The sequence below is a fragment of the Apteryx mantelli genome, chromosome 4 (genome assembly GCF_036417845.1).
Source record: "Apteryx mantelli isolate bAptMan1 chromosome 4, bAptMan1.hap1, whole genome shotgun sequence".
NCBI classification, from domain to species: Eukaryota; Metazoa; Chordata; class Aves; order Apterygiformes; family Apterygidae; genus Apteryx; species Apteryx mantelli.
In genome coordinates this window covers 79512614-79800971 of record NC_089981.1, presented here as the reverse complement: position 1 = coordinate 79800971, position 288358 = coordinate 79512614, and positions in this window count along the sequence as shown.

Below are 288358 nucleotides of genomic sequence, written 5' to 3'. Positions count from 1 at the left end.
AACTCCACAGATCAAAGAGAAAGGGGCAAAAATAGTGCTATGTAACCTCTATGAAAATGTCAACAGCATCATTAGGCCGGAGAGTAAAGGAAATACAGCATTGTCATCTCTCCAGAACAGAGAAAATTAGAAGAGAGGAAGGGACACAGGCAAGCAAGCAGAAAAAGATCTAGAAATAAACAAAGAGAAAACATCCTTCTACCTCTCTACAATATTAGCATTTTTAAATAGGGAAAATTCTTCAACCCAAATTTGTATCTTGTAATTACTCCTAGCCATATCTGCTCAGGTGAATATTATTCTAAATGCATAAGCATAAAGACTCTGATAGTCTTGGAAATAAGTGTGACTGAAAGAGGAATATCATTATCTGTTGATTTATATTTACCATTCCTTGCCTAGGTGCTTCCCTCCTCTGTTAAGTATACTGGAGATTATATGCAAAATTGAACAACTTAATGGGCTGAAGAAGTTTGATGACAATACTTACACTGCCACTATTATTCCAGGATTTCTCTTGGGGATGATCTGTTGCCATTCACAGAGGTGTTATCTAAGAAACTAATTTCAAAAGTTCTAAACTTTGCACATTCCTTTGCTACAAGGGTAATATTTCAGTTCTAGGGAAAATGATGAAGGAAAAAGAATATTGTTAATATTTTTACAGGGGAATTAAAGCCTAAGAACAAAAAGAAAGGAAGGTATCCTGGCAAGTTTCTGCATATTTCTATGTACTTGCTGCAAACAAATAACTGGAACACTAATATGCTTGTTTGAGGTATATGCAAACTCATCTTTAACTGTTTGGGACACATCCAGATCCCTGTGAGGTCAATAAAGAGAATTTCAGTTGAATCAGAGTCACACTGTACTGGGGCTGCAAATACCCAGCCAAATGTGATCTAGTTACAAAATTTAACAGGTTAACACTAATCTTTGACATGCCTCAGTGTCTGTACTTCTAACTTGCCCCAATCACAAGGGAAAATATGGCATGAGCCTCTTTCAATGAAATGCAAGGGAAATATATGAGAAAGTGCAGCAGCTCAGCTGATGGGTGGTAACTCATTACACATCTGCAATTCAATTGCATGCAACAGTGTGCTCATATCCTGGATCTTCTTCAGCCACTCTTTTGTACCCATTTTCTCTTGGTTGCCCAATGGCAGAGTAGAGCTCCATTTTCTCTCTTGTGCCTAATAGGCAGGACTAGTCCATAATTTTTGTCTAGTAAGCTGTTAAAGCACAATAGTAAGGCTGAATAGGAAGTTCAGCATGGCAACGGTTAAATTCAGAACCGTATTCTAGAGGAAACAAGGCAGGTCGACACCATCACTGAGTGGTTCAGTCTCTTGGAACCATCTGCAAACTTCTAATGGAAAAGAAATCAAAACTTCAAATCAGAACTCCTTTAAAAGAAGGGATCCAAATATAATTGCATTATCTCAGGTGTCTCTGTCTTTCTGGTGGCATGTCAGTGAGCAGTGATGTGTTACATCAGATTGCCACATCCCAGCTACTGGATGTCATATCAGATAAGTGCAATGCAGCCCAGCAAACGTCAGACTTAATATGATTCATCAGCCAGAACAATCGGTATGTTGTAACTCTCTGCAATCTGTGCTTAAAAAGATGCAAGTATGCTTTTTTTCCCCCTAATTTACAGTTGTAGAATAGAAACCAACATCTCAAATGTGAAATGTTGGAAATAAGTCAGATGATGAAGGGGAAAAGAGATTTTAAAAGAAATAGAATCACAGAGAGACTTGACTCTGGGAATAAAATCTAAATATCCTTCCAGGTGGAAGCATAAGCAGACATGACAGCTATGTCAATGGTGTGGGAGGAGTGAAACTGTGATCAGTCCCTGTCTTTTCCACAGACTTCCCATGTGATCTGAGAACATTTGATTTCTCTGTGCCTCAGTTTTTAACAAGTGGAGATAATAATTCTGTTTATCACAAGGGGACTAGGAAAATAAGTACATTAATGACTGTGAAGCACTTGGATCCTGTGCCAAAGAGTGCACAGATAAATGCATAGAAATTCAGGTGGAAGACTGAATTTTTGTGTCTTGGATTGTGTCTTAATCCAGTGCAGATGAAAATAAATAAACGAACAAAAAACTACTGAGCTGACAGTGTGCTGATATGCTATCTGACAAGCTGCTTTGAGCTTGACAAGGCAGCAGTATCTCTGTCTTCATTCCCAGACCAAACTAGTTGTTTTTGAGTGCCTCAACAGTAACATCAGTTCAGGGCAGAAAACCAAGATGTTTCCTCTTCCAGAGGCTGCAGAGTGTGTGAAAACTCAGTATTAACTAGAAAACATTCTTATGGCAAGGAGGGCTTTGGCTGGAGTTAAAAAGCTTACAATGCTAGTCATTTGCCAAGCAACCTGGTCCATAGTGATAGAATTACAATGGAAGTTACTAAGGACTTATCTACCTCATGATATCACTTTAGTCTAGTACTATGACATGTTTATGGGACTACAGAGATGGGATGCAGAGATGTTCTTATTTCTTGAATACATTGTTTCAATGATCTGATGGAATACACTTTTGCAACAGTGCCATGATATGCGCTGATATCTGTGATCATTATTGTATTTTCATACTAGCTTGGATTAATAATTCATTAAGATCTCAAATTAATTTCTTAATAATTTGGTATACTTACTAATCCTGCATATTAGAAAAACAGAAAAAAAGAATAAGCTTAATTAAGGATATGGAATCACCTGGTATAAAGCTAAATTAAGGTGTGTGCTAAAGAGCATTTCAACCATGATTTGAAGTCGGAATGGAAAAGGAGGAAACCAGATATCATTTCTTGAGTCTGTCTTGCAATAGATCAGCCTATAAACTACCAAGACTAGCTAATATATTTTAATTAACAGTACTCTCAAAGAACTATGAGTACTGAGCTTCTCATAGCCTTTTCCCAGTTTCTACAATGTGTGAGAAAGTATTATATGCAATTGCCCTTGTTGTCTCATACAGTATATGTTAAAAAGGTGCTCAGTATAACAACTGACAGTCTTTCCCCTTGGAAAGGATGCTCTGTGTCACCTCAGCACAGCCTGGAGAAACATACAGGACTGGAAGGGGGAATTACCCTTTGAGACCGGTTACAAAGCTTTTTTACAGATGTAGGGATGGGTTATAGGTTTGGTACAAATGACAGCACATGACAGAAGCAAACACCTCTCTGTTTCATGATTGGTAGAGAGACTGTCACAGGTTTCTACTGTGAATGAGCCCTTTTGCTCTAGACAAGATGGACCTGGCCTCATGTGAAGTACAGCTCAGGGGAAGAGCCTTGTGAATGACCACCACTGCACAGTCCTTGGAGACACAAGTGCCAGTACAGCTGGGTGACCACGGCAAGGCGTTCATCCCAGACTGACAGTAGTGCAGAGAGTCACAAAACAAGGAATTTTTCCTCCTGCTCTGACTGGGTCTACATGTGTACTGCAAAATAACAACTTGAGTCCACTTAGCAAACCAGGGATAGATACCAAACAACACCAACAGGTACATAAAGGGGCTGAATAGTGAAAGAAATGAACAGTAAGTCCAGAAGACCCATTAGCATTTGGGACGCATTCAGGTGAACTCCTGGAGGTCTTCTGTTTTAGTTTCCTCTGAAGGAAGTTTGGTTTGAGTGCTGCAAGACTGATTTGTAATGTGAACCAGAGCACAAGTAAGTACAGATGATGATAATTTTCTCTCCAAAAGCACTCTCTGGATCAGAAGTGAAATGCTATTGTAGAGGCACTCAAAGTGTATCTCCAGTCCAAGAATATAAAATAAGAGGAGCAGAAGGATCTTCCCATTCTGTTAGGTCTAGACACAGTTGTTTGACACCGGACATCCAGGTTCATATTTTCATCTCACAAAAGAAGAAAATGTGCTTTGGAGGCTCATCCAATAGGTTCTAATCTGTCTGCCTTTAGAGTCCTGTTTAAGTCTTCCACACTAAACAAGAAGATGTAAAAGACATTCAAGTCTATTGTTCATATAGTACAACTGTTTTGGCTTCTGGGAACCAGTGTAAAATGTATCTTACCAATTTTACTTGCTGATTTGGGTCAATAGCTGGGTAGGTGTTTGTTATTGCAGGCTGGGAAATGGTAATAAATTAGAAATGCTTTTTTTATGTCGTTGATTTGTTTTTAATGCTCATACATGGGGTTGTATCTTGTCCTGATAGACATGTCACAGCACATATTAAATATCACTGCTCTTCGCAATGTGATGTCTGCAAACATAAAATGTCATTCATCTAAATTACCTACTTTTCATTAAAACGATGATCTCTAAATATTGCTTGGAACTTGAATCGCACTCCTGTTGTCGGAATTTATTGTGTATCACTGTAGTCTCCACTGAACGAAACACTGTAATAAAAAATAACGCAATGCATCAAAGCTGTGATATAAAGGACACACTTTTTATGATCAGATACTGTACCCGTTATAGAGAATATCTGTTCAGAATAGATGTGACAGACCCTAGAGACAGGATCGGTGAATCACTGAGCTTTGCACTTCTTCCTCATCTCTCTCCCGGATGAAACTTAGTGCAGTGCTAAGATACGCCTGTATACACTTGTAAATTACTCTGACACTAGCTCTGTTCATCTTGAGGATGGGGAGAAAGAAAGTAAGGACAGATGTCAGGAAACTGCAGTTATTACTGGGGAACTACTGAGGCAGGGAAAAGATTGCTCTAATTTCCTTTCTAGAAATGGATGAATAGATTTGCCACCAACAGTGTGCGATTCTCTCAGATGTTTTCATTCCACTAGACACAAAATAATGTCTGTGAATAATCCTTGTTCAGTCAGGAGGAGTTCACTGTTTTGGCTCTTCTAGCCTTGCTGTGTCGCGCATGGGTCAGATACTGCCTTTCTGTCCCCTGGCCTCTCCAAAAGCCTTCCCCCTGCAAATGTCGCCCACTGGTGAGAACGTACATTGTGTTCCAGGCTGCTTCCACTTGATTTACAGCGGATACTGAATTGGTTGCAAATCCTGTCTACCGAGATCAGTCTTCTACCTGCAAATGATTAGAGGTCCTTCAGCTTTAGCTGTGGAGATTCCTGGCAGTTGACGGGGTTTCTATGATGTTCCTTTTAGCTGAGCAGTGTTGTTCACTGCCTCTGTCCCCTTTTCCATCATCCCATGGATAAATGCCTTCTGGCTGGGGGATGCCAAGCAGCTGTCCTACCTGCGTGACACCCAGTTTTACCCCCACCCCCAATTCATTTGGCAGGTATAGCCCAAAGTAGTGTCTGTATAATCCATATGGATGTCTCTGAGCTGCACCTTCTGTGGTGGTGTGTAACGCGTGGGTTTAAGATACTGTTTCTCTGAGTGGATGGTACAGCAGATTTTGAAAGCCAGACAGCATTATAGTCTAGAAATCATATAACAAAGGGAATGATTGTGTTTCATAAAGTTAAAAAAGCAATAATGCAAAGACATCAAACTAGGAACAAGTCCAAATAAAAAACCTGCATTTGAACAGACACTCTTTGGGCTTAACTGTTGGCCAGCTTCCCCGACCTTAATAGCTTTCTTTTTCTATTGTGTAAACTACTGAATGTATTGCAGTAGTTTCTGTAGCTGTCACAGGAACGGCAGGTGTTTTACTCCTCAGAGATGATATTCATCCTTCTGTCTATCTCTTAATGTACTGTTATAGATCCATTCATACTGCACCTTGTAATCTTTAGTATAGTTCTCCTTACAACATCCCTGAGAGGTAAGCAAGTACTGAGAGGTGAGGAAGCAGGTTCCCCTTTTTATAGAAGTGAGACAGGAAAGAGATACAGGACAGCTGGGTCTTTTACAGCATGTAAGCATCTACTGTTCATTTAGAAGAAAAATAAAACCTCTTCAGAATCTTTTCGGATTCATGCATGAAGAGTGTGGTAGATCAAGGAGGTGAACAATAGTGTGCCACCTTCAACTTTCAAAGCAGGCTTCCCTTCGGGAGGCCAAATGCTCACTCTCCAGACAGAGGGGTTTGCAGCTCTAACAACTAATGATATTGGTGGTTTTTCATTTTGGCTTGGCAGACATCCTCTATAACCAACCTGTAATATACAAAGATTTCCTCCTGCTGGTTTCAGTTACATATCACTTTCCCTTCCAAATAAATCAACACTGATTTTTAGGCAGGACTGGCTTCTCTAGCTAAAACTTGTTAGGGAGCAAAATAACTGAAAAGAAGAGAGAAAAAGTATAAGAAATACATGTGTGAAATCAGCTCAGAAGAAATCAAGAGCATTCAATGCTCAAGTGAAGGGCAACCTCTATTCAAATGCTGTCATGCACTATAAATGATGAATCCATGAATTGAAAACAGGAAAACGAAAAATTAGATGAAAATGAAATGCACGAATCCTGTATTTCAACTCTGCCAATTTCGTATTCTGGTGTAGATTTTGACTAAGGCATGAACAAATTTTAAAGTGAAAACATTTTCCAGTGAATAACAGGACCTTGGCTTGCAACAGCCAATAGCAAGAGAGAAGGGTTTTCTCCTTCTATGCTGATTCTCAGATCATGAAAGGATGCCTTTGAGGATGTTATTTAAATTTAAGGAAACCCTAAAGAATAACCTCTTTAGAACACTCAACTGTATTTTAAATAAAATTCTACTTAGAGGACAGTTTCAAGTTTCCATGCAAAGAGTGGTTTTACATTTCAACCTTTTTTATAATTGACTCAGATCAAGTTAGGCCTCTAATCATATAGCAATAGCTCTCCCAGGTTTTCTTTTGAATCTCTCCCTCAAAGTGACCATCAGCTTATAGCTACTATCTGTTCTCTACACGTTGACTCTGGCATAAAAGGTACCTTGGAAATAACTAACAGATAGGATAGAAAGCCCGCTCTTCTCATGCCCCTACTGTTTCATTCGGATGACTTGAGAGCTATGCTGGAGACGCTCACATTGTTTTCAATTACACCATAGCTTATCTGAAGTATTTCGGTTAATGGAGGGTCATTAAAACCTTGCATAGTTTCGTATAGAGCACAGTTTCCCTGGGATATTTCCAGTTCTGTATATACATGGTGCCACTGCTGAATACATTTACCTTGTTTATACTAATAACATAGTGTCACTACTCAACAAATGCATGACCACATTCCAATCACAAAGAAATAATGATGCAATATTCCTCATTTTTGCATTCCATTATAACCGGGTTATACTGGCATATGAAGATACCAGTTAAAATCTATTTACAGTTCAAGGTGAGGAGTAGAGCTGTGTAAATGTTCCTGCCCAGAAAGCTACTGAATTCTTGATTTTTGAACCCAGTTGAGGTGTTTTGTTTATCTACATTTCTGTAACAGCTGGTGACTCTACTATTCTATGCATTATACAGGAAACAACATATGACAATTAATTTCCCAGAAACTTTCCACTCTGAATAGATAAAAGCAAGGAGGAAAGGAAAGATGATTTTCCATAGTTTCCTAGAGGAAAACTGATCTTTGCATTAAGTGGCTTTTCCAGATTCATGAAGGTGGGCTGGGAAGCTACTTTTGTAAATAGAATTGAACCCAGATCCAGCTCTGTACCTTAATTCCTGTGTCAATTATCCTTGAACACTTTAGCAATTACTTTGCTGAGGCATAGGACACCAGAACAGTGCATACTGTTGGGGCCCTTGCGGTGCTTCAGAACAATAATCTATATGAGATATAGAGTATGGAACTAACACTGTTTAGGATTAATTGCTTAGCACAACTTGCTTAGCATTAGTAGCTAAATTTGCTGAAGCCTTAGGCCTCAGGCTATAGCCACTGCTACGTGCTTTGAAGTAGTCCACCAAGGACACTGGTGCAGCTGGAAATGATACATCCTGAGAAAGTACAGATAAACTAGCAGAAGCCAGTGGGAACCAAGGTTAAGGGTAAGATAGCTTTGCTAAATAAGTAGCAAGGTACAAGGCATGATGGCTGCGTGCGTGATCGGTGCCATGATTGGCTACCTGTGACATAATCTGCATGGTGATTGGCCTAGCAAAGTGTACGACTGCACAAACATATATAAGATGGGCAAATTGCCGAATAAAGTTGGAATTGAATCTGCATTCTGTGAGTGCGTATGATTCTTTCCCGTCACTCCCGCGGACCGCGACAGCATACTAAGTGTATATTGGATGATAACTGAAGTAAATGAACTTCAAGTGATTTCTGTGTGTTTGGATTGTCACTGTCTATAGTTAAGACTGCCCAAAAAATTCCATTAAAATATCTTAGTTTTAGCTTTCAGAGCAAACAAGTTCAGGACAAAATTTACACCTTCCATCCAAATACCTGATTAGTGATATTAACACGTGCTTCATTTACTGCTTTGGATGTTGTTCTGTGCCTCTGTCTATAAACCTGCTCCAAAGCATTATGCTTCTTCAACACAAAAATCCTATCACCAAGAACATCTAAGAAAAAACCCTTACATGTTTAATTTTGAGTACCTAATACCCACAAATAGCTGCTTTGAGAAACTATTCACAGAAATATCTGGGATACCATTTCAAATAGTAATGGTAGCCTCCTCTAATTTAACTGTCCTTTCAGCAAACACATTCTTTGCGTCTCGCTGGACCAATGAAATAGATGGTTACTCTGAGATGCTTAGCATTTTTATTGCTGTAGTTTATCATTTAAGCACAGGGCACCAATTAATTTAAAACATTTTTCTTATTTAAATAACAATTATTTGTAAAATCTCAAGGTCTGTGATGCAGGATCATCCAGATTCCAAAATCTTAAGGGTCTGGAAGTACAAAGGCAAATTCTCATTTATTCAGGATCAATAGCACAGGAAAATCCAGAGTAACCTGAATCTCTTCACCAGGTTGTTTTTATTAGGTCATATTAATGTTACTAGGGCCTGCAGATTTTTCTGTCTGCAGAACCTGGCCCATTTCCTTCCCTTTGACTTTTGTTTAAAATCCCAGACAATACTTACAGTCTGCTCTTCTCATAAAGAGATAATATGCTACTGCACTTTCTCCTACTCAAGCTGCCGTAACACACTTCCTTGAAAAAAATACTCAGGGAAAGTGCTCATTTTTGTCTTGCAGAAGAATGATTTCAAAAATGCAATTTTTTTTCCTACTCTTTGACCTGTTCTGCAGATGGTGTAGTAAAATTCATTATTCATTTCTCTTCCAGTTCCATGTTCACAAATAAACATTTCATTATTCAATCAGTATAGAATACTTTGTAAAATGTGGTTTTACATGATCAGAGACAGCTCATTCATGAGTAAAGCAGGCTGATGATGGAAAAGTGCAAGTCTGTTGTTTTGAAGTAATACCAATCTGAGCCAATGCACACTACCATCTGATTAGCAGGCTCTCCCATCCAAAATCACTGAGATAAAATAGTTGGCAGAGTTTTGTTATTTTGGGCATACACTCCTCCCCATGACATGAAGATGTCAGTCAGCTAGATGCACGCTCACCCACTGTTTGCGTTACTTGATTCCCATTACCTATCTATATTTCCTCATTTATTTTTTTCATTTGCTGTTGGCAGTGTTATGGATGTCCCTAGAGGAAGCACTTTATGAACTGATTTTCATTTGCTTCTTGTTGTTTTATAGATGTCTAAAACAGCAGCTTATACTATGTGTTGTCAGTGGTCAGACTAGGAGGGTATGTCCCAGTATGTTCCATTCTCATATCCAAAACATATGTGATCACAGAAAGGAACATCTCAGTGGAACACCAAGTTTCTTGGTTTTTGTTTTTGTTTTTGTTTTTTGCTTTGCCAATGTTTTAAGATTCATATCTATAGTTCCAAAGTCCCATTTTGACCATTCAGTGTACACATACATGTGCAACTGCCTGAATTCATCTCCACTAAGTTATCTGGTAAAATCCAAATAGACAGTTTCCCAGAATACATTTTAGCTAGCTGTTCCCGACTGGATGTACATCCAAAGGGCACTGCTTTAAATTTCAAAGCCCTCATCCAGCTTTTCTTTAGCCTGCCTTATGTAGCCAACCAACTACAGACTTAGAAAATGCTCTCTATATACACTATACATCCCTACCTACACCTCCCTGACTCTTTTTTCCTGCTTCTAGACAACAGTGCATTCATCCGTCTTGACTTCAAGAAGCTTACCTGAAAAACTAGCTTTTATTTACCACCATCCCTCAGGCTTCTTCCAGGTCCGATGCACCATGAGGCCCAGGAAACAATAATAAGGCTGAGCAAACACAACAGCAAATCAATCCCTTGATTCATTAATTACTTTCTCCTAGAAAGCTAGACCAAGGCCCTGATGACCATTTTTCCATCTAATACTTTTGCCTTTGCAAATCAGGTGTTGCAGATGGGTCGCTCACTGTTTCCTTCTGGCTAACAAGGGTCAGTAGGACTGCGTAGCCTTAGCTAGGAAACTAAAATGTGTAATGGTTTTAGTGGATGTTAAATCTTCAATTCGTTATATCAAGTCTTGGTTTTACCTTTCCCTAAGGCCATCACCATAAGAAGTACAGATAATTTTCACTCATAGTAGACTGTGACATCAACCACCATGACCCTTCTACATTAAAGAAATTGGCTTATTGCTCTCTTCTCTGAAAAAGATTTCAAGGTTCATCATCCACAGTTGCCTCTTCTGTCCTCCCCCAGGATGTTACTGAGTCACTTTGGCTGCTGATACAGGTACACTGTACCTCAGAGGATCCCAGGGTTGTGGTAGCCAGTCTCTTGAGTATCTGGCAATGCCTGCAGTTTGTCTTTGTATCCTCTTGGCTGCAACCAAGCAACTCACTGGAGAAGATATGCAGCCACTTATATCTTCAGCTTCACAAAAAGTTGTCCCTCAAGTATTCCTTGGTGTTTCTTGATCCAGTCACTGCTGAGTAGTTTTTGAAGTGCTCTCCCTACGTCCCTGATTCTGTATCTTTCACCCATTGGTGGAATTTGCTTTTCCTCCAATTGCACAAAATATCTGCTTTTGAGGACAAGAGGCTTCTGGTCATTGAGAGCATCTTTGTCATCTGCTTCCACCTGGGACACTAGGAGAGTTGAGATGGGATAGCGCTAATAGCAGTGCCTCTCCTTTTTCTTACCTCTGCTTCCAGCTGCAGCTTCTGGTGTTGTGCTCTGGAAAGAGGAATCAGGAAGCTGATGGATCATCCTGTCCCTGGGTTAAGCAAGCATCTGTGGAGCCTCATGTCCAGAGAGGCAATAAGGCTGGCAATACTGTCACTCTCAGTCCTGCGTTCCTTCTTCTTGAATACAAAAGGCTATCATGCACACTGGGTGATAGAGCTATTCCTTGGCTGCCTTTCAACTGTGGTCACCCAAAGAGATGAGGGTGGTCTGGTGCATATGTGACCTTTGGCACAGGGAATGCATTCTGCATTTGTAGTTTTAAGTGCTCACCCAGTCCTCTCCAGCCAAGAGTTTAGCTCAGAAGTGAGGTCTGGTTTCAAAGTCCAATCTACTGATTCATCCACATGTCTAATTCTCTGGCTCATCTGAGGCATGTTTAGCCCTTAGTGCCTATTTTCCAGGTTTCTCAGTTATTAAATGTGTTAAAAAGTTCTTGATGCAAAATCCACAACACTTCTTGGCTTGCATTTCCAGATCATGGAGTCTGCATATAGACTGTGCTGTACTGAGGTTCTTGCTCATTGCAACTCAGGAGTCGCTTAGCAGGACAAGATCAAGTCTTCAAATGCTAGGGCTGTGATTCTGTTCCTGCCATATGAACCATCCCATTCAGGCTCCAGCTTGTAGTCCAGCAGCCTCTCAGAATAACAGAGGGAGACACTGGGTCAGCTGCTTTATCTTGACATGTCAAGCAAGTGCTAGCCCATCTGACAGTGGGCGTCCTTAAGAATAGCCACAACAACACACTTCTGGTCATCATTGGCCTCTGCTTGCCAATGTTTCTCACTTATTCAGGACCTGCGGTTTGGGGATCAGCACTGGACAATGTTCTTTAGTGCTATCTAGGACCTTCCTTGTGACCAGCCAGGGGATAATCAGCCATGATTATCCCTTAAAATCCATTGGGAAGATACCAGGACCCTTTTCTTTTCATTCCTTTCACATTCATGATAACCTCCTTGGCCAATATAAGAGTCTCAAATCAATTATCTCCACTTCCCTTCCTTTTAAGCCTAATTCAGACAGCAAAAGGCTAGTAGTGGTTTCCTGCTTGCCTTTTATAGGTTCCACAGACCTCTAGGACACATGGGATTTTGCATATATATACATCTTCTGTGTATTTTCCAGGATTATTGAGTTTTGACCTGTTTGTCTCAAATTGCTGTTGGATTCATAGGAATGTTCTCCTTGCAGCCCACTTCTTCACCCAGGACAGTCCAGGTTTCACCTGGGCTATGATGAGTTCTGAGCATTTCAAATTGGGCAAAGCAAGATCTGGTCAGATAAGCACTGAGATAGAAAAGTTAAAATACAGGCAAAGATCTATGTGGCAATGTTGGGATTTTCTTCTTCTTTTTTTTTTTTTTTTGATACAGGGAATTTTAAACAAGAGTATTTGACTAATTTTTCCAGATGATACTGCCAAAACACAGTTTTCTTAACCTTTAAACCTGACTACGTAGTTGTTGCATGAATCAAAAGAAAAATCAGTGACAGGTATGAACAAAGAAAACCTGTCATTTGTTTAGAAAGGGGAAAGATTTATGTGGCAAGTAAGAGAGCAAATAGAATTGTGGGGGGGATGGATAGAATGAAGCCAAAAAATAATAATAATAATGTTGAAATTAAATTATCTCCCTAGGTTGAAAAGGAATTTCACTTATAATTAAAAAGCCTATATGCATGTGACCTGCTGTCATCTAGAAACAATTATAATCCTTCAGTGGCTGAGAAAACAGATGCAGTCCCTCTGTATAGCTAAATTAAACCCAGTTCTTTCTCCCCCTTTGATAAGACATCCCAAAGTGAGCCAGCATGCACAGCTATTACACGCTAATTAGCGAGACAAGGCACAGTCTCAGATTACCAAGCAACCAAGCAGACACATGGTCATAGCCCATTTCTGTCTGCCTATCTGTCCCCTTGCATCTTTAGTCCATAATAGTAGAATCAAATAATAGCGCAACAGCAGCCACAATGGTCTAAAGAGGCAAATTTCATGGAGAAAAGTGGTATCTTTTATTAGGCAGCTAATACAGCTGGAAACACTGAGCAAACTTTCGGGCTCTTTAATCTTTCCCAAAGGCTTGGGTGCCTAACATCTTGTCCCTTTTCCCAACTATGTCAGTTTAATAACCTTGCCTCCTTTATATCAGTGCCAGGACAGTCTGAGGCCATTCGCTGCCTGTTTAATCCGGGGGGAAAGAGCCAGTATTCTACAGTTTTAGCAACCAATAGGATTGGAGGAAGAGAGCTAAACTGCCACGCCACATTTCTTGCTTTTCAAATGTAAATGTCTTGCTGAACTCTGGCAACGTTCAAGTAGCCTCTTGGCTGTCAGAGGCTGCCCGTAGGACTATCATTTTGTAGCACAGACTGAAAGTGAAACGAGATGACCCTGTGATGGGAGCTGGGGCCTAAGTCATTTCTCTTACAGCAAAAAGCTGCGGAAAAGACTAGCAGTTGGAGACTGCACTTAAGAGGCTGTTAATAGGATTCACCTTTCTAACCGGTGTGGTAGCTGGTAGGGTTACCTCTGAGGTCATTAATTAGTCTCTACTTTAAATGAGCCTTCCTCCACGCAACTTAATCTCACTAAACTTTGTAACTTCAGTGCTGTCTCCGTTTCAGGCATATGGCTTTCCCTCAATGAGGCTGTTAGCATGATAATTCCCCCCTTGCCAACAGCGATCAAGAAATAATAAAACAATTTGCAATCTTTATTCATACATTAAACTTTCCTATCAAATAGATACATTTGCATCTTAAATGTAGATTATTAAAAGGCTGCTGATTTCAGTATGATGTCAAATTTAGCAAAGAACACAGTGTGCTTACTTCTAAGGCTCATCTCTGCTTTGCTTCTTTTCCAGAGGCTTAGAAAGACAGAGTTGCTTAATGAACCTTTGTTAATATGCACATTTATATGATCTGATTGGCCCCTGCAGCAGCCGAGGAAAACCTGTGAAAAGACAGCTGCTGGAGTTACCAAAAAAAAACAAGCTAATTTGAATTATTTCTTTACAGTAATATTTATTGCAGAGAGAAAAAAATAAAGGAACTGATTGAAAACCCCTCTATTTTTAGAACAAGGCAGGCTGCTAACAAAATGACAGTAACAACGGCTGTCTGACATGTAGCTGTTAAATGACATATGATCAAGTATTAATTTTGGAATTTTTTTTATACCAATCCTACAGGCAAGATCAAAGTATATGCTTCATATCAAACAATGTTTTTGTTCCTTTCTGTCTGCAGTTCACAGAAGTCAAATCAAGCAAGGTCTAGCTGTTATTGATTTCTACTTCCATAGTTTCAGGACTCCTTTCTGCTAGGTGCTGGATAGGCAGGTAGGTAGGAATAGCTACAGAGTGTGCAGTCCAGACAAGCAATGCAGACGTCAGCCCTGCTGAGCGACACTTCAAGCACGTGATTAATCCCACAGACCTCAGCAGTTGCTAAACCTATGTTTAAGTGCTTTGCTGACTTGGAGCCAAGGGTTACAGGAAAGGACCTGACTCAGAAAGGGTGAAGACTCAGAGCCAGCAGTGCAGCTGGGAACTAAGTCCAGGGCTGCATCCCCTGCCAGCATGCTCTTCATGAGATTGTCCTTCCTTCCCAGAGTCTCAGCCTCTCCACTGTCAGCCCTTGTTCTTCAAGGCACAGTGGGATGAATTTATTAAATAAAAAAGAAAAGCTACTGATGAAAAATACAGAAGTATTGTAAAAAGCTGAGGTAGTCTGTCATGGGGGCAGGATTGTAGCTCCAGCTGGGCTTGGCCCAGGGGATATCGAGATGATGTGCTGAACTGCTGTGCTGTACCGCCACACTGGGATGAGAGTCAGGGCCAAGAGAAATCCTCTGCTCCCTGGAGGGGCTGCCTAAGGGGAAGGAATGAGTGTTTTGCATTGCTTTTGAACAGGAGGACCCAGATTTTGGTGTGCTACAGCTACCTTGGCAATTTGCCAAGAGCCTGAGGGCTGCCCCTAATCTACACAGGCATTTGCATAAGTGCTTTTTGTTGTGGTTTCTGAGGTTATTTTCCTTTTCTTAAAATCAACAGTTGGGACGCAAGCAGGATATATCCTTGCCCTGGATTTGTTTCTTAATTTGAAGTTCTTGGAAATGTTCTTGGTAATGTTGGCATGGTTTTTACATGGCAGGTATCCTCAATGCAACTTGTGCATCTGGGTTCGAAAGGAAGAAAGTGACGCGTAACACAAGTGCTCCTCACGCCATGTTCCAGCCTGCTCTGGTACAGCTGTTCCCAGGCAGCAAAAGCCCTTGTGCACCCCAAAGAGAGGTCTTCTGTGCAGTCCAGTGGGTAGGAGATTGGGCCTGGAGTGCAGTACTTTTGAAGGAACCCCTACAATCCTCATCCCTGCCCTCATCCTTATCGAAACAACAAGCCTACTTATCCGACCATTAGCCCTGGGTGTTCGACTCACAGCCAACCTTACAGCTGGCCACCTCTTAATTCAACTTATCTCCACTGCCACTATAGCCCTACTTCCAATCATACCCGCCATTTCCATCCTAACAGCATCCATCCTACTCCTACTAACAATCCTAGAACTAGCAGTAGCCATAATCCAAGCTTACGTCTTTGTACTCTTATTAAGCTTATACTTACAAGAAAATATTTAATGACACACCAAGCACATTCCTACCACTTAGTAGACCCCAGCCCATGGCCCATCTTTGGTGCCACCGCTGCCCTACTAACAATCTCTGGATTGATCATATGATTCCACTATAACTCAATATACCTACTAACCCTAGGCTTACTCTCAATACTCCTAGTTATGCTACAATGATGACGAGATATCGTACGAGAAAGCACCTTTCAAGGCCATCACACTCCCGCCATCCAAAAAGGCCTACGATACGGAATAATTCTATTTATCACATCAGAAGCATTCTTCTTTCTGGGATTCTTCTGAGCATTCTTCCATTCAAGCCTAGCCCCTACACCAGAATTAGGAGAACTATGACCCCCCACAGGAATCAAGCCCCTCAACCCCCTAGAAGTCCCCCTGCTCAACACAGCCATCCTCCTAGCCTCAGGAGGATTGGGAGTGAATATTGCAAAATATGACACAGTCTGGGACTGTATACCCTGTTCTCAAACATTACAGGAAAACATATGGGCCTGGGGAGAGGTTCAAACATTTCAGATGTTTTGGCTGCTTCTATGCCCATACTATTCATTTCTTAGTGGTTCTGTGGCTTAAAGGAAGGAGAATACTTCTCAGTATATCTTATGCTCCTAAGAAATCTCCCGGAATATAAATCAGCTACTCTGGGTGTTTGCTGGAGATAGGGTTTGTCTATTTGCTTGCATTTGTTTTATCTTCCAGAGAAGATGATTAAAAACTGCTTGTTGATTGAATGCTTAGCTGATCAACTTTCTCCTCATCATGTAATACAGGGAGCATTTAAAGAAAATTGCCTCATGAACTTTAAATACTAGGCCAAATATTATGTTATGTCTGCTGGATTCATTTGAGTGCACTGTGATAAGCACACTGTAGGAAGTCCCATATCACTGAGATCTACTCAGGCTGTGCTGGAGTCAAAATAAGTCTTCACTGCTAGTTACTTACAGCAACTGGGCATTTGTAGGGACTGCAATGTAATGGCATCATGACTGGGAGGGTAGCAAATAGAGCTGAGAACCATGACACATTGTTCTCAGTTGTGCCCTTGATTTCTTCTATGAGTTTGAATACTCATCTGTAACTCATGAAGACTGCCACCCCCAGTATGTGCCTAGCAGAAAACCACAGATCCTTCCCCCAGGTTTCCACAATTTCTGGTGCACAGGGATATCTTGGAGTTTCTGTAATACAAACTCCTTCCCTGCAAGGAGGGAGGGTCAAAGGAAGGAGATTTCTGGGCAAGGAGAGGGAAGCTGAGAGTTTGGCAGTAATGGGAACAAGGGGGAACATGACCTGGTAAAGTTCAGTGACAAACCACATCCTTGCCTGTCAGGCAGTACTGGAAATTCTCCCTCCTTTTAAGTTGGAGCCCAAAGCTACTGTGGTTTTATTTGTGTGTGGTCAGTAGAGGAGGTTCAGACAAAGAGAGGCTTCAATGCACAAATCATAAAAGCTCAGTAACAACCCAAATAAAAAGAAGAAATGAGCAAATGGAAGAGAATCCACTAGTGAATATATTTCAATGTCATACTTAGATTCATTTCATAGTTTGGAGGAATGCAGGAAGATGACTAATGGTTTGTGAATACTTGAAGCTGGTAACAGGAAGACTTTTTGTTTGTTTAAAAAATTGATTCAAAGGTCATCCTCCCTCTGTTGCTTTTCCACAGTGAGCATAGCCTGATATTTCCAGTTAGCAAGTCCTGCAAGTTCTGAGCATGCAGTAGCTCTGTGGAGTGCCTGACCTTGCCTGAGGAGAACAAGGATCTCAAGAGTGTGAAAGGTGTGGAGCTCAGTTGCCTGAGGAAGCTTCTGCCCTCTCTGAGCAGCTCCATAGCACATTGCCAAGAAATCGTACTTTTTATGAGACTTCCAATAGCAGATGACCTTTCTGCTGGATGGACTTGCCCACTATAGATCAAGCGCTTATGCCTTTCTGGTGCTTGTGTCTCTGAAGACTGTAAATGTAATACACTGGCTCCACTCCTAACTGAATTTCAGGCTCGGTGCTCTCCTGAAAACAAACCACTGAACAGTGCCAACCAATGCTGCAGGTTTTGTAATGCATTCAGCTGAGAGCAGGTCTTAAAGTCCTGATTTAATTTGGAATACAACAATCTCAGAGAAGGTTTCAATGCAGATTTGTATTTAATTATTCTTTCAAAGCACTTTTATTTTAACAATAACCTTCTAGCCTTTCCCGGATGTGAGGCCTTAGTGCTATAGTGATTGTGACTCAACGCAAGGAGTACAAAAATATTACACGACACAAAGCTGTAGCAGAGTCCCAGAGGCAAGCCATGGAGAGTCTGTTTCTCTGTCTGCAGCTCCCCCACTGCCTCCCAGTCTGCAGAAGTTCTTCATGCATATTCAAGGTCAGAAAGGCCTATGGTATTGGAAAATAAAGGCCTTGTCCTATACCCGAAATCCCATGGAAATGCACGGCTAAAACTGCTGCAGCTGCAGTTTCAGAGAATCTGGGGTTCAGAGTGGGTCTAAAACTGAATCAACATCTGGCATCACAGCATACAACTGAGGAAATATGTTTTTAGCACATATAGGTCCACTGAGTGTGTCTTGTAAGTGGATAGTTCATAACCATCTTGGAGTAAAAATTCTGGAAGAACACAAAGTTGGTCACCAGTAACTCTGGATATCATAATACTTATTTTCCTATACACTGGTGGTGGCTGCTCTGAGTTTATGATCAGAGCCAGAGCACGTGCACCGGACTTCTCTGTCCTGCAGAGGTTTTTGGAGCGTAGTTTGTATGGATGAAGAAATGCATTGGTGAAAGCAGACATGAATGACAATGTTGCTAACAAATTTGACAGTCTGAAATCCACATGATTTTGGATTATTCTGCCAGGACAGATGCAAATGAGCATATTTTTCTCAGTTGCTTGCTCCTTCCTAATGATCAGACTCTAATGCGCCAGAGGGATCTTCACAGGGTTCCATGATAGTGAGTTTTCCAAACCTTGGAAATCTTCCATCATTAACTTATTGCTATCTTAAATAACCCTCCTGAGAAGGAACCAACTGAAAGACGCGGGTGCCAGTTCTTCTTTCAGACTGGATTTACACTGCTGTAGTGCAGACGGAGCACTGCTGCCTGATGTTTGTGAAGGAAGGCACAGTCAATCCAGGCACTTTCCATAAAACTATAATCAGTGGTAAGCCCTCAACATGCACGTAGCTTTGCAATTACAAAAACTGATCACCTACCTATAACTTGTCCAGCCCTAATCAGGTGTAAGAAGACTCCATCCTGGTTGACTCAAAATAGAGGCTGGTAAAGACAGGGGAACTGGCAAGGAAGCCCACTTTGCTTAACACTATTGTTTCCTCAAGAGTGCAATGACATCAGTCACTCCAGAAACCTTGCCATTCCTTGGTTATTTAGTTCCTTAATACAACTATTACATCATGTGGTTACCTGCCACATTCCTTCCTTATCTTGTACAAGGACTCTTTCCACTTCTTCTCCCTCTCTCTAAACTAGGAGCTGCCTGTGCTTCTCACACATCATAACTATCTTATCTCTGTTGATATACCTTGTTTTCCTAGACGAGCTGGGGCCTACAGCCTTATAGATAAGTCCCTCTCTTGTTTACTGCTCCCCCCACATTCCTTTCCAACAAGGAGCCTGAATATCCTAATTGGCTCTTCTGTGTTTACCTGGCTTTAGCAGTAACAATACACATACTATCTGGCATTACCTCCTATCAAGGCTCATATTCCATCTACAGCCACAACAAACACTTTGCATACAATTGCAGCTTGTTTTCCTTGCAAATTAACAATGCAACACCATGATCTGTGTGTAAATCAGTAACAGATTTATTAGCCACCCACCTTGCCTTAGATTGCAATGATTCTGATCTCATCATTGGAAGCAAAAAAGAATAAATCTCAGATGTCTTGCAGGTTGTGACTTCAGTTTTTCACTGGACTTAAGGGATGAAACAGATTTATGAATACTTCAGCAGTCCAGATTAAAAGCTGGAATTCATTGGTAGTATGGGTTGGTCTGTTGTATAGGGCTGCAGTGATCATCAGTATTGATTAAGGATCTGGACAGTATTTGCATGCCTTCAGCTAAATAAGTCTTTCTCATATGTTCCAGCAAAAATGTACAGAATATTTCTATATATGTACTAAGATGTCTCTCTTATGGTATTAATAATGCATTAGCCTTTGAGAAGTTATATTTACTGCACTTTAGTAGGTAAGTGGCTGCTCATTTTAAGTCGCTCAATTTGAGAGCAAGAATGATCGACTCTTGGTAAAAAGAACATATGGTTTAGTACAGTAAAGCATGCCACTGTTTGTTGTTATCGGCAGGAACCTTCCAACCCCTTTAAATTATACGTTACAGAGGAGCTGCTTTGAATTGCTTGAACTATTTAAAGAGAAACTGATGCTTGACTTATTATCTGGCATCTGCTCACACAGTGTCAGTCAAAAAGTCCACCAGTAAGAAAAACTTGTTCCCACCCTTGAATTGCTTTAATATACCCAGTTTTTAAAGTAATCAAAATATTTTACAGTCCCCACAATCCCAGTTTCAAGGAAATACAGCTTCACCTTACACCCTTTTCCACATCAAAAATTTAAATTGTGGCCCAGTCAAAGAAGTCAGTGAAGTCAATGAAGAGCTGACTTTGTTGACCTTCATTAACGGACCTTCATGTGAGGGACAGACTGGCTGTTGCGGGGGGGGGGGGGGGGGCATCAGTGCCACCATGTGCAGCAATAGATGTTGCAGTGTGTGCCATAAGAAGCAGACAGCAGGGCAGTCCCCGCTCTCCTCTTTCTCATGCCCTCTCCCATGGTGGCTATCCTGATGGGAGGGATATGAGCTCAGCTCTGCTTTGGCAGGCCTGTGACTACAACTACTAAGCAGCAGAGACTGTGCCTCCGAGATGCACTGACATCTCCGGGGGTACAGAGGTGATTTTCCAGCTCCCACAAGGAGAATGTATGTCCCTCAGCACACTACACTGTTCCACCATGATTTTTCTGGGTTCTCTGCATTTCCCTGACCCTTGTGTTTCCAACTCTGCCTGGGTTTTGCCTGGTTTCTCAGTCCAAACCTTAGGCTATAGATCCTTATGAAGGCTGGTAAAGAAATTTACCTTATACCTGTGAATGTTTTCAGAGACTTTTGACTAGAAGAGACTGCTCTGGAAGCAGTGATGTTTGCTTCAAAGTGAATTGTTCAGCACCATAATTCTTTTTCTGCACTGTTGCTGGACAAGATGAGGATAAGGGTTATCATGCAGTTTGTTGAATACATCTGAAAGGACTATGTCACACTCAGCAAAGAAAAAAGTTCACCATTGCAAGCTTAGGTTGTTAAAGGGTATTTCATCCCAAATGAAATTTGGGATTTTAACAACCCAGGAAATACAAAATCTCATCCCAATAAAAGGGAGAGGAAGTAGAATGAGAAGCTTCATAATTTTTAATAGTGCTCTTGCGGGCAATTGTTCAGCTTTCATTAGCAAAGATGATGCTGACTTGTGCAGACATTTTTTGCAGGGTGGTGGCTGCTACATGAGGGTAATCCTTTCATGCTGCAACATATTTGTGACATTTACATAGTGTGGCTATACCCCTGTACATATTTTCCATTTAATATACTCTCCTGTTGTCACAGTTTCACAGTAGGGTTGTGGGAGGGTGGGAATGGGATGACCTGTTTAGCCATGGTATTGGGATGGTGACAACAGTCTGGCAGTATTTTATGCAACACTGGGTGATGCTCCCACTGGCTGGACTTTGACCCCACTTCTACAAATTCTTACCATAGATGGAGAGAAAAATGGGGCTGGGAAAACTCATCCAGTGCATCCCCCCCGCCTCAAGGCAGGGGCAATTGCACCTATGTCATTCCTGATAGCTGTTTGTCTCATCTATCCTTACAGACATCCAGTGCTGGAGACTGCACAATCTTGCCAGACAATCTGTTGCTGTGCCTCACTATCTTTGCCACTGAAAGCATGTTATTATCTGCCAAGCATTTCACGGAGGCAGATTCTTCCAGGCTTTATCTTTCATTTAGGATATTGGCCAGGGTTGAGAAGTCCACCCCAAAATGTTCATTCCCAAATATTCTGTGTGCTGTGGTGGGTCTGTTGTCCCTCGGTGAAGCCAAACACAGGCTTGCTGTTGATCTTGTGAACTCTAGTTTACATCTCAGGAAAAGCAGCAGCACACTCTATTAGCAGAACCACTGGTCCCTTCAAAACTTCTCACAAATGAGCCCTGAAAAACTAACACACTGGAATTATTTGCTTCCTACTTTTTGCTAAACAGCCCCCATCAGATTCCTCTGCATTCTCCCACGTCTGGAACCAGATGACTTTTTCTTAAGATTTTACCTTGCTATCAGGTTGCACTTGCTCAGCTGGTTACTTCTTGTTTCACACAAACCTTTCCTGCCAAGAGTACCTCTTTGACTTCGTATGATCCTACAGTTCTGGCATGTGAGACACAAGCTGGGCTAAGTGACATAAGTCTGCTGATCAAGATTTAGGATCGGGAAGTAACTGTAATGCACAGCCCCTTCTCTCTTGAGTTAGGATATAGGCCCACTCACAAATCTAGGGATCAGCTGTGCTGGCACATGGGATGCCAACTGGAGGGAATTGAGAGGTGGGAACCAAAAGAGCAGGTCCTAAACAGGTCCTAACTTTGCAAGCCTTGGTATAGTGTCACACAAATATTAAACCAAATTCACGGTTGTAGGCAGTTTAGCCTTTAGCTGACCTTCCTGTCCTCAGCATGGGGAGGAACTTCTTGCCGTAATATGTCCCACAACTGTAAGTCAATGACTGTTTGACCCTTTAGCTGTCCGAAGACAGGAAAATAGCCTTGGAGGTTCAACAAGATAGAAATACCCTCATCTTTTCCCAGAATTATTAGGATTACATCCAGTGTTGTGCAAGAAGAATTATTACATGAAAGGGTCTTAATTTTGCTGACTCTATAAGCAATTCTGGCACTTCTGTTCTTGGAATGGTACTGAATTTTTTATAAAAGTGTCAGCAGTTTAGAGGTTATAATAAGCAACTGAAAGGTAAGAATTGATTAACATCTGATTCAAAATGCCGCAGATCTCATATGACTCAAAAAATCCTCTTCTATTTTCATTTCTAAAGTGGGGTAGTGGGGGGATCGAATTATTCAAATCAGCCACAAGTTGCTTAACCTTTCCAGGAGCACACCATAATTGGGGAGGATGAAATAAGCCCATTATCAGCAACAGAGCAGCAAACCCATTTGGGGAGCTCCAGCTGATCCTTCTTACCTCCTTTCTGTTGTGGAAATTGCTATCTGTGAACTAGTTCATTCTCAGGATGGCTCATCTCATCTCAGTGTTTAGAACCGTGCAAAGCATCGAACATGCTTCAAAGCCATCAATGTGGAAAGTACCATATTCCCTGCATTTTGTCACTGCATCTGCACAATTGTGCATTACTAATTACTGATGACAGCCAATAAAATCAAATAAGCACATGTGCAAATGCTAATGGAGAAAAATAAAACTAAATAATGCCTTAGCAAGCCCTGATTACCTTGATCTTGGCTTGCTGTCACACTAGCCTGTCCTCACAGGGGAAAAGATGCTAAGTTCTGCAGTCTCTTTAGCACAAAAGGTATGCATGAAGGCCTTTTCATAGGTAGTTATTTACAAATTCCCTGCAACCATGCTGTCTCTGTTGTTTTTATTAACATAATAAAATATATTATCTGGAGAAAAGCTTAGGGTATAGCAGTTAAATTTATATGTGTTATTCTAGTATGACAAATATTTTGTTATAGTTTGCTAGCAATTATTCAGAATAACTCAAACAGCTTGGGATGATTGTAGCCTTGTGAATTGACATTTGAAATATTTATAAGTACAGCCATGCTGCCATATGGACCCTCTTTGGAGTTATCAGTCACTGCATCCTCTGCTTCTGCAGCTTGGGTTCACATTCTAATGCTGTTTGATTCTATAACTCCAAGGAGCATAGCTACGGACAGCACACTGCACAATACTCCTTTAGCTATAGCTGTCAGCTTCGACAAAGAAAACGAAGGTGCGTGGTACGCATTACTTGTTGAGGCATTCTGCAAACACCTGCTTAATGCTTGTGTGCGCTGTTTAATGTAATGCAGTTCTCATGGCATAATGGCTCTCTCTGAAAGTGAGTTTTAAGTGCAAAACCACCCATCACTGATCTTTCATTTTGAGTGCTGTTATTATACAGTGAGGAAACAGAGGGCATCTTTCCTTGACCTGCCCTGTTTACAGGGTCTCTCCTAATCATGTAAAATGCATAAGGTGGCCTGGCTAGGAAAAGCAGGATTAGTAATGTCATTGTTTTCCCCTAAAATGAGCTTTTCCTCTGTCCCAAACAGTAGCTTGGGAACAAATAGCTGGTATTTATCCATTCAACAAGGACCTATGTCTGTGCAAAACTCCTATTGCCTTCAATGAAATTACATTCCAAGAAATGATGATAGGGTATGTTCTGAGCAGTGCCAAGCACTGAAAGGTATTTGCTGTATTCTTTCTTTGAGTAATTAGTAGTATGCATGAAATCTTTGGTGTCAAAGAAGACAGTGGAAGTTCCTTCTAGTGAATTCAGTGAGGTCAGGATTTCAGTCTGAGAGTTTAATCAAGTGCATGGATTAGAAGAAACTGGAAAACAAAAAAAGAGAGAGAAAAGAAAAGAAAAAAAGAAAAGAAAAAAGTATACTATGACTACTATTTTCTACAGAGAAAAAGAAGACCCTTTTCCATTTTAAATCCTTGTTAGCTTAGTATAGAGTGATATTTGGTGACTAATATATTCTGTGTGTGCACAGGAAAACAAGCCCCAGATGATTCCCAGGCTCAGGGTGTTCACAACATGGGGGAAAGTGGGGTAGGGAAGGGAAAATCATTTTTTTGTTAGCTCTGGGGAGTTATTTCAGGCAAACCAGGTAAACAGGTCGGAGAATTAATCTCCCAAAAGCATCATTTCTCCTCTGAGTATAAAGGACTTTACTGAACAACTGACAACTCTGTCTTCCCCTTGTCTGTATGGGGATCACAACAGCCCAGAACAGTTAATGTAAGCAATATGGATTGGTGTTACAGAGACAACTTCTTAAAGAGACAGTGAAAGTGAATGACAAGGTGGAGTTTATGTGACAGGGCATCTGAGTAACCCCAGTGAAGTGGGGACTAGCTGCCTTTCCTCAGCTGTGCAGTTCTCCTGGAGGGCAGCAAGAAGGTGATTCTGCTTGCTGGCTGTGAGAAGGCGACCTCTGCATTTTCAAGGTTTTCACCTTTATTTTGTGACAAAGCTAATATTCCTCAAAATGATAGGCCCAACAGAAGCCTGATTAAAATATCTCCAGCCATGGAGCTAGAGGGAAGAGAACAAACAGGAACCTGAGATTCTTTCCTTCTATTTGCTTTTGTTTTGCTGGTCACCTTTTATTTAGTGTTTACAATATTCTCTGTGAAAGGCCTCCAGAAATTGTCCTAAAAGGGTCCTGCTGGACCTCAAAGGACAAGAATATTTGTTTTTCATAATCTGTCTTGAGAGGAACATGTCAGAAGAGCTCGTTTGGCCCTTGCCCATATTGTATAAGATTCTTTTGCTAATTCTCCAGCCCTAATTAAATACATGCCATACTGAGGGCAGCAAAAGAAAGCAGAGAGGATCTTCTCTTCAGGGAAACTCTCTGGCCAAGCTACAAACTGGAATGACCCTGAGCTTGTCTAGAGGAGACAAATGAGAACTATGGTATTGTTTGGAATAAAAAGCAGATGAAGGTCAAGGCACTAAGGCACAAAAGGATTAGGACAGAGCAGTCATTCACTTGTCATGGCCTCCTCAGCTGGGATAAGGACAGTCACTTAGATGCCTCCTACTCCTCTTCTCACAGGAGATTCCAGAGCCTCCATCTCCCGTGTGTAAAAGGATGTTGCAGAGAGACATTTTTGCAGACACGTGGCTTTTTGTCCCGCATAACTGATCCCTTTATACAGGCTGACTGTCATGAGAGAAAAGACAAGCTGGACAACATGTGTCTTCTATCTAGGCAGAATGACCTGCTACCTAGAAAGGATGCTGGAGGGATGAGGCTGGGTAGGAGGATGTGGCAGGAGAAAGCTGGTAAAATATTGATTCATATGGCTAGCCTTCACCTGTGACTAGCTTCAGGATGAAGCTGTCAGCCAGAGAGGCAGGCTTGAGCTATAAATCCCCTTTAAAATTCTCCGCTGGCAACCCAAATGAGGATGTGTGTTAGCCACCATGCAGCACTGCACTGCTGACTGCATGCGCTAGCATCCGACCGCCTGCACAGTCTTCCAGTGAGGGGATGTGCCTGCCCTCTGCTCTCCAAGGCTGAACAGCAAAGGCTTCTGGCACCCCTTGCACCATACAGCCGACCTATTCTATGCTGTTCTAGCTCCACAATAGACTACTCAAAGCATCTCGGAAAAGGAGCATCCCTTAAAATAATTTGATAGAGCTGAATCTATCAATGACCTCTAGAAAGATCTTCAGCTGATGTAAACCAGCATTTGCACTGGTGACACTAAAGCAATTGCTCCCATTTTCACTTGCTGTGGATCCAGCCTCTAATCAGCTGTATTTGCATTTCATACCATGTGCATAGGAGGGCGCACTATAGTTTACAAAACCTCTGTTTATTATCACTCCCCAGATAATTCCAATAGAAATGTCTTGATCTTTACCTTGCTAACTCTGCTGTGAGACAGGAGTGATCCCAAAGAAACAGGTGGAATTTCACTGATGTAAAAATGGTGGAAACCAACACAGAATCAGGAATCAAGAAGTCTCATTGATCCTAGCTCATAGTGATCTTTCAGCTACCCTTATCAAATATTAACAATAATGACTTATTTATATAGCACTGACTGTGAGCTAGGTGCAAGAGGATAGGCCTAAGTCCCAGAAAACTAGCAAACTAAATAATAAATACATATCAATCTAGAATAATAAATAATAAATCTCATATTCCAAAGTCATTTCATTTTTTTCTTCAGAGGTGTTTGCCCTCACTTTTACTGATCAGCAGGAGGGCTTGGTTAAGAAGATCGGATTAGAAATGAATCTCTTTGATGTTTACAAAGGCAATAGGGCTTTCACACCTTTCCAAGTGCAATTCTGCTGCAGGTAAAGAACACTGCAGCTTGTGGAAGTGCTAATTAAAGCCAATAATAACATGATTCACTGTCAACCATGCTCTGAAATGCCCCGTAGTTTTTTGCCAGAAGGAGAAGTTACATCTGCAGGGCACTGCATTTGAGAAGCTCTCTTGTTTCAGGGATCTGCAATGTCGCATCCATTCAGGCTGGAAGGGGAGGGAGCAAAGTTGTTTAAATCAATCCTTGTCATAGGATCCCACTGTTTATTGATATCCTGAAGGTGAAAGGTTAATGCTTTACTCAGGAAACCACTCATCCTCCAAAATACTATTATTGTTTATCTTGCTGAAATCTGTTTTTATATTTCCCAAGACATTTTTGTTTAATTTCTGCTCCAGGTTGTCTTTACCATGTTTTCATAGTATCACTGTATGGACTTAATCCTTTTCTGATCTGATATTGCAAGTTATGATGGGAAATGCCAAGTGTCAGGTATTCTTTTAAATAGAAAGATAAGCAGAAAGAAAAATTATTAACTTCAGGCTACTTATTTTATCAGAACATGAGTTATCAGGGACTCCAATCAAGCACTGAAGTTAAAAGTAACAGATCAACTAGAGTAAACACTTGTCTCCAGGAATAATATGTCTTGTCACTTTAGTGGCTTGGAACATGTTCTCATTTATCCAGCCATTTTCTTGCCACAGCAATTATAAAATGGCCAGTTTGAAATGAGATCTATTTTCATTGATTTTATTCTCAGCTTCTTTTTTTTTTTTAAGTCTTTGTACCTTCTTGTGCATAAAAGAGCAAGGAAGTGAAAGGTACATAAATCTGCGATGTATACAAATAGCATTTCATGTGGACAGTTTTGCCTGTGGAGTTCAATGCTGAAGGAGTTTCAAGTAAAGTACTGAATAACTGGACCGTAAATAACCACAAACACACATGACAATTCCAGTAAGTGAAAGTCTAGCTTCAGAACAGAACAAGTATCTGTAATGCAGATTCAGCAATAATTGCCTTGCACTTCACCCATTTTCAGCATTAAGCTACATTTAGGATTTTATTCTCTTCTTGGTTGTTGGTAGCTACTGGAAATAGTTAATAGATTGCTGGTCTGATGTAGGTTGGCAAATACTATCTACCTATATTCATGAACCTGGAATTACGAGAATATATTTCCTAGTAATCAGAGGCATGAATTAAATTTATCTCACAAAAGGAATCTGGAAGAACACATTGAAAATACTTTAAATTATTTTTTAGAATTGATATAAATCATACATTGTCAAAACTATAGAACATACCAGGGTCCAATCACAGCTACAAAGAAACTATAGGGAGGCTTTTGTTAGGATCACATATGGTCATTTTTACAACACTGTCAAAGGTAAAAAAAAAAATCTTAAAGTTACTGTATTTTTTAATGCTTACTGATTTCTGAAATATTAAGGTGGAGACCATATCAAAGTGCCATTTGAAGGTCAGTGCCAGAATTGAGCTAATCCAGCTACCACTCTCTTTTTTCACATCAGGAGTGTGTGAACCTATATAGAAATGTCCCATGAGTGGCCAGAGATGAGTTTGTTAAAGCTTTTCTTAATGACAAAGAGTCAAATTCCGCAAATTTTATTCAAACCAAGAAATTTCTTCACAGTGAGGACCCTTGATTTTAACAGGACAAATTTCTTTGTGTCCTAAAGGGTCTGTCTCCCACACTTTTTAGACTGGAACCAGGACCTATCAGCTGACCTGCTGTCTGTTAGCACCTTAATCCCATCGGGACAGTCCCGAGCAACTCTAGTCCAGACTGGTACCTTTCCAAGCCCAAGCCCAGAGACCTGCCGGATCTACTAAGAAATCCTGAACTCTCTTTAATGCATTTTTGCTGGAGGAAATTTTCCAGGAAAAGCCTTCGTGGAGGTGGCTCTGCTGGCTTTTTTCCTGTGGGAATCATGAGCTCAGAGATACTTGGAGACTTTTCACGACTAGCGGGTAAATAAATAGTCTGTTTTGCATCATTCAGGACAGTAGTATCTGGCTCAGAATTATAAACTGTTATTTAGACCTTCCCTTCAGAAAATAAAGCCTTCACATTTTTCTAGGAGCCTCAGAATTGGAGGAATTCACATCAATTTAAATTAAACAAAACAAACAGGTTGTGGTTGCTGACTAGTCACCTTCACTTATTCTACAAAACGTGAAGTACAGCCAAAAACTCACAGCTCAGACCTCTTTTCATTCAGTGTTTTCATCTTCCTTGGTCTACCCACTCTTGTTCTTTCCTCCTCCCCTTCCTGGGACATTGCCATCCACTGCACACAGGGATTCAAGTACTCACCTTCTTGCACATAGTAAATCATTTCAAAGTAGTCTGCAATATATATGTGCTTCTAATAGTCACAGCAGACAAAGTGTTCATCCACAGTGTTTGGGTGCAAAATTGTAGAAAGAAATGAAAATAAATCAAATTTTATTTGCCAAAGGGCAAATTTTTGTCTGCAAGTTGCTGGCCCTGAAAGGATGATTTATGGAGGGCAGGCCCTAAGTGATAGAGTCCTTGAACCAAATCCTGTTGACCCCTAGAGTCTCAAAGGTGAAGGCCAGTAAATGGCCCTCTTCTTAGTCCTTCACTTGATGACTTTGCTGACAGGTATATGCATCCTGTGGAAACCATGCAGCCAGCGGTTCCCTGGATGACAGCTGGGAACTACGTTCTTTTATGAGTTGTTAAATTCATTTCCACTGATGAGAGACAGACGTTAATTCTCCCTTCCTACAATGTTAGCAGTTAAGCTATATCATTCCTATTACGATCTTTCTTGTGCTTCTCAGCCACTTCCCACTGAGGGGGAATCTTCCCTCCAGATTGTGAAGCAGATCTCCGCTGCTATGAATGCAAACCACGAAATGACCTCCATCCAGGGCAGATTTTGGAAAAACAACTGTTAAAATGAGAGATGCTTTCTGTACTGACAAGCTGTACTTCCTCCCTGCTGCTCCTTCTGTCTCCCAAGAGCAGTCCCAAGTCTCAGTTCAACCAAGGCTCTTCCTCCTCTTCTTCCTGTTCATCCTGCTCATCCTCTGGATGTATGCACCCCTGGCCCCATCTATATTCCCTGCCTTCCCAGAGAGCCGAGCGTCAAAGACCCCAGCTTTAGCGTATGTTGACAGATACTTAGAGTACTGCTGAACATGTTCTTAGCAGAAAGGACCCCTCTGAAAACCCAGTCCGTAGTGACAACACAAGCCGTAGTACAAATTTTACCTGGTTTTACATGGTTTACCTTGCTTGATTCTCCAGGGCTTGTTTCTGTTGATTCTCGTTTAGCGAAGTCTTGCAGGCAGGAAGGAGCTGTCTGCATAGTTGACCATTTTTAGACATTAGCTTTGCCATCTGCCTCAAGTGAGGCTTTAATCTTCAGTAACACTACCCAGAAGCAAAACCACTTCCAAGGAGGCAGAGGCCCTGAGGAACAGACTTTGCCTGTATTCCCAAAGGGAAATCACCCAGACTAGCCAAAACAACCAGTCCTGCTGCCTACAGAAGCTTTTGCTAGTGCTGTTGCTCCCAGAAGACCAGCTATGAGTATGTGGGTCAGCAGTTATCTGCAGCACAACTTGGGGGAGTGAGTGAAAGCAGCAGTAGTAGATTTGGGACAGTAGGATCTGATCAGGGTCCTGTGTACCACCACAGTGGGTGGGAAGATCTTGGTCTGGAAATGGTCACTGGGAGGGGAGAGAGATCTGTAACCACATCCCCCCAGTTCCTACTTATCCCTCTCAGTCCTCCTCTATCCAACCTCTTCCTCATAAAAATATCCTGATCTCTTTCCAGTTTCCTGCTCCATACACCTGGCCCCCACTGATCCTTCCCACCTTCCCCAAAACCACACAGCTCCCTCCCAACCTACCTCTCACTATTTCTTTTGCAAGAAAGCAGAACATTTTCATTCAATTGTAGATTTGAATGTTGTTTTCCAAATGCTGGATTAGAAAGCAAATATGCAACATTTTCTCATTAAGGGAAGAAAAAGGTAATGATCAACTCCTCAATGCAGTGAGCAGTTGCTATTCTAATTCAAGCACGGCATGTAATACAAGCGTCTGTGGTAGACTATAACATTATAAATGACACCCCACTGGTGATGGAGACAAATCAGATTATGTGTGAGTAGGTTATTGATTGTACTTAGATTTCTTAATCTCTTAAATCAATAAAAGAGTGGTAGATAACAGAGAGAATGTGTGCTTGGAGGGCAAGGCATCTTTTAATGCTTAGTTTTTAATGAGCATTTTTTAATACTCAGTAATATCTTAACTGGAAAACCACTCAGCCAACTTGAAGTGTAGGTTACTATTTAATACTAAGATGCTTCAGTCTGGATTTCTCTCTCAGTGTTTATATTAGACATCAATCCTGATTTACCTCATTGAGTTAATGAAAACATGCTATGCAGTTTTATTAAAGAAAATAAAGTCTTCAGTCAATTGCTTCCGAAACAGTACAACAAATTCTGAGAAGATTAGCATAAGGATTAAACATACAGATTTTGTTGCAGGAGTTGTTTTCATGAATACAGTCTTAATTGATTGTAGCAAAACAAATACGCACTTTGGTAGTGCATGCTGAGTCTCCAATTCAGCATTATTTTAATTAAGTCTTTTGAAAGATGAATTTCAATACAGCAGATGTTCTTGAGTATTCAGGTACATAAATATAATCAGCATCAGTATCTGATAAGTCTACAATTTGAGAGTTCAAGCACATATGAAACTGGGCCAACTGTAGAGAGTTGAAAATGGAAGGAATTTGCTAAACTGCTGCTTCCACCTGTTTTGGATTATGATGTTGTTCCCTCCACACTAACCTCAGGGGAGAGAAGAAAAGAGTTTCCATTCTTGTGTCTAATGCCGGTACATGGAGAAGGAGAAGTGTTCACTCCCCATTTGCAGTTTGTCACTAACCAATTGCAGTAGCTGAACCTTGGGAAGAGGGAATTTCAGTACATTTCATGTACTGACTGTTTTATTCAACAGATCTCTCTGCACAGCCCCCAAGCATTTCAATTCAGAATTAAAGGTGAATAAAAAAAATGCCAAACTCTCTGATCAAATGATTTTAAGACTGAAATTATGTTTCCTCACAAAGAAAGAAGTATGCTAGGCAGTCATTTGCCTTTCAAATAGCATCTGATTTGACATGAAGCATCTAATGACTTTAAAAATGTTCAAAGTCAGCTTGAATTTTAAACAAGATTATAAATGTTATTGGTCTTCAAAGTATTTGGATGTGTTCTTATTAAACTTTCATATAAGCTTTTAATCAGTGGGTACACCCCAGCGCATGGAGTTCCTCTGTCTCAGCTCTAGGTCATTCAGTCATCATCCTTTTGCTGCAGGAAATATATTGATAAATGGACTTGGCTCTCTTCAACAACTTGGCTTTTTATTGTTCTCCACCTTTAAAGACATGTGAGCAGAAAAGTCCTCCCTGTTTTGAGCACATCCTGACTTCCATGGAACAGCAGCAGAGCCTTTCAGTTGTATGAGAGACCCAGAAAATAAGAGGACAATAAGAAATCTTCAAAGGCACAAAGGACTCCTACAGACTAACATCTGCTTTCAGAGAGCTCTTTTCTGTCCAGTGAACTTTTAGGCACTGAGACTCACAAACAAAGATGATTTCAAGTCATCAGCTGATGCAGCCACTTCTGGAGCAAAACATGATGGCTCATGTTTATCAGAGAAGAACAACGCTATGAAAGAATGAGAGAGGGAAAATCTAGAAGGATCCTATAGCTGAGTCATTTTAGGAAGGCAGGATGTCAAACTGAAGTTTTTGTTGTAGCTTAGACTGAGCTGTATGTATTTGATCACAGGTGTTTGATCTGGCATCTAAAATGTGATGCCAGGAATGCTGATCTGAGGATTCAGGTCATGAGGGAGAAAGTCACCTCACATCTCACCAGCCCTGCCACATTCAGCACCTTGCATTCCCTGACCATGGTTCTGTAAGCCAAGCATTGCTCATGAGGTGTAACAAGGACCCCATGTGAATTCTGGATACTGACACTATTACCTGCCTATCTCCCCTTAAATTTCAAAGCCCTGCAATTTATTTTGGGAAATCTGAAGGTGTGTTTGACAGTCAGGAGCAACTTTGCACACAGATATCTTGCTGTATTCCCAAAGCCATATAGCCACATCAACAAGGGCTGAGATGAAAGAACTGAGACCTGATGAAACAAATAGCTTCTTAGCCTGGGCTTTGCACTGGACTGGAGAAGCTCACGCCTGGCTGATGCCAAGGTGCAGAGGAAGAGATTGACTCTTCCAGTGAGCCAAATGTTGGAAACCAAATTCTGCACAGGGCTCTGAATCTCACTTCAGCCCCCCAGGTTCAGAGATTCTTACACGTCTTCAGTATTTCACTACAAATACGTCATCCTCTTCTTCTATATTATGTCCTGATTCAGACTGGATTTTAGGACCAGTTCCATATTCATCTGAAAATCTCCCCTCGTAGCATCCGCTTTCATCCCTTTCCCTCTCCTTTTGTCCCTTTCATTGTCTTCCCTGAGCTTTGCTGGCTGTGAAAACCAAAGACAGCAATCCATCACAGGCTATTTGACATAAAGGAGATTCACAGTCTTTCAGCTTCTGGCATGCGAACAAGCGTGTTGGATGATGACCTAACATTTAAATAATGACTCACTGCTGAATATTATGAGGAATTGGCTGACGGTTTCAAGGTAATGCCCTTCCAAAGATACGGTATTAATTCTTTACTACCATATAACTGTATGTTCATTTGGAGTATCTTAAATAAAGTTTACACTTTGCAATTAATTTAGTGAAATTCCAAGTTAAATGACTTGCAATAAAAATATTAAACATATTACAACTGTCTGGACATGATCTTCTAAATGAAAGAGAGGTTTAATTATTTTAGAAGAGAAATATAAACAGTGTCAAGATTTAACCACTGCTCTATTTAATATAACTTCTGCCCAATTTTACAAATCATTATTTATACAGTTAACATGCATAAAAAATTAATAAATGATCTCCATAATATTGCTTTTGGTATAGTTAGCAGTGTAGGCAATTATAACAGTAATGTTGAAAAAAATTCGCTAGGGAAATCTGTGCCTGCTTCCCAAACACAAGTATCATGGACAGGGGAAGAGAAAGGTAGGAAAAAATGTACAAAAAGGAGCTTCATGGAGCAAATCTTTAGTGTAACTTAAGGATGTTATTCAGGCATTTTCATAGCAGTAGATACAAATAGCAACAATTTTTTCCTACGTTCTTTCTGAAAAGCCTTGTCCTCAGACAGTGGACTAGTTACTGTGTTGTACCAGCAAGGAAGTAAATGAATGACTTCAGCGTACTTTGGGGAATAGTCAGTATGGCTATGCTAGCTGATCAAACAGCAGAGCTCGAACACAACAGAGTTGGATCCTCTTGCTGATGTGGCCAACAGTGGTGGGATCAAGGCCAGATGACAGCTCCCCCAACCCCTGCCCAGTGCCCTGTCAGTAGGCCATGTCGTACCCTCAGGTGTGTGGGCTGATAACACCCATGGACAAGGACCCCTAAACTGTTTGTGAAGCTTTCTATCACCTTTTTGCCTTCAGACCGGAGCAGCACCAAGATTAAATGAGAGCCAGGAACCCATTCCTGGCTAGCTAGCAATGGTTACGGTGGTGAAGTCTCCTGGGGCACTGAGACCCCTGGTGAAAACCCAGTCCAAGCACTAGTGTTAAGTATTCTCTTATGCAGTGGGCAGCACCGGAGACCATCAAATACACTTTTTCTCTGCAAAGTTTGCATCAGGAGCAGTCTGATATCTCCAGTCAAGTGCAAATGGAATACAGAAAGGGTGGGCTGTAGATTCAGAAACTCTCATGGTTTCAATCTGTGGTCTGTGGGCTAGTTCTAAGGGTCCAGGAAAAGTAATTAAGAAAAGCAAGCCTACTGGTAATAGGCATAAACATACAGGGACTCCCATCTCCCCTTAGTGCAGGGGCCCACAGATTGAACAAGCAAAAGTTGAAAAGCAAAGTGTTGCAAGGAGGCTTCCAAAGGGCAGTCTGACTGTTTCTAGAGGCTGTGCTGGACATGACCACAATGGTTTTCACAGGCCATGGATGCGGCCGGTTACATCTAAACAGTACGGAGGAAATCTCAATCTTCCTGAAGTTAGTGGGAGTTTCAGCAAGGACATGTCCCTCAAGCTGTGCTCCAATTTACATCCTAGATTTTCAGATAGAGTGAATCTGCAGGTATTTATACTACTTAAGAACATGGCCTCTACTGGCAGAGTACTATCTTCCTTTCCTTCCTTCTTGCTGACTTTTATACTTATGCACCCTGCTGATTTACATTTCATCTGGAAGTGTTAGCTGTAATATGTGGAGGCACCCATTGTACAGTAATTACTTAATTCCTTCCTAGAAAAGGAGGAAGAAGTTGGGCAGGACTGAATGCAGATAACATTCTGCATGTTGCATTACAGCAACACACCCAAATGATCTGATCTCACTCTTATTCCTAAAGAGAAATAGAGAGAGGGGGAAGAAACTTGTTTTTCCTCTTCTCGAGGCATGTTGTAAAATAAAGATGATCAAAAGTTTGTACCAAACTACCACAGGGGCTGCTTCAATACCACACTGCTTCAAAGATGCCTGTTTGTCAAAGCCCTAGGTGGTATTCTCTGTGTTTGCAGGATGAACTCCAGCCAATAAAATAAGTGTACAGCACTCTTCTCCTTTATTAAAAGACTTCTAACACATAATAGAAAGTTACCTCTTCAGACACTGCAGAGTTTTACTACCCTAGATAATATAGTGAAAGATATTCCCTCTTACGCAAAATGATTGAAGGTATTTTTAAATAGTCTTTAGGAAGGTCAGCAAGCTGAGTTCCTAAACCTTTCCTCAGCAGTGTTATATCCAGATTCAACTCCAAGCAATTTTAAGAAGGCAGACTCTCCACAGCCATTAATACAGAAAGGTTTCAAACTATTTCCTTGGGAAAAAGCGAGGCTGTTCTTTGGCTTCTACCCTGCAATGTTTCGTCTTTTTGCTATGCTGTTTTTTTGTCAGTTTAATGAGCTGAATAAACTCACTGAGTTGTCACAGGAGCCAGAGCCTCCTCTGAATAGAAGAGGGATGGGGGCCAGGGAAAGAAGGAGGAAGGGAGTGAACAGGGAGGTATCTTATTTGGGTGGAATCAGTAGACATTTTATCACCAGTTTCTATGGAGGCCAAGAGTACCAGGGACAGAAGAATATGTGGAAAAAGTGTGAAGTCCAGGTACTTCACAGTTCTACATGGAAAGAAACAAACCTTGAAACTTGTGGAATATCCTGTTTTCTTAGAAAGCACCTCACTTTCCTGGCAATAATTTTCCAGACTCACTCAGCTGTATTCCTCTTCACTGTTTCTTCCTTGTTACTGAAGACAGTTGAAAATCAAACAACACTTGCAAGGATGGGACAGAGTGAGATTCATTAGGGCATCTGGCTTAGTTTCACAGTTCGTCAGGAGCTCTAACATGTGCTGGGCTTCAGCAATTAAGGATCAGTCCATTATTCCTAATGGTGCCTGGCAATGAAATAGCAGGTTATGTTGCCTGCATTCCTACACACACAGGTGAAAGAGTGTTTCCTGTTGCAAAAGTACTGTGCACATCCCAAGGCATCAATGAAAGTAATTTATGCACCAGAAAGCTTGTCTTGTTAGCTTGCAAAACCGCAGCTACCTGTGGTTGTTCTCTCTATGCAAGTTTGAATCAGTATTTCAGCTGAGTGAGATGCACTGTGACTTAGTGACCTTCCTGGTCTCTAGAAAGACCATTATCTCTTTACTTTTTAAGTCTGGAAAAGTATTTTCATCATCACAGTTTGCTGTTGCTTTATATTATGCTATGCAATGAGCTAGCTTAACATGAAATGCTGTTATCCTCCTGCCTCTCACACCTCTCTTACCAAACCTCCCCGCGCTAATTAGTGAAGTCTGAGACAAAACTGTGGATCCACCATGTTTGGGAGACTTGGAACCCCAGCTCAGCTCCACATTTTACATTGAATCTTTCATACCTACAGTAGCTCAAAGCGGAACCACAGTTCCTCTCAACCCTTCAGCTTGTGCACGTTTCAAACCCAGATCTTGACCAGTGTGCCAAGACTATGATCTGGTCGAATCACAATCTCACTGGAGGCACAGCTTGAGAAACTAAGTAGGTATTTTTCAGGTTAGTAGAAATCATTTGAGAGCCAGAAGGCCTTCTGGATTCATCGTACCAGGCAACTCCTGGCAAAAAGTTGCCAGTTGGACCTAGTTGCTCTGGACTGTCACTGCAAGGATATTTTTTAACAAAAATTTATATTCTTTTATTATTTTCAGTAGTGATTTTTGGTGCCATTCCACACAATGGGGATGAATATATTCTACAAAATATTTGGGGGGCCATGGAAACGTAGTATTTTGAAAGTTTCCAAGATCTCTGCTATAGAAAGACATTACCCTGTCTTTAGGATATGCAAAATTCGGAGGTAACAAATTAACCTTTGCTTTCATCTGGCATGCCTTGTTTCTCAGCTTTCGTTTTACTTGTAAATTTGTTATGAGATGTTGACATATTGACGGTAATAAAGTCTGTGTGTGGAGTGGATGGGTCTCAGTCCCTTCTCCTATAAACCTTTATGTCATTGCTGCTTTTAAGAGCAAGGGACTGAACTTGTTGACCCAAGTAGCTCCTTCCAGTTTCATGTTCTTTACTAGGAAGTTCTCACTAATCAGTATGGTCATGAAGAAGGCAATTGTTTCAGGAATACCCTTCCTAAGGACAACTGTTTCTTGGCTAAACCTTGCCCCACTCTGATGTTCCTTTATTGTGATATCTCAACATGTAGAAAAACGAATTTTCTGTTTGTTCAAGGTGCTTGTGCTGGTTTTCTCTCCAAATGACGTGAGACTTTCAACATCTGTAGGCTGCTGATCAATAACCACTTAGTATGGTGTTTCTAAGATGGCAAAATTGGCTGATATATAAATACCCACAAGAGAGCACACAGAATAGGTCATTGCATGTATATGTGCCTACCCAGCATGTGAATTCAGTTTTGTCTGCACATGCGAGTGAAAGGATTTTCAGACAGAAAGAATGCAGGAGCCTTTGGGGTACTGTCATATTTTTTATCTTCTGTTGCTACCAGTCTGGCCAAGACTTGAACTTGGGAATGAGCAATGAAGGTTATGAGGAGTGAAGCATCCCCTCTCCCATATTAAAATTAATTCTGCTTTATCTTGTCAAAGCTTTATAATTTGTATCACCATGTCACCAGCCAAGCCACAAACAGGCCTTCCAAGCTATGAGCTCAGCTCACAAATCACACTCATTAAGGCTTCAAATTTTTGCAGAGTACAAATAAGGAACTTTCTAACTGCACTTATGCCTGTGTATGAAACCTTTACAATTCAGTCATCATTCCAAAAGCTATCTCAGACAGATTTACAGAAGTTGGCACCTCTGCTATCATAAATGAATCACCAAGGATAACGTCTTTATTAAGTTTATAAATCTTTGCTCTAAAATAGCAGTGCTCTGTGTAAAAACAAGGTCTCAGAGAGCAATAGAAGTGTTTTTATTGGGTTCTCTGTGCTCTGAAAGGACAAGGGTGATCATAACACCAATAATGTGCTTCAGCAAGGGCAAAATAAAGAGGAGTGTTAATCTTTAGGAGTGCACATGGCTTGCACCTCCCCCAGTCAAAAGCATTAAAAATTCAATGTTTTATTAAATAGGTTACTGCAGGGGAAAATGCTGTGCTGCTAATTAGCAATGAAATATTAGTGCAAAACAAGCAAGCTTAGTATAAGTTAACGTTTGCGAATACTCACTTGCCTGGTAGGAAAGGTTAGTTAGAGGATGATAAGTCTAAAGACTGATTAGCTGTGTAATCATGTTATTATTACATTAATAGCTTTGTTTGTTGTCATGTTATCAACAAAAGATTAAACAAATCTCTAAGTGAAAGCCAAAGGTGAAACAGTTTGCTTGAAAATTTGTCTGGGTAGCAAATCTATTTATTTTCATCACTTCTTTGTGGAGCAATTATGTTGTATTGGACGTTTTTGTTTCGGGGCCAACGGGTGGCAAAAACACAAACATTAAAGAGCAGTTTTGCCTACCGTTAGCATTGCTCCCTTGATCAACTTGGCTTAAGAAGGCTGGTTATTTCATTAAAGCTTGATTCGCCAGTTAAACCACTGATCAGAGCAGCGTGGAACATCTCTTCATGCAGAAAAAGCATTTTTGGCTAAAAAAAAATCAGCCTTGGGCTATGTAAGCCTTTTCTGAATACTTTGAGCCTGAAAGCTCTTACAAGCATGGTCCACTTGTGCTAGACTTGATTAAACTGTATGGCTGGGCACGTTTCAAATGCATGCTGCCTGGGAGTCAGACATCTCTCTGCTGTGCTACTTGCTTGCTACTACCCTGCAATCAGCCCCACTTTTGCAGGTTGCTACACTCAAACCTGAGCCTCCGAAACCAGGGCATGTAAATGAGGTGGGTGGCTAGAGGGTCTCTGCAATGAATTGCCTCTGCCATATCAGCATGTGGCCAATAACTCAATCACGTCTGTGCAACAGTATGTATCGGGCCAGGAGGAGAAAAAAAATGCTGTTTGCATTCTGATGCAAATGAGGTGTTCAGACTCCGTCTCAGCGTGATGCATGTATCTCGCTAACACTGACGTCTCATGCCTGTTCCATCCTGATATGATCCGCTGGGATTCCTCCGCGTTTTTTTCCCTCTTTTTTTTTCCCCCTGCTGTTTCTTCCTTCTCCTGTTTGTTTGTTTGTTTTAAATCTTCAGCTTTTAGAACTTGTGTCTTGCAGAATACTTCCTGCAGAAATCCAGTTAAATTACAACTGGGCAAATACTGCATATTTCAGTCTACCGTGAGATAAAGTATTATGACAGTGATGGATTTGGGGAGGCAGTTGTTAAGTTACCACCATAATTGTCCTAAGGAACTGAAGGAAGATTTTAGCTCTTTGGCTGTGTAAACTGTCATGGGTTTCTTGAAATAGATACAGCACCAGATTTCACAAGATCTGAATTTGGTCCTCTATGTTTACAGACTAAATATCTCACCTGAACTCTGACAGTGTCACTGACAGTGTTCAGTCAGGGCTGGTCGCAGATACTTCACAGAAAGTGTCACTTCGGTGAAATGGAGTCTTCCTATAGAAACTCCTTGCCATTTCCTTCTGGAAAAATAATAAAATACATTTGGATGAAATTTAACTTTTCCATTCAGATTTTGGAACACTTTGATTTTTCAGAATAAAATTAATTTCCATTTCCAAATTATTTCTAATTTATATTTCAACAAATGTCTTGATTGGCCTATTTTTTTTTTCAGTGAGAGGAGAAATTTAAGCACTTGGGAATGAAGCATATTTCAAAATTACAGGCTAGTACCTTACAGACTTCGAGCTACATGGATACTGAAGACCTCATCTATGCATCATGGTATGAAAGAGAAACAGATCTATATAGAGAACATAAACATTGACATAATCATGAAGCTAATTATGCTACCTCAGTGGGATGTGAACATGTGCTTAATTTTAAGTACGTTATCTAAGGGCTTTGCTGAATAGGCAAATTGAGTCTTAATAGGTATCTGTAAGCTATAAATAAAGTAATAACAACAACAACAACATATGGAAAGTAGGAGTAAAGGCATTGTGATCCACGGAAACCTGTGTGTGTTATCACTGAGCCAATAGTTCCAGCCACAGTATTTCTTTTTCTGTTCTAATGACAGTAATAGCTTGGGTGACTCACAATTTAATGCATATCGTATAGGCCAAAAATGGTATTTAGCACAAAATTATCCATCCTGAGCTTAGTTTCCGGTCTGTTTCCAGTTCATTTTTATGTTCTTGTTATCAGGCTCTTGTCAGTCCAAGCTGGAACATGTTTTGGGCTTGGTTTGATTAGGTTTTTGCTGTTTTTAATTTAAAATCTAATATCAAGTTTGTCCCCATGTAGCATATCACAACTGCAGGGACTGAGAGGGGTGAATTCTGGCTGCCAGACTTGTGGAAGGTGGGCAGAGAGATTGCAAAGGTTGGCTCTGTCACCAGGGCAAGCCAATCCCATATCTCTTGGGAAATTGTGAAGAACGGTGCCAAGTGCAATGTGGCTTTTAGTCACCATAATTGTATTTATAAAGCTACTATACCAGCTGCTCAAGTACTTGAGTTGCTGCTCGGCCTATTAAAACACAGTAGCCAGGCCATAAAATATATATTAGAAGAACCAGACGAAGTGTTAACTCGTGGCATGGAGGGGGGCATGCGTCGCCCTTGAGCAAATACAAGCAAACACAAAACCTATAGATTGCCCCAAATCCTGAAGCATCACTGTTGTAGGAGAGGGGATGCCAAATCACGGGGTGAGCTGGAGTGGCAGCTGAGTGGGATGCGAGCTCTCAGATGGCTTCTGCCAGGAGGTGCCAGCTGCAAGGCACCACTCCAGTGCTTTCCTCTTGCAGCGACTTTGACCGTCGATGGTCTGTCCTGCAGTCAGTGACCTGCTGTGAAAGGTCTCTTGACACCCCCTCACGCTCACTGCAGATATTCTTGGAGGATATATACACTACTCTGCTGTAAAATGATAACATCTGATCTTTCTCCCCAGTCACCATAGTTACCTTTTCATCTCAAGAAAGGAAATTGTGCTGTGGGTTTTTTTTTTCTTTAGGAAGGAAACTCAATGAAGACTAAGCACTGATTCAGCCATGTAACCTGCGGCTCATTAACAGCCTGTGAGATCTTCCTAGGCTTTTATTTCTCTGTATGTTTAGCAACTGAAAGCTTTGGCAATTATTCATGTATGGTGAAGTCTCCATGCATTTTCACAATTTTCCACTAGGTGCTTTAAGTGCAGGAACAGCTGAGCAGAAAGCAGTACCCTACCTTTTCCTGAGCAACTAAATGACTGGCTTACCAGAAAATGGCATCTTAGTATTCCCAGACTTACTGTAAGGTCAGAATTGACAGTACCCCCTTGCAGACAGAGCACTGTCTGTGAGCTTTATTTATTAGATGCATTGGCCAGCACAGGAAATCTGAGAATAGATTTTTAAAAACTGTTTAATTGGTTAGGTACTCTGGGTTTGTTACTTGCTGAGAGCATTAATATACAATTCTGTAAAAAAGAGCTCTTGGAAGGGAAACTGGGGCAGGTGGGGATCTTAAGGAGGAGAAGGAATATGAAGAATTATATTTAATTAGGAGTATTCATTATTCATGGCAATAGGTGGGAATCCTCCTGGCCAAAGATAAATAGTTAATATTCGTTTAAGGGAAGGGAATAGATTTAATAAAACATACTGAGCACAAAGCAGCTTATCATAGATGAAAATGAAAAACAAGTTATAGAAATAACTCTTACCTGTATGGAAAAGGATTGTTCTTGGAAAGAATTTGACTCAGCAGGGTAGACCTCTGCCATTGCCTGGTGCCCTTCATTTTGCTTTGGCAAAGCGAGCAGGCTTGCAGGCCACCTGGAGATTCCCGTTGCATGGGGGACTCACCAGGTGACAGAAAGATTAAATCATCCCCCCACTCCCCATACCTGTCCTCCTCCAGGAAGAGGAAATGAGGGGGTGCCAAAGCACCAAATTTGGGGCTGGCAAAATAATCCCTGGCATCCAGCTGCATCTGGCATCACTTAGAGCACGCCTGAGGCTTCTCTACTATGTGTGGCCAAGCTCCCTCAACACCTTGTCACCTGTGTGCAATCTCTTTCAGAGGTATGCCAGTAAATGAGTCCTAGAAAGAGTATGTTTTTTTGTGGAGGGAGGGAATCAACATTTTCTATAAGAGAAAATCAAAAGAAAATATTTCAGTTTTCTATGCAGACAGAAGCATTTTGTTTCACAGTAGCACCACAAGCCAGGCTCAGGGGATCACCTGGATGAGATCACACAGTGCAAAAACAACTGCTACACGGCACCTCTGTGACCGAGAGGAACCCTGCTTCACACCTTCCAACCAACCATTACTACCTTCCCAACCAAACTGGTCTCAGAGCACTCTGCTCTGAAACCAAATATTTCAGCACCCCACTTAGAAAACAAATGGTGAAATGTCTCCTTTGAGCTGTTTCAGAGTAGCTCTAGGCAAGCCAGGAACACAATAAACATCCTCATTAGGAACTGTTTGTTGCTAAGTTTGCCTGCAGGAGCTAGAAGAAGGGAAGAAACAGCTTGCTTTGGAAAGCCCCTCTCACAAAAAGTCATTTCAGCTTCAAAGAAGACTCAAGTTCCAGGCTGAGCATGAAGATGGTTGGAAGTCTCTGGAGAAAATATCCTTGTTTTATAACAAACATCACATTTTTTTGGTTATTTTTCTGAGGGCAGGAGGTGGTTGCCAGCAGAAGTTCTAGACATCTTTTAGTTTCCCTTAGCCAAAAGAAACCTTCGAAGAGAGCTGAAGACCTCCTTCCTGTCTCATACTTTGTTCTCAGAGATCCCTATTCAGGTAGACGGCTCTGCTGGGATGAGGAGCTGAAAACACATTCTGTTGCTCTGTAACAAAACTGCTCCCAGTATTTTGCAACACTTGAGCCACCCTGATGTGTCCTCATTTCCCTAATAGAGTTTTTTCTTTTCAGTTTGGCTGCAACTCCAGGTGTCATCACCAGAGCCAAGAGGAAAACCTCTCCTCCCTTCCACCCTCCATTCTTCACAAGACCAGCATTGTTGCTGTTCTTAACAATTTATCAGCCTGAGGAAGGATCACTTTTAGGCTGCTGTACAAGTTTCCTACATACCAGTGCAGCAAAAGTTCTGCTAAGCTATTTTTGATGGCTCAAGTCTTGCTATAAACCGACAGCATCCCCTTTGAAATCCATGAAGAGTTAAATAAAGAGACTGTTTAAAGTCATGTTGGTTCTTAACTTCCCAAATTCCACCCTTTAAAAACCTACTTGTTTCTTTTTCCAAAGACAGTATCTTGAAGGAAGGTAAGACTTCCCACAGACCTAATCTGATCCTAAATGTGGAGCTTTCACATAAGCATTTACTAAAAATCTGAAAATGCTTAGTATAAACTACTACCAGGTCAGAGCTGATCTATTTATATCAAGGACACCAACAGTGCACGCCTAGATCATATGCATGATAGTTCTGCCACACATGGGTGATTTATGGTTGCAAGGGGGACCAAGTCCTCTCCCTGTAACTGAATAATATATTAACAGGTCAAAAGATAGATACATATCCCTTACACACAAGATCTGAGGGCATACAAATACAGAGACAGTGTTTCTTCCATATACTGTCTTGCTTTTTATAAACCCAAATGTAACATGAATGATAGCAGCTTTGCAGAAGATGGAAGAAAAATGTTTGTCTGGTTTGCCTGCCCAGTTCCCTTCTGTGAATAAGATCAAAGCAAAAAAAAGGAAGAGAGGTGTTAACATTATTTTGCCAGAACATGATATGAATAATGTGTGATTTTACACATTTACCTTTTTTTTCTGTGGTTATCTCATCTGCTTCATTGTATAAAACTGTACTTGTTTTGTATCGTGATAAAGATAACAATCATTTTCATACTCAAGGCTCTTCTCCGGCATATTATTTTCTCAAGTTGCTGGAAAAGACATCAATATTTTGGTTACTGGAATGAGATAAGTGGCTCCATCCATCTGGCCTCTCAAAAATGGAGACCCTAATTTATATCTTGTCCTGGCAAAACAGAAAGTATATCCCAAAGCTATAGGTGTTCTTGTGAGTCTGCTTCCTGTATCACTTGAGGGATATTCATTTGTGTGCACATCTATTCATTCATCCACTTTATTATACATAGTACAAATTACTGAAAAAGTCCTATTTCTGTTACTCCAGTAGATGTCTTTTCTTTTTTTCTTGAACCTCTGTCCAGTTGTGGATGGACTGTATGGTGGCATTTTCATGTGCAGTATGTTAAGCAGCGTATAGAATCATATTGAATATAGACTCAAATTCAAACCAGAGGTTTCAACTTGATATTAGGAAGAGTTTTTTTCCACAGTGAGGACAGTCAAACAGTGGAGCAGGTTGCCCAAAGAGGTTATGCAGTCTCCATCCTTGGAAGTTTTCAGGACCAACCAGATAACCCTGAGCAACCTGGTCTGATCTCATGGCTGACGCTGTTTTGAGAAGGAGGTTGCACTAGAGACCTCCTGAAGACCTTTCCAGCCTGAATGATCCTAAGATCCTATGACACCAGATAGCAGAAAAATGTTTCAAAGAAGGTTCGGAAACTGGTAAAGAAAAGAGGCAAAGCTGGAAATCAAACTATGTAGAAGACTGTTTATTTAAATGCTGTTTTAAACAGAAAGTGATTCAATACATCATGACAGCCAGGTGGCACTAATACCCAGGAGTGCAACTAACTGCTTACAGTTGGCCAGAAAGTTGTTTTATATAAATGTTTTTATAAATAGGAGGAAAAATTCTGTGGCCAAAAAAATGCAAAATATGAGTATATAAATACTTGGAATTGGAAACACAAAATCAAATCTTAGTAACAGAGGACCATAAACTTCTAAACCAGAAATGATGATCGCTCCAGGATTATTCAGACCATTTCCATGGTTATTAAACCTGCTTCTTTATTTTCTGAGATAGTTCCATAAAACTATTAGGATGGTAGACTTACACGAAACTGCATCTGCCATTACCCTAAGCGACTCGATTGTTTGTTTTTCAACTACACAAGTGGTAAAGAAACTGTACAAGTATTCTGTAATGTAATTTACTATCCTACCACCATCTGCTACATTTGGCACCGACTGTGCAGCTGAAATCCCTTTTGTAAGTGAGCTCTGAACCTGGGAGCTGATTCAGACCAGAACCAGTTAGCGTTCCCAGCCTCTCTCAAAGTACACACAGGCACACACTAATTGTACTTGCATTTTACAAGTGTTTGTGTTTTGTGAGTACAAATGTGTTGAGGAATCTGTTTTAGCACATTGCACCTCTGTCCCACTCCGCGATTCGCTGATACCAGTAATTAGAGGTGGGAGGACAGTGAGCGAGGACATGCAGGGACAGCACAGCTTTTCGATCGTGCCCTGCAGCTGGGGACAGAGCAGTAGTTCCATGAAAATACAGATCCCTGTGTCGTGCACATATGTTGCCCATTGCTGCAACTGAATGTGAGCCAGACCTCGAGTGAACGCTGAAAAGTTCATTTAGAATTCAAGGCTGGATCCCCAGCTGCTATGAATCTGTAATTCTCATGTTTCCTATGGCTCTGGGGCCTTCACCTCAGCGATTCACTGCTGGTTGGTGGGGTCTTGCCCGTTTCTGCTTTGCTCTTTGGGGTGCTCAGCAGCAATGCCAGCCTGACAGGACCTGGGATTTTACAAAATCTGTGAAGCGTGCTTTTGGCAAATTTTTCCAATGAAACCTAAGGTGAAAGAAATATGAATGGGCAGCCCCAGACTTGCTTAAGCTCCTGTATTCCTCTAAGTATTTGATGGAGGGAGCCCCAGCCTTTGGTGTGGCTGTTTCACAGAGAAGGATGCCTCACACTTTCACAAAGCAGGGCTGAGAAACTTCTCTTGAGGCTGCTGGGTGAAAGCAGATGCGCACAGTGCCCATGATGTGATTCCAAGAAATCTTCTGCTGTGGAAAACTGTATATCTCTTCCTCCAAGCAGACTCCTGAGGATAAGACCAAGGGCTGCCTGAACATGTACAGGAGGTCACTGATAACATGGAGATTAAGAAAATCAATGGAGCTTTTTTTAATCTACTTTGACAGATATGTAATTTTTTTTCAGTTCTGTCATACAGTTGTTTATCGCTATTGCAAAAGCTTTAGTGTTCTGCCAATTTATTAATTAAACCTGGGAACTACACCATTTTACGAGAGGTGAATATCTGGCATTGGAGAGGAGGAAGGAACTCAAGAAGATATTATCATTGGAAAGAAAAGAGAAAGAACATGCAGGTCTCCAGTTCAATAAGCAGAGGCAGAGCAGGCAGCCAGGATCTCCCCCAGCTGCTGATGCTAAGTGAGAAGAAAAATGAAGATCAAGAGTGATCAAGTCTGAAAACACCAGAGTTCAAAAAAACTGCTAATACGGAAAAGTCATATTTACCTGCTTAGGAAGAGTCATTGAGAAGAAGGGGCAGTTTCAATAGATCTGAGAGGGCAGATGACAAGGGTGATTAAAGAGAGAAGAATTGTGGCAGTGAAGTAGATAAAGCTTTTGGGAAGAAAGGAGGGGAACAAGACATTTGAAGTATTATGGTCTAGACAAAAAATCACTACAAAGCTGATACACAAATGCTTGAAAAACCTTATGCAAAGAGTAGTTATCAATAGTGTGCTGTCAAACTGGAAGGTCACATCATGTGAGTCCCATAGGAGCCTGCCCTCTGTCCACTGTTGTTCAATATTTTTATTAATGACTTGGATCATGGAATGGAGAATACACATATAAAATTTGTGGATGACATCTAGCCAGAAAGCTCATGAGAATTTTTGAGGACAGGATTAGACTTCAGAATGATCACAATAAATTGGATAAACGACCTGAAATCAATAAGATTAAATCCAATACAGATGCTGTGTTTAGAAAGGGAAATTAGAAAATGGAGAATATCTGACTAGAGCAAAGTACAGCAGTAGATCACAAAATTGAAAATGATCCATAAAGTGGAGATCTTGGAAGAACAGTACACATCCATTTTTACTCAGCAGTGGTGATACCTTATCAGGCCATTCTGGGCAGATGCAGTGGGAGAAAGACGTAAGCAAACAACGCGGTAGAAGAACAACAGAAATTACAAGTAGATAAAAAAGCAGTGCTCTACAGGAGAAAAAAAATTAAGACCTAAGTGTTTTTAATAAAGAAAATAGAAGTATGAGGGGTGTAGGGAGCTGATAGAAACAGAAGGTATGTAATAGTCTATCACAATACAAAAGGTTATTCTAAAAAGGGATGGGTATCAGTTGTTCTCCATATTCACCAGCAATTGGATGAAAAGAAATGGTCTGAATTTGCAAGAAGGGAGATATTAGGGAAGAAAATTTCTAAGAAGAGCTAAGGATCTGGCAGTCAACAGAGGGAATCCCCAAAACTGGTGATTTTTAAGAGCAAGGGAAAAGTCATTGGAAGTGGGGCATAAGGAAGTTTCCAGCAACTATTTCTGCCTTTTTCTATTCCAGATGGATATTATTGTTATTATTAGGATTTCACTGTTGGTTTTGGCCCTACCAGTTTCAGAACAGCATTTTCATGGATTTCGAGTCTTTGCTACAGATTGGTAGAGTACAGAGTACATAGGCAAAGAGAAACCAGTACCCCACAGACTCCAGCCCATATCTGTGCAATAAAGAGAGCATCTGCCTGCAGGTGCACTGCCGAGAGCTTTTGTGCTTTGCTGGGCCACTTACAAAGGAGAGATGGGGAATTATGTGGATTCAGGTTACCAGGAAACACTAGTTTCTGTATGGACTCGTTGTTCATCACTTTTCACCATCCTTGCTGAACTGCCACTGAAAGCTCTCTTAGCTCTTTGGGATTAATGAGACTCGGACATTTTATCTGACCTCATTATCCTCCTATTCTTCTCCTACCTAGCAGCCTCCTCTGGTCGTTCTTTTATTTGTCTGTATCACTTCTACTGTAATAAATGAGATGTCTTGAATAGGCAGCCATCAATTTAGGTGCTACTGGCTTTTCCAATATGCAAGAGTTTTGTATGTTTACTGGGTGTGGATAAACATTGATAGCCACCCCATTGTTCTGTTCTTTGGAGGGACCATTTATCTTCGAGATTTATTATCATATGAATGAAAGAAATGAATACAATTTGTCAAATATATTTATCTGTTTAGAGCATCAGATTTTTTACTTCTAGTCATGTGTGTTGAAAAGATTCCTGCTCTGTTGCAACTGAGAATCATATCCTCAGACTTACACCAATAGTCACTTCAAAGTCAAAGAGACTTGAAACAGAATGTATACCAAATTTGGGTACAGTATTCTGTGCCTTAACCTCAGTTTCTCAAGGTCTGCATCTTACTCTGAATATTTTGCATGCAAACCTTTAAGCTTTGTCTTGGCCTTCAACAGCAGCAGGAAATTGAGACATCAGAGTCTATTTTTAATTTAGACAGTAGCACCAAAAGGAATGGAGGTTTTATACCAGAGATCAAGAGCGATGATGAGGTCAAAAGGATAGAAATGTACCACGATTGCCTTCAACATATATGCTCAAACCTCCAAGGTCTTGTGTTCCTCCTTCAACATACCCATACATTTGGCTCCCACCTTAGCTCAGCAGGAGCACAGGGCACCACCCCTTCATTTGGACTTTGCCCTAAATTATCTTATCATCCACATTAGCATCTGCCTAATTACAGCAATTTGCTCTCTGAATTCCAAAAAGCCTCTTGTTGAAAGGGCAGTTACTTCCCTGTGCAAGGAGAAGAAAATAGCAAAAGTGTGCTAGCAGTTTGTCATATTTATAATCTATCCACTTCTTCTCAACCCCCCACCAGTGCAAGCATCATAGAGAAAAGACACAAATGTGCATACACAGAGAACAAAATTGTTATTTCAATGTCCAACTTAGATATATTTTTTTATTTTTTAAGGGAAGACAAAAATGGCACCGCTTTAGAGGCCAGCACAAGCAAAAGATTGTGAAGACTTATTGCCTCAATTAACTTATCATGACAGCAAACTTTATTATAAATACCATGCTATTCCTTCTAAGGAGGGAGAGAAAAAGAAGAGTTTCTCCCCTAAAGAGATGTAAGAATAGTTACTTTAACAGATATTGTGCAAAAAGATGTGTCTCAGGGAATATCATTTTAAAAGGCGCAATACTTTGGCTAACTTTTGTTCCTATGACATTGGTGGCAAACCTGCTTTGATTATGACAGCCATCAAATTAGGCCAAAGCCAAGGGCTTTGCAAAATGGTACCTGAAGCATTTTTCCGTTTGCTAAATTTCACAGGTATGGAAATGTTGAAGTCCTCTCACTTCAAGGCAAATGAAACACTTATTTGCCATGATATTGAGTAATACCTACAAAGCTAGACAGTTTGTGATTTAACTATCTGCATACAAGATACAGAGCTGATCAGGTAGTTGTGGGTTTAGTAAATGAAATAGTGAAGGTTACAGACATATATAAGCAAATGTGAACATGATATAAGTTCTAGGGGAAAGTGATGTCTCCAAAATAATTGTCTTCCAGACTCAGCTGTGTTCTCTGCTGCTGCTGGTTTGAGAAATCTTGCTACTCCTAGTAAGACAGAAAGTCCCCAGAGACTAACATGATTTTTTTCCACACATGTGAAATATTTTTCAGGAAGATGACGTGTTCTCTCTGTTTTCTATCCTAAAAGCATTCTTACAAAAAGCTCTAAAAAGCTTTCAATGCACCTTTTCTAACATTCAAATCCATCTCTATACCCATAACTGATTGCAAAATTAAGCCTGGGAAGAAATAGGTGAGGCCACATGTCATATGCTCTGTAGACTGATTGTTTATGTTTTTGTCACTAGATGCCTCAAATTAAGAGACAGACTTTGTCTTCCTCAAAAGTGATCCTTCTTTTCAAGGGAGGAGGAGGACAGAACAGGGAAAGAAGAATCAGTTGAGATAAGAATATCAGGGAGCACTGTCCCTCAGGCACAGAAATGTTAAGGTATTTGCTTTATGCGTATAGCCACCAGCCTTGAACTGGGGATTCTTCAAGATGAAATTTTACTAATTTCAGGATTTTCTTTCTGAGACTGCCACTGAGAATTAATGTGGTCCAAGTTCACTTTAATCTCCCTTCAAAGAGGGAAAGAAAGTTTTACTTCTGTCTGAATAAAGCACTGGCTCAGAGGTGAGATGTGTTCTGTTCAAATTCAGGGTCTAGGCTCTGGGAAAGAGTCTGATCCAAAAGAAGGAACTGTGATGGAAGCACAGGAGGAATCTCACTAAACTGCATAGAATAACTTGCATGAAAACCCCCTCAGGGAAGCAAAGTGTTAACATTCAATTGCCCAAGAGGCTGAGGAGCATCCTGAGGCCCTCCACTCTCCTTGGCCTCACCAGAACTGCCCAGACACCTCTGCAAGGTCTTGGCACTTTTGTCTTAGCATTTTGTAGGACTGCATTTCTAGTTCCTTTGAATTCTCTGTTGTTCTTTTCACCTATTTCAGCCAAGTTTTGGCGCAGGACCTTGTTACCTGGCTAGAACTGTACTTGACATAATTCATACCAAGTGCTGGAATCATTGCTTTTTCATTCTGTAAGACATATAACACTGCTGACACTTTTTATCTGTTACAAAATGTGATTATCCAAACTGCATTTTTTTTTGGTTAGGTGATTGCTTACTATATTCCAATTACCATCAAATATGCAATCCCCTTACTACATTTCCACAGCAGCAAGTTACTGAATAACTTAAGTTACTGTGCTTCATTTACTTCAGAATCATTTTATGATCCAACTGAATGTTTTAATGATATTATGAAGCCTTTGTGACGATCCAAATGACTGGTCACGGAAAGGATTAAACAAGATCACACTCAGTATGTAAAGAAAATAATTGTTTAAGGAATGAGTTTAAACATACAGTGGTACATATGAAAAAGTGGAGTGAACAGGTGGAGTTACTATGTTACTTTCTGTAAAACTATGCTGTTTTAAACCAGCTGAGGAATATCACCCCAAACACTTAATAAATGTGATCAATGGCAATGCATGGGAATGAAGGAAGGACTGATTCACTCTTCTCACTGCTGCTTTGTCCATTTGCAAATCCTGATTATAAGGATTGTTTAGAAAGTTTTCAGATTCTGGGGGGAAGGGAGTGCTTAATACAGCCCAGATTCTCACCAGGTGTAAATCAGCATAGCTCTGCTTTAATCAACAGAGCTGCACCAGTTTGAGAACCTGGCCAGTTATGTTAAGTAACTTTGATAGTTTTAATATTCTTTGTCTTGAAGTGAGGTTCAAGGCCACTTTGTGATATAAAGTATAAATTGAAGTTTGCTCAGCTGCACGCTATAAATCTCATGCAATGACAGTGCTGTCGAGCTGCACTATTGTCTTTTACTGCATACATCAGGCAAGGGATTACTGTAAGTAATTTGTTTTGGAAGGCTGGCAACCCTAATGGGGCATGCCTGATAGTGTTCAAAGGTTCTGATTAGGCACAGTCCGCAGAGATGTTCTTTCAACTTGAATCTCCAAAGAAAAAGTCTTAATTTTTAACAAATCACTTTCTTCACAGCTTCATCAATTTAGTTTCTTTGAAACCCAGTAGTAAGATGTATCAAAGGAACAGATTGTTTGCCCAAAGCCTATCAAAAATGCTTTTTTCCTGAACTGAATATACCTAATCTATTTTCACAACTCATTCAGAAATGATCCAGTAAGGACTATTATTCACATAATGGTTTGTGAAGCTGGAGCCCTAGGAAGCCAGCGAGGTGCCTCTGTGCTGCTGAGATGATATGGGCACGTCGTGGGCAGCCCTTCCAGAGGACTACACAGCTCCGGCTCTCGCCTTCTCCAACCGGCGAGCTGAGCTCAGGCTGCTCCCTGCTGGTCACAAAAAAGTGGTGACGAGCTTGCTGGAGATCATATGCTTTTTTCTGTGATGGCATTGACTTTCTGTCAGCTGCATAGTCACCCCCCCCCCCCCCCCGTAATAATCCAGAAAGTCGCAGTTACCCAGTGCTTCACTTGAACAAATAAAAGCACTGAGATGGCCTCTTGTCTGACTTCACAGCATGGACAAAGCATTAGAGGACATTAACTGCACCAGATCGAAATAAGGTGTACCTCTCTCTTGTTAAATCTGTCATTAATCTCCCCAATACTTCCAACTCCCAGAGAGCCAAATCAGGAGAGATGACAGTTGGAAATAGCTTTAAAAGGATATTATCTCATTGATTTTCGAAAGAGAGAACTCCTTTAACAAGAGTATTGTTCTTTCAGTGCGCTCAGTCTCCATCTTTAATGTTTATTCATTTGGCTGTTTCACGGGGGAATGCAAATCACAGAAATATAGGAGCTCTACAGTAGTGTTCAAAATGGGTATCACAAGGGATTCAGGGCTTCATCTATTGCTATCCAAGCTTCTGAGGCAGGGAGCTTTGTGTGCTGAGGACTTGGGAAGAAAAGGCAGCATAAAGTGGGATTATAATATCCCCTTTTCATGCAAAAGTTGAAATTCATATGATTACCCAGGATTTGTGTTTGAACCACTCATATGCATATGTTGGTTTGTAAGAGAACCTAGCAAAATAATTTATTTAAAGTCACTTCATGGAGATTCTGTAAGGTAAGTCCATCTTACCTTTCAGTCTTGGAGGCATAGCCATTTGTAAGGCAAAGCCCTGAACTTTAAACCTCCAGTCTATTGTCTGAAGTTTCTTAAACATTCTTTGGTAAACACAGTGAAAGAGCAGCCTTAGAAAAGAGCGACAATTAGGCACTTGCAGTCTGGGAACTGAGTCATCTAAAAGTTACCTGTGGAATTTTTCATCTGGAGGCAACTACAAATGCCAGCACAGCTGGGGAGATTCCTCTCACCCAGCACCAACTGACTCAGAATTAGGCTTCTTCCACTGGTTAATGGACGATGAATGGCACCGCGAAAGACATTTCCTCCCACCTGAATATAAGTTACTGAGGTAGACTGAATGTATCCTCTTGAGGTAGCTCAACCTAGGTGAGGCAAGACCCTCCCAAAACACAGGGTCCAATAGCAGCCCTTTGACACATACGTTTCATGGGTATGTATATTTGACAGAGCGTGAAGAAGACTCAGTCTCCCCTCAGTCTCCACTGCTGTTAACTTTGAGTTGTCAGTTTAGCTTGTAGAATAACTGAACAATTTCCTGAAAACAGGTTTTGCCTGCATAATGGTGAAGTCATTGGCTATTAAGCCCAGCAAATTCATTTTGCAGTAGTTGTACATTCAAGTGGGTAACTGAGTAAATAGGTAATTATTATGTAATGAAATGCATCATTATATACTGTATTCTTAGCACAGTTGTGCAAAAGGCTTAAACAAGTTAATTAGGGGCAATAGGAAAAAAGACAGTTTCAACAGAAGTTTGAAAGAGAGAGGAAATGACTCACTGTTTTGGCCAGATAAAGTGTAATATGCGGTTAATGCATTTATCCTCACTCTGTGCCAGCTCAGGAAATACAGGAGAGAGATCCACTAAGCTTTGTGCATTTCTCTCCCCTTTCTCCCTTACAAGATCCACATACAGTGAAGGTGACTGATGGAGTACCTGATCCTGTCAGTTTTATGCTGGTTGGGAATTTCCTCATACCCAAGGCACTGTCTGCTCAGTGTTTGTGGACAGAGTTCATTCCAGTTCACATACTTGAGTGGTAGACCTGGGCTAAAACCCAAAGCCAGAGCCTACAGTGATTTGACCTGGAAAAAAAAAAGTCAACATAGATAAATATTCTGTTACAAGGTCAGAAGAGTGGATGTAGGTTTGAAACAATACACCACATATAGAATTATCTGTGAAGTCAAGCCTGGTCAGTGGAAAGAACTGGGGTACCAAAGTGACTGATATTGGATCTGGGTTTATTCAGTATTTTCATTACGCATACTCAATAGGAAGCGAGAGGACATGTGTTAATTAAAGTTGCAATTGACGCTTCACTAGGAGGTGTCAGAAGCACCAAAGAAGACAAAAAAAAAAAAATACAAAGGGACTTGGAGAAGCTGGAAAACATAAAACAGGATTTAGCTAGGAAAAAGCATGTGCTAATGGCTGAAGGAAAAGTAATCAAATCTAAAAGGAATGATGTAAAAATTGGCCTATTATTATTGAGCTAGAGAGCTCTGTGGCTATAACCTCACAATGTAGCTTAGATCAAGTGGAAAATAGCCATTTGAGGGAGCTAATTGAGTTGAGCTCTACATACAAAGGCATAGTTTTATAAATTAGGGAAGAATCTATTTGAAAATGAACAAAAGCACGTCTCAGATTTGGTCTTCACGTTTAAAGGGAAACTGGCTTAAAAATGAGATTGATAATTTGTTAGTAGAATAACTAAAAGATTGAGAAGACTCTTTCCAAATTGCCTGATGGTTAAAATGCTGTCCTAAACAGCTGGAGAGTTTATCTTTAATCTTCTGCCTATCACTGAACTTGGATACCCATCTGTGAGAATGGTACACTAACAGGCTGTAAGGCTGCAGCAAAGCAGGGTTTCTCAGTCTTTCTAGGTGGGATCTTCCCAAGATTCCTGGTATACCAATATAGATACAGAGAAGAGACACATGGGTTTTACTGCCCTAAATTGTAAGGTGGTGAATGAAAGACATGTTCTAAGAAGCTTTCTGTACTACCTATCTATTGAATGGTGGCCTGTGTTTATGGAGGACTGGACTTGATAAACCCAGCGACTTTTCTGTTGGTACACGCCATGCACCTACAGTAGCAGGGCAACCTCTCTGTGTGTGGAAGAGAAGAGCAAAGTGCATTTATTGCAGTAGCATCCTGAATGTGAAGAAAAGCACCAAAAGGATGTACACGGCTGGTTAGCCTGCTTTCATACCTTGGCACCAGTGGTAGATAAATATCACTTAATTAGTATTTAATTGCAGGAACTAAATTATCAGTGGCTTTAGTCAACAGAGCTAAACTCTCCAATTTCTTAGTCTCCTAGTCTCCTTCTTGGCCCTGCAGAGATGATGATATTCACTGCACAGCAGGAAGGGACCACCATCAGGAGCATGGTGAAGTGAGCTACAGAGAGAGGCTGGGCAGCGTATTACCCACCGCTGAGGTGAGTTTTCTCCTGATCCAAGCAAGATGGATGAATTCCATGTGCCACAGAGACATTAGTGCTACAGACAGGACCCAGACCGGCTGGTGAGCACAGGAGGGTCAACGACACCTGATCTACCCCACAGGAAAGGCAGAGTTCAAGGATGTCTCATCTCTTTCTAACTTCTACCCACCTCACTTGGGTGTGTTGGGAGGTGTCTCTCTTCCCCTCAAGATTCATACCTTAGACTTCTGCTCTGAAAATGCATACCTGATTGCCTCCATTTCAAGATAAACCAAGGTCATCCTCTTTTAGATAAAGCCAAAGGAGGAGTTGTCCTGTTCCCTTACCACTATAAGGGAGCCTCAGTGAATGCACTCCTCCAGACAGTGCATAACTCGTTGCCATCATTTCATACAGTTCTTTGGGGAATCCAGCCCCTCCATCTCCTCAGTCCCACAGTCATCAGATAATACAGGAAGGCAGGCAGGAACCTGGTCCAGGCTGCATAACGGAATGAAAAATGCAGTGGGCATGAAAGAAGAGGAAATGGGGTTCAGTAGCCTCATGATTAGTGGATCATTATCATGCCTTCTAGGTCCCACTCCAAAGTACTTTAATCTGCCTATTAAATAGCCACCTGATAAAACTCAACTCAAAAAGCAGAGAGATGTTGTGCAAAAATGCAGTCTTTGGGTTATTCCTGAGTGGGAACGACTACTACCTGATATTTGCTTAGGATAGACTGTAAAGTAACTTTGACAACCTAATGCCTGATGCCTATTCTTACCTGGCATTTAGATTCATTTGAAATGTAAATCTCTATGGGCCAAATGCTAAGGTTTTTTTCTCATGCTTTGCTCACCTACTCACCCTTTTGGCAGAATAAATTTGCCAGGATGAAGAGATTTGGGATTTTCTTCTGAGTTGTATGCAAACTATATTGTGAATTATAAAATTTGATCAGTGAAGAATTATTGCATTGCAATACTATAAAATTACTGAAACACTGCACAGCAACTGAAAAAATTCTACTAAGCTCCCATGTAGAGGAAAACTATGCTTATGAAGTATGTATGCATATGGGCAACTGTAGGAAACCCTTGAAATCTTGAAAAGGTGTTACTTGTTATTTTCCAGACAAATCAAAAAAGGATATTTTCCATTTCTAAATTCATGATTTGCTCATATTTATGTATGAAACTTCTCTCCACCTTCTAAGAATTGTTTTCCCTCTTCTTTGAAGAGACAAGGAAAAATTTCACAAAGACTATTTTTCTTGAAGAAATATTTTACCTAAAAAAAGTGAGGTCCAAAATCACACTGTTGTTTCTTCACATTCAGCCCAATGACAACACTTAACCAGCCCCAAGATGATCAATACCAAACAGTTCTTTCACTAATCATAAAATCTCTTCAGGTTCAGTTGCCACTCAGCAAGTTTTCTTTCAGTTTCATCATGGCCCCTTTCTATTATGCTGCTGGTGTAACACAATCTCAGAGTTAATATACATTACAGTTAAAGCTTTTTACATTTCAAAACAGGCATAAAGGGCAGTTTGGTATAATACAAAGAAGTCATTCATATTTTTGAACCATGTCCCAGTTCCAGTCCTGCCATCTGCTATTAACTGGAGTGATGTGTATCAAAGTGAGTAGTTCCTTTGCCTTCAAAGGCCTGTTCACTTGCCCAGAAATTTTGTAGAATAGTTGTCTTTCAAGGACACAGAAAGTGGTCTTCTTTTTTTGCAAGAGGCTATGGATTACAGTCAGCACCAAGTTCTGGATGCTGTAAGAGTAATGCAACATTTGCATAATTATTTTAAAGATGTTGAATGTAAGTTCTCCTCTTAATAAGAACACAAATGTTTGGAGCACATGGTTCTTCAAAGTAGTCCTGAGTCTTAAAAGGCAATAGAGAGGGAACACGCAGACAGAGCATTATCAAGACCATCAGCAAATGTAATTTCATTTCCTGTTCTGGTGTAATCTGTCCCTGCTGGCTCTGCGATCCACGAGGTTATCCAGTTTCCAACCTCAGGCAGGCCACAATGGCAATGTCTCATATTCCAACGTCCCCTCGAAGTTTAGGATTAAGTGTCCACAAATATCTGAATATATTTACATACTTTTTTTTTTTTAACTTTCATCTTCATGATGAATGGCTTTTGAAATAAAGACCTTCCACCAGTGAGATTTCTCTTCCTCTAAAATTTTTCCAAACAGAAAATGTTCTGCCTGGATCCATGCAGTTTTAGGGATGGTGCAAAGGAGTCTGAATACTCAGTGTGGAATTCACTTCTTTCTAATGTAATATGAGTAGTGTCTTTAAAAAAAACCCACAAACCTCTGTGTTTCCAAGACAGTTTCAATGATGTCTGGCTGCTTTCTTTTTAATAATTCTACACCAAATCACAGTACAGCCTCAGAAACCTCTCATGTAAGGTGAATTTTTCTAATCTTGCCTTCTCTGTAAAACTATGAACCCATGCCCTTCAGAAGATGAAGCCAAATCAATATGACTTCAGATCTGGAAGTAAATATCCAGAGAAACCATTTAGCAGCTTCATTGTTGCATTTATACAGTAAGTTGCTCTGGGGTAATGTTTTGTCATTCATTTTTACACTTGACAAATTTTAATGATTATATTGCCAGGATGGGTGTACTGTAAGATGTCATTAAACTCCTACCAGGTTTCCTGTTTGAAAACTGCCTTGTTAGGTCTATTTAACTTACAGCACATTTAACTATTAACAGGGCACAATCAGCATTTTGATTTACATTTAGGGGAGGAGAGGAAGAAAAATATGTCTTGCAACCTTGGATTTTAAGATTTTTTTTCCTACTTTCATCTCAATGGTCACTGAGATTTTGTGCACGGTTAATGTGAAATGGATGTCGGTCATACTTACATGCATTCACACATATGCACACACAAATGGTTTAAACATAACCACAAGGGGCACTGAATAAAGCAAGTAATTCACATTCTGAGGCTGGTCTTGCTGGCTTTTATCACTGTTCTCATATCAGGATTGCTAGTTTCAGCCCACTTGTAAGACTCTCATTAATCTTAATTCATCCTCCATCTACCTTAAAACGTGCCTTGAAGTTATTTTTTTCCCAGCCCTTTTAAACCACTCTCAATCTCCCAGGCTAAAGACAAATTTATCAACCTCATACAGCAACATTCAGCATCTAGGAATATTTCAGCCTTTTGAGAAAATCTCCTTGAGTCTTCACTATGCTCTTTCTTCAGCCTTGTGTTTCTAACATTCCCCAAAAAGGCCAGGATTGTTTCATTAATTACCAGTGTTGTCACCACTGCAATATAAATCTCCAGCCATGAGGGCTAAGTACAATTGTTTTAAAAAAGATGACTTGTCTCCGCACAGACTATGTCACTTCCTCATTCATCACCCTCAAGTGATCACAACTGAATTACTCTCCACCACTGCCACTCATTTTTCAGGCCTCTTGCTAATTCATGGAGACTTGTTAAAATGCTGCAAGCAAAGGTGCCCTTCTGATCCTTCCAAACATTCACTAAATGGTTTGAATTTATTCATTGGACAGAGCTCATCCTGGGTCATGTCTCTTTTTTGTGTGTGTCTCATTGACTTTTAAATTTTCATTAAAGCTGCAGCATCTTCTTTTGTTTGAAGCCAGATCTGTTGAGAAAAGTTGCTGCTTTGAAGGAAAGGGGGTGGAAAAATCTACATGAGGCAATCACAGCCACAGCAGAAACAAAACACCACACACAAGCAATTAGCTTCGCACAGAGCCATCAACGGCTTGGACTAGCAGGAGCTTGAATTTAGTCTTTGAAGCATTTGGTGAGCAGCTGGTTCTCCTTGAAAGCAAAGGGGATCTTGCTGGAGGAAGGGCTGTAGCAAGTCCTACCTCTTTAACTTGACCTGCATTTTGAATTCAACCCAAACACTTCCAGAAGAAAGGCAGAAATAAAACCATTGCTTGTGCTGTGTTGCAAAGCTCAGGTCTGACAACAGCTGATTAGTTTAGGCTTCCAAGCTTTCTTGCATTCCTGTGTCTCGTATATTGAATTTCAGAGCTCAGAGACTGAGAAGAGTCAGAGGAGGAAATGAAGAGGTCTCACAAGTCAATACAGGTCAGGGCAAACGCCAGCGTGACTGAAGGACTGACAGTGCCTGTCTCTGCCATTGTAAAGATGGGGATTGCCACCAGTGATAGAAAACAAACAGTGTAAGGAGCAAGCTCTTCCTCTTCCCGATCTTGTTGCCCACTTTACCTGTCACAGCGATGTTGGGGGCTACAATATTTAGTCATCTGTCACAGAAATCCATGCAATGGAGAAAGCTCAGAGGTGTCAGTGGGGAAGAAAGGTTTCTCAGCCTCCACATTGCTCAGACTGGCTTTCCTCATCCTGCGGTGGCTGCTGGGTCTTGGAAATGATGAATGTCTGTGTTGGCCATCAAGGGACATAAGCCATGAGCGCAGCAGGCAGAAGATAGCACCCAAAGAGCTGTTCTTCCCAGTGTTATCATCCTTAAACACCTCAGGACTGAGTAGGCTTTGTGACTTCCCGTTTGCATAGCTGGTCCCCTTCTGTCATGGCCTCCATGCTCGCAGGCCCCATCCTCAGGGCAAGTCCAGGGGACCAGGGGAGATGTGGGAAGTGCTGCCCTGCTCCATGCCTCTCTCCAGCCAACAGCACTTTGAGTGATTTCCCCTTTGTCCTTGAGCACCAAAATCCAGTTCAGTACTGAGAAGCTTTCAGTCAGCTCTGGTATGATGTGTCCTTTCTGTCCCTCTGTCCCTCCTCTGCACCCATGGCGAGTATCAGGAGACAAGTTACCATCCCTCATAATGCTTTTTTTGTGCATTTCTTAATGGACGGTTTTCAGAGTGTCCATATCCAGATACCCTCTCCACCAGAATGCCATAAAGGCGACTATCTGAGATTTCACGCAACACCATAATGCTGGTGTCTCTCCCCAGCACATCCTTTCACCTATCTGAGCCTCAAAAAATATTCAGCCACTGATCACACAGCAGCTTTTGTATGCCTCAATATTTTTCTCTTCAGGAACAATCTCTTCTTCCTTTACAATAAGAGCAACAGAATACATTTTTAAAAATTATATATAGCTACCTCTAATGATAATTATTCAAGCTAGTTAAACACCTCTTGTGGAAATGATATTGTGGATTTTTTCACAGAAGTGGATTTTTGCTCAACTGAATAGTTTTTTTCTCACAAGCCAACCTCCTTATTCTTCAAAATAGTTATATTTTGGGCATTTTGCTGACCTTTCAAAGCAAAAATTAAAAAAACCCTCTTATTTGCAACAATCTCTGTTAATGCCTGGGCCTTTTGTGGCTAAGGGGAAAATATTTGTAGTAGGTATTTGCATGCCACAGCACCAGCCAAAAGACCTATATGTTTGTTGAACTCGTCTCTAACCGAGCTGTTCAGATACAATTATTTTCTAAGGGTCTAGTCCGTGATCCAAAGCCTAAATTGATGAGATGTGAACACTTATGACTCCCCTTGAAATCTCACCCCACCATATTAATGGGATAAGAAGTTGTGGCAGGATGTGCCACATTCTGGTAACCAGCCCTTTCTGGATGGTCGCAGTGATGGACTGCAGAGCCACCCCCAGGGCTCACCCAGCATGTGACCGTCAGAAAACAGATCACACTGCTCTGAACACAGTCCTGTGCTCCTCAGACACAGCAAGCACTGTCAGAGATGAAGTAATTATGGCAATGTCCCTATGAAACAGAGACATTACTCACATTATGCCTGTGAAGGCCAAACTCCCTCTGTTGTCCACCCATTTCTGTGCAAGTGGCAAGTGTGTACTTTTTTTCACCTCATTATAGATCCAAGCCCCAACTAGAATATGAGGGATTGGAGGACGACAGTTTGGGTGCACCCAGTGTACTGGGCTCTGGGAAAGTTTCAGATATTTCAGAAGTTTCAGAGCACCTGGAAACCTGGTCCTAAATAAAACAGGGATCTTTCGTAAGTATGATGTCAAAACTTCTCTTCAAATGAAAAGTTCCAAATGGAAAGTTTCAAATCTTATTTCCTGCTATAAATAACAATGAGATTTGCTACACCAATCCAATTACTCTGAGCCTTGACTAACCGGCAAACTCTTCTCAAGAATGGCACTGACTTGGAAGAAATCAAATAATTAAACCACTGACATTTCAAATGTGCAAAGTCAGAGTGAATTTCCAACTTCCAGTGTCTCCCTCTCTAATTCAATATTTATTTAGGCTATACTCAACTGAGTTAAGTAGGATGACTTCTTTAGGATCCCTGTCTCTTCCCCAGGATAAAAAAGTCAAGACCTGCTCTAACCCCTTCGAACATTCATGGTGTGTTTATAATACATAAACACACCTTTATTCCATTATTTGGCACTAACAGGGTTTCCACAGTTCATTATTTCCTGCATGAAATAATGCTTAATTAGTGCTGAATTACAGGGGAATTGCTGTGGAACTGCACAAGCCATTCTTGCAAAACCCCTAATGAATTCAATGTGATTGCTGCTATTGCATCAAATTCTAAATGAATTCATAATGATTAGAAACTCAAGGCATACCTGCCTCTTATTGATCGGTGTGTGACAACAAGATTTCTTTATAAACAGAGTCATGCAGACAATATGTTGATATCAGTGTCTGAAGATTTTTGCTTCTCCTGGGAGAAAGCTGGTAACTGTGGCACTTAAATCCAAGACTACAGTGATAAATGAATCAAATCTTATTAGTTTTTCCCAGGTCTATTGGGGTTGCAAGCTTACCAACCCTGCTGAGTGCACAAATAAATTAAATTCAGGTTTTTGTACTGAAAGGAGGGATGATCCTGGATTTAATCAGAGGTACACAACACATAGGTTCTTAGCTCAGATAGAGTGTATATGTTCACAAGAAGAGTGTATATGTTCACAAGACTGTCTCTCCACAAATCTTATTCATCTGCCACTGCAGTTTCCTAGAAAGTTTTTCACTGGTTTTGCTGCATGATGGATTGGATCCTGAGTTTACAAATCTGCCCTGTAGAGATGACTTCTTCCCTGAGGTAGGAGTAACTCTGCACTTCCCCAGCGCAAATCTGAATTGGAATATGAGGACAGGGAAGTCTGTGTCCACACCCCCTCCGGTTCTCCAGCTTTCACCCCCTGTGCTGTAAAGTGCTGTAAACCCAACATCCCTCTTTACATGGAGGAGCATCACTAATGCCAAAGCTAGGACACCTGCCTTAGGTGTAAAGTAGGGATTAAACTTTGCCGGGTATTTCAGTGTTATCATTCAATGTTTGTCCAATCAAACTTATGATCTTGGGAGAAGCAGGACCCAGATCAGTACTGTCCTTTCATTAATGGTTATTAACTTTTCCTTTTTGAGATACCTGCTATTATAGTCTCCCATGCACTGAATCTTGCAACCCTATGCCAAAATGGCAAAATCAGTACTGATTTAAGTAGGTATACTTTCAGACACATCTTTTTTTTTTTTTTTTTTTTTTTCTCTCTCTCTCCCAACAGATCTTCCCAGTTTGTAGTATCCTTCAGGCTTTGACATTTGGAATAGGTTAAGCTGACACAAACACTTCACTTTAATATCCACTATGTAAGATTTATTCCCACAGATTTATATTGGTCTATGTTCAAATTAGCAGTGGTTCCAGGCAGTCTGCTTCTTTGGGCTACACTGGCATAAATCTACTGACTTTGGGGGAGTTACTTCTGATTTTCACTGATAAATGCAAGAAAGGACTCAGCACTCCCCACCTAAAAGGTTTAGATTAGATTCCTCCTGGTCTCATTGTTATTGCCACTGGTATTCTTTCCCTATTTCTTTTGCTGGATATGTCATTAAATGCTTTTTTCCCCGTTTTAAAATTCTTTTAACCATTAAGATAACTGGCAGTCCTTTCCTTTAAAGAATTCCTGGACTGATTTCTCAGTCTGAAATGCATTTCAATATGCTTTGGAAAAAACCTGCTGTCCCTAAACTCCACACAGAACTATAGAATTATACAGTACAATCTGGGTCATTGAGTTTCATCCCTCGTAATCTCAGCAAACTATATAATAGATGCTTAGTCCAGACTGATCTGCAGAACGTGCCTTCTCCACACACCACAAACCACAAAACAATTTTCCACTACTCAAAAACAAACTCAGGGCCATTCACGAATTGCCACCCCCCTGCCCCCCAATTAAGAGCTACCTAAATTATAATACAACAACAAAGGAGAAAAGATCAGTATCAAACTGTTCAGTGAGACATTGATGATACTTACAAGATACTTGACTTTAGTGGGATGGCACTAAACTGGGACTGGGCCTGGAGGAAGGTCCGCAACACACTGGAGTCCAACCACCAATGTATGAGGTGATGGAGCACCAATGCATAAGGTGATGGAGCATCAGAGGGAGTATAGTCATGGAGTGACCATCTGTCACAGGGGCAGACAAGAAAGATAGGGAGAAGAATGGACAAAAGGTTTCTACAACTCGGCCATTGCCCTAATATCAGGTATTTGCAATGGGATCTCAAGCAAGGAAAACTTCTACACACTACTTTGCTCTGAGTTGGAACTGGACCTTGAATTTCAGTGCTCTAGGACTGTCTCTGCTGGTGATCACACTCTCAATTATGGGCTGTGTTTGCACAGGTTGGCATTGGCAAGACGCAGATAGGGATCTTCTTGGAGTTCAGATGGGAGCTTGGTGCAACTGACTTGTAATTTTCTTGGGTCAAGCATCCATACAGCACGTGCTTAAACCAGGTCAGGACTTACATAAGATGCGTGTCGCTACAGGCAAATGTCGAGGCAGTTATACTCCCAGATAACTCCTGGCAGAGTTGTTCTATTCCTAAATCTCATTAAAATGGTTTTCTTCTGACATGTTCTGGTTTGCACTAAGTGTTCTGTACTTTAAAAGTAATAACATGGGAGAATATCCTTCCCACGAGCTATTCTGCTCTCCTTCCAAGTGATGTAATCTGAGGCTGAGATCAGGAAGTATGCATGCCTCCTGAGCACTCTTCTGTTAGGTCCACATGCCCAGAAGCTATGTGGACAAGGCCTGATAATCACACACTACTTTGAGATAAGTGTGTGAAGACATCAGGAAATGTGCACATTGCTAGTCTAATACAAACATTTCCTACAGAGCACTATCGCTGTCGCTTTGTCTGGTGTGGACGCTGCTAGTCCCTCACTGACAGTATTGAATGTTTGACCCTTCCCAAATGGCTGAGCACATTTGACTCTCCTGTGAGGGGGGGTAGAAGGTGAACTGCAACAGTCTAATCCCTAATTGTGCAATATGGAGGATAATGAGTTTCAGCAGCAGCAGTGACTTTAAATGGTATGCATGCAAAATATGCAACTACATTAACCAGGCAGGCAAGGAAGTGGAGACATTTCCTGAGGTGGGAAAAATATTGAAATGCTAATAGATCCCGGCAGGTATTGCTGGTCCTTTGGGGAAAGATATCTAGGAGGAAATTCTTAATTGTATGTTCACCAGATCCTTTCAACAGATCAAAAGAGAGCACTGATATGAGCAAATAAACTTTGATATGTGCCTTTCACTACTGGTGCTAATTGGAAGGAAATTCCCTGGCCTGTGGACCAATGCACTTAATTTAAAAACACTGGAAATGTTAATTGAATAAGGGAGGTGGGCTGATTAGAAGCATGACCTCATGTCTAAAATGGTAATGAGGGCTCTTGACACCTGAACAACAAAAGGTCATGAGAGTATAAATGATGCGATGAGAAGGAACCATCAGCTAGAGTTGAGACAGCGACATATGAATTTCATGTGAGAAAGGGTGTTGGGCAAAGAGGAAATTGCCAGCTTTGGACTTGGGACAGAGCCAAGCACACTCTGAAATGGAAGACACATATTCTATACTCATTTACTTCCATTCACCTTCATTAGCGTTTCAAGGCTATAATTGAGGGCAGAGTTTTGTTCTAAATGCTTAGTTTTCTGCTTCATCAAGAATTGTTAGACCCATTCTTGTGCAACCTTGCACCTGAATTACCCTGCAATGTGCAGGTCAGAGAATATTACCCCCCTGATGAGGAGTTAGGGAGGCTGACAGATAACCCTTTGGAAGGGGTACACATAGACATGCAATCTTCTCCTACTTAGAAAAGGTCATTCCCTTGCCTTCAGCAAGGAGAGTCCAATAATTAGGTCAATAGCCGGATTTCTTCTGTTGGGAGAACAGGACTTGAGGGCATATCTCATCTTTTTGACAGAACGGAGTTTACGTCTTGTATGCAGACGTGGTGCTGGAACAAAGCAGAAGAGAAGGCAATAGATGTATTAGCTTTGGATTTTACTATTAATTCCCTACATAAAAATTGTGTTTGTAAATTACTGAACTTCTATCAAATGTATACTCTTTCTAGATTCCCTTTTATCTCTCTTCTGGCATCTCTGTTACAATATTTACAGAGGACATTTGCAACATATAAAAAGAGAGCATGAGAAAAGTTGTTTCTATGGCCCAGAAAACAGCTCCAAGATCTGGGAAGGGCTGTGTTTCCACCTCAGTCTCCATTGCTCATGGTGGGCTGCATCTCAAATCCCAAGATTTGAACTCAGCTGGCTTTACTGATCATATGAAAGTAAACTAATAATGGCCATTAGAGCTTTGGCCAGTGCAAAATCATTTGAGGGTTTCATTTTGTTTTTTCTTTGGTGGGGGGGGAGTTGCTTGGGTTGTTTGTCTATTGGGAAATATATGAGGAAAAATAGAAAGCCAAATAGCACAACCTTGAAGGGAAGGGTCAAGGCAGAGAAATGGGAATAGCCCAGGGAAGTGTCTTTCCACCTGAAGAGCATGCCAGTGATATGACAGTTTTGTACAAGTTTTTCATTGTCCTGGTCTTCTCAGTCTAATTTTCAGTAGCAAAGTAGCAGCACAGTGCAGTGAGAACAAAGTGCACTGAGTGGAGAGATGATGTGCAGATGTGCTTTGAGAATTTGTATTCAGCTAGTAATCTTCCACATAGAAATTATGTCTGCAAACTGCTGAACCTCTACTGAGTATCTGTTCCCTCTAGAGTTTTACTCTACCTCTCTTCTGAAGTCTCTGTTATTATTTTTTCAGCTTTGTTTGCAGTCTTCATATTCCTCTTACAAATTCTACCAGCCTCCTTCCTTCTTTATTCCCAAACCCTATTAATATCTGACCTAAAGTGCCTTCAACTTTCACTTTTTCCTTCATGCATACTTTTCTATCACTTCCTTTCATACTAATGGCAATCCAAGAAAGATTTCTTATCTGCCTTGCTCTTCTTTATGCAGTTAATCCAGTTTCTCCTCCTGGTAATTCCTCTTTAATGTTATCTCAACTCCAAATGATCTGCAGATTGTTTTTTGTCTCCGTTTTGAGGATACTTAGGGCTGCATTGCCAAAATCTCTCCTATTTCTTGCCAGTTGTTATGCATATTGAATTAATTTCATGAAGTACACTGTATTCCTCTGAATATTTTAAAAAAATTCTTCCACCCCCTCAAAAAAAAAGAGAGAGAGGAAGGAGGGAGGAAGAATAGTAGGAAACATTGGGTTAAATGTGACAGCAAATATCCTTCTAGGAATTACCCTATAAAAAGGCTCAGTACAATTGTCCTCTTTCCTTATTAGCTTCTTTAGAAATTGAGCACTTTCACAGCTGCCTAGGAATGAAGCTGTAAATGGGTAGTTTCTATACTTTTAGATTTTGCCATGGGGGAATATTATTTTAAGCTAAAAAAATGTATTTCACTTATGTATCTCCTAAGGAATCCCAAAGAACTTGACACTTTCACAGTTCAGAATGGACTGAAGGAAAACATTACTCAGAGTGACTTCATGACTCATTTGCAAACTGATCCCATGCTGGTCTATACTTGGCCCCAAAGCTACTGCAGCCAGCCAAAGTGGAGTCATATCTGAGCCCTTAAGAGTGGGTATTGTCAGTAGGAAGCCCGTCACTCAGATACCGGAGCTGAGGGGGCCAGGAAACATAGCCCATACTTTGGCATCCAACTCACACAGCTACCCCACAGTCCCGAGTGAACATAGATTCGCTGGGAAAATTAAGGGAATGGACAAAACAGAGCAGAATAAGCAGTGACAGTAACAGAAGACAATTAGTATTGTCAATATATCTCCATGCCAATGTGGTTCCTAATTGATTGCCTATGTCTCAAAAATGTAATTAGTGAATGTACTTCTATCATAGATGCGTGTTTAAACTATTGTACTTGACAAAGATGTTAGCAGTAAGCTGCTCATGCAAGCCACCGACAACTACCCTAATATGATGAGCTGGGAGCAGAAACAATAATGCTATGAAAAAAGACAAAATGTCACTGAAGCTCTCTCCTCCTGGGTCTGGATTCCTTTGGCAGCTCATGGTATGATTTCAAAGGTTCCCAAATGCCAGAATGACAGGTTTATTATAAAAACCTTTACTGATAGAGGGCTCCAGACCTTATTCTTTATGTTATAAAAGAAGCATTCCCAAACTGGGGGGAAGTTGTCTTAGAACAGGGACAATTTGTTTGAACTAAAAGCTACAAGTAGGCTGGGTTTCCTTGAGCACTGAACTGGCATCTTGTTCTTCACCCACCCCTGCAATCTCATGCCATACTGCCCTGCTGCAAAAACTAGATACCAAATCTAATACTGAACAGGAAACAACTCCATGCTTAATAGGTTGGGATTGTGGATGCCTAGTTCAGAGCTCTGTTGAACGGAAGGAGAAACAGGAGGCTGCTACACCCTTGAGAGAAGGAAGGCAGAAGCAGGAAAAGGAATTAAGGGCAAATTGTTCAAGATTCCAGCTCCCATATTTGGTTCAATCTGTCTTGTGAAGCTCTTGGGAAGAAATTTAGTATTAATGTATAGGCAAGAAAGACTAACCCAGACAGTACAAACCAGTGTTTTCCCTTAGATCCAGTAATGTCAGCTGCTACCATAATTTCTCTGTAAAAGTCTTGCTAATGCTAATCAATGAAAATTGCCAGTCTGAATTATTAGACTGCCCTCTTCTCATGACTCCTCAATGACTCCATAGAGGCCAATGTGGCCACAGTAGAGCTACCTGGGGTTGTCCTCCTTGTCCTAAAACCAACAGCAGCGACTGCCTCTACTCAGCCCAGCCTGATCCCCTACCCAGCTGCCTCCCCTCTCCTCATCTCCCGCCACTGTAAATCCAAACTTCCGACAGGAAAATTGGGCTCAGACTGCACATGGCCATCCAAAGAGAAGACAGGGCCCTCCTGAGACACCAGTCCTACAAGCCCCCCGAGCACTTTGCTGGGCTTCTGAGAGGTGCCCTATGAGCACAAGCTGCTCCTGCAGGGGTGCTGCCAATGTTGTCAGGTCCCCTCCCCTTCCTCCCCTCAGCACTCACTGCAGATCTGTTCCTTGTACTCGTTAGCCTGGCCCTGATAATGGGTTGACATATTTACAAGTAAAACTTTCTGCTGATGGTTGTGGGAAGGTCCTGTTTTGTCTGAGGCACTGTCTCCAGGAGAGAGTGGTAAGAAGCCCCTTGGTGGGATGTTTAAAATTACACCAGACAATAGACCAGTCTGTTCAGTGTACAAATAAGGAGCAATCTTGCCCCAACATGGAAATGAGCTAAATGATGGAAACTCTTCTGCCTCTAATTACTATGAATCTGTCTAGTGCTGTGTGCCCCTAAACAGTACATCTCGGATGGTGACCAGACAGGAAGCTGACAAACAGCTACAAAACAGGTACCGAGGCCCTGAATTATTTTTTTCTTTCAGATTATTCATGGTTTGCAAAAGACTATGAGAACAATATGTGAATGCTTGAGTAACCCAGCCTTTTTCAGAATGTTTTATGGGGTAGGAGGGTTTGCAAATTTGTAAATAATTGCAAACACTAATAAAAAGTTTGGGGTCAAGGGAGGTCCCAGATGGATTTCATTTGCTCTCCTGATCTACATCCTTTTCACACCATTTTGTTCTGGTTTTCCTTTCAATGCTTTTCAGGACCTCTGTGCTGACATGTCCTATGGGAGAGAAGACAGGCATAGTGCAGTACGAAGTAGCAGTACAAAAGAACCTATATATAATTGTTATGGGCTGGATCCTCAGCCAGTTTACATCTTCAAAGACTGTTGAGGTTGTTGCACTGCACGGGTTATATCCAGAAGTAGAAAAGGTCCTGAATGGCAAAGATCAGCTTTTTGCTTTGTTTAGATAAATTGCTTTGGTTCAGTGACCTCTGAAGATGCTATTAAACTCTTTTAAATATTTTCCTTCAAAGTAGAATTAAGTTCTGTCAGGAAATCAGCCCAAGTGCCTATCACACATTCTTGTTTACTTGGTTATGTTTAGCTTCATCTTTACTTAAACAGTCTGTGGTGACTTAGCATTGGCTAAATCCTATGAGATCAGCTTAGGAATTCATTGCAATTCAACACAAGAATCTGGCCCTATACACTGCAGGGCTATTTCTACCTTACCTGCATTTTAATGGCTCTTCCAGTCCATCATACTGTAGACTCTGCAGCCCTTCTCACCAGACATTAGCACATTTTGACCTCAGTTTGAGAGGAAACTAAGTACTGCAAATGACTTTTCCATGACTAAAGCACCAGATAAGTTTTTACAAATGGAAAAGTGAACTGTGAAGCAAGGTCTGTGTTACACCCTCTGATAAAAAAAAAAAATAGTCAGCTACTATAGGCAGTCCCACCCCTTGTGACACTTCCACACATTGCTTTGCAAGATTCATCCACTTCCAAAAGTAACAATTAAAAGTCACCACTCAATCTTTTAAGATTCAGGGGTTAAAGAAAAGCAGCTGGTATGTTAGAGAGGATATTCCCAGCAGAACTCAGGCAGGTATTCTGCATACTTGAGCACATATTCCTTCATACACAACCACCAGATTGGGGCCATCCAAAACACCTCACAGGCTGCATATTGCTAGATACAAAAAGCCTTGATGAGTATGATTCCTCCTGCAGTGTGTGCCACTGACTCAGGGCGCAAACTGAGCACAGAAGCAGAAGCATTTTGCTGTTGGTGGCACAGTTTTAGAGGCTGTATTCATAACTGAGGAGATTTGACAACTTGTACGGACATTTACATTCACATCAGATCCCAAGATATTCCCAGGAGGAGCAGTAGTTAACTCCAGTGTCCTTGACAAATACTAGCAACAGCATGTTCATGCCAGGGTAAATTTCTCCCTGTGGCATTCTCTGCTTCCAGTCCTTAAATGCTGGGCAGCCTGGCTCGTTCATCGTTAAAAGTAGAGCTGGGCAGGAATTGCAAACTTCTTGAGATTTTTAAAACTTTTCCTCTTTGTTAACTGAGATATTTGTAAGTTTTCTGTGGAAAACAAAGGAGTGAAAATAGATCCCAGCATGGTGCTTTGTTCCTTCTTATTCACATCTCTTTTTTTTTTTTTTTTTTCTGATCGGCAAGTCCATGTACACCTGAAAAACTTTCAAAAGGAAAATATCATAAAAGCTTGCTTGTGCCTGCGAAAAGAATTTTCAGTCACTTCAGGATTTTTATCAAAAGGCGCCTAACAAGCTCAGATTAAAACAGAGGCATCCTTCTTCTACTAGAAATAAAATGGTATTCTGTTGTTTTTTCAAAACTTTTAAAGCAATTAAAAATATTTTGGGGTTTATAGATGCTTTCAAAATGTGAAGTATCATTCTGCTGTTATTTCTAGGGGAAAAGCATAGCAAAGCAAATACATGGGCTCCCTACTTTCTTGTCATCTGTGGGAAATCACTGGCTTCAAGCAAATAATATTCTATGTGTTCTTAGTATTAATTTCCTACCAAATGTGAATGCAAGAGTTAAATTACTATACTATAGAGATTTCTTTTTTCTCTTAGATCTAAAGAGAAAAATTCAAGCTTAGACTACACAAAGGTTACTTGGCTTAAGTTTTTGTTAAAAAACAAGACATGGCTGGATAAGGATCACTGGATTCAAGTGAATGTGGGCTGGCTTCTTTCACAGCTGACAATCTCTCCAGTAGTTTGGCTTTTGATTTGCAGGGTTTCTGCTAAAGAGAGATTCAAGAAACCCCCAGGCCCACATTGCTCACTATTGTTCCCATAGTCCAGCAAAGGAAGCAAAACTTCAAAGTCCTATAAATCTGTTATTAGTTATGGAGATAATGATAATCATGCATATTACAGAAGTGCCTGCAGGACAACTATGATTTGCCCTCTTAGTGTTGCAAAAAAGCAGATGGTCTTAACCTTGAAAAGCTTGTAACCCGAGTGGGCAGCAGAAAACTGCCAAGCTTTCTTTGAAGATGTGTTTCTGAGTTTGGAAGTAAATCAAACTTTGAAGTTCTATACCAGAAGCCAGCTTCAGACAGCCACAAATAGGTCTGAAGCTTTTCAGGTAAAATGTAAATTTTGTTGGAAAACATTTGTTTCTTGAGCTGACACATATTAATAAAGCATGCTGGGTTTGATGAGCTTTGGTCAAGTCTAGTGCCAGGATTCTGGTGGTCTGTCATTTCTGAATCAGTCGCAGAAGTGAGAACTGTGTGCTCCAGATCACCTGTCCTGTGCTGTCTGCTGATGGGTCACAGTCAGACTGGGGGACCTGGATCAGCTACCTGAAATAAATCAATGAAGCTGACATTACCAATCTTATTTTGGGGCTCCAGGGTTCATGAGTGATTTTTATTTGATTTTTTTTAAAAACTTCACTCAGATTCAAAATAAATGAAGAAAACTCTGTGTTTCTGCCCACTTTAACCATGAATTTGGTGAAGAGGTTGAGGGAGCAGCCACTTCCCCCTGACCCCAATTCAGAAAAACATCCCGTAATGGCAGCATGTCATCCAGTGTTTACTCACCATCCTGAATCAAAATGGACATGAGAATATGTTTTGATGCTTCTTGAACAAAGCCACTATTAAAAGAGAAACTAGAAACCAAAATACCCACAATCCTGTGGGCATTTGCAATTCACATCTAGAGCCAAATCAAGTGCTCGAACTCTGCCTCATCTCTAATTTATCCATATGAACAATAGCCTAAAGCAATTCATTTCATCTGAAATAGAGAGGATGTTTTTCTCTGGCTATAAAAGAGGTGAGGTTCCTAGGCTAGAATGAAGATAATCTTGGTCAGGAAAGAGGGAGGGGGGTTGTGGCAGCAGGGGACTGAAGATGAACAGGACTGTGCTATCTCTTCTAGTTTGTTTACAAGTCTTGCTATCAGTCATCAGTGCCTGAAGCTAGAGGAAGTGTGGGCTTCAACCAGCTCTTTAAAGTGTAGATTGAGTTACTCCCGTTGTTGATGTTCGATGTGGATCATTTAATTTATTCTACAGAAAATGTGAAAATCATGTGTCTACAGCAAGTTAGCCCAGCAGCAAGTTGTCTTGAGAGCTTAGTTTTCACTCTTTTATTAGGAAGCACTGGAACATATCCCAGTGGCTACATCAGTGGCTCCACTAACATTTCTGGCAGAAGCGGAGTAACCAGTGCTTCATGCTGCAGGGGTTTCAGATGGTATATTCAGTAGTTCCAGATGATACACAGATGATACCAAGCCTGTCTGTGAAAATGCTTAGAGCTACTCAATGTCAAATAAAAATTAATGTCCGTCACTATTTTTCCCTGAAGATTAAGAAATTTAACCATTCAGACTAGGGATCAAGTTTACAGCTGGTATTGCCTGGTATAACTCCAATGACTTAGTAAATGTGTCAAAAATTTATTTACAGCTCTCCTGTTATAATAGCTTCATGTCCTCCCCAAACCCAGCTAAAAGCCCAGTTAAAACAGGGAATTAGAATTATACTGATGACAAACATGCCTTTTATCAGGAGGAACAAAGGGACCCTTCACCTCTTCCTCTCCTTCCTTTAGATGTCACAGTGTTGGCATCATTCTTCTTTGCAGTTTATCATCTGTCCAAATTTTACAAAATGTCTCCGAGAAGTTTTAGTGCTATGGTGGCAGTACAGGTGGGGTCACCTCTACAACAAAGGAATGAGAGGGGATGGTGCTAACTGGGAAGTTAAACCTACTCCTATGGCTACGGTAGGGAACAGGACATGGGATCATGGTCTACGTGGCAACTGTTCTTTTTTTGCCTGCATGAACACTGCTGTCTTTTGGCAAAGGAGGGGAAAAAGGAAGATGTGTGACTCCAGCCCGTCAGTGGGGGCTCAGAGATCTCAGTCCACCATTCCCATGTATGGCACAGGGTATACACTTTCCCAAATTTCAGGTAGGTTCTTATTCAGATTTATTTTTCTGAATCATCCCAAAGATCAGGCTGAACTACAAAGGTCCTGGAGTTCTTAACTCCAAATGTTTGAGATCCTCGGTAACTGTACTTGTCAATATTAGTTAGTCAAAGAAATTGTGCTATTCAGAACTAGGGGGAACAAATAATAGGGTTCCAGCACTACGTTCCCAGATGCTCAGAAATAGTAGGTAAATCCTTGTTTTGTATTATGTTTTCCATTTTCTGGTGGAAAATCACATTAAATAATCATTTTCATGGAACATGGAAAATTCCACCTGTAGCATGTGTATTGTGTTATTGCAGAAAAGGGAAATCCTAGATATTGTTTACAGAGACAGACAGCTTGTTTATTCAGCATTGACTAAAGCTAGCCAACCAGCCTTAAAATAAAACTGTGTGTGAAATGCTTGCGAGAACCAAAATGATCTACTATCAGAAATATCTGTTCATTCAATAAATTCAGCTAAACCTTCCAAATACAGCATGTAGGTTGATTAATGTAAGAAGCTAGAGAGCTGTGCTTTAGTGGGGATTCAGGATATTACTGATCACTTATATTTGATGGATGAGAAGGATGGGATGCCTCTTTCACAGGAGAACAAAATGTTCTCTTTGGTTGTTCAATACAAAAACATCCCAGGGCAAGTGAACGAATAGGGTCACACCTGATATAAAGATAGATATTAGCTTGAGTCCAAAGGAGTACTGTGTAAGGGACAGTGCTTTAAACAAGCATAGTAGCTTGTTACCTGGTGGAAAGTAAGGGTCATTTTATCTGATTTTACAGCTACGCCCAAACTCCCACTGCTATCAAGTCTTGAACTATGACAACCAGGGTTTATGAACTCAGACTGACCCTGGTGGAGTCACTCACCTAAGATTTCATCTGGCCAAAGATTTAGCTTCTTCTTTATGACTGTCCCATAAAACACTCCTAGTCAGGAGTTTTTCTCTCACCTTGATTACTCTTTTTCCTCTTTTTTTCCTTTTGCTTAATAGCATCTTCATTATCCTCTTTTCCATTCAAAATAGCTGGAAATGTCCTTCAGTGGAGCCCTCTGCACCTGACCACATATCTTTAATTTGGTGTTCTAAGGCAACAGAAAAGGGAGGCTTTCTATTCTTTTTATTTCTTTACTTATCATTTTTGAGAAAACCACAGGCTCAAGGTGTTAAAGCATTGCTCAGAGTAAATCATAGTGTACCTTCAATATATGACAGAGACTAGGACCAGAGCAAATGAATCCTGAAATCCCGAGACCCCTGGTCCAACAGTCATATTTTGGCCTTTACAAATAACAGTGACTTGAAAAAAGAAATGAAAAATGATGGGTGCCATTATTTGTCAGGTTTCGAAAGAGGAATTTTACAAAATTCATCTTTCTCGGTCCCTGCACTTAACGACAATCCTGTTGCAAGCACGTAAAGGTGCTTTACATTTACTCCTCACGATCATCACCTTAGTCAAGGGAGACAGAAGAGATTACGAACCTGTGAATTACTGCAGATCCACAGAAAGATGATTTTTCTCTTTCTGCCTGACCTACTGAAAAAAACTCTGGTGAATTTTCCCCATGATGCCTCTTCATTGGAAGCAGCCATTTGAGGAAACCTGCTTTCCACAGAGTCCATTTACAACTGGCATAGTATCTTGCAGTACCATACATTAAAAAATGTTCTGCCATGTATTTGGCATGCAGAAGCAAGCACCTCAGCAGTTGTATGTACATTGGCTCTGCCCAATTTTTTCTGTGACAAGCCTTTCAGGCCTCAGGGTAATAACCATGCAGACTACACCTGAACCATCCACTCAAAACATACATCTTACACCACAGGGTACATTTTCCCTTTTCGATAGCTCAGAAAGAATTAGCCCCTTGGCATGCCTGACCATATTCCACAGCTGGATTCAAAAGGGGTGATGTCTCATATTTTGGGCGCTAGAGCCAACTTTTGGTCTCATTATGGTGCATTTGCAGTACCCAGGATTTTCACCAGCAGCCAGTCAAGCACGGAACAGGTTCCCTGGGTGGCAGCCAAGCTAGCATTAACTCAACAACCTTGTCATTTCAATTTTTCACACATTTCCCTCTGCGTGTTTTAAATCTTTCTGAAGTCTCACCTTCCCCTTTCTATGCTGCCAATGGACTCCTAGCTTGATGCAAAGCCTGACCACTGCTGAGGAAGGTGGCTCAGGGAGGCAGAACCAACTCCAGGGCATATGCAGAGCACATGGCTGCTCATGACAGCAAAGCGGCCATGGCCTTGCTATCAGCTTGGTCTATGCGAAGAAGCCAGGCCAGCTTCTTCTTGCTGCTGCAGAGGGGGGACGTGAGGTGTGCTGGGGATGGAGGTTGCTGCTGGAGGGAGAGGGTGCCCAGCCACCTCGTGTCCCACTCCTGCACAAAAAAGCAGACTCTTCTCCCAGCTCCACCTCAGCTTTTCCATGGCCAAAGCACCTCCTAGGGCAGCAAAATTCAGTTTAGCCTCCACCACTAAAGAGTCTTGACTTGATTTTGCACTGAGACTACCAACCAGAGCAAATTAGGCACCTTCTGAAGTTGAATTGCAGGTCAAGGCACTTTCTGACAGTCATCCCACTGGTACTGATTTCAGCCAGCGTGACTAACTCCAAACAATCCTGTTGCACACAGTAAGTCAGACAGATCTAGCTGTGGAAGTATGTTGTCTTTGTGCAATTGCTTTCATGGTCTAGCAATAGAATCAGCCAGTGCAGAGCCACTGATCACTCTAAATCAGCAATGACCAAAGAGATCTAATTCCTACACATGGTCCATCAAGATTTATCTAATTACACTTTTCTAATTATCTGCTGCCAGTTGATAATTCTTTCCCAATATATCTGTCTCTGAAAGATCATTGTAATAGTTGCAGCACCAAGTTTCAGTCAAGATGTAGAAAGGACAAAGCATCTGGGTTCCAAATATTTGTCTTGTGAAAATAAATTTTTCAGGATTGTGAAGCAATCAGCATTTCCACCAGAAAGTCAAAATGACAGATTTTTCTTCAAATGTGAAGGTGTTCTGTGTATAGGGAAGTTAAAAAGGCAATGAAGATAAATGTTAATAATGGGTAAATGTTTCTATGCAATATCACACAGAGAACCTATGTCAGCAGTTTACTGTAAGAGCTGAATGGCAGGGCTTTATATTGTTTTTCCCCTGCCTGTAGTATCAAGTAGCATCTGAGGTCTATATACTTAGGGTCTGACTCTGCATATTTCACTCAGCTGAAACTCCATCAGAGTCAGTGTGAACACTGTCTAAGCTGGGAATTTAAGATCAAATTTCAAAACATTGAGCTTTCTGCTGCTCTCTGATTATGCATTATTAACTCGGCAGTCACTCCTGCGAAAAAGATAAGCACTATGATCCCCATTTCATAAACATGAAAAAAACACAAAAAGTTTCTCTACGGTGTCAGTTGCCATGGAAAGCATGTGCTTGTATTGTTCTGAGTGTTGGTGCTAGCCAGGTCTCAAAATCCACACGAAAACCCCCCAAATCCACCTGAGGAGGATCTGGGGCTCAGGCCCAGATCTATCTGGAAAGGGAGAATCCAGTAGCACCTGAAGCCCTCATGTGGGTCCCTTTCTGGAGAGAGCGGGCACTGTCAGGATCACTCCTTCTTCACTGGCATGGGTTAATAGAAAAGCACACGGTAGAGTCTTCTTTTCAAATTAGTGTTTCACTCTTAAGTGTCCTTTGGCACACTACATCACAGAACAGATATGACATTTCTATCCCCACAAATGTGCTGCACTCTTCTAATCAGGATGTGTTGTGTCGGTGTCGCTGGCCAGTAATACAGGCTGGCCTGCTGCAGTGATCTCATTTGTAATATCTTGCCGTCCCAATGGCGAGCCGTGCAGCTTTTTAAACAGGACGGTATTGATAAGGAAGGGCTATCTGGTAAATGCGTCATGTTTCAAGCCCAGCTGAAATATGAAATGTACCAGGGATTAGGAACTGCTTTTGACTAGGACAAGATGCTGTTTACATTCACAGACAAAACTCCTCTTGTTGATTTATAGTCTCATTCCTCCTGTGTTCTCCCTAGCACCAAAGGTGGTGTAACAGATTACTGCATTCCCCTACCATCCTGTGTACTTTAGGTTAGCACTTCTTCCACTAGGCTGAGTTTTGGAGCAGCACTATGAAGCACATAAATGAAATGGGTTAAGGATCACCCAGCTCTCTAGTTAAAGGAAATTCCAAAGCACACATGTTGGTGCCAGAAGAAAATGATTTCCGGTGTCCCCAGTTATCACAGCTAAGTGTATTAAGAAAGGAACCATTCACTACATTTACACCACAGCACAAGAAAGATTTCGACTGCATGAGGATCTGGAAAAAGCCTGGGAACTGGTTTAGTGCTGGGGTGAGGCCTGCTCACTAGCTGGTTGTGCTTGAAGAACAGCTGCCCCGTGCTGGACTGTTTGGGGTTTTTGCTCATCAGTCAGTTACTCCGAGCTTCAGCACAGTGTTGAGCTCCAGGCAGATCAAGACTGACTGTAAATATGAAGATATTTAGCATATGCTGTAAGGTTGTTTTAAGGCATCCAGGACCTGTTGTATCTAAGCAAGTTTTTGCCAGCTGTGAATGGACAAGGAGGCCTAGAGCTTCAAGATATGCAAGTTTCTAGTGTTTCAGCTGGATTATGAGTTTCTCAAACAACCTGCCTGATTGTGTTCAGCTCTTTGAGACTGGATAGGAAGTGCTACACAACAGGCAATCATTGCTGGGAAATTTCAACAGGGGCTATTAAATATAAATAAAGAACAAAGCCAGTCCTTCCCCTCTGCTAGTCTGGAACTGAGTCCTGCAGGCAGCAGCCGGCCCCTCATGTTCTCCTTGAATAACATCTCCTACTACCAGTGCCCATTTTGTCAGGTTGACACTTGGCCTTAAGGAAACCTCACAACCTTCTCCGGAAAAGGGAGAGCTATGGAGGAAAAAAACAGAGAAACCAAATGATGTCAGGAGACAAAAAATTAAATGAAGTGAAAAAGTGCATGGGTCAAAGGTCTGAAAATGAAAAACAGGGAACCAGAAGGGAACACACAGCAGAGTGACCTCGATATCACCCCCCATCCTTGAATGGGTCCAGGGAGTGGGTGGACACTGCCCAAGTGCTGGACTAGGTGGAGCTTTGGCCTGACCTGCTGTAACTGTTCTTGTATTCTTGCTGTTAAGTGAGGGGGTATACAAATCAGAGAAACTAGTATCTTAAGAATGGCTGATTTCCCACTAGAATCATTAATACCTAGGTCAAAGGGAAGGTCTGAGACATACTTCAAATCTTTAGGGAACTCTGTCTACAACAGTTGCTCTTCAACATTCAGACCCTGTCCTCCCTCCCTCTTCTCCAGAGGATAATGTGGTATGCCTGTGTGTGGGTGGAAGGGTATATGAAGAAAGCTATTAACCCTAAAATAGAAGTCAAAATGTCAAAATGCAACATTAAAGGAAAAAATATGCAGCATTCAGAATAAAACTTTTTATGACTGAAATGAAAGAAAATTTTACAAAGCCAAAGATGGTAAAAAGAACAAGGCATGGTTTGGCGTCACCAATTTCAGTTAGCATTTCTACTTGTTTCCCATGTGTGCCATCTGCAACACTGCTGTTTGGCAGAAAATACAGTAAACATAACTAGAGACCACAGCATGCTTTTTGAAATATGGCAAAGGCACCCAAGAAACTAGTGACTTTAGGCTACAAATCATAACCAGTGCAAGCCAGTTGCAGTAGTGAAAGGTATACGTAGGCTTAAGCTAGGCTTCCTCTTGCAGCAGTTGAGAACATCTTAGGTCCCCTGTGATTGCCTTGGAGATATTCACCAGCACTCTACGGATCTGACAAGGAATTCGAGCTTGTGTAACTGATGTTTTCAAAGGCTGACAGGGGATATAATAGTAGATGGTTGGCCATTCTCACATGAATTTACTTGCCAAAGAGCTAGTATTACATCAGCTTAGACCCTCTGGAAAGTCTACTGGGGACGGAGTCTCTTTTAGTCTAACCTAAGCATGCTAAACCCTGCTTTGTAAGGGAATCCAAAATCTTGGTACACTCAGTTTTTCATTAAAAATCAGCTCCATATGTATTCAAAATGTTGGATATAGAGCCTGCGACATGTTTTTGGATGAAGTGGCCCCCAAAAACAGTGAGTCTATATGGCAAGTTGTTGACTTTTGAATTAAAATCTTCTTATGAAATGCAAAAGCCTTGTATTGAAAGTTGACACTCATTCATTTGCTTCCCCATCTGAAGTTATACAGGTGTAGCTGCTCATAGTGTAAGACTGTAAACTGGGTCACCAGAGTAGTGTTTTATAAACATTTTGGGACAATATGCAAAGATCATTTCCTCATTGAAGCGAGGAGAAGAGGGGTAGATGCCTGATCCAGTGGTGAGGGTATTTAAGTGGGACTCAAAAGATCTGAACTCCATTTCAGGCTCTCTTTTTATACCACATCTTAATAACCTCACTTGAAAACAGCTAATGGAGCGCCTCCTTAAAACAGGGAGCTTTGGCAAGAAGTCAGGAGTCCTGCACTTTCTACAGTGCAGGAGTTTCTAGCAACACAGTGGGTTGCTGTTCAACAGTAGCTTACAGTGTTATTTAGGAACTGACCTCAAAGCCTGTATTTGCTCACTTTGTCTGGACAAAGATTTATAGTGTATGTTCTTCCACTAGAGTGTGAGAGCCCAGACTATTTCCTACAGCACCTGGATTTCCTTTGAGGGCTTCATATCCAAGTGCATCCTGACCTTACTTACAGTCTGACAAAAATACTGCTTGCGATGGTTTGTTTTGATAGCATGTCTTGAGAAATGCTGTTATAAGCTCAGCATTTCAGGCTGTGTGCATCTCTAAACCTCTTGATTTTGGGACTATAGTATTTGAAAGACTTCTCTTCAGCTTGCAATTTCAAACTGTGCTGCACTTACCTTCTTCCACGTATAGCGGGGAATCCTGAAAGCTCTTATATTTTTCAAGAACAAGAAAATGATTTTGTCCAAACTCAGACCTGACATTTTGTCACTGGGTCTTTCTGAAGGGTTACCCTATGCAAATACAATGGTAGAGTGGACATTTGGCACTTTGCCTGTCCAGAATATGACAGTCACTCCTATATCTGGGTTATAGGAGCACACAAGAGGGGCTTACCTTGAGCAAACAGCCATGAACAGTAAATATAAGGCAACAGATTCATTTTAGTATGCATTTCCTTGAAGGTATCATTTCATACATCAATGCTGCTGTTTGCAGCCAATTTTTTTCTGAATTCCAAGTCACTTGATTAAAGTATAACACTCTGCTTGACCCTCCCTTACTGTAAAAATATTGCTAGGCACATTATAGAAAAATGGTGAGCTTATTCTGAAGCAGCTGAATAAATGCCAAGGCTGAGGACAGATTTCAGTGTGCAGGGAGTCAGGGTCTGACCAGTCACAGTAAATTCCATGAGTACTGCAGGAGGACAGTAGACACTGAAGTTAAATACTGTACTGTGTTGAAATATTGTTCATCTGTATCTTGTTCGTTTAGATGAGACATGTTGGTGTGGGTTCTTCAGTCTGGGCAGTCCTGTAGAATTTCACCTTTAGTGCCAGAATTTGGTAGAGGTCGGGATTTTGTGACTCTGTTTACATGGGATATGGAGCCTGGGCCTTTGATGGAAATGAAGATATCACTAGACTTGCAGGCAAATTCTTCTACCTGGGGCAAAGATACAAAGAATTTCCTCCTCCTGGTTATTTCTGGAAGCTTTATAAGTAATTGACAATTCTCTGAAAGTGCTGAATGGTCCTTCTCCTTTAAATGATCAAGTCTCAGGTCATTAGATTCAGGTTAGTCTTATACTCTAAAGGAAAAAATCCTTAACCCATGGGGTGGACTTACTAAATCAATAAGAAAATTCTTGGTAGTATACACTTCACTTTTCAGTCCTAGGAATGAGCACTACGTCTTCCATGATCTACTTCACTTTCAGACTAAATTCTGTTTTCTGTCTCATCAGGATAAAGCTGGCATAACTCCAGTGAAGACAAGGAAGCAATTCTAGATTTGCCAGGATGCCAGTGAGAGCATCTTCTGGTCCTTTAGCTTTATAGTTGAGACAAATGAGACTGCAGATGGTGTGTTCATCACTGAAGGAAAAACTGGAGTCTAATACTTGCTGGTCTTTAAATACCTGGCTTCCTCCTGGAACAGCAAATAGAGAGAAGCTGTAGGAGATTTATTTAAAGTGAATCAATGGCTTGGTACTTGATAGCTACCTCCCAAATCAAGAGGCATCAGTTCATACTTTGCAGACTAGCAATTGTCCCTCCCACTTGTGACTTTCTTTATTATCAATACAGAGAGGTTCTGAGATGCAGCAGCCACAATAACACAGAGACATCCATAGGCGACACAAAACAAATCAGAAATATTTTAAAACTTGTGGGGAGGGGACGGAGGAGGAGACACAAAACCAACTTAGAAGCCTCTACCCATGTTTGCCCTAGAAAAAGTGAGAAAAGGGAAACAGCACTGGAAAAACAGAGAAAAAAAAAGAGAGAAAAAGCTCTTAAAAGAAAAAAATAGACTGATGAAAGAAAATCAAAAGAAGGGAAAATCCTGTTTGGCCCCATTTTGCCTGCTGAACATTTTTTTCAGTACTGAGTATACGAGGCAATCCATATTCTTAAGCAAAAAAGAAAATCTTTCCTCTGCAATCTAGATAATATCCTACTCCACTTGATGATATAATGCACTAAGAGCAAAAAGCTCTAAATCATCTCGAATAACCTACTGATAGCACTTTTCAGCAAAAAGGAATAAACTTTATTCTAAACTGTTTCACTCCCAGAGCTAATGCCTTTTACAACCCTGATTAGGCATTCTGCACATACTGCATTCCTCCCACGTTGCAGTGGACGTGTTGCCGACTAAATCCATCCACAGGTGTAACCCCTGTAACAGGGCTGTACCCTGCACACCAAGGAGCCGTTTCTCTGCTGGAGCCCTTTTTAATCATGATGGGCATAAGTAAATACAAGGAAACAGTGATTATATTAAATACATATAGTGATGCTAAGGAATTGTTTTTAACACCTGCCCTTTTCCTGCAGTAGCAAGTTGTTGTTGGTTTTTTTGTTTTCTTTTTTTTCCCCTTTGCAGAGTGCTAAATCCAGCCAGAAAGCTGTTATGAAAAAATACCCAAGGGAAGTGTGATGGAGAGTTTTTCTTCACTGATTTCTCTTCTTACATTGTTTCCTTCCTTCCTCCCCTCTCCACCCTGAGGACTCGATCCTCAGCCCATTGATGTCAAAGGAAAAACCCACACTGACCTCATGCGGCTTTGGATCACGCTTCCATTCCCGGGCCATTTGTTTTTATAAGTGAGCTAACAGTAGCGCTAAAAAATCCTGTCAGTGGAGCTCTGAAAGTGCCAACCACTGCCCTAATGGCTGGTGTGAGTTTTTGATAGAATTGAGTCGTTTGAATCCTAGATAATATTTTACCTTCAATATACCACCATTATGAATTCATTTGACATTCAATGTACAGTAATAACAATGAATTTGCTGGATATTGAATGTCACATACTTTCACAAGTACAGCATTTCATTGTAATGCACAGCAGCATTAGTTTAACGATACCAGGGTTTTTCTAGAATCCTCTCTTTATGTCCCCCTTTTTTCCAGGAGAACAATAAATACACCTTAACAATGCCTAAGAAAAATAAAATCATACTTGGAGAGAAATATATGATCTATATGCGAGCCTCTAGCGAGCTGAACAGCAATGCTTCCTGGGACACTGTGAGCATGAATTTGTGCACACAGGTTTTTTCTAACCATAAAATGGATGGCCTGGAATATTAATCAGGTTTTTCATTTTGTTTTGTTTTACTTTGCTTTGTGGTATTCTTTTTTCCTCTATTAATTGATTCCAAAGTGCAAAAGGATATAACCTAGCTTCAAATATTTTAATTCTTCAAAAGCAGTAAAAAATATAAAGAAATAAAGGTGTTAATCTGAAGGATGGTCAGGAGATTTTTAATTTTAAAACGAGCATCGTAAATTTGCATATTGATTATCTCAGGTGATGAGGGACAAAATGGAATTGTAAAGCAGGATATATGATGTATCCTTTTAGATACAGGGTGAAATCTTACTTCTCTTTCCTGCATGACTTGTCCATAGGAAACGAGGCGGTCAGGCTGCAGGAGCACAGGGAGCAGGGTGAATTCTGCTGCAGTGGGAGCGAGGGCCTGAGACATGAGGGACAAGCAGGCTCCCTGGTGCCAGGGTTGGGGGCAGCTAAAATGTCCATGCAGCATTGAGAAGAGGTAGTGATAGGGAAGGGCTGCAGCCTTCTTAGACCTCTGACCAAACCGCTTATGTGAGGAAGATCTCACCTCTAAAATACCTGTGCCAGACTTGACCCCATCACCTCAGCTTGGGAAAACAGTTCAGAAAAATTTATAACTGTGCACCCAGCTTTTTTTACAAGTGGGATGCACCCATGCAAGTGCTTTGTTAGACGAGTGAACACATGCTACCAATATAGCATTTTTGTGAGACAGTCTACTAGCCATCAGCTGGTCCCATCCCACACAATGGTGCCGAAGCCTTGTCATACCCCTGTCCCAATGTCTGCCGGGGAGCTACCCAGGATGGCAGCCTGGTACCCCATCCTCCTTTGGGACCCAAAATAAGTTGCGTGCAGAATGGGTCTCCCAGCTGCCCGCTGGTTTTAGACATCCATGCTGCCAGGCTCTCTTAAAAAAGAAAAGGAGATAGACATGCAGGTCATTTTTCAGTGCAGGAGAAATGAATAGCATGCAGATGAATTTCTTTTCCAACTTGTTTTTGAATCACTTAGATATGCAGAGTCTGTAAATGTCCATGAAGAAACTCAGATAAACCCTATTTGATTAACCAATCTGTTTTCTGAAGCACTATTTTTCCAATACTTTTTAAGGAGAAAAATAGTAATGTTTCTAATGACAAAGTAAAGAGTGAAATCAGCTGTACTGCTGGTAGAGCAGAGTTCCTCAAGAATTTTGTCATGGGAGGACTTTGATTATTGCCCACTGTTTTGTTGAACTATACTAAAAGAATCAAAGATGAATCTATTGCTTTTGTAAATGGTCCTTCAGTCAGAAAAGAAATACTAAGTGATCAAATATGTTGAGGCTTGATGGAGAAAGACCCCTCGATGGGTATGCATAAGGCCAAGGAATAAAAGGAGCATGCAATTAGTATGTAGTTTACTGTAATATGAGTGTGCCAGTCCTTTATTTAAAAGCTCTTGGAGCTGCAAATTTCGAAGCTGTCTCTTTGGCTTAATGTTTGCTTGCATGTATTGTAGTTTTCATCTGAGAGTACAGAGGTTTTTTTCCAAAGCAAGGTGCCCTTCAGTTTAAAATACAGAAGCATGGTGAATGTATTAAACAGTGAAATGAATAAGACAGTGACTGTAACTATTGCAGCTTACACTACATCACCTTAGCCTTGTGCAGAAAGAGTTGAATCTACACAATTATTTGCAATGAATGTGCTCCAGAAGACCAATCAGCATTTTGAATGAAAGAGAACCTGGGGGAAAAGTTGCTCATCTAAGATAAAATAATGAAGGCAATAATCAGTGGGAAAAGGCAAAATGGATGGCAAGACCCGCTTGTTAAATATTAGCTCTTCAGATCCTTACAACGATAGAAAAGAATTGCATCCTAAATGAGATACTGTTATGTCACCTGTCATGGATGTTTAATTGTGTCTGGACAACATTATTTTTTCCCGCTTATCTCCTAGTGCTGATATGTTATCCGCAATACTGTATGTGGGCTTCCAGGCAGCTGTCTCCATATGGCAGTTTTGGAGAAGGTTGTGTTAGAAATAAGAAAGTCTGAAATCTGGGCTCCTCTGTGCTTAATGACCAAAGTGACATTTCTATAGCCAGCCCTCACGCCACAGAATGGACAAGACGAATTCTCACCATAATTAGATCTTGGTGATGAAACACAGCAGACAAAAGGTCTGCATGCATGGGGATGAAATGGGCTTGCCTCAGATATTTATATGCCACTTATTTAATGGGACATTGATTGATAACTTACCAATCTCTGCTTTGTTTTTTGTAGTGCAAATACCCCAGTACGTTCAGATATGTAAACAGATAGAAAGCAAATACAAAAGGCAATGATCAGTACAAGCGGACATGCTTTTTTAATGAAAACTACAAATAGTTAAGTGATTCCAGACAATACACAAAAGACAGAGGTTTAGATCATAATATCTGAATAAACGGTGACCTGAAAGTGTTGAAAGCAAAACAGAAGGATTTCCTAAGAGGGTGTATGGGTTTTACCTGTCAATTCATACAATTCAACCTGTTAGATCAAATCAAACATTTCACTTGTACAGTCCACACAGTGATAGAACAGAGACAGACAGTTTTTGATGTGTCAGCATGTCAGTGGTGAGATGCCAGACACACGAAGTTGCACTGATGACGAGCTTTGCTTCACGTGCTTCATCTGTTAGTTGGCAGCAGCAGAACTGCTCAGCTCTGCTACCTGGCAAATATAATTACCAGCTTAGAAACAGCCCAGTCTTTGAGCAAGATGAGCTCAAAATTGAAGGTACTAATTGCAATGATACCTCATATATGTATAATACTTTCCCCCCTTCAGAGCACTTAATAAAGCAAGAGTAGGGATTGTTTCATGTTCCACTTAAAGGCACATCATTGCTTAACAGCACATGGCAACTCTTCCTTGAGAGCTTAGGATCAGAAGGCAAGAAGACTAGCCCATCTAACTGAATGTGCAAGGTAGTCAAATCTACACTAATCTTTCAATATGGAATGTGAAGAGGGTTTCTATCCTTACTCTCTTGCACTCATGAAAAATAATACAGTGTAATGCTTTGTGAACACCAGCTACCTTGACTTGGGTTTTACAACTTTGCTGAAGGGAATCCTAGTGAGTCAAACCTGTTAACTTCATGATGGAGACTATGCTTAATACCATTTTAGAGGAAAAAGACAAGCGCTTACTGAATTAGCTATGTTACTTCTTAGAGCAATTTAGAAGTATTATGGATCTTGAGTTTTTAGTTATGAGATGTGACATGGTAACAGCTTCAAGTGAGGCAGCTGCTCCTTGTAATCAAATGGAATCTGATCATTAATCTAAAATGTCCAGCTATATTTACTGTGTCTTTTAATGAAAATATGAATTTCATATGTATTCCATCTAGATATGTTCATGAGCTGCCTGAACACACAAACACAGACATTTTTCATTTGCATCAAAAGCTTTGTTATGTTATGACATTTTAGCTCTGCAATTAAACTCCTATAGTTTCCTAGAAAGAAAATATTCACCATAAAACATGTGCTATCATTTCAACCCTTGACTTTCTGTCCTTTAGCATAACTCTTACTCTAGTAATCTGTATTTTGAAAAGGTGTTTAGCTACATACTGTCTCCAGCTCCACAATCCAGAGAATTAAAACCCTGGGAAGGGGAGATCTGACATTCATGTTGAACATTTCTCCTAAAGAAGCTGGAAGAAATTGAAAGACACAAGAAGCCAGACTGTTCAGAGACAAATAAAATATGAGTTTGCGTTACTGAATTGTCTGAATATTTTCCTGAACATTGTCCTGGACAATTAAACAAGGTATTTAAGCACATGCTCAAATTAAAATCTCTCTGTCTTGGCCTCATTTCCTCCCATGGAGTTCATTTCTACAATCTTGCCCTTGCACACTTCCTTTTGTTCTCTCCTCAGGATTCCTTTTCCTTTCAGGAGTCCTTGCTTTAAAAAATGTTGCAGTGTGCTCACCCAACCTTCAGTTGTTGAAGCATACTGGAAACTTTTAAACAGCTTTCAGAGAGCAAAGTCCAATTAAATACTGTGATGTCACCCTAGCATTAATGTTAAATTCCAAGTTAAAGCTTTCTTTTCCTTGCTTTTGTGGGTGTGATTTCTTACAGCAACTAATGAGAAGTGTTGGAATACCTGAAACATGATGAGCTGCAGAATAGATGAAAGTAGGTGCAGTCTTGAAGCTATTTGAAAATTTTATTTTTTACCTTGCTGATGTATATGCTGTTTGTTATCAGTTTTTCTGATTTATAATTTCGGTGATGGTTTCTATTTGGAAGTGGTGGGTAGATGCCAGTACCATCAAATCTGGAAGAGGCGTTGTCATGATGATACCCAGATTGTCGATCTGTCTGTCTGTCCAGCAAGGTGTTCTCCTGTAAGCCAAAGCATCCTACCTGCCCACCCTGGTCCTCCTGACCACAGAGCCAGGTTTGACTTGTGTAGTCAGAGTAACAGATTTGGTTTATTGTCCTGATTTTGGCTACATCAATCAAGCATGAGGCTGCCTAGCAGGTACACCTAGACAACATTAGTCAGGTAATTTGTATACCTTATTAGCCCCGTCACTGTTTCTTGACCCTCCTTTCACCATCCTTGTACTTCCCTTTCTCCACACCTTTCTCATCACAAATAAACAACCCCCCTGTAACTACTTATTCCCCATTGGACCTAGCTGTGCAACATCTGTACTCAAATTTGGTATTTCTGATATCATTAACCAGGCAATCTCAGCTTTATATGCTACAACTGATATAGTTATCCAGTTGTGTTGGACTTGCAAGATTTGACTCTCCCCAAAGCCTCCAGTAGTCCCCTTCAATTATTTGTGAAGTTCAGCTGTTCTCCTGTAGCTTCCCCTTAACCACTTTCACAATTCAGCCATCCCTCATGGAGCTATCTGATACTATTGTCATCTTCTCACATTGCTATCTGTCATGTCCAGCAATTTTTCGTGTCGTGTTCAGTGGGTTTCCACACCCTATTGAGTTAGCTAAACCTCAGATCGGTCATCTACCTAAAGCTCTAACACTTTCCTTGCAAGAACTACACCAGTCAGAGTATTACTTTTTGAATTCTTGTTACCTGTGTCCATGTGTATGGGTCTCAGTGAAGTTGGCTTATTTTGTTTGCCAACAATAAGGCTGCTTACTTCTTTTTTTATGAAATTTAGTCCCAGTTATATATACTTTTTAAAAATATCTGGATTTGGTAGCTAACCCTTCTTAATCTGCTAAGCAAAAAAACAAACTCCCTTGTGATACTGATTTCCCTACTGTATGGACAACTTGACTTAAAATCTAGTAAACGGAATACCTTTCCTTTTTTTGTTCCCTCTTGCACAACAATTTTCAGTTATTCATTGTCACCTCACAATACTGTGTCACTTTCACTTTCTACCCGTATGTTGGTAAGACAGGGAAAAGGAGAGGGATTTGATTTGGCTTCATCATCTTTTTGGCTTTCCATAATTCAGCCATTCAGTTTAGCCACAGTGGAGCAGTCTTATGCGCAAAAACAGCAGCCTTTTTACCACCAACTTCCTAGGCCTCTGGTCATACCTAAAATCATAAACAATATGCAAGATCTTGCTGTTAAATTGCCAGGTTGCTGCAGAGCAAGGTGGGATATGGTGTCAATGCTGGGTATGTTCTGCCATGTGCTGCCAGGCTGTTTACTCCAACCGCCTCCAACAGGCTCCATCAGGCTCTCTTCACCCCAGCCTTGCTCCAGAGAGGACTCCCACCCTGGCTTCATCATCCTCACTGCTCCTGTGTCTTGTCCTGTCCCTCTGCCTACACAACCTCCTTCTAAAATCCAGTCATGGCACCAACAACTGAAGCTGAGCAGCATGACACAGCTCACTCCCCTGGCAAAAAAGGGTAACGTCCAAAAGGCAGTACTGTCCCCATGCTCTGTCCCTGACCATCCACAGGACTGTCTGGGACAGTGTAGGCTGGCACAGAACAAAACCACGGCAGGCAGTATACTAACAATCAAATGTGGATAATCATCGGCCAGTGCTCAGGTGTCCGTTTAGTTTACTAGGATAGTCGCACCTGCGGAGATTAGGGACTGAGAAATCCTTCTCTTTTTTCGACCTATTTCTTTGATAATATATCAGATCTGAATATATCATATGCTTATAGTTCAGTGCAGCCTGATGAAATTCTGATTTGGTTCCTTTCATGACAAAGTATGTCCTTGATAGTAAGAGGTGGCAATATAAAAAGAAAACCCAGAGAGAAGTGAGTAGTTTGCACCACACCACTAGTGAGGTTATGGAAAAAATTTACAAAGGAAAATAATGTAGCCTAAAGAATATTGCATTTTATCTGTGGTCATCACAGCCAGAAAACTGCCTAGGAAATGGGGAAAAATGGGACAAATGGAGGAAAAAAGAGGAAAAATGGGATGGAAGTAAGCAATATTTTCTCAGTTCTGTGTACAGATTGTGAGGTAGAGAACAGCTCCCATCACCTACCGCAAGCTATTACAGGACATTTGATATTCTGCTCTAAGTAATTTTTGTCAGCAGTTGACCAGTCACCGTGAACATTTCTCAATTTTTATTCCGAGCATTTTTATCAGTATGATATTATAGTACATTCTTTCTCAGCTTAACCACATCAGCAAAATAAAGAATGGAAATAATGTTCCTGGTCTAGCAACAGCAGCAGTCAAATAGATCACTGTCTCTTTTCATTTAAACTGAATATTTATGCTTTGAATTTTAAATTTCATTTTCCTATCATTTTTCAATAAATTCATCTCTTTTCTCACCTAAATTGTCTTAAACTGTGACTGGATAATGCTAGAGTTATAGGGGCTATCTTGTTTCCAGCCACAGATAATTTATTTAAGAATGGCCCAATCATGTCATGCAAACTTCAGCTGGCCAAAGAAGTCACCAGTTTGCCAAGAGATAATAATGTTGACACTAATCTATTTGCCAGCTGACCTCTGTTTATCCTTGTGTACCAGTTAAGGCCTAAGCTGAAAGGGGATGTGTGGGGAGCAGTTTGAGAAAACAAGCCCAAATCCCAGACCCTCAGGAATACTAAAATCAGTAAAAAAATTTAGGCAAAAATGTCATTATTATAACTTTGGCTTGGTGCAATCACACAGAGCAAAGTATGTCCAGCAGACAGCCAAGGGACCAGTACATTAAACACAATTCAAGCAAGGCATGGATAAGGTGTTGCAGGGAAGAACCATGTACCATCAAGGAGACTGAAAAGGGGATCTGATAATCTTCTCAGCCTCTAATTCTTGGCAGGCATGTTGTTAGTCTCTGGTCACCATAGCTTCTTTGGTCACTGTTTATTTCCATTTTACTTCAAGTAATTAAAATAAAGGAGCAAAGCTCAGGAAAAAAAAACAACAACAACAAAAAAACACCATTCAAAGACTAGCTTCCCTGGAAGACTCTTTTGCAGTTGTTCTGTCCCTTGGAAAATAGAAAAAGCAGCAAGGTTACTCCTGGAGGACACTGCCAATAGGTCCGGGCCATTCATGTGGACACTGGACAGGTTATAGGAGCTGGGAGGAAAAGAAGAGGTAGTGTATCTTGGCAGGCAGAGAGGCCACAGTCCCCAGATTCTGGCAGAAGAAACAGAATTTGCTGAACAAAAAGTCAGGCTGAAATGGAAAGGCTGCAATACGGTGACCCTTGACACACGGAGGGCATGTTTCCATTGTAGTCGAAGGTGTGATTAAGGCATTAATAGTAATAACAACTGTTGGACTATTTCTGAGGGTTCCACAAAGGATGACTCAGGAAAACCCATTCATTTTTGCTACCTCTGCCAGAAATTTTCAGGTCTCTGAGCATCAAAAAAGATGGGAAGTTACTGAGTGAAGTAATCTCTGTCAAGAGTGAAAGCATGGCGAGACATGGTACAAACTTGCAGCAGACCCTGAAAACTTCCTCAGGCAATCCATGGTCAAGCCAGTGACATTTCACTTTTGCTCCTGTGGTACCTGAGCTGCAAGATGGAGCTAACTCAATAAAAGCCTACTGTTGGGTGGCAATCACTTTTCCCCATGGCGACCTGCCTTCCTAAGGAAAAAGATGGCCATGTTCTCAGCTGGTATAAATTGTCATACATTTATGCTATTATAGCCATTTATACCAGCTATGTCTTTGGTCCAGAGTTCCCACACGTTTAATTGTACAAGCATACTCTATTATGGTGTGGGTTGCAAATGAAGCTACGGCTCCTTCAAATCCCTCCACAGAAAAAGGTTCTTTGGGATGCATTTGTGGAGCAGTACTTAGGTACAAACCTTGGATCTGACAGAGAACCTAGCACTGGCATTTGTGGAAGTTCTTGCCAAGATTGGAGAGTAAAACAACTGTCTTTACTACATTGATTTTAAACCACCATTTTGAAATGTTAAAGTCTTAGATGCACAGGAACAATAATAAATATGTCAATAAATATAAATCACACTGAGGTTCCATGGAACCTAATAAAATCCTACATGGTTTACAAAACAAAACCTAGGTTTGTTGCAGGCAGGAAAATTCATCCACTTACATTTCCAAGAGATTAAGTTTAGCAGTATTAAAATTACTGCACTGGAATCATTCAAATGGAATTTTTTGGCTTTGCAGCAAAGTTGCCTTATCTTTATTTAACTTCACTGTTTTATCAGCTGTGTCCTGTTTTCTGCTTCATTGACATTTCTGTTCACACCTAATCAGATAACATTAAATTCTGGATTGGAGGTTCATCCAACAAAAGCTTACATGTGGGGGACTCTGTGTGCTTTGAATCATTAAGATTTTTGGGCACTAACATGCCATTTTACTGTTAGATGAGATTTTACAATTTTACTTTTCTGTATTTAAAAATCTCTCAGTAATGCCAGATATTTACAGCATCTGTACACACCTTGTTTTATCCTGTGTTATCATATCATCTAACATGTTTTTTGGAACAGTGAAATTCATACCATTGAGTTTATTACATGCCCCATCAACAAGATGCATGTCTAACACCAGTAAAAGAGGTTTCAGAAGGTCAGTAGGTCACATTTAGAAATTAAAGACCTGATAGACTGCAAAAATGGTATTTAGTCTAGTCTTGCACCCGTAAAGTGTTCTAAACTGGAAATAAAACATTCCAGACACTTGTTCATGAAAAGCATTCCCTTGGAATGTCATAAATTGCACACATCTGAATAATTACTTTATTAGTCACATGTTAAAAAATTTTATTTCTAAAAATGACTGCTTTCTTTTTCAGCTCTACAATGGAAGCCACACACATTTCTGTGAGGATATTTGAAACCTACATTTTCACTGAGGGTCGTCTTTATATTTTATCACAGCTGCTAGTACTGTAAACTTCTAGAAATACTTGATTCTTTCATGCACCTTACAGTATTTCCAAGTGCCTTATCACCAAGAGGGCTGGTCAGTGAAACATGGTTACAAGGTCTGTGTCCATAGCCAAGACATATGGTTTGAGGAAATTTGGAGCAAGTAAAACATAGGCCCTTAATGGCCTGATCTAACACCTGATGAAAGCAATGGGAAAACTTCATTAAATAAAGAGTACCTTGGTAGATGCTAGGATTTTATTCCATTTTCCTAGAGATAGCCCTGTTAGAAGTTTATTTCTTTGATTTTAAGTTTCTCTCTCCCTCTCTCTTCCCCCCTCATATCTCATTGCCTAGTAGCCTACAAAGAGAAGGATTTTTCTCCCTTAACTTTGACTGTCTTAACATAAGCCATGCATCCAAACCTGGCCATTCCGGAGTTTCCTCTACATTAAAAGAGAGAGGGAGGACCTATCCTAAAAGAGATGCTTAAGATCAGCTGGATGAATTTCCCTCTAGAAGTATCTGTCTCTTTCCAGTGACCTTTGGTAAGTTCTTTAGACTAGGCACTAAACTTCCCAATAGCTACTTAGGTAAGATGAATCCAGCCAGAACAGACAATTTTTTCCCCACATGAAGGAAAATGCATTATTTTAGCTTCTCAAAGGAAAGCAATAAAACAGAATCAAAATATAACAAAGCTTAGAGGGAAAGGGAAGAGAGCATGGCAATATCCTTAAGAAAGGACAATCTCCTGCAATAAGAGACTCCTGCACCTCCCAGGAGGTTCCTTAACAACAGATTCAGTGTGCTGCAGTCAGCCAGAGCCAGCATGTGTGCTCTGCTGCTCAGATATGGGTGGATGGTTGGCTTCTCTTAAGTGCAGAGTTGTGGGTTTTCTTAAATAAACATATTTGAAATAGGATTCATATGGTACATTTGGAACTTGTTTTCCCTCCCCCGGACTCCAGCTAAGAGCTCATGGATGGGGATTTCATATAATAAAACATAAACCTGGTTGATACATAATTAACTCAAAATTTAATGAGCAATAAAAGTAAAATTATGCTCTTGTAATGCATTAAGCTTATATTCCTTCTTAATCCATTTAAGAGGACTCTCTAGGTGTTCATTTGACAAATAACACAATAAGGTGAGTCAGAAATTATGCTTATTAAATGTAAATTTGTACATTTATCAATTGATATCTAACTTCATAGGACAAACTTGCCAAACATAATTAAATGAATAAATACAAATATACACTTAATATTTCCTTAATTACTAGACAAAATTATCTTTTATATAAAGTGCTGTCAATTTGAAGGTTTTTGATTGTCTTACCAAAACTACAGAAATCAGCACAGAACACTCCCTGATTATGCTGCACTCGTGGCAGCTTTGGAATTCACTCTGCTGTGATGCATAATCCTTCCTAGGTGATATTCATTTATGCCACTGATACTTAATTACCATGCAGTTACTACTTTATTAGGAAGCTACCAGTCTTATTACACTAGCATGATAATGTTTTGTTCAAATTTGACTCTGTAATGAAGGGGAGAATAAATATAGTTTCATTTTAATACTGTAGACTATAGGATGCATCTGCTCTTGGAACTGTTTTTTATTTGTATTGTAATTTTGCATAGTAGAGGACTATCAGCTTTTTTTTGCTGAGGGCTGCTGAGCAATTTTGTCTAGCTCCAGTGACATCTACCACTGTCTCTCAGGAGTGTTACAGGCATTCTTTCAGCAGGAAGAGGTATTTCAGCTCAGGCTCCTGCTCTGTAAGGCCACCAGGACCTCCATGTCCTTGGATAGCCCCGAGCTGCCGCTGCTTTCTAGCAGATCTCTGACTCATCACAGCGCTCTCATGGGAGGTTCTGCAGAATGCATAGGACATGACTGTTCTCAGGTCAAGAACTCATAATTTGAACTGATGCAGGGAAACTTTTCCTAATTTTTTTGAAAGGGGAAACGAAATATTGCAAGATTACAGTTTTTGCCCCAGTCACACAGGAAACCAATGGCAGATTCAGAAACTGATCTCGATTCATTTAAATCTTAGTTCATTATTTTACCTCTAAAGCAAAGTACTAGCAAGAGAAACATCTCACCTGTTGTAATGACACCAACTAGCTCAAAAGTAAACTTCACCTGAGATGTATGTTTCACTTACAATTTTCAATATTTTTGTTTTGTCATTATCTTATATCAGTCACATCAGCTATAAATAATCCATCAAGTTCATAGGACTTTTATGAAATGTATTTGGAGATGCTGGAAGTGATAAGCATTTTCCTAAGAAAACACACTTAATGGGAATTTATCAATGCGGTGTTCACTTTCTGAGTAACCAGATCAAAGCCCTTTATTTTAATGTTTGTTGCACTTCACCTTCCAACTACATTGCACAGTTATCAAAATCAAATGTTCAAGTGTAAATGAAGTGTTTCAACCTTCTCTAAACAAAGTATTTCAGTGACGCATTTTGATATTTTCAGAATGAATTTTTTAAGAAAAGTCATTTTTGTGTGAAATTTTGCAATTTTCACTGCTTGATTTAAGATGAAAGGAAATGTCAAAACATTGCAGTTTCTCCTAGAAAAGCTATTCTGAATTTTTACCATCTCTACAAACTGGACTAGCCCACAGTTTCCTTTTAAATACGCAATCAGTAAGTGGCACTGATAATAATAATAATAATTTGAAATGCACTTTTAAGGAAAACTGCAAGATTTTGCTTGCATCACCATTGTGACTTAAGCTGTAGTGAAGACAGTTCTCAACTTTTGAAACCCATCCAGCTAAATTGCTTTTTTTTTCCAAATCCTTTTTCCAGGATAATATTTTTCAAATACTTGGGAACCACCAAAAGCCCTTTATGCCCACATTTTAATATGACTACTGAAAATGATGTATTCTCATTTTCTCTGTTTTTCCAAGGATCTTCAGAAATTCACTTCCTGCTAAGTAGACTGTTTTATCTCACATTAAAAGCAAAAGAATCAAAAACAAAACAGAGAAGGTTGCCCATTTATTGCACTGCAGTGCATGAGAGATTTGCAGAATAGTTAACAGAGGCCAAAAGGGTAAACAACAAATGTTAGCTCCTTTCAGAAGGTTTTTTTGAAATGCTTTATTCATTACAGAAAAAGGAAAGTCTCCAAAGTGTCTTGTGAGTGATTTCATGCAGCAGTATTTGGGGATTTTTCAAAACCAGAAACGGAGAAGATATTTATGAAACGTGCTTTCATCCAGCACATTTGATTGTTAGCTAAATGTTACATTTGGGCTCTAAAAGATTTCTTGTTAAAGAAGAATCCTTGCAAGAAATGGCTAGCAAATTATCATTAAAACCTACTAAGTCTGATCACAGTTTTACATTCTAGACATTTTATATTGCTATGACAGTATATATGTATACAGTATATATGAAGTATACAGTACATATGAAGCGCCCTAGCAGCAAAGGTAAATTACATTTGCACTCATTTCAAGTGCTATAAATGTGCATGCACTGACTGCTTTTCTAGAAATTTTGAAGTCCAGTTGATTGTTAATGCTAGTGACATTATATTCAAAATACACTGAGGTGTCAGTGTGTTAGATCAATGTATCATCTCCTCTGTTATTGAGTTACGGCATCATTGAAATGAAAGAGATTTAGACAGGTTGCAATTCTGAAGAGAATTTGGCTCCCTCCCCTCCAAAAAAAGTGATCAATTGAAACTAAATTCTGACCATTCAAATGACATTCACATTTGAAAATTCTGCTTAAGACGTGAGAGCTTTAGTTTGAGGATCCCCTTACATATGAAGGAAAATTCATGGTGCTCAGCTTCTCTGCTGCTCTTCCTCCAATACTAAATCCTCCCCATGTTTAAAACCCTTCTCTGTTGTCCTGCGTAGTGCCCTTCGTTTTAGGTCTTTGTCGTGTGTTTTTGTTCTGCCTTTGGGTATTGGCATGTTGTGCTCTAGATGCAAATGCACACATACACTGACAGAAGCATTCCCCTATTTCTCTGTTCCACTTACACCCCAGCTGACTTCAGCGAGACGCTGTTGGGAGGACAAGTTAGCTAAGGATCAAAATCAGGCAGAGGCTTTTGGGTCTGCGCCAGAGGATGGTCCAGTGTCAGGTCTCTCCTGTGCCCTGGGCTCCAGGAGGAGGTAACCTACAGGGAAAGCTGAAGCCAGCACCTCAGGCGGTGCTGGGATCCTTCCCAAAACAACCATCAGGGCAGTAGTGAGACCCCCAAGGAAAAGAGTCATTGCTCCCCATTTCCACAGCTTTTACCATCCTTCCCCAGCCATGGCTCCAGTTCAGCTATCTCAGCCATGGAATATTTGTCTTAGAGCTCCTGGCCGTATAAAGGCTTCAATATGTGGCTTGGAGGGGGGAGGATTTGGAGGCCCTGGCAAATCTGCCCCAGTATGTACCCTCAGACATCCCCCACCCCGAATGCTCATGCTCCTTCTGCTGCCCCTCCTCCCACCTGCTCTGTAATGCGCCCTGGAATTATTCCTCTCACACACTAATGTGCACTCCGAAACCACTGTATGAAAAAGAAATAAAATTTCACATTGACAAGTACATCATTTGCAAAGTGACCTGACTTGTGAATTTAAGGAGGTTGTAGAGATATCTATGTCCTCTTCCCTACTTCCCTTCTCAAACTTATGCATTATGCTTTGTCTCTACTTAAAGCTGCAGAAAGGCCTTTGTGGGGCCCAGAACATGGTTTATGCTGTATGGGTTTCCCATAGCAGGGCCACAGACCTCTCAGGATCCACAGACTACTTTTAAAGGATTTATGGAAGGTAACTATGAAAAACAAACATAAGAAGGGTGCTTAAGTTTAATTTGCAGAAATTCTTACATCTACTGGAAAGTTATTAAGATTTCCGCAAACTGAAGGAAAGTTGACATTTTCTAGTTCACTAGCTATGGATATAGCTTGCAGTTTGGGAGTAAAAGGATGATCAGGAGAGGACTGGTGTCTCAGGATGCATGGATTTAATTCTTACCTCATCTGCAAGTGAGGCAATGTTAATAACTCGATTTATGATTCAGAAGATAAAAATTGTACATCTCTTCCCAAAAATGATGCTTCGAAGTTAATTTCACTAGTGCTGTGAAATGCTCATCTATTGGTTTAAAGAACATCCTAGAATATAAACACACACTCAAATTATGGTCAAAATTAAACAAAAAAGCTACCATTGGGAAAAAATTACCCTGCCTGGAACTGATCTGTGATTTCAATTTTTACACGTGACCTGTTTATTCAAGGCAGAGGAATCCTCATTTGAAACAGAAATATATCAGGTGAAATTTTAATCAAGCTGTCAGATTTCATTTTAATTCTCAGGCAGTCTACGTGCAGGAGAGAAAGGGAGAGGAAACATTAAAACTGATTCTCATAAAGAGATGGAGAGACAGAGTGCAACAAGCTGTGCTGATATATTAATTATCTATTTATAATATGTAATCTTTTCAACTTCTGTCATGTTAAAATCAACAAAGAATTTAGCTGAAGACAGCCATAAAATGAACTGATTACAGCTTGCATACAACAGCGATGAAAGAGCAAATACACACAGCTATGCAAATGTGAATATAACATGACAGAAAGCACAGCCGCCGTGATAACAGCAGGTAATTGCTGGGCTCTGCAGCTCTCCCGCCAAACTGACTCTGTGATATTTTCTTTGTTCTGTAACTGGCACATTTTTGGCACATGTGCGGGAGAGGGAGGAAGCAAGCTGAAGCTTCGCTCCTAGCAAGAGCTGCTCCATGTGTTCAAAGTGCCAGAGGAACGGAAAAGCAGGGTCACGCAAAACTGGGCCTTGAACGTACAGCCGTGTTCAGCAGCTGGAAAGGGAACATACCCAATAGCTGTGCCCAGCCAACAGTTAAAGGCTGACATTTGTCCTTTCAACTCCACCACAAATTCTCCATGGAGGCAACATGTTGAAGACCTTCTCCAAAGCCCAGCGGAGTCACAAGACTCCTTACCACCAACGCACAGCGTGGGGTCAGGACCAGGTTGGAAAGCCTACTTACTGGGTAGCAAATAAGAGAGAGCATTTCAAGCGGGCTGTGTTAGCTTGGACTCAGGACCAAGCTGATGAAGTGACAGAGCTAGCCGGATCAGGCAGACCAGGCAGACTGGGCTCATCTCCTTTGATATCTCTCTGTGTAAGACTCCTTGTGAGCCTTACATGCCAAATGTTTCAAGAAAGTCCATAAGACCTAGGGCAGTGGTGCAAGCGCCTTTGGAAGAAAAGGTGCCTAAATCCGCAAGACAAGCTTCAGAAGTGTTACCCCCTCTCTGTTTTGTGGGTTTTTTTCTCAAGCACTATAATGAGCGCAGCTAACAGAGGCAGCGAACAGACGCAGCAGTTTGCGCAGCAGTGGTTGGGCTCTGACTAGAACTTGAGGATCTTGTTGGAAGTTGTGGCTTTCTGAGGACCCCCGAGGAACTAGCAGGTGATTGCTGTGAACACGAAAGGGGAAGCCAGGCAAGGACAACTGCAGGAGGCCTTGACTTCTCCTGGGAAAAGCTCTAGCTAGGAGTGGCTGCTGCTAACGAGCTCTCTTGGTTGCCCCTGACCAGAGGGAGTTGGGGCCTTTGATCCCGGTGGCCCTTGATTAGGGCGGGTCAAGCACCCTCTTAGCCAGAGCTAGGGAGAGGCCTATATAAGAGCCAGGCCTAGAGCCCAGCTCCTAGGGTGCAGTGAACAGAGGCAGCAGTTTGTGCAGAAGGGTGCATGAAGGTACCTTCATTTCTGTTCCCTGTGGTGTAGGTTTCCTCAGGTATGGTTGTGACATGCCATACAGCACGTTCCCCAGTAGCTGTTGGAGTTGCTGTGTCAGAGGCTGGGACCCAGACTGACCCTCTGACAGCAGATGCAGCCCTACAGGTGTCAGGCTGCAGGGAGTGCTTGGGGCCTCTCCGGGAGGCCTGGGCTGGCAGTCAGCTCTCCTGCAGGAGGTGTGCTGCTGTTGGCGAGTTGTGTCGTCAGGTAAGGGAGTTACGGGAGGAGGTCAGTAGGCTGCGCAGCATCCGGGAAGATGAGCAAGAGATAGACAGGGTATTTTCGGAGACTGTGCAGCTTTGGGAGTCCCAACCCCCCGCAGCAGTGGAGTTGCCAGAGGGCTCTGTGCCGTGTGAAATGGTACATCATAACACTGTAGAAGAAGGCTGGAAACTGGTCACTGCTCGTGGGAGGAGAAAAGTTCCTACTCCTCCCGAAGACTTGCAGCTGAAGAACAGGTTTAGTGCCCTCCAGGATGAGGAGGAGATGGGCATGGCTGCAAGGGAAGTACCTGGGACAACAGACCCTGTGCCCTGCCGGAACGCCCGGAAGAAGCGGTGGGTGATTGTTGTGGGGGACTCCCTGCTGCAGGGGACGGAGGCACCTATCTGCCGACCTGACCTCATGTCTAGAGAGGTTTGTGGCCTGCCAGGGGCTCGTGTGAGAGATGTCATGGAAAGACTGCCAAGGCTCGTCCATGCTTCGGACTATTACCCACTGCTGCTCTTCCATGTGGGCGCCAATGACACCAAGGGCAAACTGGAGACCATCAAGCAGGATTTCAGAGCTCTGGGGATGGTGGTCAAGGGTCTGGGAGCCCAGGTCATCTTCTCCTCAATCCTGCCAGTGAGGGGGATGGATGAGAGGAGGAGGAAACGGACTTTCCAGGTTAACGACTGGCTGCGCCACTGGTGTCGGCAACAGGGTTTTGGTTTCTACGACCATGGGACCCTGTTTGAAGATCGACAACTGATGGCGAGAGATGGGATCCACCCCACAAGGCGGGGCACGTGTGTCTTTGCCAACAGGTTGGCCAACCTGGTAAGGAGGGCTTTGAACTGGGAAAGTTGGGAAAAGGGGAGAGTTATAGTGCCAGGGTAGCTGGCAAAAGACTGCTCAAGTCGGGATGCCTCCAGCAGGTGAATGCAGCCAGGGAAGTGCGCATGGGATGTGGCTATGGAGGACCCTCTTTTACCCCTCCTGGTAAACCTGCATGCTCGATCACCTCTCTGAAATGCCTGTACACCAATGCACGCAGCATGGGGAACAAACAGGAAGAACTAGAGATATGTGTGCGGTCGCAGGGCCATGATCTCATTGCCATTACAGAGACATGGTGGGATAGCTCGCATGACTGGAGTGCTGTCATGGATGGCTATGTGCTTTTTAGGAAAGACAGGCCAGGAAAACGAGGTGGTGGAGTTGCTCTTTATGTGAGAGAGCAACTGGAATGTATGGAGCTGTGCCTAGGGGTGGATGAAGAGCGAGTTGAGAGCTTATGGGTAAGGATTAAAGGGCAGGCTAGCATGGGTGACACTGTTGTGGGTGTTTACTACAGGCCACCTGATCAGGATGAGGAAGTCGATGAGGCCTTCTACAGACAGCTGGAAGTAGCCTCACGATCACAGACCCTGGTTCTCATGCAGGACTTCAACTACCCCGATATCTGCTGGAAAGACAACACAGCTAGGCACAAACAGTCCCGGAGGTTCCTGCAGAGCATTGGTGACAACTTCTTGACACAGGTGGTGGAGGAGCCAACAAGGAGAGGTGTTGGCTGCTGGACCTCATACTAACAAACAAAGAAGGACTGGTGGAAGATGTGAAGGTCGGGGGCAGCCTTGGCTGCAGTGACCATGAGATGGTGGAGTTCAGGATCCTGCGAGGAGGAGGCAGGGCGCTAAGTAGGATCGCGACCCTGGACTTCAGGAGAGCAAACTTTGGCCTCTTCAGGGACCTGCTTGGAGGAATCCCATGGGTTAGGGCCCTAGAAGGAAGGGGCGTTCAAGAGAGCTGGTTAATATTCAAACATCACCTCCTCCAGGCTCAAGAGCGGTGCATCCCTATGAGTAGGAAGTCAAGCAAAGGAGGTAGGAGACCTGCCTGGATGAGCAAGGAGCTCCTGGCAAAACTCAACCAGAAGAAGGAAGTATACAGAAAGGGGGACAGGCCACTTGGGAGGAATATAGGAACATTGTTAGAGTATGCAGGGATGTGACGAGGAAGGCTAAGGCCCTTTTGGAATTAAATCTGGCTAGAGATGTTAAGGACAACAAGAAGGGCTTCTTCAAATACATCAGTAGCAAGAGGAAGACTAGGGAAAATGTGGGCCCTTTGCTGAATGAGGTGGGTGCCCTGGTGACAAAGGATGCAGAGAAGGCAGAGTTACTGAATGCCTTCTTTGCTTCAGTCTTTACTGCTCAGGCCAGCCCTCAGGAACCCCAGACCCTGGAGGCAAGAGAGAAAGTCTGGAGAAAGGAAGACTTTCCCTTGGTGGAGGAGGATCGGGTTAGAGATCATTTAAGCAAACTTGACACCCACAAATCCATGGGCCCTGATGGGATGCACCCACGAGTGCTGAGGGAGCTGGCGGATGTCATTGCTAAGCCACTCTCCATCATCTTTGAAAGGTCATGGAGAACAGGAGAGGTGCCTGAAGACTGGAAGAAAGCCAATGTCACCCCAGTCTTCAAAAAGGGCAAGAAGGAGGACCCAGGGAACTACAGGCCAGTCAGCCTCACCTCCATCCCTGGAAAGGTGATGGAGCAGCTCATCCTGGAGGCCATCTGCAAGCATGTGGAGGAAAAGAAGGTGATCAGGAGTAGTCAGCATGGCTTCACCAAGGGGAAATCATGTTTAACCAATCTGATAGCCTTCTGTGATGGAATGACTGGCTGGGTAGATGAGGGGAGAGCAGTGGATGTTGTCTACCTTGACTTCAGCAAGGCTTTTGACACTGTCTCCCATAGCATCCTCATAGACAAGCTCAGGAAGTGTGGGCTGGATAAGTGGACAGTGAGGTGGATTGAGAACTGGCTGAATGGCAGAGCTCAGAGAGTTGTGATCAGTGGCACAGAGTCTAGTTGGAGGCCTGTAGCTAGCAGTGTCCCCCAGGGGTCAGTACTAGGTCCAGTCTTGTTCAACTTCTTCATCAATGACCTGGATGAAGGGACAGAGTGCACCCTCAGCAAGTTTGCTGACAATACAAAACTGGGAGGAGTGGCTGATACGCCAGAGGGCTCTGCTGCTGTTCAGAGAGACCTGGACAGGCTGGAGAGGTGGGCGGAGAGGAACCTCATGAAGTTCAGCGAAGGCAAGTGCAGGGTCCTGCGCCTGGGGAGGAATAACCCCAGTCACCAGTACAGGTTGGGGGTTGACCTGCTGGAAAGCAGCTCTGCGGAGAAGGACCTGGGAGTGCTGGTGGACACCAAGTTAAGCCTGAGGCAGCAATGTGCCCTTGTGGCCAAGAAGGCCAATGGTATCCTGGGGTGCATCAGGAAGAGTGTTGCCAGCAGGTGGAGGGAGGTGATTCTCCCCCTCTACTCAGCCCTGGTGAGGCCACATCTGCAGTACTGCATCCAGTTCTGGGCTCCCCAGTACAAGAGGGATGTGGCACTACTGGAGCAAGTCCAGCGAAGGGCTACAAAGATGATTAGGGGACTGGAGCATCTCTCTTATGAGGAAAGGCTGAGAGAGCTGGGCCTGTTTAGCTTGGAGAAGAGAAGGCTGAGAGGAGATCTTATCAACGTGTACAAGTATCTGAAGGGAGGGTGTCGAGAGGATGGGACCAGACTCTTTTCAGTGGTGCCGAGCGACAGGATGCGAGGCAACGGGCACAAACTGAAACACAGACAATTCCATCTGAACGTGAGGAAATACTTTTTCACTGTGAGGGTGACAGAGCACTGGAACAGGTTGCCCAGAGAGGTTGTGGAGTCTCCTTCTCTGGAGATACTCAGAACCCATCTGGACGTAATCCTGTGCAATGTGCTCTAGGTGACCCTGCTTGAGCAGGGGGGTTGGACTAGATGATCTCCAGAGGTCCCTTCCAACCTCAGCAATTCTGTGATTCTGTAATGTCACCTGTGAAGGTGCTTTGCTATTCTTGCATTGAACAAGAGTTGGAAATTAGCCTTACTAACCCAGTGTAAGGCCAGGGTCATTTCAGGGATGTATCACCTGCCTTCACTATTTCTCTTCCCTGCTTCACATCACTGGATCTGGCCCCATATCTTCACTCTCCATTCATCATGCAGGTCCTTTGCAAAAAGGTAGTCCTTTGGGTGACTTCAGTGCAGGAAAGAGTGGCTACCAAACATGATGCTGTGGGTTGGAGCCTGGGGCAGAGCCCAGAAGAGTCCATTGCCATCATTTCTGATGGGGAGACGTTTAAAGTTCTGCTGCAGAAAGGGTGTGTGAAGTTGCAATACATCCTCCTTGGCACCACATGTGACTTTTGTCTTTGATTAATCACCAGATCCCTCCACCATTCTGTATTCCATTTTAAGCAACTACACAACACAGGAACTGACAGGAGCAAAATGAAATGCTGGTTTGATACCACAACACAGTCGGTCCATAACTTAGCCCTGTTTAATTAAAATTTGTTACTGCGACACTAACCTCATTGTGTAGAGCTAGACCCAGCATAAATTATCAGTGATTTGCCACTTTGATAAGTAAACATTAAATGTGTGTCAGGGTCCCTTGCTATCAAGCATGAAGCAATTCCTGTGATAAAAAAGTGAAAATCTTTTAATTACCAAATTCATTAAAATCTATCTAAAATAAAATGCTTTGCATTTCTAATGTTAAAATGATAAAAGTACCCAATGAACCAATACTAAATAACCAGAATGAAATCCCTGAAAGCTGAGACAGAAAAAGAGCAGTTTAATTTGCAAAACAAATATTATACCTAATAGAAACAGGGTCAGGTTGCAAAACACTCTCCTGGCTGTGTTTCTTACTCCTCAAAGTTCACTGTTCTTTAATGCTTGCATCTTGATTTATTTCATTATAAGATGCCTATTAACCTAAGCATGAGGTTTTGTTCAATATCCACATTTAGGGGGTGTTCTTGGGACTTCAGGTCTAGCTCAGGGATTGCTTATCTTTTGTCTCTCCCGTTTTCTAGTGGCTCCTATGCAGCCAAACACTCAAGCATATGCTAAACTTTTAGCACATCAGTTAACCCACAGAAGACAATGGAGGTAACCTCATGCTCAGATTTGAGGTTCACTGAAAGCAATTAATCATGGATTTAACTGTAGTATCTAAAATGAGCCAGGTAACTTCAGCAGAGCTCAGTCCTTCTCCAGCACAAAGTTAAGTATGTACCCCACGCTTGGTAAAATGGGAAATTTTAGGATTTTTGTCACTGAGGGGAGGTTGTATCTTTTAGGGGATGAACTGTATTCTTGCAGATTTGGGGAATAAAATTTCCAAAATAAAAAGATAAATCATTCATTTTTTGATTTTCAGAAGTTTCTCTGTTTTGTGTGGAAAAGCAGCTTGGAGGCAACAAGTTGCACAGAATAAGAGTACAGGTTCTGTTTCTTTGGGACAATCCTGAATAAAAGCAGAGGTTTTGTGTTTCTGTTGCTACACCTTGCACTACATCTGCAAAGTCCATGTTATGTGCCGTGCCTCATCTTTCACTTGACAAGATGCTGTCACACTGACATCAAGCATTTCCAGAAAAGCCAAACCCAGACTGTCTTTGACTTTAGTGGGAGAGGTATTCTTTAGATTACATCACAAGGCAAGAAAATAACCCTTTGCAGAGAAGTCAGATCTGTATCTTAAGCAGAGATTTCAGGTGATCCCTCTTACTTCATGCCAAACTGCATTTCTGGATCCTAGAAATCTTCCTACTGTATGCTTTACTTAAACTGATATATTTTTGTGAAACATTTTGATGAACTGACACATTTTCCCAAAAAAATTTTTTTGCACAATGTTCCCAGAAAGCTTTAAATGAGATATAAGAGTTCTGGATTTTAAGAATCTATATAGTTACCACATTGCAAATGTGCTGTTGGCAGTACCCCAATATATTGTTTGGATTTGATAGCGTGTAAATATATATGTAGCCATTCTGTTTCTTTGGTTTCTTTTTCTAAAAAAAATGACACTCCAACATTCGTGTTCCTGACTGTGGAGAAGTTGGCCCAGGGAATTATATGTTCATTTGCCAAAGCCAGAAAGAGGAAAACAAGAATTTTTCATCAAAAATAGATGTCTGTGGATAATCTGGTTTTAGCCAAAAGCGTATGTTCATGAACTCTGTCTGCTTTCTACAGCAATTTTGATTTCACTGGACAAATGAAAAAAAAAAAAGAAAGAAAAAGATACTTTAGCTAAAAGTTGAACTATTAAAATTTGGAAATACTTTTGTGATGCTACAGACTATGTTTTCACTAGAAAAGGAAACCAGCTTGCTTCACTGGAGCTTATTCTCAAATGTCTTTTTTTTTTTTTAATATATCTTTTCCCTGAAAAGGCAATTTCTTTCCCACACAAAACCTATGTTTTCCCAGAAGTTCTACTTGAGACAGATTGAAACGGGCCTCTTCTCGCTGACAGAGGCATCTGCTAGAGGGTTACACTTGGGGTCCGGAACTCAGCTGTTCTGAAATGAAGGATTATTGCATCCACTCACCGGACAACCTGTAATTGCTTTGCTTTACTTCAGCTGGATATTTTTATGTCACAGTGCCATCTTCCTATTAGTTTGCTACAAATAAGCCTTTGTTACATGAACCTCAAATTAAGCTAATGTGAAAGAAACAAATCAATAGCTTTCTGCTTTGTTCTCTCTGTTTCAAATTCTGTTCTCTTAAACCTTTACAGAGACCATAAGTCACTATAACCAGTATGTGTACAGATCAGCCTTTCACCAAACCTGACTGATCTGCTTGTTTAATTTTAAAGCGGTCATCTGCGAACTAGTTCCCACCATGTGGGGAGGGACCAGTATGGCATGAGAGTTAATCTTACACTGACAGATGCCTGATGCTGGTGTTACCAGGAAAACGGAGGCTGGGATACTAGACATCAGGACAGACTCTCCACATGGCTCTGCAGGGCTCTAAATGTCTGGGCCAAGACTGCTAAAGGACTCTTACGGTCAGCCTACTTCCAAATTCACATACCTTCCTGCATGCTTCATATACTGTTATTTAATCTTCTCCCTTAAAGGAGAGTTTTTCCAGTACATGATTTGCAGATACTTTTCCCTTTCCAAACTCCTTCCATGTGTGTTTTTTTTTTTTTTTTCTCTCAATATTGACATTTCCATGTTTTCAGGACTGATAATGCAAGATTTACCACGTGAGATCAGATGAATTGCCTGTCTTCTCAGCATCCTGTCTCCTGATGGAACAGTAGCTGATACCTCCAAGCGAAGTGCAGTGGGCAGTAAGGCAATAATCTTCTGAGAGAAACAGGGCTGGCTGCATTGGTCTTTGGAGTGCAAAGGAGGATAGAAGGGCTGCAAATCCTAATCTCCTCCTGACAGTGATTGACAAACCTCATTCACACGGATAATATTTTTTACTCTATTGTAACTTTTTGGTTTTATATAAAAATATATCTTTTCTGAATTTTTTAAATCTTTTTTTGACTTCAACAAAATGAAACAGATGTGTCCTTGCAGATCTGAAGCTGTTTAACCTCAGCTAGCTGACTTTGCACTGTTAATAAGGCTCTGCTGTGAGTGCAATACCAAGTAAACAGAAGGCAGTAACATCCTGAATCACTGTCCAGTGTGAAAAGTGTTTTCACAACGGTGAAACAAGCATCTGCCGTACGGACTTGTTACATTCATCCACTTCTTCCTCCTGCTATAAGTATTCTAATTCCAAAGGCTTTGCTCAGCCTTTAGTGCTCCTCAGTTTTCAGATTACTTTAAACCTGCTTCCATAAATAGACTTTGTGCTTCTTAGTTTGTTATAAAAATGTAAACAAGCACAGACCTTTAAGGAAAGAGTAAACTATTATTATAAACAACTGAAAAACAAATGGGTTGTTGTATCAGCTGCTTGTAGATAGCAGACTGCCTAAGCATGCAATGAGAAAACATACTAAAGATAACAAGATTTTTTGATTGCAAGAGTGACTTCAGAGATGACATCTGAAAAAGAGAAACAGTTCATCAGTGTACATGATAATCAAATCATACCTTCATTCCTTCACTTTTAGGTGTCTATAAGAGACTATTAAATCAACATGCAGAGGATAAAGATTGTAAAGTTACCATGAAACTTCACAACATTTTTGAACATTCTTCTTAAATTCAGGAATAAGCATTTTACAAGATTGCAGTATACGTAACTTCCGACTTTCCTGTTAAAAGATTTAGGGACTTAGGCTGAGATCTAGAAAAGCACCTGAAACAGGTCTAACATACAATTTGGGTTCTGACACCAAATTCAGATTCAAGGGAAAAAAAGTCTGCTCTAAGTAACTAACCATAAAAGCCACATGGTTACTCGAGTAGTAAGGTCTTCAGAAAGAAGATGAGGCGTACCTTCAGCCTCACTTTCTTTCCCATAGGCATGTTCAGAGGTAGTATATAATGCCTTTTAAATAATAGCCTAACACCTAGAGCACTCACCCAGGAAGTGGTAGATGTGGGTTTTAACCTCTCATATCAGCTTCATCCCCAAAAATGCCATTAGCACCAGAGCAGTCATGGACAAGGGTATGATTTCTCCAGGTCAAGTGGATTGCTGGGGAAAGTGTCAAGAGTGCAAGGCACAGCACCAGAGAGAGGGCAGGTGAGAAAGAGCTTCATTTAAACTTCAGTGTTTAGGTAAAGGGAAAGCACAGGTGTCTAGTTCACACTTCAATTTTCCCTTTCACAGCTGAGCATCCTAACTGTGAGCAATTTCCTTCTTGTTTGTTCTCAGAGCCAAAAAAAGGCTTTCCAAGATAGCGATAAAAGTGAGTAATCAATGGGATTGGTGCCATGCTCTAAGTTAAGCACCAGGAGAATAATCCAGAGCATCCTGAGGTCAGCACAAACTCCCCAGGCTCTGCTCAGGTAGCCACTGCCAGCTCCCCCTGGTTTGCTGAGCTCAGGGCCCAAGTGAAGGTCCATACTGCCCTGGCTTCAGCTGTGTGAGCCTGAGATAACCCACATTTGAATGTAGCCTGCAGGCACCGTTCTTCTTCATTTTGTTATGCCTTATACTTTTAAGTCTATATCATTAAGCAGCAAGTCTCCAGAGAGCTATAGTTAGTCTTTTTATTTTTTTTTAAATTAAATTATTTCCTAACTGCTGTATCATGAAATTACACAGCGCTACGGAATAGAGAACTAGTTTGTGGGATGCCTATTTTCAAGAAAGAAAAATTATTATGAAAGAAGTAAAATACTAATCATTTCCAGTCTCCCTGGCTGACGATCGTATTGTCCTTTCCTAAGGGTCCTTGTCACCTATTCTAATTCACTGACCCTGACACCTTGTATGCAACCACGAACCACTAAAATCAATGGAGAAGGGAAACGTCGTCCTGACGAGGCCAAACTGAGCCCACCTTGTTTGTCAATGATTTCTCAGTCCTTATTAACAGTGTGAATTTTCCTGGATCTGTAGGGGTTAATCAGACAAAGGCAGGGCAATACAAAGCCATGTACTCTTAAGTGCCTGGTCTCTGGAGTGAAGGCCCAGAGTTAGACACTTTGCAAAACATTAGGGGAGTCCAGGACCGTAGAAAGGGATCTAGACCAACCAACACAGTGAGTGGGGAGGGGTCTTGCCAGTCAACTAGTGAACATGGAAGACAAGGCTGTACCTTATATCCCACTTGGAAACAGGCAGCTAAACTCCCTGAACTACAAGACCCTCTTTCCACCCTATTCCAAATGTTCATTCAAAGCTACTTTAACTTTTATTGTAATCCTTTAATGTGCTGACATGCAAAAGATCAAGGATTTTTATGAGAATTCACAACAGAAACAGGTATCCATTGCTTTATGCTTTATTCAGGTAATACTCAAGCCCTGTGTAATACAGCCATTTAGGAAGTTACACCTTGGTCTTCTCTTTATTGTGTCACATGGCATCTCCATATTCATATTTTGGAAAATTTAAAACTTACTAATTTGCCTTTCAAATTTCTCTTAATTAAAAATTAATATGTTTTAAAAATCAGCTCTTTTACACTTCTCTAATTAAATTTCCACAGGATATTTTTTGGTGGGAGAATTCAATTAGGTTTTAATTTTAGTAATCAAAAAAGCACTGGTGCTTTGAGTATTTGATTTTTAATTTAAAATTTGACATGACATTCCAATTAAAATGTTCAACAGTTGCATTGTAGCATAAAAAGTCTATTACATCTGGTAATCAGGAGAATCCGATGACCATAAAAAATGCAAACAGTATTTTAAGAACCCTCAGGTAATAACCATATTTAGCAAACACTAAACAGTTCAATTACAGCTGCCTATAGCAGCTCTGATCACTCAGAACCTATGGCAGCAAGTGGAAACAACTCTTTACCTGTATCTCACCTTTAGATAAGGTTATGCCTTGGCTATATAATGTAAACTCCAGTTCCAGAAGTGTAATCAAACCTACGAAAGGCAATATCAAAAAGGAAATGTTGACTCTTTCTGTTTCCCTACTCACACAGGCTTCTTTCTCTTGCCCTTGAAGCTGATTCACATGGTATCATCTGTATAAATAAGAGAAACTGCAGCTTGGAAATCTGGTGAGTTATTGTACTCTCTTTCTTATCTTCTTTTGCTACTTGCCTACTGATTTGAGTCTGCAAAGGAATAAATATCTCTAAAGGTTCTGAGCACCTCTTTGGACAGAAGAAGACATTCTGCTTCTATCTTGCAGAATTGAGCCCCAAACTACATGAACAACCCCTATTCCCCCCAACCCCTCTGAAAAAAAAACTCCCTTTATATTAATCAGGACCTTCTTCAGAATTAAAACCCTACATATAAATATTTTAATCCCACTTATGATCCTACATTGATAAGTGCAAAACCTTTCATATATTTGAAAGGCAAAGGTTGGATGTGCAAAACCCAGGGAATGAAGAAGGAAACATAAATCATGTACGATCGATGCAAATCAACAGTACAAAAAATTGCTTCAGTTTTGAGCAGGTACATCTTACATATACCAGTACTACACTTATGTTCAGCAAATGCCAGGGTTGCACAAATTATATACAAACCAACCCAAAGACTACTTTAGTCCCTAAGGGCTTAGTCATTGTCATAATGGATCACAATTGGCTCCATCTAGTCTACTGACCTGCCTCTGACAATGACAAATGCTACTGAAAGATTCCAATATTGTCATTGCTCCCTACAAATTGTATGACATTTCAGAAGAATTGTATCTATCTGTCTCAGCTTTTGTACTTCCTCCATTGCTAAATAACGTAATATTCCTGTGTTAAATTTTTCCATTTTCCTTTAAATGTCAGTTTTACCATGTACTGCTCGTCAATCACATGTTTATTGTACATTATTTTTGGAGCCCCTTCACTACACATGACATTGCATGGTACAGACAGCAAAGCACAGAAGTCAATAACACAAAGTTAAATGTGTGCTTAAGTACCATGCTGCAGTGGGGCAAAAACATAGGTGAAAAATTTGTCAAGATGGTCCATTTTATATATCAGGCTGTATCATCCACTAAGAGAAAAATTATGCTTCGAACTGTGACAACAGGTGGATTTGCAATCTGCCCTTGTATTGGACCATGTCTGGGATAGTGTTCCAGTCATGCTTGCTGTGGATATATCATTGCTGGATGGCTTTGCAGATGATGCATGGTTTAAGGGGAAACTGAGGAAAAGAGTCAGATTGCCTCTTTGGTGGTTAATAGAGGGAATTCAACAGATCAAATATGAAATGGAGAGAGGAATTAAGATGAAAACAAGAGAAAAATGAACAGAAGGCCCAGTGGAGTAGGGAAATCTTCTCTGTCATTCTTTGACGAAGAGTGAACACTGCAGGGACAGGCTTAGGGAATCTGGAGGGAAGCAGTGCTAGCATAAAGTAAATTTGACTTTTGTCAAATCCAAAACCCACTTGAAATGAAGGGGGAAAGGGCTCAGTCAAAGCAAATAGCCTCAAGGACTGCAAAGATATGACACAGGGGAGTGGGGGTGGGGGGAGAACAAATGAAATTTTAATTAAAGACTATCACATAAAACTAAACATGTGCTGATGAAGTAGTCCACCAAGGATGTGAAAGCTCAGCGCAGGCCTGAGAGTGCTCTCAAATTGGGATAACTTCTCTGGAGTCAGCACAGTGATGCCAGCACAGAGCAGTTTATAGGGAATGAGAGTCATTGCTCTTTCGCAGTGCACTGTGAGGGCATAGGTTGCTCTTAAATGGGATTGGGCTCCATCGCTGCTATAGCACACCCAGAGACAGAGCTTGCCTCGCCAAGGGGAGAGTTTTGGCAGGGTGAAGGTGGGAGTGATGGGTGGCTGTTGGATGCCCCATCTCTGCCTGCACTGCTGCTCCGTAAGGCCTAGAAGACAGGACAAACATGCAGCAAAGGGAACATGCAACGAGAGCTCAGGAGCAACCTGGCCTCAGCTCTCACTGGCTCGGGTATCTAGCCCTGGCAATGCAGCAGCACGCATTTCAGCACACACACCAGCAACCATATCAACAGGTCACCAGCAGGTATGCCAAGGTGCAGGTCCACTGGAGATGTCCGTGGGAGATGTGAAGGGCAGGATAGCTGGAAGGAGAAGGTTGAAATGGCCAGGTCCAAAACCTGCTCTGAGACGCTACCAGAGGGTTGCAGAGCAACACACATCCTGGTGTCACCCCATCACCCAAACAGAGGCCTCACTACACTGGGCCCTCTTTCGCCTTATGCAGTTGCCCATGTCTCATGGCAGCCCTTGTGGGGGTGAAAGGCAAGAGTCCTCCCTGCCCTTGCTTGTGGCATCTGAGCAAGCTGGAGCAAAATCTGCAATCTGTGACATGCTGGGAGAGCAGCTCCATGTCTCTGAACTCACACAGTCTCTGAAGCAGGCAGAGAAAGAGAGCAGCAGCTGGCATTTTAAGGAATAAATACAAAAAGGGATAAACTTAAAAGCTAACTCAATATTTAATAGCAAACAAAAAAAAAAGGATCCACCAATAAGATGATTAAACAAAAGTTGAAAACAAGCTTAAAAATAAAGGAACAAGCAAAGGAATCATTTACAAACCAAATGAAGAGGGAAAAAGATAAGATAAACTCTGAATATTAATAAGCAACTAGAAGGAGGGGGAAAAATGAAGCTAAAATGGGTCTATTTTACCACAGGCAAAATAATGTACAATGTTTCAATCTCCCCAGTTAAATTACAGAATAAAAAGGAACCTTAATACAACATCAGCCTGTAAATCTCTCTCCAAACCACCCACATGCTGACTGCTGCTGCAGACAAATAGATACAATAATGGGTAGAAGGCAAAATGCCATAGCCACAAACACGGTAAGGCTGATTTTCCTTCTATGGCTGTTAAAGAAGGTATTTTAATAAGCAAAAAACAGCAAATGTACCAACCAGCAGAACAATTTTAAAGAAAATGAGGATACATTGTGCACCAGTCCTTCCCTGTCTGAGGGGTGGAATCTTTAGGGAAGCTGCTAATTAGACTTGCCAAAGTGTTTTGATATGTTCAGCCAGAAAACTCACTCTGTTTGCTGGTGGGACAACTTCACACAGGTATGACACTGAAGGGCAGTGGCCACGTTTAGCGTCTAGCCTAAGAAATCACCTTTTCCTGCTTGAATGTGGCAGGGAGTCTCTGAGAGAGAGAATGTGACTTTGAAAGAAAAAAGAAAAAGTTTTGATTTTACCCCTTCATTATTTTGTTGCTGTTGTTTGGGTTGGATTTCATTATTTAGGGGGGTCCTGGGGGCTGCAGGGCTCCTGAGAGTTGCTCCTATTTGAAACAGTGGTCTTTTCATTAGTAGTGGGGATAGAGCAAATCTTCAGCTTCTCATTCAGACTGCTCATGCTACCATTCTGCTTGTTATATCCTCAGGGCATCATATATACTAATAAGATAGAGCAGAAGAAGAACCTATGTGGAAAGCCTTTGATGTCTTGTGCTGAGACTCCATGTACAATTTGATATGTTAATCATGGCATTAGCCGTTATAAAGAAAGGAGAAAAAAATGTATCATTTCTTTTAAAATGAATGTTTAGTTTCCTGGAAGTGATTGTCCAATCTGGGTTTCTTTTTCTGGCTTGCTCAGTCATATCAGTGTCATGCTGCTGTAATATGTTTCACTGGGCAGTCTACTTATTCCTCACAGTGGGAGAGAGGGTCTCTCATTCCTTTGCTGGCAGAACAGTGCACTGGAAATAAAAAGAATTTCATCAGAGACTGTCTGCTGGCATCTCCCATTTAAAGATTCTCCTAGTGCAAAACCAGGCTTTCTTATCGCATCAGAATATCCTTGTCTATTGCCCTGCAACCTAACAGGCCAATGCAAAGCTTTGAAGTTTAATTCCCTCCTGAACACAAATTCTACAGTCTGAACTGAATGAGAGATGACACATGTTACTAAACTGACTCTTCTTTTCTTCTTGTTGCTTTCCAAAGATAATTCTCTTGAAAGGTGACAGATCGATATCTAGGAAAAAATACTGGCTAGATCTGCAGGGGAACTTCTCCAGCTTCTGAGAGCTGAGATCTGCCCTTGATGAGCTCTGGTTACCCCCAGTTCTGCAAAGTCATGAAACTTAGCAGTGGTTTGAGGTTTTTCCCTGTACTCCTACCAAAAGTTTAATCCTTTTTCTTAGGGATCCTTTTTGCTGGTGTAAGGGACAGGATAGTAAGAACTCATGCAGATATCTTGCAGTGCCTAGAAGTTCACACACTCTAATAATCTCCCCCAAAATATTGAGAAATCCTCTAATTATTTTCTTTTAGACTGAACAATACAGGGTAAGTAATACAGAAAATAATCCTGCAGAGGATAAGGGAGTAATCACCATATATTGTGTAGTGCAGAAGAGACACTTTTATTCTTTTTATCATCCTGAAATTATCTTGTGATAACTCCAGTTCCAATGAGAGACTACCTTCTTGCTCAAGGGAATTTCAAATTAGCAATGTCAGTTAAACTCTAAGAGCTATTTCTCCTGGGAATAAACATTTGTTTTGTTTATCTCCAGCCAACAGCTAATAGCACAATAATGATCCAATCCCTGGATCCCTTTGGCTGGAAACTGATACCTTAATCTTCGCAGTGCAAGTCTTATCAGTCTTTGCTCCTCTGCAGTTTGAACATTTCCTTTATATGCTCAATGCCCCCTGCAATGAAAGACTGTCTCTCAGATTCTGGTTATCTTTGCCATGAATTACCTTTCCCTTACCCTGTTCGTTCCTTTTTCACAAATATCTCCTTTGCACTATTTACTAGATATTCCACACTCTCTTCTGGCCCCTGTATTACTGTTACTGAAGCCCATTATTATTGTCTTATTTTTGCTTAACTTTCTCCATTGTTCACTGTCTGGGGATTGGCATTATGTCTGATACAATGACGAAGACAAGAAGTTCTGCTGTTACCCTGCCTTTACCCAATGGTAATCAGCAGAGGTGTGCAAAGCAAGCGTGAATTGGACATTTCTTCTGAATCTCACTGACTGAATTTCTCCATGCTACCTTTTAGAACTGGTACTATCTCAATGAAAGTGAGAATTAATATTCCCAGGGCTGGTCCCGTGGCTTCCCTAGGCGTTACCAGGAAGCTCCAGGCTTCTTACAAGGCAGTCTAATTTCATTGGATTAATATGCCAGCCACAGCAGAGGCCAGGTTCCAGTCACATCTGGGGGATCTTTAGCAGAATTGAATCAAAACTAAGCTTTCTGTAAAGGTTTACTTATTGCATACATCAAAGCATAGAAATCCTTCTGTGAGGCAGTGAAAGCTTAGACACACCATGAAGAAAGCAACTATCAAAACTGAAGGCATCTATCGGCTAATATCCTCCATTCTTCCCACTACAAGCACAGACCTTACCTTGTATATCTTACACAGCTTTAACTATACTCCTTTCGTGCAGAGTCAACCCATCCCCCATCTATCCTCCTTCAGCACGCTCAGCTGTTGTACCTGTTTGATCTGGTCAATCGATGCATAAGGGAGGAACAGCATAAGAACCAGCCTGATGAAAATTTGCATTCCTCAGGATACCTCACCAGTTTAATTGTTTTACAGGCACACCACTAATTTGACCTTCTAATTGGAGTTGGTTTGACGGATAGGTAAAGATTAAATTTGATCTTTACTTTACCTCCTCCCAGTTATTGCTTGATTTAAGTGCTATATTTCTGTTTCCATGGTCATTCTGAGCATTTCACAATTCAAAAGCTTCGGTGCATAGCAAATCTCACTATCTGTAATGAATTGCAAGGAGTTTCTTCTCTGTTTTGGCTTCATTAGTACTTTAGTAGGTTTATATTGTCTCAGCATCTAGATCTCCGTAATGAAATTATAGACTGAACGAGAGATGTGGCCACATTTGCCCCACAGTATGCCATTCTCCTATTTATATCAAATGCCTCCCACTCAAAACTGAAGTTCATTGGAGCCTAATTTTGTCTAAAATAAAACAGAATGAACAGGGGTCTACAGAGGAAGCATAAAGCTTTGCAGAAACCGTGAATGAGTCACAGATCAGACAGTGACATTGTCCAGGAATGCAGATAACTGTGTGATAAAAGGCTTTAGTGCATTCCTCCTTGTTTTGCCTCAGAAGGAAATGTACTCCAAAACAGAAGTCAAGAGCACAAAGACCATCAACCTGATGCAAAGCTTATGCAAGATTTCCTTAAAATACACAACAAGCCCCAGCATACCTGACCAGGTAAATGCCCTTTCTAATTGTGCATTTACCATTCTTATGTCAGTCAGAGTATCATTAAGATTAGGACTTCAAGACCAAAGATTTTCTATGGTTGGAGGAGAAGCAAAGTGCAAGGGGGTGGGGATGGGGGAATCATGACATTCTTTTTTTCATACCATGGTTAAGTAAATCTACCGCATGCTCTTGATTTTACTTGGTTGCATATTACCGTTTGCCTGAGGAGAAGCAGCTCTGTCAGAGTGTATGGAGTCAGCCAGTGCCGTTTGGCATTTTTAAACTATTTTCTTCTGCCTTTTGGGGGAAAAAAAATCATCAAAGTGTGCTGCTAGAAGCCAATTTGGCCCAAAATCTGGCTGCCAACAATCTGTCTTTCAACTTTTTGGAAAATGCAGGAAAAGCAGGAATAGTTTGGGAATTTCAGCATCCCCTGCTTTCCCTTTCCTCTCCTGCTTGTTTTTCCCTTCATCATTTACAGCCCTGTTATTCCTGATTTGAGCCTAGCAAAGAAGGCTGACTAGAAATGAGATCTGAATAAAAGTGAACTTGACTGGTTTATTTCTACAGCCTAGCCTGAGAGAACTGCAAAGAATATAGAGCAACCAAACTAATGGAAAATAAATCAGCCATTTAAAATCCTTTCTGTTTTAGTAACTGCAAGTGTTACTCATCAGTAACACGGATGAGAGTTTTCTTTTTAATTGCTCTATGTCCTCACAGCACTTTGGCAAACTGAGAGGTGATGCTGGGCTTGTTCCTTTGCTGCTCTCCATGGCTTTCTGCAGGTCCCACCTGTTATAACTGGTGTAAATTGGTATAAAATGCCACCAGTTTCAATTTCAAAAAGGGACGAATCCAAACTCACTCACACACATGAAAAGAGGGTTGATTGAAGATTTGCCATGCTGTGTATTTTAGCCAGCTCAGGATGCTTGGCCTCTATGGGCTTGCTCAGGCCTGTAATTAGATTAAGCTTCTATTTACACTGCACACTGCCGTGAGCCTGTAGACATCTGAGCGAGCTCTAAATGAGCTACCCGAGGAACCAGAAGTAGCTGTAGCTCCAGAGAGGAAGGGAAACACAGCCTCTGATGAGCTCTGGACCAGCACAGCTAGGCTGCTCCTGGCACCTGAGAAGCACCTCCGCTAGTTCTGCACAGCTCTGCTCTCTGCTCTGTAGACATGCAGAGAGGCTCAGCTCCTCACAGTTTGCTGGCATGTCATCCGCATTGATTTCACTGGGAGCTAACGGTTTAAATAGGTCTGAGGATTGAGGCCAAAGTGGCTGGCCTTGAATCAGACAGCAGGTCAGTGCAAAAGCCAAACAGCAGATTTCCTGACTAGTGCCTTATCCACAGGCCTTTCCTTTTGTAGACCTTGCACAACTCCACTGTTGAAGACATTTTGCTGAAATGCTTTGCACTATCCAAATAAGCACAGCTTGATACATGTGTTTGCTAGGGGTGTGGAGAGGGAGAGACACGGAAGGGAAACAATGGGTGGTGGAGGAAATGGAAAAACAAGACAGCGCCGGGAGGATTCCTGGGCATAAACATTACACAGCATCGCAGACTGCTGGGCAGGGTTCAAGGGGTGGTGGATCCCTGATAGGCCATAGCAGCTGCGCTGATTTGCCTGTGATGCTTTCACCCCAGCAGCTCATGCCAGCTCGGTGGGACTCACTGGGACAAGGCAGCTTTGACCAGGAGGATGCGATACTGGCAAAAGAACGGTGACACATGGGTTAGATGGTGTGTTGCTGCACTTTCATTGAGCTGTGACAACTGCATGTCAGTTCTCACTTCTCGGTGACTGGGAAATGAAGATGTGGTCTACCACATGCATTGCAAAATGCTCACATAGAAAAATGAGGAGGCATAGGGGAGTGGTAGACCTCTGTTCCCCTTCGAAGGAGCACTGTGCAAGGCCTGGATGGAGCTTTAAGTCAGTGAAAGCCCTGTAGCCAGTGCTGCAGCCAAACTATTAAAGTTCACAAGCTGAGTGGTTAAAATGCCTCACTCCACCATCAGAGTATTGAACTCGAGCCTTGTTTCAGACTAGTGCCGAGAGCTCCTTAGTGAACCCAGCTGTACACACATCCCCTATCATTCAGCCAGGGGAATCAGAGGTGTCTGAAAGTCCACTGTGGCTTAATTATAGAAATTGATGCGCCTGAGCCATGATAGTCCAACGGGCTACCTTGCCTCCGTGCCTACGGACCTTATAGGGCTTGGAAAGCTCCTGGCTCTGCTCTGCTACACAGCAGCAAATGGTGCTGGGAATCAGCCCAGAGGCCAGTTTCGCTGCTGATAGGCCCAAACGAGGTCCCAGCACAGAGTGAGCAGGTAGGGTAAGGGGGAATAGTTTTGTTTTAAGGGGAATGAATAAATTAAAGGAGCTCTTTCCTGAAGCAGGGATAATTTTCCTCAGAGCTCATTGCAAGGTGCAGCTGCTTTGAATGAAGACCTGCCAAAGGGTCTCCTGCTCTACATGAAGGAGTTGCCCCATTTCTGCTGCATGTCTATCTGTGGAATAAAGCCTGCCTGAGAGAAGATTTACTGAAGGGGTTTTGACATTTGTTGCTCGGGCAGGAAACTAGATGAGCTTCCACTGTGTCTCTGACTTCTAGGGCAAAGGAGACATGGAGGGTCAGATGGTAAATACAGTGTCTGGACCACCTTCCTGCCCCAATTGTGAGGCAGAGCAGCTGCTCTGAGTGGCCTGCCTTGACATTGGCTGTATCTTCCAATTCTGCCCCAGCTGTGTATTCCTGGCAAATGTCATCAATTTTTCTGTCAGAACTTAAAAACAAGAGTTTTCTGACTGTCAATCCATGGAATTAAGCTTAACACTTAAGTTTCTGGAGCATCTTTCCCAAATACTTAGTCCTCCCTCATTCACACAGCCCCCACTAACTCCATCAAGCAATTTAATTGTAAATTAAAGACTTCTGCAAGCTTCCAACACTGTATATGCTGGATCAATGTCCTGTGGGATAAGAATGTCAATAACTAACATTAAGGTTAGATTTGCAAACATGGTTTTAAAGCTGGCTGAAAAATGAAATTTTACCAGAATTCCTATATCTTTCCCTCTTACCCAGCTCCCCAACCTTGCACTTTAATTCAAGCAGTGAACATTTTCAGGGAAGGCTATTTCTGTCTGGAAATGCAGTTCCCCTGCCTTTTGCTCCTACCTTCTTGTTTAAGTGTGACTTTCCATATATTTCTTATGATGCAATATCATCCCTCCCTTCTCAGAGAAGGGAGGCAATAAGTTACATAAAAGCAGATGTATTTTGGATGAGAACTCCAGCCTGAGGTGGCTATTTGATTTGGATATTTTCCTCTATTGTCTGGCTTTCAGACCACAAAGTCTGTGATATACCTTAGTCTTTCCTCTTGGGAAAGAAAAGTGATGCATTATGGGGGGGGTATACTCTAATTAGGAAGACACAAATAGATCACCACATAACTGTTAACTTTCATGGGATAACATAGCAAAATTTTCTAATTATCCAAATACTTGATTTTTCAAGAACACATTGAAATTTTTCATGGAAATAGACAATTTTTTTCAGATTGTTTCATGGAAATGTAAGTCTAATTCCTATCAAAGAAAAGAAAAGAAAAGAAAAGAAAAGAAAAAAGAAAAAGAAAGAGATAGAGAAAGAAAGAGAGAGAAAGAAAGAAAGGAAAGGAGAGAAAAAGAGAAAGTCAAGCAATCCTAATAGTTTCCTTAGATGACAAATCAAGAAATATCTAACTTCTGCATAGGTGAATTTGAGGCATTTTATGAATAGATTTTATTAAAATGTTAGTGTTAGTGATACAATGAAACTGTTGAAACTGTTGTCTCTTTCAAAACAGAATCTGGCATGTGCAGTGGATAAAAGGGATTATACACTATAGTTATAGATACAGCTTGTATCACAGATATTTGTGTGATGGGAATTTGTGTAGTATGGGAATGAATTGATACATTGAAATACAGTAATACAAGTCTGAAATGAAATCAGCTTATACCTCCTGATGGAGTAAACGAAAACATGTACTTTCTTTAAAGAGAGGGAAAAGGAACCAGAATTAGTCACAGAGCATCTTCCATTTCTGCTCTGGGAATTGCGCCAGATCAGATTGGGGCCATCTCATGTATTCACTCGTTCCTTTACAATCCCGCGTTGGGAGTTTGCCCAGCAGCAGGGTGCTGATACTATGTCAGACATGCACCCTGTATTGAGCAAAGCATGATAGCTAGAAATTTTGTAAATGGAGAATGAATTGGAGGCAGGTTTGAAGTAAATAGGTTTAGAGCACAAAATAGCAAATCTTTCTAAAAGTTAGTAGAGGATTTTTTTAACCAATTAAAAGTCAGACATGACCAAAATGTGATTCTTTCCTCTAGCAGCCAAAATTTTGGATCAAAATAAGTAATCTAGCAATTTATTTAATTTTAATGGAAATGATTTTGCTGTCTCCTTGCAGGACTTATAGCTGGAGAATTCAAGTACAGGGCTGACAGACAAGAACCTCTGAGTGAAATTTATTAGGAACTGGCTGTAAACAGAAGTGAAGCAGACTAATCTGTTTTCATTTCCCAAACAGAGAAACCCCAAACTGTGGTCATCCGGCAGAGAGAATGGAAAGTAATGGAAATGGAAAGCACATTTTAGTTGTAATTGAATAACCCATTATCTATATCACTGGCAACCAAACTCGGTGTTTGGGGGTTGTTTTGTTTCTTTAATATATGTTTAAAACTGACAACATCCCCTGAAAGATCAAAACTATCATTGTGTTCAATCCCAGGTGTAGTGATACAACAAGGACTGTGCAAAACAGGCGTATTTCACTGAAGCAAAGTCAATGAGACTTAAGTGCTTTGTTGAACCAGAGCCATAATTAAGCCTGAGTCAGAGACTCATCAACCTCATATCCTGGAGCACTTCCACATTTCATAGAAATCCCCTTTCCCAGCAGTGATGTTACCTGCCCTCGCAGAGAAGTGTGCAAGTTCTGTGAGGACCTCAGAAAAAGGTGATTCCACAGAGGACACATTTCCTCATTCATGCTGATTGTGCATGGTGAAGATGTTACATTTCTTGTATTCTTCTCGCTTCTTTGTGACCTTTATAATTTGTTGAGTAGATTATATGTTTTATGGAACTGTAGCATATGGCAGCAAAGAAACATTTTGTTGTGAAAAATTCCCAGGTGACAAAAAGAAAATGAATAACTAATTTGTTGAACTTTTTTATTGCCATGAACATGTGAACACCCTCTGATACCCAGTCCTAAGTCTTATTTAAGTGTGCTTTTCCCTCCAAAGAAACGAGCTGGGGAAAGAACTGTCAGACTAGGGTAAAATATGAAACAAAGAACTGGTTGAAAGTGACCATTTTAGAGGTCATTTTATTGTCTTTCTTCCTTTTAGCAAGGACTGCCTTCTTTCAGTTATGAAAATGGAGATGGAATATATCATACAAGCAACTGATTATCCATCTCCAGATTATTTTATCCTATTGTGTTACAAATAGAAGACACCAACTACAAAGTTGAATCTTAATCCAGATCTGAAAAATCATGCAGGTTCGAAATCCCCCTTTAATTTTATTTGGGTTAATCTTCTATTATGTCTAAACACATAAAGCTTTTCTCTCCCAATGTATTCACCAAGGATCATTTTTGCATATAAACCAATCTTATGTTTAGCCGCTATGTACTGGAAGAGAATGTTAGTTGCATCATATCAGTGCTCTGGTGTCAGGTTGCTCCTAAACTGCCGATGCAGATGCTGGGTGAATAACACAAGTAGTACAAGACAGTGAAAAATGTTCCTGGAGATATGTTACTTGTAATTGACTATGATTTTAAAAGCTATTGCTGTACACAAACATTTAGTATTTATTTAGTGCCAAAAACACAGTACGTTACTATCAAAGCATTCCCTGACCCCAAAAGATTGCAGTCTAACAGAGAGCCACAGGGGAGACATCATGTGCTGGAAAATCCAGCAGTAGCCCTGTATTAGCAGGTTTGATTTTTAGTTTAATTATAAACTCTCTTCTTATGAGTCTTGCAGTGCTGCCCTAAGAGTATCATGAAGGACAAATCATGGTGACAGTCTTTATAATGCCAAAAGCCTCATAAACTACTGTCATATGATGGAAAAATACTGCATGGGGGATTGTTTCCCTTCAGCATTAATACTTTAATACATGCGATATGAGCATGAAAACAGGATCTAAGAGCTGTTCATTCCCTCACCTGAACCTATGATCACTGAAGGATGACTTGATAATGTTTTCCACGGCAATCAACCATCATGTCACAATAAGAGGAGCATGACTTAAAGTGGGAATCAGCAGCAAGAAGAGAAAAATTTCTTAAACCAATGAACTGCTTCTGTATGCAAATAGCATCCAGTAATAAAAGTGAGGAGAAAATATGTTTCAGCTGGTAATCTGCACCTTTGATCTGCACTATTCCTCATGGTCTCTTAATACTGGGTATGTACTTTCCTCGTTAGCAGAACAGAAGTAATTGCCCTTGTTGAAATGGGATTATAAAAGCAAGGATCTTGAGAATTCACATTCATAAATCTAAGTATCAGTATGCAAATATTTAAAAGCAAATGTTTGCTTAATCAGCACTGTAAATGCTCCCTGTCATAAAATTTTCAGTCATCTCTAATGTTTGCTCAACTGACTGTAGGGTAGGATCTACACCAAGCAGTCCCTCACAGGAGATAAGTTTATTAAATGGGCAAAGTGTGGTAATCACCTTAAAATGGCCCTTTGAACTTGAAGATGCAAGGTATCTTTTGGGGGAATGCCCAAATCTAGGGTTTGAGACCTGGGGTTAAGTCCCTGCTTCAGCCCCTGTTTTCCTTGAAATTTGTCTCTGAATTCCAGTTCAGCCTCACTTCCCTGTCTGTAGAATGGTTTACTTCCAAATTCTATAACCTGTTTTATCTTCTGACTACCTGGGTGAGGTAGAGAAGTGCCCGATCCTCTGCTATGATCAGCCACAGACGCGTGTGCCAGGCAGCTATGTTGAATCCAATGGGAGGTGGTTCCTCCTCTGAGGTACCTTTTCAAAGAATAAAGATTTAGAACCTCTGCTGAGAAGGGCGGAAGCATGAAAAAGGGATTTTGAACCGCAGAAAAATACTAGCTTTGCCAATAACTGTGAGAGTCCATTCTGGTTCAGGAGAAGAAGACTCATTGCTTAGAGGACAGTATGCATAATGGTCTCCAGGTCTGGGAAGATTTTACCAGGTTAGGGTCTCAATTCATCAGGAGTCTTTTCTACAGAATATGAAGAGATTTTTGAGAACTGCCTCAGTTTTGGATGCTGACGTAGCTCTGATGTTCATGAGATTTAGAAGCTTGGTGTCGATCAGGATTTTCTTCCATTCTAACTGAGTTCAAAAGCATGAGCTGGCTTTTCTTTCTACTCTTCTAACCCTAACCTCCATTCTAACACTAAGTTGAGGCTTATCTTGGAATAGGATGTAAAAACAAAAATTGCCTGAAATTCAGGTTTATGCAGAGAGGATCATTTTATTTTTTAGGAAGCTTCTCTTAATACTTTGTAAGTTAAATTGACATATTTCTCAGGGACTCTTAACAGTAAAAATTAACTATCTGACAGTGTTGCAATTGTAGTCATCTTGTAACAACGATGATCTAAGGATATATTGTTCTTAACCTATGCTTCATTTTCTTCAAACATAAAATAAGGCTCATGTGTCTGAAAGATTGTTTGGTGTTTTTCTTCCAGTGAGATAATACGTCTCCCTACAAACCTTGCCCTGGTTATTTGACAGTCTCACCACAGTGTGTAGGGACTGCAAGATCTGGCTGCCTCCAGTATTAGGCAGCTAGATTCAATGACCTCAAACATTAGACCTGTGTTCCCATGACCAATTTCATTACAGTTCCTATATTTTCTCTCTTTCTGTTCTCTTCTCCTTTCCTTTAGACATATAAATCTCTGACCCTGGCAATCATAACCACAATGCAATGGTTTCCAACGCTGAGACCTAACCTCTCGTGTCACTAACAATCATGACAACCCAAATTCTTCTATTCTATTTTTCTATTCTATTTTTATTTTCTTCTATTTTTCTATAGCCTCAGCACTACTCATTTCTGCTCTAAAAATGTATTTTAAAATTCCATTTGTATTAGTATGGGTTCAAGAAGTGATGGGACAAATCTGTGGAAGAAAATAACCTGGTTTTCATTGTTAACTACAAACACATGCCCTCTGTCTCAGGGAATCCCTCGGCCACCAACCACGGGGAGGATGTTCTGAAGAAGGGTTGATCTGTGCTTACTTCAGTCTTACACCCTTCATTAGGTATCTGCTTGCTTTGGGCCACTGTGAAAGACAGGATATGGCTCTGGATTGTCCAGAATGGCTGTTCTTATGGTCATGTATAAAGGGGGGGAAAAAAACAACTTACTACTTCAACAGAAGTTTTCCCGGTAGGCAAACAAACAAACAGAAGTGGGTTTATATCTTTTGTAAAGAGATTCAAATCTCCAAAGCTTTTTGAATGTAGTTTGTATACGAACTCTCGAGCAAATACAACAAAAAAACAAAGAATGAGGAATCAGCAAAAATAGAAAAATGCAGGCCTACAAAAGATTGCTGTGATCATTCCTTGTGAAAACTATTAGAATACGGCTTGTGCAGATACTGAATAACCCCATGCTGGTTGCTCTGAGATATCTGAAGATTGAATTCTGTCAGATCAATATAAGAAATGTTTTTTCTACATTGTGGCTGTGCTTTCAATACAATGTCAACACTTACTGTAATAGGCAGCAAAATGCTGCATCCATGTCTAATTCTGTATTGCCATTTCAGATTTGAGTTAAAATATGTAAGACATTTTATGACATGCCACAGGAGACGGATATAGTTTCTGCAGCAAGCAGTATTCTCCCTGTTCGACATAATGCAAGCTACTACCCTTGTATCCACATTTTATGTGCAGTTAAGTCTAAAAACTAAAGAAAACAGAAAATGTTAAGGCCTTATTCTTGCTATCTGCAATGTAGAGCCTCCCAAAAACCAGAACCTTAACTCCTGTAATCTAGCAATGTCAAAATTAGGCACAGCAGGCCTGGTAAAGAGGGAGTCCCTTTCTGTACAGTGCATTCTGACAGAAATGGGTAGATCCCATCTTCAAACTAAGAGTGATAGAAATACGGCTGAAAGTAGCAAAGATGAATCAAACAAATTTTAAACTTTGTCATTTACAAAGCTATTTTCAAGACAAAAATGAATAGGCTTCGTGAGTTGAAAGACTTGCTGTCACCTGTGTCAAGCTTAAAAAGTCACGTCCCTCTCAGGTGTCGTTCTTGTTAACAAAGATACTTGGTTCTAAGACCCAGCTTGATCTCACCAGTCCACAAATACAGAAAAGCCTTTATAATACAGGTTCTTCTTACTCTGAAAAATAAAAACAGAATGTCAGCAGTTTTTATTATTATAGCTCTAGGGAACTAAATTGGAATTTTTTAAGGTAAACGCATCAGACCATTAAAGCATATCTGTTTATGGTTATAGAAAATGGAATAGAAGATCTTTAGCATATAGTGTATTCATAGTGTCATCAAAACGTTCATTTCAGGTCTGGAAGGTTTATTAAATTGCCTTTATGGGTTGAGGGTGCAGACACAGGTTTCAGAAACAAGGTCATTTCAAAAACCAAACTACTCTGTGAGGGAATGGAGATATTCCAAAAACAGTTTTAACAGTATATTTAACTGCACTTAATGTTCCTCTTGCCACTTATGAATGACTCAGAGAGATGCCTTTTTTCATGGAAATAAATTCACGCTGTATTCCTAAATATAGTTAGCACTTTTCAGCGAATCGCTGCCTTATTCAATAGGGAGCTCATTTATCTTCCTATTCAGAAGAATGAAGTAAGGGGATCTCATTTTCCCTTTTTTTCCTTTTGTCTGAGCCTTCATATTCAGTGTTGGAGAGCAGGGGAGTTACTAGGTCAGGAAAAGGAGTCAGAGCTACAAATTAATCAATCATGCCTCTTGTCCTGATATTGCAACACACAGACTGATGTCATTGGGAATTGATGAATGCCACATCTGCATGTAAACCTCACAGGCAATGCTGGGAACTCATTCCACAGCTATTTTGTGGTTACCTTCAACTCTGATTGATACCATCTTCTCCTTCTGCATCCCCTAGTGTTCTGGGAAGCAAGGGATCATAGTCCTGACACTCTGCTCTTGCTAAGAGACAGGGACTCCAGCTTTTCCTTGCAAACTCCCGAAGTTGGGTTCAAGATAAAAATAGTTGACAGTTAAGATACTAATTTTTCCAAAATTCAGCAGTGTTTGCTGGTAAACTTTTGTTCAGATACATTTCTCCTCTGCTCAGGCCACCTAAGGGTCTGTCAGGATCCACAGACCACATGGGGTGATTAATGCTCTGCTTGCTTTATCTGAAGACTGTTCAATATGAAGATATCAAGAACAAAGGACCACACACATTAAATCTCTAGACATACAGCTAAAGGAAAAGTTCTCCACAAAACTTTTACCACATCCAGAAGAGCAAAAGGGAAGAAAAAAACCCAACTGTTTAGTTAAAACAAGGATCAATCTAAAATTATCCAAAAATGAAAATCAAAGGGAAAAGCTTTAAAAAATATATTTTATCATAATTTAATTATACAATTTAATATAATTTAATTAATTTAATTTAATTTATTATCATTTTATTTTTTTTTAACACAGCACCATTTTCTTAGCCATGGGCTGGGAAAAGTTCAAATTCTGAAAAAAATTTTGGTCATTTCATGAAAATCTTTTTCTCTTCTGCTAATGGGTGCTACAAGTAATGACCTCAGGACAGAGGTGCTGAGAACAATGAAATAGGGGCCTGTTTCTTTCAGGCAGACCATGCAGCCTTCCATGAGAGCACTTGGCACCTTTGCGCTCCGGGTAAGAGGCCTTCATCTATTCATACAGCCAGACACGTAAATCAAAATGTAAATTTAAAATTTTGAATTTAAAACTGTAAAATGATGCCATCCTAACCATGTGGTGGATTGACTTGCAGTTCACATGATGAGGCTCTGAGAGCACATCCATTCATGTGATCAGACAGTGCTTATATATCCAGTCACGGGAGAGAGCCACAGCACAGGACAAATGCCTTGCATAGCACTGCAAGGAAGCCAGGGTGCAAGAGGTAGGCCATGAGCTGACAGGGCAATTAATCCAGCATGCAGTGCATTCATCACAGGTATCCGATGGATTCTTAGGGAAAATGGGAATCAGGAGTGTGTTCAGAGGTATTAATGAAAATAACACCAAATCTCTAAAGTCCAAATATTTGCTATTCACAAGCATGATGTCTACTGTAATCCAGAATAGCTTTGGATATGATGCCCTACTCTGCAACAAAATTAATAATCATGCTTTGAAGTAGGGGGGGAGGAATCACTCATGAGAACTGAGAACTGTAACATGTCTGTGGTTCTGATTTTACTGAATTTTATATGAGAAATAACTTTAATTTTAATTACTGCTTTTCCACACTAATTTCATACATTTCTCCAAAATACACAGGCTGCTACAGAGACTCATGTGCATAATGAACATCTGTAGTAAAACCGCTTTATTATGGATTGTTTGATGCTGTTTATTGCATACCCATTGGTTTTTGGAATGGCATTAGTGAGCAGCATTTTGAAGACGGATGCTAAATTTTGCCGTGGCAAATTAGTGTCAACGAAGAACATATTAGCAAATAAAAGAGTGCATCTGCTCCAAACAATGGTTTTCCTTTGTATCATGATGATGATTGAAAGACTTGACTGCAATAAAGAAATGATACATACACTGTATCCCCCAAACTACATTAAAAAGCTGTTACAAGTAATCAGTAATGCAGCGGGATAGACAACTGCATTACATGTAAGTAGGGTTTGGTGGCAGGACCCCAAGCAGTTTTCCTTGTGTTTATGAGAACACCATGCTCAGTACCCAAAGGCAGTTCAGTGGAAAACATTCCCTGTCTCCCTTGCCAATACTTTTTTTGTTTCAGCTATCTTCCATCTGTCCCTATTTCCTGGATATCTCTTTGTCTGAGTTTGTCTCCCTCTCCTCCCCTCTAGTAAAATATCAATTCCAGGCCAGGGTGCATAAACTCCCTTGATGATCGTTATGCTGAAACTTCAAGAAAAATCTTTCTGAGATATGGATAGCAGCATATGGGGACAGTTTGCTTTATGTCTCATTTTTCATACTAATGTGGTTATTTTATAGGACTGCATCTCATCTCCCGTCTGACTAATGCCTGAGTTGTGTCTCATTCAAAAGAGAGGTTCCTCAGGTTCACTAAAGCACAAGAGGTTTAAAGCTTTATCATGCATCAGATGCCGTGGTGAATATTTGTTTAACATTGCTCAGCAGTGAATAAGCTCCACTCTTGAACTTCCTGGATTTTGCCATCATGTAGGCTGTTCAGTTAAAACTCAAATGCCGTTATATATACATGAATTTCTTTTTTCCTTTGAGAGGAGGAAATCATGGTTCAAGTTGCTCATGTGGTTTAGGTTTTTGTAGGGCTGGAATGACGCTCTCATGCACCATGCTCACAGTCCCTTGGCAGGCTCCTTGTGGGTGTCAAAAATGTTCTTGGCTTGAACAAAATGTCTGAGCAAGTACATTTCCTTGAGGGCAGCACTAGACACAGCAAAATGTCATCCAGTGCAACTGCTCAGGGCAGATAATGTTTTAAAATGGGAATGTTGTGATGAAATTTCTGTTTCTAATTACTGGAGCAGAGGGAATCATGCGTATAAGGAGGGAGAGAGAGGAATTGTCCATTAGATATTTTGAAAACAAAAGGGTTCCTTTCTTCAAAATTCTCATTTTAAAAGGCTGCATTTTCACAATGAAGTTCATTTTAAGGAAAAAAAATCTGTCAAGATAATTAAAGTTTGAAATCCAGGTGAAATATCTCAAAAATCATTCATGTGAAATGTTTCAGTGAATTACATCTGTGTTTGGGAGCATGATTTTGGGTTAAGCACAGTTGTAAGATTTCCATTTTGTCTTGCTGTGAGTTTGGGATTTTTTTTATCTTAAATTTTGATGGAAGGGGAAAATGGGTTTGTGCCCAAATTGATGTCAGAAAAACAGTTCACGTAACAAATATTTTCATGCCCATAAAAAGTGGAGCTTTGCCAGCAAAGTACCTCAGGAAAACTGAATGCTGTAATAAATGCAGTGATGAATGATAGGAGGGGTTACAAGTGTAATTAATGAGGATCAAAACTCCATATATTAATTTATGTATAGTGAAAGCCCTTCCTCTTACAAAGTTTGTAATATTACTCCGGCAGCTCTCATTAGGGTTAGGAAGTTTTATATCTTGATTTCTAGCTCTGATTACAAGTGTGAAGTCTATTCAGCTGTGAAAGCTGGTGGCTGGGAGGTTCAGCACGACCGTGCAGCACCACCAAAGCTTACGCTTGGGCTTGCAGCCCATCACCTCAGCCACCACGATGTGACTGGCTGAACTGGGGCCTCCCTGGCAAGTGTGCAGCAGAGGTCAGGTACTGAGTCATCCCAAGGTTCAGGCCTTGATCTATGAAGAGACTTCAGTGCTCAAAGCAAAGCCTAAGTAGGATTTAGATACCTGAAAGGACAGTTCTCAAAATTCCTGCCTAATCACCCGTGCAGAGGCTTACTCACCTGCAACACCTCAGTGCCTAATGGTCCATTCCTGTGCATGCTCTTTACTGCAGGCTGCATACACGTCACTGGAGCAGGGGCCAGCTCCAACCTGCTGATTGCATGCCCCAATCACATGTGCTCCCTCTTGCTTCCTCAGTTACTCCTTAACTTTGCGCTCTGCAGTGAGTCACTGTCAGCAGAATGGGGGAGAAAAGTGCTTCCCACCTCCTCTTTCTCACAACTTTATTAACAAGAGGAAAGGCTGGACCTCTGTCCCAGCCAGCCTGCAGCATGGTGTTTTGGGCTCCTCAGCAAGACAGGAGATGTGGGTCTGAATCCCATAAGGCTGAAGGAGACAAAGAATTTGAGTATCCTACTTTCTGGCAACTCCCTTAGCAGCAGGCTATAACATAAAGAGCTAAACATCATTTCCTCTTTCTCTGGCAGTCCTTCAAAAGAAGAGTCAAACATTCATCCAAAATAACCAAAGGGACAACTTGGCATCTAAATTTGGTGGGGACTGGATTACACATCCCAATCTTACATAGATACTGAATTCATGCCTAGAAGTAGACACCCAAGTCCTGGAGAAACACTGGATTTCAGACACATCCTTTCTTTATCATTTCCTACTGGGTGTTAAAGACACCTAAAACATCATGAAAGGTAAGGAGAAAGTGAGTAGGGAACAAGAGCAAGAACTAGGAGACACCCAGTGAAACTACCCCATGGACAGACTCAACACAGATAGATGGAGGTACTTCTTCCACCCAGGGAATAGATAAACTGTGACACTCATTGACACAGGGTGTTGTAGTTGACAAAAGTTTGTATGGATTCAAAACACAGGTAGACAAATTCATAGAATTAAAATGATTAGGAGGTATTGAGGTACCACCTTTGGCCCTCAAAGTGCCTGGTCTGCTGGTAGCTGTGGGCTAGGGGACTTCACCAGGGGCATGTCACTGTATGCCTGCGCCATCCTTAAATACTTTCCTGAGCACCTGCTAGGGTTCATTCGTAGAGACAGGAGATTAGACAAAGTGGACCTTTGGTCTGCTCTCTTCCCAGCATGCTGGCTCCTCTGGATCCTATTTTGAAATGCCTCTCACTTGGCTTAAAAAAAGAAGACATTACCTTTCCCTGCAAACTTTGTCTTCCCCAAGCACTGTTAGCTGAGCATGGTTAGGACATTTACTTTTGGAGCTGAGAACATGAAAATTTGTCTGTGGTGACAAAGACTTCACTGGCTGAGTGAGAGAAAAGTCAGACCATTGAGTTTCATGTGTATCTTGTATCCAAATTAACTTGCAAAATAACTTGTTCGAAACCTGCTACTGATTTTATTGATGTAAATCATTGTCAATTCCAAATGTCTTTGTGGCTCTGGTCCTCAGTCTCTTTGTCTCACACAGTCATCTGTTATAGAGGACAGAAATACTTCCTTTGTCTCATGCTTCATATGTCTCTTATTTTTAAAATAAGAGTTTCTCAGAGCAGAGCCTGTATATTCCCATATGTGTAAGCTTAGCACTATATATAATACAAATATGAATAATATAAATACTAACTAGAATGTGGAAGTAGTCAGGAAGCTGCCAATATGCTGAGCAGTTCTTGTCGTGGGATAAACTACACAGCAGATAGCTATTTCTCTCCTACTGATAAAGACTCCCAGTTTCAGATCTCCTCCTGTGAGGTGCCCAGCTCAAATTTTCTAATTTCTTTTTTTTTTCTTTTTAACCCAAGGAGAAACTGGGAGCCAAAATATCATATTTTCATCAGCTCTCTCATGGCTAGTGAAGGGTTAAAGAAAAACAAACACCCCCTCAAGACATTCCTTAAAAAACAGTGCAGCTAAGCACATGGAAACCTCAGACAGCAGGCCTTCTGTTAAGTATGTGACAGAAATTTCCCATCTCGAGGTAAGGAAGATAGAGGCACTGTTAAATTATGTTCCCCGTGAGTGTTGCTAAGGCATACTTACACATATTATATGAGGTAGAAAATTAGTACTTTGAATTGTTATGGTTACATTTGCAGTAAAGTGTAAGTGTTTGCAGTTTTTCAGAAGTTTGCCTATGGTTTGGCACGCAGTTCACCCACTGAGAAGAAAATTTACTTGCTGTAAAATAGTGAAACAGAACAACGCTTACGAGGAAATTATTGCAAACTCAAACCAGAGTCCTTGTTTCATGAGAGATGATTATTCGAGAGATGAAAAGACTTTAATGTCAGATCCAGGCTGCACGTTTATCCACTGTTTACCTTTAAAAAGATTTAGGCCTGATCCTCATTGCGCACTCAGCAACCGTAGCAGAGGACTCGCACATCTAAGTCAGTCTCTTCCCCTCAAGGGTGTGAACCTGCTTGTGAATCAAAGCTCTACTTTATAACACAACTGGGATAAGTTTTTTTTCCTCTGATAATGACTAGTGTCTGTAGCAGTGGTGAGAAAGGAGTGATATACTGGTCTCAGAATATTTTATATATATACACACACACACACACACACACACACATATCTCGCCAGATACATATATATATAAATATATGGTATTTTATTTATCTATGTGCGTGTGCACATATGTATATATATATATATATAGACACATTGTGTGTGTGTGTGTGTGTGTATACGTGCGTATGTTTATATAACATATGAAGGTTAAACATCTAAATTAGGTAGCCCCACTATTCTAAGGACTGTGAAGAAGGCTGAGCTCTGGCAGCCCTGGAGAGTGGTGATATGAGTTGCTTCCCTCTCTCTTTCTTGAAAGCAGATAACTAAGTTAGGGACCTATCATACACAGGCTGAGCACAGTCCGATAGCAATTGAAAGGGTTTTTTGAATAGGATAACCAACTTTCATGCATGCAGTAGATTACATGCTTTTTCTGTATCTACACAGCACACATGTCAGGAAGAAAAAAAAAAAAAAAGCAAAAGCCAAATCTCTGACTGGGAGGATGTGTTTCTTAACCGTTCGTTCACATGTCTGAGAACCTGGTATCCCCATCCTCACCCTGACACTCATGTGACCAGAGGACAAATTCAGATGGCCTACATTTCTCCTGAAGTCTTGACACTTTACTACTACTAGAGAAGCCACAGCACTGCAAACTCCATGCAGTCCCTATTGCTTTCTGCAAGTCCTGGATCCCTTCTTTTGCTCAGGAGGAGGAAGGAAGCGCAGAAGCCGGCTGGTACCTGCTTACCTGAGGTACCTCCAAGCCCCTTAACTAAGTGCTGACCAAATATGGCCAAATAATGTGTCTAAGGCCACCCCAGAAGTCTGGGGCACAGCAGAGTACTCAGTGTATGTCACCCTAAAGACCACTAACCCATTCTTCCCCTACTTGCAGTCTTAAGCAAAGACACATTTACTTTCATGGGCTATCAACTAACATGTGACATACATTTGATGGGTGTATGTGTGTGAGAAAAACTTGCCATTAAACTCCCACATAGTTTTCAGTGCCATCATTTTGTGGACAAAGTTTGGGAGCACTATATGGAAGTACATCAAAACTATTCCATGGCCAAAGAGACAAAACAAAAGCCTTTAACTTCAAATACTGAAATGAATTTTAGTGGGGTCCAATCAGACTGAATGCTGAGATCCCAGGCCCTCAACTCAAGCAATCAGTGTAACTTTACTGGCTTTCTCAGTTCTGTGTTTTTATGTCAGATGAAGATGCTGAACATCCTTTTCAACTAAGCATTTAGTAAATGATTCTTCTCTTCACACACTTCTTTTTCATGAACTATTTCTGTTGCAATATTCTCTGTAATGTTAAATGCAATTGCTACAAATGCAATTTTTTTTTCAATGCCCTTGTCACAGGAACTGGTTTCTTAAAAACAGTAACAGCTTCTGGATGGAATATTTTCATCTAGATCTAATGGTCATTTGCATTTTGAATATGCTCTGCACATCTCAGTGGTGAGACAAACTGCACAACATGGATTAAATATACAGAGAAAAAATCACAAAAAAGCAACATTTAATTTCTCTTGATGACTCATCTCTTAAGGGTGTTTGACTTTTATTTTGTATGCGTAGGGCAGATGGAAGTGCTGAGTTTGCCTGATTTCTGTTAGACACTAAGCGCTCTTTATTAAGTATTGTAAGGGCTCTCCCCCAACAAATATTGAAAACAGAATGCTCTATGGAGTAAAGTCATTTACAGGAAAAGCAAGGTGAGAAGTCAGTACCTTATTTCCATATTAAAAAAAAAAAGTCTGGAAGTGCTTGGAAAAATGTGTTAAGGAGATAACAATGCCTGGGAGGGGAGAAAGGGTGTGGGGCATAAGGGAGGGGGTATTGAGTTCCACCATTTCTAACTATTCAGCAGAAAAATGGCCCAAGATTGAACATGTCCTTTTATGGCAGTTGTAAGAGAGCAAATCCATCACAGGGAAAAGGAACAGAGATGAGGGGAACTGATTCAGTGTGAAGGAGTTTTGCCTACCTGATTTGCTTGTTTCTGAACAAGTTCACCTCTAAACCCATCATCTACCACCACAAATGGTCACCTCACTAAGTTTGTCCAATAAACACTGAATGTTTAAATTTAATCAGAGTTAAAAAATGACAGCGGCGGTTGGCTGGATTGTCATGCACTGCACTCTGGGGCTGAGCCATTAGTTAAAAACAAAGGTCACCGTCTTCTCTTTGTTGTCTGCTAATATGATTTTGAATATTACTGCTTTCCAGCTATTACTATTTATACTGGGTGATTGGCTAGACTCATTAAAGTGAATGAATGCCAGGAGATGACATCATTTACATTTAATTGTCTTGTTTATCAGCCATGTCTATACAGTTGTTTTAATAAAGGGCAGAGTAAGATAAAGGCTACATTTGCATTCTCTAAGGAGCCTTTGACAAGGGTCTAGGATGCTGTTGACATTTATTGTTTGCAAATGAGATAATCAAATAATGTATTGTTTTGCAATTGTGGCATTTTTTTTCAGTAAGTTATACTTTTTCATTATTATTATTCCTGAATGTTAATGACCAGATACTCAGTTTTGGCTTTCTATCTGACTCTTTCCTGGGTTCAGAACAATTGATGCCTGTTCAGCTTGCTCAGATTCCTCTTGCTTCCAAACATAAGATGAAGCATTAAAGTATCAACTTTACTGTGAGAAGAACAAGACCTTAAACTCAGGCATATGCTATGGGCTTTTGTAAATCAGGGCTTCCCAGCTTCAAAAATCAGATGGTCAGTATTTTGCTGGGAGGGGGTCACTTTTTCCTTTTAAGATTTCCAAACAATACAAATTAAGCATGCAACACATTGCTAATTTTACACTTTTTTTTCATCCCATATGTGATTAAAATACAAATGGTTTGATGGGCTCATATGTGCAGATGCCATAATCCTTCCTCATGTGACCTCACAGCAGAGCTATGTCAGCTCTTGCTTGCCAAATCTCCCACTCCTGAGCTCCCCCATTATGTCTCATTCCCAGTTCATCTTTTTTCCTTATTTTCTACCCTCATGCTCCCTTGAGGGTGCAGCTGTGCTAACTGCTTTTTGCATTTATGCATTCAGCTCAAAGCATTAACTTTATCAACATTAAAGCCAAGCATGCCATTGTCATCTATGGAGCCCTCTCCTTATTTGGTTTTTAATCCTGCCTTCAAGGTGCTGTTTTGTGGTTGAAGGTATATCAGCCTATTTTCCTTTCCATGCTGTGGAGGGCAGTGCTTGGCCTTAGGACGAGCAGGTCTGCAGAGTGATTTGCCTTTTGGTTCACTATGTATCCCACTACCTTCATGTTTCTACTCAGGTGTTGCTGTCTGATGAGAGAAGCTGGTAGTTAACGCCCACTAGAGAAAGAAGAACATAGAGACACATAAATTTCTTAAATAATCAGAAAATGGCACCTAAACCAGACTCCGCGCTTCTGTGATGTCAGTGTTCAAGACTATGATAAAGGACTCAGACTACCTATTTAACCCAAAACCATCAGGACTGGCAGAGCAAGTGGGGAAGGGGGTGTTGGACTTCAGTTTGGGAGTCACAGTGGGCTGAGTGCAGCCCCTGCTTCTCTCCATTGACAGTGTAAAGAGCTGGTCTGAATTGCTCATTGCTCCCTCTAACTTAGGTGCAATAATAGATATCTAGGTCCATCTTAGGCTTCTACAGTGGGTAGAAGAAAATCGGTAGTGGTGGGGCATGGTGGGTTGAATTCTACAGTGGGTAGAATAAAACCAGTACTATCTAGGTCTGACCAGTTGTTTATTGTGTTTTAAGGGGTGGTTGGTATCAAAATCACCCGCGGAAGGTAAGAACATTTCACTAGGTCTTTATGGGGTAACCTGTCCCAAGACAATCATTTTTCCTCTTTCTAAATTCATTAAGTTCTTTCTAATCCTATTAAGTATTAAGTGGAGTAAATTCTTTACATGCTTTCCAAACTTCCCAAGGATTTTATTTTAACTCCTGATATTAAGGAGGAGGAATTTTCTTTTAGATTAAAAAAGTGAAAAGGATCTGTGTGATTGGGAGTGAAAAATCTAAGTCTTATCCAGTCTCTGAAATTTCACAAGAGTTTTGTGCACTTCAGTCTAGAGGCTTCACTTGTCTTGCTGAGAAACCCAGGCCAGCAGAAGTGTGGTTGGTTAGATTCATGTGTGTATTTAATGTATGTAAAAATTTACTGGTTAAAAGCACTGCTCAGTGCCAAGCACACAGTTGACACTTCCTATTCAATTATCAATAAACACTTTGGACTTGATTCTCTGCTCCAATTTTATACTGGTTTAGCTTCAGTGGAATTACACAGACACAGAGTCCATGTGACACAGTAAAAATCAATCCTTTCATTTGCAACAGGACCTAAATTCAACCACAGGTATATATTTGTATAAGTTTTCTTTCCAGTTAAAGAATAAACAAAACATCCTTGACAAAAAGTATTTTGTGGTTTGTAACTGGTGAGTAAAACCAATTGCGAGAGTACCAAAGAACTATTCCCAGTGGGCCCCTGTATTTGGGGTGATCTTAAAATAACCCATCATTTCTTTACTGGTATTATGAAACAGTAGCAAGAAAAATAAGCAGAGTAGCGCTTCACTTTTGTCTAATTACTCTGGCAGACGAAGGTGTGAAATGATTAGCCGGTAACATATGGGCTTAGGCTTGGAGATGTTCCCAGTGAGAATTCTTTTTATTCCAGGCATATTTTATCATTTAATTTAAGAGCGTTAATCCGTGGGTGAGTCTCAGCCTGCCACTCTCTCACTTACTTCCTCGCGCTTAACAAACATATTCCTAATCTCAGTCATGCTTCCTCCAGCTCTTCCATGCTAACACTGTAAATAACCCCCCGGCCTGACACTGATGGCACGGGTGGGTGGGGAGTCGTACTGTGATGTAGAGCCTGCTCTTCATATGACAGCTGTAAAGCTGAGAAATTACTGTTTGGGTACAACAAGGGGGCTTAACAATGCTGCTCGTATCTATCAGCCTCCGAATGAAAAGAAGGTGTCTTGGAAACCAGCATTTATGTTCCCTCACTTCCTCTCGGAAACTAGCATTCCTGGCTGCTGTAAACGGGGTTGTATTCGTACTGTTTTCACTTGAACACAGAAGCAGCGTCTCAGTTTGCTAAATATAGGCAGTGTGGGAAGGCACACCCATGGGAACACCATTTTTCCAGTTCTTTAGTAGCAACATTCCCCAGTTAGCTATATTTAGCTTGTATTTGAGGTGCCTAAAATACTTGCATTAAAACAAGCATGTGTGTATTCTCTTCATCCAGCCAGTCAAGACTGCAAACAAGAATTGCATCATTTGGCATTATAATGAACAACTTTGCATGCGCTCATTCATTTAATCCCCCAGTACTTTAACTGTGCTTATTGAAGCTCTGTAGCCAGCAGATAACAACACGCAAAGTAAAGAGACAGGGTTTCAGTTTTCAAACATGGGAAACTTAATCCCTAATCTGGATGCTCCAAATTGCCACTTAGACATGTAAATGTCAATTTTATGCACCTAAGTGCCAATTTGAGTGTCCAAATGCATGACTTGGACATCACATTAAGGCACCCATTGGGTTATATTGCTTGCTTTATCTATCTGAGTGCACATTATGCTCTGTAAGTAATTATGCTCTGTTCCACAGAAGTAAATCAATGCATTCAAGTAGATTTCCAGATGAAAGTGATTTCAGCCTGGCAGAAAATATTAAAAACAAGCAGCTTGTCATGTGTCAGTGTCATGCTTACCTAGGTGCCCTCTCTGTGCCACATCAGCACCACACAAATGGCTGGTGCCTGAGAGCATCCCTTTGCCATAATTTCTAAAAAGTATCCTAACGTGGGGATTGTCTTTTGGGAAGCCTATTCCTGCTGCAGCACTGCAGTCAGTCTGCTGGGGACAGCGCAGCCCCCTGTGATCCCTGAACTACGGGATTATTTGGGGTGCTCACTAAGAGGCACGGGACAAGCTGCATGCTGTGCTCGCGTGGACAGGAAGCCTGCAGTGTCGAGGAATCCAGGCGATGCTCACTCCACAGATTGCAGGATGCTAATGGAAATCTTAAAATAGGATTTAGGTCCCCCCCCCTTACCGCCCTCCCCAACAGTGTTTAAGCAGTCTTGAGAAAATGACACTAGATAATACCTGCCATGCTTTTCCCTGAGACGCCTTAAAATGCTGTAGTCAGAGAGGCTCGGGCAGAGGCCACTTTAACCCCAGCCTTTTCTGAGCAACAATGTCTAATATCTTTTTCACATCACAGCAGAGATTCTGAAATGAGGTGTAATTTGCAGCTTTAAGAGGGCGAGGAAAAGAGCAGCCAAAATTTGGTAGCGCTTTCTCTTCCCAGACTAAAATTTTACATTGTTACCTGTTTATTTTCTTCACTCTTTGCCTGACAGAAATGACCCCTTCAAAATTTCTGAGGGAAGAAAAGAACCACCTAGAAATTACACCTCAAACAAGTCCATACTTGTTCATTTGGGGATTTGCCTGGGTATTAATAGGAATTTTCTTTGTCTCGGTTGCAGTTGCTTTCTGTAGACATGTCATTGTTAAAGCCCTGTTCATGCAGCCACCCTCACAAAGAGAATCAACATGGGAAATGAGAAATATTATTTGGATCAGGCCATCATCTGAGGCTCAGCACTGTCAGGGAGATGCAAGGCTGCTTTCAATGCCAAGGACACTTCCCTCGATGCTGCAAACACTCACAGCTCTGCTAGGAAACTGCTTCACCTCCTACACTTAAAGGACGTGGGTGTCCTTAGCACATCCAACACCTTATCACCTTCTCTTCCACGGAGCCTGGGCAGATGGGACTTGGGAAGGCTTGGAAGTGGGAGATCCCCGCCCACAGTCAATGCATCCTGAACTCGCAGTGATGCTTCAAACCCCAAACTACATATGGACTAGAAGCGCACGGTTTTTGGAGTTCACCATGCCTACGTCCTTTCCCTGGCTTGATCTTCCTCTCATGAAATAGACTTAGTCAAAATCCACCCTAATTTCCAACCTGACTGTAGATCCAGTCCTAGAAAAGAAGTGCATGTTCTCCTGTCCTGAATGGAGGCAAGGAAATGAGCCAGACGAGAGTCTGACTGGGCTCCCTTGCAGTGAAGCCAGCACAGAGACAAGCAATTTGTGTCAACTGTGATGAGAGAAAATTGCAACCCACTGAATGCAGTAATGATCTCAGGATATTTTAGGTGGGAGGGGACCTTGATGATTAGCATCTCTTGATGATACAGTTCCCAGGATCCTTCACCAAAGTCCAGGCAAAGATAAGCCCATCCATAGCAAAATTACAGCTGCACATACATGTGCAGTTACTTTCTATAAGCACAGATCTAATGGAATCAAATTTCACGTAAATGCTACTCAGCCAGTAACTCTTTGCATCACCTAATTCTCATTTCCTCTTCTACAAACCATAAAGGAAAAGATATTAAGTGAGCTGCCATTCCCAAGACCTGCTTTACTTCCTATCCCTCCTCAGAGATTCAGGGGCCTCGGCTCATTACAGTTATTTTCCTTGCATGCGCTCTTCCAATCAAGAAACAGAATCGATAAAATGCATTTTATGTGACCCATCAGAACAAAAATCTCAAACTCTGATTATTCAACATTTGTAGCAAACCAGTTTTAGATCAATGCACTCTGAAATAATACTTCCAAAACAATATACTAAAAAGTTGCGCATATTATAATTTTCTTATGGAAGCTTCCTCTAAAATACACAGAGAAAATATTTAGCTAGGAGTCTATCCTCTACCCAACATTCAGATCCACTTTTAATGTAATATTGCAGAAGCTTTCTTCACTGCAAGTAAAAAGGTGATGATTCATATGCACTAAAATTACAGTGGCAAAACATGTTGTACCTTGAGTCCCTTGGTCTGTCTTATTCTCAGGAATAGTCAGAGAGGGGTAGCCCAATTTCTAGAATAATCCTGCTGAGGTTTTCTACATAACATGAAGAAATATCAGAAATCTGTCACTGCTTGGGTAGGGAATGGGGTTCTCCTCCTCTTCCTGAAGCTAATTCTATATTCAGAATGAAGATGAACAGATGGGGCAAGTTAGCAAAGGAAGTCAGAAGAAGAACATGCATCTTTTGTCATCCAACCAAAGTGGTGGCTTTCTGCAAAGTGTAAATCATCTTTTTCTAGAAATTTGTTTCATATTTTTGGATAGTGCAGTAAGAATGCATGTTTCTTCCTATGCAGCAATTCAAAGGCTTAGTGAAATCTGTGGAAGCTGTCCACTTCCGTCTCTTTGTCCAAATGAAGTTTGAATAGGAGACGAGTCCCAGAAGTCTTCAACGCTAAAACAAATGGCCATAATTCTTCGGAGAGACTTTCCCACAAAGTTACTTTATTCTCAGATAAACTCTGAATAATTAGAAATAGAGATCTGAATATGTATAAATTTAACTTAGCTGTTCTAGTTTTCATAACAAGGTTCACATTGGCTTTTCATTAAGAAATTTAAGAATGTCACATTGTCTGACAGATTTACTTAAGCATAGCTGCGGATTTGGTAGTTCCTCTTGTTTCTGCAAGACTTGATTGGGGAAATGATGAACGCTAATACGAAGCTATGACACAAAATTGATATTATAGTGCTTTCCAATAGTCTTGAGCTGAACAGGCAGCCAGAGCTCCTAGAAGTAAATGTAGAGAAAAATATAAAATTAAACATAGAACATATGTGCAGAGGCTTTCAAATACAGAAATGAATGTCATTCCATGTCTCAGGGGCTAGATACACTTTTCCCTTTGGAAAAAATGGACTACTTATTCATTTGCACAAGGCCAAAAATTAGTCATTGGGTAAATTAAATTTAACTCACTTGAAATGGAATTAAAATGATGGAAAACTGCTGAATATAGTTTTTCTAACAATTAGAGTTGCTATACGAAAATTAATGAAAAGCTCCATCTTAATCAAGTCATAGTCCTGTCAGAATCCTTCTTTGTCATTCTCTATTGTCATGTAAATAGCTAATCTTTCTCTTTTCCTTGCCACAGTTTCTACCCTTCATATCAGCTAGTGTTGGTTTGCCTCCAAGTTCCATGATAGTAAGTTAAGCAGTTAGGAAAAACAGCTGATTTAGGCTTCCTGTGGCTGAAGGAAAGCAGATACACTCATCAGGGACAGAAAACATATAAATGAATTGACATGCTATTTTTATAAAACTGTGGAAGGCAGAGATCGACACAACCTCTTAGATCATCCAGTTCATCTCTCCACTAGGACAGAATTGTTTCCAACAGGAATAGTTTTTATGGTTTTGTCTAATCTAGTTTTAAGAATCCCAAGTAATGAGGCTTTCCTAATGTTGCCAATTTAATCTGATTACTCTTTTCATAAACCATATCCACTAACTCTTCTCTTTTTTACTATTTTTTTTCTTTTTGCTGTTGTTGGAAATAGTATAAATTATTATTTTAGATACCAGAAAATAAGTTGTGTGGTATATAAATATTGTGTGGGACCAAACCATGCTTTCACATGTGTGCATAGGAGATTTCTGAGGTATCCATCAACATACATCACACCTCATAGCTTCTTTAACTTTGCCCTCAATGAATGCCATTAACGTATCAGAGGCAGCTTTATCAAGAGAGAATAACCAATTGCATGAATGATCCAATTAGTTTAAATCTCTCTAGGCTTCTGTGACCAACTAATCTGTACTCTCCTGTTACAGAGATGCATGGATAAGAGTAAAGCTATGCCCATGCTAACACTTTGTCCAAGTTATAGTTATCCTCATATTAGTAATTTGGCATTCTCTTTTCAGATATTAGAGTAAGGGAAAGATGTTGGAAGGAGGGGCTGAATCTTCCCAGAAATAGGTATAGCTCCTCTTTAGTCTTTTTCCCTAAATTCCAAGGAGAATAATCTTACATCTCTTGGCTGAAATTTAATAAAAATCATAAACTATAAAAATGCACATAAAACAAACTATCAGCCTAATGCAGCACCATTAGAAGCAGTTTTGTGCCTTGCTGACAGGAAAGCAGGACAAAGGATGGGAAAGGGTCAGCCTCTAAACTGGAACAGAAAGTGCCTGAAAAGGACTCCTTAATTCCACCAAAAAAATGAAAAGGATAGGCAGTCCTTGCTCTTCCCATAAACAACATAATAGGAATTAAAAAGAGACAGAGGGGTTAGGCACCGGGTAACTATATACTGAATATAGACAGCCTGTATCTCTGCACAGGCACATGTCTCCCCAGGCTTCTCCTTAATGCATGGTGAGAGCTGCTGGAGGATTCACCAGCCACTTAGAGACCACTTTTTTTGCACACACTGCTTTTTTTCCAATAAGCAACACAAATTTTGCTCTGAAGTTAGTTGAGCAGTTAAGCTGGCATAAATCATGAGAAGTCACAGGAATGAATGAACAGCTAGATAATTCTGATGCACAGAAATACCACGAGAACTGTATCATGAGAAAGGCAGCCAGATACCAGTACAGTGGGAATCACAATACAGTAACACAGTAAAACCCACCAAATCATGCATGCTTACATCATCCTTATTAGGCAGTATTGATGTTGCACATATTTCTCTTGTCACCTGCTTTGTTTATTTAAACTTGAAGCAGAGGCCATTCTTTGCATAGTTTAGATTTACTATATTTGTGTTGACCTCAGCAACAGTCCCTAGACATTACTCTCACACAGCCAAAAAATAAGGACAAAAACAAGCAAATACTACAACCATCAGGTTCCGCAAATAAAAATCCAGTCCCTTCACTGCGCTTATGTTTTTTTAGGATTTTGCTATAAGCATGAAGTCAAAAAGGACTTTACTGATTACAAAACAGTACTTTTATCCAGCAAGGAAACTGATATAAACTCTGCTTTAAGGAAGTCATGAAGTCTCTCCCAGTCAAGATACCTGCTGCATAGTACTCAAGATTAAAAAGGACTGAGTAATTCTGTTGCTCTAATTCACTCCACCCCAAATGACACATACTGATAGCAACTCAGATCTTCCCAGAGGCACAGAGCTCATTCAATAGCACATCTGAGCAGTGAATTTTCTTAATGAGGACTCTACGCCTTTAAATGTATGACCCAGCTCTTTGAAAGCCACAGGACAAGGCCAAAGTGGACATTATGCTTAATTTTCTAAGTCAGAGATGCCACAGACATATTAGAAACCATTCATTATTGCAATGTCATAAAGGCTCGATTTTTTAGCTGGGCATGGTCTTGCCTTCCTTTTTATGGACATGATTTTTCATCTTCAGACGCTGTGCCTGCAATTCAGTGCTAATAGAAAGAGCAAATTAATACTTATTTGCTTTGTAGGACACCTGGAGACCAACCCTATAGAATTATTTGCCCTTTTTCAGTAAGGATTCCATGAAATACTTCTCAAAGAGCTCAGCGATTTTTGCTCTGGCTCATACTTAGTTATTTCCAGTCCTTCCCAACACCATGATATCTGTGTTGTCTTTTCTTTTTTTCTTTCAGTTTTTCGTTTTTGATTTGCTTTTTTATTTGCTTTATAGCTAAGAAACTTCTTGCCCTTGTTGTTATCAGGGGTTATCTCTGAGCAGTTGGGCAGAAAAAGTTAGAAAACAGCTATTTTTTCATCACAGAGATATCATCGTCCAAAGAACAGACATATTATATCATTGTCTATCTTAAATGTAACTCAGAATCTGAAAATTTTCACATGGGCTTATTTGCTTGGTTCCAATGTATCCTTGTGGTTTTTTCCCTAGAAAAGTCTTTTATGTATCAAATTGATTTGTTATGCTTCAAAGATATGATTACAAATCCCTGAAAACTAACCAATGAATATCAGTAATTTGAATCTATGAAGCGCATCAGTCAATACATTCACTCTGAAACCCCTGTGACATGCTCATAACAATGCTTCATTTTTATCAGCTTCCTTCCAGATCAATATTTATAGTATTATTCAAACATTTATTATTGTAAAATGGTAATGCTCAGGATTCAAATAAAAGGGAGCAGAAAACACTGAATTCAGAACATGCTTTAAACTGACTGCAGATCTCAGTGAGTTTTCACTTGCTTGTTTGCTTTGCTTAGAGTTCAAACTGGAAGGCTGCAGTCTTTCCAACACAAGGCCACAGAGGGCTTCTTGAATCAAGGTGACAAAGTATTTCCCAATAATTTTAATCATAGCATTCATTTGAGGTTAGGCTCCTCTGTGACACTGATGCAGCAGCAATGAGGAGTGCTAAAGCTAGACACCCCGTCCCTTTATCCCAAGTTTTTCCCTGCTTCCCTGCATTTCCCTTCATCTTAGGATCTCAAAGCCATTTTTGAACATTAAACTGTTCATCCTAATGACAGTGCCTCAGCATAGCACAAAGCTGAGGGGAGAGGGAATGCTTTAGGGAACAGCAGGCTATGGGACATGCTTGAGCCCTTCCGAGCTCTCCTCACCACTTCCCCTCACTGCCCGCCATAGAGCTCAAACTCTGGATATGTAAATATGAAAGCTGCACCTTTGTGAATGCTGCTATAAATTTATATTCAGAGATTCCTTTTTTTTTTTTTTCATGCAGTCTGTATTTGAAGCTCAAGGCCTGGGAAATTTCAATAGGAATGATTAAACATTGGCAAAGTTGTATCTGAAAACAGGATCTAACAAGAGGAAGTGCCAGGCAACCTTAATAGACTGTGCTACCAGCCTCGCCTATAATATCTCTCTGTGTTTACTGAATAAGTGATGTATAATTATGATGAGTGATTCAGTCTGCTAACTAGCCAGAGCTGTCAGAACTTGGCTCTCTGCACAGTTGACGGAAAGAGAATCATAATAATTTCTAAATGTGACTGATAATGTGGTTTACATTTTTCACATTGTTAGCTCATGCACATTGGGATTTCTGGCTGGTAGGGAATAGATAACATTTCCATTACTTTTGCCTGGTTTTATCTCAGTTCTTAACAGTTGGCTTGCTTTGGATGAGTGGTAGTAGCAGCACCCTGGCATTCTTTACACGTCTGGCACTTTTCTGTTTTTATTCCTGGACAGTACACCAAGGAAACATATTCTGGCATGTGCTCTTTAGCTTCTCCTGAGCCAAGTTAACCCATCAATGTATGTCTAAATAGGGATACTTGCAATATTCATAGTTATTACTGCTGAAGAATCACAGTAGATGCCAATGTTCAGAGAGTTCACTTGGCTTCTGACGTACATAAAATTGCAAACAAACATCCCCCAAACTCTTTAATGGCTCATGGAGTCAATGGACCCCATTTTAATACCTCTTCATGGGGAAAGATTAAGTACCGAGAGGAAATTCCCCTATTTAAAGGCAGCTTCCTGGTTTTCAGGGAAGTTAGAGAAGTTTCAAGGCTGCTTTAGCTCATTGTCTGCTGCTTATGCTTCCATGTCTAAACAGAGAAGAGGGACTATGTTTAGCTCAGCAAGGTTTTGCTCATCCTTTCTCTTCACAACTTGAGATGGTAAGAGTTTGGAGAAGCAACACTCTTCAGCAAACATAGGAGTTCTCTCCTAGCTCTGTCCAAGATGTATTTTGAAGAGATTGGTCTTTAAAGCCCCTTTTTCCTATGAATAAGACTTAACTGGTAAGCAGACCCAGTCCTCTGCTTAAAATAATTTCCAAGGCTAATGTTTTCTTGATTTGTGGCATTAAATACAGTATTCCTGAGGGATGAGTTCTGGAAAGCAACACATTTTTTTATGTACAGACTGAGCAGAGCATAGAAACATTGGCACACCAGACTGAAAAAGTCCTCAGGCGCAGCCACAACTATTCCAGAACTATGTCCTCTGCTCCCTTTCAAAACCATGACAAGATCTACCTTAGGTTTTTCTCTCTCTTCAGTCTGCTCTCAGGAGATTGTTCCAGCACCTGGTTACTGAGTTGGTCAGATGCTGCCTTCTGATCCTAAAACAAATGTGTTCCATATGGCTTATACCAAGAAGGTCTGTCAGCCTAAAAGGGACCAGCACTGTACATGGTACACAGATGAGGTACAAGAGATTTGTATAGCTGTGCTTGTGCTTCCCTATCTCTGCTGGAAGTACTTCTGCCCTGTGAGCATCCTGGGAGTGGATTTGCCCACCCCACAGCTGCATTATGGCAATATTTCACCATGATCCCATAATCAGCTACCTCTTTTTCAGCTTTTTTTTTTTCCCCACAGTCATTTCCAAATGATGAGCTCCTAATGTATAGCAGAATTACTCCCTCGCACATGACCTTGATTTTAAGCTCTTGAATGTAATTCTCAGGTCAGCCTGCTTTTTGTGAGCTAGTCCACTCCTCTCTGTTAACAGTGCCTCCAGGCCCCTTGTCATCAGCAGGTTGCATCTGATATTTGTTAATTCCCTAATAGTCATGCCAAGCTCATAAATGAAAATAATGAACAGAATCAGTGCCAGACCTTATTCTTGAGGAACTCTACCAATGACCTCTCTTCAGCCTAATGTTTCCCCTTTCAACATTATTTGTTGCCATCTCTCTGGAAGCCAGCTCCTTATCTATCTGATCTTTTCTCTGTGAATCCCCATGGTGTCCATTTTATTCATAGTTCCCACAGGATGGTGCATCTGATATTTCCTCCGATTCTAGATAGACAAGATCTACAGCATTTCTACCATATCGTTATCAAATCAGAGAAAGCCATTGGGTTGCCTGGTATGAGCTACTCTTTCAATAAAATCATGGTGCAATATAACCTAATTTTCCTCTACCTTCTTTCTTTCAGTTTCCTTCCAAATCTGTTTTAAAAATATAACCCAGTATTCAGATTAGATTTACCTGGATCATTTTCCATTCTCTCTCTCGAGATCCTCACTACAGTTGCTGTTGTTGGTCACCTGGTGCCATCCCACACCCATCGGGTTTGTTTGGGTTACTTGCGCCCAAGCAGGAGTAACATGTGAGCTCTTCCAGCCCTCAGGGTTGGAGATCTGTCCCTTCTGCCTCTTCCTTCCTAAGTACCAGCCTTTGGCAAGTGTATAGCTTCATTCATAAATGACTGAACCCCTTGCAGTTTTGGTTTCCTTATATTAGTTTGATGAGGTTAAATTGGCACTTTTTTTTTTACCCTTCTGCTGTAAAGTCAGCCTTTCTTTTACACAGCACTAGCTGCTCTGACTGGGACCACAGGTGATCTCCTTTAAGAAAAATCCTGAATGTAAAGCTGTGTATTTGTATCCTTCCAAGGCCAGAAGTACAAGCAGTTTATACTTCACTGTTAGGAACCTCCTCTACCTATGATCTCATTTCTGATCCTGGAAGGTGTGATGGTATCACCCAGAATATTTTAGACTAAATTCAGGACAGAGAGGCATGGAAAAAAAATGTTTGCAATGGTAGATTTGTTTCAAATTAATAGTTTGGATGAAGCTGTTTAAGCAGCGAGAAATGCCAAAAGCAGTCCTTAGAGACGGAAGACTGATGGCTTTCCTGCACCTGGACTGGTTGCAGGAAGCGGCAAAGCGAGTTGTGGTTAGTTCAGAGCTGGAGGTAACGAAACAGATGTGCCCTTGTGCATGTGGGGGCCAGGCCCCCCGAGCCCAGGCTGCCCCTGCTAAGTGTGCAGGGCAGCAACTGCCCGGAGAACGCAGTGGCAATAGTCACCTGCTCCTCTCCTCATTCCCTCAGCAGCCGCAAGAGCAGTAATACCCCTACATAAGCCTCATTAGAGGTTTCCCATAGCTCTCCATTGCTGCTCCACCTCTTTACCTTCCCGGTTCCTCCCTTGGCAGAAGAGGCAAGATCCCAGCCTGGCCCTGCTCCATCCTAAAGTTGCAAATTCAACTTTTCCTATGCTGTTGGGAAGATTTTAGCTATTCAGACATTTATTCTACTTCCAACTTATCACATAAATGCCATTTATCAAGCAAGGAGTGCCCTGATACATGATATGCATATATATAATATGTGTAAAGAACTAAAACATTCATTTTTCATTCATAATTACATACAGACACACAGACAAATATATATACACACACACACTACTCAGCTAGTTAAATAGATCACTGTAAATTTACTTTAATAAGCCTTGTCTAAGCCATGTATCCTAGCTCTGTTCCAAACCATTTCAGACCTTTTATTATTTTTTAAGGAGGAAAACTATCTTACTAAATTGGAGAAGCTTGTCTTATCAGGAATAAAACACTGCTGGTGGGGCATATTTCCTCTCCAAGAAGTTTTTTTTATTGTCAGACTAGTGAAAATGAGTTAAAAGCAGTTTTGACCCTTCCATAATAATTTATTCGTAGCTACGATGGTTATTTCTGTTTTCCACAGAAACAATCACTTGCTAGACAAAATGATCCTGTAATCATTTAATTTATCACATACATTTTTTTGCTAGCAGCCAGCTGACTGCAGTAAATATCCCAGTCAGAACAAAGGTGCAAATAATCAATACTTCTGTTCCATTTACACCAATAACAGCACATAGTGAGATTTATAAGACTCAGTATAAAGGAGCTGCACTACTCAATTGATTACACATCAATAGCTGACATGCATTTGAGTGCGTAAATATGAGAAGATACTGACTATTCATGGGAAATGATTGAACGTACCACCAACTGTCTCTCATACAGAATTTTTCACTTCTTTCTTTATATGAGATACTCTCTGGGAAAAAATATTTTGCTTTCCTTCCATAGGAAGAGATTTCAATTAGCTGGTTGCCCAGGTCAATAAACATTCCCTCCCCAGACCAAGGACACATCTCATTTTAATTCAAGCCCAGATGCATTCTTTGCTACAAGATGGAATTATAGTTCATGACTGTGAAATTTGCCTCAGCTGTCTAAAATTGCTCAGAACATTGAGGGCTTTATTATCTAAATGCTGATTTGATTATCAATACTTTAATCGGAGGAAAAGAAATAGAGTTGCTGCTTGGAAGCTGACTAGGCTGAATGGAGATAATTTATGATGAAGAGAGCAGCAAGAGCAGGAAACTGCTGAAAGGGAAGAAAATGAAGTGTTTGTTAATGAAGCAAATTTTTATGTTCTCTCTTTTGACATCAAGTGTTACATTAAAAACATATCATAGTCTCTAAAAAGTTTAGGTCTGTAAGAGTCCAAGGCGCACACAGTAGGAATGAAGAACTTGTTTTCCATCTTTGCATATACTGTTTGTTTAAGGCACCAGGTTCCAAGGAAACTTTTTTTAACCATCCCAGAAAGGTAAAGTGAGGTAAGGCAAACAGCCATGCTAGGGATACTGAGCATTGCATGTTATCAATCACATGCATTTAGCAGCTGCCTGGCTGCAGTAAACTTCTCAGTCAGGACAATGGTGAAAATGACCAATAGATCTGCTCCATCTAAAGAAATAAAATTGGCTATTATACACCAAGAATGGCATGTCACACATCGATGATGTACTCATGGCGCTCCTCACTTCCTTTGAGGGTAACCCTTCTACTCAGCATCATCTGAGACAACTTCCTCTTTATAATTTCTCCAAGCTTGCAAACACAAAATTAAGGCAGTCATTATCAATAGCTCATTTTAGAAATCTTGTCTCAAGGCTCTCCACTGATCCCTGGTACAGAAAGGGATTAAATAACTACATTATGGTAGCAGGAAAAAGAGTGGGAGAATACAAGGCAGTTTTGTGAGCTCTAAACATGATAACCCTGCTCCAAAGGCAAAGCTGAACAGTGCCTTCTGACTGCAGGCCATTGGAGGGTTGTGAAAAAATGGAGGAAAGAAAATGATTAGTTTTTATGCTCTGTGCATAGCTTTATTTCCTTATGTAAGTAAATAAGACTTCCAGGTCTCTTCCCTCTACATCCCTGCCCAGCACACACAGCTGATGACACAGATGGAGGGAAACAGAAGAACAGCACAGCCTTCAGGCTTAACTTTAAGCAGATAGATATACACTAGAAACAGGTGTAGTCAATTTGTATCTGTGTTCTCTGCAGTAAAATCCCATCATGTGATTTGATACCATCTTGGTTAAGGCTTGGGTTAAGCCCTATTGCAACTCATGAGTCCACAGTAACCAGCTTGTATCATCTAATGGTCAGTTCCACCTTCCTGAAATGCCCTTGCGTAGGAGATCGGTGCCCAGATTTTCATCTCATCCAAGCTGTGGCACATCTAGGTGTGCACGGCAGCAGAACTTTAGGATACTGAAAATTTTTTGCCAGAAAACTAAGTCATACGTGCCTGAGCAAATTGGTTGGGGATTTGGGGAGGAGGAAAGGGCAGTGGGTATTGTTCTGTTGACCTTAAGCACCAGAAATTTTGCTGAAGGTTCATGTGAAGTGGGTAAGTGCTGTTTTGGATTGTGTCCTGAATCCCAGTTCCACAGAGGTGTTTAACCACAGCCCTGAGATAAGGGGAGAAAAGGGGAGATTGTAGGTCCCCTATGATTCCCCTAGAGTAGGGATAAGGAGTTAAGTCTACTCAGGTAAGTTGTTCAGTCTTCCAGTGCTTCCTTCAGTCATTAGTGAAAGAGAGAGACTCTTCCAGTGAGCAATTCATTCGAGTCCAATAGCTCACTATATTCACATTGTTACTAGGGATAGTCTCCCACTGCTTAAAAAGAAGCTGGAATAACTATGTATAGTGGCATATACCAAGAACTGTGCTAAAGAAACCTAATTTAGATGGCACTCAAAAGTTAGAAAATGTCAGATTTCTGCTCACTCACAATTTTTTCTTCTGAACAAAATTGTCCTGTTGAGAATGTGTATCATGTAAACAAAGTGCATGAGGTGAAAGCTGCAAGGACAACTTTATGATATGTTTTCAGTTAAATTTGCAGGCCTTTGATTTTGCAACCTAAAATCTGTTCTTTTAAAGCGGGCATTTTTGTTTGATTGCCATGATGGTTCCCATGCTTCCATTATGCATTTCTTTGTCATGTACTGTCAGTGGGGGTTGAGCCCTTTGCCTCCAGTGCAGGCTGCTCTTTTTTGCATTGTAGGAGCTAATTAACTGAAAGGTGAAAAGTGCTACCTTTCCAAAAGTGGGATGGACAGGTCCAGGTGCCTTGTCCAGGTGTGAGGCCAAGCTAAGGGTTGAAGTGGGAAGTCCATCCCAGGCAAGCTCCTTCTCTCCTCCCTGGAGACCCATAGGCATGTTGTCATGACAGGCTGACAGAAATTGGCCCAGGGATTTAAATGGGTGATTGGTGAGACAACAAAAGTGCTTTATGCTCTCTCCTCCTCCAGCCAGCCCCCAGAAGCAAATGGTGACTGTCCTGTCAGGACGGGGCACTTAAAAACTGCTTCAGAGGCTTGCGTGCAGATCCCGTCTCATTAGCTTCTCGTCCATGCCCTCTCCATCAGCACAACCAGTTCCCCGTTCCCACGCGGCTCAGCTCTGTGGCCCCTGCGCAGCAAACTTCCTGGTCCCCATCTTATTTCAGCAGGCAGCTGGATTTTCTCCTGAGGAATGAAAGCTCAAGAGGAGAAGTGGTGAGCTTTAACAAGCCTCTTTCCCTGATATGACTTAACAGAACATCCTGGGACAAAATGAAGGAGCATCTGTTGTATGAGCTCTAGGCACCTGTGAAGTGTGGAGGCTTGCTGTGTCCAGTGAATTTGAGATAGTTTCTCAAGAGAAGGGCTGCAAGGAAGCCTCAAGCTAGCAATGACCAGTTGTGGACAAGTGATGAAGGAGTGCAGGGATGCACTGACTACAACAGGCAAAGCCAAAGGGAAAAGAGGGAACTCCTGCTCTCACAGCACCAACCTCTATCCCTGATAAATCTGAGCCTTATCACCAGACTCCATTCTGAGCAAGCACGCGTTCGTGCACGCACGCACACACACACATACACACACACACACATACATATACACTTACAGCATTCGAGTAGACAGAAAGCCTGTGTTTTAAGATCTTCAATCCAGAACTCTCTCACTTAGAATTTTTTAATCTATCTCTTCTTGTTTTCAACTCTAAGAAGATTCTGCTTGTGCAAATGCCCCCAGGCTGTGTACCAGATGCAAATAAGAATACTTGCATAAAATGTTTGAAAAACACTTCACCTAAAGGTATAGCCTCCACTGAAAAAAATTATTATCAAAGAAAGGATTCAAAATGGTAGCATGAAATGGTGCTGGTTCATAGTTTTCCCAGTTCTTTACAGCAGCAAGCAACACTGGCCATCAGAGTGTTACAGGGGAAGAAAATAATCCACAGCTCATCTGTGACACCGGGAAGCCAGAGGCACAGAATTAGCTCAGTCCTCAGTCTCTATCTGCCACACTTTCACCAAAGAGAGATTAGCCTGTCTCTGATCTCAGCTTTGGAAAGCTTGGCATAGCTTTTGTATTAACCAGCTCCCACTACAAACATAACAGGCACCAATCAGACAACAGCAAATCATTTTCCGTGAAGTTATGCAGCAATTCAGCTGCAGGTCCAGCTTGCACTGCCAGAGCATTCAGACCTTGGAGAAGACCAGGGCTCTGTCCAGGGTCTGAGCCTAATGAGATCTCTCCTGTCTGTGTGACTGTAAACAGAACCTGTCTGTGTGACCGTAAACAGAATTTCTCCAGGAAGACACATCTGATGATTGCTATCTGCCTAGTCACACGCTGGCGAGCTTGATTAATATGAATGCAGTGGGACAGAGGAAGAGCCTTCCAACCTTTGAATATATTTATCCCTGAGTGAAGCAGCATGGCTGATGAGAGCTCTCAGAAATGGAAAGGTTTATTGCCTCATAATGGAATAAAAGGCTTAATTTAGAATAGGTTTGTAGCCACTTGTAAAATATTTCATTTTAATAATTTATACTAATGGAATATATGATCTAGGGAGGGTCACATGGGTTGCTGCTGGGCAATTGTTGACAAGGCAAGTGCAGCTGGGGAGACTTGAGCTGGACTCTTATTTGCTTGTCCCTAGTGGAGTTGTAGGATGATAAAAAGAGAGAGTGAGAACAATCGAACAAGCAGCAGACAAAGCCTTTAATTCATCTACTCCTCATGTCACTGCAGAACGCTCATCAGATGGCAGAGCTGATCAGCTCAGCAGGTTCCTAAAACATGCACAAGGAAAAAAAATTAAGCTTTTATCTCTAATAAGGAATGAATCCTAATTTCCCCTTCTTACAGAAAAAAAATAGCCTTCTTGTGTGAGCACAGAAGATATCTTTAACAGCAGTGATCTAGGTTCCAACAGTCATGAAGAAGCTGGGGCTCACAGGTACTGTTGTGGGTCCGAATCTCACAGATGTGGCTGAAACAAGTTTGATTCTACAGGCAGAACTTATGCAGTCTGTACATAAAGAGGATTGTATCTCCTTCCACATGTGTTGTAAGTCTGTTACCTCCCTTTATGCATCTGAACTGTGTATATGAGGTATTTCTGATGCTCAGTCCTGCTCAGATTCTGAGAAAGGACTTTGGGAGTTCACCAGAAGAGCATTGCACAGGGATTCATAACTGAGAGCTGTGCAGAAATTTGTCAGTTCTGTTTCATCTGGGTCTTGTTTTACAAATCCCTCTGCATTTTGACAGTATCATGCAGACTCCAATGTCTCAGCAAGACATTTCCTTCAACCCTTCTATATGACTGCTAAGTCCATGAAAGAAAAGACATCCCATAAATATTTTCCAGCAAATTCTGTCAGCATCAATAAACCAAAAACAACAGAACTTGTTCTCACTTCTGCCCTTATTGAAAAAAAATGTTACACAGAAATTCCTAATTATTTGGTTCTGTTTCATCTAACAGTGCAGAAAAACATGGGACTTTCTCCTACCTCTACCTCATTTTTTACACATTAAAACTTGACCTCTGCTTACTGCCTACTTTACCAGCTTCGCTTTCGTGAAGCTGTGAATGTTTTTCTTTCAATAACAATTTACATATGTAATTACTACAAGTACTTCAGGAATTGTTTGCTAAAGGCTCTATGCAAATACTAATTATCAGTAATTAAAAATCTACAGCTATTAGGAAGATACTGATAGGGAGAAAATACTGCTTAGGAAGCAACTAACATTCGTCTAGGCAAAATTAAACATCAAATAACTTTCTATCTATGTAATTATATAATGTGACTCATCATCTGCTGCATAAATGAGAGTATAAATGGGAGAAAGGTGTCTTCCCACACACATACACACACACTCCTGCTTGCTTGCAAACTGTGTGTCTTGAATATCGCAAAGTCATTTCATGTCCAAGCAAAGAACATTTTGAGGGCTCACGTTACTGCTGCAGAAACATAACAGCTGCATTGAATGTTTTCTGTGGTATGGTAAAATCGGGTGCTTCCAGGCTGATATGCAAACTTAACTCTCCAGGCCGTAAAATGAACTGGGATTCTTTCTTGTGCCAAATTAGTAAGAAAATATCCTGTATAAATAGTAGAAATAAAAGGCAGAAACAAATGATGTCTGCTTCATGTTTTTACAAAATCTTCATGGTGGGTTTTCACCTTCCTTGTTATAATTTTTAATTGCTAATCAATTTGTTTCCTTCTGAACCGTGTCTCAGTGTCCATGTACATGAGGAGGAATTTTGGCCCACCTGCAGATGTTAAACGGCATTTTGTCACTGCTGTAAGTGGAGTTACATTTTCATTTTTAGTGATTTACTGCTGATTTCAGCAGGCTTTGAATCAGCCTTAGTCCATCTAAAATTAATCAACTTTCTAAGCCAGATGGGAGAAGTAAACAGGTATTCTAAGTGCGTTATACAGCAACCCCAAAGTTTGTTCTTTGCTGTACCTGCTCCTGACGGTAGGGAGAAAAGCCATTAGGCAAGGAGACAGGGGAAGGGGCCAGCACTTTTACCGGGGCACAAAGCAGATTTTTGCTCTCCGAGCACAGACTCTCTCTCACTCCAACCTGTCACTGCAACAGGGTGGCATGAATGTGCCTGGAGCACAAAGCCGCTGCTGAGGCTCACCTCTGACAAGCAAACGCGGCAGCTTTGTGAAAGCTTCTCTTCTGAAAATCCTGCTCAGCCTCGGCGTGCTCGGTGCATGCAGCCCCGTTGTCAACAGACATGAAAAGCTACCGGCAGCCCGAAGACAGCCGGGCTGAGCTGCCTCCAGAATTCATTTTCAAGTATGTTTTTATTCACTTCTGTGGAGTTTATTTTTCCCTGTCTCGCTCTGCCATTTTAGGCTCTGATTCAATACAGGGAAACACTTCCAATTTCTCTGGATCAGGCCCTCAGATTGTATTGTGACTGAGGCTTTGAAAAATGCTGTTATCAAAACTATTAGCCGACTTGCCTGCACTATTCTGAGCCAGCCTGAAAAGGTCTTGATGGGACATTGAGTCACTCATAACCCGCGAGTCAGACAGGAATAACAAGAGTTTCACTACCAGGTTTTGACTTTCAGCTTTTGAGAGGTTTTCTCAGGAAACAACCATCCCATTTCCGCTAGGTGAGGAGCTAGACTCAGACTCCCACTGGCCTGCGGCCGAGACTGGCAGTCATTTCAGCAAATTCTGACATGGCCTTTTTTTGTTTTGCTCCTGACCACGGGCCAATGGCAGGGTGAAGGTGGGTGCTTTTGCCTCCTGGGACATGACGCCCACACCACACCAGCTGGTGCTACTGGGGCAGCTAGGCCCCCCTCCGGTAAACCCATCGCTGGTCTATCTACCATCAACAGACCATGAGAAAAAAGGGTCCAACCCTCGTGGCTCTGTGTTCACTACTGAACATCCCTCACCTTGGGCCAAGCCCTACCCTGAGTGCGCGCCAATCATGGGAACTCCCTGACACCCAGAAATGCCTAGCTGTCGTGTAGCTCACTGAAACGCAGTTTTCTAGCCTATAAGCAGTATTAGTTTCCTCAAGTCTGTCAATAACTAATGTTTTGCATCAATCTTTTGTTAATTTACAGCATTTCCTCAGTCTTAAGCTGACATTTTATTTCTTCCCCCTCCCTCTTTCACTTTTTTTTTATTTTTTTTTATTGCTGCAGCAAAGCATGAAATCATTGTTTGTCAAAAGATAATCTGCTCACTTCTGTATCTGGTTGCAACTAATGGTATTTTCTTCAGTCTTCTAGCTTGCTGGGGAGACATGCAACTGTACTCAAACTAATTTGAGATCATTCGACCCAACTGCCTTGCTTGCAGGTTACAGTTAGGAACATGCCAATCAGACCCTCTTGGTCTTACTTGGTTTGGCTTCATTTCCGAACAAGGGTAAGCCCACAAGTGGCAGTGTGCTGATGGAGAGTCATCTGTGGGAAGCAGAAGGAGATGTTCAAGGCAGAAGAGAAGAGCAAAGACCCCTTTTGAGGGATCTTTGCTTGGGGGTGGTTGGAAGGATTGCATCCATGCAGTCCTCAGCCTAAACTCCCCCCCTGCATTTAGGTCCCTGTCTTCCCAGCAACAACTAGGTCATTCTTTTAACTCAGAAGGAGAAGTCCTATCCTCCTCTTGCTCTCCAATTCACGGGCTAAAACCCTGGCTAAAACACAAGATATTAGAGATGGGTTCAAGTATCTCTCCTCTCTGAGGGCATTAGAACCTATAGCATCCAGCTATAGATGGGCCATCAGGCTAAGTGGAATTCGGAAACAGGAGGAAGTACTTTTTTTATCATCTCTGTGAAGCAATTCTACTCTCCATGGACCATAAAAACATTCATTACATATGCAAACAGTGGCATAACTATGTATGTTAGCCATTAGCAGCAGCAGCAAGGAAGAGAAGATCTGGCATTCTGCTCCAGTGAATACAGCACTGCAGAGAGTTATGAGTGACTTAAAGACAAAAGAAAGTTTCCAAGATCAAGAGTGTGATGGAGATGAAAGTGCTTGTCACCCTCTGGTGAGTGGTGTGACATGGCAATAGTTTCAAAAAAAAGGCACTGCTGAGCTCTGCATGGCAGTGTATCACTCAGAACTGTAAAAGGGTGGAACACATGGAAAAAAAAATAAAGAATAGCAAGCTATCAAAGTTTTATGGTGGCATTCATCACACACTCTACATGAACTGTAACTGTATTTGGTGAACCATTACCACCAAAGCGGGCTTCAGAAAGTGGTCAAGTCCAGGGGGACAGACTGACTCATGAGCAGGCAAGAGAGCACCAGGCCCAGGGTGAGGGTCTCTCCTCCAGGCCCAGGCCTGGGGCCATCCCCTCTCGGCTGGGCAGGAACCTGGACCAGGCTCAATGTGCACTTCCCTCCCACCTGCTTTCTCTTCACTCAGGTGATTTTAACATCATATTCACAGCCCTCCTCCAACTCACTTCATAACTTTTTTTTCCTCTCACATGGAATGAAAACAGGTTTTGAAACCTTGAAGATTGTTGGTTGTCCTCACAGCTTGAACTGTAATGCCAAAGTGCATTGGCTACAACAGTGGGAAAGGTCAGAAAAGCACCCCAAAATGTGGACTATTTATGCAAAGCATCTCTTCCAGATCTCTAAAGATTGCTAAAATAGATCTGGAAGCACATCCAAAACTGGGTCTCACATAAGATTGTCCTTATTTCCATCTTTTTTCTGTAAAAAATATGGGACTGTATAAAATATGACTGTAAAAAATATGGACTGTAAAAAATATGAGCTCACCTTTCCTGTGGCTTCACAATGTCTGCTTCTGGGTCTGTCAGGACCTGGAAAAGGAGATGGGGGAATTAGAATATGGAAGGGGAGAGAGTTAATGAAGCTAAAAATTTTTTAGGTCTGATTTTACATTCAATCTGGGTCCAGCTTCCCTTGTTTTGGCAAGGAGTTGGGTGTGTGTGTGTGTGTGTTTTTGTGTATGCTCATTTGTGTATACCTTGCGGTAGTTTCGCTGGTGGTGGGGACTGTAAAAGTGCTTGCTCATGCCTCATAGTTTCACTGTGCAAGACAAATACAATTGATTTAGAAGGAACAAGCCTTGCCAAGTACAGTAGTAATGGCTTTGTGCTAAGTAAATTTAATATAGTATGCTTTGGCCAGCAGCTGCAGCTTTGGAAAGAAGCTATTCACCTCCTCCCAAAATAACCATGAGAAGTTAAATAACTGGCTAAGAAGCCAGTATATGCACAAAAAGAAGAAATGAAGGCCTGCAGTGGTAGCTAATAATATCAAATAGCTATCAAAAATCATGGCCTGCTAATTTGGTGAGTCTCAGGAGGGAGAAGGAGAAAGGGGGGGGGGGGAGAGGAAAAATCCTAGGAGAGGTTTTCTGTGTAGATTTTATATATATTCTTTTATTCTGGGAAAGATAAAGTGGAATAAAAGTGTCAGAGACTGACAGTTTTAAGTATTAAAATATTTAAGGAAATAATCATTACGATTTTATTCCAGAAAGTATTATTTCATCTAGCAGAGGTTAATACATTTCATGGATTCTAAGGCCAGAAAAGGCTATTAGGATCACCTAGATTAGCTTTAATATAATTCAGGTTCAGTAATAGATGCAGAGAACTGTTTTGCAAGACAGATAGCAAGGCAGAGGATCATTCCCAAAGCCCTTAAGAGAATCAGGAGAGAGCCAGCCACTGACCACCCAGCCTGTTCTCCAAAGACTCACGCGGCGTCTGTCTGGAGACACGATGTTATTGTCTGATCAGCTCCAAGAGCTTCCCTGAAACCATGAGGTCTGCCCTGCAGTGCTGTCCAGGCCCTGGGGCGGGGAGGACCATGGGGTCACCTTCCCTGGTGGGCGAGAGCCTGCTTTGCTAAGGGTGCACGGCACCTCGTTAAATCTCAGCTCTCCTGTCGCAGCATTTGGCAGTCACCTCTGCTCTCTGCATACCCAGCTCCAGGCAAGGCGATTTTTAGACCAGTTACCACCGAGCAGAGTCCACTGCTGCCCTGGGCCACCTGCTATCACCGTCCCGCCTAGACTTCGCCATTTCTTCTCCCCATTGACCTCACCAACAGGCCAGCTGTGACTAACTGGAGAGCAGCTGGGCTGGATCTTTCATGGCTCTTTCAAACAGTCTCCTGATAACCAAGTTAGCTCTAGTGGGTGGTCTGCCTACAACCTGCAGGCTCCTCACAGGGAGCGCGGAGCAGGCTAAGTGCTTCAAAAGGCTGCTGCGTAGGAAGCTGCCTCAGCCACTACCCGCTGCAGAGATGGGTAGATAGGATGCAAGCTCTTCCCTCCCTAGGGCTGCGGCACCTCCCTGGGGATTGCAGAGAGGCACCGGCTATTTATTTCCACACCAAACTTACACTGTTCACCTCAGGCTTAAACAGAGGCATGTTAATGTCTCTCAGATTTAATTTGTTGTTTGCTTGTTTTCTAAATCTGTCACAGTTTGGGGAGAAAAAAAAATGCTTTCAAAAAAGAAGTGGCTGGGAAATTTGCCCTCATTTATGAGGGTTAAGAATACATATACAAACAAAAAGAATCACTTTCATTCTCACCACAAAAGATGTTTCACCATTTCTTCCCCCACCAAATTAGTGCATTTGCTATAAAGGCCCCCTTTCTCCCCGCGTGACAAAGGGTTTCTTTGAAAAGCGGTTGTTCAGCTCCAGCAGCCGGGGCTGCTCTCCCCGGCCAGGCCGAGCTGCAGGTACTGCCAGGCTCTGCCGCGCTGCTCCTCCTTTGGCCTTGGGGCGACACAGAAAGAGCAAAGGACACAGCAAGGCCACTGCTAAGCCGTATGTGTTTGTGTCTCGCCCGTGTAAGAGAGCTCAGGTGACTTTGTTCTTCGGCTGCATTTGTATGCTTCAAGCCATGGATCTAAAACCCAATCATTCCTATTGATTTCGTGGTGAATTTGCCATGTGGAACAAGAGTCACAGAAGAAAAGGTTCCCTTTTAGCTATAAGCACACACACACACACAAAAAGGCAAAAAAAAAACAACAAAAAAGAACCCAGAACTCTCCTCTGTGTTATATAAGCGTTTGGTCACATTAAAATCACGCCTAAATACCTCCCACTGAAAATTAAAACAAAGCCTCAGTTTTGTCACCAAAGCTGAAAAATGTTATTATTTAACAATTGGTTGTGGGCATTGTTGATGTTATAATATATCTCATTTCAAATCATAACAGATGAGTGATCTCTAAATTGTTAGTTCAAATGAGATAATATTCCATCATGCTTCTCTTAGCAACACAAATCCACATAACTAGCCCAGTATAAATACAATCTCTGGTTGGTACAAAAGCTTACAATACTATTTTAAATCCCGCAAGTATGGCTGGCGCTCAAATTGACAGCTCAATGCTCTGACAGTTTCCACTGCCAATCTAATTATGGAAGTAAACGGCTCTATCTTATTTTATCCTGTTCTATACATGATGCACTTAAAGGGGCTTAAAAAATCTAGTAAATGGAAATATATGGTACAATGAACAGTTAAAAATGTCAATTGAATTAGTGGTTGTGTGATATCTTTTCAGCATACAATGTGAACACAGATGCTGCCTTTTATAGAGTTTTATGCACACGAGGAACCTGAAGTGGAACAAATGAGATTTGAATTTTATTATTCTTTTATAGCATTGCATTGCAGATAGCTTTTTTTAATTAGCTGCTATCTCAACACCTTTGGCAACTCTAAATAATTCAGAGAATCCTGTCTTTTGTTGTTGTTGTTGTGGCGGTTTCTTTCACAGAGAAGTGGCCCTTGCAAATGGCAGGAAGCTTATCTATTACCTACTTTAATAATGATCCTTCAATTAAACAATTAAACTCACAGTGAGTGCATTATGTTCTGCTCAGATCCTTAAATCCAAGTCAGCTATCAGATACATGGAATGACAAATAAGAGGTGCCAGGATTGCTAATAGTTTGCTTCGCTTTCATGAGATTTCCTATCCACTCCACCAAGTGGAAAATCATTTAGGCGCCGGTTTAGCAGAGCGGGCCCCCGGGAGCCGGACGCCTTCTCAGCAGCGCTTGGCTCCCGCAGCAAGGAGAGAGAGGGAGCCGGTGCCACTGTGCAGCCGCATGAACCTGTTATCTGCCTCCTGCGCTGGTGTTACACCTTTAGCAATGAAACAAGAGCTGGATATAAAATAGGCACGAAACCCATCACTCCCAGGACTTCAAAGCAACAGGCAGTATTTTATTTCAAAATAAATAAACAAAGGGATGCAGACAGAAGTTGATGTTTATGCTACTTTGCGAGGCTGGTCGGGGGGGAATAGTCTCCCCAGCTCCATTTCTAGACAGCACATCTTTGCACAACTTCTTTGTTGAGAAACTTCAGGGACACAGTGTCTTATAAGGATTCCCTGGGGCTCCCAGCCTCTCCCTCGCTTCACAATGTGTGGGCAGGATACAGCTGTTCAGCTCCACTGCCTGGTCTTCTCATCCAAACTGCTCGCATAATACCAAAAATTACATCCCTCAAGGCGCTATGGAAATTCACATCCTAACACAATTTCAAATGCCTATTTATTTCACCGCCTAGTGCAAATATTACGTCTGCTCTGGAGTCCACTGTTTCAAATGATACTCACAGTGCCTCTGATTAAGTCTGTGGGATTTCTTTTGTACCTAAAAAGGACAAGGAATTCCTTATTCTTTGCAGAACAATAGAAAATAATTATTTCTTAAAAGAAAAATCACAGTGACATATTTTTTTCCCCTGCTTTTTTTTTCCTCTAAGCAAATTGCAAGTTCAGGAAAATTTTGACTTGCATAAAAGGTCATTCTGGGGGCTTAGCTCAGCTGTACAGAAAATAGCATTTTAGTTAGGTATTGCATCATATTCTGTTCACCTATTCCAGCTGAGTGTTCTCTCCTATCCAACAGGGAGTATCCAGAGGAAAAACAAGAAGGATTTGTACTGCTTTACACCATGCAAATGCAACATGATATGAAATGTTTATAGACATGGATTTGAGAAATTTCTAACTTAGGCTTTCAGCAAGGACATTAGTTTGAAGAAGTAGCCTTTCGGTATGTTTTTGACATCCATTTTGAGCCTGGGAAGCAAGACCAAAAGAATGAGCTCAGTTCAAGGGGCTTGGGGAGCCTCTGTCCAACACACAGCCCTGACACACGCACCCTGTGCGCCCCTCAGGGAGTCATAAGGCCAGACCCACAGAAGGTGGTTACTTTTGCTCCCACTGAAAGCAGTTGCTTTTAACTGAAAATTAGGTGAGCCCTGGTTTCAGTGGGTGATGAGGCACCTCACAGACAGGAATTAGGTGTCTTCTAAGTCTCGCTGTGGAACTGGTATCTTTAGCACCTAATTTTAACCATGTTGGAAAACAACGAGTTTGACTGACATGAGGGAGAAAAATACACAGGACGCAGTTGGAGGGTGCTTACATGCTGCCAGGCAAAACTGCTGTGGGTAGGGAAGGCCAGTATTTTCCCTACTACACAAATACACCAGTCAGTGAAAAAACGGGTGTTTCCGTAGCATTTCCCTGTGTCACAGCCACGTGACTTTTGCATTTCTGAGCAGGCACAGCTATGAACCTTCACAACACATCTGCGTAGTTCTGAAGACTTCATCTTGTAACTGGGGAAAGGGGCAGAAATCAAGCCAAAGCTCAGACTAGCTCAGCAGATCCCAGCTTCGCACCCACAGCGCATGGCTTGTCGCATGGTTTCACAGCAATGGTCAGCGTGGGACCGCCTTTCCTGTTTCTGAATTAGTAAGATTTCCATCCTTTCCATCTCCTTTCGCCTCTCTTTCACCTCACAAACTTTCCATGTCTGCAGTCAGCACACCGGAGCGCACTCCCTATATCACAGCTAGCAACACCTCCTTGCTTCAAATCCAACCTGCTGGATCCAGTTCCCATCATGACTGTGTCTGGGTGGGTTTGTGGTAAAAATACATATCGTCCAGGAGGGTTTACTGCTACTTACATTCTGCCCGTCTCTCTTGCTCACGCTCCTCAATTCGGTTTGCTCTTCACCTCCAGAAATTTTGTTCATACATGCCCTTTAGCTCAGTTGTGAAAGAAAAAGATGTTTGCCAGCCTATACAACAGGGAGTTTAGTAAAGAATGCAATCACAAACCCAAGCTTCATGAAATGGTCAACAGAGAGCCCTGGCATAGGCACCCTGTGTTAAGCACCAAATTTAATTCAATCCATCAGAAAAATAAAAGGAAAGAGGAAAGAGGATAAAAGGCTAACATTCTGGCAGCATCTGCCTCTTCAGAAGACAGCAGGTGCTGCCAAAATATTAGGCTCTCTCATCTGTTTTTTCCATTGTTTTTATGATGGGGGGAATTAAATCCTACAGTTGCAATTGATCTAATGTGCCAAGGCTCCTTCCTGATAATTTGATGGTTTTCTTGATCTCCTTTCTTTTATACACCCTGCCCCCAAATGCCCATTGTCCCTCCAAATCTCTTCCCAGTCCCTGAGCCTTAATTAGATCTTGCAAGTTCTGTTTCAGTGATGCTTTCACTGCTGGCAGGTTTCGTTTCCACTCCAGATCTGTCTTTCCTTTGGGCTCCAGCTGTAGTTCAAAGATGCTCTGCTATTCCTTGCCATCAGCCACTCACCTGAACTACCTTTTAGTAGCAGTTGTTGTAGCTGTTTCCCCAGTCCTCTGTGAGCAGCTGTTGTTCACCTCGGCACTCATCGAGTATTCCTTTTGGCACAGAGTGAGTATGAAACAGCAACTCTGGGTTAAACCTGAAAAGAAACTCATAATGTAATATAGAATTTAGATATCTGGCTCAAAAATGGACCTAAAAAAGCTAAGTTACACACCTACACTGTTTTATGCATTCCTCACTGAGGAAAGGAATCCACAGAAAAACAGTGTATTAAGTCAGCCATTAAAAAACACAGCTGAGGGGTATGTGTAAGGCATTGCTTTTCTCCCATACAGGAGTACCTACCCCAGAGCTAAAGTTTGGACAGCTCTATGACAAATCCTTTTCCTATTTAAATGCCCAAGTCATACATTTGGGAGCAGAGGAAGTAGCACAGACATTTTGCACAATTGCCCTACCTAGCAGTTAGGCCATGACATCGGAGGGCAAGCAAGAGGAAATCCGAGCCCAGAGCCCAGAGCTAGGGCAAGTTAGAAATGGGAAACTGAATTTCAGCCTCCTGCTCCATGAATTATCTAATGACTCTCTAATGTAAAGGACAAGGACCAAGACAGAAATCTTCCCTCTCCCATATGACAGCCTGACTCACTTGCTCACAGAGCATGCTTTCTTTTGCTTGCTCTTTAGGTAACCATTTTCTACCTGGCTTCAAAGTTTCCCAGAATCAACAGAAGGAGTGAAGGGAAGGATCTCTGCCACAGAACAGCATAGAGCTGACTGATGGTTTGGGTATGCCCTGAAAGATGGAAAAGGCATATTAAAATACTCTCTGGCTGAGGAGAGGATTGATTGCGAACCTAATTCCTGGGCAAATTCTCTAACCACTAGGATATTGTGCAAGAGGTGGTTTTGAATGAAGTCAGCTCTATCTAGCAGAGTGGTAGGTATGTTTTGAGCATGTTTAGTGAATCAAGGCCTGCAGGGCAGAAGATTTTGGAACAGAGAATTCTTTGTTTGTAAATCCAAACAAGCATAGGTTGGAGGTAGACACCCTCCTCTCAGCCAAGAGGGTAGTGCTCCTAGTCTGGAACAACAGCAAAACTGTAAGTTCCCACAGAAAACTTTGCCAGGACATTTATACTCTTTTAGGGCTTCTCAGGTTCTGAGCTATTTAGAGATTTCCTGGATCACTGGGTTGGACTGAGGCTCTAGAAAGGGGCTTCCTCCAGACTATTCAAAACAACATCAAAGACACGGTATGGATATCACTGCTTGTGAGGAGGAAGGCAAGGGGTCTGTAGACAAACATCTCCATGGGAAGTTGGAATAAAAGGTGGTAGGTATATTGTGAGGAGGATACTACTGCAAGCAAACCAAACCAGACATCAGCCACCAAACTCCCCTGTCCTGCAAGTCACCAGCCCCTTACTTGCAACATATGATGGGGTTTGACATTTGTTTTTCCCCTCCAACTCCTAGCAAGGAGAGCAGTTTTTCTGCTGGCTGAGATCTGCCCTGTGTGTTTTGGCAGTGGAAGTGGCGACTTTGAAGCAAGCAGTGGGAATGAACTTTTAAAAGGTGGGCACTCAGTAGCAGCCGCATTAGCAGCTGGCTATTTCAGAGAACCTGTTAAAAGAGAGGGGCCTCAGTAGCAAGGGATACATTAACAGCTACAGGGTACTTACCGTGCAGAGAGAACAGCAGCCTGTTCTTTATTTATCAGCTGCCACGCTGGTAACTAGCTTTGGCAGAGTGGCAGACTAAGTCAGGAGTCTGGGGAACAAAAGAGGCAGATTTCTTTCTGCAGTGTTTAGATTCTGCATTTGCAGACTGTCTTGCTAAAGACACAAAGAGAAGAGAGAGATTACGGCTGTGATAATCTACATAGCAATGCAAGGTTTAGGGAAGCTGGATTCCAGTTCGCCTGGGACAGAGAGGGCAATACCAGAAGGCCTTTTGATACCAAATTCAGTGCCAGATTTTCAAAGTACAGTGTGCTATATAGAGACAATCAGTCACAGCAGAGTGACACGTACTTTAGAGGGGATGGCACAGAAATAACACAGTGGCAGACTTCTAACACTCTGGGTGCTCTGGGCACACCCAGCTTTTCTAAACCCATTCAGCAAAGCTCCTAGTGTGAGTGTGATAGTCACATTTTCAAGCCAGCATATGTCAGAGGCACTCAGTATATGGAGCTCTTTGGAAAATTGGCTCCTACTTTTTGGCAGTAATTGAAAGCTGAGCTTTTAGGAAAATGGGAGCTCTAAATGCTTGGATGACATTTCTCAACTTTGCTCACAAATAGGAGAACCTGTAAGCCACAAAGTCAATGTCATCAGCCATCTTCTAAGCACATCACCATCAGACAGACTATCATTATATTCCTTGTTCTATTTCTTCCTCATGAGAACTATAAGACAAAGCTAGCTATAGCAGTGTGACAGACCACTAAAGCATTCATATTCAAATATTCCCTATTTTATTAAACTATACATATCTAAACAGAAACAGCAGTGATATGCATGTAGGGAACAGTATGTGTAGTGCATGTCTGTTCCTTTAAATGAAAGCAAACTCTAGGCAGTTATCTCCATCAGATTTTATGATGTGACATAGGATGAACAATTACATACTGTGCAATAAGCTAAGTGAGGTTTTAATCGCTGCCGCATTTATGGATGGTTTATCTTGACCTTTCATAGCCTTAAAAACTAATAACTGAAGCAAAACGAAGTTTACCAGCTCCTCTCAGAAACTAGCCATGTGAGCATAATCAAATCACAGACATTAGTAAAGCCTGGATTCCTGAGCTTGTGGGGAACTGAGTCACTTCCCATGTCAGATGGCACCACAGAAGCAAAGTCTTTTCCTTTTGGCCAAATTAAAAAAAGGGGTATGATTTTTATGGGTACAGCTAAATCATGACCCGAGGTAAATTACTTGGAATTTGCAGCTTTCAGTGTCTGAATAGCTCATTTATAAGACAATAACAATTGCTGGGATATCTTTAATGAAGACTATTTATTCTAAATTATGTGATATAACTAAGAATATTTATATAGAAATTATGTTAGCTAATTGTCATATTAAAAGGCAAATCTCTGCCTCACAGAGACACCAATTCTATGGAGATATGCTATTAGGCAAAGAGATATGATGAAGCCCATGTATAGGCTAGTAGCAGAGCTATGAACCCAAAGTTCCACCTTTTTCTCCCTATTCATTATACCACCATGGCTTTCCAGAGAGGTGAACAAGATGACAAGGAATGAGAGAAGGTATTTACCACAGTTTTCACATTAACATTTTTATCCTCGTTCCCTGAAGACACGTGATTGTCATCCAAACTCCAATATAGAAATCGCTTCATTGCAACAAACTGGGAATAAGAGTTGCCTCCCCTTCACATGTCCTTTGCATGCCATTGATTTATGGACTCTCACGCCTGCTGCAATCAAGTGATGCTTTGCCCCCACATTATACAGCAGGAGGTGATGATTTGGAATAAAAGACCTGAGGAATCACTACCATGAAGCTAACTCTAATGAAATCACTGCTTTTCACCATAGTCATGTTTGTAAACACTGGAATGCAAAGCTTCTCTGCCTTAGCTTATTTCAGTCATGAGGATAGAAGATACTCTAATTCTCTTTTTCTGTTTCTTTATCCAAAAGGGAAGGCACATTTGCAAAGCCTACCTCTAGCAAGCCCTGTCTACCTGTGGTCTGCTTCAGAAGAGTGGCTTTTCAAGACCTCTTGCAAGCTGCTTCATTCCAGTCTTGGTGACAAAATTGCCTACAGCAACACTTAGCCATTTTATTTGCCACCCTCAGCTGCAAATGCAAAGGAGCAGACACACCTCAGATTAAACTCGCCACAAACGTTCAGAGAAGTTAATTGTTGTGATCCAACCCACAAAAAAAGAGAGAAAATGCACACATCCGATGAGTTTGCAGGCATCCCTCCTTGCAGCTGCACAGCTGTCCTTCACACATGAAAGAAATGGGACCGCTACCAAACATCTCTTTCTGTTTTTTCTTCTGTACAGCCATGTTCAGGTTTCTCCAAACCGCAGCTCAACACAACATTACAGCTGCCTGAGCCAGATCCTTGGCAGTTGTAACACAACCTGGTTCCATTGATTTCAAACTCCTTTTACACCCACTGGAGGATCTGTCTGCAAGTTGAAAGTGCTTCCCCCTCCTCCCTTCCCCTCCTGCCATGCAAACATACACACACGCATCCACATACATAGTAGATGGAGTAAGTCCAAAAAGTTTTTCTCAACTCTGGTAGCATTTTTTTTTTTTAAACTAGCTTGGAAAGAAAACTTTGAAAGCTTTCCAATGCAAATGTTCCTGGGGCAAGAGGGCTGAATGTAAACAGTAGATAGAGCTTGGCTTTGCAGAACTTTTAATGTAGCATCCTAAGTCAAATGTCCTTACCCCCTCCGCTTCTTCCCTCCTACAGCTAATGTGTACTGTACACACTTGCGCACTGCTTCATCAAACATTTCTCATTGCGGTCAGGTCATTGAGTACCTGACAACTTCTGCCAGGGAAATAGAAGTGTGCTGGCTGGTCTGACATTTTTGGTAACAACTTTCCCCCAGTGAGCAGTGGGAAGATAGTAATTTTCCTCCATTCCCATAGCTCACTAAGGTACAGGTAACAGAAGCCAAAGAAACGTCCTCTGCTTGGTTATGTGGAGGTGAAAACTACTGGGAAAACCAGAGAGAAAGGATCTTATCTTGTACTAATTAGGGCAAAGGGAAGAAAAGGGGGAGAGAGAGAAGGTAGCACCTTTGGTCCCCATTTCATAGTTTCTTTGTGCCTTGAAGTGGTAAAATCAAAGAGCTTCTGATTTTCTGAATGGTACAATGGCAGCCCTCTGAGATCAAACATCATTAGAGGCAGAATGATCACAAGATAGGGTGCTGGGCAAAGGGGTCAAAAGATAACCCGGCCTTGTGCTAAAGTCAAGTTTATCACCAGATTAGGATTTGAAGAAGTCTCGCAGTTGTATAGGCCTACCTTTACTCTGGAAATAGCGCAGCTTTTCACTAGAGGATCTCCTACTGGGGGTGAGTGAAGTGCCATGAAGAGGCCAGGCAAAGGCCATGAACTCTGGCCACTCCAGAATCTATTGTAAATACCTTGGCTTTAGAGAGCTCTGTATTACTCCCAGATAACAGTTCAAGTATGAACATATCGACAACGATTTTCAGAGTTCACACAACTCTGGAGGGCCAGGATGGTCCTGTTCTGCAACAGGTACAATGTTCAAGCATCTAGGTGCTTTTGCAATGCAAACTGCAGTAAGAAGACTATTAATGAGGCACTAATTTTAAACTGATCTCTCCATTATAAAGTTGGCAGTGATGAGCTAACTACATATTTTAGATAACCATATTCTCTGAGCATCTACTGGGTATGTCAAACTCATGCAAAGTTTTTATCTGATGTCAGCATCCCACTGCCTCTTCTCCCTCCTCAAGGCTTTGACATTTCTTGGAATATAGGTTTCTGTTGTTGCAAAGATTTTGTTGCAGTTCATTTTTTTATTTGACTGATTGACTGGATTCAAAAGAGGCATAGCTATTGGAGAAAAAAACTGCTCATTTGACTAGATACAATTGGGAAATATACTAATAATCCCCAAAGATTCTTGGATGACTCCTAAATTTACATATAGGGTTGTTGATGCTGTTAATTTTTTAACTTCTAGATTCATAACACCCTTCACACAATGGACAAATGCAACCATTCCTGTGGAAAAGAAGATGGCCCATCGGAAACTCAGGCCATCTGCAAGGCTGGCATTATATATGACTGTTTCCTTTCTACAATAAGCATCCCAGGGATTTCCAGATTCAGCAACTCAGCATCTTCCTTTAAAGCATGCACCAAATTTGTAACATATCATAGGCTGGCTTTATTAGATTAATTAAAGAAACCTATTAATTTCCAAGTAAATGAAGAATATTTTTAATCATTGCCTGTGAACCACTTAGCACATTAACTTGTCCCTCTGAAGTCATTTAGTTAAGTGTGCCCTCAGTTTGCTTAATCCATAACTGGTCAATAGTATATTAATATTACAGTCTCATTTCAGATCTAAGCATGTCTGAGCCTATTAAACTGTCACCCTGGATTTACTTGCAGGGAAAAATTATCTGCACTCAGAGATAGAGGGAAAAAAAGTATTAAAGTGAATGGAGTACTAATGAAATTAATCATAATCATCGTAAGTACTTTCAACTACTATCACCCAGTGGGAGATGTTGTTACAGGGAAGTCTTCCTGCTCTGTTGTTTTTATGGCTGAGCTGTGGAGAATACTTTAGCTTTTGTTTGTTCCAAAGAGACTGAAAACGCTATTCTGATCCTTTGGAATCATTCCTACTTTTTTATTAAGAATCATCCTTAGAGACAACCTTGAAATACAAGCCACTTCATGCAGAGCTTGTTCTACTGAACTAGTTTAATGTAGGTCAGACCTACTATAGTTTGTGTTATAATTCATTCAAACTGTGAGACTCCATCTCTTGCTGTTTACTTTTACTGCACTGCTTGTGAACCTACTATATATAATTTACAAGGGCAAGACAATGGGAAAGAGCAAGTCAGGAGAAAAATGATCTATTTCTCTACAGTGTAAGATACATTTAGATGTTAGTAGCCAGATCCTGAGCTGTATAAATCAGAATAGGTACATTAAAGCCAATAAAGCTATGCTGATTTATATTAGTGCTGTAAGACTATCCTTTACAGCATTCCCTTAACTCAGGCAAAATTTTATAATCCTTTAATAATACCTGATTTTTTTTTTTTTTTTTTTTTGCAACAGCTGGGATCTGTAGTAGCAAGACTCTAATCTGTATCCTGTTTAATACTCTGTCAAACTTTTGAAGGGTTTTTCCCCCCCCACCTCCACATGTTCTTTGAATTCTTCAGTTGTCTAGAAACTCTGGTGTTGTATGGATTAAAGTTGACAGAAATCTCAGATGAAGAGGAACATGACAATGGGAAAGGCAAAAAATAGCAGCAGATCAAAAGCAGTTATCTCTAAAAACAAATTTAGTGCTATCCACAATTAAGCAGCATTTGACATTTAAAAAATACTTGATCAGTGTTTTGGCTTACAGAACTGCTTAAGGGGCACTCTGATGTGTAAATTAAATTCAAATGAAGGTTAAATATAGTTCTTTGGGAAAGACTGCACGATTTAAATTACCTAATTATTTGGACAAAATCTGTCCTCCTGTAATTAAATGTATAGTAAAAAGACACATTCTTTTGTAAGTACATTTGGAGAAGAGATGTTTATCAGCAAATGGGTACTTCCTCTTGGAGATGGTGGAGATATTGTCATCACTCAGAACTACATAAGAAGGAGGAAAGTTAGTTGCACGTTTATCTGAGATCTACAGAGGTTGAATGGAAGTGAGACGAAGCGTTCCTGCATTTTGCTGTATCCAGCTCTCTACGTCCTGATTCCGCGCAGCCCTTTAATACAACACTTTCTTTTAAGCTTTTTTCTAGAGCTCATAATTATGCAGAAAGACATGTGCTAGTGCAGTGTGTCCAACCAGTGCCCTAGTGATGAAAAGAGCTGGTAAAGGCCACATCTGGAGTACTGTGTCCAGTTCTGGGCTTCCCAGTACAAGAGAGACCTGGCACTACTGGAGCAAGTCCAGCGAAGGGCTACAAAGATGATTAGGGGACTGGAGCATCTCTCTTATGAGGAAAGACTGAGAGAGCTGGGCCTGCTTAGCCTGGAGAAGAGAAGGCTGAGAGGAGATCTTATCAACGTGTACAAGTATCTGAAGGGAGGGTGTCGAGAGGATGGGACCAGACTCTTTTCAGTGGTGCCCAGCAACAGGATGCGAGGCAACGGGCACCAACTGAAACACAGGAAGTTCCTTCCATCTGAACATGAAGAAAAACTTCTTCACTGTGAGGGTGACAGAGCACTGGAACAGGTTGCCCAGAGAGGTTGTGGAGTCTCCTTGTCTGGAGATATTCAAAACACACCTGGACGCAATCCTGTACAATGTGCTCTAGGTGACCCTGCTTGAGCAGGGGGGTTGGACTAGATGATCTCCAGAGGTCCCTTCCAACCTCAACAATTCTGTGATTCTGTGATAATTCATCTAATCCATGTCTTCTACATTGCAGGATCCATGTTTGCCATGCACAGGACCAAGTTTCTGTCTCTTACTCAGCTCAGAACCGCTCATCCTGCGAACGTTCCCATGAGCTTCAGAAGGACGGCTGCTGGAGTGAGTTACAGCCCCATGCAAGTAAGAGGATGAGAGTCTGGCTCACTGGGGTTTGTTTAGTCTATATTTAAATGTGTTGAGTGAGGGGATTTCACCATCTTTCTGAGGGAGACTCTTCCTGAACCTAGCAGATGTCAACAGCAGGATATCTTTTCCATGATAGCAGGCTTAAACTTTGTCTTCATTTTGTCCTTTCCTCTTCATTATGATTTTTACTTCACTGATTCTTCATTAATATTCATATCCTTCAGGTTTTTTGTTTCTTTCTCCAGAGCCATTGCACAGTGCCATTAACTCCAGCTGTTTTACTCTATCTATCTTTGGTGTCACTCTATCTGTCTCCTTTCTGTTTGGGAGGGCACTCCTTTCTGCCTCCCTCCAATTTGCCAGTTCAGTTCAAAACTCTCTCTGTGCCTGACAGACACAAATGTTAGCCCTGCTTATGGCTTATAGCTCTATGTTATCAATTTAATATTGCAGTATAGGTAAAAAAACACTTGGATTTGTTCAATTCCTACACATAAACCAAATTCTTGCTCTCTAAAGGACTGAAATTTAAGTCTATGCAGTGTGCCTAAGCTTCACAATACCACTAACTGCAATGGATATATGTCATATGAAGCAGAGACTTTGAAGAGAAAATAATAAGCAAGGTTGTGTTGCTTCAAATTCTGAAATTTCCAATATGTGTCTGGAACTATGCAAATATCTGTGTTTTCCCAAGCTGAAAGAAAAGCATCACTCTGCATGTCTGCATGTCCCCAGCCATAGTATCTGTCATAATTGTACTGGGGAAGAAATTGCATGTTCATTAGAAGAAGTGCATTGGTGCACAAAACTTGTGTCTGGTGGGCCCAGAGCATCTGAATTGCATGTGGAAGGAATGTCTGGTTTTCACAAATATATCGCAGAGGGACTTTTCAAAGTGAGTGGGAAATTAAAGGCAGTTCATCAGACTTTCCCACAAGTTATTTCACAGTCCGCTCCCTTTACTCAAATTCATTCTGCAGAACATGAGCGTACTTAAAGGAAAAGAAAGAGAAAAAGAGAAAGAAGAAAAGAAAGGGATTTATTGCTAATAGTCATAAAAGGAAACTATAAATCTACCAGGGCTGTACAGTGAGTCTCACAGTGAGTAAGAACACATGTAATCAATATGAATGTATTCATTTTTGTTTTCTCTCAGCCACAATCAATATGCATGGTATCTTACTGATAAATAGGAAGGCACAGCTCTTGCCCCAGTGAGTTTACAATAATTCAGCAAAACTCCTGCTGAATTTTGATTGAGTAATAATTTTGGCTCTTGCTAGTCAGAAAGCACAGGAAGGCAACATGCCGACAGGGAGCAAGGCCAGAAGCCAGCAGTTCCAGGAAAGAGCTGGGTGCTGGAAGGCAAGGGGAAGCACTGAGTGTTAAGGGCTCACTGCAAGGAAGAAAGACGAAGGTCTTGCTGTCATTTCCATATGTGGTGGAACAGATCCTCTGTGCAGAGCAGACGGAAGCTGTCCCAAGCCCTTGGTGCAATACAAGGGAAGGATTCAGAGGAATTGCTAACATGCAAGGAGCTGACCTCTGCAGAGCTTTGCAGAACAGAGCTCTGACCTCCATGTGACTCCTCAAACATTTACTTAGTGTCATTCTTAAATGTGCTCACAGCCCTTGTCCCCTGGTTAAATGCATCCAAAGAGCATAAAACAGCTCTGTTGGAGTTGCCAAACATCAGAGAAGGAAAAGACTCAGCCACCAAAGAAATCTGGAAAAGTACTGGCTGCCTCCATCACGCCCTTGGGCAAACGTCTTTGTGAGCAGGCGAATTGCCCGTGGATGGTACAAAGGCAGCTGGCACTCTGCTCCCCTCTGCTAACTGCTGAGCAAGCAGCCTGTTGCGTTCTCTACTGACTTTAATTTGCAAATAGCCTTAAAGCATTGTAAAAAAACAGCATGGAAATTTTTTATGAAGATAGCCAAGACTTGGATGTTTGTATAATGCCTGTGTTGCAATCATTGAACGACCAAAGAGTACACAAGGTGTCACACAGAAGCAAAGAAAGAGGTCATCCAAACCTGAACAGGGAATGAAATCAGAGAAAAACATTCATGTTCATTGAACCAAGCTTCTGTACTATCATGTCTGGACACTGAAACTACCTGGGGCACTAATAAAAATCCAAACAAATAAATATAATTGTTTAATGTGCTCCTGTGCTTACCTGCCAAAGCAGTGGCCGCATCCCCCAACATCCCCAAGGAGGCAGTCTGAAAACAGTTCAAAGACCAATTAGGTATCTAACTTCCACTGAAATTCAGGGGAGCTGGGCATTTAGCTACTCTTTGCACTTTGAGAACACACACACACACACAAAACACACTGTTCTGTGGCAAAAAGTATGTTTCTCAAATGCCCACTGTCTTCCTGTGAGAAGTTCCAGAAAAAAATCTCCTTGGATGAGCTCTCCAAGGACTAATAACCGTACACTACTTTCCTGTTCACTTCCAAGTCTGTTGATATTCTAGTTATTACACTGTGCCCTGTCATGCCTTCAGTTTGTTAGTCTCTTAATGAAAAGACCTAATTCCTTCTCTGGCACATTTGACTGGCTGGAAGGCTTGGCTAATGGTGCTGTATAAACGAAGAAGACAGTTATTATAATGATTATGAGCATTACATTAATAGTAACAAGGAACTGTGGTCAGGTATTTCAGATATACAGGAAATGAGAGAACATACCTATTCAAAAAGAGAGTTAAAGAAACAACTGCTTTTCATGAGCTAAGGAGAGAGATTTGCATGTGAAACAGAACATGATGAGGTCTGCGAAAAAATTCTTATTAGCATTAACTCCAATTTTCAAATGATTTAATTTGGCCATGCATTTTAGCCCAGGGAACACTGGCTTCCTGTAAGCATTCAGACAAGCTCATGAATTGCTCTCAGGACTACCTGGGGGAAGGGAAGGTTGAGCTCATGTATTTGGTGATTCATATCCAGTGAGAACTGTACTGCAGAGTGGATGATTCAGGGAGAGGGCTCCTCTCCTGTGCCAGACAGACACAAGCCAATGACTAAGGAACAAGTAAAAGACTAGGCAAACTGAGGATGATCTTTCCCTACTGCATCCTCACAGCTTTCGGCAGTCAGTAGGTTATCATCTCCCTGAACAGGCCCAGATGGCATCTGGACTACCATGTTCACAACCCCATCCAAAGATCTGCCCAACATGACTCTGTCTAATCTTTTTTGGGTTTTTTGTTTTAATCTATCTGTACCTTTGATCCTCCTCAATGTCCTATTGCAAAGGGATCCACAAATTAACTATGTGACATATGGAACAAAAATCAAACTTCCTTTTACCTGTTTTAAATCTTCTGCATGATCATTTCAGTGAGTGGCCCCAATATTCTTGTTAAGAGAAACAGTAAAGAATTATTCTCCATTCACTTTCCCAAAGCTATTGATGATACTACATACTTGAAGCATGTCCCCTCTGTCATTTTCAGCCTCGAGACCAAGGATGACTAAAATCAGTTAAATTGCTTTCACTCCAATAGACTCTGGAGCAAGCAGATGAAAGAGGAGGAGAGCAAATGTGCACCCTCAGTCAGTGGCCAAATTAATAGGCTGTTCCTCTTTTCTCACTCTTGAGCTACTGCACACCAATGCCTCGGGGTCAGATACACCTATACTGCAGACATATTGCATACTCTCCAGTACAGGGGAAAGGAGTAGCATCAATCCTGCCTGCAGTCCTGTGTACAATTCTCCATGGTGGAGAGGCCAGCTTAGCTGTCAGGTGGAGTTAGTGTCTGACTTCACTGGAAGAGGAGGTCTCAATGTCAGTGATCCAGTTACCTCCTCAAAAGTGATCTACAGGCCAGGAGTATTTAAAACATGAGTAAGCAAATATTTTCAAATAGCGATCTGCTCACAGCAGCTTGCTTGTAAATTAAGAGGCAATATTTCTCCCCAGTAAATGATTCCTTGCAGATCATGCACCAAGGCTCAATCCAAAAAAAGCCCTCTCATGCCATGGAAAACCTCCTACCAGCTGCAAGGGGCTGTGCATAAAGTCCCTGACAAACATCTAGTCAGCTAATGAAATCAATGCATATCAGAGACTGATTCAGACACTAGCTCCATTTCTTTAAACCCTCTACATGCCTACAAGATGCTGATTCAGAGAAGTGCTGCTGTGTCCCACTTAAACATGGATGGGGAAATAAAATGCAACAGCAAACATATCAAATCCACCATCCATTGTACTGGCCCGTTTATTCTTTTTGGTTCTGATGCTCATCCAAAACATTCATCACAATCCATCTATGTCCTAACCACTGTCTGGCATACTTTTCCACAGAGAACCAGGAAGCTTGTTGGCTTCCTTTAGAAGATACAAACCTGCAGCTTAACATAAACTTCAAGAAAACATATTTTGTTTCCTGTACTGGAAGGTAATTTTTGCAAAACTAATAGCAGAGCGGTTGATATGTCTCCAAGATTCTTGTTCGCAATCTGTGTATAGGACACCTCAAACATCTGAACATGGAACTAGCTCTATTTCGTCTAGTCTGCAAAGCCTTGGAGGAAAAACTTGGGGAAATGCAGGAATGGGAAGATAAAGTTTATATAGAGTAGCAAGAAAAGTACAGGAATTATTTCAATTAAACAGTCTAATAAAAAAATTAATTAAAAAGAATTGGACTCAGTTTCTTCCTATTTTGACAGCTGGCTAAAGTTTAATAGTGGCAATTCAGTGCTTGCACAAAAGCATCTGCACAAACAGCTGTAGTTCCCTTGTGTAAAACATACCGGATGCAGCAGTGAATTTGCTTGAACTTGCTTTCGCAGGCAGCTTGTTCTAACAAAGGAATGGTTAATGACTCCCAGTAAATAAAGGAAAGTTTCAGAAACATCACTGGGTAGGATGCTCCATACCCTCCCTTTGTCTAGGAGCGCATCTTAAACCTTGCTCCTGCCAGGATCAGCCCTCGGGTTTGTTAGTCTGGGTGTCTCATTCAGGGAAGCAGCACAGCCTCTTTCCTGATCCAGAGCGTAATCTGGGGGGAGGGTTTGGGGAGGGTAAGGGAGAGGTGGTGGAGAGAAACCTTCATTCTCTTCACTTGGCTATGGAGTAGCCCACATGGATTATCTTTTTATTTACTTTTCTTCTTCTTTGAGTGTTTGTGTTTAAAAAGCCTAATATGCCCTATCAAAAAGGATTATGTGTAATTGGTTTGACACTCATCTCCTTGAAATTGATGCTGGGTGCATACCAGAGATTTCAATTAAAAAGTTTGTATATAAGGTATCACCAAATAGAATCCCCCAAGAAATGATAAAGTTGTACATTATACTATCTCTCTGTTGCCTCTTTCTATTTTTTATATTTTTTTCCTTGTGCAGAGAAAAGGTAAAATATTTCTGGACTTGATTAAGACCAGTTAGTGGAGATTTATTGGCTGCACGGTGTTTTTGGTATTAACCGCTTAGATCACAGCAAGTGGCCTTTGAAGTTGGCTGGGGGCTGGAGGAATGTTCTTCAGTGAGGGACCTACCATGCCTGCCTCCCTCCAAGGGGAGAGCTGGGGAAAAAGGGGGTGAAGTGGGAAGGGCACTCAATTCTGCCTGCCACATCATGCAAAAAAAATTAACAGGAGATGATTATTGAATGCAAAGAAATAAATAACAAAGAGCTTTTACAAGACTTATAGCTTTTATGTATCTTATTATACCATTAAAAAAAAAAAAAGGTGAAATGTCACATATTTCATTTCTAGCTGAGTTCAAACAAAGTGAAATGATTTAGGGCTTTATCTGCCCTTCCTTCCCTTCTGACCCCTCCTAACCCCTTCCAGCACCCTGGTAGGCCTGCTCTGGGAACCGCACTGTCAGGATCCCCCAGCACCAGCAAGTGGTTTTCCTCCCCGCTGGTCAGTGTATACAGAGCATCAGCACTTTCCCAGCAGGAGTGTGCAACAGTGAAACTTTTGCCGGAGAGGACAGCTGAGGAAGTTCTCTCAGTCCCACCAGCCATGAGAAGGGGGAATTGCACACAGTGTGCCCCACAGGGCAAAACCTGGCTGCTGCTGCTGCTGCTGGAACTCAAAGAGCAAATTATGCCTACGGAATTTCAATTTTCCTGGGTAAATTTCCCTATTAAAAAAAAAGAGAGAGAGAGAGAGAAAGATAAATGTGTCAAGCAAAAGAGGTTGGAATTGGATCACAGACTCCATCCTAAAGTTCACATTCTTTCCAGGCAAAGAGCAAACAGATCTACAGCTTTATTTCTATCATTATTAAGACAAGGGCAAATTGACAAAATTCACATCTTAGTGCAGTTTCAGGTAATGAATGTGCCACAAGCTGGATAGAGAAGATGTAACGAATATTAATCTAGGGATCCAGGAAAAAGAGCTAGGCCTGCACAGAGAGCAAAAGACTAAGGCAAAACACAACAGTGGTCTTCAAATCTGTAAATGGTTGTTGCAAGGAGAAACAGGATAGTCCCTGCTCTGTGACCATGGTGAACAGGACAAGAGACAAATAATTTATAATTTAGCAAGACAGTTTTAGGTTAGACGTCAGGAAAAGTTTTCAAGGGGTATAGGTAGTTAAACAGTGGAATAGACTCTTTAGGGATGCTGTGGAGTCTTCTTCACTGAGAGAAGATATACATACAACTTGATGTTGTCTTAGAGTGGGAATGGACTAGATGACCTCCAGAGACCCTTTCCAGTCCTGTTTTCTATAATCCCGTGATTCTATGAATACCACAGTCTAACTATGCTTAATATATTAAATTGCAGGGAAGAAAAATAATCCCCTAGACCCAAAGCTAGGTCTGAAAACACTAAACATGTTGTAGGAATAGGCCATAAATTTGCTTTCATTCCCTAAGGAGACTTTATTGCCACAAAGATGAATACACCAGAAGCCTCCTCTAATAGTTAAGTAACTCCAGCAAACTGGCAGATTCTTTGATTCATATTCTGGAAGAAGTAGTTTATAGAAACAAATTGGTTGCATCAGAAATACAGGTAAGGTCAATCTTCTGAACTCTGTATGCCTCCAAAATGTCTCTTTGCAAATCCTCATGTGTCTTGAGCAGCAAAGACAACTCCAGTCTGTTATTAAAGGGCACTCACTGAATTATTTTTGTGCTATTCCTCTACTGACTGCTTCCCACCACAACATTCAAATACCCAACCGCCAGAATGAAGACAAAGTGCAGATGAGATGCAGTATAGTTTCATCAAGTCATCAGAAAACCACACAAAACGTCAGTGTCAGACATTCATATTTTATATAAAGCAGATAACATCCTATCTATAAGTTGGCAGGAGGAGCCCTGAGGGGTTTCCATTCTGTATCCACAAGTATAACAGAGAGAAGGAGAAACTTTCCAGCTAAAACTCCTAATTTCTTTTGGGATGTTTTTACATCAACATCAACGCTCAGAAGCAAAACCATTTTGTTCCTCTCAACGTTCTTCATTTTGACAACTTTTAAACAGAAATTTTATACAAATTTTCATAAAAGATCCTGATACTTTGACATTTTCCCTATTTTAGGATGAACCTTAATCTTGAAAAGCCATAAATTTCCAGGAAATGGGAATTCTCATTCCTGAGCAGCTCTGCTCCTTGGTGCATCCTTTCAGACAGCTGCCCTAGCCAGCCCTCTATGGTCTTCATTCATTCTTTTATGGTTTATGGTTCCTCCTGACTATCAGAAAATAAAACGTTGGAAGCCACAAGCACCATACAGCTTCCATAACACATTTCCATATAAACATGTACATTTTATTCTTTTTTGCTTCAGTTAACTATAACGTTATCGGGGGATGAGCCCTATTTTGCTCATTTGGTGAGCAAAACCTGATGGAGGGGAACATGAAAGCCACCAACCACTCTTTGTCTAGAGTGAAACTCAAAAATTCCCTCAACGAGTTTGAGCTTCCAAGTAAAATAAGGCCTGAATGAACCACCCTTGTAAAAGCCTGTCCCCAAGCAGTTCATGGGGTTCACACAAACTACATTTGCTCAGAGCAGTCCCAAGAGGACAATGCAAGCACAGGATATAGGGTGGTATTAAATAATGAACCCAAGTATTTCCCTTCTGAACTCAGCCCAAAGCACTTTTAAAGTTTTCTAATATAAAATAATACACCATGAAGCGAAAATCCTTCTGATATTTTGTCATTTTAAGCTGTGGTAATATATTTTCCCTCGGAAAATATAACACTGTGCCCATTGTGTGCTTTTTTGTTTTCTGTTTAATCTGTGAGGCATATCTGAATGGAATTTTTGCCTATAATTCTATAAAATTTACTCTGAACTGCTTCTTATGCTCTACTGATCACAACTCTGCTTTAAGGATTGGCTCTTATTTTTCAATCTTCTCTTCACCACCCTTTTCTGTATTAGAATATGAGAAGTAAGAGGGAAACAATTTTTGCATGTTTAACACTTTGTTTCCCTTTGACTTCTATCTAGGGCTATGGGGATCTGGCTACCTCACAGGAGCAAACAGGAAATCATACTACTGAAATGATGGACTTAAATAAATCTGATAGAGACCTACATCACTACGTAGATTGTCAGATATTTTTGCTCTTCAAAGACTTTAAGTACTATGTTTCAACTGTAGCAATTATGCTAAATGCTAGAAGAGAAGGAGGCTAGATCCTCAGCTGGTGTAAATCTACATAACTGTGCAAGCCTCAGTGTTGTTTTTCATACCTGTACGGCTGGTCAGACTTAATGATGGATCTGGACTATAACCTCTGGCCATTGCCCTCTAATGGATGCTGGTTCTAATGAACTTATCTAAATGACATTGATTAAAGAAGCTCCACATCACTTCATTCAGCTTCTGCAGGAAATGCTTTGATTTGCTTTCAGTCCAAATGAAGCCTACAATCACAATAGGACCATAGACTAAAAAGCATGACACTTGCAATCTCTTAGTAACTTCCCAGATGCAAAAGTATAGGATTTCATTAGCTGCTAAGAAGATGGGGTTCCCTGTGCAAATTTAGCTGTTTACATAGTCTGTTGAAATTGCTTCCATTGGGACTCTATAAAAGCTCAGAAATCATGGGAAAGTCCACACTTCATGCATCTAGAATAAGGTAAACCTTTAATCACCATAGGCAGAGAAGTGATGTTCAAAGGATGCCACAGAAGAACTGTTTTGCACTGTACTTCTAGCTCCTCTGTGTCTAACTACAGAGCCATTGCACAGGCTGCAGCCCTTGTGAGGTGCAGCCCAAGTGAAGAAAGTCTTGTCATTGACAGGAAAGAAGGTGAGTGAGGTGAGGACAGGTGGGGAAAGTAATCTCAGAATGAGCTGTGAGCTTCAAGTAGGTCATTCAGTGGACTGAGTCAATGCCATGAAGCTCCTGACTGTTCAGTACATGGGACAAGAGCAAACCAGATGCCTGAAGTCCCTTGCCAGAAGTAAATGAAGGATGCCTGAAGTCCCTCTGCATTTGAAGTAAACATGACTTTAAACAAAAATACATAAAACAGAGCACAGCTATTTCTAAGAAATCAACTGGAAATGAAAAAGGATGAGCCTGTATGAAATAGGAAGAAAACAAAGAACATAAAGCAAACAAAAGGGAATGTAAGGGAAGCACAGTCAGCACTTGTAAGACGGTCATTAACCATGCTTTGTACTTCTGAATGTCCTTCATTTACTGGCCTCAGACTCTGCAAACATTAAGGATTTGTCTATGGAGAGGCTGTGGAGGTAGATGATTTATTTATACTGCTGCCACTTTTGTCTCTAGTTACTCTTCTGCTGTGTCAAGTCTATTTACACTCTTTATGGATGTAGTGTGTGTATATACATGGAACCAAACCAGGACTGCCCCAGGGCATGTCCATTCATAAATAAACCTGTTCTATCTTTGCAATGCACATGAGGCACTTCAGCACTCATCACTGGAACACAGAGCAAATCCCACAGACCAAGACAAATTCCAGTTACAGAAACACCACCAACACCAACTCCTGCTTCACCCAGGTTTTTCTTGGGACTGTCCTTCATGAGCATCCATCAAGCCACATGGGGAACCTGGGACAATCTGCCTAGAGCTCTCTTGGTGGGGGCTGCCAAGTTCTGCAAATCAGTAAGTGCCATATTTGGGTCTTCTGAAAAGTCTGGGCTCAAAGCCTGAAAATAGGGCTCTGATATGGTTAGGATATGTAGCTGGGGAACTCTCCTAGCCTTTATTTCCTCATTTGTAAAGAGACCATATTTATTACCTCCTGAGCATTAGGAGATGCTGTAACAATTACTTACCTATAACAGTGCTCTGGAGAAGAACAATTCTAAGTGATACCAAAAGGAAATGCTGTCTTTTATTTGTGTTGGCATTTTTCTCTCCTTCTGTGGTGACTTTAGTGCCTGTGAGAAGTGCTTGGAAATCCTGTTTTCTTAAAGCGCAGCTTGAGGAAATCGAGTATTGCTGTCATAGTATTGTCAATCCCAACAAACTGCAAAAGCCTTGTCACTTTACATTACATACCCAGATGAGATACAGGTTGAGAAATCTGTATCTAAATGGTTTCATGGGTGGTAAGAGGGTCACACATGAAAGTAGCCCTTCTCCCTGCAAGGCAGCAGGTTCTCCCAGGAGACAACCAGGATTTTCTTCCTGAAACAGTTAGTAGATGTCTCTGGTTAACAGCCCATCACATGTTGGAAAAAAAAAATCAGGGACACATCTTTCAGGTCTGACTATTTTGAGAGCTCAGAAAAAAATCAGGGACTAGGAGACTGGGTGCATGGGAACCTATACTCTGATGTTTCTATTCTGTCACTACCTTTGTATTTGTGCTTTCTCTGCAAAACTGATAGATTCATTATGCTGTACCACCTGCTTTAGGCATTCTGCAGCTGCCACAGCAGAAAATGGGCAGATATTACATTGTCACAGAACTAACTTGAGCTATTGCTTACTGCTTCCTTCCTACAAAGGAGAAGACGATAGACCTGTTTCCCCCAGCACATTTCTTACATTGAGATGGTGCTCTGTTAATAAGCCAAGCCCAGTATTTTAACAACTGCAAGGTGAAGGGTTGAAGCAGTAATATGCCTTAAGGTCATGTGGCACACAGTCATATTTTAATTACCACTGCCTGAGGCTCTCTCCACAGGTATGTTTCCTTCCTGCATAAAACATGAACCTGGGAGTGATTTCAAAACATACTGTCAAATAGTCTGTGACTCCAACAGGATGTACACAGTATTAGTCTCTAATCCAAGGGCAAATTTTATTTCAATATTTTATCTTGTAGGCTCAGGGGGACGAGAGAAAGAAACACTTTTGTGTTGGTAAACTAATAATGTTCAGCAACACAAGGTGTATCATATGTTCTAGAGATCTTTCATTTCCTTAATAAATACACAAGCATAGCAAGCTCTCAACACCAATATCCTTTCAATAAAAGGTAACCTTATATGGTCACTACATGATACATGATTTATAAGGTGTCATGTTAAAGTAAACTCAAACTCACCAAACACACTGAAGGAAGGAAATGGTTGTCTGGCTCCATATGGCGTTTTCATGTTTCTATTAAAACCAGACTATTTAAACACTGTGGATACCAGCACAGGTTTTAGTTCTAAAGAAAGGATAAAGAGGGTCTTATCCATACCATCTGTATCAATAGCATAAAACTTGCTGGCAACACATGAATGTGGTTAAAACACTTAGGGTCACCTTACTGTTGGGAATTAAGAAGACATTGCTCCTGCAGACTGGCTTTGCACAAAAAGCTATCATGAAAGTGGATCATTTAAACTCTTTTCTAGCCAAATATCCTGCAAAAAGGAATAGGGATAGTTGAACTGCAAAGACCGTTCCTTAGAGACAGACTCCTTTAAGGGAAGATATAGCATTGCAGATGTTGAAACCAAGTCTTTGTTATCATACTTGACACTTAAATTCAAGGTCCAAATTTCTGTAAAGTCATGTTCCCAGCTATTCAAACTGAAGGTATTATGCCACTTTCACAAACATCTTCAATCTACGAATTTATCATGCACTTTAAATAAATAAAAAGTTGTTCATTTATTATGGATGACCAGAAAAAAAAAAACTAGGGCATTGAAATCATTTTTCACTGGCTGTTCCCTCTGTTTTCATTCCCTGACTGATCCTACAAAACATGGTCCTAGAATAGGCTGCTTCAGAGACTCCCAGGCTCAGCCTCTCCAGACTCCACCCAGAAAGCAGCAGAAGAAACCTGATGTAGACAGAGAAGGTGGTTGAATTATATTTTTCCTTCCCTATAGGGGGCAACCCTTCACCACTTCAGGGAATGAGGGGCCATTGCACAATTCAGGCCCAGGAATATGCTGCATCACCACAGCATAATGAAATCAAAAAGGGGAATAGATTTCAACGCACATCACAGTGGGTCACTGCATTTGCTCAGTAGTGTGCCACACAAAGCTCACATATTTGCTTTTCAAGTTATTTTCAAATCCACTGCCAAACCATGCTGTTGTAAAGCCCAGTTGAGCTATGAATCTGCAATAAACTCCATGAAGTGCTAGAGCTCTGATTTCATAGAGGAGGACTTGTCCTACATATTTTCAGGATGGCCTTTCACACTGCACCTCAGCTTACTCTAACACTTTCGAGCATTCCACTCTGTTTGGAGGTTAATGGATTTATGACGACTTCTCACTCTGCAGGAGTTTTGGTTCATTCGCTTTAGTGGATAGACCGTGCTCATTAGCCTCATGTGTCTATCAGTACTTCCACTTTATTAACACAAGCACCTTCAAGAACTTTTGTTAATGAGAATGGCAAAGACCCAGAAAACATTCTCAATTCTTTGAACTTTATGTCATATTACATGGCTAATATTGTCACTGCTCCTTTAAAATTTTAAGTATTACAGCCTTCAGAGCCAGCAGCACTTAATAGCTTAAACACCTTCGACTCCCCCTTTTTCTTCCTACCTCTGACAGTATAGGATGTGGTAGCTTTTCTTTGAGCAAAAAACTTCATTCATGGTTCTTGTTCTGAATGGTTTCCATTTAACTTTCTGTGTACAGGACACATTCCTTGCTCAGTACAGAGCCATCAGTGGAGATGATCCCCCTTCTGGGGATGCAGACATGCTCTGGCTGCTGCTCTGCCTGTATCTAGAGTGCAGCAGGGCGCGGGTGAGAGTTTGAAGCTTAGCTACTCAGCTGTAAGTTACTGAACATGGCAAAGCTGCCTTGAGCCACCCAGAGCATTTTACAGTCTGAAATGTATGCGCTGAGGTAGATTTTGCCTTCTGGACTATGGGGTCACTGCATCATTTTGTTGGCCTAGTTGGATCTCAGTCTTCATTTTCATCAGCTAAGGACTGAAGAATAGAGAGTCCTATTCCCTGCAACCTTTTCTCTGGTACAGTGCCAAATAGGTTCAACTTATCCATAGAGCAATGCAGCAGCATGATATTCAGAGGCCTCTAGTCTCATGCGAGAGGAGGAGAGAGAGGGTTGCTCACATCACACTCACACTGTGAGTATTAGGGAAGAGAAACCCAGGCGCTTGGGGGTTACTCCAGTATGTGCAGCACAGGGAGAATGGGAAGGGGACAGCTGTAAGGGAAAACCTCCTGAAAATGAACTAAGGAACCAGGAGACTCCTTCTCTGCTCTTTCTCCTCAGCGTGATGCTCTGCCATCCCAACAGCCAACACCTGACCTGGCCTTGCTCAAGAGATGGCAGTTTGCCGCTGGTGGAGATCTGGCCCTGAGTTTTCCCATCAATGGTTTTGTGAAAGGGTGTACCAGGAGCTAGAGCACATACTGCTGCTTTGACATTGAAGCTCTGGAGCTGGGTGAACCTAAACCTGTCTCAATTACCAGCATGATTTCTCAGTTATTTTAATTATTCTGTGTTCTGACTGATAGGGACACAGCCATTTAAGGTGGGCATTGGTTTTTCAGGCTAATTGCTATGGTCTGTTGCTGCTCTGGAGTGCTTTTGCTTATAGGCTCTGTGTGCAAGCATACTTTTGCTTTGGGGGGGTCTTTTAAAACAAGTGACCTTAGTGGCACTACAAGAATTTCCACCAGCTGCTGACTTGAACCTCTCTTTTATTGCTTGTTCAGGACAGGACCTAAGTGTGCTATCAGCTCTGCTCGCAACTGCACTCACCCTGGGTTTAAGTTACACTAATACATATCAGCACAAATGAATATGTTCATCTGAACTTCAGACCAATTTCACTGCAATGATACAGAAATAAAGTGACAAAAGCATCTGCCAGCAGTCACAAGCACACAAGGGTAACAGTATGCACAAGCATTTGAAAGAGTTTTAAAGAACAGCATTCTTCCTTAGATTATTATCTTGCTGTTTACTTTGTTGGAACCAAGATTAAAATGCTTTAGTGTTTACTGAAGCAGCATATACAATATCTAACAGCACATTATTTTGTGCACACTGTTTAACATTCTTTATTGCTCCAACTCATAAGGTTTATTTGAAATCAGTGGAGGAATTCATCCCATCCACCATTTACTCAGCCATTATCAGCTACTGCAAAAGTGCCGTGTGGAGGGGAATAAACACCCGTTATTTATGAGCTTTCGCAAGCATGCGAACTCCTGATAGAAAATTACATTTTTAAGATCCATTATTATTTATGGAATGTGTATGTCAGTGTATGCAGTTGCATTCCAGATATAGCTTGCTCCAGAGGTAACCCTAAAAAGAATGCTATCTGCCTGGTTTTACATGGCATTTCAATTCTTTTATGCTTGACTCCATCCTCTCCCTCTCTCCACCCCCTTGCCCCTCTACCCCAGCAAAAGCCCTTTTCATTTGCTGGTAGCTGTAAGGAACATGGGTCTGATGGAGGATTCAACTCTTCATAATGCATGCATCGCACCTTAGCCAAATCAATAGGAATTTCTGTCAGAAGGGAAGACTGAGCACAGGATACTTTTCCCAAAAGCCACAGAATTTCCACCAGGTAAGATTAATAAAATGCTAGACAGGCATTGGTCAGGAATAATTCAGGTCCCATTTATGCCGATGTGATCAGACAGAGGAGATGTCCCCACTCAGTGGAGCATGAGCTACATCACGTGGGGACATTGCTTGACTCCGTTTGAGCCACAACCAAACGCTCACCTACAGGCAATTCCTGGCTGTCAGCTCAGTGAAGGAAACTCTATTAAATTCTCAAGCTAAATACAGGAACTTCTGTCCTCATTATTCTATCTTCCCATATTTCCAACTCCATTTATTCCACCTGGCCTTTTAAGTTTGGTATATTAATATGTTTTACATTTTTCTCCTCCTCCTTTGTGAAATCTTTTCCTGGTCTTGCTACCCAGCTAGGCACAAAAGTGTATTTAATAGATAGTGGTTGCTTCAGATGAGCAATCCGAGTGGAAATGTTTAGCGTTGCTTCATGTTTCATCCTCAGAGAACCTTAGTGACATCTCATCTGGAATACATGGTTTGCATCACACCTCTGTATACATATAGTTTGATTATCTGAGTTCTCAGAGGAAATGAATACTAAAAACTGTGTACCTTTGCTAAGCAGCATTCTTATGCTGGTTTTGCATAATGAAGCAGCACCTTTCATCCCATAATATATTTAAAATATCTTTTAGACAAAGCTCAATTTGATGAGGCTGACTCTGCAGCAGCAGGGAGCATACATGCTACATTGGACTTTAGAATAATGGTTTAGATCTCCCTACAGCATGTAGCACACTTAAGCTTTGAAGCATAAAAATCATAAATGATTAACCTACTTGATTTCACATGAATGATAGAAATATGCTCTTCATGGTTTATTTTACCGTCTAAAAACAAAGACATTATGTCATCATGTGATGGGGTCTTTTTATGGTCTTCAGCATTGCTAGTCCATTTTGTTTTAATTGCCAATTTTTCACTGTATTAATTGCTAATTATTATATATTTGTATACGTGACACTTCAGTTATCATCATGTGACCATAACTGTTTGGATTGAATACTGTCTTATTCCCACAAGCTATTTTCACTAAGAGCTAAGCAGCCTTAAAAATTTTACATGAAAATATTTCTCGGTTTTTGAATTTAAAAAAAAAAAGATTTTTGAAACAAATGGAAACTTACTAACACATCCATTTTTCAAACAAAAAATAAAAATCGAGGGCCTTTGTTAGAAAAATTAACTCTGTTTGTTAACTTCCAAAAAAGCAACATTTCAAATCAAAATTTGGGGAAAGATATGATACTATTGAAAAAAAATGTTAATACACACCAATACAGACATTTCATAGAGCAAAATGAAAAAGATACTAATAAAAGCCCACTTCCCAAGCACCTCCCCAAGTTCTACAAGTATCTCATAAATAAAGCCATTTGTATTATTGTATTTATCTATTTCAAAAGTTCTCCAGAATCTGCATTTGGAGTTTCAGGTTATGTTTAAAAAGATGAACAATCTTATGGATTGTTCTGTTCCACAGAGCTATTTGCTGCTTGCTAGGTTTTGTCTATAACATAGACCCTGCCCAGTCAAAATTACCAAAGTCAGACAACTTGCAAGACATATCAGGAGCACAAGTCAAGTTGGGCTCAAATAGGAAAGAGACAATTTCGTTAATTTTTTACTGCTTGGCTACTTATTAATATTTATGGTTAAAATGAGACTGTTGAAACATCCGGCACCAACTGAAGTTAGTCTCCAGTGTAATAAAATTATTTTCTGAGGGCAATTAAATTTCTGAAGAATTTTTGAGGCTTACAGACCTCTTTACTGCAACTAATCTTAATCCCATCTGCAGATTGGCTTCAATGACTGCAGTAATGATGAACCTAAACTGCCCATTTAAGCTCTAGTTTAAAACACCATACCTATGGTTCATGAGCTCACGTCCTTACTTCCAACAGGAAGAACTTCTTGAAGGCAGCCAAGGCTACCAGGGGACTGTAGAGACAATCCAAAACATGGCCCAGTGTCACATATACACAAGATGTCACACAGACACAAGCTCACCCAGAGAAATTACAGCAATGTTACCTACAAGACAAGTTTAGCCATATATTGTTACTCTTGGGCCTCGTCTGGAGCCATGATCTAAAATATGCATCTCTCCTGCAAACTAAGAGGCAAAGATAAATTCCTCCACTTTATTTGAAATGCTGTTGTTCTTGACCTCTGGGATATAGAAAGATTTATATAAACAGAATTTTTATTTCTGCTTCCTCCCCTGTCCTGGAGAAATATGTATAAATAAGAGATCAAAGATCTTGTACAAACATCAACATAAAACTGACAGACTGCAAAAGCTGAGCTTCTTCCTCAGTGTCTCATAGACCAGCGACTTAGTAAGCCCCTGGGACTTCACAGAGCTGCTTCCTCCACTGCAGTATACCCTTTCAGAGAGGTCCCTTTTAATTTTATTTTCATTTCATTGCTGTCTTTGAAAATATAAATATGTCAGAATGATTAGGTGGGAAATGGTTTGTATTAGCTGCTGCAAGAAATTTTTGCAGCCTATTTGGAATGACACAGTGCTGTCTGTGGTCTGATCTTGTCACCTTTCCAGAGGCTGCTGAATTCCCACACTGCAGAAAAGACAGAGGACTTGCAAGCTTTGACTTTAGCTAGCCCCACCAAACTTTTTATTTGTTTATTTTTTTAAAGCTAAAAATATAGTCCAACAGTCAACATGACCTTTCCTGGTTTATCTTTTTTGTTGTTTTTTTGAATCTCTCATCAGTAACTTCCCAATATCCCAGCCAGCTGTGCAGATTCAACTGAGCAAATAAGGTCCAGTAGGAAGTTATTGATGGCTTTATCAGTATGAAATACTCACAACGCATCACCTGCATGCTTAGGAGTGTAATGCCGACAATAAATATGATAATAGTTGTCACACATCAGTGAGAGAAATGTTGAGCTTTGAAAGCACTGAATAAATTGCATTTCCCTTTATTTATTCAGTGCAATAGATGGCACAAAGATGGTAGAACCAACCAACCATTTTGACATGTTTACAAGGCTTTTAAATCATGAAATGGATTATTGCAGTGCTGAAAGTATTTGGCAAATGCATTTTATGCACAGCACATTCTGCTTGAAGAGGCAGGCTTTTTAATTTACGTTTGTTAGAAGTGCCTATGAGCAAGAAGGACTGCATGTCAAAGAAGAAGCTACACCTTTGGTACCAAATACAGTAACCTGCACTGTTGCATCCAAGCCTCTTCAGCCACAGCCACACAGCTAGGCAGAGATGAGATGGATCACTTTACAGGCTATAGCTAAATGTAAACGAGTCTGCAATAAGGTCCAATCATGGCCAAACTCTTCCTCTTGAGAGGGTTCATGAGCATACCTGATGGTGAGTTTAGACTGCTATTTCCATAATTCCATAACAAACCCTCTCCACTGGTCCTTCCCCACTTGAAACATTTAGGTTTAACATAATAAATCTAAATCCATTTGAGCCTGATTCAGTAAAGTGCTAAATACTTCCTGCAACACATACCAGACCTGTTTCAGTTCCCATTGAGACTCACAGATAACCAGTAAGAATAAAATCAGACCTCCGTGACTTCATGACTGAGAACCAGTAGCAAACGTCTCAGTAGACTGGACCCATCTTACATGCGGCACGTATTCTATCTCACCTAACCTTAGTTGTCTGAAAGTAAAGCACTGCTAAGCAGATCATCCGTGCTCCTGGTAATGAAAGAAAACAGGCCTATGCCAGTAATGACTCAAATCACTTATTTTATCCAGCTAACCTCTGGACATGCTTGTCTACCACTCCGCTGGCCACAGATGCAGTCTTGGACAGCTAGCTTAGCCTGGGGTGGGATTCAGGTGCCACAACTGTACAGTGCTATCAAGACTTCCTGGGGTATCTGAGCTACCCATCACAGCCAACCAAAGTGACACAGCACCTTTCTGGAATGGCAGCTGCAACATGGGATGCTGCAGGCAACTAAAATAAAAGCAGATACTCTTGTCTAGGCAACAGTCCCACCCTGGATGTCTAAGGCTGAAACGGCCAGAGACAGATGAAGTGAAACCCACCCAGTGTCATCTGCAAAGCACTCAGAATCCTGCCCCTACTCTTAAACTGCCATCAGAATAGCGGTTGTTCAGAGAGGTTTCCCTAGAAACACACTGTACCTGTGTGGTGCTACCTATGGCAAAATCTGCTGAGTCTTTAAAGAAAACAGTTTTCTTTCAGGTATTTCTTTTTTCCCTTCCATTTCTGGATCCAAAAATGCAGATCCTCAGCAGCTGTAAGTCAAACCCATTACAGCTATACCAGTTTAGAGCAGTTGATATCTGGTCAAAGCTTCTTAACCAGCATGTTGACTTCGGCTAATCTTTGGTGCACGAAATATGGTGTTCAAACGTAGGAGAAGTTAACATAAATTGGAATTGTTTGGAATATTAAGAAGCAGAAAACAAACCTAGTTAGAAACAAAGGGTTCATTGTAAGCTGTTGGAAGACTTGGGCTTTATTTAGGTTGTAGTTACAGGCTAGATAACTTTGGCATTTTGCCAACAGTAAAGCTGTGGCTTTACTGAAGTGCCTTGGTTTTAGTCAGAACAAAAAACAAAAACATCAGAGCACTTCACAACAGGGGAAATAATAAATTCAATATGAAATGGAATAGAGAAGGACTGAAATCCCTAAGACACAGGTTAGGAAATGAACTGAGAGAGGTGGAATATCAGGCATATGTTTAAAAAAAAAACCAGAAAAATAGATAGTTCTTTGTTCCCATACACCAGAAATTAATAACATGCACATATTTAATATTCTCCAAGCTTAGATATGGTACTGTTCCCATTGGATTAGGCATATATACATTATTAACACACATCAAACTACATTAAAGTAACTTGAATGGTCTGATTTAAAATCCACAAATGCCTGGCAATAATGTATCTTCAGGACAAGGAAAGAATCCAGTGGAAACCTCTGCACAGGTTTCTAGTGCTGCTGAATAGTTACTTCCTTCACATGATTTCAGGGCACACTAAAATGAATTTCACCCTAAGTATCTTTGGGTTTCAAGAGCAGCTTCTGGGCATTTACTTGGCCTTGGCTTTTAAAGAAAGGGGAAACAATACCAGTAGAAGTATTTGAGGCAATCTTAGAAAATACATGCCATTGGCAGGACAGAGAATAAAGGCTCTGAGCAGCACCAGTGGCTGCTAAAGTCCTTTCTTCCACTGAGTCTTGATGTAGTAGAGTAATGCACAGTTAAAAAATAAATGCTGTTTGGAGTCTGCGTACTCTACTGCCTCTGCACAGTAGGTCCTTACAATAAATAGTCTCAAGAGAATATTATTAGCAGGTGTATTGTGCATCCACTCGAGTGTGAGATTTACTGGGCTATATGAAGGAGCCTGGCTCAATTCTCTTCTCCTCCCCTTCTCTCCACATATACCCCACATTAGTGGCACTTGCTGCAGTGCACGCTCCATATCACCACAAAAGAGGCTGTCCTCTTCATGGCTGTGCCCTGCCTATTCAAGAGCTATTTTATAAATTATTCCACAATACCCTTTTGTTTATACTGTGGAACACACACACTGTTCCCAGCCCTGTCCTCAGCATTGGCATATTTGCAATTGATACAAGTCAGATAGCAGTTTGCACTGCTCTGTGTGCTCGGTTACCACTAGGCATCACTACCTTTCTACAGTCTATCCAACTATACCTACATCCTGAGCAAGAAAATCGTGTTTCCATCACAGGAAAAAATTGCAAAAGTGTTCTGATAAGGAGAGATTTTTTGTCACCCCTAATACAGAGGTGACAGTAAAGTGCAAAGGGCACTATAGAAAAATCATTTAAAACAGAGATGGGGTATATAACATAATGAAATTATTTCAGCCTGGTTTCCTAAAGAATGGAGGCTTATTTAATTATGCCATCTGCATCTGTGTGCTTAAGTTTGCCTAACTTTTCCCCACACTGAACCTACCAGACAGTTTCAACACATTTGCCTGCAGGGTAGTGATCTCGAAGATATTTTGCTTCTATAGGTATGATGACTACAGGTAACCAGGTAAAGAAAAAATATACCATTTATGATCCCACAGAATTAAGGACAGAAGTAGGAATTAAACCTTCACTAAACACTAGAGAATCCACAAGAGAAAATGGCTTTAAGTATGTTCCTCATTCATACAGCTTTCAAGCAAAATATTAAATTCTTTACACTAATTCAGAATACTGCACAGGGGAATTATTTTGTAAGTTCCACTCTGTTGAAACAATAACAACACACTCTTAGAAAACACAAAAACCACAGTGGTCTTTAGATTTTTGGGGCTGACCTGCAATATCCATATGCAAAGCTTAGCAGTGCCCCATTTGGTATAAACCAGCATAACTCCAAGAAAATGGATATAACGCCAGTTGTCTACATTAACAAAGTCTCTGGCCTTTAGTTTGAGATACTTGGCAAGAAACCACATGAAACAGTATTAGCAGAAGGTCCTTGACCTACTGAAGCTCAGTACTAATGATTTCTTTTGTTTTTAAATTTATGATTATAAAAAGTAAGCAAAACCCTAAAATTGCAAAAGCTATTTCAGTTAATGAAATAAGAGCAACCAGCTCTGCTGTGAAAGTATACAGAAAATATTTTCTGCTTTGCCTGTCCTAGCATCTTCCCCTGAGGGTAAGGGTGATGGCCATTCTTCTAAACTCCAGCTTCTCCTCAATAACTTCTTGCAGCAACAGAGAATCAACTCCTTATGCACAGTTTCTTCAAGTTTTGATTCAACACAGATGTCTGCTTTTCCATTGTTTTAACATCTCCTCTCCCCTTAGACACAATTTTCTTCTCCTTGCCTTCCATGGTATATCTTGAAGAATATTCTCCTCCCTTTTTTTCAGTGGCTTTGTCCTGTTGCTTACTTCAGTGTTTTTTTCAAGTCCCATTAAACTTTTCCTTCAGCTGCCTACCCCACCATGTAAGGAGAGGACAACACCCACCTGGCTATCTCTGGTGCTGTCTCAGGTAAGAAGTTGGAGATGTCTTGAGGTTCCTTCCAGCTTTACATTGTTGTGATTTCCATTATCCTTCTTTCTTTGGCCCTGATTTGTTTTACTTGGCCATAGATGAAATGATCCCAAATTCAGCAAAGCTCTTAAGCACATGTCTATGCTCATTTTGTCTAGAAAAGCAGTCAGGAATGAATCTGGATGCTACTAGAATGACTTCCAGAGAAGTCAAATCTTTTCTCTCAGTTCCCTTGTACTTAGAGCCTACAGCTGAAGGGGCAGTGGGGATTAATGCAGATCCAGCTGTGCAGCCTCTATCAAAGGAGCTCCTCCAGCTGCCTCTCTCTTCCACTCCTCCTAACAGGTTTGGTTATTGATGGCCAAGAAGAGAAGGGACTGCAGATATCTTCAAGACAAAAGTAAGCAAAGACTAAGAAGGCTAAGACAGGGACAAGAAAACAAAAGAAACAAAAACTGAGGACTATGACAGGTTCTTCTCTAAGAATACAGAGAAATAGGGAGCAGCAGGACACAGCTTCATCTCTAGACGTACCTACCTCAATCTCCAGTCACCAGTGTGGACAGCCCAAATGCACATAAGGACCAAAATGATAATTGCGCATCTCAAAGACTTTTCAGTTGGAGATATACAAGGAAAATAAGCAGTTTCTTTTAGAGAATGTCTCCCCCCTAACCCTCCTCCCAAACATTTAAAGTGATAAGAACCCAAATCTAGTAATACCAAATAATATTCATGTCCTAAGACATTACATAGTAAGTATGTCATCCCAAAATACATTTTTATGGTTAATATAGAGCTGCCTGGAAATAAGTTTTATATTTGAAAAAAGTAGACAGGGGAATGGCACTATTGATCATCATTATAATAATAAGGCTTATGCTTGCAGATTACAACTTTTTGTGCTAGGGAACAAAGACTTACCAAAGCATAACCTACATCACTGGCATAAATACAGGGACATTAGAGGACTGACTCCAGGAAGGAATGCAACCTGGAAATAATTTACAGAATTTGTAGGTTGAATTTGCTGCACCTGTGGGTTTTAGCTTTCAGTTTTAAATTATTATCATTAGATTCTTTTATTGTGATTTTTGTATATGAGAAGGACAATTAGTGATCGTTCTATCTAGCAGAAATGGACTCCTAATAGTGAAATATCAGGAAGATGATAACGTGTTACACTAAGTGACTGATTTACCCTTCTTCATGACAGCCAATTTATTGTAATTAAAGATTGCCACTTTAGCACAGAGGTCAAAGACTAGGGCTCGTACAATCATTTTCTAAAGAAATGCTGAAGAGATGGAAGAATAGGCTCTCTGCTCCCTCCATCATTTTGTTCTGCCTCTGCATTGTTAGCAAAGCTTGTTGCTAAAATGCATAATTTGCACGCAAACAAGGAGCTTAATTTTGAACTCAGTTACAGGCATGTTATTCCAACTCAGAGTGAATAAAACCTGCTTCATGTAATCAAAGACTGAACTGAGCCCTGAGGGCCACTCCTGCAAGGCCTTCCTCACATGAATTTAAATTCAGTTCACCTGTTCACAAGAAACAGGATAGTACAGACCAGATCATATAGAATTGCCTGCACAATTCATGAAAGAATGGCAAGTATTCTGCTTGGATTCAGTCCTTACCCACAGGGAAACTACCTTTGAGGCATAGCTAACACCATGCTGGCCTTTCTTTTGCTTAATGATGTATCAAAAGTATTTGCTAAACAGGCAAAAAGGTATACAGAGATCTCCCAAACATGGGAATGGCTCTACCTCCATCTGGGAATTAGAGGCAGTAGGAAAACAATGATGCTGACAGGAATTCATGTTGCTGGTAAAGGCTGTGGGGATGGAAGAAGAAGCAAAAGAAGGAGCAAGAGCTGGGGAAGGGAAAGACACAAGTGAGAACCAATGTTGATGGAAGTAAAGAGAGATGGTGTTTGGGAATATACCTCTTTTATGCCTGAACAAGAATCTACTCTGCAGGATGAAGTCAACAGTGCCCCATAGGAAGGCTGCTTTCTGATTGTCCTTGGCTATTCCAGAATTTAGGGCTTCTTGTGAAGGGCTCTTCACATTTCGTATACTCTTTTTATTCTTGGGCTCTAATACTTGTACTCTGACATGCATTCTCTTACTCTGAACTTGTCTGTAGCACTTCTTATCTTTGCTCAGACAGCAATTTAGTGTTAAATTGTAAAAGCAACAAAATGCATCAGCTAATCACCAGAGAACAAGCACAGGGCCCCAGGAATGCTTTCTCCTCTGGAAATAACAAAAGTGGGTAATGCTGGCATGAGTAACTATAATATAATTCAGCTTAAGATAATGGAAAGTTAGACCAAATAGGGCCTGTAAGATCTCATTTTCCAAAGGTTTAACATTGCAAGAAAAGAGGAAAGAGTTAGTGAAACCAATTAAACAGGCAAGCGCAAGAATTTGGAGATTTGGGATGTACCTTCTAACACCCATAACACAACCAATCTGGATGTTGGGGTAGGAGGGGGGCAGACTGCAGAAAGCAGTCAGGCTCCCCCTAAGCAGCATCTCTGACCTCTGCTGCTGGAGACACAGCCCTGGGCTAGATGGACTGCAGCTTGGACCCATTTATTATGTTCTTAAATATCAACTAAAAAGGCATATGAGGAGTAGTCTTAGAAATCAAAATGTCTTGCTAGAAAGGAAGTGATAACTGCCAAAGTCACTCTGAGTCAGAGCTAGAAATGAAACTGAAAACAAACTATTCTTGTTAGTCCTAATAACAAAGAAAAAATATAGAAATTAAAAAATGGAGCACCTGAGGTCTGACTGGGACTGAGGATTACCATATCAGCCACCAGCGTGATAAGGCATATGAAGCCCTGTATAAAGGCTGGAAAATGCAGTATCACCATGCGAGGCACTGGGGAGACCTTAACTAGGATACTAGTTCTCCTCAACCCTAGTCAAACAAATTTAACTTAAATGGAAATATCAAGGAATAGAGAGTCTAAATTAGATGAAACTAAAAAAGTATAGGTTGGTCAGCCTAGCCAAACAAGCCTGCAAGGAGAGATAATTTGTTCTCTATAAACATATTAGTGGGGTAAATGTCAGAGGAGGAAGATGAGGTAATTAAGCTAAAGGAAAATGTTGTCACAAGAACTAATGAGCAGAGACTAACCAGAAATATCCTCAGGCTGGACTTGCTAATTTTCAGAAGAGTTTGATTCTGGAAGACTTTTCTGTTTGAAGCAAGAGGGGGAAAAACAAGTAGTTTTAAGCCAGTCCTTGATCAGCTTGTGAGAGGAATAACACAAGGAGGTGGTCTGCCATAGCAAAGGACTAGACTTCATGACTGAAGAGGCCCCTTCCATTGCCATGTCCCTTGCCCTCGCAGTATCCCTTAATTGTTAAGCATGGATGTCAAATAAGAGTGATGAGTCCTTTGGGATTTTTCATGTCAGGGACCTTGAGGAAGGGGAGGAGCAGCTGCCTATTATTTTCCACAGCCACACCATCAGGTCAGCAGTACCTCATGATCGACAGTGTCAAAGGCGACTGACTAATCAAGCATGAGGCTTTGAATGGATCTACCTATTGCAACCTAAAATGGGGCTCATTAGTGGGAAACTGCGGCACAGAGCATGTGGTGTGGATGGGGGATGTCAAAGGCACTGGACATCTCATTGTATGCTTTTTCTACACCCAAGGCCATACGCATTAGAAACCTGCACTGTATTTTCCTCTGGCCACTTCACTGTTGTCCCTTCTATTGTTTGGGGTTTTTCTTCACTCAAAACCTACTCTCTATTCAGCATTTCTGCTTCCCTTTTTCTCGGCTATCTTTTGCCTTAACCCTCTCTTTTTGTCCCTACCACTTCTGCATCCAGGGGTAAGCAGAGACACACTAAAGCAACGTAACCCCACATCCTTCCTAAGTCTCCATATTTACATGTCAAGAAACAGGGAAAGAAACAGGTGGAGAACCTGCTGGAGAGGTTCTTTAGGCTTGCACTGCTAAAGAAAAAGTGAAATATATTGAATATTATCTGTTACTTTGAAATAATTGTGGTAATTAAAAATTCACTGCTGTCTCTGTTGTTCTGCATCTCTTTCACAGGCATCCAGAGTTAATAAAGTTACCTGGAATATGCAATAATACCTCCAGGATTTCAAGCTTTGGCATTAAAGCTCATTCTTAGTCATTTTCAATAGCCTCAGGGCAGTAGTTTAACACTGTGTTTCTCTCCGTGTTTTCTCCCATGAAGATTTTATATTTCCGAGTCACTGAACACAGTCCTGCGATTGCTACTGTTTAAATACGTTCTAATGCACAGCATTTAAAATCTACAGGGCGGTAATCAACTCAGTCCACACAACAGTGCTTTGAACACCAACGTGCTAGGAAATAAAGGAATGGCCACACACACATCGAATTAGTGAATTTCAGGGGCCTAAGAAATCTGTTTAAGAACATAACCAAAGGCCTAGAAGGCCAAGTTTCAGGGTTGATATGTCAGATGCAATGCCAGCCTTTTTCCAATATCTCTGCTACCTGTACTGTTACAGTCTCAAGAATTATGTCTGTTCAAGTCTGTCTAAGGTGTCACCCAAAACAGAAGATGCGCAGGAGATGTTCCAGCCGACTATTAGTTGCTCCTCTGCAGTCCTATCTGCAAGGACATTTCTGATCCACTCCTCCCAAACAGGGAATGAACTCCAGGCTAGAGAATGATGCAATGGATCCAGCACTGATGCAACGTGTCAAAACATATGGAGGGCTGAAAATCTGCATCTGGTATCACTGTCCCTATTCAGGCTGGGTGCATGGATTCAGAAAAGAAATGAAACAGATACTGACATGTAAATGTAAGTACCTCCACAACACCTAATAAAAAGCTTAAATTAGCAAAGGTGTTGTTAGATGCGTGGATCTAAAAAAGGAAAAGCCTTTAAAACAGTCAGCAAGTAAAGCAGATGCTGGAGCATTACCAACAGGGTAGTAAGCCTATTTCTTTTCCTGACTTCATAGAGGAACAGATTTGTGATGCAGCTGTTTTCAGCTCCCTGTCAAATCTGCAAAACCAAAGTTGTCATACCTTTAAGGATAAAGAGAATAACAGCCTTGTAAACTCTAGTGTCAGGGCCTCACCCCCACAACCACCCCACCTTAAATCAACAGTAAAGGGTTCAGTAATTTTCAGGGTAATAGGAATTTGCTCTAATTTGAATGTGACATTAACATGGATATACTGTTCTCAGGAGAACTGACTGTTATGGGCCAGAGCTGGCCATTGATTTCACACCAAATTCCCCATTGATCAGTCGTGGTGGGAAGTCTATTCATTGAATTGATAGCAGGATACAGCTATACAGTATTTGTTTTCCTTTTAATATAAAGCTTCAATAGCAAGCCATGCATGAATTTAATAAAAGAAGATAGTAATCTACCCATTCTAGGAGCTATAGTCTGAACTTGGGTGGTTATCAGACCTACCCTCATAGCTATAAATCATGTCAAATAGGAGACTCATTTTAGCCTTTCAAATGAAAAGATTTCTCCTGTTTTAAATATACAGAACGTGTGCTTTCTTCTCACTCACAGTCAGTGAATCAGCAATTGTATTCCGTTATTGTTTATCAATGTAAAACCATCAACAGAAGAGAATCAGACCTATTGTACTGTTAGGAACCAAACATTTGAAGGCAACAAAGTAGCTCTAAACAGTGCGTAAAAGTATATGTAGAATCTCTTGCTATTATTCTTAGTTATTCAGTGTGCTCTTTCAGTCATTGCTTCATATTTAGGATTGTAGGTTTTGTTAAGGTCATCTTACAGAATAACAGAAGGAGATGCTTTGAATATGCTAATGCCTTCCTTTGAAAGAGTGCGAACACTGGTAATAGAGAGAATGGGCTGATATAGAAATCATTGACAACTATAAGGAAAACTGAATGGGCGGTTCAATTGTTAGAGTGCTGTGTCCGCAGTTCAATCTGGGAATAGATCTTTAGAACTCATTTTCTACTAGATACTTGCTTGTAAATGACGGAAGTTAGGCAAGATGAATTTTGCATTCAGAGTGCTTTTGCAGAAGAAGTGATCTGTACTTTTTAAACACGAGTTGAAAGCCACTTTCTAGATGCAAAAGTGGCTCAGATTTGGCTTTTACTCCTCATACAGCGAGCTCATCTGCTGCTTAGCAGACCGTGTTCTCATTTCACAGCACAACAGAATGGCATGGCTGTTCTTACTTGCACAACTAAACATCAAAGTTTTGGTAAATTACCTCATCTCATTCTTCTCCCTTACTAGCTCATGTGGAAAGAATTAAACATTTGCATTATACCTTACCTGACCTAGCAAATGTGAAATGTTTTTGCATAACAAACCTCTCAGAACAGCTCAGAATGATATCAGACTGTTGTTGAAAGAACCATGGCACTTAAGGGCTAGTTGCTCTTATGCTAAGGCCCGGTATTCCAGTAATTGTATAGTAACAAAAGTAGCATGGATACCTGATTGTGGTAGCAAGCTCTGCTGAGCTATCTAAATTAACAGATGAACAAGGATATAGGAAAAAAAAAATCTTCTAACTGTCTCTTCATCATGGCATTCTAATAATCTTTCCCAGTTATTATAGTGATTTAGAAACAAATATTATCACAAAAAACAGAAACGTTTGGGGAAGAAATTCAAACTCTGTCATAGATTCATTTATTCCTCCATGTTTAGCTAATGAGGAAAAAAAAACTATTGTTGGTTTTTTGTAATTCATTCCCCCACTCAGCAAACAGCACCAGAGAAGATGGTAACAGCCTAAGAAGGAGCAATGGCAAGCGAACAGAAATGAAACAGGATGGCAGGGCACAAAAACTTGGCCAAACTTACCAATATTAGCACTGTCCCTCCTTACCTGGGGTAACTCCAGAAATTTCTGAGACTTTGAGAAAGGTGAGGTAGGGCTCTGGGGCTCACCCCATGGTTAATGAATGTCTGAAGATTTTGCAAATGCTCCTTTGGAAAACATGCAATAGAGGGAAACAGCAAAAGCAGCATCTGAAAGTCTTGCCGCTGAGCCGATGACAGCTGGCAAGTGCAGAGAGCAAGAAGTCTGCTAGCAACAGCATGGATGACATGACTGCAACTGTAGAATGGAGAGTCAGAGAAGAGAGGACAGTCGGGGAAAACCCTATAAACAAAATACAAGGCAGAGAAGACCTTGGAAAGAAAGAAGAAACAAAAGATTTTCTTCCTTTGTACAGAATATAAAACTAGTCACTGTACAAATACAAATGCTTGCTCGAGACCAATATGTGGCAGCAGCACCTCCTGTTACCAATGCTAGTTAGACACAATCAAAAGACAATTGTAAAACTGTCTCCTAACCCATGTAAGAGCTTTGATCTGTCAAGATGCTTTTTTTCAAAGACTCATACAGTTTGAGGCCAGAAGGGACCATTACATCACCTAACCATCCCTACCATTAAATTTTATCTAGTTCCTAAGCCAAATACCTAGTGATTGGCTAAGAAATAACTTGTACTTAGCTAAAACAGAGCTTCTCAAAAGATCTTTTACCTTGGACTGAAAATCTTGGGAAACAGAGAGTCCGCCTCTCCCAAGGGCATATTCTAACATTTAATCATTCTGACAGTTAAAAAATTACATTTAACTTAAATTCATCTGGCTTCAGTTTCCAGCAATTGATTCTTCTCAGGCTTTTCCTAGATTGGTTAAAGAGTTCCTTAGTACCTTCATTTTCTCCTTGTGAAGGTACTTATACACTGCAATGAAGTCATCTCTATCCTCCTCTGATAAGATTCAGCTTTTGAGGAGCTATTACTAAAAGTAGGAGTAACTGGAAACAAGACCTCTGTTCTGTTAAGCATTTGGAATTTGGGATTTTTTTTCCTACTCTAAAATGAAACACACAAACTCTGTCACCCACAACTTTAAAAGCAAGATTTTTTCTATTTACCTCCAAATTACGGACAAACTGTTTGGTACCATTAAACCTACCAGCAGTATCTAAATCCCTAAAAACTTCCATTTGGTATGCTTCCCCTTTGATGACTACAACTGAAGATGAGCTGTCTGTGCATTAAATTGACACTGGATATTTTTTGGCTTTGCAGAAAAACATGTCACTCTCTCCATTTGCCAGTTAAAGAAATTGAGGTACAGTGTGATAATGCAACAGTGTCAAGAATTTAATAATAATTATCCTATCCACTTGCGCTCTTGCAACACATTAGCTTTGGCTGTTGGTCCAAATCCCTTCTGTATCAGTCCTCTTACTTCATTTCTTCCCATCTTGTACCCTTGATTGTGCTAATTTTTTCTCTGCCAAGAGCTAATGATTCTTCCTATGTCACAGCTAAAAATGGGTATAGTTAGGGACTAGTTATAAGGGAACCAAAGGAACACAGCTTAAGATTAAAACAAAAATCTGGAATTTAGGTAGGTATCTTCTAGGAATATCAGTGGGAATATAAGGAGATGGTCTAAATCTTCAGCATTTCCAGTTTTCAATATTTTTTTCTAAAATATTATTTTGCCTGAAAAAGAACTCTAACATTTTCTAACAGGAAACAGGACTGTAAAATATTAGGTTGTTTCGGCAAAATCAAACAAGGATGCAAAGAAAAAACAAACAAACAAACATACAAAACATGCCAAATTGTTCTAAACATGGAAATACAGCAAGAACCAAATTCTGTCTCTCAGTTTTCAACAAATTCAAGCTCTTAATCATTTTTGACAAATTAAGGAGCCAAAACATTAGGACGATTAAATATCAAATGACTTCATCACTGACCTTTTAACTACAGTGTAGAATGGGAAATGATACCACACAATGGGAACTGATAAATATCAAAAAAGAAGGAGACATTTTTGTTGTTTATATTGAGGTGGTTTATTATGTGATCTGAACAAAAACGTAGCTATTGCCTAAAAACTGTTCCTACTCACTTGGCAAAGTAATGTCAAATAATAAACATATCACCACATTTTCATTCCTCTGACACTTGAATGGGAAAAAAGAAAATGTTAAGTATGTCAATAGCCATATTTTTACCTAGTGAAAAAGTCAGCCAGATCTAGACACGAGAAAAAAAAAAAACCTTCATTTTAGATTCAGATCCATACCTAAATACATTAAGGAATTTAATCTCTAGAAGTTTGGTTCTAAGTCCTCAGTCCTAAAAGTAAAGCAAACTTACCATATCTAAGTCATATAGGCAGAATCATCCAAAGCCCCGTCCCCCACCAACACTCAACCACAGAAATTAGCACTACTAGAAATCACAGTAGCTTGTAGCATCCAAGATATAAACAAACAAAAAAAAAGCTTGTAGGAAGAATAAACACAAGATCCTCCAAAGGCAGGGAACAGGAGGTGAGAAGCAGCTGTACCGTGCAACAGCACTGGCCTATGCCAGCAAAATGCTGAAAACCAGAAGCTGTTTTCAGGGGTGTGAGGCAGGACAAGCTGAGTATATTTTGCAGTTGGATTTTTGGTTTCTCCCTGCACTACAAACCAGGATAAACTTTTATGAGTCATTAAAAACTGTAAGAATTGTATAACTGAAGCCTGAGCACTATGTCTTTCTACTGGCCTTTTTCCATCTGTTGCTACCTGGTTATAATTAAGCTATAGGTACAGTTCTGAATCCACTCTGCTGTTGACTTCAGCTGGTGTGGAGTCTAAACCAAAAGGCCAGACTTTTAAAAGTTCTTAGGAGCCTAAATAAAGCACATCAGTATCAAATACCTACCAAATCCAATAGGATTTTGGCACCTGGGTGCTTTTAAAAATTGTCCTTGGCATTTATCTGCATCTTTATTTTTCTAAATGCCTTTCAAAAGCCTGGTCCAATATAAAAAAGGGGGATCACATGACCCCTCAAAAAGAATGGTCAGAGTACTTTGTAATCCTGGCACACTCTCATTACATATGATTTTGCCACTGTTGAGGGCTGTCATGCTGGGATAGTCACTCCACTGGTACGGTTTCACTGAAGTAATGAAGCTACTCTGTATCTCAGCCCACTGTAGCTAGACACAAGCCAGTCTTCTGCTGCCTGATGAGGGTCTTCTGTCCCAAGACACTCTCTCTCCTCTACTGCCAGGGCCTCAGAGACCACTTGTGGCTGTGGCAGTTTGGCAGCTCCTTTTTTTAAAATATTGCCTTGTGGCAATTACTTACATAGTCCTGGGACACAAACAGAATCTTGTGTCTCATGCTTCTCATGTGTCCAGGAAAAAAAAAAAAACTTGAAGACAAAGTGGTGCTTTGTTACAAAGGGCTATAAGAACTGCGTATCATCTCATATCGGTATATGCAGAGCTCCGCCACTCCACTCACTACTCAGAAATTCTTCCTTAGCTCTGGTGACTTGTAGCTCTTGTACGCTAGCAGCGTGGAGTTCGTTCCAGGAGGAATGATTAAAAAGTTGACGTAAAACAGAATCATGGGATCCCTCAAAGTAAGCGCAACATATGTTTCCCACTGTGTAACCTTTCTCTTATAGAAAGCATCTATTTTTTTTTCAAAACAATTGCCAGATAATGCCAAATATTGACCACATTTTATAGTTCATGGCATATGGAACTGAACCTGATTTTCATGTAACCTCAGGGGCGTGCCTTATTCATCTTCTGCTTCTTGCATGTTGGTCCATTTTCATGATTGATATATCTCATTCCTTGCAAGTTCTGTATTTTATGAAACCTTTCATTCTAGACCCCAATTTCTGTCTGAGAAATTCGTACATCATACATTTCTTGCAAGGATACCTTACACACATTTTAAGTATCACTGAGGATGGAGTTCAGCTTTTGCACCACGATATCATGAGACCTCTAGGATTATAACTGGATACATTCATGCAGTTTTCAGAGCTGCTAATTGCAGAGAATATAAGTAAGCCAGTAGCTGGGTACTCAGCTTATGTGAAAATCATGCCAGATAATGGAGGTGCTGAAAAACATCTAACAAGTCTTATGTTTGAACAGCTACTGTTTATGAACAGATCCCACCGTACAAATTTATAAAGTAAAAACAGGAACATCACGTCTCCAGATGACCACCATGCAAACCTCATAGTCTCTCAAGTTTGTTTCTCAGCAAAATTATCCTGGTCAAACTACACAAATTTAACTACTACTGAAGGTAAGCGGTCAGTGGACCAGCATGTGCTGTGAGACAGGAGAAGAAATGGAGAAAATAAATGAAAAACACTTGAAGAAGGAGCTTGTAAAAGTGTGTATCTTTTTAAAGTGCCTCCTTTTAATTATTCTTACAGAAAGCAATCAGGTTTGGACTCATCTTTTGTGCTCAACCTACATTAAGTCTTTCATTTTCCTCACTGACTTAAAGCAATGTTCTTTATTCTTTCCACTTCAAATGAAATATCCACATCATTTGTTAATGCAGGTTGTTGGTTGTCAAAGCTTGTAAGGGTCCTTCAGTTTTGGGCAACTCACTTACAAAGCCTTAGGGTTCAATCCATGTAATAAGGCAAACTATAATATACAAGCCATGAACAGACTCATATCTATGGAAAAAAGGTTTCACTTTCTAAAGCTCATAGCTCAGGGTAAATACAGCTAAAATCCTGTCTGACTCTGACATAGCATGAAAGTAATTCTTATTCATTGGAAATTAGATGGTAGCAAAAAAAAAAAAATCCTTATTTTATATAAATATAAGAATTTCCTCTAAAGTGGTTTTCATTTTTGTCCTGGGGGAAAGGAGTGATAGAGGGATCTTATTCCATGTTTTGTTCCTTGTGTGTTCATCTTACTAGCGTTTTTTTCAGTAATTTGGGGAGAGGGGGAGAATTGTTCCGTGATAGCATTTTCACTAACTCTGCCACTCTGATCTGAACAGATGAACTATGGTATTCATAGTCCACCATTCCTTGTTCTACTTTCATATGACAAAGCTAGGGAAATAGATTTCGCAGACACGAAATATCCCATACATCCTGATAAACGTTCAGCCTTAAAATCACTTCCATGTCATTATTTTTGTCTGTGCTTTATGACCAATTGTTAAAAGAAAGACTAAGCTTGTGCCAGCCATCAATGCTAATGTGCAAATTTAACTCCAAGCTCCTTTTGCCTGAGTTGAAAAAGGGCAATTTCCCACAAGACAAATTGTTATTCAAATTTTTCATGAAAAAATATTGATCTTTTAATGGCTATGTTCTCAAATCTTCCTACTGTGTCTTATCTCTCATATCGGATATTATAATCTGCTCCTCAGATGTCCCATGCTATCATGAATGCTCGCCTGGTTGTTCAGCAAGAACATGGATACCCCTGAGAGTCAGTTCTTTCCAGACATCTTAACAGTAGAGTACAGCCCTACATTGCATCCAGAATGGACAAGAGATGCTCAGTCCCCTACAGTATAGCATATATATTAAGGCATGGGTTTCTAAAATCAGAAATAAATGTAAATAACTTTAAAATCCTCATAACTTTACATTATCTAGGCAAAAAAAAGACCAACTATTAAATGTTGCTGGATGCGGGGAGAAGAATTGGGCTTTGAGGAAGTGACAGAACTGGAGTTTCAAAGCATACAGCAAGCAGTAAAATTGGTTGAAAGACACATCTGCTACTATGTTTCCAAAAAAAATTGCCATTTCTTGGAAATGAACCAGTTTTGATTAATCTTTCTTGACTCTAACACTGAAATTCTCTGGAAAGAGAGAGGCCTGTCCACACTAGGCTAGCCTGGCAAATAAAGAATTCTCAAAAAGATATTGATAGCAACATCTCTGAGCATGATGCTTTAACCACTAGGCAGTACGGTCAGCCTCCCTCGCTTTTGCTGGACCCAGTCCACTTTGTTACACAATTCAATATTCAGCAGGCCAGAGCCAGCAACTGCCTCTACAGCCTTGCAGTGAGGGTACTGACCTGGGACAGCAGAAACTCACATTTGACTTTACTCCAAAGGAAAAAGAGCACAGATCTGAGCCTCTCTCTTTAGCACCATTTGAAGGGCCTTTATCACCATCTGAAGACAGATGAAAGGTTTTGTTTTCTAAAAGAACTTTTTTAGAAAATAACAGCATCTTCTGGATGGTAAGCAACTCACAAGCTAGAGATACATGGATATTTCTAAGTGCTTAGAGAATACTCCTCAGTAGTTAAACAGAGACACACATATCTGTGAAATACCACAAATGTTCCCCAAAATCAACCGTTACAGCAGTGAGAGAGTGGGCTACACCCTGCTGAGTTCATTCTCATTAATAATCCCAGGGCTTTTCATGAGACTGTGTCAATAAGGCAAACAAGTTTTGGCCTGTCCTGAATATTGTTCATTACATATTGCAAAAGAGTAGATGTAATTATGGAAGTGAGAGAAAGGCAGCAGGAGCAATTCCTAAAGGCAGGACATCATTAAGATTTCACAACAGGCTCATTTTCCCAAGGGATCCAGAGGAAACTAGAGCCATGGATTTCCTGAGGCCAGACTCTATATTTGGCTTCATACATCCAAGTGCATTCTTAATTGTGGCATTCACTTTAAAGGCAAAAATTTCCTAGTGAAGTGAACAGGAGTTAAAACAGGCCTTAAAAGAATGGCCAGTCCAACATCCTACACAACCTGACACATGCGCTGGAAAAGAAAATCCCAGGATCCTGAATGTTTAGCATTGGAGATTTACCACATACATTTTCTCCAGCTAATAGACAAATATACATGTATACAGCAAGGGGAAAGCAGTAGCTAGGTTTCTTCATGATCAGGGCATTGTCAATGAGACAAATCAAGTCAGGAGGACTTTGAGACAAGTCAAGAGGCATTAAGAGTGAAAGGCACCAAAGCTAGCAGATAAGTTTAACACATCCAGCAGGAATGAAAGGAACCGGCTGAGCTTGGATTCTGATTCATCACAGGACCAAGAATCAACAAAATACTTTGCTTGGCCTCAACATTATAGCAAATTCTTTATTATAGGTTAGAAATGACACTCAAAGCTAGCTAGTCACACCTTTGGGTGAGGAAAGTCCACACACACTTGGTTCAGGTTTTTGGGCTTTTTTAAATCCAGCAAAAACTGGTTTGGTCATTAAGAAATGACTCCTTGAAGCAAGAGGTCTGCTGGAAATAAACCTTGGGAGAATGCACCCTTGTCAAATGCCTATGTTGTGGTAACTGAAAATTGTTCACGTATCGTAGCAATATAAGATCATCACACTGCCAGCAGAGCTGCTTTGCAAGAAGGAAATTGTATGTTGTGCCTATGCATAAAACTTTGCTATACAGTTTTGTAAACAGACACACACACACACACACACACACGTGCATATAAGACAAGTAAGAAGGACCCAGGAACTAGAGTCATATTCCAATCTGTTAGAGGGAGCAGCTCCTTTGGATTTAATGTGGCAGAACCCATACGTGTGAATCTGGCTTAGCTCTGCTGGGTGGCAGTACTATTTCTGAATTGCTCCACTTCAAATTTTAATCAAATCTGCTCCTTTGTGACTATAATACACTGCTTCATAAATAATGAAGCTTAATGAACAGAATTAAAAGTTGATTAATTGTAAGCATAGTTAAACACAGAAATGCTTTGCTTCTTTGCCATAAAATCTACCTACTGTTAAAAACTTGTCACTTTCTTTCCACTCTGTCTTTGGATTTTTAAGCTGCTGTTATGGGCTTTTCAGTTCCTGCCTGCAATTCAAACGCACTTTCATTTTTGTCCTCAGCCCTTCATCCTCCTGCATATCCACATTTCTTTTATCTGAAAGCAGAAAGCCACACTGAGTTTAGAAAATCTGTGATACGTATCTGTCAGATTGGTGCACTCTTTTTTATACACTTTTAGAGAGCCAGTTGCATAATACAAACTCACAGTGTAACAGCATAGAGACAGGATTGTTCTGGATCCTTGCAGAGATTCATGCAGAACCGCTCTATTCATTGGCTCATTCGTTTGCCTTGTAAGAGAATGGGTGATCTTGAAGATGAGGCACTGCCTTACAACTGATGAGATCTAGGTTGAATTCTCAGTACATTTCTAATCCCTACAGTTAGGAAAATGAAAAGAAGGCTTTCTACATCAGAGGGAGCGAGGAGATAAATGGCCGAGGGAGCTAAAGTTTGGCAAGGGAGATACAGATGAACTTTGCTTGTTGCAAATAGTCATGGAAGAAGTTTTATGTGAGGAGTGTGTATGTATGTGTGTCTGATTTTGCCTTTCTGAAGGGGCCTTACCTGGATCTTGCTCCTCTCTGAAGTCTTATAAACACTAGTACAGCCAGAATTTCCACACAAGTTTACTGAGCAGGCTTCCCCCTCAGAAACAACTGTTGTGCGATGTCCCAATGTAGCTGTATGCCTGTAGGCAGAAAAGTTAGAATTACACAAATGCCACCTGAGCCCTCTTAAATCCTTTGGAAATCCTCATCTGGGAAACCACTACCTTTTGAACACCAACCAGATTTGACTGATTTTCAACGGTATTTTAAGCTCCTAAGTCACTTGGTCTATCACAGGTCCAAAGGGCTGTTTTTCCCTTATACCCAGAAATCAGCAACTATATGTGCTACCTTTCCCCTCCCTCACCCCAGGAGGAAAATATGATCATTCAAATAATTTAAGTGTCCAGGCATCTGAAAGAGAAGTATTAATTCTAAGTAAACTACTTTTTTTTCTTATTGGATCCTCACATGTATGTTAGGATGTCAAAAAAATGCAAAGTTAACCAGAAGAACGAATTATTTTTGAAGTTTAAAATGATATATGGAAAAACAATTCCTGGGATATTTTGTATCTCATTTATATATTTCTCAAAGTTCTAGCAAATAGAGCAGATGATACAAAGTCTTATCACAAATATAAATGCAGTGTGTCAAGTGAAAAATAATACCAATTAGCTTAACAGCATCTTGGGTACACATCTTTTATAATACATCATGTATTGGGAGTGTGTTTTACTCAGGTTACAGAATTAAACCAGTAGGAGGTCCAATCTGAATTAATATCCAGGTTCACTGGGAAGTATTGAAAGGATTAAGTGTGATTCTTAGTATTATGCTGTTGTATACATCTGCAGCTTGGTCGATAGGGAAAATGAGCTGCATAGACTGAAATTATACAGTATTCTTGAAACACATTTAAAAGGAGTTGTGAAGAAAGCACAACACAACATTTGCTTTCATAAATCCAGACCCCAGTTCACGTGGCGCATGAAATTGCTGTGATTTTCCTTACTGTGCACTGTACCTTTAAACATCTAGGAGGTGCCTGCCATTTTTGAAGGCAGATTTGACGAGTACATCCTACAGATGATACACACTGTGCTGTCTCCTGCAAATTTGTCTTTGCTCTTGTTTTGTTGCTCATTTTTATCTCCAGTACATGCTGTGCAGCCTTGCAGACAGGGTGACATCAAGGAAAAGCAGAACACACTTGTAGCAAGCGTGAGGCTATCGAACAAGTCCCAAGCAGCTCCCATGCCAGGGACAGGGACGTCCAGCTGAGCCACTGTATGGATTCCTGGGTTACCTGCATCCCTCTGGGATGCAACAAGCCTCCAGAGACCGTGAAGGCTGATACCGCCATGTTGCTCCTCAGCCACCACGAAGCAGTAGGAACCCTCCCAGTGTGGGAGTAGGACTCCAGTCAAGTCATTGCAAACTCTGTCCAGGCCTCCCCTTTCCTCTCTGACCTCTCCGGCACGTGTTTTGCAGCTCTCAGCCTCTGGAGGATTTAGGTATGCAGCTCTTAGGGAAGGCTCTGAAGGTTGGTTACTTTGCCATGACAGTGCTGAAACGTTTTCTTTCCATCCTGGAGATCACATTCCTTCCACAGTTCAAATACAAGGGGATTAATACACACCCGCTTACTCGCACTGAATCTTTAAAGGGCTTAAACGCCAGGCTGCTAACATGAAATGGCAACAGCAGCAGCCATTGCCCTGCAAAATACTTTTAATCTTCTAATTATTGGGAACAAAAGAACATATGGATAGCACTGATCTCTCATCAGCCCCAGAGGGCCAGGTGACTCCACCAAGTTGGAGTCAACCTGCAGCTATAGAGAAATACTGCAATTTTGCTCCAGCAAAACGTCCTGCTCTGCATTAGTCAGCCTGGTTGTGTTGCCTGTTAGGTTCCTCCTTACTTTTGTGAGTGCCATTGTTATTTGGTGGGGAAAAAAATGAAACCATGTTAAGTGCACAAGTAAAATGACAAGCATCTTACTGTTCTCTGAAAATCTTCTCTGATTGCATGTCACTCGCTTTAAACTCTGATTAAAAGAGGACATTGAGACTCTCAGCTGGAAATGCAGAAAGATAAATAGACTTATCATTAGATAGATTTTTCACAAACTACCAGGCAGTGTAGCATTAGTTTCAGAGCAAAGTACTAAGGACCACCACTACCCAGACATTAGCATATGCTCTCACATAGCATTCCTTATAACAAAGAATTACTTAAAAAAAAAAATCTGGAATGTGAATAAAAATGCAGTATAATAAACTACAGGTAGGATCACCACAGAGCTGGAGAGACAGCTTTATTTATACCCCCAGAGATGGCGAGGAAACAACACACATGGGAAACTGAGAATTGTAGTCTGTACTGAGAGGCTAAAACTAGGAAGACATGGTAAGCCTTGTTTTGGCATGACTTTGAAAATACCTTGTTAGAGCTTAGACTTGGAGGCTAAGAGCAGACTGGAGGACCAATTGGGGGCAAAAGGTAGGATATGGACATGCTAATAATCAGTTTGAATGGACTAGTTGCCCATTTCTTATTTTCAGATAGTTTGGAGAAAGTCGATTCAATTATCTGCAGTGATGGAAGGGCAAGTCTTCCAAATGGCCAAGGCCCAAATGAGAAGATCCATCAGCCAGTATAAGCCGGAACAAAAGACAAAAAGCTTGTTACTGAAGAAGTGCTAGCAATGACTGAGGTGCAGGGTAAGAAAGGTGAATACAGAATGCCTATACAGTGCCTTGAGGGTGAGAAGAAATGTATATCGTCCTCTCAAATGTTCAAAACTTGCAACAAGACTTAAGTGTTTTATTAGTCAAGGGTAGAAAAAGGCTCTTCAGGATGCCATTAATTGTGTAGGATATCCTGGAGTAAGTGGCTCTAAGTATTCACTTTATCCTCAGTCTCTTTCTATGCATTATGTTGCTACACTAACATCCCAGCTGTATTTGGTGTTCATTGTCATTTCCTTGTAGTGGGCTAATGATGCTACTATAAAGCAACTAGCAGCTGGTGGCACAGTACAAATAAGTATTATTCAACATGAATTATGAATAGCATGGAAACTCTGAAGAAAACTTTTCAAAATACATGTGATAATGCTTCCCAACTTTTCTCCCATTCCCAGCTGCTGAATCATCTCTGAATCTGGCTGAGCAACAAAAGGGACCACCAGAGATCGCTGGTTTGGTTCAGATGTCTCAGCACAGTGTGTCTATGTGGCACTCTGAAGCGTTTCACTGAAGTACCAGCTTGACAATAAATCACCCCAAAAGACTGACATTTCTCATTCTGCTTTGTCTGTGTCCCACTTGAGCTTTTTGTTAGTATCACACGGTTGGGAATAGATAGAAGGAATATAAGAGATTTGGACCTAAAACTGTAGAATCCCTAGACTATTCCACAGCAAAAGTAAAGGAGCCCTTCAGGGTTGCCCTACGCAAACAGCCCTAGCAGGGAAACATAATCAGACTTTGAGACACTGTTCTTTGAGTAGAATGAAAGCGGAAATCTAAATCTGCCAGCACAGTGGCACATGCATAGGAAGCAATAGGCACATTATGATATAGTCCCAATCCATCTCTGTGACAGTGGTTTCAGCAGAGATTTGTTTTGCATTTTGGGAGTCACTGTACCAAGCTTGGCATTTAGTTTCAAAAAGGTGGCATGAAGTGGAGTGGCAGCCTGTCTGCTTTTTCATTAGCCACTGCCACAGGGAGGAGTAAAGAAATCTTCATCTCTATAACCTGTTGAAATAAGGATATATTTAATTTCAGTAGCTACTAATGATAATTAGGGAAAACTAATTACACAGGATGACATCTGCCTGTTTGTAGCATGCTGTTAGGCCTATGCACCTGGTGATTTCTTTGAAAGGCCTTAGGTGGATCTTTGTAAAAAATAAAATTAAAAAAAAAAACAGACAATTTATAGTTTATCCCTGGACATTAGGCTTTTCAAGATGCATAGAGCTGTTTGGGTTTTTTTAAACAAAATTCTATTCTAGATGATGAGAGTGCAACAGAAAAGCACTCTATTGATACAGTCAGAATACAGCTTCAGTTAAGTCTTTGAAAGATGGAACCTTTGAGTTACACACTGAGACCTTCAGCCTGCAAGGACTTCATGTATATACTTGCTTTTATGCATTGCAGTAGTCCTACTGATGTCAATGCAATTATTTCACAGATGAAGTTAGCTATATCCTGTGCATCTCAATAGACCATGCCTACACATGTACACAAATACTGCATCACAGAATCTCATTTATATATATAAATGGTCAAATGATTCCTTGTTCAAGCATTCAGATAGCCAACTCATTTGAGCAAGCATTCGATTTCAGAAAAGCTTACTATGAATGGGGTCTTCTACCAGTGCGCATCTTCAAAAATTCAACTTATTTATAATTGAGGTTGAAACCAAGACTGCTCTCTATTTGATATGATAGTACATAAACGGTGTCATAGGAGAAAAGAGAATGGTGGGGGGTGGTTTTCAGATAACCAGGTATAAAATTACCTCCCATGACAGGTCTCTTCAACAGAGATTCAGCATGGAGCTGTAGAGGAGGGGTGGTACCTTCATCTCTAGGTACAGGAATTTCCCAAAGGTAGAACAAAGTATGGGTGCCCTTCTTCCACAAGACATATCAATATGATTCTCTCTTTGAGCTCAGAAACCTCTATAAAACAAAGCAGAGCTTGATTACTATAGGGATAGCACCAGGCTCCCACTGACTCTAGCATATTTTTTATTATTATTATTGGACCACTGGGGTACCCAGAAGTCAGGGAATTTCAATACCCACACATTCTCATTGAATATTAATGCCAGAACCATAACAATAGTGGCTAATAATGCAGCTTTTCACTGCTATGTGAATTACACATCAATATTAATGAAGCTTTTGTTAACATTCAGTGTTCTTCCCTTTCTGTTTCTCTGCCAGGATTTTGGACTGGCTTATGCCACCAATACAGACTTAGATGTCAACCATGAGTGGGTCCTAGACATTTCAGAAAGGGCTTGCTTAAATTAAGAAGTATGCCTTAGCAAGGTTGCTTTAGACAGAAAATTGTGCAGCTTTTTTCCCTCCTGTACAGGACAGATGTTGCTTTATGTGTTTGCACATGCTAAAAGTTACACAGAGGGCTGCCTTTTTATTTCAAAATGTTATTATAAAAGCCTTTCTACACAGTCTCTGGCACAATCATTCACAATCATATATGGTTCTCATTCTTCCCAGAATCAGACATATCAAGAAAAGGCAATGGTTCAGTGATGAGAAATAAAGACAAGTAATTTCCAATCCTGTAACAAGCCCACGGTACAGATTGCTAAGCGAGTTCACCCTGAATTCTGTTCTTCTAAACAACAGAAAATTGTTCCAGAGCTTTGAACCTTCATATGAAATTTAAATGTAATTGCCAGAAGCATTACCTTATTAATAAAAGTAGAAAAGAATCATTACTAATTATCGTGAGCTTCATTTGCATTTTCTAAACATTTACATTATCTAATCTAACTATGTAACAGATGCTTGCATGATTTCTAACTCAGCTCTTTTCCAAAATGAATACCCGACACCAATAAATAAGCGTTGCTTTGGACTGCTCCTGTCAGATGTAGTGTCTTACTCAAAAAGGAATCTCATCAGTCACAGAAGTAATGAATTTTTTGATGAATACCAAACCACTAACTTTATTTCAGCACAACTGATCAACCTTGTTGAATGATGTAGCAACTGATCCCATTTCAACAGTAGATCCTGCAAGATATCTGCAACAAATTACCTTTTTGAAAGAAAGATTCAATTGATTTGTACTAATCTAATTTAGAGGAGTCCAGAACAAAATCATACTGGGACTTAATCTCATCTGAATACAAACAGTACAAAAATGCTGCTGATAAGTAGCCAATGTAATGCTCTAGCACACTAGGGGGCTGATGTGCCAATCCTGCTCCCATTGAAGAGAGCACTCTGCATTTCCCAATGGTGCCACTCGGATTAAAACTTGAAATTGCATGTTTAGCAGGACTTAATATCACAAGATTAAAAAAAAAAAAGAGAGAGAGAGAGAAAGAGAGAAAAAGCAGGCTATTCTTTGCAACAGTTGTCATGAAAAGGAAATAACCAGCTGCCAACTAGATCACTAGATCCAATAACAGCACCAGGCTCCTGGGAGGATAACACCCAGAAAGGCATTAAAGTTTTACTTCTCTCAATAGCAAAGGGTCATTAAGTAGTACAGAACCAAACCAGACCAAATCACAGGGTGCAGAAGAATTGTATTGTTCTAAGCTTAATGTGAGAGTGGTCAGATGTCATTGCTAGTAATCGTCAAGAGCAAATTAAGCCACTAGTATTGGTTTTCCTTCCTTCAAAACAAGCCCTCCAGATTTTGGACGCTTAGGCAGCTGACTCTCAGCAAAACCATCATTTTGACCTATAACATCAAGTTCACTGTAGCAAAGAATGGAACTGATTTTACAGCGCAGAATAGGATGCTATAAAAGCCTGTATGTGGAGTAACTGGACTTTGAGTCAACACATTTCATTTATAGACATTTTTTTGCTGATCTACTGTGTAGATTTAGGGTAATTCACTCCTCCATCTCTCTGGGTCTGTAAAGTGGTGATAACAATCCCACCTCCCTGGGCAGCTTGAGGTTAAACTCACTAATGTTTGCAAAACACTTCAAGGTGCTGCAATCCAGGCAGTAATATGAATGTAAAATATCACTGTACTATGGCTATTATCTTTAAATTCATCAGCTTTACATGGAAATATATTTTTTAAGGGGAAATACAAGAATCCCTTCTCATACTACGCTACAGAAATAACTATGCAAATATGTAGGGAGTACTTTTAGATGAAAAATTTGTAATCTTAAACAGGAAGAATTTGAAATATACTCTGATCATTTAGACTAGAAAGCAAAACTGAGTGGATGAATAGACAGATAGGTGCAGAGATACACAGATGAATCAAATTAGGGATATAGAAAGGCTCTTTTGGACTATAATCCCCAATCTTGCAAAAATGCTTTGTTTCTGAATGACTTTCTGGTTGTTCATAGTTCTGTTACTTTTGCCAAAACTGCCAAGAACACAAAATTAAGTACATCATTAATATTTGCAAGTCTGGCAACTGAGTGTGTGAAACCGTTACCCACTAAAATCATCTTCTTCTATCTCTGAGCATCCTTGTTTTTTCACACTTTTACAAATAAATGCCTTAGCTATCCTAAGAGTATTTCTAAATTTGGACTTCTCTTTCCCTCAATTAGTGCAAAGTTTCCTGGGTGGCCTGAAATTTTATGTCATTTTTCACGTCAAATCCCTGGAATGAAGCAAAACAGTAAGTTGGCTTCCTACATAGCCAACAAGAAGAATGGACACAAAAAATCTCCTCTCTATAGTTTAAAAATGAAAAGCTATAAGATTTGTCATTTCTGTGGTTGCAATTCAGTTCATTTCTCTGAGTGTGAAGACAATGTTATACTTTATAAAGACAGGCTCTGGTTTGGCGTTAACAGCTGTCCAAAACAACTTCTAGTAATAAGCTCTTTATAAATGTCTGTCTTCTGGGATTACTCACATTTGAAACCTGAATGTTACCTCCAACTTGATTTCCGCAGCTGACTGGCAGTATACACCCAGCAGACCGACTTGTGCCTTTTATGCCATATCCACATGTTTAAAATGTGCCACTGGAGAGAAAAGGATTTGTGGATTAAGGTGTTTACCCTATTTTCATTTTCCATTTTCATTGCCTCAAACAGAGAGCAGAATTTCATGATAAACAATCCCCAACATGGGCTAAAACAATTCCCACTTATTATTCACAGCAGTGGTAAAGCAGGATTTCAAAGGCTAGAAGATGCCCTCAATTTGCATCCTACTTCATTTGTCAGTAAATCTGTTTGCTGTTGGAAAGGCGCTTGCCATTCTGCTCTATTAGTCATTCAGTTAAAGCAAGACTTGTAATTAACACTTGTGATAATTAGGCATTGGTTTGGTTTGGTTTGGAATCAACCTCTGTGTTTTAATTATATCTCAGGAATTGACAAAAATGGATATTTTTTGTTTAGTCAAATGATTAAACGGTACTTTCTTTGTCATCCTTTTGTAGAAGCCGTGCTATTTTTCTATGCAGAGAAAGCAGGAATATGTCATTGTGGGTTTAAATAAACGGTTTACAAATAATTACTATTTCTCTATTTAATGTTAATAGGAAACTCTTTCTAAAAACAAATCACTAGCCTCACGCAGAATGCTTCTCTCAATGGACATATTATCTTTATGACAACACTAGGTCAGCCAACAATACCATATATTACACGACTTCATTCTTTATTGGAAGATGGGGAAAAAAATATCCTCGCACTGAGCTAAACCTATTCCTGTAAACCTGTTACATGAATATTTTGTCCACCAGCAAACAGACAAGCCAATGCGCCATGACAGATTCCAATTACAAGAAAAATATATCTTAAACAAATGAAACCCTTGTGTACCTAATGGCGCAATACAATAATTACAAAGACGATTGGACCATCTGTGCATCAAATTTATGGCCTTATCATGTACAGTCAGATCTTCCTAAAGTAGCTTGTTAAAGGAATAGAACTTAAAAGGAAAGAGCTAAATGAGTGTGTGGCTGCATCTTTAAGTTTCCAAAAAATGAAGACACTGTTTTGCTGATCAGTTTTCAGAGGGTGAAAATTATAGGTCAGAATTAATATGAAACTAAGTCTCCATTGGGGAAGGCATTTCCTGACTGGCAAATGCCCTTATTGTACCGATCCTGGTGGTGAAAGACAAACGGTATGGAGGGAGTGGGGTGCAGACAGGCACCCACGGGCTCCAGAGCACCTGTGAGTTTCTTTAAGTATATCCACCAGGCCATGCACTGGGCTCCAAGCCTATCTTCTCCTGCAGGGTGGGGATTCCCTGGGGAAACTACTATTTGTGGAGGAAGGCTGAAGGTGGCAGAAAAAGAAAGGAAAGAGTTAATTTGGGGGTGTTTGTGTTGTTCTTGAGGAGGTACGAGAAGCTGGAGCTTGGGAAAAGCCCTAACATCCACTAGGAAGAGAGGAACTGGCTGCAGGTGACTCACCATAAGGAATGGGCCAAGTGGGTGAAGAAAACAATAATTTGTTGCAGTGTACTGCCTAGGACCCAGTCCTGTGCTTCTTTCTCAAACAAAATGCTCTTGGGAGCTGCACATTTGGAAAGGTAGAATTTAAAACCTTAAAGTACATTTTGAAAGGATCACCAAGCTGCACCCTGTTTCCAGTATTCAGCCAAGGCTGGTGGCACTTGGAGCTTTCATTTTCAAACTCCAGAGGAACCAGAATATCCACTGCAAAAGCATTACAAAGGAAAGGGCTGCAAACAGTGGTATATAGCAAGGTCCTTTTCCAGAGATACACCTTTCCCAAAAAGCAGGTAGTTCAGAAATATCCATATATTCTAAAATCAGCCAATGCCACGCAGAAGTAAGCCAGAGAAGTGGAGCCAGTCAAGCATTTACAACAACTTCACGCTCCAGGATTCATTAGAAAGTCTTTCTAAATGACAATGTGGTAGAGATATGAAGCCTGCATAGAAAGCTGAGGAAAAGATTTTCTTCATTCAGAAAGACTATTCTTGCAAGATCAAGGAGGAATCTGTTCCCCATCCCCCACCCCCTCAGGAAAAAAAAAGAAATTAAATTATATTGTTTCATACATGTTCAACTTTTCTTTGTCAAGTAAGTTAAACTCAGAAGTCATAAACATGCCAATAGAAAAACAAACATACAGGGTACTGCAGAACAATGGCATAATAAGCTAATCTGCATGCAGATAAAGGAATAGGACATTTTAAACTCACTGGAAAGAGATAAAGCAAGCAAAGAGTTGCCCCAGCCTAGTACATAGTTTATAGATGCATAATGAGCATAAGTTTTAGCAGAAAACAAGTTCTTCAAAAAACTCTGTTGGCTGAGGTTGATGTCAGCCAACATCAGCTGAGCAGAACTCCTTTTACTTCTCTCCTCCTCTCAGTATAGAGCTTTGGAAGAGAAGGAAAAGAGCAGAGACTGTGATAAAACTAGGGGCAGAGGAAAAAAGCTAAAACTGAAAAATAAAATAAAAGTAGGGAAAATACAGGAAAGTTGAAATACCAAGAAAATACAGAGGAAAATGAAGATAATAAATTGGAGATAAAAAGAATAAGGGTAATGGAACTTAGAAGCAGAGATAAGCACTAAGGAGCGCAAGGAAGAAAATCTGGTTTGAATGAGATAGGAGAAGACACAGAGTGCAAAGCAATATATAGAGGCTGAGGACACTCCCACTCCCCCAAAAATCCAACAGTAAAATCATGAAATAGGTGGAAAAGCAGAATAAATGACAGCTAGCAATTTTTTTAAAAGGACTAGAAGTCAAGTTACTTGCAGCATGTCCAAGAAAATACCATCTTTCTCCAGCATGAGCATCCTGTGCTAAGGGAAATAACATTAATTGTATCATTTTGCACAGGCAGGGGAAACAGAGGCATTAGGCAGTAGGGAGACCTGCCAGTGTCTCACGGTAGTGTGAAGAATGGGACCTTTTGCTCATGAGTCCCAGTCCCGTTGCCACTAGCCTGCCTTAGGCTGAGGCTCACCCCAGCGATATCATTCTTGCACAAATTCTTGCCTGAAAGGGAGAGGGATAAGCACCAGTCACACTGTGCTGAAAATGATCCCACCCAAAGGTGATGATGACTTAATACTTTTTAACTTCAGGCTGGTCATGAGCTAACCCTTAATCTTACTCAAGAACAAAAAATAAAAAAGGAAAAATAACCTCACTGTGGGAGAGTAAAAGCTAAGTCTGCTTTCCCATTTGACCTCTCCAGAAAGGAAACCAAATTCCATGCATTTAACTTTAGGCACAGGTATTTCTCATTCATCCTTGCTCCACTCAAGGGCTCAACACTCAGGACAGATGGGTTTTACCAACTGTTTCTCACTGTCACAGAGCTAGTCTGGATTTCTGAGCATTCCCCTCCTGAATTAGACAGTTATTAGACAGTCTTCTTCACGGATGAGGTCATTTTTTTAATCATTTTTTTCTCCCTAAAGGACAAGCCTGTTTTATTATGTATGAGAAAATGAAGAAGCCCTCAAAAGCTGCAGGAGGCAGACAGAAATGGGTGGGTTTTATACTAGATGAAGTCCCATATACAAAATAAACCTCCTACTGATTGCATCAGGAGCAGAATTTCAGCTAAGTTCATCTCTGTTTTGCCTTTTCTATCTCCCACTTTCTACTTCTTACTTTCTGCTTGATACTCAGATGCTCAATACAGCTAAACCTCAAATGAAATCACTGCTCTAAAGCTGCACCAGGATACATACACAGAGAAAGAGACAAAAGGAAAAGATCTGCATATATTAGTGCAGCTTTATATATTTTGTATAAGAACTTATGCATGGGATCCCCAAAGTCCTATCCAAAAGGCACTGAATTCAATGAGATTTTTTTCTCTTTCCTTCAAAGTGGTTTTGGACCAGGCCCCTGAAGAGCTGTAACATTGTCTGCTCTATGCATTCAGTATAACTACAGAAAGCTACAGCAACTTTTCAGTCTCCAAGTTTGTCTGTCCGGTTTTGCACAACAAGGACAAGAAGTGACTGCGATCATGAGATCAGTGCATGGGACAGAGCCACACATGCTGCCATTTAGGTAGCGTGCTGGCCAAGAGGGTGGTGTGTCCTTGCAGACAGGGGTGTGTGAAAATGGAAGATGGCCGAAATCCTGTCTCTGCATTTAACATTTTCAGCTTCAGAACTAAGCAAAAGGTATCAGGAGACAGAGTTTAGTCTTGGAATGAACGTTGCAAACTTACCATTTTATCTTACCTGCTGCAATATTGTGGGGGGGGTTCTTCTCATAATCACACTTTACCTGTGTTTAGACAAGAATCTCAAATAGTTTAAATAACTTTTTGCACTCATGGTTGGAAAGAAACATTTGCAGACATGAGATAGACATAGCATGCATTTCCAAAAAGCAAAATGACTCTTGAAATGACTGATATTTTAGTAGCTCTTTAGTTTCAAGTCGGCTGCATGATTCTTTGTGGCTTTAATACTAAATAGCACTAGAGAGGCCTTCTCTCTCTCTTTCTGTCTCTCTCGCTCTCCCTCCCTCCCTCCCTCGTACAGATTCCAGGCCATGACTTGTCACCACAAAGATTGCAAAAGTGGCAGTATTTCATTCAAATCATTCTGTGATTTCCTCCCGTTTGCCTTTAGGGACCACTGAGACACAAGGACCCAGCTGGTGTAAGAAACGAGCCGAGCCTTGGCTCCAGTCCTCAGCTGTGCCCAGCAGCACTGGGCTAGAAGGCAAGAAGAGTGGCTGGGGGAACCTCCCTACCTGCAGGAAGCAAGGAGGGAGCAGTGGTGAAACCAAGCCAGAGAGGCTGGCCTGAGCGCCTAGTGCTGGAGCCTAGAGCTGATACTGCTGTTGCTCTGGGTTCCATCACAGTGAAGCCCTATGTGTTTGTACTAATCAATTCTGATTGAATTTTCCCACAATCTGGCTGCCAAACCTTCTGAAATATCTGTTCCCACCGTTATTCACTTGAATCTAAAGGAACAAGCCCATACTTCATCGTGCTTCATTACCTGAAGATCAGCTTCAACACAGCACCATGTTCTGGCTAAGGCAGAGGTGACATCCATAAAGTCACTTGTCAGAAACAAACTGAAGTTGCCAGATGGAAGTGTGGATGTAGTTGGAAAAGAAACAATTTTCCCACTCCGAGGAAAAGAATTAGGCAAAAGGAAACATAAAGTAGAGTAAAAAGCTGAAATTTCAAATAAAACTATCAAAGTATCTCTGAAGATTTGATCTTTGGATTATCTCGCAATTTCCTCTTTCTACCTATCCAGTATTTCTTAAACTGGATTTTAAGGTTGCTTCATCTGCCTGCTGCTTCCTCAGACCAACTAGGCAAAGTGGTTGTTTTCTCCAGTTATGACAGTCAGCCTAAAAAAAAGATACTACTACTCTCTTTACAAAACTTGTCTCACCACCATGATCATAACATGATAGTTCTCTCTTCTGGCATTTTTTAAACATTCTGTTTTAAATCTTTTTTTAATATCATGCTTTCTTTATATTTCAAAACAAAAAGTTGTTTCAAAGAAAAATGACAAATGTTTTGTTCTTAAAAAGTGTCATACTAGAGTAACTTCGCACATTTAGAAAATCTATCCCAAATCATTGTTAAAAGAGCGTGCTTGCTAAAATCACTGTTTTCCTATAAGCAATGAACTGACATGGAAAAACATCAAAGTTTTTTGGATTTTTGGTTTGTTTTATTTTTTTGCCAGGACAAAAAGGAAGTAGAGAAGAATGGAAAGAAATCCTGCATCATCTTGGGAAGTTAGGACAAGTCAGGAAGGAGAAGAGGGAGGAGGAATCTCCAAAAGTTGCCCAAGTAATGAACTGTGAGGGAAAGGCAAGCAAAACATGCATGCATGTGAATAAATAACCAGATGTTATGGGAAGTCTCATCCCCTCAGCCCATTCCAAACTCGAATGAGCTCCTCGCTCCCAGTTCACTGGTACGCACTGGATATTCAGTCAACTGGTTTATTTCTGGTTATTATCAAGGAGAGTCTTTGCTTTGCACTCTTTGGTTTTGGAGCAGTCCCCAAGCATAGCAATGGTGTGGTTAATGCAACGTTTTAGTCTGCTGACAACTGACACCAGATTTTCCGTTACAATAAGCTTTTCCAGTTGCCTTTCTTGTGGCCATTTTAATTATATACAGAATAAATTGTTCTTCTAGCTATTGAGCCAATGTTTCAAAAGGTTTAAAACAGAATCTAGTGTTCATTCAGTCAGTTACTTTTCCAAATTAATGTCAGAGATTAGTCAAATGATCACCCTCCCATTTTGTTTTTGCTTAACTATTGACTTCAGCTGGCCTGCCTGTGTAAGCTAAGCACATCCCTAAGCGTTTTCAGATCACAGTCTCCATTTGTAGTGAGACAGCAGTCTGAGGAATTAGCATTTCCCCGTCTTCTTCATAACATTCACCAGACAAGATGGGGCTGCAGTAGAACGTGTCAGAGAACTACAAAGTGCCTTTGGACAAGCCTCTGTGAGAATTAGATTCTTCGGATCATTTGACAAGTGCTGTTTCTTTCTCTTTTGTTCCTCCTGTTGTCCTCTATGGCAGGTAGAAAATGAGCAATTAAAAGGATCTTATGTCTTTCTGTATGCAATAAAAAGAGATGTGTAAGAGGCTGTCATTGTGTCAACCCATTTCTTCATCACTGCCTTAAAGACATGCTTTCTCATCTCCCACCCTAGTCATTAAAGGGGCAGAAACTAATTTCCTGTACAATTTCTTTGGCCAGGCCTAAGCGGCTTAAAGACCAGGCCTGCAAATGCATTCAGAAGTTCCATAGCTTCTGCCTAGAAAGGAGTTCAAATAAATTAGAGCTCATTGAGCATTATTACAGCTTGTTGCCTATGGTATTTCCTCCCCCCAGGGTAAAGGAAATAATCTTGATTAATGACACCCCCAAAAAATCATTTTTCTCTCTAATTCACTAATTGGTTAATCTTTTGTGACATCAAAGAAGGCTGCAGCATTTGCAAAAAAATGGTCAATGCAAAAGCCAGATTTCCTGTGCATTTTCCATGTGTGCTTTGCTTCCTGATGTAATTTCTAACTGAAAAGGAATGAAAAATTGAAATCTCCAGTTTACATGAGGAATGGCAGTTTTGAACTCCCTATCAGACACCTCATTTTCTCTACATTAGTCACAATCAGACAGACAAGGCTCTGTCTTGTTGAGCTACATTTAGTAGTCTGTCTGAACTGCAAATTTAGATGACATCCAAATTACACAGACTCAGCCAGTAGGTTACACTAATGCAAACTAGGAGGAAAAAAAAATCAAGACTATTGATTTTTTTGGTCCTTTCTCTGTCATATTCCCTTAAAGGCATTTACCAAGGCTTTTAAGATCTTCAGCATTTTCACAAAAGAACAAATTACGTGCAAATAAGACTGCCTTAATCTATTCTTCCCTGCTTAGATTGTTCTTTCTGTACAGTCATTATGTGTTTTTTACGCTGCTGCTGCAGCTTACTTGATCCACTTTCATGCACCATGTGGTCAATATATATGTTGAAGAGTAACTGCGGAAAAGCACATCTTTTGCACCTGCCTATGATAATCAAAATCTTGTTTGTTAATTCCCTGCGATCCAAATACATCACACATCTCTCTGCTCTTTCTTGCAGCTGTTTCAGCAATTTGATGTCATCTTCTGCAGAAAGCTCTTCTGATCACATTTCCATTTTCAGACAACTTGATTTTTACAATGAATATTTACAGGGGGTTCATAACAATCTCACTGATGTGAAAAGCAAAGATCACAGATTCTAATGACAAACAGAGTTGATTTCCAAAGTACTAAACCTTCACAACTCTGTCAAAGCTTAACATCCTGCCTGAGTCCCTTCTGACTCATGCTAGCACGACTCTACTGAAGCCATGAGTAGCTCTACTGAACTCATACAGTAAGATAATCAGCTAGTGTGAATCTCTGTAAATGCCACTGAAGGCAACAAATGTATATATTATTTTTTGGGTACCAGTCTCTTAAGTGGAGCCACAGTCAGTATCTAGCCCAACAGAGTATGTTATTGAGAAAGAATCTCTCACAAAACACGCTCCTTGGAGTGGTCTGACGTTTCAGTTCGTGTTTGCACAGCATCCAGCACAAAGGGCCAAGGACTCAACTTTCTATATGCTATTGCAAGTAATAAAAAAATAATAATACCAGTTTAGAGATTTGAAGTGCTTCCTTCTCTGTACCAACTATCCACCAAAAGAATCAGGAAGAGCTTTTTCTAGCTGATCTCACTAAGCAGCTGTATAAGCTTTTTTAGGCATAGTTAGCAAACTACAAACTCATTAACCAGTACATATGGTACTGTCACTTTCCATGAAATCTGAAACGCACATACTTTCCTTTTAAGCTGTGCACATGCTTCCTGTCGGAGTCTAACGTATGTGCCATCAGGCAGTAATATGCCCCTTATGCATTACCATTTGTGTTTGTTTTATTTTATTTTTCATAGGCTCCTAGACTTCTAACATTATTTCAGCCTTCAAATTTACATGCCCTGCTTTTTTTCCTGCATCTACAAAAAGCAATTGATTCATTTGCCTTTTTTTTAACATGCTCGGTAGGACTCTGTCTTCCATTTTTTGTTCCCTCTCTCATGTTATTAGTTCAGACAGAAACTAAGGTTCAAGATAGCTTTTGGTGTTTTTTCCCCTGGCAACTGCAAAATTTGGGATAAGTGGGTTTCTTACAAGTGGGTAAAGTTGGCCAATTGCTTTCCTAGGCTTTTTTTTCCCTCTAGGAAAGCAAATCTCTCTGAAAAGCACCAAGAAATGTCTCAGTTATCATTCTAAACCAGTTTAATACTTGTTTTTTCCCCACCTCGTAAAACATATAGACCTTTACACTCCCTTCAAACTCACTTTTCCTTATCATCGATTTCTTTTTTCTGACCTTTCTGCACTATAATTTTACTTCTGGCCTATCACTTTGCTGACCCTGATGGAACAGAATTGAATCCAAGCCTCAAATTTCTGTGAAGTTTGTTTCTCTTCCTTTCTTTTTTTGCTTCTATCTCTGACAATTTTTTGACAATTTTTCATTCCCACTGATTTTTTTCTTCCAGATCTTGTTCAAATCACAGAAATAGCCTGTTTAAAGTATCCGTAAATTGAGCTGGTTTCTTATGTTCCTTTTTAATCAAAACTTCAAGTTTATGCCATTGCTATGGGCTCATGTCATCTCAGAGTCACTGCAAGATAATACAAAGATTGAGTTGAATTTGAATGAGCCCTAAAAATTAATTTGAATTACAGAAGCATGCACAGTCTTCCTCTGAACATTTCTCCTTCCCAGTCAGTTTAGTCTGTGTATTTCAAGTAAAAGAGAATGTGGGTAGCTGAAGAAGACAGACAGAGAGAACAGAGATGTTTTAGTCTCTAGAATCAGAATAAAAAATGGCACCTCCAGCCACATTTGAATGGGGAAAAGGAAAAAAACAGAAAAAAAAAAGGTTGCCTGCCTTCAATAATTCAGAGGACTACCTTAAGGCCAGTAGTTCAAGACTTATTCTTGAGTTAAAACATAATATACAGTGCTATTACTTGCCACCACCACTCTAGGAATTACTTCAGAGATTGGAAACAATGCTGCCACAGTGACAAGCAAATCAGCTGGCAACAGGACAGCCTTCATGGAAGCACAGCATGTAGGAGATGTGGTTTGCCACGCTATGGAGACATTAAAAGGAAACCTTGATTGGCTCAGTTACAGATAGATGATCCCTAGCAAGTGTCACAAATGGAAAAAAAAGGCATTTACTGAGATGCTGTTAAGGGTGATAGTATTTTCTGACATACCATTTTGGGAGGGAGGATAAGTCTCGGAGATAATGACCAGCAAATCCATTTCAATTCCACCTTAACACACTGCTAGCCATAAATGGTAGATGGCTATTCCATGGGACTTTGACTCTACCCATCTCTTCTTAGTGCCAAAGTCAGTGATAAACCTCCTTTTCAATACCAGAAGGCCACAATTTAGCTCTCGATGAACTGGGGGGGGGGGGGGGGGGGGGAGGGGAGAAGTCTCAGTTCTTCGCTTTCTACATTAATTCTTCAGCACTCACAGAATATCCCTTTTTACACCTTCAAAGCACTTTGGGAAAAGTAGGTAAATACTGATATGGATGTTCTCTAGAGATAACTAAATGATATTTATTGAAAAAGAAAATCACATCTGAAGATCCTACGTTCCAGGATAACAAGTTTAACTGTAAATAACCAACCTCCCACCCCAAAAAATGTAGTCCTCTGGGGATTGTTTCAGGGTTTGCAGGGCTTGCAGGGAAGGGGTTGGCCAGAAGCAAAATTTAGAAATTATTCCTTGTAAACTTTAGAAATGGTATGCAAAACCTACTGCTGGAGGACACAGCACAAGTCTTAGTTACCATTCTCCATATATAATGGGAATTATCATCCCTTGGAAGAATAGGGGGTGGTACTGGGCACAGGACAGAAGCTTGTGCATGGTATATTGCACCTTAGATGTCCAAATGCAAAAACTAAGTCCTATGATGACACTAACTGGTTGGCCACAGATCTTTTCAAGATGAGGCCCCTATTTCATGGAGGACACCAAGTCTTTGAATGGAATCAGTCATCCAAATTGAATGCTAGGCTCAAAAAAATGATATGACTGATACACTATATACTGTGGTATCTTCTCTGCTTCACAGAAATAATAGTTATTGGTATTAACTTTTAAAAAACATTCTCTTCTGTTTCTAAGGTAAAAGAAAATCTGTTACTAAGTAAACATTCACATTTATACTTGGTGGATGACCTTTAGTATTAAGAATAGGTCACTTGAATCACATCATCCATATTTGAATGGTTATATAGGACTTATTTTACATAGAGCTCCCCAGGGTAATTATTTCATATCAGAGCTAGGAAAGTTAAGTATCTGTATGCAGTATGTATTTACACTTCATGCCAATGCATTAAGTAAAATTCTATCACATTCAGTCTTTGTATTTTTTTTCTTTTCAGAGACATACAGTACATGATCTGATTGCAAATTCCCTAGTAGTCTGAAAGGCTCTCTCCTGCTATTGTTAAAACAGCTATGAAAAATTTGGCAAAAGCTGGAAAGAAGGTCAACAGTGAAGCAGAAATTGTTTTAGAATAGGGTTCAACATCCTCAGCAGCCATTCTGTCTCAAGTGAAGGGGCAAAAAAGTAAAGGAAATGAATTATTATATCACTAACGGACACACACGTTTGCATGCACATGTGAAACAGAAGAAAGTAATATCTTAATTGAAAACTTAGTTAAGAGAACCAGCTGAGAACTGTTCTGTGTGAGGCCTGGTTCAAAACTCTTGGAAGCAACCAGATCTTCTTCAAAATAACTTACAGAATTCCCCAAGATGTACTCAGCACAGAAAGAGGAGAACGTCCATATTGAACGGCCTGAAACATCGGATTTTCAAGTCTTAACCAAGGGATTTATAATCCACAGCTAGAGCCAAACCAAAGCCTAGCATCGACCCAGAACCCAGAGTGTATGAAATCTAGATCTGGATACACATCTGACTTCTGTGGCCCATGCGCACTCAGACTCGTTACTTGAGCTTGTTGAAGCTCAACACTATTTATAAGGAAGCTGGCATGAGCGTCTTTTCAAATTTCTGATATAGGTATATGTTTTGTTCAAAACAAAAGGAAAGCTGCTTGAAAGAAACATTTAAATAAAAGTCTCTTGAGAAAATATGTCCCTTTGAAACTTTTTGGTCAGGAAAAAATGTCTTCTATGAGAAATGCTGAGATAAATACAGAGTTTTCTCTTTTTCCAAATACTTTCTACATTTCTTCCAGGCAGGAAGTAGTAAAACAGTGCTTAGGAGTTTATTTCTCCCTTCTCTCTACTCCAGTTTTCTCACTAGTTTTCCAAACTGTCCACATGCAAATAACTTTTTTTTAAAATAGGATTTTTTTCAGACTGCCTTCCTTTTTCCAAAGGAAATCAAAGAGGAAAATAGAAAGAAAAAAAAAGAGAAAGGAAAAAGGACGAACTCTGTTCAAAACAACATGCTTTTCCTGTTCACACAAAACCACTGAGCTTTTGCATGGCTGCCACGCATAGCCACAAATCAGCTTCAGTCTATTCAAAATTTGGCTAGTGTTCAACAATTGGGTCACAGTCCTTAGCAAAGCTAGTCTAAGGGGGAAGGGACAGCGTGTCTATGTGCCCTGCAGGGCCTAATGCAGCTGAGCTATTTAGAAGGGAGGAAGCAGATAGCTGCTGCGGCGTCCCATCTCTCTCCCCACTGTATAACACAGCACGCAGTATGCTAACGGAGGTGTGGAGAGGGGGAATGCAAAAATTCCTTGCATTAAAGAAACTCCAAGCAAATTTCCTTTTATAAGACACTAGATGTGGAGTCCATTATCCCATTCCTACCTTCCATCTGCTCATGGGCTCCCTCCCAGACACCTGTGTAGGAATAACAGCATAAGCAAAACTCCTCTGTTCCTAATTTGGGTTCACACTGGGGCAAAATCCAGGTTAGAACATGTAAAACACATAGTCCATGTATAAAGCAATTCACCTGAAGAAAGTTCATACCCCAAAACCCAGCTGCCTCCATTGCACAGTAGCAAAACAAAGCTTTCCAGGCTTTGGAGTCCAAATGTCCTTTCCAACTTCATTCCAGGTGCTGCGTACTTCAGAAAAACAGGAGTCCATTTGGCACAGAGCCGCGGGACTGGCAGGCTCTGTTCCAGAGAGATGGGAAACGGGAATAGCAGAGGTGCTGCAGGTCAGGACAGAGGTACGTTTGCAATGTTGACGTTTGCACAGTGCTTGCCAGCACTATGCGTGTTTTAAGCCAACACCATTAATCATTCACTAAACTCACTTGAAAAAAACTACAAATAAAAATAATTAAATAGTATCAAGGCTTTGTATTTTTATACCACAGTCCCCAAGCTTTGACCTTCATGTGCATATTACATGCAGACCATGACTGCTTAAATAAAGTTTTGTAGCAGACAGAACAGCTGTTAGGTCTATTTTATATTCATGTTTAAGATGGGATTAGTCGCTAGGCTTTGTCAAATAATGAAGAAAAACAAAAGGGAAGAAAGAAATTAAAATCTTAATTCCCCTTTGTGAAACAATTTGAATTTAAGATAATTAGTACAAATGCTTATAGGAAATTCTGTAGGATCTCTGCTTGAAATCTTACAACCTTTCAGAGATTAACAATGCATCTATAGTAGAAACCCGTTTGGAAATGCAGCGCATGTAAAACTGCAGAATTACAGGGGAGTACATTTTAAGTTCAAATGCTTATGTGGTGTTAACTGGTGCAGCTGTGTTGAAGGTAATGCTGTTAGACCCATTTCACACCAGACTAGGGGCTGTCTCTGGCTAAAATCTTTTCTGTGTATTTCTCTGGTGCACAGGAAAGCATTATTTTCCAATTTCAAAATCCCTGTGTTTAGCAGTGCTGCTGGGCTAGCGCACTCGTCTTTTTAAAGCCCCTCTTCTATCCTCATTTCCAAATGCTGCTCGGTGCCAGAGCATCCCCCTCTGAAGGCTCCACGTGACTGAAGGTCTGCAGCAGAAGACTGTCTGATGTCTCAGAGAGCATTTCAACAAACACTTCAAAGCTGACAGAGGGAAGACAAGTGACAGCTGAGTCACAGACCGGTCCCCCAGAGCCCACCGCAGGTGGCCAAATCTTGGGGCAGAAGTCAAGGAGTTTAGACACTAGCTAAATTATACAGGTACCATGGAGTACTGTGTCTATAGCAAGACTGGGTGGGAGGGTGGCATGTGTTGGCAACATCAAACTAAAAGGTAGCCCAATACTGAAAAGTTGCCAGGAAAGGCAAAGCATGTCAGAAGTATGAGAATGGAAACAGGGCCTCAAAGAGAGAGATGTAGGTAAGAAAGACTGAACTCAGCACAGAGAGGAGCTCGTGAAGGGAGGAGAGCCAGAGCTAGCCCAGAGAGCGGGAAGAACAGGCGGAGTGAGCCATCAGCAAGCCATAGATGAATGGAAGGGGAAAACATGGCTTGGAACAGCAGTTAGAGAGACGTAGGTAAGAAAGACTGCACCCAGAAGAGAGAGGAGCTCATGATTCCGGTTCACATCAAACTGGGAACCATCTCCAGTTTAACTCTATGGGGCAAACTGGGTGCCTCTGTGAGGCTGCCAGTTTGCTAAGCTATGGGATACTGAAAAAAAGAGCATGAAGCAGGCATGAAAGGAGAGCCATTATTTAAAACCACAGCCAGACAATCTAGTTATCCATGGGTCTACAGCACCCTTACAGACAGGGCCGGCTCTGGCCTGACAGGGCAGAGAGCTATGAATCAAAACATGTCGCTACTTGCATAACCTTTCGCATGGCAGAAGTTACCTCTTTTGCTAGATGCAGAGCACCTGAGACAAGATTTTTTCCAAGATCTCTTCTGCCTACTTAAAACTAGACTGGATATTACCCAGTAATGGCTTTTACAGCAAGCATGTAACAGCCAATTTGGAGGGGTCACTTCACTAGTGGGGAAGCAGATGGGAGTGCGCAATTATGAACAGAGTAATACTGCACATAGATAAATATCAACTGATAGGATCACACCAGCAGAGCTGGCCCCTCAGCCTCCTAGAATGTATTGCAAAGGTTTATAAAATAGTGGGTAAAGGGGATATGGTGGGTGTAAATAATTTGCAATTTCAAAGGGCTTTTCGCAGGATCCTTCACTGGAGACTGTCAAAGAGAATAAATAAACACAGCATAAAAAGCAATGTCCTGTTGTGGATTAAATCCCAGTTAAATAATAGGAAACAAAGAGTTATAACTAATGTTTTTTTTCAGATTAAAGAGAAGTTAGTAACAGGACATCCTACAGAGCATTTCAGAAACTATTACGATTCAATATAGTTATTAATAAGGAAGGAGCAGGACTGGGGGGTCACAGCATATGCCAGGGACAAGAATAACTTGGGACTTTGTCTGCTGCCTTTTTTATCCCACCAAAGCACCCTGTGAAATCAACGGGAAAGCGTAATCATGGTTCATAAAAACCAGCTCCCATTCTTAGACCTCTGTAAATAGCTAGTCATCCTGGGACAGGCTGTAAATCAGTAAAAGGAGCTCCTGAAGGCTGTTGCTCTAATAGCTAACAGCTTATCTGTGCTTCAGAATATCTCCGGCTAGATAGTGATAAATGGGGTGTCATGGTTGCTTGGGAAAGCATAGCTGAGATGTTATAGACCACGGTGTGAACTTCACGTTAACAAACATGATGCAATAATTGAACACAAGTAACTTTGATCAATGATTAAACCTAACAGAAAAAAGTTGGAGCATGGGTGCGGAGTTGTTTGTTTGCTTCTTGCTGCTCAAGGAATTGATTATTTAAATCACAAAGAACTGTTTGTTTCTCTTCGCTGATCCTGCTGGCAATGGGAAGGCATTGCTCTGCAGGGCTTTTGTAACCAGATGCTTCACAGTGATTCTTGTCTAGCACTTTAGGCAATTGATTTCTGAGTTTCCTTTCTTTCACATACCTAAAGCTACTTTGAAGGCAGCGACCTCTGTGATTCCTTCTACTCCTAACTCACTACTCCAAAGAGACTAAAAAGCTAGAACAGCTGCTTGCCACAAATAACTTCTCGTCTGCGCTAATTTTAGTGTAGAAAGAGCAAAGTAGCTAGGCAAGACAAGCTGGGCATGACCTCAGATGTCGCAGGCCCTGTTAAGAATAACACCAAAGAGCTGCGGTTGCTTCTGCATACCAACCCCTACATATACAACTACAGATGGAAGAGTACCAAGAGGAAGAATTCAACTCACAATTGGCGTGAAAACTAACCTAAATTAGGAGAGATTCCAAGGGAAATATACTGGTCTAGAACCAAAAGAAAAACCAGAATCAGGTCATAGCATCCCAATTGCACTGATAAAAGGAAACAACAGAATTTTAACAGGAGGATTCCCAGAAGCACTTACTGGTGCCTAATTCCTGTTTACATCAGTGATAAAAACATCAGCTCCCACCACCAACCATTACTAATATCTTGCCCTTGGGATATCATTTATAACATGCTCGTTATTTAGAAACAGCACTTTCTAGAGAAAATACTGCCACTTAAACCTACAAGTCTGGGTCAACAGCCAGTGTAAATCGTTGCTAAACTACAGATCTATCCCACAGCATCTGAAAATGGTGAAAAAAATGATATTTTTGAAGCATTTTCTCTGTCATTCTATAAAACTGGGGATGGTTCAAATCTAATTAAATCAAGCAAAGTATGTTTTTAAAATTTAACTGCACGATTCAGAATAATATGGAAAGCAATAAATTCCTGTACATGCCTGTCTGGGTTTTAGTGCATTTTTGAATCAGATTACACTGTTTTTGACAGATATTAATTTTGAATGAAAGAGAGATGGCTTTAACTTGGAGTGCCTAGAAATGACTGTTTGTAGTTTTCTGTTGATTTTTTTTATTTATTTGAACAGCTACAGAGAGAAAGGAATGATGATAGTTTGAATTCCAGAATACTAGACAGGGATTATATTTTTAGCTGTGCAAATAGGCTGATAATACTTGAATAGTCTCAGTACAAAAAAAGAGTTATCATCCTTGCAAAATCTTTTAATATACAGCACCAAAAGTGAAGTCAACCTTAACTGAGTGTCCTATCTTATATCTTGCTCTCCAACTAACTTTTGGAAATGAGTTAGATGAAAAAGCAAAAGATATTCACCAGAAACAAGAGATTTCTGGGAATCATATGGTAAGGTAAGGTTTTTTTTTAACCTTTCAACAGAAAATTGTAATAACAAAACTTCCCTTTCTGTGTCATTCTATATGTTGTGTCACGCTGTCTCAGTCCAATTACAAAATGTTATGCTGTTGTACTAAATAAGAATCTGGCCTTCACATTAATAATTTATTCACATCTCTTCACTAACCAAGCAACTGTTACATATACACAAATGAGGGGGAAAGTCATGTAGAATTAGAAAATGTTTTCTATTGACCAAAACAAAACAAGCCAAAGTAATTCCAGAATAAATTACCATGAATGTTCTCTCTGTAAGCATTGATCTTCACCTGTATTTGGAAAAGTTGAAAGGTTCACTCCTTCAGTTTAATTAGAATATTTTAAACACAAAAGACTCTGCAAGATGTTTGCAAAGAAAAGCTCCTTTCTGTCGGTGTGGGATTCAGTAACTACTATTTCATGAGCAGTTAAATTGAAATGGGAAGCTGAAATTGTCTAAAGAAGTAGCTGCAATAGCCCTGGAATATAAAACTGAAATAGCTATTGGAAAGACAGAAAAAATTTAGGAACTGGAGTAGGAGGCATTAAAAATTCATAGGCTCCAGCACTTTAACTCTGATGCATTTGAAGCACTGAAACAGTTAAGGTATTTCACCGAGGCACAAAATAACCTTATTATCATTTCTAATACAGATCAATACTCAACACTGCCCTTTGAAAAACACAGAGCTTGCTGGACTGCGCATTTATTGTGATCCTTGCATTAGCTCACTAACATTAAAGCATTCACATAAGCCCTGTGCTGGCTTCTAAAACATCCCTCTTCCCTCTCCTATTTGATCAACATATTTCTGTATCAAATTGTAAGGAAAAAAAAATAATGCAAATCAATACCTAACGTATTGATTATTTCTTTTTCTTTTTTTCCTTGTGACATTTTGTCAGGTGGGTTTCTCTGCTCCTTGGGGCTGCCTAGTGGCATTAGAGGGCTGCTCCAGTCAAGACTAATGGCACAGGCTCTGTCCCAGGTGGACGCCGGGTATTGTTTGAAGTAACTGATTGGTGTGAGAGCCCTCTAGCTCCCTCTCCCCAGCATGTGGTCCAAAGCACAACATATGCTTCCTGCTTGCTAGATTTGTCTCCAATAATAAAAACAGGATTTCTTTTCAATTTTAGTCTTGTGCCCAATTTATCAAGCAAAATAACATCAAGGCTTCAAAAGGCTGGGCTGGTAATCTGGTTCTGCATTGGATTAGTGGGAAGAGGTGTAACACAGTGAATAGAGAATTACCAAGATAATATCTTTTGCTTTACCATGGAAAAAAAATAGATATGTGTACGTGTGTGTGTGTGTGTGTGTGTGTGAATTCTGACCCATTATTAGGGCTTTTCCTGCACAGAGCTGGGAATTGCAACCTGCAGTTCTCTAAAATGAGCAAAAAAAATGCGGGGGGAGGGGGGCAGGGGGGTGGAGAATTGAAGCCACAGTAATACTGAGATTCTGATATTTGTTCTTTTCACTGTAAATGCTGATAAAATACGGTAGCTCCCTGGGGACTAGGGGGATGCAATTGTTCAGTGATGTTTCATTCGTGTTGCTATAGGTCTTTAAGCACAGAACGGGACGGGAAAGGGGCCCAGGTTTCTTGTTGTTGTTTTGGGGGGTGGGTTTGTTTGTTGCTTTTTTTTTTGAGACGATTGAACCGTGAGAATAAAACTCCACCCTCTGAAGTAACACAATAGCACAATTTAAAGAATATTGTCATTGTTTGCTAAAATGGTAATGAACAAGGCTACAGATAAATTTAGCATTCCTCCTGACAGTGCCTTATAATAAATATGATAAGACAATAATACAAACAGCCAACTTAATGATGCAAATCAGCCAGCTTAAGCACACAAAATATTTAACTAAGATTTTCTTGCAAAAACTGGATTAGACTTACAATAATAACCATTATCTTGGCATAAGCAGTTGAGATTTATGTAACTAACGTAAGATTTATTCTTTTTCAAGAAAGATTTTGACTTGTCTAGAAATCTCTCTAAATACTTCATATTTAGACCAGAAAAAAAGGAAAGTAATTTGTCTTTATTGATAGCATAAATTTGGGACCAATTATACTTCATTTCTCAGTAGAGCATGCAATTAGATGTATTGCTTTAGGGGAAGTTTTAATGCTGGTGGCATATTAGGTGAGCTAATACTAAGCCAAACACTTTACAAGCTGCTCTAAGAACATGCTGACTTCACAGTCACTCGACTGTAAGAATATTGCAGTCTTCCAATACAAGAGAGTTTGACTGACTGAAACCTGGAATCAACCCTAGACATTCAGTAATCTCAATTTTAGCATGCGACATATCAGATATAATTCCTGCAGAGTATCAGGATATTCAGTGATTTATGCTGTCCTTCATCAAGTGATCTGTCACTGTTTCAATGTCTAATTTACTCAGCACGATAAAACTTTACCTTCCCTATTGTTCTTATAAAGAAAGCTGATCCATGCATGCCCATGCAGAACACACTTTCAGAATGGCTCCATTTAAATGTGGATTTGGACTTTCTGCACAAAAGGACTTGGAAAGTCTTTGCTAAGAAATACTAATACAGGATTATATTTTACTTCACATTTTTCTCTCATAGATGAGCTGTTTTTCTTGTTTTTCTTAAGGATTGTCTCAATTGCATCTGATAAAAAAATGATTCACCTGTAAATGGGAAAAGTCTTACTTTGAGCCCATCCGTTTTCTGTCAAGTGAGCACTAATATCTGAAAGCTCCAGGATTAACGTTCCTCTCATAAAATACTTCATCTTTTTGTAAGTCTGAGGATAAACACTAGGCTGTTTGACAAGTTATAGTCATGTTATTACTAAGTTTCAGAAAAAGTCCAGAAAAAGTCAAATGTTTGAATGCTTTGGAGCATTACAAGAAGACATACAGGACATTTGCAAATATGCATTCACTCGTATTAACAAATGTCACTACACATGTTTGGGAGCAGACCTAATCTGCTGCGGATGGTTGAAGTTGCATTCAGTTAGGTAGAGCAGTAACAACATGGATCAGAGATAAGGCTAGTATTTGGATCCCAATTTAAGTTCATGCTGTGTCCCAGAAGATGACAGAACCCACCAGAATTTGCCTGCAGATATTAAGTCTCACTGTTCTCAGATTTTCTAAGGGTCTGTTTTACCTGTGTTTCTCACTTCTCTCAACCAGAAATCTTCACCTTAAAAAAAAGAGAAAGAATTTAAAGGTAAGAAAAGAACTCTCTGTGCTATGATGGACTGAATGGCTTCATATCCATGACCATATTACACAAAATGGATCTTAATCATGGGGCCTAGTTGTACTTGCAAGAGGGCTATATGTGGATGGGCAACATCTGTACTAGCCACCCCTGCTTGGGCCCTTCTGGCAACTGAAAGCAACCTTGGGGCTGCTTTGTTTTGTGGCCAGCTGCAACAGCATCTTCTGAATTTAGCAGATGCCAGTCTCCAAAAAGGAGCTTCTCCTGAACACAGCATTAAGCAAAGGAACATACAGCTGCTGTTTCGTGGCGCTGGAACAGCAGAGAGCAGAGCTGGTGGGGACAGAATTTGGCTCGTCATGAGACAAAATGGTCCGGTCAGTGGTGGGATAACATGGAGATACAGATGGATAAATATGGGGGTTTGTGACTGCAAAAGGCTCAGTATTTCTAAGGGTAACCCTATGTGTGTCTTGCAAAGTAAAATAACATAATCACATTTCTGTATCGTGTATGAATAAATGCAGTTCATTCCAACACATCTTCTGGGAAAGGCAGGCAAAAAGTACTAATTTGCAGATGCACAATCACATGGGAATACTATGCACAGAATAGAAATATTCTTTGTCTGCTTTGTTGACATTTAAGAAAAATGTAGAGTAAACATTACAGTGGCTGAGTTTTGATCACACTGTGCAATCTATACACAAGTTATGCTCGGGGAAAGGATGTTTATCATATTCATCTCCAATGCAACAGAGCAATATCGAGTAACACAATCCAGTCTAAAGCAAAGCACTACACAGCAATGCTCTTGTTTTTTAAGTCTCCTCAATTCATACGTGCATCATGCAGAATCATGCATCAGAGTTGGGATCAGAGACAAATTTTATGCGGGTAACATGAGTTATTTGTTCATTTACCATGAAATCTAGAGTATTATGTTAAAACCTATGGAATGTAGGAACTCCACTGGAAACAATTATCACTGTATGATATGCATTATATTTAGTTAATATGATTATTTGTTCCTGAGCATCACCAAGAAGAGCCAGAATGATCCCCGCCCAAAGAAATTTATGGTACAACAGATAGATTCTATGATTCTCATACACATTAAGTTCCTACTGAGGCCTATGTCTGATAATGCTCCATGCAGTTCGGATGCACTTAAGGAGCCAACGTGACTTTATTACGTGCTGTAATTCTAAGAATAAGAGTTCTTTTGTGAAGTCTTACAAGCACTACAGTTTATATTATTGAATATTCAGAATATTCCTGTGATAAATGAGCAAGAGTCTATTTTTGACTTTATAGCCTGTTAAAAGAAAGGTTTAATCACAAGAAAAACATACTAATTGCTCTGCATACAGCTGCCACTTTGTACCACAGAAGCTTCAGAAATTAGAAAACTCAGGTTGTGGAATGAGAACAGTCAATAAAGTGAAGCAACAAAAATATTTAAAACAACAGATAGATAAACTCTATAGACTGAGGGAGGAAAGGAAAGAATGGGTATTGTTCCAGAATTGGTCTGGTCATTCCTCAGAATTGGTCTGGTCATTCCTGAATACTACTTGACACTGATGAGTCACAATAATCAATTATCTTTTGTAATGCATAGGCCATTCTGAAGAAAAGCAAAGACACATACATGCTGTGTGATAAGACAGGAAGTTATTTTTGCTATTTACTATTTTAAGTAGGTGTTTTTTCTTGTACATTAGATGAATCTTGCTTTAGAACAGTTAATTGCTAGTGGATGTCTTCATCATTCTATAGATGAAGGATAATAGAGATAACCCAGCAATCACCCCCAAAATCTTTGGATGTTTGACAATATTTCATTAGAATAAAATAAAATTTCTCTCCAAGTACCAAGACTTCATTTTCTCTCCCTAAAAAAGAGAACTCAATATTAATGTTGAAAAGACAAGGAAGGAAGAATATGTGGTTGCATTAAGCATACGAATCTTCAGATGCACCACAGAATTCATTAAGCACTAAGACGACAAAAAATTCTTTCCACCATTTCAAATACTAATAAGCTTTCCTTAATTTATCTGAGATAATATTAGTCAAAAAAATGGAATATAAATGTTAATAAGACAACTGATGTCTCCAAAGCTCTGTTTAACACAATAGCCAGGGAAATTATAATTTATTTTAGATTTGATGAATCTGGTGAATACAAGCACACTAGGGAGAACTTGCAGTCTTTAACTTGCAAACCACATGGCAATATTTTGAGTCTGCCTCATCCTTTAAAGGAACAGATGCATTTCCTTCTTCATGTGCAGGGAAAATATTTCCCCAAAGTTTTGCTGATCACAAGAAACCCTGAAATTGCTGATTTAAAAGTTCTAAAGAAAGGCTGCCATTGCACAGGGGAGGAAGTTCAGCCTAAGTCTTCCTCTGTTTCTGTATCTGGCCTGTTATTTCTTCAGGGCTAGGCTGTGTGACTCCAGCCAGGGAAGCAGGAATGGCCTGTAAGTAGCAGGTTTTCAGCTTTACCAGGGACTGCTCTCAGGAAGCAGGTGGATAAAGAGCAGCTGTCTTTGCTCACAGTCCCGTACTAACTCCTAATCTCCATACTGTACCTCACATCTCAGCTTTCTACATTGCTTTTGATGCCAATACTGAGAAGAGTAGGTGACCTCTTCTCATTTCTTGTGCTTGGCACCAGCCCCAGAAGACAAAATGAAGCAAGTTCAAGGAGAGTCCTCCTCACCTCTGACACCTCCAAGAAGGGATATACTCTGCAGAGGCAGCATCCTCGGAAACAGTAGCTGCCCAGCTCCACAGATCTCCTAACAAGCAGGGGTAAACTGAGATTTTTTCAGGTACTTTTAATTTAGATGGTTATTTTACTGAGACAGACAAAAATATTTCCTCTTGCCCTCCACAAGCACGGAATCTAAAATCCCTGATGGGGATGGTATGGATTTTCTAGAGCTTCTCAGTCGTATATTTTTAAGAGAACTGTAATGTTTCATAAGGCTATAAGCAAAGGGAGAGGAGCTCTACTAATACAAAAAAAAAAAAAAAGAGGCCCCTTTAGTGGTCAGTCTTCAAGCTCTGACTAAAGTATTACTAAGGTCCTCTCTTTCCTGTGGTGGGCAAACTGCAGCTGAGACTGGTTTGAGATAGCAGTAGTGGGAATTAGAAATAAGTGGAGATTTTTGATGGATGCTGCGTCCTGTGCGCAGCTGTAAGGAAGTCAGAAGATGCTGTGCTAGGGCACCAGGTGCATTCAATACTTGCTGTATTTTGGACCCCCAGTGTAACAGTATCATGCCAAAGGATCATTGCACCTCTATCTTGCCTTCTTCAAAAACTATGGGTTTTAATAATATGTATGAAATTAGAGATGAATACAAAAGTTAGTCATTCTCATCATTAAGAAAGCCATTGTTTCTATGCACTGTGGCACACAGAAGTAGGATGTGGGGTGAGATTTGGGCCACCACAATTCCATCAAACCTTACACTTCAGTATAATTTAAGAGCTAATGTCTGACTGTGCCTGCTGGTCAGCCAGCATCTGAATTCTGGACTATAGATTTCTCTGGGTATCTAAACACAGTTGTCTTCATCCACCGGGGAAAAAGAACCAGATCTAAGCAGCTAGATGCTTTAGTTTAGCCTAATAAACATCATGATTCAGAGATAAAGCAGGGAGGTGACTAGATAATACTTTGGAAGTATTGAGCATGCTTAGACCAAGCTCAGCAAACACTGTCAGTGCTGTGTTCAACACAAAGCACTGCATCTCAACCCTGATTACAATTTTTCTCCAGAGACTCTTTACATTCAAAATGCATGAGCAGGCTCAGGTGCCATGGCTGAAAAACATGACTTCTTTTCCTCAAACCTCCCACTGAAATGCCCTCAAAAACTGCCTGCAGAAACGGGCTCTCTTGCTTCCTTTTACTCTTGAACTCATTTCTGCAAAGTTTCAAAAGGATGGGCAGAGACTGGCTGCATCACAGCCAGACCTACACAGTGGTAAATAAGGTCCTCTCTTTGGAGGTGAGGACCTTCTCATGCTGACAAAAGAACTGCACAAAGTTTCCACTTCCTGCACAACTGCTTTAAACACTAGGCTGCATGCAAAATTTGTTTCTCTTTACTGACTGTACAAGGAGCATCAACTGCATATGACTGGCTCCGATATTTTCTTTAAAGGGAGTGTGAGGTCAGAGGAGAGGAGTATGTCTATCTGGTAATTTTCCACTGAAACATTCATGGTGACTGTACCTTGAACATCACAATTTGATTTCTGCAAGCAAGGATGACACAGGCTGTTCTAAAGCTCAAAGAAATGTGGCTGGCACCAATCAATTCACTATCCTTGAATCAAATCTAATTTGCTTCTCCAAAAAGGAGTATTAATTTTAAATAATGATGCATCCACATCCATGAAGGTACATAATCAAGGCAAAGCCAGAGTTAGCTAATCCACCTCAGAGGAGTTGCAGTAAGCCTGTCAGTCATGACAGATGCACCCGCTATAGCTACTAAGGATGACAAATCTGAATTAACAGCCAAACACGCCAACTCACTGGTATGGTGCCAAAGCATGATCCACAGCTAATTCCATGGATTTTTCAAAGTTAATATATGGGGAAAGGTTGTGCATTGTGACATAGGGGAATTTGGAGGAGACTGAGAGACCCAGATGGAACTTCGCTGAGTCCTGATCAGAGAGGCAGTGCCAACATTTTATGTCAAAATTATAGAAGAGAAAATAGATTTGAGGCTACGCTGCAAGAATGTGATTGATGAGTGCAAATATGAGAAATAGAATAACACGGGGAGGTCAGTAGAAGTCCTTGCAATGACTCTAGTGAGACCTGGATCAGAGAGCAACTATACAGTCGTATCAGTGTCCACCACAATACTGATCATCAGTTATTTATTCTTATTTACATCTAAAGCCTTGTTTTATATTTAAAAAGTACCATTTAAAACTACTCTAAATATAAAGAAAAAACAAAGAAACTAGTAAAATCAGATGCAGAAAAATATGCCAAATGAATTCCAAGTGGAGGTGATGCATTCTTTAATACATGACAAGAAAAGTAATCATCATTAGGCAGAAAAAAAAAAAAAAGAAGAAAAGACATTGGAGACCTTGGAAACTTCCCACAACAGACAGAATACAGTACAGTCAAAGGAAGGAGCAGGCAGGAGCAGAAATCAGAATGAAGCTGTGTGAAATTATTAATAGCATTATTGTACCTACAACATTATTGTCTGCAAACCCCGACTAAGAACAGAGCTCCACTGTGCCAGAAAAATTGTACAAAGAGACAGTGATCCAATCCCAGTAGCTTGTCATGCAGTTAGACAAAAGGAAGGGAGAAAGGAAATACTTTTATTTTCATTTTGAAAATGGGAACTCTATAGAATTTTTTTGTTTTTTCATAGATGAAACAGGAGGTTTGTAGAGAAACTGGGACTTAACTCCTGTTAAATGCCTCGCTTCCTCACAGAGCATCCTAACTTCTTGGATGCTTGTTCAAAACCAGAATTCTTCTGTAAAAAAAAAAATTACAGGCAAGGAAGAGATCAAGATCATGGAAGATTTCTGTTAGATGTACATCCTCTACATAAGTCTAGTTCAATACTCACAGTATTACCATTCAAAAGCTGTTTCTAATATCTAGCATAAACCAAAATGAGGAAGTAAGGAACATTTAAGTGCATCAATTCTTGTTTATTGCTCTTGGACAAGAAGAAGAGATCGTTCCTTTCCTCCCTGCAGCAGAAGGGATTTTATGTATTTGAAGGCTATTAGCCTATCCCTGTTAGACTTTTATTCTGTAGACTAAACAACCCCCATTCATTCAGTTTTTCATCATAGTCTAGATTGCTAATTGCTGTTCTCTGGACTTCTTCCAACTTATCCCCTTCTTTCTTGTAGCACAGAACACAGTACTGAACGAAGAACTCTAGCTAAAGCCTTCTGAGCACATTTCCAGAGCAACAAACAAAACCACTCAATTCCTTCTCTTAGAGGAGGAAGCTGCACAGTGGTCTTTCTCCCACAGAAAGTTACAAAAAAAGTTAGTGTTTTAAGGGCAGCTTTTTGTGTTCAGCTTGCCTGCTTTTGGCACAGGTCAAAGAGGAACTGGCAAGATGCTAGATTTAAAGCCAGCCCTGCAACTTCATGAAGGGGTAAAGCTTAGTAGATTGCAGAACCATCACACCAGCTCAGCTATATTTCTACCAGCACCCCGATATAGCTGTGTACAGGCACCAGCATTTTGGAGCTGGTTTAGGATCTCTGCATTACACATCAGTTTGTGTGTGCTTTAGTAACCCAAAGTGCTGGAAGCTGGTACACAACTGCTGAAGAGAAAAGTGAATGAGAGGCAACATCTAATGCTGGGTTCAGGGAGAAGCTCAAAGATCCAAGCATACAGTTTTAATGTCACTGGTAACTCCCAAGCCTCACTTGTCATATGTTAAATATTGTATGTTAAATATTGCTCATTTTCAAGAAACAAAAAAAAAAGATATTGGGCCAGCACAACTTCAAAGCTCTTAGTCAGAATCTATTAGCACATGTTCACGTTCCTCTAATAATGCACGCATGGAAAATATGAACATATTTACTTTCATTGAAGTTTTATTACATTTTAAAATCAATTAGCACAATGAAGTACACAAAGACTGTAGCTGTATAACCTACACAGAGTCTCTGAGTATTTAAAAAGTCTGTCCACAGGTACTGTCGGGCCAGATTCTACTGTCTTGTATTCAGCTTAGAATCACAGAATATTTTACCTTAAAAGGAGCTTCTGGAGGTCATCTGGTCCAACTAGAGCAGGGCCAGCTTGGATCAGGTTACTGAAGGCATCATCCAGTCAAGCTCTGAATATCTCCAAGCATGGAAATTCCACTATCCCTCTGGCTTACTCAAAACTATTCCTGCTGGTTTCAAAGGGTCTTTGGGGGTAAAATGTTACTTGATAGCCACAGCACAATCTAAATATAGCCCTAATGTATTACAGTCAGTGTCCTGGTCTGCATCTGCCTCTCTCTGTGAATAACACAAGTTCACCTTTATGTTTAAGGAATAGATGATGAACTCTCTGCTCCCATCATAGTCATTTCACTGCAGTCAATAGATCTCTTCTGGTGAGCATCTGGCTGTTAACAGCAGCAAAACAGTCACACTTTGGCTCCTAATGGTTAAAGGAAAAAATACAATGTGCAATGTAGCATATGGGAAAGAAAAAGAATAAGTAAAACAGTCCCTTTCACTGTGATTTTAGAGACAGTAAAAAGATGGCAAGGAGCAGCATGAAAGAAAAACCTGTTGAAACATGTCTAGGTCACAAGTAATAGCAGTAATCTTGGAGAAGTACAGAAATTCAAATGTCTGTAGTTCAATAAGCCTTCTTCAAGTAACTTCAGAAACTGTTTCAGCTTCACCCAGGTTTTTCTAAGCCTAGACTTTTTTTTTTCTCCCTAATTTCCACTATATTCAGTAATGCAGTCCTCATTGTTATCCCATCCCAAGTAGCAATTTTCATCAGCAGATCTCAAAACATTTCATAAAGGTGCTCATTAGCAAGAGAGTTTCTGATTCAAACTCCACCAAGTTCAATGGAAAGCACCTCTACTGACATAAGAGTTTTGGATCAGGCCTCAAAATGTGCGTGTTCTCTTAGTTCTGCTTGCTTCTGTGCAACTAACTAGCAAGAGATTTATTCTGCTTAACACATGGAGGATGTTAAATAGCCACCCATTGGCCATACAATAGAAAATTTTTAGTTTACAATATACCTTGGCTGTTCGTGGAACAATATGGAACAGGTCATTGAAAGTCAAAAGAAGGCTGAGTGTTAGCTTTCTGCTGAGACAGTTAGAGACTTCTTACAAGCACTTATCCTCACATATTGACAACAGAAGAACTATGAAATACTAACGTCAGTAGAGATGGTTCTATTTTTCAATGTTGTCATTTTAATGGGATACAAGGATATTCAGTATCTCAGAGTGGCCATTCAAGACTGGGTCTAAAGGACAAAGGCTGGGTCCTTTCTTACTTTAGGAATTGCTGCATCAGAACTGAATCATATTTCCAAAGATTTCATTACCTTTGGATTCTGTACGTTTCCAGAACAGCCCAGCTTTGCCTCAGGAAAAAATAACTGGAAAGTGTTCACTAAGCTTAAAAGAAAGGGTCACTAGTCCTTTTAATGTAGTCAAATACCTTTATCAGATACCTTTAGTACCATCTGGCATTTTGAATCAGCTCGTGTCACCAGCCTTAGCTGTGCACAGCTCTTGGTTTTTCTGTAACTTTTATCTTCTAGAGCTGTTCTCTACCCTGCAACAAACTTTACAGGAAATCAATGGCCAAGGTTTCCATTACCTGGGATTTCATTCAGTATTTAGATATTTAGCCAGAAAGCAAGAAATATGTAGGGAAACTGTAGCAAAAGAGCCAAGCAGATGAGTTCATTCAACCAGGCTCAGCCAGACTCTGGGCAGAGTTCTAATAAAAAAGATGCTTGTAGGCAACAGTAATCTCTTCCTGATTCCAGTTAAAAAATGTCTTCTCATGTTCACATACTGAGCAAAAAGCAAAAAACTGCATGGATAACTGGGACCAACAGAAATCATAGGTTTCTATACAACACACTAACTACTTTGGTCGCTTAGCACAGAATTTAATTTGCACTGATCGGTCTGAGGCGAGAGGTGCATGGAATTAAGCTGACATTAATTTCATGTTTTGGGGTGCCTCTTTTCTTCTGTTTTTTCCCCTTCTAAATGAAAGCATATCCCTAAATATATTGTCAGTATTTTTAAAACGCTGTATATGGATATAAAGTTAGGCAACTAGAACATTTCTAAAAAATAAGCCTGTATGTATGCACAAGAGTATTATGTTCAAGTTAACTAGCTGGCATAAAGAAAGATGGCTATAATCTATGTTTATTAAGGTGAAATCTTTAATGGAAAAGCAAGTCAGGCACTTTTTAAGCAAACAGCCATAAAAAATGCATCTATTAGAAAATTAATCTAGAGCTGAAATGATAATGGTGTTGAATTGTGAAAAGTTGTTGGTTTCCTAAGTTTGGGTTTTTTTCATTGCAAAGTATTCCATAGCTAAAGCACTACTTTTGTCCTTGTCTGCTGTAAATCTCTGTGTATTAAAAGTAGTGGTGCACAGATATGGCTCAGAGCCTGAATGGTTCTTGTAGGCTTAAACAGAGCTTACAGAAAGCTCAGTCCTCTATATGGAGCAATGGCTAACAAAGCCAATGCTGGAAGAAAACGAAAGAGTGAAAATATTGTGTTTCCCAAAAGGCATCATTTCTCTGTATTTCTCTTTTGCTTGCTGTACCAAGCATTTACAGAGGCTGTATTCATGTCACCAACCTATAGCCCATTCTCTGGACAGTACAGGATGAAGAACAATCTCTGCTTTATTTCTGTATTTTCCCAGCCTACTTAAGCATTAACACGAGCATCTCTTGACTATGTTTCAACCCAGATACAGACCAGGCCTTACTGTTCAGTGTGGCTACTTAGAGAACATTCTACCTCCTTGTTTTTCACAATTTCTCAGTAGACACGGGAAGATACAGCGAAGATATTCTGTATCTGCTTTCTTGACTCTGAACATGAATTCTCTCTGCCCGTATTTACTTTGTAATCATATTTACCTCCACAAACATTACAGCCACTGAGTTTTACAAACTCATGAAAAACAAACTGACTAGATCCCATTATTCATCAGCACAGTAATGACTTTGAATGGAATAAAATAATGCAACTTGCAATGCTATTTGTACAAATTTATTTTCAATTTGCACATGCAAGTATCCACACTGGATGTGACAATGTCCATTCAGACAAAGGAAACAACACCATATGATCTATGTGACAAATCACCACTAACTGATGAAACAGAAATGCCATATCTGTTCTGCCAACAAAACCATATCTGTGTAATGCAGCTCCAACACCCCATGTTTATAACCATTTCCTACCATCAGCCTGAGTATATTCCGATAATGAGCATTGTTCAAGGAAATCACTTTCTTCTTGTTGATATTCTTCAAGCAGAAAAGTGAGACTAAGCTTATTAAATGGATTTTTCCTGGTGAATTATTTGTACCACCTAAGTGTAACCTGTTTACAAATAAGATGTGATGGTTTTCCAGTACAATCTCAACTCAAACTTGGAGTCTTCTGGAATATAACTAGTAGTCATAATTTGATTTCTTTATAAACACAATTAATTTTAACTTCTATATAGCAACTTTTTTCTTATGACTCATTTTTAAAATATGCCTGTTTTATTTCTTTAGAGACAGGGGAATAACTCCAAGTTTTCTTTAAGCAGACCTCAGGAATCTCTCCTTTAGATGTTCTGAGCCCCCACAATCATCAAAGAGCTTTAAAGTCTCAATCAAGCAGACTCGAACAATAGTCTGATCACTGGATGGAAACCATCTTTTGTCTATTGCACAAATCATAGATCTTCTGAAGATATATCAGCCTGGAATCCTTTCTCATTACAGCATGTTCAGAAGAGTTACTCCTGATTTACACCTATGTGAGAGCAGAACCAGGCCTTTCATTCTGAGCTATCTTTTCATTTATGTAAAGGTCTATTCAGGAATATATATATATATATATATATATATATATATATATATAAAGTATGTGGGAAGCGAATGGAATTCCCTAGCACATACCTACTTTTGAGAGCAGCACTTATATTCTTAAAGGGGAAGCCCTATTTCTATCCCTCTGCATGTATCTGTGCCATTGACGGGAATACTGCATTTTGAATCAGCTCCCATTTTTCCCTTAATTGTTCTGTCAACCTGTTTGGGATCTCATCTACCTTCCTCATTACGGCCTTCAGAGGGAGGGCTCCTACCACACTGAGAGTCAAGAGCAGATCATGTCCCTCATTTAGACCCAACACATCTTTCCACAGCCCACTAATTGCATGGCAGCTCAGGCTCATTTGTCTTGTTGGATCGTTAAAATTCATCACCATGCTCTGTCAGTGCTCACTCCTGCCCTTGGATGGGCAGCTGTAGATTATTTAGCCAGACCAATCCCTAATGTTTTTAACTAGGAACTGACCCCAGCACCTGAGCACCTGCTGGGCTCTTAGTCTCTGTCATGTTAAAAGAGTGCACAGAAGGACTCGAGCCATCAAAAGCATCCTGCTGCATTACATTAAATATTGATAAAAAATATGCAAATTGTTTATTGATCTTCTCCAGGAAGGGCTGAGATAATGAGAGAGGGACTGTTTGAGATGATGCTTGGGATTTTTTACTTTTTTTTTTTTTTTTACATTAGACAGTGTTGTTGATAGCTGAAGTTAATGAGGTCTTTCAGTTCACTCAGTATTTCAGACCTTACCATTGGATTGAAGATAAAAGAGATCAATGCACCTTTATTGTGCATCACTGCCTGCAAGTGCCCTGAAAAGGGCAGGAGTATTTGTACAGGTGCAGTGCCAGTACTCCTTACTAACTTTACCTGGACTGCTCTAGTTAATGTTATACTACTCTAAATTGTCTTATCCTTCATTTTATTTGTTTTACAAAGCTGGCATATATCAGAAGTTGATGCTTACAGTGTCTCCAATTTATTAGCAGGTCAGTATACAATTAATACCCAGAGACCAGTTGTTGGTTTTTTTTCCCTTTGCTCAGAGCATTAACTGCATTGCATATGCTTCCTACACTTTACTTGATTGACATGTGACAGCTTTTAGCTGTCTATCTGTTGCCTTCATTCTCATGGTGGAAATTTCTTTACATTCACATCCTTGGCTTTTTTTCTTCTCTATTTCCTCCTCATATTTTTGGGCACTCTTCAATGCCTCAGGGGAATAAGCAAGAAGAAACACAAAGCAACCAGACCAGAGCATGGTTGCCCCCTATCCAGGCCATCCATTTGAAACCATAAATCTGTCACGCCTTGTTTACCTGCAGGATGCCACTTCTGAACCTCCATCAAGGCTGAGTTCTCATTCCAGACAGAAATGCTGCAGATATGGCCGCAAGCAGCCTCAGCAATCAGGTTGCCGGTTAAACAAATTCCTGGAGTGTCTGCAGCTTGTCCAGGAAACAGGGAAAGGGAGGTCACGAGGGTCCACCAGCGCCACACGAATGGAATGACGACTGTCATTCCAGACTAGATGGATTTGAAACAGAGCCTCCTTTTCCAAAGTAGCCAAGGAATACACTTCAAACTGTCATGTTTATTATTAAAATTTCTTTAGGATTTGGATGAGCCTGTCCAGGTGGAGACCACTACTATGTTAGGAGCTGCACAAAGCCATACTAAGCTGCAGTCTTTGCCTCAAAGAGCTTACTGCTCCTTAGATGACCATAGAAGATATAATTGTGATCTGAGTGTGAAAGAGTGCTCTTCTGATAGCAGGAAAAGCTCCTCTGCTGTGTGGCCCAGCTGTGTGTACCACCCCAGGCAGCACTCTGGAAACAGAGAGGGACAAGGTTGTGACTTCATCTTTCCCCTTCTTTTCTTCCTCCTTAATAACTGCAGCTGACAATACAGAAAAAGAATGAGAGAGCAAGCAGAGGCATGGAGGAGTAGGAAGACTTGCTGCAAATCACACAACTGACCAGTGACAAAACTGCAAGACCAGTCCAAATCTCGTGGGTCCCAGGCTGCTTCTGTGGTCCCTGGGCCACCAGTGTCCCCTTGCGCAGCTATGCAGACACCTGCTACAGGGGATGCTGTCCTCACCTGCACTCTGAAAAGCAGTAGTCTGCTTTGTTAATGCTACTAATTGGTTTTGTCACAAAAGGGATTTCCTAGGACAGGTATTTCTAACATAAGCAGAGAAGAACAAATGGAGGTGGGTAAACACTGTCAGAGACATCAGAGAGGGGACAACACTGCGGGCTGTGCACCTAAATGGGATGGCCAGGTATAATCTTGGATCTGTCATGTCCAAATTCAGGTCCCTACTCTGTCAGATTCAGAGTAATCTGGAATTAAAAACTTGGCTGTGTCTTGGTCCAGGGGCTTGATCCTGGATCTGCTGCACTCAGTACTCCTCCCACACGCAAGGACAGCTCTACAAACACTATCAAATCTCCTAACAATCTGAGGGTTTGATGTGAACGAAAATACTTCAACACCATCATATTTTTGTACAAAGCTTCTACAGATCTGGATGCAGAAAATCTTGACCACAAAATATCAACTTTTCTATTCCTAGAAACAATTACATGTCAAGACTAGATGTTATGAAGAAACCTAGGAACAAGTACGAAATATATTCTAATTTATACCCACACTGAATATATTCTGAGATTTTTTAACATTCAACAGAAATTAAGAATGTGTGAGAAAAGATTTTTTTTTACTTGCGTTATGGTTCCTCAAGGGAAAATACCCCATCGAGGGTTTGAAGAAGTTGGTTTTCCAGAGCAAATCAGAAAAACAGAAATAAATAATTATTCAAAATTGGATGGAAAAGCAAAGTGATCAATGAACCAAACTTCCCTGTGTACAATTTCTAGATTGATGCCACACTATTGTGCATGTCAGAGTGCAACAGATCTGAATTATTAATTGCTCTGTGATTCCTTTTCTCTGAATGATACACTCCCTCAGTATTTCTCTGAATGTATATTCTGCACATGTAAAATGAGCAAAAGCATCGCTTCATTCCCAGATACACAGAAGCATTTTTAGGTCTGACAGTATTTCACTGCCCTCCACCATCAGAAAGAACCAATCAATTTAGAATTGCTAAGCAGCAGGGAAAACATTTTTTTTTCCTTCTCTTTCACACCAGAGTATTTAATTATGAATTTATGCAAACAAAAATTTCAGAGAGCTCACTGCTCCAACAGTCTCTTGCCCGAGGTGCTTTCAAGCCCACAAGTGCAGAACAGAAGGGGCGGAGTAGAGCCCCAGCATCTCAGACAATCAGCTTTGAAAGCATGTTACAGCCTGTTTAGTTGCAGGGCCTTATTCATTTTGTATGTTTCAAACAAGAGTCATTTGCTTGAACACTGCTTATAAAAAAAGGCCATTTATTTGAAGAAATGAAAACATATGAAAACAAGAGCAAAAGCTAAATGCAAGTAGGAGACAATAGAAGGAAGCTGTTAAATATGACCAAGGAAATCATATTTTTCACTCCAGTGGCTGTATCAGAGCTGAAAACTCAGACAAAGGACCTCTCAGTTACACTACTCTAGGCTGAAAGTAAAACCACTGAAATCATGGTATCTTCATCTGCTAATGAACCCAGAATAGGCCCAGGGTATCTTTGTATTTCTTTGACACACTAAATGTATTTTCAGTCCAAAACCTTGATTCCCATTTAAACAAAAGCTACTGTAAACATATCTGGGGATGCAAATAGACCTCAAGGTAGGAGCAAATTATATTTATATATACTGAATCACCCCTTTGAACAGCTAGAGTGGCATAAAATAGCCTTCATGTCAACAGAAATTAGTTCTTAAGTTTTGAAATCAGAAGAAGGCCCTGATGATACTAATGGATAGTAATGACCAATTTGCAAAATGAGAAGGTTTTAAACAAAACCTTCCAGACAATCCTCTTCACAGTTTAGCTTTACAGGAGGTTTAGGATTTTTAGGTGCTGGTCATATACCACACAATGGGCTCTACAGGGATTAGGAAGCATGCAAACTTCACTTCTACATCTGTACGGGCAGAGGTGACCTCACTTAAAAGAGGATTCCATCCCAATTTGGGACAAAACCTTCACACTTTTCCATAGAAAGGACAAGCTTGGAACATGTAATCCAAGTCAGGCAGTCCCCACAGCTGCCCAGGTAGGATTGACTCTGGTGGCAGTGCAACCACTTCACTGGCTACCCCAGAGCTGCAGACCCAACAGGCCCTGGACTATCTGTGTGCTTGGCGGTCATACCCAGGAGCCCAGCTTGGGCACAAACACTTTAACACCTACCCTAGCACTGGAGATCCTGCAGCCACCAGGCACCTCTGCTCTGAGACTGTGTCTCGGGTGCGCTAATGCAACACCATGAGCCACGTGAGATACACAGCTAATTGCAACCTGTCTAAAAAGCCACCAAGATCTATGAACTTGGGAGATTCTCAGACTTTTGCAGATTTCTTAACTAGAGACAAGGCAGCCCCAAAGGAGGCTGGAAGCCCAGCTGAACTTCAGGATCAGTAGCTAGCAGTCTGGACTTTCAGGTTCCCAACTCCCTTAGCAGCCACTCTCCAAGACAGACCACCACGTGAACTACTACAGGCTCAGAAGTATGGGAGTTAAGCAGCTGACTCCCGCAGTCTCCCACCAACGCCCAGTTGGGTAGGCAAGCTAACAGGAAGAGAAACGTCATCAAAACTCTTCCAGTGCTCCTCCATAGAATACTTCAGTTTTGACAAACAGGAATTTTCTGAGAGGATCTCTTAGAAAACATCCAATCGAGACCAATTTCCACTCCCCTCAAGACACACAGCTATCTTCAACAAACACACAGCATCAGATACTCCTGGAAACAGAAAGAGAAACTGAAAAGGCATTCCTTTCACAGAATTCCCACACCGGGCAGAGAATTAGTGAGAAAACAAACTATATCTGACAGATATTAATCACATCACTTAATACACAAGTACCAGGTGTGCTGGAGATGAGATGGCAGAAGAATTGATATAGGATAAAATTAATTATTTTCAACTGTGTTTTTCACACAAGAAAACCCTGTTGCATATATCCCTCAATTTTTTAATTATTATTAGTGGTTCTTTTATCAATGAATTGTAAGTTGATATTTTTAAGTCAGTCATCCAGGAAGAAAAAAAAAAAGTGTGTTCAGGAATGACAAAATACTGCTCAAAGAAGAGCAGTAACACCACACCTGCAATCTGCTTTGAAAAATTACCTAAGGCCCACGATTAGAGCTCTTGAGAACAGAGCAGAACATAGCCAGCATCACCTTTAATAGCAGGCAGCATGCCCGTATCAAACGCTTTCTCATCATCATCGCAGCCAAAAAGGAGCATTGCTTACCAGGGTCAACCCATATCCCCAGGCCAACAAGGATGTCAGAAGCCACAGTGTAGGATCTGAGATGTCTTGCATTAGCCCCCCAACGGCAGAAGATGCTTTGCAGTGGGTTTCCCAGCACTCCAGTAAAACAAAACAAAACAAAACAAAACAAACAGGGCAAATTTAAAAAAAATGAGTTACTGTGTGAACATTCCTCCCCCCAAAGAGACCTTTTCTGACTCCCTGGCTGAGTACCAGCCCATCTGTTTGTTTTTGTATTTGCAGGTAAGCATGGCAACAGCTGGAGTGAGGTCACTGAAGAAACGTTTTGGTTAATGTAATCATTTCATCCCTTTGAAATACAGCATGTCTTGCCAGCAAGGCCACACACCGGAGAGGCAAGATATTTGTTTAAGAGGAAGGGACCTTGCTCTTCTCTTCAATTTCTGCTTGTTTTGTACTAACGTAGCTCAGCTGATTTCACTACCATTGTTTGAAGAAATTTTCTGATGACAGACAGGCACCTAGTGATGCCAGGACCCGATAAAATCTATACCAACGTTAATGGGTGTTTGAAGACGTGTGCATCCAGGAGAAAGAAGGCTCTGCCACCTTCCCTAGCCACAGTCTCCAGGAGGTAACAGCAATTATCTAGCTCATCTGATTCTTGATCTTTAACAGCTCCAGATCAGCATCAGAGTTATTACCTACATCCCTGACTACACCATCCATAGTCACACGTATGGAAGGGCTGCCACCCTTCCTGCCTTGGTCTCCGCACCAATGCTGCACTGCAAGACATTAGAGGAGCACTGCCAAATCGAGCTTTGAACCTCTGCAGAGCGCGGACTGCCTCTTGCTAGCCCAGAGGAAGGCTATTGACTGCAGATCCTCCTGCTGCTCCGTGGGCAGTCGGCCTAGCCCTGTGCAGGATTAAGAGAGATCTTTGTAGCATAAAGCAACTGATTCAGGTGTGACCCCCTAGAACCAGCAGCATATGTGATCCCTGGGATTACATGACTAACTGGTAATATATATGACCCAACATCATCTTTTTGAATTGGACTGAACCAAGCCCAGCATAACAGAGAAAACAAAAGATCTTGCTTAGTTCTCTGAGCTAAACTTCAACTGCTTACAAGCAGATGCAACTCTTATCAAAACTAAAGGGAGATGGACTCAGGGACTATGCAGGAAAAAGACTGATCCTATTGTTCTTACTTGGATTTCAGCTCTACCATTAAACAGAGAGACATGCACATACATTTACACTTGTATCACAGAGCTAGTAGGTTGTTAGAGCAGTCAGAACAATGAAAATAATGTATATAGTCTTCATTGCACTGTCCAGAAGAAAGGTTATTTATTGACTTGGAAATGGAAAATTAAAGCATACCAACTCTGTTAATACTGTAAGGATCTGATTCAATATCCACTGAATTTTTTTCATTGTCTTTAATAAGCTTTAATAATCCAGATCCACAGAATTACTTCTTTATTAAATCAGTGACAGACCTACAAGCTATTTTGCAATAGGACTGGTAGTGCCATTTACTCAAGATGCATAGTTACTGCAAACCAATTTTTTGTTCTCTCTCTCTCTCCTCTTCTGTTATTTTCATATTTGTTTTCAATACTCATTTTTGTGTGCCTATAACTCTGGAATTCAACAAGTGAAAACACTAATTAGAATCAGATACTGAGATGTTAATGATAATCATCAGAATATTTCCTGTTTAACACAAAACAGATGAGTTTTAATTTCAAAAAATAAAACATGTCAGATTAAAGGTCAAATCCTAACACAAACACCCCCTTCATTTAAGCTACTGACAAAACCACCCGTGATTTTCAGTGGCATCAAGATTTAGATCTAATGATCAAGCTGATAACCACACAAGAGAGGAAAATCAAGATTTGTACTGGAAATTCAAGCTGACACTCTGACCTTAACTCATGCTGTGGCACCTTTTGAAAGGGAGGAGCAAGTAGTAGCTTTTTTCTCAACAGCATGAATTCAGACAGAAGTGTCACTGCATATTTTCCTGTCTTTCTTTATGTGGTTTTATTAACTATTGTTTAAATATGTTCCAAGGTACTTAAATATTTTAAAAGGGGCAATTCCTTACATTAGGCAAAGTGCAATCAGAATTATTCTATTTCAGAGGGACAATGCTTTTATTCAAAAAAAGTCTGCAAAGAGTTGTTTTAGTGAGAACTCATTTCATTTAAAGGGGAAAAAATGCCATCTTGTATTGCCTGTTGGTTTATCTCCAGTGATCCTTAAAATAACAGAAAATGTCTTTTTTAAATGCTCAATTTCCACCAGAAACTATGCTTGCCAATATGGGAAACAAAATATGTGTGAGCTCCTGATTTTCAAGATCTAGAGAACTTGCATAAATATATATATTTTGATATTGCCATGAGTTGCTTAAATGCATAATGCTGATGAGATTGTTTGTCTGATTTTAATGCAGGTAATGCACTCTGAGCTCAGTGATCCAAGAGAAAATTTCCCAGCAGGCCATACTTGACAAGCAGGTGTCACTCAATCATGCACGTTTTCACCTCCCTGAGAGGACAGATGGTCCCAGCCTACTTAGCAATTCCATCCTCTGTTGGCAGCTCCCTCTCCAACGCAGTGCCGTAATAAAGATGCTCTGAGATTTGTGTTAATCTGTGGTCTTTGGGGTAAACTGTAAACAAAGTGTGTAGAGTTATCATTTCTCATTATGAGCTGGACCTCTTATCTTCTCCTCTGCCTATAGCACATAGATATCTTTAATAGCCTATACCCCTGGACTCAGCTTTCATGGAGATTGGTTCCTATCATTTTAAGCACCACAGAATTACTTTGTCTGTAGAGACTTGACCTAATCTGAGGCTTTTACTATAAAGACAGTAAAACAGCCTTTTTTTCTCCAAATTAGGAGAACAATGGCTTAAATTGGTAATAGCTCCTGTTGCTGAATTTTATGCATATGCATGTATTATACTTGCTGATTCCTGTTCTGAGGTAGAAGAGGTACTGTTATTTCTCTCATCATCATTCAGAAACAAGAACTGCAAGGACTGGGAGGGAAGGGAATAAAAAATCTTTACATCTGAACACCATGTTGAGGGAGATTATTTGTCAATTCTTTTTTCACTGCTGTGATACATTTCCACCGCATCCAATTCCCCCTGTGTAAAGTGAAGATTATCTTCTCCTCACAATCTGACAAGTGCAGTGGAGAAAAAAACAGAGAGACAGAGTGAGAGAGAGAGAGAGAGAGCTCACAAGAGTTCTCAGAGTCAAGTCTGGCGCCTCCTCTAATTTATGCCATTAGGGAATTTTCCAGGACTCTTTACATGAAGAAAGGAAAAAAGAAGGTCAAAGGTTCAGAGTCCTCATAACACTGCTCTAAACAAAGCCAGAGCTGCTTCCAGGACCAACATGTGCCACAGAATGAGGTTGGAAAGATATTCATCATTAAAAGGAATTATCCAAATGCATGGACCTATCATAATTTTAAGAATTTTAATCTCACTTTTCAGGTGTAACAGAATTTACATGAAAGATTAGGAGCATTAGACTTTGGTTTTGACCTGTGCCAGACTCCTGAAGGGGGTTATGAAAGATTTCCAGCAATTTAATATGCTATGGATCAAATCAGTGTGCTTGGATGGACAGGTAAGTTTGGGTTCTAACAGGAAAAGATTTTATGTAGGGGAAAAGATCAGGCTTTGTCCTTCTTTGACACCAATATTGAACTCAACTGACATAACAGAAAATTCTATCCACAGCTTAATTCAAAGAAGGAGGAGGAAAGGTTTTACCTGTTGAAGTCAATTGAAAGAATAAAAGAAAACTTAAATGTGTGTCATTCCAGAAGTGTTTAGGTTTCTCATTTGTGGTCACAAATCTTGAAGTTCTTACTCAGTCCTGAAAGAGTGGGATATTTTTACACAGGATTTTGTCAAAGGCAATAACAAATACTGAATATGAATTCAGAAGAATCAGCTGACAAATGCTGTTGAGCTGATGCCAGAGGAAACATCATGTCGCCAGAAGTCTCTAGGAAAAATATTTTCTTGCTTTAATACCTACACCAGCACTGTATTTCTCATGAGGTAGCGGACACCTGCAGACCTCCTACAAAATAGTCCTTACTGACCAGCCACACGAGTGCTGGAAACAGCCGCAAGCTGACCACTTTACTGACTTCATCCTCATCAGCGACTCTGAGCCATTAAAAGACTGCCAAGCAAGATAGGGATGGAAATGGAAGATGTAAAAAAGCTGTCTGATTAAACATCTTGTATTAAAGTCTGACTCATTCCTGTGGTCAGCAAGACATTGTACACTCCAGGGCCTTAGAAACTGAAAATCTGTGAAAGGTCTCTCTAGTATAGTGTATTACTTTATTTGCAAATAAACACAGTGAATGAGCTAGTGTATCCTTCTCCATATGAATAAATTGCCTGCTTATTATCTGTATTACAGTAGTGCCCAGAGGCTTTAGTCAAGGTTGGAGATTCAGGAGGCTCTGTGACACGCTAGATGTGTGCCCACCTATGTGGGCACACACAACTGTTGAAGACTAGCTCTGCCTGACCAGCGCAGCACAACCCAGATCTGGTTCCAAAACCATGCAGGCACTTGAATTTCCATGCTAAAATGTCCTGCTGTCTCAGACAGGCTTGTTGGTCTGGGCTCATTGATAGCTACAGGGCTGCACAACCAGAGCCAGCTCATACTCAGCTAATAAGGAGGGGAGGAAAAAGGATAACAGATCAGTACTTTTTCACAGCTGACTGTGCAGATGTGCCCTGAGATTGAGGACACTAAGATTTCTTTTCCAGTTTCACCACCAGTCTCTTGGGTCACTCAGCAGACTATGGGCAAGTTATTTCACCTCCTCCCCCTAGTCCGAAAATCACAGGGACTTCCTATGGACAAAAGACATTCCCTGCCCTGGGATGCTTGCCAGAAGAAAAGGAAGAAACAAGACCAAAGCATAGTGAGGTATCAAGTATACTGAGTATCAGGTCTCTTGCCTCTCAGCTCAGTATGCTTTTGTCACAAATCTGATAGAGCGTTCCCAGACGAACACCCACAGAACTGCTACATCACCTCCCTATCCACTGTGCTCAGTGCCCATACACTTTGCACACAGCTGAATTGTTTCTGGCTCACAGGAACTGCAGCAGCATTTCCACAGACTGCTTGGGCAAACGTTCCTTTCTTATTTTTCCTTCCCAGAAATGGTGCCTTGCTCTCTTACTGCCTTAAACCTCCAAGTCCACAAAGTATCCTGGTACTTTGAGAACTCAAGCCACACAAGCAGCCTGCAAGTTAGCATTTTGGATAAACCACTTGATTTTTCTCCTTCCCATCACTGGGAGGGCTCACAGGAAGCAAGAACTGAAGGATTCGCAAGTTTATTTAAGTTGTTGCCAAATATGCCTTCCATTGAAAAGAGAAAATCTAGTGTAAGTCTTGTTTCCTGTAAATTCAAACTACTGTCAAGTGAAATATCAACATAAGATTGGCTACTCTTATGGAGTGGATCACACCAAAGGTACATCTAGACATATCCTGTTTCCAGCAGTGGCCATAAGCACATGTTCAGATAAGGAAAAGTTCAAGGTGACTTGATGGGACACTTCTTCATAAGGGTCTCCCACCTTCAGCCATTTTCAGTTTAGAGGCTTCCCAAACTGGAGAAACAGGACAAAGATGAACATTGAAGGCAAAACATGAATCTCAAAACCAAAAGAGTCATCCTAATAGGATGAGGTAGTAAAATTTATTTTCTGAAATATTTGAAAGGATATTCAGAGTTTAAACTGGCAAAAGTGCTAGCACCCAATCATAGCCCCAGGAAATATTTTCTTTTCTATTTTTTAAAAATTATTCAGTACTAGCAGTAAAATGGGGTGACGTTTTAAAATGTTATAGGAGAATATATCTGCTTTTGAGAGGAAGTGACCATTTCTTTGTTCTCTGTCTAGCAGCATGCAGAACTATAGAGCACTGCAAGTGAGAAAGAATAATGTAATTTCAAAAGAAATATGAATGAAGCATGTCAGCCATAATGCACACACAGCGCTAAACCTTCAGTAATAAGCATGTTGTACCCTCTGACTCTGAATTAGGAGCCGTGTGTGTATGCCTGTGTGTTAACATGCTCACACATGTACATTTGACTTGTGTAAAACCACTTTCCATCATTGAAAGAGGAAGGGCAATTGTATCCATGATCTATTGTGCAGAGTAGCACTTTCTTTTCATCCATACACCAGAGGGATAGGGTACATACCAGAATGGTTATTTCCTTTCCCAGCTGTCATTCCTTTTTTCCATTCTGACCAGTGCTTGATTCACTGAAGTATCTACTGACAGTAAAAAAACAACTGTCTATGATCTTCTGGCACAAGCTGAAGGAAGGAAAGAGTGCATGCAGTGATATATTACTTAGTTGCATATGCTCTCTTCAGTTTGCACACAGCCCTCCTCCTCTCCTCAAATCTCATCCCAGATCATATTATGGTAATGAGGAACTGGGCTGTCTTCTAATGCAGCTAGATTCACTGATCATCATGGAAGTGAAACTTGGCTTTCTTCTCACACTTCCAACCTCCCTCCACTTACCTGGAAAGTAACAGCTAAGTTCCTCAACATGCTGGTGTTGAAATCCCCCTTATGCCTCTGGAAGGAGGCATTCGAGGACCACCATCTGGCCTATAGAAGGAGCCACAATGAGAACCAATCAATTTAGAAGAAATCATAAGAACTCTGCAAGATGTTATTATCTTTAAGTCTGAAATAGTAGAACACAAGCAGGAAAGAGGAACATGGCTCCTGCTGTTTAAAGACTGAAAGGTAAAAGAAAACCTAGACTGAAAAAGTATTAGACATTAAAAGCAGAGCTGCTTGTACACTGTTAAAGCTCTCAGGGACAAGATGACCAGTTACTGGTAGTGATCAAGGATCAAGGTGAATAAGGAAGGCTTTAAGGCACAAACTGAATAGCTGATACAGAAATCTGCTAGCCCAGAGGGAGATAAAAGACTCAGCTATTGAATTTATTTGTGAAAAGTCATGGACATCTGAGATGATGCATCCAAGAAAACACAAGGAAATTTACTATTTAATAAAGTAACTCTAAAGGGAGAGTCTGGTAAAGACCATCCTATGGCTGTTACGAACACTGCCTGGCTCTCCAATCCCAATAGAGTGTTGGCAGGGTGAATCCATAACTCCAGAGATACCAAAACTGCCCCAAATCCAAGTTCTGTCCCTTAAAAATAATGAGACAATTATGGGACAATTTTTACTTGGATGAATTCAATACTATATATTAAAGACCCAGGTTTTTTTGACTATAGAGTTCTGTCAAGACAGTAGTAGAACCACAATACTGTAGGTTAGTGAAGAAAACATATAATCCCTTTGCTTGTTGCTTTTGTTTAAGACAAAAATTACAAAATTTGTAGATACAAGAAATGCAATAGCTAGAATATATTTGGATTTAGTAAAGGACTTCTTTTTAATAGCTCACATTCCCAAAACATCAAACTAATTACGGAGCTGGATGACTGGTTCTCAGACTGCCTCCTCCCTCCCCTGGTACCCATCACATGGTCCCTCAGTGGGAGAGCTGCCAACTGAGTTGCAGGTCTGCAAGCTGGCGTGCAGCACGGATCCTAAGGACAGCACAGCCAGGTGACTGCAGAGAGATAGTTTGGGCAAGAATAGGACCAGTGCAGCATCCACAGTGAGAATCAACTCGTAGGGCACCCCAAACAGCAGGAGCAGCGGGAGCTTATGCATCCTGGAAGTCCCTGAGCGCAGCTGCACCCTCTGCAGAATGGCAGACGAGTGAGTTTCTGAGGCAGCCCTGTGGTCCCCAGAAGCCGAGAGCTTTCTGTCTGTACTACCTGGAGGGAATCTTCTTGCTCTAAGACCACTCGCCACCCTTTCTCAGCCTGAGGAACTACTCAGATAGACAACGTATTTACTGAATCCAAGATAACCTTTGTATCATTCTTTAAGGATTTAATACTCAAAGAGCACTAGAGACTCACCTACAAGAAAAAAAAAGTACCCAAATAAAAGCTACAAGGTACCACTTTATTAGCTGCTCTCTGCAAGCTGCCTTTGGGCTGGCACTTTTCCTGTGAAGATCCGCCTGCCTGTGAAGCACACATGAGGGGGCAGGACCCTTCACACAAGCAATTCCAGTGGGTTGCGGTAGCTCTTCCTCAGAGCCTTTATTCATCCTCACTGCCCTGACCAAGGATATCATTGTGCTACCGGTTGGTGCTGAACTTACGCACATGTGAGCAATCATTTTGTATAGAACTGGCTGATGGGGGGGCGGTTCCTTTTTTTTTTTTTTAATGAAAACTGACTTCTCACCCACCAGCGCTTTTTTTTTTTTCCAGTGAAGCAGCACATCATTTGTGTAATTTTTTTTTCAATTTTTTTTCCAAAAATCTCATTTAGTTTTTACTAAGGGAAATCACACTCTATCATTCTTTTTTTATATTTTTCCCTATCCTTATTTTTTCCTCAACAGAAGTTTTTCATGAGCATATTAAAAATTTCTAACAAAAGGAAAAATAAGGTTTTCTTTTTTCCAAATTGCAATTGAATGTAACTGTTAAAATGAGAAAAAGTATTGAAATTATTGATAAAACTAATTTAAAACATTTTCCTTCAGCTAGCCCTAAGAACTTATGAAGTTATCTCAGATTTTAGATCATGTGGGATTCAGTTAAATGCAGTAATTGGTTGCAAGTCCAGCCCATCTATGCTAAAAGCATTGCTAGAAACTCTTCATGTATTTGAAAGGAAGAACTGAAAGTCAGAAAAAGAATAATTTACTATATAGCTCAGAGGTATCATTAGTAGCAACACTGTGATGCTAAGAACAGGGAAATTTAGGTTAAGCAGCAGGAGAGGAGGCTAAGCTCAGTCATGGGTGTGATGAGGGGTGAGACAACCACTCTCCCATCGTGTCACCCCAGGCAGGTCACTACCGGAAAGCTCTCCCCATGCTCAGTCCTTCATCTCTCTTTTCCCTAAGGAAAACTTCCTGCCACCATTAAATTATGAGATAGCTCCCCCCCCCAAACAATTTTTAAAATTAGATTGCTCAGAAGACCAGAAGTTGCCCTTTCCACAGTGAAAATCTGTAGATTTGACAAGAGACTGTAAGAGGCAATTTCCCCTAAAGCCACAAGACCATTCTTGCTGCTGCTGCCCACAACACCATGGTCACACCACCGTTTTGCCACGTCCTTGTGCCTGCCAGAAGTGTCTCCTACTTCTAACTAAAGGGACTAAGGTTTCTTTCATGCTCACTTGCCAATCCTCGCACCTTCTCCCCATAAAATGCAGGAGGCCTTGAACCTTCTTAAATGCATTAGCTTCATGTATTTGAAGACATCATTTTAACACCAGACACTGATGGGGTGAAGAAGAAAAAAAAAGTAGCAGAATTATCTTTCTTACTTTAAATTTTTTGTAGTTTTTTTTTTTTACAGACACAGAAACATTTCATTGTTGGGTCTTTTTTTTAGAAAAAAAAATGTAAACACATCAACCTGACATCCACAAAAGCTGCTACAAGCAGAGCAAGATTTAAGCACTGCATAATCTTTCCTAGAGACTTTTTCAAACAAAGATGCTGTGGTTTTATTTGGTTTCTATTAAACTCTCCTGAGAGGTCTCTCTTTAAATCCAGGCATGAAAAATACATTCTCAGACCAGACACAGAGATTTTAGAAAAGAGAAATGCAGTGAGACAGCATTTCATTTGCAAGTCTTTTACATTTTAACAGTCTTTTGCTTTCCACTCAGCAAACACTACTAAAACCACTGCTCCCTACAATAAATTGTTTCTTTAAAATATGAAATATTTTAAATGGTGTATAAACAGCATGATGTGAGCAGCCTTCATGTGTCTGCAATTATGGGCACATAGGATGCATGCATTTGTGTCTGTGCATGACATGTATCAGCAAATTATACATAAGATATACTGTATATTCATATATGTGTGTAATTTCACTGTGATTCTAAAGATAATGCACATTTCAGAAATAAAAATCAAAGCATATTGAGAAAATGACAGCCAAATCCAACCACACTACAGAATAGATATTTGGGAAAAGTAAAAAAAAAAAAGTTAAACAAGAGAAAAACAAGCTAAATGCTGACTTACTGCACTTGAAGAAGAGAAATTTCAGTCATCATTAAAAAAACCTAGTGTTTAGTCATATTCTTCAGGTTCTAAGAAAGGAAGTGAAATTGAATAAAAAAGACCAGGATTTGTTTGCATATTTTGGTGAGCTTTTCCATAATAATAAATATAGCTCAAACCCTTTTAAACCAAGTAATTGTGTCTGGGAGTTCTGTTTTAAATATGCTCTGGGGCATCTCATTGTTCCCACTGAGTGTAAAGTAGATTGTTTCTAAGCTTAAGGAACTACAGAGTGGAGGATTAAATAATACACTTAATGAAGAGGCTAAAATGACTGCATTCTTACTATTTCAAAGGGATTCCAGGAAAGAAAAACACCCAGGATCAGTAAAAATAGACTTTTACCATCTCATATTTTATTAATACACATTCTGTAGTGCACCTACTTAAAACTGCTTTTAAAGTGTATCAAGCTATGATATTACACCACCACTGACTTGCTCAGTATAAATCTGAACATCTCGTCTTTCAACTTATTTATCCTTCCAACGCACCAAGGACCACACATGGCCAGGTGAGTGCTGGAGGTACAGAGACACTGAGTCACTTGCTAGTAATTTTGAAAGAGAAGCTAATTCAACCCACGTCTCTAAAACCTAGACGATTTACCTAATCACTCAGTTAGGGCTACTCAGATGACAGACTCCTGTCTCAAAGTAGATCATGGCTTTTGGCAAGGCAAACAAAACTCAAACCTTGCCCAAAATCCCAGACACAATGTCTCCCACAGTCCTGCAGATGAGCACAGGCTGCCTTCCACAGCTCCAGTCACTCGGGATGCTGCACTGAGTCTTCTGCATCTTTTGGATAGGGACATGAGCCACTGACATCCTCTGTGCCACGGCCCCCGACCCTGCAGGCAGGAGGCAGCCTGGCAGAGCTGCTCCCAGCCCACCACGTCCCCCAGGCACCAGTGGACTCTGGTGAAAACCATGAATCTGACCAGCACTGCACTCCCACGCATGCCATGAAAATACTGTTTGTGGGGGTAGAGCAGCACGTCAGCTGATTCCTGCAAGCCATTTAGGAGACCATGTTACCCTGCACTAATAGATGAACCAGTGAGGAGGTATCCACATTTCATACATTTCTATACATACTTCAAATGGCCAAGTTTGATCTATAAACCCCGAAATGGCCTGGCTCCTGACAATCCCAATTCACTGTTCCATCTGAGTTTTGCTGCCCCGCTGAGTTTGATATCTCATGTCAAAGGGGAATTAACTGCTCTGTCATGCTTATTTCAAACATGTTCCCACTTTCTCCTTCCATCATTTTCCTGCCTGGCACTAGCTTGGGGGAACTCCTCTTTTCATATTCCTTAAAGTAACAATTCTATTTTAAACCAAGGGAGTCAGAGTTCCTGCCCTGCCACGCGTAACTCCGGTTTGAGAGGAGGAGGACCTGGGTTAGCAGTTGTAACACCACAGGGCATGGAGAAGGAGGGCTTTGCCCCAGGTCAGGCATATGCTTCTCAGCAGTGTTTGCTCTTGGAAATGCTGAGAGGATAAAGCCAGCTCTTGAATCTCTTGTTGTCACTTTATGGCATGTTGCACTGTTTGCTCAAGCTTTTTATGACTGGGCATGTGTCGCATGCTTTGCATACCCCCTGTGCATGCCCCCACTGGCATTTGCCGTGTTTCCCAGATGGATCAGCAGCGGTAAACACACACACATGCCTATTTGGAACACAGGTGCTTAATTCTGTCTTTGCTCGCAAACTAGCCAGAAGCAGGCAGACCTTTTGCTGTTTTGGAAGGAGCAGGAGTGGCTATAAGAAGAGGCAGAAGCTGCCAAAAAACTCTACCGCCGGCACTGGCACGTCTCCTCCTTGCTAAAGCACATGGAAGGCTAAAGCCAAAGCCATTTAGTCTTCCTGCCTGTCTCTGACTTTTAACATCTATAGGGCAATATAGACACAATGTTCAAAGAACAGCCCTAATGATCTCAAATCTAAAGCTTAATGCCTTTCAGAATTTAATCCAGAATGCAGGCATCCAGTCTTTATGTCCTACTCCATATGTACACAGAAGTAAAAGTTTTATTTATGAAATTCCACTTTTAAAACATTTGTGTGTGAAAAACATTTGAGGCCTCACTCCAGCGGTTGCGGACAGTCTCCATAATTTGTCTCTGATGGCTAAAGCTATTGCAATTAGCAAAATCAGACAGTAGGATGGAGCCAACAGAAACAAAACATTATCTTCTGCTGCCAACACTTGCATCAGCCTGCTGAGCTCATCTTATAAAATACCTAAAAGGTGATCCAGTTGCTTGGAATCATAAATTGTGCACTTTCCTTCAATACAAGTCACTAAAGTGCATTGCAGGCATTGTTCTCTCTCTTTTATTGCAACTTTTACTCATTTTTTTTCTTTTTCTTTTCTTTTTTTTCAGTGAGGCAGCCTTGGAATTCTTGCACTCCTCTAGCTGCAGTACCTTTTCTGCTCTGTGCATGGCCACTGGCCAATACTCTGTGGCAATGGAGGCAAGTACAGTTGAAAAGAGCCACAAGCCATATTCCAGCATGCTGCAAGGACCACTCACACAAAACCACTAAGGGAGTTGTCCTTATAACTAAGGGCAGTGCTATTTTTCTTTTTTATGTTAAAATATCAGGAAGGAGGGCAATAGAACATAATTCAATAATCTCCATTATAAACAACTATATTCACCCTCTAAAGGAGTCATGAATCCTGACAGTTTTAGCCATGGACTTCACATACCACTTTAACATTAAACTGAGACAGTCAGTGAAAGAAAACACCAGTCTTAATGGTTTCAGAAAGCATCTGTAGCTGCAACCCACTATCATACTGACTAAACCTAGTCTGCTCTGACCACCATGCTATCTGTCACTCTAAAGCTACTATGGATGTATTGCACCAGCTTATCTGTTCCCCTAAAGCTTGGGGATTTATGGACTGCAAAGTCTATTTATAAAACCTACAGTAGTTGGAGTGTGAATTCTTCACAATAAATTTTGCTTTCAACACCCCAGGATTTTTCTGCTACTGATTTGTCACATCCTGGACACCTTTGGTGAAATGGAATCCCGTAATATGTGTCCAGGAAGCAGGAAGATGACAAATATGCCATACCTGACTAGCGAGATTCATAATGTCAGCTCCTCTGTAAAAATTTTCACATGCTGTAGTAAGAGGCTGGCTTCTCCTTCCAAGTGCTGGGATAGTTTTGACCATGGACCTTTCAGGGGAAAGACTCAGTGCAGTGGGAATAATGCCAAAAGGTAGAAAAGAGAAATAAGCAGGTTAGCAGTTCTTAAGTAGTTATTGCAACAAATGGCATCTCTTCCACAAAAAGTTGAACTGAAACTGCTGAAGGTGCTTGTCAAGTAAATATGCAGCTAGAATGTGGCTTTAAACATAGGTCCTTTACGCAGAACGTATTATCAACTCTTTCCACCTGCAGGAGAAGGACAGCTATCAGAGCACTGTGGTCAGTAACATATAACCTGCCCTTCCCACAAGGACATCATCCATCTCAACAAATCTGCCATTTTGCATCTGATTAAAGACGTCCTGACCTGTATCTGAAGAAACAGTTCTCTTGTTTCTCAGCTCCTTTCATTCCTTTCATCTATATCGCCAAAGCTACACCCAATATTGCAAGGTTTTTTAATAGGAGGTCACACAACCAAAGGATCAGTGGCAGGCACGTAGCAGTGATGGAAAATCTTTCTCTCTTCCTGAAGTGATGAATGAGAAATGAATCATTTGGGATGCGAGTCTGACTGAAAACAGCATTGCTTCAGGTGCATCTACTTCTTGCTCTGTTCGTAACTGCCTTCCTTTCCTAACTCTACCTTGTCGGCACCGGTTTACAGCAGCGCTGCTCTTCATGGCTGTTCTCTCCAGTGCTAACACAGAGGGACCTGAATAGTCCTTTTCCAGGTTAGAGACAAGAAAAAGAAACAGAGCTGAGCAAGAGGGAAGGACAGCATAATAAACCAAGGGGAGGGAGAGAAAGAGAGACTTAATTAGTCAGAATGCCAGCTTTGAGCCATAGTCTTTTAACAAGGCAAACTCCAGGCTCGGTCATCTTCTGTGATTGCCTCAGAGCAGGAGCCAAGCAGGCCTCTGCATGTGTTTGTATGTATATGGCAGGGAGGCATGGGAAGCCTTTAATAATCAAGTTCAAGTACATTCCTTTTTGCTTGTGAATATGTAGTTTAATGCATTCATTTTTGCCAAGCTGCCAAACCCCCACCCATGTCTTTTGCTGCACAGACACTTAGACAGACCCCAGCACCTCTCAGCTGGCTTCTTTTCTTGCCTGAGCCTATTCACTCTCCCAGGCTCCTCTGCCTCCTCCTCTGCAGATGAGCAGCAGATTTCCTATACACCACTTTCACAAAGATATGGCAGTTCTGTTGTTTTCCCATTTTATGTCATCTCAGTCGCATCTGCTGCCACCGCAGACAAGTGCACATTATTATTAACGTATTATTAAATTTTAGCTCACATTTAGAGCCTTGTTGATGGTACTTACTTATAGACACTGTGGTGATGAGCATTATAGGAATGGCTATAAATAATAAATACTATCCCTCTCATGTCTCTCCCTGTCTCCCAACCAGTAGGTATTCACTCCATTTTTTTTTGTTGCTTAAGAATATCATCAGGGTGGGTAGTTGCCACAAGGTGAAGAAAAGACTGCAGCTACAGTGGGAGGCAGCTCAAGTTATTTGAGCAGCTTTTGTTCCCACTAGGGTACCTTTCTTTAAAAGCAAAGCAATAACTAATTTGCCTTCCATGTTCCTTCTCCTCGCAGGGCTCCAGAAATCGAGAGACAGAAAGAAATAGAGAAACAGTCCAGATTCTCTTGGTGCTTGCTCTTTGCAGCTCAACTGCACAATGCAATTTTTAATTGGGGAATGCATCATCTCCAGCATTCACCTGTCACACAGCAAAGTTCAGGCACCAGCTGGTTCAGAATGAGAGCCCAAAAGAGCAGAGTGCCGGCGCCTTTTCAGCTGCAGCCTGTCCTGCCTCATTAATGTTTGCTATTAATTTTTTCTTTCTTTCTCCTCTGTAGCTCCTGCAAACTAAAGCCTTTGACCATGATTAGCATTCCTGTGCATCTACTGTTATTGATTATTTAGCCACTGAAAGACATAGGGCATCTTCATTAGTACCTGGATATCTATAGGGGCTTAAAGAGGAAAATTTGGAAAAGAAAAGGCTTCAGTGGAAAACCAAGACATTTTGATGGAATTGATTTAAACACTTCTTTAGTTTTGATCTCAGAGGTGCCAAAACCAAATCTAGATTAATGTTTTCGATCCAGATACCCTAATCTCTTCACAGTTTTATAATGGATAAAAGTTCACCATGTGATTCAGATCTCAAAGGAAATTCTGGAAACAGAATAGACACCAAAATAAGACTCCATTCTAAACATCACTAAAGTTAGGAGATAAGATACCACCAGATAAGATGCCAGACCTAGAGCTGGAATGGGCAGGAAATGGCTTTTTAACTTGCAAAAACATCTGAGATACTGTAAATAATTTTTGTTCAAATGAAGTTAAATTGTCAAAAGCACACTTATTTCCATTTAAAAAATCCAGAAGAAAAAAATCAGTTTGAGTCAGTTACAGCATTTTCTTTTGCTAATATTGCAATATTTAATTTTTATTTTGACCTGTTTTTCAGTTGTGTATAATTAGCTTATATTATTAACAATAAAATGTTCTTTAAGCCAGGAAACTGACTTTTTTAATACTGAAAATGTTCCAACAGTTTCTCAAATGAAGAAATATCTTCCAAAAAAAATCCCTTCCAGTTAGAAGAAAGTCCTATTTCAGTATATCCATGTTTTTTGTGAATCAGGAACACAATTCTATGAAGAAATTCTCATCATCTCCATCCCAGATACAAGCCTTGGAGCCTGAAGGCTAATCGTTCCCTCTGACATTAAGGGTAAAGTTACTACTGACTTCAGCAAGAGCAGGAATAAACCTTATCACAGGCTCCTTTAGTCTCACCCCATGAAGTATGAAGGAATCCAAAATCACCATGGAAAAACATTTCTGATTTCCTGTGCTTTAGACCTCCTGACTTCACTCCAAACTAGACTGATGCTTGCCAAGCATTTGACCTAGGCTCCTGAAAGTTTTCCACTTAACAGCTTTGCCCTAGCTGCTTCAGGACTTGACATGGGCTTGCTTAAAGCTCAGGTTCCCCATTGCTCTGCTCTTTTCTGAAAGATGACCTGAATTTCATAACATTGTTAGAATGAATGAATCTAGCATCCTGCTCAGCAACCATACTTTGTACTATGTGGCTGTCTCACAACACACAAAGAAAACTTTTCACCACTGATAGGCTTAATCATCAGGGTATACGGTACTAAGGGAGTATCCTCCTGTGAAGTAGGGTTTAAAACTAACATGGTTTACATAGTTTTCAGCCAGCTCAGAGTAGAAGAAAAATGTTTCTACCCACCTGCAGAAGACTATTTGGATGCACCCTGAGGAACATGTAATGAAATCCACACAGAAATTTGATAATGAACCAAAGCATCCATGCTGATTTAGCACATATATTCACCCTGATGTCATTTAACTCTTCTGTCACTCTACATAAGTACCATATACATTTATCAATAAATATTCTTGTTTGAGGTTGCTTCCATTTTTGGGCCCTAACCTCAAACACTCAGTATCAAGCCTGATTTTCAGAGGCACAGAGCACCCACATTTCCCACTAACTTCTATTTGCCCAGTGCACCAAACCAATAAAGAGAGCTTTGAGAGTGGGAAAAACTCAGCCAGAAGGGAAACAGTTGTCAGTCAGCACTCCCAAGATCTGATTCTTCCCGATGTGGGTTACTATTAGCTGCCTCAGATCCTCTCCAAAAAGGAAAGGTTCTAACACTTGTTAGAGAAAAGGGAAAAAAAAAAAAAAAAAAAGAGTAGCAGCAGCTGGGCTCAGGAAAATAACGCTGTCAAGATTCCTCTCCTAAAGTGGAGATGGCAATCAGTCCAGTCCAATATTTACTTTGTTATCTGCCCATCAAAACAAACAATAATTAGATTACCATGGGTCAGTTTTTTTCTAGAGAGGTCACACCAGGGTGTTGGATGCCCTTAGTGCTGCCTTGACAAGACAAACCCAGCATGTTCCTTTCAGATTACAAGCATTTTCCTTTACTGAAAGAGTTTGACCATCTCTGATTACAATACAGTCAGACAACATACAAACGAGGGCACACAACACAGGGCAATGACTGCTTTATACAAAGTGAAGGCATAAAATATCAACCGTTTTAGACATTTAACCCAGTGCATAAAGGAGAAATTGCAGATTTATTATCCAACTCAAGAGAACAGCAAAATTCTCCAAGGGTCCAGTTACCCTCCCCACCTGCCTTGTTTGTCAAAGCTTTCCTTCCCTACACCTACACATTGTTTCTCAGGATTAAAGAGGATTAAGCAACTCCTTCCATAAAGGTTTTGACCAGCTCCCACATGTCAGAAGGTCTCAGAAATCATATCATAAGCTGTAAACGTTGAGGCTCCCATGCTGTACTTCCAGGAGGCAAGTTTGTCTGAGATAAATATTGCTTAGAACACAAGCTATTTCTTCTCTTATCAAGGAAAAATTTTGTATCCTGAGGATTCCTCTGTAAATTAGCCAAGCCCCACTGCTACACCCACGGCTTCCCTACAGCAACACAAAGAATATAGTAACACTCATTAGAGCGCACCACCAGGGAAAAGTCTAATTGCTGGATTTACATTTTGCAGGCAACGTGTATTTATACTAATAATTCTATTTGGTGCTGCTTTACTAGTCAGAGAAGAAAAGAGCATATTGTATTAAGCTCCAGCCCCCAAGCACTGAAATAGCACTAACAGATCTAGAGAGACGGGCTCTCATATAATTGGCATCTACCCACAGAATGCAGTTGATGATGAAGCATATTTCCAGCAGTTCACAAGAAGGGCATGCGATTCCCTGAGGATTTTCAACCTTTAATATTCGCCTATCTTCAGGACCATCTACTCTTCTCATCATTACAACAGTGCTAGTCTTTTCACTGATTGAAGTGGGACTGGAAAAATCAGCACTTTAACCTTGCCCATTTGGATCTTTGAGTATTATTACGCTCAGTGGTCACCTCCAGACTACCACAGATCCGAAGGAAAAATGTCCTATCCACTGTTTATGGAGAATATTCATTAAAAATAATTTTAAAAAAGAATAAGAAACTGCAAAACAACAGTCATCCAATCAGAAACAGTACCAGAATCTGAGACATCCAAATATTTCTTTTAAATGGGCTATGTATTTTCTGTTTATTTTACATCATCGTCCATTCTTGGTCATTGAAACATTAAAAAAAAAAAAAAAGCTTTCTTCACAGTATTCCAATGTTTCTACTTCCAACTCCCACTGACATGAGGAAGTGCTAAGCTGTTGGCAAACCTACCTTTTTTTTTTCTTGTAATGAGTTCATCAAAACATTTTGCAACCTGCAAAAAGGCTCCAATTTGATTCAAGATCTCTGCAGGCTCTTATTTTATCTGAATAAGTTCACCCAGTCTTAATGTTTTCCTTTCCTTTAAGACTATAAAAGAGGGAGTTCTAGACCCGTCAAACTGACGAAGGATAAGACAAAGCTTAAAGACAGTATGAACTTTTCTAAAGATCAAAGTTGTTCAGATGCAAGGTTTTGGCTTGGGATTGTCTTGACAACAGAGCTAATAAAAAAAGTTAAAAGCAAACAAAGAGAGCAATACTTGTCTTACTCATAATAGCTTCATATAAACTTAAATAAACATAAAAAGTAATTAAAGATGACTTCTAAAAGGAGCTGGAAGCCATGATGTTATGTTTCCCTTCATACTTTCTTTATCTGATCGAGCAAACTCAGAACAGCTACATCTTTCTAAACGATGATTGTTTCACATTATCTCACATAGCTGTTTCTCCAGAACACTGCACATCCTGCTACTGGCCTCTTTACCTGGAAACACAGTCCTCCAAATTAATACCATGCTTTAACTTTTCTACTGTATGTTCTCTTCATCTTTATTTTATGTAGCATTGCTGAATAGAAAGCATCTATTTGCATGGTTCTAGTTGTAAATTGGCCTATTCCCCCTTCAGCCCCACTCTGCTTCTGCCTGGGAGTAGTTGCATTGCTGAGCTTCCCGCTCACCGAAGTAGTGATATGGCGCTGTAGGGTGGGCAGCCCAGTGTGCTGGAGGTTGACATGACCTGACCTGTCGGGACAGGATCAGCAGTCTCAAACACCCTTCCATCTTATCCTGAGCTACCAAATCACTACGTTTCTGAAATGAAAGACGTATTCAGGTTAAAGTTTAAACACTCAAGTAATAGCAGCAGAGTGAAAGAGAAAGTCTACACCATGGCCGAACCATGGCACAGGCACATCTGCAGGCTGCCTGCGTAAGCCTGACTCCAGTCCCTGGGAAGGGTTCGGTGCAGATAATGTAGCTACATTGCCCCACGCACAGCAGCCTTCAGATTCAGATGGAAGGACCTGAAACACCACTTTTGCCTTGCAAATCATGCTAGCACGCCAGGAAAAAAAGAGTCAGTGCCACACTGAGCTGCTCAGTAACTCTTGACAATTGCAACTGTACTTTTCAGAAAGGAGGGCTGACCCTCCTCTCCTTCCAAAAGAAAACATAGACACAATTGCAGATGCCATGTTGAGCAGTGGATGTGCAATAGCACAACTTGCCTGTGAAACAGGTATGCACACCAGAGGGCTTCAGGAAATGAGCCTGCTTGAATTACAGACAGCATCGGGGGAAAAAGCCACTGCTGAGCAAACGCTGTATGCTATCAGAGGTTGCATGACATTTTCATTAGGTACAAGATGGGCAGACTGTGGAGCAACTACTGATTAGGTGTATGGTTCCAAAAGTACCATTCAGAAAAAAGAAAATCCCTCATTACTGTATAATAGAAAATACGCCAGGACATAAGAAAGCCAAGAATAACTCATTTTCTAAAACTCCTTATCTTCCCTCCCCCTCTTTCCTTTTTTGCCCCTTGTTTAAACAGTCTTTAGAGCAATCACCCGGGTGTAGAGAAAAGAAAGAGAGAGCACAAAAGTTCACTCTTTTTTCTCCAGCTTCTGCTGGAGTGATGACTGATAACAGCAACTTCCCTGGTGCTGCGCTCCTCGTACCGTGTAGCACACATGCCTGTCAGAGGAAATGACACACCGTAAAACAATCCAAGCATCTGAAGCAGGCGCCTGAGATAGTTTTGCTGATACTGTTTCGGAGGGGCTGAGAGAGAGGGAAGTTTTACACCCTTATTTGATTTTGGGGCAGACAATCCTATGTAGACTTAATTATTTCCTCATTTGTAAAATAATTCATTTCTCAGAGACTCCCCAGTGTTAATTCTCTCTGGCTGTAATTGATCTGGAACCATTACAAAGGCACCAACTGGGAGAACAAAATCTTGCCAGTTCCAGCCTCTTCCTAACAAGAGTTTTCACCAACCTAAAATTACCATGAAAGAAACACACTGGACGCAGAAGAGCAGTCAGCATAAGGCAGGAATGGTAGGGCAAGGAAGGGCATTAAAAGCCCCAGTGACCACTCCTATCTCACAGTTTGGCACCCTGCATCTAAAAAGGGTTGCTATTTGGTGCTTTAAAGAAGGAAAATATCAGTAGTTCATTATAGGCTGTGGTACGCAGTGGGAAAAGAGTAATGACATCCTTACTTGACCACCTTGAGCATGAATAAAGCTGGCGCATGACAGTTGGCCCAAGTCCACCCTTGACTCAACTTTGCCAGTGCTGCTTGCCAAGCATGAGGCAAGGACAAGGGGCTCACGCAGGGCAGGGCACGGAGAGCTGGCTGACCTGATCTGAGATCCAGCAGCCAGCCTTACCTCCCGCCAGAGTCCTAGGGAGGCAAAGGGGCTGAAATACTAGATTAAATCCTTTGTAATTAGGAGTATGACTCCTAGCAGTGCCCCACGCTCAAGGAGGGCTCATTCCATGGCCACGCTGTCACCCCTGCCCAAGATGTGACCCCGGATGAAGGCTTATGGCTGTCACGTAACCCACCCCCCGACACGTCTACATGACCTGACCAGCAAAGTCTTATGCATTAAGACAACAGTGGGTCAAGAGGTCTGTCCTAGTCCTAGACCTACTATTAACATCAGGAATGGGACTGACCTGATCGATGTCCTAAAGAACTGATTGCTCTTATCTAAGCATGTATAGTTGCAAAACCTTGGTCTGTTCCCATTGCTGGCCACCGACTTAATTAGGAAGCCAGTCTATTGCTGGTATCATTGTCTGATACCAGAGGGTCCTAATCAGGCTGCACAGTGTTTTTCACATGTCAGGATTTAAGTGAATTATTTTATTAACAAGAACAAATTTCATGAAACTAAAGGAAATAAAAACACAACCATTTTCCCAAAGTTTCCTGACTGTCATCCCCTATTCTGTTAAAAATAATTAAAAGCAGGAGATCATCAGTGAAGAGACCTCATTTATATTTGTCTGTAAGGAGCTCTGAATAGCTAGTCAGTATAAATACTGCATAAAAAATAAAAGTAACAAAGGCTGGGTTTTTTCTTCGTTTGTTATTTTTGGGGAGAAAAACCAGCCATCTGTGTTCCAAATGTGCTGCTTTTCAATGATCCACAAGCTGTTTCTATGGTTTTAAATTATTTGACTTTGCTCTTCTTTTGAATCCTTGCCTTCACGATATTAAAATACAGTGCCTCATCCTGCTGAGTGTGTGTTATTTGTCTGGCTGCTCTGGTAGATAAGTGTTGTAGAGGTCTGGAAATGATAACCTACAGGACAGAGTGGCATAGTTTTCACTGCTATAGTGCAGGAAGGAAGGAAGAAAGGAAGGAAAAGTTCACATTGCCTTGGTGAACATTTTACCTGAAGTGCAATTTTATATATTTTTAGTGACAGGGAAATGGTTTTAGTTCCTGTCTGCAATCATTACAAATAGCTTCTCACCTTTCCTGAGCTAGTTCTAAAATGCCTAGCACTTAAGTATTAAGTGCTTAAGATGGAGTAAAAATCTGCATGTATAAAAAATCTTCCATATACATTGCTTGTACAGAAAACATTTTCTTATTTTGACTGAGAGCAGATTCTTCACTCTTATCCCAGATTTGAGATTGGGCAGATCCCACTGTGTGCCCATTTCCACAATATAATGATCTTTATGTAAACACAGACATACACACGCAGACATACACATGGCATTCTTGTAAGTTGAGCACTTCTAATCGTTTTGATGTTCAGATCGACACTTACTAGTTAGCCGAGCGCACATTTATTATTAAGAACATTGTGGATTCAGCAGTTATTTATTAAAGGTAGAAATGCAAATGAAAAAAATATTTACATAAATATCTGCAAACACTATGCATCATTCTCTTTGTCTTCAGGAACACAGCCACATGTCAGGTCTTCTGTATATTGAATGACCAAACACACATTTAAATCAAATAGCTTTTCTATTCAGTCTGTGCTTTCCACAAGTCGTTAGACATGCTACGTTGAAAGAAGTGACTTCATGCACACTCAGCTTTTTCAAAGAAACATCTGTGATTTAATGACCAGATCTAAGCCATACAGAAGTCTGAACTCTGGGAAACTTGCAGCCTGACTGCCATCCACCCAGGAAACTCCTGCTATAAAGGAGTCCATAAAGATGCCATTCATACAGTCAGTCACCAGGGCCCTGGAGCATGACAAGCCTAAAAACTTTTACCAAGGTCTGCGCTAGAGAAATTCAAACCGTTCCAAGCATGGGAGTCACCGAAACTGCTGAAAACACAAAGAAACACTTCCTCCGAGACAGGCATTTCTTAATGAGAGCAAACATTCCCCTCTCTGAAGAAGGCAGCAGGAGGCGGATGTGTGTAAGGACCAGGCTCCGTCTGCCTATTGTACTTCCATGGTTCCCATTGCCACAGCGTTTGAGCACCTTGCAGTTCAAATGCATTTCTCCATGAGAAATCCCTGTGAGGCGCAGAAGTGCTATCATCGTTTGGGAAAAAAATTCTCTCCACATCAGGGAATGCAGCGTAAAATCATCCGAGTTATTCAGGTCAGACTAGGAAAATGTAGATGACCTTTCTGGCTTTAAAAGTCATGGTTTTACGCCTGTACCTCAAATTTACACTGAATATTTGTCAATGTTTAAGACACTCAATTCTGAAAACATAATCACACAGAAATCACAGGCAGATCCTCAAATATTGAAAGATAGGCTGAAAATGCTTTATTCTTATCTTCACACCACACCCAAACCCCTTCTTCTCCTGAGTTATTTTCTTTGTTCCTCACATAGACCAAAAGGGCTCAGATTTGCTTAAGTCGGAAGCAGTGAAAACATCCAAAGTTTAACAGAACCTTATCAGAGCTATCTAAACAAACCGAATCTGCAAAAAAAAGGACTGGAAATCTCACAAAAGAAGGCAAACCTCCTTCTGCCCTCTGTGGTTTATCAGATATTCTTACAGTATTTTAGCTTAAGAGCAGAAAGAAACTGTGCTTTGTAACCTGCAGAGACGGGCATATGTGCCTGGCTTCCCACTCTTGGGGGAGCAGGGCATATTCGCTGCCTCCCTGAGACACCTGATTCAGGTGCTCAGCCTGGCCCCCTGGGGACATACCTCTTCTCCCCACTGACCATGCAGAGACCTCAGGCCACCGTTCCCCAGACCTTTTTCCCCCAGTGCTGGGACCAGCTATCTCCTGCCCCCAAGTTGCTCTCCCTGTTGTGCCAGCTCAGCTTCTTACAAGGTAACACTGTGAACTGCATCAGGAACTGATCCAGCTGAAATACAGCCTCTTCTGTCCTCATTTTTCCTTTTATTTCTTGCAAAGGTATCTTTCAAATGAATCAGTGGCCCAACGCATTTCACTGCCAAGCCACACAAACGCTGTGCTGGCACAGTCGAATGGAGAGGCACTGGGCAGAGATTGCTAAAACCAGCTTACACAGCACTGCTGTCTAATATTTAACCACAGCCTAAGCTCCTAACTCTGGTCCTCTGAACTGCAACCAAATTAGGCATAGGAAGTAAAGCAAACAGTGCAATCTCCTGCATCTCAGTCCAGAGTTTTCATCACCAGTGATCAAAACCACCTGGAAATATTTCATGGAGCCATGGTTTGTCCATGTTCCATGTTTCGTTTATGCAGGTTAGAAATGTTGATGAAAAGTGTCAACAACAACAAAAAAATCAACCTGCAGAAAAGTTGAACTGTCTCTACCTGAATCGCTGCCTAGAGCTTGAAAGATTATCAAAGCAGAGAGAAACATCTCAAAACCAGGTTTAATCCACTGAAGTCAGTTGCCAAACTTTCATGGATTTATGCGCAGTCATATACAATACATACTTATATCCAAATACAGGCACATGCACATTTGCCTCAAGCTACAGAGGTGAGAATCCTCACTATCATCTTTGATTTGTAGTTAATAGAGATATGACTCCAGAAGAATGTGTTGCAAACTGGCAACCCCAACCCCAGTGGTTTCCTCAGCATGGGTCTCAGGAAGAGCTAAAGTAACTTGATGACCAGGCCTTCCAAGCTTTAAATCCTTCAGGAAAAGGCATGAAATATCATTACTTGCCTTTACTTGACTTTCGCTGTTTTGCAGAATTTTTATCATCGCAATGAGCATTTGTGGTATAAGCATAAATATTATTTTGATTGTCCTTGCATATGCATTGCCAGATGGTCTTGGTTCTTGGCCTTTGGTTTGCACAACGACTATAGCTGCAAATGAATTTGCCTCAAATACTGTAATAAACCCATGGACTAATTCAAGTCCACTATCCAAACATACATGCTACTGTACTGTTATACAGCAACATTTTTACTTCTCTAGCAGTTTGAAACAAAACAAAATAACAAAGCAAAAGAATATCTTTGCACAGAATGGAACAGAATTTGCATTTCTGGAAGGCTCAGCGCAGGGCAGTCTCTCCTGGCCCTCCAGCCCCATTCATCCCTTCCCCACGGTAGGATGCCTACTGTACTGAAATTATGCTATTTTCTGTGTAAAATTTGTATGCAGTTCCTGTTCTTTCCTCAGGTAGTCTGTACTGCATTTGTCACCCCTACATATCACCAGAAAATGATATGGAAATCATTATTGACCTCTTTGCTGAAATACAATACATTCTTTGAAAGGCCACTGAAGTAAAGATGTTGAATTCGTTCAACTCTAGCAGATTCAATCTTAAGGGCAAGTAATATGGTTCCTTCACAAGGCAGGATGGGAGAACTGACAAGGGCAGGCTGGTCCTTTGGAGTTGCCTTTTCCTAGAAGTCCTCCACTGAAATGGTAGGAAGACACTAGCTAAAATTTTGAGTGACCATGAAGAGCAGACTCAAAACAAAAAGGTTTTCTACTTGTGAATAAGCAGAAAGAAATGTTTGCCAGATCACTGTTTTGGGTCACTCTGTGCAGCCATAAGTGACAGCATCCACTTCTTCCTCTGCAAAATTTGATGTTGCTACCAATTTAGGCATCCATGATCAAAAGTGTGGTCTCAGTGCTACACAAAGTCATAAAACCTGTTCCCGCTTTTGGTTCATTGTCAATTCTTCAACAATCTTTTAGTACCGAACCACAGTTGATCTCTTTCCCACTAAGTTATATTTTTCTATTGGATGAGCTCTGAAGGCATCAAATCCCTTTCATGAAATCAAAAAGACTTTAAAGTGAATGATAGTTCAGGAGCTAACAGTGCCACCCTGGATCTTCCTTCTGCCTGATCAGGAAAGGAATCTCTGGAGTTCAGTGAATCCCTAAGAAGTTACAGTACTAGTTTTACAGCAACAGCTATATCTTAGGTTTTAAAAACAGGCAGATGTCTTTGTCTTTCAGTAGCCTTCAGTGATGAGACATCATTTATTTTGCCACAATAAAAAAAAAAGAGTGGTTGGTGGAGTAAACATAAGTATTATTCATTTCAATTGTCATTTGCAAAAGAAAAAGGGACTTTTCTTTCCCCTAACTGAATGGCAAAGCTCAGCCCTTGATTTCAGTGCTGATGCTCCCTGAACTGTGATTCAGCTGTGTACGGTAGCAGAAGAGGTAATTTGAGGGAGAAGGTCCCAGTTTAAATGTAAAATACCTTCAAAAATTAGCAGAAGTGACAAGCAAAATATAGCGGAAATAAAAATCCTAGGTCTGTTTCTCTGCTGTGGTCTGAAAACACTTCTTTCATAGGATTTCTGTCTTTGTTAGTTGAAGCATTATTCATTTTTTATTGTAAAAAATGTTTCAGAAATCAATTTGCCCTCCAGAAGGGACCCTCAATCACCATAAAACCAAATGCAAGGACTGTGTCCCTAAAATACAGAGGTTTATTTCCTTAACCTGCCAAAGGGTCCTGTTTATAAAGGACGAATTTGAGGTAAAAAAAACTTGAATTCTCTTTAGAGAGGGGCAGAAGCCAATCCATTTCAGCCAGTCACACTGCAAATGCCAAGGTGTGAAAGTGTAGGGTCTCACCTTTAAATGCACAAATCACACTGGACCTACAAGTCCACCTATACCTTCAGCTTGCACTTGCACTGCCAATCTTACCTCCTAACCATCCTCTCTGCCTCTCCTATCACCAGGCAGGGATTTATTAGGAGAAGGCGGGAGGCAGAAAAGCTTTAACACTCCCTTTCAGCACCGTCCACTCACTATGGCCCAACTGTCTGGGATTTCTGGACATCCGATCACCACCACCTCCATCCAGGACCACTTCCAGGCAGCTGCATTTGCCCACCCTTCCAGAAAGAGAACCATCCCCTTCTGCAGCAGCCCCCAGTCACCCTCCTGGTACAAGACAGTGACACAAGCAAGACCACCACAGTTTGCAGTGTAAAAACCCCACAAAGTCATTTCAATTTTTTTTTCATTTTATCCTTTCCTTCCCTCAAAAATCATATGCTGACATGACTCCCTGAGCTTGGAATTTGTCAAAGCAGCCTGACCAGTCCACAAAACCAGTCACTAAACATCAGTTTCTCAGATAGTAGAAAATGTAATATATACCAGAAAACTGTTAAGCTATTACAGTAAAAAAATAGCAATGCCTAAAGACGATCCAAAGAATATTTTACTGTTCAATTCATCTTGTCATAAAACTGCAGCAGAACCTAACTCATAAAATAGAAATTTCCCAGATTCTGTATGTACTCAAGATAATTTTAAAAGCCCTGCTACACAGGACATCCATTTCAGTACAGGAGAGCATTTTTTCAAGCAGCTAAGGCAGGGAATAAAAATGGGACAGTGGGAACTGTGTGAAAGAATGCCAGCCCTGCAAAGAGAAGGCTCTTAGTAGTCTTTGCTGCCTAGGATTGATGGTGACATAGAATAAATAACAGCTACTGCACATTCAAAGCTTCTGGGTCATAATCTCAGCCAGCATAAATCATCAAAGCATTGTCTCTGTCCCTCCAATTTTATGAGGGAAACTCTCTTTGCTCCACAGTCTATGAACTGCTGCGATTATGTCATCCCAGGCAGAGCTGGTCACAGAACTGGATGTTCCTCAACGCCAGTGAAGATGAAATAGTAGAGTTTTACTTAGGAAGAAAGATTGCAACACAGATAAAAAATCCCTTTTGGAAAGACATTTTCATGTCATTGTCTATGGGAGAATGCACTATATATTATTATTATTTACACTTTCAAAACTGTGTACCTTTATGTATATAGAAATGAAATAATACAACATCCTTGTGGAAGGAAAGATTCTGTATTTATCTAAAACAGTGAGAGGGGTGGGGTTTTCCCCACAAATGTTCTTCTGTGGAAAATGTAGATTAATTTTTTTTTTCAGTTTTCACTTCAATTCCTCACAAAAGCAGTTTCACCATTTCAAAGTCCATTACAAACTGAGTTCCTGTTTTACAGTTATCTGTAGTCATGAGAGTTCCTTTAACTACGGAAAGGTAATTCAACATTTAGTAGTGCAATCTCCAATTGCAAGATCTGTCAGTCACTAACAACCTTCTTGCTGTTTGCATTGAATGCTCAACATAATGGCATCCTCAAACCACCCTCGAGGAACCATAGGAATCACTATCTAAATAGGCAACAATAAAAATCTTTTGTAATTTTTATTTTAAAGAACCTAGGTTTTGTGTCTTTCTCCTTCCCTTCTATCCCTCCATCTATTCCAAAACTTCATTTTTCTCTCTCTCCTTCAATATCTTTCTTGACTTTTTTTCTCTCTGCAGCTCTGTTTTGGTGTCATCATAAATCACACCATCCCACATACTGTACAGCTTTGACTTTTCTGACCATATATTTACTGACTATTCCTGCTTCTCTCCTTCCTTCGTAGAATTACCCCTCAGAATGGCATTTCATACTCCAAGAGCAGAAAAATGGCCTGTTTCAGCCCCAAGAGTGAAAGGGAACTAGTGCTGGGAGAGATATTTGTGAAGAATTGCCAGTGCTTCTAAACTGAGAAGCTCTAAATCTATGCAGGAAGAAAAAAAGCATGGCTTGGAGGAGTGAAAGGGCCAAGTATAAAGAGTTCAGGATAAGATACAGAGGGCTGCTATAAATCTGTTAAAACATAATTTAGTGTGAGAATCTAATGATTAACCTAAACATGGATGGCAGAATCTATCCCTAAAGAAGGAGCTTCCATGGATTCATTAATTTTGAACATGGTGCCTCAAGCGTTGGCCATGATTCCCATGACCTCAGTGAAATTATATCCCCATCCACCCAGAATATACCCTGCTCCATAATTCTGGATGCCTCAAATTCACTTCCGTTGTAGATGCGTCTCACAGTTGCTACTGCTGCTAGGAGACCTGGATGGGATCTTTGCCGCTTCCCATGTAAAGCGAAGGAGCTCTGACCAGTAACAAGCATTATCTAGCCATCTTCGTGTTTGTTACAGGCCCCAGCTCACTCCTGGATCCTTCTGCAACACGTTGGCTGTATCCACATTGTGATGCACTTTCTGCTCCGAGGAGCTCGCAGGCAGCAGACAGAAGAGGAATGAGGAAGTGGAGGACAGACATATCCCAACTGCCTTCTGGCCCGTGAGAAATGAGGTGCAGACAGACTGAAGTTGGGATTTTCAAAGGAGTCCACGTGGACTCCTCCCTTTCACTGGCTGCCTTTGAAAATGAAAGGCTAAATGCCTTGCCTGAAGTTACACAGGAATTATTTGGCAAAGCTGCATATTTAATTCCAGTTTTTTATCCTTCCTCTCCATGGAAAAGAGTCAAGACATGTCTCTGCAGCAGTCTCCTCAGAAAAACAGTATTCCCAGTCTGCTTGTTCTACTCTTCCTAGATTTTTCCTTACAGAAGCCACATGCCAAATTTACATGCTTGCCCTTTCCTGACGCCCCTGCCAACTACTCATATCGCAGTTTAAATAAATTTCACAAATTCTTTCCTTTGCATCATTCTTCAAGATTTCTGCAGACTTCTTTCTTTGTTCGCTATATCAGCAAAAGGCATATGCTGAACACAGCGCTTTAAAATCTTTTTCTTTTCACGCACCAATCTCAGGATAACCTTCTAAATACTTCTGGGATACTTCCACCCATGCTGCCCAGCCCCAAGTCCCACAAGCTGAGCTCAGTCTTCAGGGGATCTTTATCCCCTGATACTCAATAACCTTGCTGACCTGCTTGCTTCACCACTTTCTTTGAAGGCCCATAACAAACATATCATAACAGTTTTATATCTTCTACTTAACCTTTGGAGCTATTTAAGCTTCTCTGAGATGCAGACTCTCTGATTTATACTCTAGCGTCTTCCAATCTAAACTAATGTAATTCTTTCTAAAATGCCCTTCCCCGATTAAAATTATGAGATCACTTTGTGCAGAGTGCCATTGCCAAACCTCTCACTGAACTTATTTCAAACTCACTGAACTCTTTTTCCCATGTTGTACTCATTAACTTGCCTTCCTTTTTGTATTCATATTTTAATTTTTGGTGATATTTAAGTGTCTCTATAACTTTCTTTCCCTGACAAATTTGAACTGCAGGAAAAAAAGTCTCTGTGCTTGCCTTGTTCTCTCAAAAGCTTTAACAAGCAAGTTAGCCTCATCCAAGACACCACTGGAAAAATCTGAAAGTAAATGAATACAGTAAAGTCCTGCCTGACTTTATTTTTTAATCAAGTTCTCTGTTCAACAATTTTGACAGACATGCAAATGCTGGGGTCCTAGCATAGGCACACTACCATTAAAAACACCAGAAAGGAAATGAACATTCCCCAAATCCATACCTCTGCTAGAACCTATCATGGTGTGAGAGGTATGGTCCTCTTTCAATCTAGAATGGTAATGCACAATCCTTTGGCTTCTTTACTATAATTATCATTGCAGAAGTTACTGAAATCCATCGGCACTGGACATTTTCACATGAACCAAGGCCAATAGATCAATTTACAGAAGCCACAAAAGAGTCGCCAACCATTGGTAATAACTTTCATACTCTCCCCACCCAGGATTCAAAGAGAAGGCCTAGATGTAAAAGACTAAAAGTCTCATTACATTGCCAATCTACCACCAGGCGCTATCCAGTTTCCCATGATAGATTGTACTCAAACCTCCATTTCATCATCATTTTAAAACAACCTTTAATCCACTGCAGAAAGTCTGTGAAGTGCCTGTCAAAGGAGTTACATCATACAGATGCCTGAGATTTTAGATTAGATAATTTCAGATAAGTTAGTCAGAAAGGCATCTGAAACTTTTCAGAGTTTAAAGAAAGTGCTATTGAAAAGTTCAGCTGAGTAACATTCTTCAAAGAAGTATTGAAGGTGTCCAATTCTGTGTCAAACTGAATGAAACACAGGCATTTAATTCTGCAGAGGAGGCTGTAAAAAAGGTTCTTGCTCCAACTATAGACTGATGAGTTAAAAACCATAGCCCGTTTCTGTGGTGTGCTCCAGGTACGTAGCCAACTAAACCTCACTGACCTCAATAGACAGAGCGGGCCGCATGCATGGAGATGATTGCAGAACCAGGGCCCACTGTATGACAGCAAGTGGGGGGGGGGGGGGGGAAGACTGTCAAGCAGAAAACTGACTTAATAAAAAAGAGAGTCCTAACAAAGAGAAAAAGGGAAGGGAAGGAGAATTTACTAGACAAAATTACTGTGCATTTTGTCCCCGCACATTTTGTGGTTTTAGCACAAGCTTTAATCTATCAAAAAACTTGTGATGGAGGAAGAAAAGAGAAAAAAAAAAAGAGTTAAACACATTCCTGTAGAATTAATTGATTGTGGAGCATTTCCTCCCTATAAGAAATTCAGATAAATTGGTTCTGTTAACCCATATACAGAACCCGGATGTAATTAGTGTGATAATCAATATATCAGTAGGAAACAGCTACTTAAGTGCACCCAGTGCAGTTGTAGATTTAGGACAAGTGAAAGGGGCGTACTCAACAACAGCAGGGAAGAGTATAAATGCAAATGAAGCTCATAAAAAAGAATGAGTGGTTCTGGCTGTGCAAGCTGCTCAAAATTCTTTTTTTTTTTAACAGAGGAAAGAATAGGCTGCTGTGAATTACCCATATTTGGTTAGCAAACATCAATATGTACCATAGACCTTCATTTGTTTTCCCCTTTACTTGACGACTTGTTAAAAAGTGCTGCTAGCTTTCTCCTGTCCACTAATGCACAATAAAAAAAAAGTTCTAATAAAATGTGCACCTGTCACGCTCATATTTTTAGTGTTAAAAATACTCCCTGTTGTGTACATAGTACCAGCTGTGCCGTCAGCTTTAGTGCATGACTGACATGCTCAGAGGCATAGATAGTTCAAGGTAGCTTGCCTCAGATTTGGCTCTGATATTCTCACTTTACAATTAGTTTTTTAGAAATGCAAACTACAAACAGATACAGTGGAAGATCTCTGAAAGAATGAAGTCTCAGAGCTATATTTTCTTTTTGCTCTCCCTTGGATATTTAAATAAATACTTAAATCCAAGGGAGAGAGTTGGGATTTCCTCTAGAAAGCTAGAAACTGGTTTTCAGAATAACCCTAGATAACAACTATTTTATTGTTTTCCCTCAGGGGAGAGAAATAAATCAGGAACATCTAATGAATGAAATGGAGGTGCAGGTTTGGTAGAGTTTGGGTCCTGGCCATTTTTCTTAAGCTAGTGAATTGTGGGACACAATTTGGCAAAGTATTAGTGAACTCACAATGAAATTCACCCCACCATTCTCTAACCATAGAAATCCTATGAAAATAACAAATTGGAAGTAACAATATATATTGTGTATTATTCTTTAGGTCAAACATGCTGCTCTTTTAAGGGTGGAAGGATCTGACTCCTGAGACTTTCCCCTCCTCCAGAAACAATGGGAAGGTGGAATTGTGGCACTTGTGCTGCACAAGAGGAAGAGGTGGTAGAAGCATACATGGGACTGGCAGAGATTCATATTCCTTGCCCAGCGTGGAGCACATGCTCCGCTGAGCTACACACAAGGAAAAGAAAGGGAAAGATGACTGAACCAGGAAATAATTGGTTGGGATCGCATTATCCATTGCCCTGTGGAGAAGTGCAAGGGACCACATTTTACTTAAATCACTGGCAGTAAGTAGTTTCCACAACCTTGGCCCTTAGTCAGATGTAGAGGAGCGTTATATAAAATACACATCTCGGTGCTCTGACCAACTATCCCAGCCAGACACTGAGGCAAGGATGAGCGCCACACACACCTGCAGACTGCAATAAAATCAGGAAAAGACCTTAGTTATTTGATCTCTTCCTCTAAAAGTCCAGTAGCCTCTTGGCTTTCAATATCCCACAATTGTTCATCCAAAAATGAAGTTCTGTATTTCCTGTACTTGGAATTATTTTTATTTTGAACTCCCTCTTTTCCTTGGCTAACGGATTCAATACCACTTCAGTTTCAATCCCACCTCAGTAGGAATTTCATAATTCTTGTTTCACAGCAGTCACTACTACAAACAATTGATTTGAAGTGAACAACTTGGAGCCAGAACCCACAGCGACATTTACAGGAACAGTTCCACAGCTTCGCAGATCAGGCTCTGACTCAACAAAACCTTTAAGCACATGCTTAATTTTTGCTCTATGGGCAAACTCTACAGATAAAATCAAGTTAAGGTAACTAAGCTACCAGATTCATCTATACATTCTGGCATGATGAAATGAGGACTACAGGCTAGCTCAAGCAATCTGCAATCAAAAGGCCAGTACCGGGCTGAGAAATTCTCAAGGCACTTATCAAAACCAAAATGCCTGAAACATCCTCCCTTCTATCAACATGTTACTCATAGCAACACAGAAGGCAAGGTCAGAGAAGCAGAGCAGAGCTGCCATTGTTTAGGGCACTTCACCTGCGAATTTCCATATTTTCTAAAGTTTAAGAGCCTTCCCTAGGAATCCAGGCTTTTTAATGTACACCTTTTTTAAAGGACACGCACACATTCTTTTCAAGATTCTTTACCTTGCAGTTACTGATAGAGCTTTATCACCTCATGTGAATCTGAATTATGTTTTTGCCTGGAAATATATCCACGAGAGAGAAACAGACGGTGTGTATTCCCATATTTCAAAACAGATGATTTAACCTCTGAAAAGAGATATCAAAGTGGCACCGAAGCATGGACCTGCATTCAACAGTTTTACATTTGGTTCACAAATACCCAATTACAGTTATATCAGAACTCACAACACCTCAAATTTACAATTTATAAATTTATACTATAATTAATAGTCTGTCAAAGTTACAAGGGCAACAGAGCACCATGTTATTTAGAGCAGCGATAAAAAAAAGATGTTGAGGTCTTATAAGAGAATTTCTTAGCACTGAGCAGCAATATCAGACTCTTCTTCAGCGAAGAGTTAATAAAGACCAGTACAACAATGTCTCCATAGCTAACACAGCAGCGTGTTTCAGCTCAGAATGAAGACAGAGGGGACACACAATATTTGTTATAAACCAAAAAAGGAATTTTGAATTGCAAA